The following is a 280,740-nucleotide window of genomic DNA, read 5'->3' on the forward strand; positions in this document are numbered from 1 at the left end:
GAGCAGGCCTGCAGCTTTGCTTTTGTACTTTTCTTCTGAAACAGAGAGAGAGAGAGAGCAAAAGAAAATAAGCGTGAAAGAATCAGATTTTATATTAGTCCCAGTGTCATCTGTCTATAAACCAAAAGGTGTTTCATGCCATGTTTACTCAAAAATGAATCATTTACTCATTTGATTCTTCCAAAACTGTACAAAACAAGATATTTAAATTGGATTTTTTAAAGTGCTTTATTGTCCATACAATTAAAGTCAGTAAGGTCCAAAATTATTTTGAACCATTGACTTTCATTGTATGACAAATGCTTTTGACAAAAGCATTCATGAAGAATGCTTTTGTCATACAATGAAAGTCAAATGGGGTTCAAAATAATTTTGGACCTTACTGACTTAAATTTCTTCGACTTTTAATAATCTTCTTTTGTTCTCCACAGAAGTCATACAGGTTTAAAATTATATTTTGGGAGAGTAAATGATGAACTTTCCCTTTAAAATGACTCACAACAATAGAGTGCCATAATGATCTCATTCCTTGCCTTTTACCTCAAATCACTTCAGCGCAGTTCTTCTGATCTCAAGATCCCAAAACTCCTAAAATTACAAACCTTCAAAAATGGAGCCATAAAGAAACGAGGCCTTAAAATGTAATGTCTAGGTTTGTGATTATTACCACTGCTCATGTTCCGAAAGGCTGTACTAATCCCAACAAAGTCAATTTTCATGATTTCAACTGCAGTTCAGCCTGGCATGTTAAAAGATTCTTTGTATAAACATGCCTGAAGTGTTTTAAAACTGTACATCCATGCCCCTACAAACACGCAAGCATGCGTGACCTTCTTGAAAAAAGACCAGATGACATGCATGTATCTTCAGGGTGCTTTTTCAGGACATGTGATAAACTGTCAAGAATGTCACACCCAACGAATAAATCTTTTATGTGAGGCAAAAAGAAAAAGGACATGCTTTGATTTGCAAAACTAGTCACAGGCAGCTGTGTTTACGATGCTCGCATCCTTCATAAGGTTATAGAATCAAACATAACCAATAAAAGAACATCTATAAACATTGCCTATTAACCAGAGAATGCTTTGGCTTCAGTGTTATTGTGCATTTAATAGCGAGGATAATGGATGACATACAATAGTAATCCCTGTTTTAAAATGTATCATGTTGTCCATTATGTAGTACTTTTTGGGATGAAACAGAATCAGAGTTGTACTCAGTTCACAGGAAGTGACAGTGTCTCCAAACAATCACAACACAAACTGTGATGTAAACCACATATGGATTCGTAATTTAACCTTGGCACAGTCCATATTTTGGCGACCATTTGGCAGCAAACCATGTGTATTTAAGTGTAATTTAATAAACTTCTGGTCATAATTACCTTAAACAAAGGGCCCAAAATCACTCTTAGGACTGAGGGTTTGTGTATGGCCCAAAACATGAACATTTCCTTCACAAATGAAACAGCAGGAGACAGTGCTATTAGCTAACAAGCTAATGCTGCCAAAACGGTCCATTTCAATAAATGCACATGAATATGCAAGCCCTTGAACTATGTCTGACTAGATTTTTACATCTAAAGGGTTTGCCAAACCTCTGAGTACAGTTTAAAGTGAATTGGAGAACAGATGTTCAGATCTGCTCCAGTGTTCATGTATATAAAATAGTACCTTTATTTGTTGTCTTGCCTGCTACTGCATAAATGGCTCAAAAGTAAGGATTTGAGAGTTAAATTCATACAGCTGGGTTTAAAATCTTCTATTTTGCATGTTTTTAATTTTATTAACAACATAAAGTGAGTGAAACATTTTGGCTTTTTTTTTGTCTTTTGCTTTAATGAAAGCAGAACTCAAGCTTCAGGACCTTTTTATATTATTCAACTCTTCCTTGTGTTTGCATGCTTTGTCTATTTTGGAGCATCATGGTCATCCTGGAAGGGTCAGCTATCCCCTACTGTGGAACCGGCTTTTTCCTGTTAAAGAAAAATGTGTTCTCCTGCCAACTGCTCACATAAAGACTGTCTTAAATTATGCTAAGCAAATTATGGCTTTTAGTAAATCACAATTCTGCAGATTTGGTCAAGATTAACAACCTTTCCAAAAGGCAAAACTGAGTGTATACATCATTGATAAGGCAATCCCACAAGGATTCAGAAGCTCAGATTTATCTAATTTATCATTTTGCCCATATACACTATATTGCCAAAAGTATTCATCTTCTAATGAACATGTTTGACTACTTTAGACAGTTTGGACAGGACCTTTTCTATTCCAATGACTTGTACATACACTATATGGACAAAAGTGTTGGGAACAGAAAAAGGCACTAACAAAACTGTGGCAACACAGATGGAAACATAATTCATGTATTTAAAAACTGTATTTCCATCTCTGTTGCAACAGTTTTGAAAGTGTCTAAAATGGCAGCACCCTTATGTACAAGTCATTGGTGTTTGGTGATGAGTTTTTGGCTCAAGGTCTGCATATAAAGTCACACCAGAGGAGTTCAGCTGGGATCAGGACTTGGCTTTCTGCAACCAGTCAAGTTCTTCCACACTGACTGAATCAATCATGTCTTTTTGAACCGTACCTTATACACAGAGACACTGTCATGTTAGAATAGAAAAGGGTCCTGTCCAAACTGTTGCTATAAAATTAGAAGCACACAATTCCCTAGAATATCATTATATGCTTAAACATTAAGATTTGTCAGATATTACTAAAGTAGTCAAACATGTTCATTAGAAGGAGGTGACCCAATACTTTTGGCAATATAGTGTATGTTTCTCAAGTCCTAAGCCTGGTTGAGGCAGTATTCACATGCTGCACATTTGTCTATGAAGAGCATTTCAGATGAGTAACAAAGTAAACAATAGGTTTTACTGTTGTTTTTAAGTGTATGTCATTGAATTCTGTTACCACAGATCTAACTTCTCTAGAAATACTTCACAGCCAACAAAGTATGAAGATTAAAACAACACAGATGGGATGATGTTAACATTTGTTCTGTTATGCTTGGACCATATTTTGCTGTCAACCTCCAAAACAATACGAAAGTGTTTGAGATATGGTGTGGAAACCACTGTTACTTTGGCCTGAGTGCCTTCAGTTGGCATAAATGCACCTGATGGAATCCCTCCTTCCTTTTTTTTTTATTTTGACTTGCAGCCACTTTTACGACACTGTAATTGGAGTTAATGGGAACTTTATGGTGGCACCGCTGGGTCCCGTTCATCCAAACTCGCAGACAGAGATTATTCTCAGCCCCACCTCAGTCCACAGTGAGTCACCATCTGACAGCTGTCCCAAACTGACTCAGGCCAGGTCATCAAACAAGTGTTTACCTTGCCCACAATGTTGTGCAACGCCCTTGAGATATTGCAGGATTTATTTACTTATAGAGAGTACTTATAAGTACTTACTTATAGAAATAGAGAGTTTAGTAGAGAGTTTGTGATGCTTGAAAACCCTGCATACCTGAAAAAGAACCAATTAAATGCACATGCATAATGCTTTCTTGATTTATCTAGTAGATACGAGGTTCAAAGAGTGCATTCTTTATAACTCTAAAGTGTCAAGATTAATGACTCAATACATGCATCTTGTCCCCTAAGGGACTATTGCAAAAGGATATAAAAAACCTGGACTTCCTGAACGGTTTCAGTGTGATTAAAGTTCTTTGGCTAATTAGACAGATGGGACACTGTACAGTATGTGTTTAGGAGCTCAGAGGTTTGGAGCGTGTTTTATGCAGCTCTTTTAACTGAAGCCATTGTGGTTACCGTATCTCTTGGATCGGATTGATTAATCTGGATGGGACTCAAGTTGGATCCTCGTTTCTGGCATAGTTGCTTTCTCATGGAAGATCAGCATCTAAATAGAAAGGAGTGATGGATGGGTTATATATGGTTTATGTATGTGGGTTTGTACGTGTTTAGCTGAGATTTAGCTCACTGTCCCAGAAGTGAGCTAAATCTGACAAACCTCGCTTTGGGGAAATCTGAAATTGGAAAATGTATTCATAAATAAAGGTTTTTCTTTTTTTTTATTAGTCCAGTTTCATGAGAATGTTTAATTTTTTACAATATACTGAAATTGGGATTATGGATTGTACAAAAACATACGACCCAAAAAAAGTATACCATTTTGTACGTTCTAAGATATAGGACATCTTATGCCATTTTGTACAAATTATTACAAGGTTTCATGAGAATATGTTGTTTTTTATAATTATTTTAAAAAAGCAGAATGTTATGGTGTATTTAGATAGCTAAGTAAACCAAGAATTAGACTAAAATGTTAAAATACTGTTCAATAATTTAGCATTTTTTTTCGCACACTGACAGTGATGGTTTGATGTCAGACTTATTTTTTTTCTACTGGTTTACATAAAATAATTTTTTTAATAAAACATGAACTTACTAATGGAAATGTTTCTTCAGAAGGAAATAGAACGTGATTGTCTTTGTTTTAAAAGCGTGTTGTAATGATGGAGCCCGGTCTCATGAAAATGCGTATAAATAGTACCCAAATAAAAACGAAAACTCGTGGTATTGATACGCAAGTGATATGATACTCACGTGTTTGGCGTGCATATAATACACAGTTTTCGCATGCATATGATTCAAAATTTGTTGGCGTGCATATGATACGCAGTTTTCGTGTACATATGATACGCATCTACCCCACAACCCTAACCCTACCCATCGCGTAGCATATGGACGCCAAAGTCCATTTTTGCATATCAATACCACAAGTTTTTGTTTTTATTTGGCGTACTATTTAGACACACTTTATCGGGTTGAATGATGACACCTTTACTCCACTGGAAAAGCTCTGCTTTCAAAACACCACATTACTGGCAAATACAATGTAAGTGTCTGGATAAGAGGGTTTTGCATACATATTTAGCTTTTGGCACTCTCCATTTTCTAATTTCCATGGTCATAATGGATCATCACTGTGCAGTTTTTTTCATGTAGTGACAGCTCTTATTGAAGTGGCTTTAGAGAGTCATTAGTCTGATGTTCTTGAGTTGATGTACAATATGGAATACTACCAGACCTGCTTGTTCGCCACCATCTGTTGTGCACCTCAGGAGAACCACTCCAGTTGGCTCATCTTTTCAGACTAGTTCTAAGAATAAACACATCTCCTCACTGTTTCATCGTTGTTTAGCGCTTCACTGACCTTCTGGTGTTGTCTGTCTTCACTTCTTCACTCCTGAGGACAGCCAGTTAAGGCGTTGCCAAGTGTAACATCCCCTAACTGTAATATGTCTAGTCAGGGTGTAAAATAATACAATGCCTGTTTATAAACTCTTTCTTTAGACATTGACGTATTCTGAGGATGACAACTCAGATCAACACTGTTGATGTTTCAGGCAGCCTGAATCTTGAGTGATGATTAATGTAAGTCTTATGAAGGAAAAATATGAGAAGAGGTTATTAAGGTTAAAACAGCAACATGTCTTCATGAATCATATTGAATGAATCAATCACCATGAATCTGAGGGGTCAGAAAACAAACACAATTTTATTCCGAACACCTTAAATGCATTACACAAACAATAACATCCTTTTAGACTCCAGTCTTACATATAAAGTTCTTTTATATCACATTTATTTGTCAGTAGGGCTTTGTTTGTTATTAGTTTGTTGATCAGTTGCCATAACTCTCTTTCATTTGTTGGAGAAGAACATCGCAGAACATCTGTACTGCAACAGAACATTCATTTCAGTTACCGCAGCGTTTTGGAAAATCTTATGAAGATGTGAATCACACTTGTGTTTCTTTGTATTTTTGTGTTTGCATGAAGGAAATAAACACCTGCATTATATCACTGTATGAGATTTAAACTTTTTCATTTTCATTTAAACTTATTTATCACACATTGGTGTAAACGCTGTGTTAGTGCATTATACCCAGGCAGTTTTATTTTTTATGGGTTTTTTTTATGTTTATGTAGGTCAAGTTTTCCATATTTTATATTTTTGGGGGGAAATTATAATACTGAAAATACTGTAAGTATTAGAGCATGAAGATTCATAGAAATGTGTAATTGCATTAGTACATTGTTAATGTGTTGTTTCTCATTATTATCAGTGTTGAAAAACAGTTGTTCTGCTTAATATTTCTCAGATTCATTTCCAGATTATTTGATGGAAAGAAAGTTTAAACAGCATTTATCTGGAATAGAAAACTTTTGTAACAATGTAAACGTCTATTACTATCTATCTATCTATCTATCTATCTATCTATCTATCTATCTATCTATCTATCTATCTATCTATCTATCTATCTATCTATCTATCTATCTATCTATCTATCTATCTATCTATCTATCTATCTATCTACCTACCTACCTACCTACCTACCTACAATTACAACTGAAACATGGTGGTATGGCCCCAGAGAAATTTGCCAAAAAAAAAATAAAAATACATGATATAAATCACAAAAAAGAAAGATGTCCAGGTCGTAAATTCTTATGGATGATGGATACATCTTCAAAGCGGGCCTCATTTCAGCTCAAACTTGTTGAGGCATCTCATGTCGGACAGTGACATGAAGCCCTAGGTGATGGCTAAGCTTGTTTGAGTCTCATGTGCTTCCTTAGTGACTCAAAGTTTCCATTTCCTAAAGAGTGTGAGAGCTGGTTAAAAATGGTCATAGCATTGAGAGAAAACATGATACTTGTTTAGGAAGGGGGCAAAGGCTAAAATGTTTTACAGTAGGAAATGTTTTTAAGGAATTTCAAACATAGAAAGTGGGCAGCACACCTGAATTTGCAATAGCAGATTGTCAAGGTAGTTATGTGCTCATTTGTTAATCTTTTCAAGTATTGTACTCTAAGAGATTAGTCTTAAAGCGGACAGTGTCTCTCTCTCATAACTCAAAAACTGCTAAGCAAAATAAAAAAAAATAGCTCCAGGTGATCACCTTTGTACATTTCTGAACGGTCTCCAGCACATAATGAAATAATCCATCAAATAATCACACACACAGCTGTTCTTTGGCATGCCTGCATCAGTCAAAGAAATAAAACACACCCTTCACTATAAAAAAAGCTTTGTCAGGAAACCTAAAATGTGGTCTGTATTGGGTTTATCTTTGTGTGATGTTTGTACTTTTGTTTTGAAGTCTTTTATGTCGGCCAGTGTCTTTTATTTTGATATGATTAATATTATAAAGGTCTCATTTCCTGTCTTTAGCTTCCTGTCTTCCTTGTTCATTGTTTCCAGTAATGTCTTGTCCTTGGGTGTGTCTCAGTCCACTCCTTAGTCAGTTTCTAAAGATATCAAAATATTCATACTTCTCTACTATATAGTAAGTAAAAATGTGACAAGATTAATATGTCTGAATTCACGGTTTCATTACTTTTGACAAGATTCTGAAGCACCCATATAAACAGTACTTTACTATCCCATAAGGCCACAGGAGTGGATTGGTAAATGGTGGGTAAATTGTCATTGACAGTGTCGACATGGTGGATGTAGTATATATCCAGATTATACACACATTCATACAAATATACTTTTATAATGGTCACAAAAAACCTATTCAAAGAAGTACTATCCAATAAAAGAGTGTGCTATTTCAAATGGAATCATGCTTCAAAATGGCTGCCATATGAGTGATCATTGTCTCAATGTTTAGTGGACTAAGGTCCTTTAGTATACAAATTCATCATGCTACACTGATTCATAGGAAACCAGTGAAGATATAATGTTATCAGGAGTCTCTGTGCAGCCTGATGAGATTAAAACCTGGATTTTAACAACCTTTACACAAAGAGGAAGCAAGATTCACCAGGCACCGTGTCAGCTTTCCACGCGCACTGTTGTGAGATGTATTATATCAGATCTATAAAGATTCCCTTGAACACACAACAGGCCTGTGAGCACCTTCTTCCATTCTGTAATTCCCTTTTTGAGCCATCTGTGCACATTGAGGTTGCCACTGCCAAACCTGTAATGGCTGAGATTTGACATTAAAATAATAAAAAAAAAATTGAAAACCACATGCATTTTCTTATGCAGCTGTTGGAGGGAGCACAGGTTTGCAGCTCAATTTACAGAGGAAAGCTCTTACATTAGAAAGACTTACAGTAAGACAGCAAGTTAATTGTCCAGCCACAATTTGTTCCAAATAGACCCCATTTATTCCATGGAAAATAAATAGGATCGTCTAATAATTCTAGGGCGGTTTTAAGAAAAGTGATTCAGGTAATTTACTCTACACCACAAATGGAAAAGGCCTATGAGCTTGAGCATCATTAGGGAGTGAAACGTGTGGTTTCATACAAACAGAAGACAGTTAGCTTTGTTTTTGCCATGTTTTTGAGACTCTTAATTTCGGCAATGCTGAACACATCTTTATAGCTGTCACATCTGTAAAGTCTAGTTCAGAAAACAAATTATATTCTATTGCTTCATGACTTGAACACGTGTGCATTCATTAAGCATCATAAGTGCCAGGGGTGGATGAAAAGGGAAAATCTTCGCATGTCGCAAGAGTTTGCTTGTTTGTACATTTCAAAAATATAAAAATAAAATATAAATGTAAAATCGCTAAATCCACCCCAGACTGTTCTAAAAATAAATATTTCATATAATATATATTTAATACAATGCAATTAAATGATTTAATTATATAATTATATATAATAAAAAAAAAAATTATACATGTGTATGTGCGTGTGTGGATATACGTGATATTATAATTATATATGAATAATTTATGTGTATATATATATATATATATATGTGTGTGTGTGTGTGTGTATGTATGTATTTTTCTATAGTTGTCTATCAGTAATGAAATTCTGCTTTAAAAGAAGAAAAATACAAAATAAAAACATTTTCAATAATGGTCCCAGACGTTTGAACCCCTCTCATATATTACTTGATGATCTCATTCTATTTAAATTCAGCTTGAAATGCTGAAAACCATTCAAATATATACCTGTTTTACAGTCTTGTCAAGAAACCTTATGCTCGTTATAAAAACTACAGGCAAAAGGAAAGGGGATCAGAAAACAGATTCCAGTCTAAATGCATGAAACCATGACTTAATCAGTGGGTGTCTGGCCAGGTTCTAAGCAGGAGATGTGGGCTCGTGGATGGATGGATGGATGGGGCTTGAGTCCAAGGCTGGGCTTTCACTAGATTCGCTCTAGATTCACTGAAGCCCACAATACTAATATACATCTGCGTGCTCACACCTGCCATGAAATAAAGTGCACTTTTAACTGTTAAACTGTGTAACATGACACATTTGACATGCCATGAGGATGAAGAAATTGAATCTATATTTCTATATAATTTAACTGTGTTCAGCTGCTGTGTGAATGCAGTGATTGTTTCACACCGAAGATTCATGTGTGTCATTATTTACCTCAGGTATGTAATTTTTTTTTCTTCAGGTCATGCTCCAGATGGTCCCCTGAAACCATTTTGAAAACATCCAACATTTTCATGTCAAATTTAAATGTTGTTTCAGCTGAAGTCAGCTCTAATCTGCATGTCGGACAGATGTCACCTTGCGGCAAATATTCATACTGCAACATGGAAGATAATATATTTGCAGACACTTAGGACCTTATAATGAGATCCGTGTTGTTAGGGTTTGTTTAATGAATATAGTATATTAAATCACGTGCGCAGTGCATCCTGTGAAATGACTGTAGTAGCACTTAATTATTTCCTTAATGGGAAATGAGGCAATGATACACTCTAGAGACTATAAAAACTTACACATACAGTAACCAGTACATGTCAGAGGTATAAATAATCTCATAATTCATCTCAACTTGTTTTTCAACACATAGAAATGCCAGTTTGTGTGTGTGCATCACTTTCAGCATGTGGCAAAAAAAGCAACACGTAATACTGGCCTATTGTTGCACAATGGTTTACACTCTCCCATTTTGAGTCAGATCTCTCGTTTGTATTACAATAAAGCTGTAAACATTTTGATCAAGAAAAAATTACATATTTATTTTTAGCTGTCTTTTATGACAAATGAATTCCTCTCGTCAGATGCAGAGCTGTGTGAGTGAAACCTCAGTTCAAACAGTACTGTGAAACTATGATTGCTGCAAAACTCATTTAAATTCTTCCTGCTGGCTGGCCGGTTTCTCAAACACAAGCCTGAAGGCTCTTCAGAGCACACATGTAAAGGTAGACTGTTGCTCTGAACATTTCTTGGTAAGCTCATTACAATTCCCCTTGGTGTTTTGTTCTGTTCAGCCATTGTTTGTTTGCATTACCTGAAACCAATTAGTGGATTTTCTTGATTGTAAAGGTCTGTGTTTTGTCAAAATGAGCTTTTACTGGAAATGTATCACAGCAACCATGATCAGTATTGACTGTTTGTGTTGAACTGATCCTTAAAAGGTCACACAAACTGAAATGGTAATGTGTGGATCTTCCAGTGTGATGAAAAAGTGTGATAATCATCAGCTCTTAATAACATTATCATACATTTTCATTGAGGTACACTACAAGCCACTACATCCTCAAGTCCAACAAGTAATTATCCTCAATCATTCTGGAGTCTGGTACATCTGTTTAAAGTGGCTGCGGTTTAGGTTAAATAGCAATGATTTACACAACTTTATTGCAGCACTTTAGGTTTTAGGGTTCAGCAGCCTCTGACCCACAGACAGTTATTCGCGGTCAGTAAAACAGCTGTTCTTATGTGCAAAAACCCAGATATGTTGGAATTATGGTTGTGTTCATGGTCTGTTAACATCTTGAGTCATTGCATTTAAAACCCCTTTAAATTTTTATAAAACCACATCACACAACAACAAGGTAATCTGCAAACATATCCAACAATAGTACAGTATGCACTCTTAAAAATAAAGGTGCTTTAAAAGGTTCTTCAAGCGATGCCATAGAAGAACCATTTTTGGTTCCACAAAGAACTATTCAGTCAAAGGTTCTTTAAAGAACCATCTCTTTCTTACCTTCTTATAATCTGAAGTACCTTCTTTCACCACAAAGAACCTTTTGTGAATCAGAAAGGTTCTTCAGATGTTAAAGGTTCTTTATGGAACTATTTAGACAAAAAGGTTCTTCTATGGCATTGTGAAGCACCTTTATTTTTAAGAGTGTGGATTGCTGGTAGAGACCAGTGATCCATACTGTTGGGAATTTTGGTAATTGTTTATATGTCTTATTTTATTATTTTAAATGCATTTTTTGACAGTTATGGCATGTAATTTCTTTAAAAAGTGAATAGACCGCAGCTGGATGCAATCAAAGTCTCATCTGCTCTGAAGGTTCATTCTAATCGTGCGTAAAGAGTCTCTCTGAATAAAACAAGCCTGACCCTCTGCTGTGACCTACATGAGCTCAGGTTGCTCCAAAGCATCAGAGAGAATGCTAACAAAGACACATCTCTCATCCTCTTCATCTCTTCTGTCAACATGAGTTTGTCATGTAATCACTCTTACATGAACACAGATTGCAGCTATAGCCTCAAACAGGAAACATTAGCCCAGGGCTGAGTTTTTCAAGTATGCCTCAAGTGCGAGCATAACTGCTTTCTTGTAACATTATACCATGGAGCTTACAATGAAGCAGTTTATTTATTATTTTAGGGCTAGAATCTGAGAATCGTTTCTTATTCAGAACTGGTTCCATCCTACTACACTTTTCAGTGATCTGCAGTGTTTATGACTGCAAGTCCAATGACTTTTCTGTGAATGACTTTTCAATGATTCTTTTTTGTGAATCATAAACATACAGTGTGACCAATTTTCTGTTTTCCAAACCACTAACTCTTATGAGCCAGTTCTCTTCATTAAATCTTAAACCACACATGTCCTGAAAAGTGAAACCAAAACATTTTTATTACCCCCTGGTGGCTGTCTGCACTAGTATAGGTCATAAACCACCCTATTCAGGTAAATGGATGGGACACGAGCCAAACTAAAATAAATAATTAAATCTAATTCCACTTCAAATACATTTCCCCCAAAGCTGGTTTCTCTAATTTTATGTAGTTCTTATTACAATGATGTACTGTATGTTCAAGTGTTCATTTTTTCAATAGGTTTGGTTTTACTTACTTTATGCTATAAAAATGGGGTCTGATATAATGATTGACAGCTGTGATTGACAGTTTCTCTGAGAGAAGTAGATAGACAGATGCCTTTGGGATCCTCAGGAGGAGATTAATGCTCTACTTTAACTTTTAGTTTTCCATATCGGATTTGTTTCCCAGCGACAAAATGACTTGTTCTACAGTAAATTGTAGCCTACTAACTGTCCTAAGGGATCATTGAAGTTTGTTCAGTTAAATTTGTGCTTTATAAGCTAATTAGTAAATGTTATTGCCCAGCTAGCTAAGACAACAAGCTTAGTGTTAGCCTTGCAGGAAAAAAACAAGTGACTGTTAGCTAGCAGTTAATATTTCTTTTTTTATGAATTGTATGAGTCTGCAAGAGTATGGACAGCTCCACTTCACAATCACTACTGTGCACACACTGGCTCCAAATGACATTATCAACGTAAGATGACAGCAGCCATCTTTGAGAGATTTTTGCTTCACTTCATCTTTTTTTTTAATGTCTATGCCTTAAACAGATAGCATGATCAGTGTAGTCCATTTCCCAAACAAATGACTCATGAAGCGTTTCTTTTTAGGGAATCATAAACATACAGTGCGACCAATGTAGTCAAATTCTCAAATGAAAACGTTTTATGAGCCGGTTCTTTTAAGTGAATCACGAACATAAAGCATGACCAATTTAGTCGGATTCCAGAACAAATGACTCTTATAAGCTGGTTCTTTTACAGTGAATCATAAACATACGGTGCGATCCGTGTAGTCCGATTCCAAAACAAATGAGTTTTGAGTAATTCTTTTTAGAGATTCAAACACATACAGCATACAGTGAAACATTAGTGTAGTTACTGACTAGTTGTTCATATAACAACTTCTAGATAATTTTGCCAGAAAAAGTTTTCAAATTTTTATATGTTAAAGTAAAAAATCTTGTGTAATATAACTTGTGTTTGTTTGTTTGCTGGTTTTTATTGTATTTGTTATACTTGTATTTTTATTTTTATTTTTTTGTCATGAAAATAGTCTAAGATGCTGACATAAATAAAAATATACTGCTACTACTAACAATAGTTAAAAATTCACATTAAGCAGTTTGTCAGTAGTATTTTATAAATATTAATGTATTAAATATGTTTCTACATTTTTTGTATTAGTGCTGTTGTTTAATATATAATTAAAGCCAGTTATTGATTAAAAGGAAACACACCTTTTGCTTTTTTTTAAAAAGAAAATGTATTTATTATTGAAATGATCAAATCATTTGAGTAAATTCTTTACCTATTCCCCAGTCATTTGTTTTTGCATGCAAATCTGAGTATAATAATCTAGATAGCATCATTCATTTTTTATTTTTCGCTTACAGCACCTTTTACAACACACATATCTGATTATTGCAACCGTAGAAAACATAAACGCAACAACAACAGTGAAAAGAACCAACAAGACATCTACAGAATGGTACGAGTACCATGGCAACTTATAGAACTCTGAGCGCAGGTGAGTCGCTCCTTTATTTCTCATCACATACTCGATCCAGAAAACGGCCGAGTCCAAAGGCCTCATTGGCTGGTCCCTGTGCAGACTAGAGAGTCTCTGCATGTTCGTCCTGTAGGAGGCATTACTGAGCAATTCCCGTAGGGCTTGTCCAAAAGTACGACTGCTGAACTCTGACAACTTAAGCATCTTACCTACTCCTCTCTCCTGAATGCGTATTAAGTTGTCAAACTGGTCAAAGAACAAAGGGACACCCAGGATCGGGACCCCATGGTATATGGCTTCCTGCAATCCATTGGTTCCTCCGTGGGCTACAAACGCTTTGATCTTGGGATGTCCCAGTAGGTCGTTCTGTGGTATCCAGTCCATGATAAGAGTGTTGTTGCCCACAGTGGATGGCCGATCTCCAAGATGTCTCCAGATGACTTTCTGAGGTAAACTAGCAAAAGCGGATGCAATATCGTTAGCCATGTCGGCAGGGATACGTTTAACAAGTGTTCCCAATGACATAATAATAAAGCCGTGGTCTCCTGAGCTCTGCACAAACACTTCCAGATCTGCAGGAAGAGGCTTGGAGGGTTTGCATTGAAATCCACCCATGTAAACAACATTTGGCATGGTTGGTCTTGGGAACTCGAAGACAAAATCAGTTCTCATGAGCCAAATATCAGCAGCTTGAATGAGGCTAACAATGTCCGTTTTGTAATCCAAATACTTATCTATTAGCGCATGATAATGTGGACCAACCACAAATCTGTCCTGGAAGAAAGTAAAGCTCTGAAATAAAACATTTTTAACCCTTTGAGTGAAACTCATTTTATCTGTATGGCCAGAGCCTAGTAAAGGTACATAAGACAATGGAGATGGTGCTATAGCAAAATGTCCTTCACCACTTGTGATCCATCGTACATTGAGAACAAGAGGGAGTTTTAGATAATGCGCTAAAATCACGCCACCTGCGAACGCAGGATCGGTGAGCACCAGGTCGTACCCCTCATCCTGAAGTCTTGTCACAAGCATCTTATCTTCCAAAATGGCCGATACCATTTTACATATAATATAGTGTGCTTTTGACAACATGGAGAACAAATCAACCTGGAGCTTCAAGAATGACAGCCCAGAAGCGTTGCCTCTTTCTATCTCGATCACTTTCCATAAATACTCTTCAAAAAAGTTATCAGATTCACTTCTTTCATCTGCGATTGTGATGGAAGCGTAGAAAGGGGACTTTTCTGTGATGTACCAGCTGGATTTGGGCCGTATCACGGTGATGCTGTGACCCCTGGAGTGCAGCTCTTCTATCAGGACTTTCATATTGACCCAGTGGCTTCCATCGACAGGATACAGTAAAACTTTACCTCCGTCGCAGCTCAGAGTGAAAACAGAAAATGCCAAAAATAATCCAACAATGAAATGTGACAGGCTGGAAAGTGGCTTCATTGTATCTGAGCAAAAAATAAAATAAATATTAATATTTTTAGTTATACCTCCTTTGCACTTACAAATTTTTTTTTAAAGACTGAAATCATACTTCCATTAATTTTCCATACCACTTTATCCTACGTTGACATCATTAATGTACTAAACTAACACAACTAAATTGTTACTGACTGAATCTTACCTTAATAGTTCATGTATGCGTGAAAGACCAACATTTGCTCATTCCAGCGCTCTATTCATCTGATGTTCATAGTCCACTTAAATAAATAATTAACAGGCAGACACTGCATATATGGTTTAAGGGGCACTCAGACATATGTTTTTTTCTGTAACCCTTTTAGACTGTTGCAGGTCATTTTGATCCTGCTGACCCAGTTTAGACATAAATATATACTACTGTTCAAAACTTTGGGGTCAGCAAATTTTGTTTGTTTGAAAGAAAGAAATTATTCATAAAGGATTGATTAAATTAATCAAATGCGACAGTAAAGACATTTATACTGCTACAGAATATTCCTATTTAAACTTTCTAGTCTTCAAAACATCCTCAAATCTATTTCTGAAGACATTCATGTGACACTAAAGACTGGAGTAATGGCTGCTAATAATTCAGCTTTGCCATCAAATTAATAAATAAAAAAAAATTAAAATTGTATTACTTTCATTAAAATTATATCAAAATTTAAATATTACTATTTACTCAAATAAATGCAGCCTTTGTGAACAAGAGACATTTTACAAATCTTTTAAACGGTAATGTAATTTTCTAAATATATTTTTATACATTCTTATATTTTTCCTTTCATTTTATATAATATATATTGGTCAGGTTTATGTTTAAAACTGTCAAATAAATTAATAAAAAGAATGTTACTGAAAAGCAGTTATGCAATTTTGCTACCTTTTTCTTTCTTTTTATATTTTTAAGATGTTTAGATATATTTTGCTGGAATATCAGGCAGCACTATGATCCAATTAAATCCAGATTTCTTTTTTTTTTATTCATTAATAGTTTGTGTCAAATATGATTTACAATTTTTGGCCCACTTGATACATACATTTACTCATTTGGCAGAAGCTTTTATCCAAAGCGACTTACAATACATGTGTCAGACACATAGTTCAGTTTGCCAATGGTTGTTTTCTTGATTGTGATTTGTCTTCAGGTCACCCAGCACTTAAGCTCTGGGTTGTATGGGCTCTGGCTGTCAGTGTGTGTCAGCATATATAACTCACCTAATGTCACTGCATGCAGGCATCCAGACACACAAATGCACTACATGCACAATACATGCTTACTTAAGAGAAATTTCTACAAGTGCAGACAGGACTGATACTCTGATGGATGGAAATATCTGGCCCGCAGGAGGGGGGGGGGTCACACAATGGTAAAAAATAACTATAGCTTGTCAGAGAAGTGGCCAAGGAGTTGCACTTGCTCGGGCACGTGTTGCTCATGTAGCTATATAAGTTCAAGTCAAGCTCATTTTATTTAGGATCACCCTTTCTATACACTCACTATCACCAAAAAACGCCAAAAGAAAGCATTATATCATGTCAGGCTGGGGCAGTGTTGATGCACACCTTATGCGGAAGTAAATACACTTTTCCATGCATTACTTTTCTAATAATTCAGCAGCCTGTCTTCAATTGCTCCGCTTATACTACGGTTACCACATCTCAAGGCATTGCTCAGAAGTTTTATTTTAAGACATTTGTCAGGTTTTTGTCCTTTCGTGTTCGGGACTCATTTCTTACGCATCTCATCTCATCTCATCCCTCCTTTGCTCATTCCTCGTTTTAGAGCTAGAGACGAGACTTGGGTCATTGATAATACAGTTACTGATGCAGTCTGAAGTTAAGAGAGAAAGAGAAAGAGCGTGGTTTACCTGCGTCTGTGCGTCTACAGCGTTCGGCAGCACCGCCTCTAATAGCGAAACGGTAAGTTTGAACACGTTAAGAACAGCAAAGTTACCACCTCTCTACTGAGAAAAGCCTGTCAGTAGCTAAACCATTTTAATGATAAAGTCGCTGGGCAGCGCTGACAGCACGTTTTGTGTGTGTGTGCGTGCGTTTGTATGAGAGAGATGTTTTCTATAGATAATAAAACTTTCGTTGGAAAAACGTGAAAATAGTAATTTGTTATATTTATTGGCTTGGTCAGTGTTTTGTGAGTTTTGGTTCTTTTGCTGTTGAAGGCTGCAAGGATCTTTGAAATAACTCAAATCATTTGGCGAAGTGATATGGAACTGTAATGCGGTCAAGACCTGTCGGGAACTACTTTAGCTTTGAGTTTCCTGACAAATTTAAGAAGAAATCCTTTTATGGCATATTTCATTGTGACAATATACCTCTTTTGTTCAACAAACTGTATGTTTTTTTCCTGAACAAATGGTGCAAATGCTCTTTTCTGAATTTGGCTAATTTTGAAATGTATCAAATATGATTATATGATGCATTAGGCTTTTGAGGAAAGTGTATTTGCCCATCTGTCAATCATCATTATAATGCATTGCGTTATATGTTTTTGGTCATTAAACATTTAAATATCATCTCATGACATAATATTTCTGGAAAATATAGAATGACAACTGATATTTATATACATTTTAAAGTAATCTGCTGCTGTTATAAACATCTCAGTTTACATTACAATCAGAATTTCATCTTACTTTTTAACCAAATAAATATAAGCATCAGCACCAAAATGACATATTTTTGTTCAATTTGTGCCTCTAAATAAAATTAAGATTTTTTTTCCCATGTGTGAGCTGTGTATTTTTCTATATCATACTATATGGTCCATTAAAAGCTTGATGTTTCAAATATGATATTGTACATTTTTCAAACTGTTATTTCAGGATTTACAGGGTTAAGCTTTAGTGAAGTATGGATCTATTCATTCTGGTGTACACTATTTTATGAAGGTCATGAACTCTATTTTGTGAAGGATAAGTAAACACAAAGCCCATAAATCTCAAGAAAATAAAAAAATCCCTCACAAAGGAATGACAAAATGCATCTAGGAGTAGGTCGAGACTATGAGGACTACTTTATAGCAGCCTCTTCTCATACCAACCTGGAAATTGTGTTTGCACCCGTTCCCCGAGCTGTCAACACAATTAGACATTTAGGAGATTATTTTATAAACCGAATCAAGGTAGTGCAACGAGATAGCACGCTTACTCAGGTATACCATGGCAACATGGAGGTTCATATTGAGCAATAATTTGTCCCTGATTGGTCGTATCCACTCACACTGAGAGCATTTTGGTTTCAAAACCCCTTTTTTTTCTCCCAATCAGATTTAATATAATCTTTAAAACGTTTGGAGCAAAACACAATGCCAGCAGTGTAATGCCAAACTTCATGGTTTAAATTACACGGTCTTACACAATATCTCTGTGTTTGCCGGTCACTTAGGCATGCAAAATAAACCATAGTATAATTGGACACTTTCTCTGGATCTCACTATTTCCTTCTTCCTACATTAAGACAATGACAGTGAGCAGTCCAAGCAGCCAGAGGCAGGGTTACATAATCTGTTTTAGCTCATGATTTCACTCTTGGATTAAAGCCGCTTGTTTTAGAGTACCATGGCATGTCCAGCAAACATTAACACTATGTTTATGCACATTAATGAAGGGAGGATCTTTATAATCCAATCATAATAATATGCTCATCAGTCACTAACACTGAGCTTTTTGGAAAAAGATTGAATGTTTGTGAAATTTTAACAAATCATATAAACTGTTTACCATTATATTCTGAAATGTTTTGCAGACTTTTCCCTGAATCATTTTATGAAAGATAAGTTGCATTTGGACAATTTGACCATATTTCAAATGAATGAGTTGTCTTTAACTAAATGACGCCCTCTGTTGGAGTTACAGTTTTATGAACATGTGCTAGTACACTTTTCAAAAGTTTGGGGTCAGTAAGATTTGTTTTGAAAGTATTAATACTTTTATTCAGTAGAAATGCATTGTAATTGATTACATTTAAAGTAAATATATTTTTTTTAATGTTAAGGATGTCTAGTTTTCAATTCATCAAGGAATCCTTAATATAAAGTATCAACAGTCTCCACAAACATATATAAGCAGCACAACTGTTTTTATAATTAATAATAATAATAATAATAGTATTAATAAAAAGGGGTAATAATGTTGAAAATTCAGTTTTGGTATCACAATAAATTACATTTCAAAATGTATTAAAATAAAAAAAACAGTTATATTAAAATGTAGTATTTCAATATTACAATTTGACTGTATTTTGATCAAATAACTGCAGCATAACAGACTTTTAAAAGCATAAAAACGTCTTACTGACCCCAAGCTTTTGAATGTTAGTGTACATTCCTTTGCTTTATTTCTGAAGTGAATTTTAATAAACAAAGGACTTAAGTGGAACATTTTTTAATACAAGAGCCAAAGGTCAGGGAAGGCCTCTAAGCAAATGTAATGCTTTGTCATGAACGTATTCTCATCAGGGGGAAGTCGTGGCCTAATGGTTAGAGAGTCGGCCTCGTAATCCAAAGGTTGCGGGTTCGAGTCTCAGGCCGGCAGGGATTGTAGGTGGGGGGAGTGAATGTCCAGCGCTCTCTCCACCCTCAATACCACGACTGAGGTGTCCTTGAGCAAGGCACCGGACCCCCAACTGCTCCCCGGGCGCCGCAGCATAAATGGCTGCCCACTGCTCCGGGTGTGTGTTCACGGTGTGTGTGTGTTCACTGCTGTGTGTGTGCACGTTGGATGGGTTAAATGCAGAGCACGAATTCCGAGTATGGGTCACCATACTTGGCTGAATGTCACTTCACTTCACACTTTATATTCAAGGCGTCTTAATCTTTATTTCCTTTTTAATTTGAAAGGATCTTCATCTCAAAACACTTTGAAAATCAGCTGTTTCCTATTACAGACCTACAGCAAGTTTTAAGTGAATGCAGAATGCATGAAAGAGGGACTGAATCATCAGTTTTATCCAAACTGTCAAGGGCGGTGGGTGAACATCAGGCAGCCTCCAGCATTTGGAATAATAATGAGCAGAATTTAAGCCCAAAGGACTTGATAAACCATATGTCGTGTAGTCAAACCATATTTTCATGTTTTACAATCCAGGAACACAGAATTTATAATCGCCATGATGTTTGGAGTACACAAAAAATATGACTTTTAAATTTTTTTTCATTGCAAGTAAAATAGAATAATTTAGGCTAATGTTCTTCTTTAATTCATCTTCTGGTATAATAAAAGAGTTGAAAAGATGTTTACATATGGAATTAGTAAATCATATGGACATATGGATTTAGTAAAAAATTGCTTTAATCTACATTTAATCTACATAACAGCCTCTCATTCGGCGGAAACAAGATGAAAATTCTGTTTAAAAGATGAATTTATTGCAGAACGCTTGTTTAAGCTACATTAGAAATGGTGTCTGCATTTTCCATGACAATATGCTTCAATTTGTTTGGTTTTAAATGCATTTATGCAACTAAATGTTAACTATTTCCTGTGAACTTTGAGAATGACTTTTATATTATTATAAAATCAACCCTTATAAAGAAATAATGTGGTTTTCGCTCTTGCCTGCGTTCTTCTAGCGGTCTCTAGTGGCCGTTCGTCGCAACAGCAGTCTCTCAATCCCATCGTGCACCGCGAGCGCCGCGCCGACTCCGAGTCCGAGCTGTCTGTCTGCTGCCAGGGGCGGACATGTTGGGGCGGCCTGCTGGAGGACAGCAACACACATATTTCTGATTTTACCGGAGAAACTGACTGCAAAGCAGAGACGGGACACCATGGATGCCGTCAACGCTTTTAATCACGAGGTGTGTGTGTGTTCAATAAGATGAAACGGCTGTAAAATGGCGGTTTGTTGAGCACAAGCGTTCAATGTGTTGCAACGGCCCAAGCCAGATGAAGGCCTCAGTGTTTAAAATGCGCAGTTGCATGTTGCCAGGTTGGATCTAGCTGTTCATACGAAACCGTCCTTTCATAAATGTTAGTGTAAATGCTTAGATCTGTGTATTACGGTACTTTAAACGCCATAATAACAGGCCTAATTGTGATAATAAACAGCGTGGTCTGCAGTTGGTCACTTTGCCTGTTGGTTTCGGCATTTGTTTTTCTAACATGTATGAATACACTTCTGTGCTATAGTTATAAGATGACTTACAGACTAGTGATCGTGTTGTTTACAGTCTGCTGTGTGTGTAGCTCCTCCAGCGTAAAGGTTCGTTCAGGGAACATCCTTAACCTGTCACAGTTCATTCTTCCAGAAACTTTATATTGCTCGCTAATAGTCGAGAGAAACAATTGTGTCCGCTAATTGTCCAAAATTGCGACAGAATCATTGTAAAAGTAAGTTACCGTATTCCATAAAAAGCACAATTTTCTTAATGCCCATTAAGTTTTTGCACCCAAAACGTTGCAAACGAGCATTTTGTATTTTTTTTCTGGCCCTTTAAAATGATGTTTTTGTTACTGTGCCTTTAAGAACCATTGTGTTCATCTAACCTCCGCCTACTGTCGTTCAGTGTTTATCCAGCTTGCTGGATGCGAGTTTGTGTAAATATGGGCGTTAAGTGTTAAAGTTAAAAACTGTTAATTTTTTTCCAAACTTATATGTGAAGTGTGTAATTTCTGCACCACAAACCTCACTAAAACTGAGTTGCAAAAATAATGATTGTTTCAAGCATGTCTTCGCACACGCTCGCTCGTGTGTTATTGGTCAGCCAAATTGATAGTCCCTCCCCCAAATTCACACCATTGGTTTAACGAGTGTCAGTATGTCGAGTCAGGATGCTTAAAGGCACAATATGCAAGAGTTGCACAGTATGATATATTTCATGCAGTTGTTTATTTGTTATCCCAAAAGCTGTACTGTTTCTAAAGGGTGTTTTTTTTTTTTTTAAACTCGCGCTAGATTTAATAATGTCAGTCATAATGTTCTTTCACAATGTAAATGTTCTTTGCTCGCATTATCTGTATAATCTATTTGCTGTTTTAATAACTGTGGAAGGTACAGGTGATGATAATTTATTCATTACCTCATCCGTGAGCATCCTCCTTCATAGTGTAATCAAGCTTCGAATTTATTATTGTTTTAAAATGTGACCTCTAGTTTCGAAAACTTACACATTGTGCCTTTAAGTGTAGTGTCACAGTGCCTGCCCACTTTTTTTCAGCAGCCTTGGTTCCAGAAATATTTTTTCCATTCATTTGACTTATAAGGTATCAGACTCCGATTATTAATGAAAAAAAACTAAAAACTTTTCAAATTCATACACTACATGGTTTAGTGCATAAGTACATTGTGGGCGAATTCCTAAGCATCCCTGTGCCCTACTCCATTTGAAGGGAAACCCATTATTTTTTTTATAAACAAAGCTTTGTACCTCACTTGTGTTATACTCACATTAAAATGTTTCATGTGAGCAGCAGTGTTTTCCGTAGCACCTCCAGTGGAAGCAGTCCTTTGACTGTGTGGCGCAGCCCCACGAGCCGCAGTTACATGTGGGATCATTTTATTTTAAATGTCAATTGCAAACATTATGATTACTTTTTAATATACAACAACGAGAACAATGAAACCATTTAAAGTATAATGATCTGTACTACGGCACGCTCTCTGTTTTATCAATTGATCATAATCACATCTAGTCTATTCATTTTACAGTCCTGCTACTAAACTTTTATTTAGACTAAAACCCCTTTAATTTGGGTGAGAGACTGCGATTTGAGTGGCTTTTGCACATCATGTAATGCCGGTGAATATATGCCACTGCAAAAGATGCATTTCACAGTATCAAGGTTAACAATTAATCAATTAATTGATCGTTAATTTATTTTAAACGACGATCAATCGTGGAAATGATAAAAAATTGACATCCCTAATCTGGACAAACTTACAGATGTTCTCTCACTTAACTCTCAAAATAAAGTGCTCTTTGACTAGAAAAGAGGTGGAAATAACTGAAAAGGAGTTGCTGTATATAACAGTACAGATGTCATTTCCCACTATGTTTCTTAAATTGTCATTTTTTCACTAACCTTATTAAATGTGTCCTCTTTCACATCAAATTCTTCCATTTGTTTTTAATTACTTCAGTTAGAATAATAAGAAACTGTAGGGCTGTTACCATTCAAATGACATCAGTATCAACAAACTCCATCTTTGCACTGCAGGAAACGCAGGAAGCTGCAACTGAAGTGTGATTAGATGTATTAACACAGACTGTTTGATGAAACTGAGGTGCCACACTAGACTAGAAATCGTTTTGCATGCTGCAACAGTCGTGATATGACGTCACGCTGTGCAGCATCTTTTCAAAAACTTATATTCAACACAAAACAAATTATAATACGTCTAAAATATTCAAATATACAATGTACTCCACTTTCCTGCAGCGCTGCAGTTTTAAATTTATGTTCTTTTAATTCAGATAGGAGGGCACACGGTATCGCATGATACGAATTCGCAGGCTGGAGTTTACCAAGCTTGAACTTTCCTATGCAGCGAAATATCTTTGCACAGGCTTGCGTTTCTGGCCTGACACATTCGCATGCGTAGGAATGGAAGTCAATGGAATAAAAAGTCTAGTGTGACCGCGGCTTTACACTGCAACATTTTGAATGCATAAAGAATTTTATAAAATGTAATAATTTTTAAACATACAAAAAAAAAAAGTTGGGAAAAATGCAATGATAGTTTTAAATATGAAACCAAACTAGTAGGGGGTGTCAAAATGACTGTTTGAATGAGTGAGTCATTAGTCCTTTAGTCAACAGATTCATTCAAAAGGCTGATTCATTCAGAAACGAGGCAAGTGGCTACTGTCTTTATCAATGTGTTACAGAATCGTTGATTTACTTGATTTGTTCAAAAACGTGGATTCATTCAGTAACGAAACGCCGCCGTGTTGCTTGGAGACACAAAACAATTCTGCTGTGGCTTCGATTGGAACTATTTTCATCAGCGAAATTGAGCAAAAACAGTCAACACTGTCTAAAATGTAGGCGAAGTCACTTAATTTTAGCTTCTTGTTCATTGAACTACTATTGTATAAAACCACATTGCAGTCGTGCTGAAACATTTTGGTCATGCAATGTGCGCAAGCCTCATCTGGCACGACATAAGTCTCCGTAAGTGTGACGTCAAAACAACCTCACTTGCATTATGTGCCTTAACATTACTTTGTGGCTCCATTGCAGTTGTTCTCCTTGATGGACACCAAGCCTCCCATCTCAAGGGCCAAGATGATCTCCATCACCAAATCTGCCATAAAAGCCATTAAAGTAAGTTGATCTTAAGGTTGAAGTGCAGTAATCACACCCATCACAACTGATACCGGTTAAAATATGATGCATTGTTTGTGCTTTAGCACAGTGACACATTTGAAAACCATCCATTTAATCCTTTTTACTTTTTTTTTGTGTCTTCCAGTTATACAAACATGTTGTCCAAATCGTAGAAAAGTTCATAAAGAAGGTAGGTGCCCACCTGGTCTGAATTTAAGATGGATGATTGATGTTTTGTTCATTTACTGGATGCTATTTTGTACGCAGTGCAAACCCGAGTACAAAGTACCAGGGCTATACGTGGTGGATTCCATCGTGAGACAGTCACGGCATCAGTTTGGAGCAGATAAAGATGTGTTTGGACCTAGGTTCACCAAAAACATCACAGGAACGTTTGAGAATCTTTGCTTGTGTCCCATAGAAGATAGGGTGAGAACATCCAGCCATACACCTGTTTATTTTTTAACAGCTTATTATTCAGTACTCTTGTAGGATTTAAATGATTCTCACTTCATAACATTTCTCTTCCTCCTTCAGAGTAAGATAGTGAGAGTGCTGAACCTGTGGCAGAAGAATGGAGTGTTTAAGATTGACGTAATCCAGCCTCTATTGGACATGGCTGCTGGATCCAGCAGCTCATCAGGCTTGGACAATGGCCCTGATGGGGGTAAGACATTAATGTGTAACATAGTGGATATCCTATTTTAATGCACTTCTTATCTTTTACGAGATTTGTTTTGATACAAACTTGTCTTTCTGGTCACAAGTATAAGCAGCAAGACAGTAGCAAATGTTTGGGGTAAGTAAGATTTGTTTTGAAAGAAATTAATATTTTTATTCAGCTAGTATGAAACTATAAATTGATCAAAAGTAACAGTATTGAAAGATTCATATTTCAAGTAAATGCTGTTATTTTGAACATTTTTATTCATCAAAAATATATATCAAGGTTTTGACAAAAGCAAAACAAGCAGCAGAACTGTTTTGTTGAATGTTTCTTGAGCACCAAATAAGCAATAGATTACAATCAACAGTTTTTAAATGTAATAATATTTCATAAACGGTTTTGCTGTATGTTTGATTAAATAAATGCAGCCTTTGTGACCATAAGAGACTTCTTTCAAAAACATAAAAAAAACTTACAGACTCCAAACATTTGAACTGTAGTGTAGATGTTTTAATAGTGTCTCTAGTTTAAGCTTCCGTATCAAAATGGTATTAGAGTTGCTAAGATTATTTTTGTCTGTGAATCAGTTCAAACCGGTAATTGTATTGTATTGATTCAGGATTCTGATTCTGTGATTTGCAAGCATCGTCAATCAGAATACCTTGTGATGCATTTGTCTTGTTTTAAAAGGTTTTACCTTTTTGCGTTTATATTTAGAGTTTCCTACTGGCATATAATAAGTTGATTATCAATGCGTTTCTGCAGCATCTCCACAGTCTCCAGTTAGGGAACAGGAGACTCATCCTGTGGTGACGACAAACTCGATCGCAGCAGCTGTGCCTCAGCTTCAGAACTCAGATGCCTTTGCGGCTGTTGCTCAATTTATTCAGTCTTCTCAAGGACAGCAGGTTAGTCGACTGAATGCACTGGGTTTCCTGCATATCAGTTGTTTGGGAAGGACAAAGCATTGAACACCTTGAGGTGTTTTTAACATAAAAAAAAATCATGAAATCGTTTTAGCCCATTCGGGATATTCACGTTCACTGTTTTCTAAAGCTTCAGCAGATGCTTCAGAACTTTCAGCCGCCAGAGAAACCTCAGTCTCCAGCTGTGGACAATAACAAGAGTCACCTCCACCTACAGGCCCAGGCTATGACTGCATCCTCCACCCTCACACATCAGCACATCCATCACGCTACACAGCCTGTGGAGAAGAAAGCCACGTTCGACAAGGTGAATTAAAAAAAAAAATCAGTTGTTTTTTCAAGTTACATTTTTTAACTTTTTTTTTTTCAAACATTGACAATGTCAGATACATCAGGGACAGGTGACCCCAAAACCAGCCCAATATACCAACAAACTAATTTATTTTGAAAATGTGTAGGTTTGCACATCCCTAGTTGGCCTAAAGTCGCTGACATTCTCTTTCCTCTTCATTCTTCAGACCCTTCTGGACCGCTTTGACTATGACGATGAGCCAGACGCAGGTGAGGAGTCAAAGAAGGATGAAACGTCATCTGTCCAACCTACTATGTAAGTAGCATCTCCTTCACCATGTTTTGAACGCTGAAATACAGTACATCACCTGCTGAGCTTGAGTTTTCAGTTTATTTCTTCTGTCTCCACAGAGGATTTCCTGAGCAGACCGTCCCAGGATTTCCTCCAGCCAATCAGATGCAGCACTTTCAACAACATATGATGGCCGCATCACAGCGGCAACAGGTAGATTACTACAACCTTCTTATGTGGAGACGTTTTGGACTAAAATCTGATTTTAATGACAATTTCCTCTAATTCAATGAATCGACAGTCACGTTTTGGTTTTTGTTGTTGTATGCTCAGGTTGTTCTACCTTCAAATGGACAGGTCCAAGGCTTTGGTCTTATGACCTCTCAGCCCTATCCAGACATGATGCCTCAGATGGGGCAGCCACATGCAGCATTTCCCCCTCAGAATGACACCTTCAGTCAACACATGGCTGGACATCAGCATCCGGTAAAATCAATTCGGAAATAAACAATTAACTGATTCTTAGCTGTTAAGCTGATGTAGAAATTAATACTAATCTCTGATAACTTGTGGCACAGGAAATGATGCATTCAGATCCATCGGCTAGGCCTTATTCCGATGGCAAGAGGTCACGGTCACGTTCAGGGTCGAGGTGTGTATAACAAATCATTGTGAACAACAACACTAGTCCTCGTGACAAGGTTAAATGTTGTTGTTTTTGTTTCAGGTCTCCTAAAAGAAGAAGGTCTCGGTCCAATTCCCGTACCAGAAGAATGCGGCATCGGCGGTCGCGCTCTCGTTCTCGAGAACAACGGCGTCAGTCGCCTTGCTCGCGGTCTCAGGAAAGAAGAGACCGAGAAAAGGAAAGAGAACGAAGACAAAAAGGCCTTCCTCCTATAAAGAATAACACTCTCAGTGGTAAGCATGACCACTTTCACTACTGTAGCAACTAATCAAATGGATTGTTTTATTATGGACACAGTAATAAACGTTCTTCCTGATGCCAGTGTGGAATTGTGTATCTCTCTCTTTCAGTGTGCAGTACTACTCTGTGGGTGGGACAGCTGGATAAAAGGACACAGCAGCAGGATGTGGCCTGTCTACTAGAGGAGTTTGGGCAGATAGATTCAATTAATGTATGTTCTTGTAAATTAGGCGAACATAAGATGATGTTGGATTTTTGTGCTGAAGTCTCATTTTGTTTTGATAGATGATTCCTCCTCGTGGTTGTGCCTACATTGTCATGATTCATCGTCAGGATGCCTATCGAGCCCTGCAGAAACTAAGCAGAGGTCCATACAAAGTCAACCAGAAAGCCATTAAGGTATCAGATGATTATTTTAGCTCAGACTAATAAAACTAAAACCACATAAAAGGAACTTTTTTACTTGAAAACTTTAAATTTAAACATTTTTTGAAAGTAGTCATATGGTAATCAAGACAGTAAAACAGTATTGTGAAATAATATCACAATTAAAATCCCTGTTTTCTATTTAAAATATTTTAAAATTTATTAATGTGACGTCAAAGCTGAATTTTCATATGATACTTTAGAAATCATTCTAATATGTTGATTTGCTGCTTAATTTTTATAAACAGTCGTGCTGCTTATTATTCTTTGTTTTTCAGGGATCTTTGATAAATAGAAAATTCAAAACAATGTAAATAGACCTTATAAATACCTTATCTTTACCGTCATAGAGTATTATAAAAATCTTAATGACTTAAATCTTTTGAACAGTATTATTGGTATTTTTTTCACAATTATTATATAACTGTATTTTCCAGATTGCCTGGGCTCTGAATAAGGGCATTAAAGCTGAATTCAAGCAGTATTGGGATGTGGAGTTGGGTGTAACCTATATACCATGGTCCAAAGTAAAGATGGAGGATCTCGATGTGTGTAGAGAAGGAGGGATGCTGGATCCTGATACTCTTGCACCAGGTAACCATTGCAACCAGTTGTTAATAATTTGTCCAGGCATTGAGGTCACATAGTAATGTATTGTTTGCATGTCCATGCACAGAATGGAGAAGCTCTCAGATTGAGCTGGAGAAAGCTGAAGAGTCTCAGAACGGCAGGACTGAGGTGGGAAAAGTGGAGAGCCCGGCTGTTGTACGTATGCAGGTAACTCATAATACCCTGGTTCCTCTTCCTAAGGTTTTTAGATTTGGACCTATTTATTCATTTTTCCTACTTTTGTTCTTCTTCAGGTTCCTCCTGTCCAGCCAATGGGAGCAGTTAGTGTCCCACCTCCAGGATTCCCAGGACCCATGAACATCCCACCCCCCTCATTCCCACCTGGGGTTCCCCCACCCCCTGGTCCCTTCATACGACCAGGCTTTAACCCCATGCAGATGCCACCAGGTACTGCAATACTAGTGACATAATGTTATTAAGTGAGTTATCGGGATGTATGTTTTGTTTTAAGAAAAGTATTGTACCAGTTACTAACACATTCTTTGTTTCAGGATTTCTCCCCCCGGGTGCCATGCCACCTCTGGGCGCCACTGGGCCTCCTCCACCTGCAGCAGGGATTGGCATGCCTCCAGGTGGGCGGGCGGGCTTTATTGTATAAACCCTCCCTAATTTTGTTTTATAGGCTTGACCGGTAAGCCAGTGTTTAGTTTCTTCAGATTTCCCATCTGACCTGATTTTTTTCTGCTGTAGTTGGCAGCTCAGTTGAAGACCTGTCGAACGATCCGGCAGGTATGGGCCCAAGAATGAACAGTGATGGAATAGAGGGATTTAACTCAGGTGGGTATTTGTGTCTGTGTGTCATAAATCACAAAATATTTTGAAATATTATTTTAATATAGTCATGCTGTTTTTTTTTATTTTTTATTAATATGTCTTTGTGAAGTCAACTCATTGTTATTTCATTAACTCTGCAGGAAATCAGGTGCCTCCTGGAGGTCCACCAGGCATGGGCATGCAGTCCCCACCAGGTCTTCTAGGTTCAAGGCCGGGTATGATGCCTCTCCAGCGGCCCCCGGGGATGCCGCTCCCACACATGCAGCGCTTCCCCATTCCACCTCCTCGACCTGGTATGCCACCCATCCCACCACAGATGATGCCACCCAGGGGTCCACCTCAGATGATGCACCGCGAGCCACCACCTGGGGGCTTTGGCATGCCGCCCCCTCCTCATGGCATCAGGGGCCCCTTTCCCCCTCCCAGACCTCCCTTCATGAGGCCGAGCGGACCCAGACCAGATGGGCCGAATGATCACGAGGCGAGGCCGTTCAGAGGTGAGCGCCCCGGTTTAGGGAGGGGCAGAGATCGAGAACAGGACTGGTACGGAGGGCGGCGCCCTTTTGGAGAGGGTCGTGGCGGTGATAGGCCGGACGGTCGTGAGCGATTTGGAGGTTGGCATGAGGAGCCAGAAAAACAAGGCGGATGGGACAGAGAGAGAGAACGCAGGGACTGGAGGAGAAGTCCAGATGGAGAGAGGGATCGGGATAGAGATAGAGGACGGGACGGTGAAGAACGGACGAGGCGCTCTGCAGGAAGCAGAGAGAGGAGCACACGCTGGGATAGAGATGATAGACTTGATCGACTGGGTCTCACCAGCGAGGAACCCAATGAGAGACTTGCAGCAAATACCAACGAGCCCAGTGCAAACGCTACTAAACAACTTCCTGAAGCCAAGCCTGATGTTCCAGCACCTTCCACCGCAGCCACAGCAGACTCTAAAGCCTCAGAACCTATAGCAGAGAACAAATCTGTTGAACAATCACATACGGCAGAGTCATAGATGCCTTTTTATATGTCAAGACCATATGAGCTTCTCACATGTCAGTGCTAATCTTGAATACTGCTGGCTAGAAATCAAAGTCCAACTGTTGTGGGATGCTTTATGCATATAATGCTTGGTTCTTCATCCCAAACCAAGTTTTTCAGACTTTATAAAGCACCTTTTGGCAAACGTGGAGCGTTGCCTTGTGAATTTATTGTCCCACCTCAATGAAGCTTGAATGTTGTATTAAAACTGAAGATAAGGAAAAGAAACAATTAATAATTCTGCTGTAAATATGCTAACATTACTCGAATGTTTGTAGATTTTGACTAGCCGTTTTTGGTTTTTACTTTACAATAATATCCCCGTTGAGTTTCAGTAATGGAAACATTAACTAAAATAAGATATTAAGACCCTTTTGCTGTAATGTTTTTAACTTAATGTTTACAACATACAAAAAAAAATGATGTTTTTATAATTTTTAAGTTTTTGGAGATAGGAACTCCAAATATAGGAATATTTCAGCGATAGGAATTTGGTTTTAATAAAATATTTTCATACCAAATGAATGAACTGACTAATATGCAAGTTGTTTCAGTCTTTTTAACATTTACCCTAGTGTTTTATAAGTATTTGTCCCAACTAGTAGTAAGGTTATCAAGTTTAAAGTTAATCATGAATAAACATGTTACTGTTTACTGGGTCTTATGGCATATGCAACCATATTGTGGTATTTATCTTGTGTCTCCACTTCCAAACCGTTCGTCATGGTTTGAAAAGGACATTTATATCTATATGAATATATGTGGAATTAGAGGACAGCATGTGACTGTATGTCAAGGTCAAAATGACAACCATGTGCTTTAATTTATCAATTGCAATATCTTTTCTATATGAGCATAACACATTAGAAATTTTAAGAGGTTGGTATATAAGTATAATAATTTAAAGTACACAAACATTCACTGTAAACATTTGATGTACTTGCTTTTACTGTAGACGGTTTTCTCCTTTCTTTGAAGCATTTTTAAACCTAAAAATACATACTGTAACAAGTACAATGAGAAACAAATAAAAGCAATAAAATAGAAATATTTAAAAAGTACATCGTCACTAAAAATATAAAGATCATTTCGAAACAGATATTTTTAAAGCTTTTTATTCTTAGACAATTTAAGCGACTTAAGACATTTAATTTCCTTAAAAAAAGTCGAGAATTTAAGGACATTTACGTCATTTCCACATGATAGCGTGACACGCCAGACTTTGACCCAATCACCGTCGACGAGTCTCTTCTGCCTCCTGATTGGTCAGCACTGCTCACGCGCCTCCTCTCTCTTATCAAACTCTATCCGTTTCTTTCACTCTCAGTCACAACTTTACAGTTTGCGTAATTCGAAGGCAGCATGGTGAAGAAGGCCGTTTGTGTACTTAAAGGCACTGGGGAAGTGACCGGCACCGTTCATTTCGAGCAAGAGGTAAAAAACCCCCCAAACAAACAGGTGTTATTTTTTGCTGCGTATGTTCTGACGTTCCTGTAGCGGGAGAGCAGCGAGCTAGCATGTTATATATGTGCTCCATCATTTAGCAGTCCATGCTTATGCAGTTGCATGGGATTAGCTGTGCTAATATCATGCACGCACTGATGACCAAATCTGATATTAAACTACAGTGGCCTGTTTACATGATTTCACTTGTTGACTGACTGCTGTATAATGTAATGTTACATTGCATAAACGCGTGCGAACGGTTAAAAGCAGCTCAGCAATGACCTTTGATACGATGGCAGGTCTGTGTTTGGTGTGAGCCCCCGTGCACACCCATGCTAATTGTTTGCACGCATGCGTTTACACCCGAGATTGGGATTTTGCAGCGTTTTGAAACGTTTGGTGGCAGACTGTGGAGCCTTGAAATTCTCTTGAAATTATAACTAGAATGGACAAGTTTGCTGAGTCATGCTCCTCTATCTCTGTTTGTTTGCTGACAAAATTTTGCCAAATAGGACAGAGATCAAGGCACACATTATGCTGGCAGAGACTCAAACTGTACTGGTTTAAAAGCATTTCATCGCTCTTCAAACACCATTTGTGGTGTTTTTTTATAGTCTTAAATCAGATCATATTCACATACTTTGGCGGTTTTCAAAAATGTTCTGAAAGTCTTAATTTGCACTTTCACTAATTAAATTTTGAGCAGCCTTATCATATTCATGGCATTAAATGTTACATGCATTGAGAAAAAAAAATCTTCCTGGATATTTTTGTCTCGTTTTCTAGTTCAAATATCTAAACATCCTTTAATCAATATTTCCTTGAGATGCAAAATGAAGATATGAAGTGAGAAATTTAATCATGAGGTAATACGGAGCCTGGCTTTTTTTTTCTCCTACAGGTGACGTGAATAAAAAGAATAATTATTACTATTGTTGTTATACATTTAGGTTACTTATGCATTTAGAAGAAGCTTTTAGGGTCATTCTACAGAAACTTCCACTTTTGGTATGGCAAGATGTCTTAAAATGTATTTCTTTTTCTAACATTTAAACTTAGACCACATTATTAGATTACCTTTTTGACTTTATGAATATATATAAATGACAGCTTAATTAAAAAAATATAGATTTAGCTTTTTTGTGCAATTATTTCAGGACATGTACTTTTGTCACTGGTGTTACCTTCTTTAGCAATATTAAAAGTTATGAAATTATTTCTCAAATATTTTTTTTGGAGTCAGAGTTACGGAAAAATAATGAAAATGCACAAAATAAGGAGATTGTTTCATTTATTTAATGTGACAGAAAAACAGCACAGTAACACCAGTGACATACATAAGACCTGATGTACTGATCTGCACTGCTCTTATCCATAAGGAAGGTAACACCATTGACAATTTTCACGAAAAATGCATTTTACAAAATGTCTGCTGCAAGATATCAAACCACACGTTGTCAATCATGGTATACTCACTAAATTAAGTAGTTTAATCCATTTATATTATTATTTTTTTTACAATTCCCTAACATAAATAAGTTATACCAGTGATGTCAACTAAAAGCTTCATATGAAAGCATGAGATAAATGAGAACATTTTTGATAACTGAAAAGAAACCGTGGACATAACATAGATGGTTAGAATGGGACGGAGGAAGTCAAGTGATGTCATCAGTGTTTTTTGTTTTTTTTTGTTTTTTCCTTTCCAAAATAACAGATTTTTGTTCAAATGTAACACCAGCGACACAACTCCAGGGGACCACTGTTTTCATTATATATTTTATATTCAGCATTTTGTTTTATGCCTTTTATATCATATATTTGATAGTTATGAATACATAATTAAATGGTATAAAAACCTGTTTTTGACCTCATAATAAAGCATTTTCCTGTTGTACATGGCTGTGGGGACGAGCAGTTTTGTGGTGCTTGGAATTCTTTATAATTAATTAAAAAAACAAATATTGCCACATTGTTGGTTCAAGAAGGTGTAATTGTTCAAATAACATAGTTTCATTTTAAAATATAAAGAAATCGTAACCCTGAAGTGTTTTTCAAGTGTAATTTTTCTGTAAAGGCTAGGGACAGAAAAATGGACATTTCCATAGAATGACCCTTTATCCAAAACTTACAAAAGAGTCACAATGCCAGGTTTATTATACAATAATAATCAAGTGCTAAGATTATCACACATTAAACAAGATTTTGACAAATATCTATCTTATTAAATCATCGTATTCCACCTCGTACCCGTTATATTTGATTGAGAATCACTTAAGACAATTTGCTGTAGGCTTATTCCACATAATATGCATAAAACAATAATAGGCTACAATATGATTCGTTAACACGTGAGCTTGCTGTTCTTCTAAAATGAATCCGTGAGTACAGTTTACAAACCCATGGGAATGGATTATGAATTTGTGGGTACGGATTCAAAAAACGAAGGTACGGTTTACAAAATCTGAGCGCACTGATTGGAAATTTGTGGGTATGGTTTTTTTAATCCGTGGGCACGATTTGTTAAACCGAGGGAATGGTTTAAGAATTAGTGAGTACGGTTTATAAACTGAGGGGATGGAGTGCTTTTTTATTTTTCTCCCACAGGTGACGTGCCGGGCGCCGTACTAAAACACTGAAGAACATCACATGTTACATTGTGCTTAGTAGATGGAGTAAATATGTATTTCTATGTTCTAGCAGTTATAAGCAAAGCTGTCCAAGCCTTAAGCTATTTTTTTTTTTTTTCAAAAAGTTGGAAGTTGTTCAAATTTTGAATTGTTGCTAATGCAGCTCATTGTGTGCATCCCAGACATATACATTTAGAGAACATATTGTGCTTTCTTCAATTTTTTACTGACTTATGCTTGATCTTCAAGTTTTTAATTTACCTTTATAAAACCTGCAGAAAAACCCTTTCAAGTACATTTAACACTTTCAAGTATTTCTTATTCCCTGGTAATCAAACCCATGTGTTTGGTGTTGTTTTCACCATGTATCATGCCAAGCAGTAAATGCTTCTGTTTTTTGAAGTGGTATGAAACTATCATTGACCAAATGAGGGATCTGTTTGTTTTAGAATGACGGGTCTCCAGTGAAGCTCTCAGGTGAAATCACTGGCCTTACTCCAGGAAAGCATGGTTTCCATGTCCATGCTTTTGGAGACAACACAAATGGTAAGCACCATTACTCCTGTCACTGACCTTAAAGTACAGGTTAATCCCATTACGACTGAAGACTTTTTCCTTAAACCAGTAAATATATCTTTATTTTGGACACAGACATTACCATTTTGTTTCCTCCTCACAGGCTGCATTAGTGCAGGTCCGCACTTCAACCCTCACGATAAAACTCACGGTGGACCAACTGATAGTGTCAGGTGAGTTTATCAGTGTGCTGTTTCCTATCTTTATATTTGGTGAAAAGCTCATTTTCATGATCTATTCATGTTAGGTCACAGTACAAACTCTGCCTGCCCACAAAGTTGTCAGATTTGCATAAATCTCTACAAGTCAAATGGGTGTATATCTGAAGAGCAGTACTTCCTAAATAGTGTCCCATTACTTTTGCATTCAATACGATATTGCATTGTTCAGAGAGCACAGAGGACTATATTAATTTTAATACATTTTTCATATATTAATTTACTGAAGTATACGTGTTAATCACCGGAGCTATAAATGTGATGATTTTGTAGCCACAGTAAATGACAACTTAATAACGCTGACAGGTTTATAGCAAAACAGTCCCAAACCTGTCATTATTGACTATACTGAACTCTGAGATCAAATAAAAATGAGTACATTTCAAGCTTTTAATTGATTTGCCGATTTTAATTGATTCTCATTTTTGTGACACTATTGATTCTTAGATCCCAAGAATCGATTAGTCTAGCTTGTTTTTGGAACATTTAACGGAACATTGTGGCACACATCACATCCAAAATACCGCAATAAGCTTTGTTACTTTTGATATCAAACAAAGTCTCTGTCAAATTCTGTCCATTTTATTACAGTATTCAAACAATCTCCTCCGGTTTAATGCCAGTTTCAGCACAAAATAAACTTGAATAAGCATCCGAAGGTATGTTAAAAGAAAAAGTACGACTTCCCGAAATCCGTATCGTGTAATTGCTCACTCAATGTTTTAACCACGTGAAGATGTCAGTATAAAAGCTTGTAAACAGTCACGTAATGTCATATTTACCTTAGAAATAAACATTGGTGGCCATAAACTCTTTGGGTAATTTACGGTTGAATAAATCCGTTAAGGTTTTATGACAGACACTATTTAAATGTTTATTTCAAAAAACAAATTGGAGTAGAAATATAATTGTAATTAAGCATTTGTATACAAATCTGTTCATTTTAACCTTCAATAGTGTAGTAATGTAGTCCCAGCTGACTCGGCATCAGTTGAGAAATTAGTTTTTTCCTTGAGAATTTAGCATGTACTTTACCTGATATATATCCTAATCAAATAGAATCATAAGCTTATAAATAACAAATGAATCATGAAATTGGTCAAAGATCAGCGCTAATATTTATTGCTTTGATTTATATTTTTTTGATTATACGATATTCATAACAAAAATCATTTTTATAGTCACTGAATGTATCAAAAACAGTAAGAATGTAGTCTGAAAATTCAAGTCGAAAGTCATATATTTTTTTTTTTTTTTTTTTTTTTTAGAGCCCTGTTAACTATATAGTTTTTATAAAGAGTATATTCTAGTGTTAAACACTCAAATATGTCCAGTTTTTCCTAAATCATTCAGGCCTGAAGGATGGTTTACCCTTATTGATTGTTTTTCAGCTTTAAAAGAATACATAAAAAAAAAATTCTAGTTTAGATTAGTTACCCCAGTCGTTCTACAATGATTAATTTCTCCCAAATACAACTATTAAAGTCATCTTTAGACAATATGTCTGTATTTTCTCAATGCATGTCGCAGAAACCTGAATACTGCCATGCAAGTGATTTTCTAGTATCATGGAGACGTAATTGAGGGATTACCTTTTTCAGTGTAATTTAAAGCAGCCAATTTAGAAAATGTTTTATTACTGTAATGTACTGTGTCCCACAGACACGTCGGAGACCTTGGTAACGTGATAGCTGGTGAAAATGGTGTTGCAAAAATTGGCATCGTGGATGCAATGGTGACCCTGTCAGGGGAACACTCCGTCATTGGGAGGACCATGGTGGTAAGAAAACAACTCTGGATTTATAATCAGCAGCATATCTAATAGCAACAACCAGCTGACCTCATTGTGTATATTCTGCTCTAGATCCATGAGAAAGAGGATGACTTGGGTAAAGGAGGCAATGACGAAAGTGTTAAAACTGGCAACGCTGGAGGTCGTCTGGCCTGTGGTGTTATAGGCATCACTCAGTGAAGTCCAGCTCTAATCAAAGACTTAGCTTTGAAATAATGTTGACCAATGTGGATCCCCCTTCCGTAAGCACTTAGCCCACTGACGATTATGATCTCTATTTTTGCAAGTTAAGGTTTAAGGAATTATACTTTAGCTATGTAAAGCTGTTTTTCCGCACACGACCATGTGGGCACTATCTACCTTCTTACAGCTACAAAGTGATGTTTGTTTCCTCTGATCTCTGCTTTATTCAATAAAGACTGAGCAGACTGGATATGTGTGTGTCTTTATGAACTACACTTTTGGGCTGTGATGGGGAAAAATGAAGTTGTGCAGGTATAGTATTAAACCTGAGTCTGTTCAGTGTTGCTATTTTAATCTAAAACTAATAAAAATCATTGAAGGTAACCGAAAACTAACTAAAAATGTATTTTTTAAAAACTAATAAAAATGCCAGAAGCACACAAAATGGTTAAAACTCAAAACATAAAAATATATTTTTGAAAATATAAAAAAATATATGTAATGGCATGTAAAGTAATACTAAAACAATAGCCCTGCTTTTTCTGGGATCAAATGTAATATTTTTGTCTCAAAGCCTGAAAGAATTTGCCATGGTATTTTTTTTTTTTTACTACAATAAAACTTTCCTCTGTCATCAAAATATTTGAAAGCTGTTTACGCTGTTGGAAGAAGATTCCTCTTTGTTGTTTTCCTGTAGTAGCTATGGTATTTTGGAAACCGTGGTTGCCATAGTAAATGTTCATAAAGGAAGTTTAACTGGTTTGGCAGGTCTGGAGTCAAGAGAAGTCGTTGCTGAGAATACAACACTAGATGGCAGACTTTTCTTGCATTATCATGTGCCAGACCTAACAGTACCTTTTCAAATAAACAGTGCATACTTAATGATATCGCTTATTGGAAGTATTATTTTCAAATAAAGTTTGCTTTGTAAGAATTGAGTTTTTAGAGGACACTTTTTAGTTAGGCAGTCTCTGACCAGCTGTAAACTAGCTCGGCCAGGCTGGTAGACCAACCAACCTTAGGCTTTTAAGATATTTTTCAAATCACTAATATATCAGTATAATCCCTCAGAGTTGGGAGTCATTGTTCTATGAATATGATTTTAAATGGGTGGTCTCGCCCTTGACATCTGACTCTATATTTGAAACTGCTATTAAACAGCTGCGCCTGGTGCAGGCCAGCTTTCACAGATGGCCAGCGGACTGCTGCTGAAATTACATGCTCCAAAACCTCTTTCTCTTTTAATGGGGCAGCCTCCCATGTGAAGAAACTTGGCATTTCCAGTTTCCTCTCCAGAGAAAATGACATTCCCCAGAGAACCAAGACCTGCAAAGACCCACAGATGAGTTTCACAGTTCAAATACCAACCAAATTTGCACCCAAAATACAAGTTTTTTTGATGTTAAAATGTAGAAACTTTGTCTTTTCTGTCTTTGCTTATGTAACAGTTTGTACTTTTCTTACCATACGCTTGTTTAATGGTACATGTTTTATGCCGATGCATTCAATCCAGAATAAAAATAGGACAATCATGTTATAAATGATTTCTGATGTAATTTATTGTTAGCAATACATGTCTCTGCCCTCTTTCATTACAGGTGCAGCAACACAAAGGCCTTAAAATGCATTGAGGAAGTACAATCACAGTCCTCACATGGACATATTTCCAGAAGCAGGCAGAATCACTGGAGCGTGATGAGTCAAAACGCTGGTATAAATAGCATCAGCAAGCCAAATCATGAATAATGAAGGAGCCGCCTGTCCCACCGGAGCACAAGTCATAGGCCTCACATAATGTCAACACACACTAACAAGGTCTTGTGTCTTACACAAAGCATCCCCACTCTAATAAATGCTTCAAAACCTTTCATCATCTGGGTGGGCTGGATGGCCAGACTGAACAGTGGCACCTACAAAGACTTACTTTGTATGTGAGATTGTACACATGAATAGGCTACTGTGACTTTGACCATCTTGTGTGCTTGGCACAGATGGCAAACATGCATGAAAACCACATATATTTCCCTCGTTTGACTTGCTCATGCACATGCTTGAGAATAATTATTGTTTTGGTTGTATAAAAGCTTAGCTTGAGGCATGGTAGTAGAAATACTAAACCTAAAAAGTTCCCTCTTAAAATCTTAAAGCGTACTTGCTTCAACAAGAATTCACAAGCAAACATAAATCACTGTCTTTTTCAAACAGACAAATAGAATTTTCTGCATCATTAATTTTCTCTGGTCTTTGTGTCACGTGATCCTTCAGAAATCAGTCTGATATGCTGATTTAATGCTCAAGAAAAATCAATTTTATTATCAATGTTGAATAGAATGTATAGGAACCAAGTTTAAAGAGCAGAATTTATTTGATACAGATAGAATTTATAATATTATCCACCTTATTTTTCAAGGCGGATATAGGCCGTTTTCTGTGAATGTGCGAGACTTCCGGTTCATTAGCCGCTGTAGGGAACTAACCAGTAGAATAACGGTAAACGCGATTTGCACTCCAAACCAGTTTGTTTATAATTAAGATTATACATTAAAATAATTTGGCAAAACACACCAGTTTGCAATATCAAGCAGCAAAACGAGACGGAAGCTAGGCACATAACATTTACAAATGGCCGCGCCTGCTCTAACGGGAAAAATAAGGTGACTAAATGTCTTTACTGTCACTTTTGGTTAATCATCCTTAATACATCAAAGTATTACATTTCTTTAAAAAATCGTATTGAGCCCAATTTAATTCAACAATTGAGGAAACATTTTGATCTGGGCGGATCTGTGATTTAAAGTTATCTGCTGGTGTTTGTGTCTTTAAATCATTATGTCCACCTGAGCGGTTGTTTCCTAGCAACAAGGCCAGATGTCCTGGATCACTGCGGGAGGCGAGTGCGAATCTAAGCTTATGTTTTGGTTCGATGTTAATGTTACATAAGGGCTCTTTACGCGTCAAATAATTTAAGGTGATTTTATTGACTTTTAAGCCCTTGTTTCTGGATTTAGCTTTACAGTTCCCCCATTTATCTTGTCCCATCTCTTTTAAACTTCCTCTCAGTTTGTAAGAGTTGAAGTGCTTTTGTTTGGTTAAACCTGACTCTGTTAATCCTAGGTTCTGTCTAGTAGTCTATTATTGAATTATTAAATATTAATTTAATCTCTTATGGAACGTATTATGTTCAAAACCTTCTAGGAGCCTTCTCAGAACAGTTGTTTTCTGAGAAACTTACGAGATGGAAGTTCCTCCAATATTGTCAAAATTAACACAGGAACCCTGTCATAAGGGAATTTATTTGAGGTACTTGATTTACATAGTAAAGTTTCTTCAGCATACAATAGGGTATTTGACCGCTTCAAAAGTTGGCAGAAGTTCTCCAGAGGGTTCCTCCACTTCAACCTGAGGGACCCCAAATGTATCTTCTCATTTTTACAGTATACTGTAATGGCTATGTTCAGTCTGGGAATATTTTTAAACCAATGCTAGAGGTTAGATGCCATACATGGCCCTCATACTACAAGCCAGGGGTCACTGAATGCTCACTTATGTCTCCAGAATCCTCCTGACCAGACCTTTGCCCCACAGGTATGTGTGTTATTCAGCCAGAACCTCGAAATAATCTGCGCCTGTGATGTTTGAGGATGGAGGATCGCTGTGTGGTCCACTTTCACTGGAGTTGAGTCACTTTTTACTGCCTGAGAAAGTTTCCTCTCTGCTCAGCTATCAGGTTCTGGCAGAAGAAAAGTGAAGGACACATAAAACAGAGTTTACCTCTGGACTTTTATTGCACCCACTGGAGTTCAACGACTCTTCTCGATAGTGAGTTAACTCAGATCACATTCATTCCATCCCACATATGATCATGTTTTCTTTGACTTTAAGTGTTTCTGAGCATCTGGGCCTGAGATTCTATTTGAATGAACATGTGGTAACCCATATTTAAGTGTGTGTTTGACCTCTTTGCTCCATAGGTCAAGTGGAATCACTAACATCTGCTCTTAATTTTATGACCTTGTTAGATCAGTGTGCTTGAAGGAAAATATTAAATAAAACTATATATACTAGGACAAATTAAATGGAATTAATATTTAAAAAACTTCTCAGAACAGAAGTGTCTGGGGCCACTTTGAAAATCTGATTTAAAGCTGGAATGTTTTGAATTTTGAAAAGATTAAAACATGAATATTGTGATATCTGGTAAAAAAAAAAAAGTGCAAAGCTTAAAAATAATCACTATTAGACCCATATTTAAATACATAAAAAATGTACTACAAAATTAAAGAAATATTATTATATTATATTATTGAAGTAAAATGTAGTGAATTAAAAAAATGCAAATTACAATTATTTTGACCTTTGTGCATCATATTTTGAGGTATAAATATCACTTCAAAGTGTTGAAATGTAGCGTTTTGTGTGTTTTGTTTCTGTGATAAAGTTTGTCAGTGTGTATATACAGCTTTTAACTAGTTTTACTACTTCAAAACGTTATTATGTTTAATTTGGCATGCCATCAAAGGAATATGTTTATTTGTAGCTACTTATTATCTTATCGAAGTTTTGGTCTGGGCCAGTTCTCACAGTGGTAACTATAAAGCTTGACCTTTGACCCTGTAGTGATATGACATGCAGACAGGAACTGATCTCTGTTGTAAACTCACCTTAACCAATCAATCAATCAATACTATAGCCAAGCCGATCAATGTATGGCTAGATTTCCATGTTAAAGATCCCTCCAAGGTTTTAAACTGAACTGAGAATCAGACTTCAGAATAAATATAATCCACTTTTTTTTCCTCTCTGATGAGGAAACGCTGTCCAGCTTGCTCAGTCATAAACCACAGCCACAAGAGGAGTGCGACTGAAAGATTGCCAGTTTGTGGGACATTCCCACCGTAGTGTAAACAGGAAGTGGAATAAAAAAGACTGCTCAGGGTTATTACTCAAGATAATTAGAAGTTCAGAATGTACTTGGCCAAGCTCACATCAATGTTGCTACACAAATCACTTTCACATTTTCTTATTATTATCCTGGAGTTGAGGATTAGTTCCTTTAAACAGCCGTTATTTAAATGTATAATTCAAATGCAAACACACATGCAAATAACCGTTACAGGTGTGGCTGCAGGGGGATCAGACTGAGGAAGACAGCAGCGTTTACACCTGGATGTGTGTCGTGGTGAGTTAAGCTCCTTCCTTTTTTTATTCTCTGTGTAGTTTTCAACAACATCAGTGAAAGTAGACAAAGATATAGGAAAAACATTTATTTGACCCAATTCTTTTTTTTTTTTTTTTTTTCAATTGATATTCATTGCAGAAGTTTGTAACACGATAAATGGGTTTTGTTTTGCTCCTTTGTTGATGTGTGTGTGTGGGGGGGGGTGTCTTTGAAACATTTTCACATGAAACAACAAACTTGTTTATATTCTACATATAATATGTAATCTTTGGTAAAATAAAAGGCATATAATTAAATTAATTCTGAAAAAAATAATGAAATATATTAAATATTAATGAAAATAAAATAAAAATAAATGTATTTAAAAATAAAAACATGTATATGTGTGTAACAATATATATAAATAAATATAAATATTTTATATTTATAGTTTAATACTATATAGGCCAATATTACAATGTGAATCAATTAAATGCAGTACAACACATTCAGATGTTAAATAAAATGTTTATGCTGATATATGATATTAAAATATTTAATAAAATCAGCATAACTTTTTTATGGAATTTATTTTGTGTTGTATTGCATTTGTTTATGTTTATTAAATTCCATATATTTTATTATTAAAATTGTTTATTTTATTATTATTATTGTTGTTAGTATTATAGTGCATATTATCTGGACAAATTTATTTATTTATTTAATATTATTATTTTAATTTATATTATTTCAGGGGTAATTATCTTAAGTGTCATAAAAATGATGTTACAAAAAACTAAATCAAAATAGAGATTATTATTATTATTTTGTCTTTTCACATTTTGACCTGTGCATGTTCTCAAAAACCTTTGTGAAATACCCAAATGTTTTCTTAGTCAATATCATTTAACCTGTGTAAGCAATCACTAACTTGTCATCCTCTTACTAGGTGCAGTTGCTTTAGGGTTGCGTGTTTTTTATTATCAGGTTGGTGTTGTGGAGCATCATACCAGAGGCAGTTTTCATTCCTGACCTCTGCTTCTAGGTTAAGGTTATTTCAGAGTTGGTAAAAGCAGTCCTTTCTCTTTCTCTGAGCTTGTTAGACAGGGGATGCAATTAGAGTCATTAATTGGAATGGGGGGCGTACTGAGAACGAAATGAACACCTGGAGGCAAACGGGAGAGTTGGTGGGATTTTCGAGAGTATAGGGGTGATTGGACAAAGCCGTGTGTGTGATGTCTGCATCTCTGATAACTCACAGTATCTTAATGAATCATTCAAACGCAGCTCTGTTTAACTGCATAATACTGCTGCTAGTCTTCTTTATTGGATTTGTCCTCATTTGCCCTTGCAAACTGTCTGTGGATTTTTTTTTTGCATGAGATGTGTGATGATCTGACTGATTTTGAATTATTCTGCAGTATACTCGGGTCAGATCTCAAGGGGCAGAGGTTATTCTTCAAGATTTGTGCCAACTGTATCATTAGTTATTCGAAGATATTCATGTCTCTTGAAGTGCCGACCTTTCAGCAATGTCTGCTGTTTAAGTAGGAGGAGTTACTTATTTTATAGCTCTCTGTGTGTGGTGGGCAGGATATCTTTGTTGAGAACAAATGATCCCACAAGTGTAGTAAAACCTGAAATAATTAGAGCTGTGGCATAGATGATTGTTGAGTCTGGCCTAGGTCATATCCCTGATCAAATGAAATGAAATATAATAAATACAAAGTGATATGAAAAAAAAGCAAAATGAAATAAGAAAATATATAAAATTAAATAAAATAAAATATAAAACAACATAAAATAACAAAAATATATAAAATAGCAACAAAAAAAAGACATTGAATGAAATAAGAATAAAATATGTAATCAAAATAATAATCAAAATAAAAAAATAACACCGTAAAGAGGCTTGAAATTTCTTTATCAATTTCTGAAAACTTTAAGTTCAGTGTAATTTGGTTTGGCAAAGGCTAACAGTTACATGTTTTTATTAGTTTAGTAGTAATAATTATTATACTAATGATTACAATAATTATTTACTGATTATGAAATGTTTTTATGAAATTTTGAAATTACTTATAAAATGAAATAAGTAAATACAAAATATGTTGAAATAATATCAAATAAAATAGTACAATCAAATAACATAAAATTAAATAATAAAAAAATCGAATTAAATAGGAAATAGAAAATTAAATGCTAATTAAAACATCACACACAAAAATGTAAAATACAGAAAATTTTATTCAAAATTTTCTGAATAAAATACAGAAATATTCTGGTATAGACCTTAAAGGAATATAAAAAATAAACATGTTGGTAAACTCAGATCTCAGAATAATGCTATAGTTGGTCTATAAAAACTGTCATTTTGGCTTTATTTATTGAAGTCTGGGCCCAGATCAGCACCTTTAGGTATCTTTAGGACAAACAAACTGGGAAGAGTTCATGCATTTGCTTACTCAGCTACTGTGTGTGTGAGTGTGTGTGTGTGTGTGTGTAGCACGTTGTGGGTGGTAAAAGTGCAGGCTGTCCTTTAAGGGAGGGATTATTATTTTTTTCTTTCCTTTGGGACAGGACATCAGTCTGGGAGGAATTTTTACCTTCTGATGTTTTAATCCCCCACTTTCTCTCCATCTCTCCCTCCTCATGCCCCTTTTCTGCTGTCCTCATCAAAATGATGCTTAAGCATCTCTTCAACTCGTAGTTTTGATGGGATTTAAGTCGCTTTGTATTATGTGGGTTTGTGTGCCTGTGAGAGTGTTTATCTGTGTTTGTTATTACAGACAACGTTCAAAACTCAGCTCTCACATACAGTATTTAATCACATTTAATGTGTAAAAGTGTTGTATAATAAATAAATACAAATTTCTTGATGTTTTTTGAAAATATTGGTAACAATTATTAAAATGATTTGTATTAATATTATTATCAGTGTTATTAACAATAATATATTTTTTAAATGTTGTAATGGTCAAGTTTGAGCTGTTTATTGGCAATTCATTCCACAAACATTCTGCATTTTAATTCTGCTTCCTGAAATTCAAATTAGCATACTGTTTGTTTCTGCAATTCAAAATTTGGAATTTAGTTTGAAGTTCAAGACCTTTATAAATCAATACTGATTGCTGCACAACCCTGTAAAGCGTATGTGCTTGAGTGAGAATATAACACACATTTCATATCCTATTATACAGAGACAAGTAGAAATGAGGAATTAGAGACAGATCACATCCTTTCTGCCTGACCTGGTAATAAGAGATTCACAGTATGGAATGGAAAAAGGGAAAGAGTGAGGACAGCAGAGAAAAGGAAGTGAGAGAGACGCCAGGGGCGGACTACTTTAGCACTGCCGCATCGCTTTTGATTTGCATGCTCTATATCTCTGAGCGCTTGTATTTGTGTTTTGTGTTGTACAGGCATGAAACTAGAGCAGAGCTATTGTGCTGTGTTCCAGTAACAATGATGAAAGATGATGAGAAAGATGCTTGGGTAAATGTACAGTCTTTGCAGGCTAGACTCTCGGATAGATTCTACTTAAGTTACAAGTGCTCTGTTTCACCACCAGCCTGATTTCAAAAACAGATCAGATAAATCTGCAAGTAACTGTAGATAGGAGTTGTGGGTCCAAAAGTTTATTCTGTATGCTTGTTTTAGTGCTAGCTATAATTCTGTGGACAGAATTGCTCAAAAATATCTACAGAAGTTAGTTAAATCGCAGAAACATTTGTCAAAAGAAATGTTTTTATAATTTCTCTAGATATTAAGAATTGAGCAAATATTAGTTTTTATTCGTATAGTAGCAATAATTATTATACTAATAATGATATAATTATTTAATTATTCTAAAATATTTATTTTATTACTTTGGTATTTAATTATTATAAGATTTTTGTTTAAATTAAGAATAGTAGAAATTTATATTGTGAAGATGCTTAAAGTCTGTCATTCACTTAAAATATTAAAAGTAGTTTTAATAAGTTGTGTGTGTGTGTGAATTCTCCATATTCTCCAAAATGGTGCTACGCTGACACAGAGGAGACAAATTGTTGAATAAAGTCTTTTTTTGTTTGTGTGTGTGTGTACAAAAGGTATTCTCGTAGCTTCATAGCGTTACGGTTGAGCCACTGATGGCAGATGAACTATTCTGACAATGTTTTTTATACTTTTCTGTACCTCAACAGTGTTAATTGTTTGGCAGTCAATGGGACAGTCACAAGCCTCCCGGTTTTCATCCAAAATATCTTAAATTGGGTTCCGAAGACGAACGAAGCTTTTACAGGTTTGGAACGACATGGGGGTAAGTGATTAATGAAAACATTTTCATTTTGGGGTGGAGTAAACATTTAAAGGGGACCTATTATGCCCCTTTTTACAAGATGTAAAATAAGTTTCTGATGTCCCCGGAGCATATATGTGAAGTTTTACCTCAAAATAGCCCACAGATAAATTTTTTTATAGCTTCTTAAAATGGCCACTTTTAAGGTACGAGCCAAAACGCACTGATTTTGAGTATGTTGCTTTAAATGCGAGTAAACTGTTGCTCGGAGAAGAGGGCGGAGCTTCAAGAGCTCCAGCTCTGCATTAGCAGTGCTAGCCTTTGCAAATAAACATTGCACGATTAGTACAACCCTGTTATTTTTATGGAAAACATACTCTGTTTCAAAGTCAGTCATCTGATTATACTGTGCATAATAAATTTGTGTTTATGAATTACTCAGACGGGGAGCACCGTGAGATAAAAATAACAACATAGCTGGTCTCATGCTATCACAAACTTTATAAGTCCCACTTGATTATGAGCTCGACAACTTCAAGCGATCGACTAGCATTGCTTTAATATGCAACTTTTAACTACCACATTCCTATTCACGATCATTCTGGATTCGTCCAGATTCGTCCACATTTATCCTATTAAGATCATTCACACTTGAAGGCAGCATCAGTGAAAACAGGCAGAGACAATGATAGCTTTAGCAATTAGCCTTACAGAGTGCCAGGAAGCTCTTTCAGAAGGGCAATTTGGAAAACAAATGCGTGATACTTACTTTGGAGCTGACGTTCGCACACAAAGCGTTGGTATTTATTCCTAAACATAGGGGACGTTACCGAGTTTTCTTTTTTTTGGATATTTCCTTCGAAAATGAAATTTAATCACAGTGTCCTCTGCTTAGATGAGGGGAGATTATGGCGACTCCTATGTCCATTAGTGCATCCCAAAACACAACACTTGTATCTGAAGCAGTGTTGGCTGTCAATGCTATTTTGAAGATTTTCACATTTACAGTGCTGATTCAGCCTCCATGAATCACAGACTGGATTTACAAGTTTATGTATTCGTTCAATTTAGCTTTATTCACTTCTTGGTCTGACTTATCAACTTTTATGTTGGTCTTCATTTATGAATATAGTGTGACTGGGTTATAAGAGCACAGTTTATTTTGTACATTACTGTTCAAAAGATGGGGTCAACGATTTTTAAATGTTTTTGAAAAAAGTCTCTTATGCTCACCAAGGCTGCATTTATTTGATTGAAAATAGTATAAAAACAGTAATGTTGTGAAATATTATTATAATTCAAAATAGCGGCTTACTATTTTAATGTTTAACCTAATTTTAAAATGTAATGTATTCCTGTAATACATAGCTGAATTTCCAGCATCATTACTCAAGTTCAGTGTCACATGATCCTTCAGAAACCATTCCAATATGCTGATTTGGTGCTCTTTTTTGGTGTTTTGTAACATAATAAATGCCTTTATTTTCACTTTTGACTACTATTGTAACTACTGACTATTGATTGTGCATAACTATTATTTAATAGTAACTCATAAAATGAGAAGTAGTGAATATTTAGGCTAGTGTTCCTATACACGACTCTAGTAACATGTAACGTGTCGATTTGAAGGAATTTTCATTATTGATTTTTTTATCGTTTTTTGAATAACATTGCATAGTTTTTTGTTTAGGGTTGAAGGAAATATCCATAAAGTTAACAGAAAAGTACTGTTAATTTTCTTCCAGGACATTTATTTCTACAGTGTACAGAACCCTCTATTACAGAATATTCCATATAAAATTCCATGATCCATCTGTCAGGCAGTAAACTGTCAGCGTGCAAATTACAAGACTCTTACATCAAGCAGACAGTGAGCGTACACACAACATTTCCCACAGATTAACAGACGTCACACTGAAGACCTCAATCAAAGTCAACCGGGCCCTCAAATTCATTTTGATTAGATTTGCATATTTCAATTTTAGAACAGAAATTGCTCTGTGATGTTGTTTGGTCAAGTCCCACAAGCCCATCTTGGCGTGTGTGTTTTCGAAATGAATATTTTCTCAACCCCTAGTTGGCTAGACCTCTCTTTTTCTGCATCACTTGAACGTTTGACTCGATTTGGTGCCTGGACTTGTGTCCCAGGGGCTTTGATGTAAATCGGAGAGAATCTCAGCACTTGGACACTCCGTCTGGGCATCCAGCCTAATGAGTGTAGCCCGGGTCACCTCCGCACCTCTCTCTCCTTTTTTGCTCTTTCTCGCCGCCTGCCCTCACTGCCCTTCTTCTCCATTATCCACCTCTCTGTCGGTCCTCTCCCTGAATTTCATTTTTCATCCTCAGTCTTTCTGTTTTTTCTTCTTCCACATCTAAACACACGTTCCATCCGTCCCTTTGTTGGTTGTTGCACTCATCCCATTCATAATACATCTCCCAGAGAAGGAAGACCCTTGAAACCAGTGGTTTTCTGCCCTCAATAGACTTGGCCCACATTTTCAGCTTACTGTCAGATGTAATAATGTAGCAGTGCTCTTGCATTAGCATGTCTGGTTAGAAGATGCCCATCAGCTTTGCTGAGCTTAACTGGAGCTTGTGTAATTCGTGAGAAATCACTCTGCCTATAAAGTTGCATCTAATATGCGGTAATGTGAGGGAATGTACAGTTTGCTCATGAATATTATTCTTGCATTCTCAGCTACAGCCCTTAAATATGCACAATCATATTAGAAATGTATATATTAATGTAATAATTTTCTTTCTTTGTGTAGTTGCCATCTTGTCTTTGCTGTTGCCAGATTTAGACAGAATTAATCCTAAATTTCCACCTTGAATTTATGGTTTTTTTTTAAAATAGAAATCAGTTCTTTTATTCAGCTGGAATGCAATACATTGAGCAAAAGTGACAGTGAAAATGCTGTTTTTCAAAATTGATCATAAGAAATGTTTTCTTGAGCAGCAAATCAGCATATTAGAATGATTTCTGAAGGATCATGTGACACTGAAGACTGGAGTAATGATGCTGAAAATTCAGCTTTGCATCACAGGAATAAATTACATTTCAAAATATATTCAATAGAAAACTGTTATTTGCCATTGCAATAATATTTCACAATATTACTTTTTTACATAAAAAGCTGTTATTGTGTAATGAATAATAATTTTAAGTTAAATAATTACATGATTTCCTGTGATTAAATGTTCCTGTTTGGAATTTAAACCTAACAAGATGTCACTGTAAACACATCACAGAGGGTTTGTTTGTACAACAATCATTATACACAAGATAACTAGTCTTTATTCTTCTCTCTGTGTGTTCTTAATGTTCAGAGGGACTTTGTTTGCACAGATCATTGTTATCAGTTGATAAGTCACATCCTGGGACGTCACACTCTGTCTTTTATCAGAGAATGAAATATTAATTTGCGTTTGTATATTTTTTTCTCATCCTTACTGTCTAACAAGGAACTAAAAATGTATTTCAGTTTTCTTTTTCACTGGCCACTGAAAATAAAATGCTTAAAGGCCTATATTATGTAATATAACGGCGTCATACCCATAAATAAAGATTGGGAAATGCCAAATGGCACATCTTACTGTCATGTTTCATGTTCTCCGTGATGATAAACTCTTTTAATAAGTTGTTTCTGTTTTTAGAATTCATGCTGTGATTCAGACTCCCTGTAGCCGCTCTGTGGCTGTAGTCACAGGTGTTCTTGAGATGATTTATTCATTTGTTTATCCAGGTGGTCTCTGTAGCTTCAGGCTGACCATGCCAACCTTGCTGCAGGCAGAGCAATGGAGTTTATCGCACAAATGACGGCATGATCTACCCTTGTGTGTGGTCTGTGTAATTGTAAAGAGAATACTGACAGGTTTGGAGGGTACTCGGGCAGTTTAGTTGAGACACTTAGTCCCAAACACCTGCAGCTTTGTGTGCTGTTTCAGCATGTATTTGTGTATGGACTATGAGGGAGTTGTCTCATGGTAAGGTGCTTGATAAAATATATATATATGTCCTATATTTAAGTGACACCTCACTTTCACGCTGCAGAGTCAAAGATAAGAGAGCTGATAATGTCAGCAGGTGTGTGGCTTACGGGAAAGAATGTGAAAGAGGAACTAGATATAGAATAAGATCTAGATATGGACACGCAAATCTCACACACTAATGTTTTACAAAAGTCTGAGAAAACATCTGGTGACGAAATTTAAATTCTGGAAGTACTTTTATACTAAATATAACTTTTATATTAAAAATATAAAAGAAACATCATGTTGTATAATTTAAGTTAAAATTAAACATTAATATTATAAAAAATATATAAAACAAAAAATGAATATGAAAATAAATGATATACTAATAAAAATAATAAGAGAAACTTTATAAAATAAAATAAAACATTATGATGCATAATGTTATGTTTCTTATTAATTTTTCTTATTTTTATTATCTTTTTAATATTCAATTAAAATACACACATACATGCATTATATATACACACACAGTTAGGTCCATATATATTTGAACACTGACACAATTTAAAAGTCTGGAACTCATGGACATCACCTGACTTCAGGTGTTGTTTGTTTGTGGGCCTTTCTGCATTTAGTTTTGTCTTCAGCAAGTGAAATGCATGTTCAATCGGGTTGAAATCAGGAGATTGAATTTTATTTTATTTTTACCCTCAAAAAGTCCTAGGTTGCTTTTGCTGTATGTGTTGGGTCATCGTCCATTTGTACTATGAAGCGCCGCTCAATCAACTTTGCTCCATTTGACTGAATCTGGACAGACAGTATATCCCTATACACTTCAGGATTCATCCAGCTGCTTCTGTCTTCTGTCACGTCATCACTACACACCAGTAACCCAGTGCCACTGGAAGCCATGCACACTCATGCCATCACACTGCTCCACCATGTTTCACAGATGATGTTGTATGCTTCAGTTCATGAGATGCTCCAAGACTTCTCCATACTTTTTTTCTTCCAGTCATTCTGGTACAGGTTGATCTTAGTTTCAGCCATCCAAAGAATGCTTTTCCAGAAGTGGTCTGGCTTTTTTAGATGTTTTTTGGCAAAGTGGTGAACCCTCTGTCTTTGCTCTTGAGAAGTCTTCTCTTGATTGTAGACTTTGACAGTGACACACCTACCTCTTGGACCGGATTCTCTGATCATCCACTACTGTTATCCTCCATGGACGGCCAGGCTTTTTCATGTTGCTGAACTCACTAGTGCTTTCTTTTTTTATCAGAATGTACCAAATTGTTGATTAGGCCACTCCTAATGTTCCTGCTATCTCTCTGATTTGAATTCTGATTTCTCTCTTTGGATTCGTTTTGTTTTTGAAGCCTAACAATTGTATGTTTCACTGAAGAATTCCTTTGACCACATGATGTGGATTCACAGCAACAGCTTCCAAATGCAAATGGCACACTTAGAATCAACTCCAGAGCATTTATCTGCTTAATTGATGTAGAAATAACGGAAGAATTGCCCACGCCTGTCTATAAAACTGCTTTTGAGTCAATTGTCCAATTACTTATGGTGTCTTGAAAAAGAGTGGAGGTACGTATAAGAGCTGCAATTCCTTAACCTTTCCTCCAATTTTGATGAGAATACCCTCAAATTAAAGCTCAGAGTATGCTTGTTAAGCTATATAATTGTAATGTAAATATATGTTTTGGTCAGTAGCTAAAATAATAAAAATTGTGCCTGTGTCCAAATATATATGGACCTAACTGTGTGTATATATGTTATACTGTATAAGAAACATTAAAGATAAATAATACATTTACAGCTGTACACAATTTACAGACCAAATGAATAATCCATGCCAATCAGAAGCCTTAAGTCAGTGAAAAAGAAAAAGGGACAGAGAGGTGGGGTGGTGTTCTATCATTCCCCTTTTCCTTTCACCATTTTTCTCTTTTACTCTCTCAATCTCCCCCTGTCATCTTAAACTGATTCTTAATGTAGTTTTTCTATCCCCTTCAGCCGCCCCGCACCTTTTATCAGAGTTTGAGTAAATGAAGATCAGAGAATGGCAGTCTTACCTGCTCTATTGTGTATGACGTTTTCTTATAGTAGCTTCTTTTCTTTCCGTTTGTGAATTCTGATTAAAACCAGCTTCAGCTTACTCGTCTGTGAAAACACAATGAGATTTGTTATCAGCTGCAAGTCTCATGTAGGAAATATATAGAGCAGAAGCAGTAGACTTTAGTCAAGAGTACACACATATTTAATGTGTTATGAAAAAAAAGCAAGACTTTTGGATCTATAGACTTCATTGGGGCTCTTCAGAAATCATTCTAATATGCTGATTTGGTCTCAAAAAACATATATAGCATCTTATTTCATAAAGTATATCATGTTGTTTCTTGATCAGGAATAACTTTGTGCTGAAGTTGTGATAGCAGTTAGGTATGTGTATTTGAGCTTGTGAGTGTTTGTGAGAGGGTCGGGGAATAATAGACCTGTGATCTGACTGACAATGTGTGAGACACTGGAGAACAGCATACAGGTGGAGCATCTCACATCTTGACTCATTATTCTGTGTGCTTGTCTAAACTCGCCCATGCCTTCTGTAATCGTATCGCTGTAGTGTGGCAGTCAACAGTGACTGATATTCAGCCAATGGATTAGCGGAATTCACTTGTGCTTAGGGAAGAACTTGTGCTTGTGGGTAAATCATCACCAAACTTTAATTCTATTCACTTCTTGTGTGTCAGATACAAACCATTGTAATTCCTTAGAGCCTGTTTGTTGTGTGAATGTCATCAACAGCCTGAGGAGTGAAGGTGTGTCAGCTTTGTTCTGAGAGGAAGTTTAGGTGATGAAAAGCAGTACGGGACATCATCTAATTCTCCACGCCCTTCTCCTTGCAGAGACATGTTCGGCTCTCACGGTCGGTGAAGTACTGAAGCAGTTATAAAATGGATTTCAGGAGAATCCACACTATCAGGTGTCTTGCAATGATGCATGTTCCTTTAAAATCTCTAAATTATTATATACTAGTCAGTGGCGTGCGGTGGTGTTTTAAAATGAGGAGGCAGTTTTATTTATATTTATATATATATATATATATATATATATATATATATATATATATATATATATATATATATATATAGTGTGTGTCTGTTACACTTAATGTTGTCACATTTTCCTTGGTAAATAAATATTACATAAAAAAAGAGAACAAATATAATTATATTTTGTATTTTATTAATATTATTTTGTATTTTATTTAATAATTTTAATACTAATCATTTCATAGTGTTTTATGCATTTTTATATTTATTCCAAAATAATAACTAAAGGCAGTAACAATTTGAACAATATTCTGTGAACAATAAGTTTTCATTAGTTAACATTAGTTAACTACTTTAGTTAGCATGAACTAAGAATAAACAATAGCCTACTTCTACAGCATTTATTAATCTTAGTTAATGAATTTCAACATTTACTAATGCATTATTAAAATCAAAAGTTGTGTTTGTTAACATTAGTTCATGCACCGTGAACTAACAATGAACTGTCTTTGAATTAACTAATGTAAACAAAGATTAATAGGCTAAATACTGTAATAAATGTTCATTGTTTGTTCATGTTATATTAAATGACACCTTATTGTAAAATGTTACCAATATTTTTTATTTGTGAACTGATGTTCAGCTGTTCTTTTTAATAGTCAAATTATATTCGGGTCATAGTCATAAAAGCAATGTAAATACTGCCACAGACACAAAGATATTTCTTTCATTTCATCACACTGAATGCTTACTCAAAACTGACGCAGTCATCACGTTTTCAGACCATTTCAAGTTTTATTTTGACGTGACACAAAGCAGTGGTATCTAAGCAGGAGAGTTGTTTACTTAGTTTATAATTAGTCAATAACGCCATTTTCTTCATTCAGGCCGAGAGCTCGCACGAAAACAAGACGCGGGATTTATTGCAGCAACCAATCACATCCAATCATAACCGATCACGTGACTTTCCCCCATTCATTTCAATGAGCCTCCAGAAAAGTCATCACCGCACGCTTTAGGGTCTCTGCTTTAAGTCTGTGGACCGAAGGGAGGCAAGCCTCCGCTGTAACTTTACCTGTTTGACAGCGTTACTTTATAAAAACGAGTGACTTTTATACTTTTAATGCCATATTTAGTCATATTTGTGATTTATGTTTGTAATATCAATTATTTTCTCATCCAATTTTTTGAGGAGACACTGCCTCCTCGGAGGAAACGCCCCTGATACTAGTAAATCTTTTCCTTGCATTTTCAAAAGATGGGGACTGGAGAGTTAAATCTTTAAAAAGAATTCAAAAGCACCACAAAAGTACAATTAAAGTCTTTTGAAGCCATAAGCTTTACGTTTCGGTATATAGAGTGTGTGTGTGTGTGTGTGTGTGTATATGTGTTTGTGTATGTGTAAATCTATATAGTAAACTAGTTTGTAACTTTAATATTCTTTTTCAATAGAATTCCTAACTTCAAACTCTCTGTACTGTGACACAACAGCATGAAGGGGTTGGTTCTGTGGCAAACTGTAGAGGAAACACTTAAGGAATGTACATGCATGCATACACCTTTGGTTTCTATTCAGTAGGTTTGTAAGCACTAGTTACTCATTGACCAGTGTTTACAGTGGGGTCTCTGAAATAATAATACCAGTTCTTTGCAGTGGTGGCTCCTAGCAGCTTGCCGTGGGTTAAATCCCTGATCTCCACAACTAGGATCAGTGCGGAGTTTCTCACGCCCCCCTCTCCCATTGATATACTAGCCAGAGGCGGATATGACCTGTAACATTGCAAAACATCTCTGTTTTCAGCCATAAATCCACAGAAAAAAAGGAAGTTTCTCTCTATAGGCCTGATCTGTAATGTGTGTTATGGACTTTGGACAGGCTAGACACCTTTAATTTTACACAAATTAAAATTAGGTTTTGAGGGAGAAGTTCAATTTGTTCAGTAGCTTGTATTGTTGTATATCTTAGTATTGATTATTCAGTGCAACAATGAAAATACTTGTCTTTGTAAAAATCTAACCATTAAAAATAAAACACACGAGCTGGACATTAGATGTGACATGGGAATACTTTGACATTTTTTCACATACAGCTTTCCCAAGCATCAGTACATGCACATAAAAAGACCCTTTTGTATTACATTTTAAACCTTAACCTTTTATTTTATACTATGCTGTAATGAAACAAAATTTGAAAAATGTTTGACTTTATTTTATTTTATTTTATTTTATATTTCACATAATGTCACAACATAATGTGCACATTTTATTTTATTTGCCTCTTCTTAATACCACAACACAATGTTTACTTATATTTTGCTTTTTAATTTTATTTTGCATAATTTTACTCTCATAATACCTAACACATGCATATTTTTACATTTTATTTTACATACATAATACCACAACTTTTTTAACAGTAATTGTATTTTAAAGTTTTTTTTTATATATACTTTATAGTAAAATAATTAAAATGTATGACATGTATTATGTGTGTATGTGCTTGTGTGGGTCTTGTGTACACAAGTATGTTATCTTAGGAGCTCACAGGCAAGCAATTTAAAAGGAAACGGGGTGTCTCAAAGCTTAGGGGCAAAGACCCGGGCTGTGTGCTGGCAGATACTGTTGATCTAGAGTAGGTGAAATGAGAGCGAGAAGGAGAGGGGTAAGAGCGAGGGGGGAGGTGAGAAGGAGAGGGGGAGGAGAAGCAAATGGAGGAACGGGGAGGGTTGTGCAAATGGATGAGAAAGAGAGCGAGAGAGAGCGCACACACACCCATTTCTGCGCTCTCAGCGGACAGACTCATCCTCACATGGTTGGAGTGAGTGTGTTGTGGAGTTGTGATAGACAAGAGACACGGACGTGCAGGATTACAGCCAGTACTTGGCGGAGACATTACCTGTATGTACTGAGCTAGAAGACATTCAAACTCCTGATGTTTGGATACTTTGAGGAACAAAAACGAACCTGGGATATACCTCTGAGGTATGCCACACTATCAACTGTATTTCCATGCTGTTTTACTGTCTCCAAATGTCTTTGCAATTGGACATTTATGTCTGTCTGTTGGACTTTCTCTGGGTCCCCTGGGACTGTGCTCGAGTGGACGGCTGACAGTGATAAATGCCACACTGCTTGGTTAATAAGGTTTACTCGCCATAGAGGCTTTAAAAGTCTGTGTTGTGTGCCTTTGTTGGACAATCAATATGCCGAGTGTATTTAAGTGTGAATGTGGAGTTTGTTTTGAGAGATCTTAAAAACAACTGGTTCTGTGGTCATAAAAACTCCTCATCCAGATAGAAATGTTTGGAAGCAAAGGAGGAGGATCCGTCAGTGTATATTCTCTCTCACATGCTGCCTTTGTGTGTTCGTGTGAATTTTCTCACTGAACGGAGTAAATCGTCCAAGTTTGCTCTCTTATTTTTGCTGCTCCGTCACAAATTATCTTCAGTATTAGCATTTTTATAAGTAGAAAACTTGAGTGACAACATGCTTTACCAGAATGTATTGTATTTTCAGATCTGTCAACAGATCTGTGTGTAAGAGTCTGTCTGAAATTGCAGCCTGGTTAAGTTCTGCTGTGTTACCTCATGAATTATGTGCCTCATTTAAAAGTTTTAGTGTAAACCACCAGAGCAGCTCCAGGATAGTTCAGTGTGTGTTTTTGTGTAGGCGTGTGTGTGGTCTACAGTTCTGTTTAATGTGATTCATTGTGATGAGATGACTGAAAAAGCAACTGAGCTGAGTTTTCTTTCTACAAAAGAAAACAGACAGCATTTAAGTGAAATATAAATACGATAAAAGATGGCATACTGTATAAAGACACCTAAAATGTGTTCAAGCAAGGTAAAGAGACAATCAAACCTGAAAGAAAGACCTAGATACAGTGGACCACTAATATTTATACTGGTCTGTCTGGGATCAGGGGGTCACTGTTGCAGGTCTCAGCTGTTCACAGTCAGACAAAGATGGCACACGGGGTGCCAGATTCCTCGGTCGCCTGAGGTCTCCCAGCGGTCTAGTGGCTTTATGAATGAATTACCGTAGAGTGCGCTGTGGAGGAACTCATACGGGCCAAACAAAGACTCCGGCATACTTCAGTCTAGGAGCAAACACCGCAAACAATAAACCACACTCTTCCTACACCGTGTCACTAATGTCCCCCTCAGAAACAGATTGGACAGAGACTACCTGTCTCCTTTAAGAGCTCATATCTGGAATTTATCATGTGCGCCTGTCTTGCTCCCGTCATACGCTGTTTAATCTATGGATTAGACTCAATAAACACACTCCTTCCTTCAAAAAGGGCTATCACACAGACAAATTGATTTCCGAGCCCAGTAGTTTGGTTTAATAAGTAGCAGACAGGATTGTTCCTCAAATACTGGGCATAAGAAATGCAAAAAGCACATTAACATGTAAAATACAGGAGATTCTTTGGGAATTGCAGACCTTGCGATAATTGCTGGTTATTCAAGTGAAATGGGACGTGTGTTCAAGCATGAGTGTGTGTCAGTATCCATGTACATGTATTTTAAACACTTTATTGGTCTAATACTGTATTTGTATAGAGGTGTGTTTGTGTATGTATATGAAGGCTTAGGAAGGCAATCATGTTGTTTTGCTTCGCTCTTTAAGTGTGTTAAGTGGAACTAAGTAACAGAATGGCTTCACTGTGACCCTCAGGCCATTTCTTCCTCCTTCTGCCCCACTGAAGCACAGGGCATCAGGGTGAAATGTGGGGGGTAGAGAAGCTATATATGTGTAAGCTGTAGGAAATACAGCTTAAATGGGTCACAGCACTGCCACAGCATGTTTAAAGTACACATTAATGAAGCTAATGAAAGAGATGAGGAGATAAAGAGAGAAAGGCGAGGTTTGGTGTTCATTAAGAGTGTCAGAACTAAAAAAAAGGAGGGAGAGAGAGCACTACCATTTAAATTAAGTGTGAGTAAGATTTTTTTTTTACTTGAAAGAAATTAATACTTTTATTTAGTAAGGACATTAATCAAAAGTCAAAAACAACAAACAGCAAACTTTGAGCAAGATAGAAAGACATTAAGGCCACATTTCTGTTGCACCTGCATTCGATCTCTTTCAAAGAGGTTAGAAAAAATTGATTTGAGTTTTTCTAAGGTATTTATATCCAAACTTGTTAGATACTCTAAAGTAGTTTCATACAGTTTTTTTGTTCATGCTGCGATCAAACACACACAGCCATTGTTCTCACTGACAGTTCATGAATACACATAACCTAGAAACCAAATGACAGAAAGGATCAAACAAGAAATGCATAACATTATGGATTATCTGTGACGTTGTGTCCTCTGTAAACCCACCAGGAATAGTCTGTATTGTATGAGATATTATAATCCTCATGTTAGATGTGTATGTGCGAGACCTGACAGATATTCCCCGTTGTCTCCTGCTAATGTCTGTTTCTTAATGCAGCGTGTCCTCCTCTTTCAATATTAGCACTTGACTGGTTGTTTAAGCGTAGACCCACAGGAGGCGATGAGGAGGGGGTAATGGGAGAAAAAAATGAATTAGAAACATACATTTGTTCCTTTGTTTCACAAATTGTGTGTGTGTGTGTGTGTGTGTGTGTGTGGGCAGTGTAGGTTTCTAAAAATGTCCTAGAAGAACACATTTCCTCTAAGGTCACAATATCTCACCTTTTACCTTTAACTTCTGTTAAAGGCAGGAGAGCAATGGGACATTATTGAGTGAAGTGGGGTTTTTTTTTCCTTAAGTACTGTAATTTGTTTATAGGAACATGCCTAAAGTAAGGGTGTGTGTGTAAATGGTCTTGCTGACGTTTGTATATGTCATGCTTTTTCATAATGATACAAGAGGCATCTCTTCTGGTCTAAATCTTGTAGAACCAGAAAAATGACATTTCTAACCCCAAGGCAGGAAGGCTCACACACAAATGCACTGTTTCAGAAGTCCCGTTCCATAAGGAAATGATTCCTCCCTCCAAAGAAAAAAGAAAAACAAAGTGGCGATGCAAGTTTGGATATAGGAACTGGAAGTACGTGCATGTGTGCGTTTAAACTCTAGTAATGTGAGCTTTGTGTGAGAGAGTGGGTGCAGGAAGTTGTGAATGGACTGTTAACACCTAGATCAAGCATCTTTAAGTCAAACAATTATTTATTGAGGAAAATTCACAACTGTTTAACCATTTTAAATTTACTTTTCACAATAAAAGCCTTGATCTGACACATTTCAGATCACTTTAATCTTCGAAGATCTTCAGACCGCAAGCCTGTTGAGACTGGCCACTCAGCTGCAGGCAAACCCCAGATTACTTACTCATTCACTTAACGACTTTAGTGAGACTATGAACAAGAATAATGTTAAAAAGAGAGCGATAGGGAGAATAAAAAGAGAGGGGGTTGTTGGGAATTAACCACGTGAACCATTTGCTCAGCTAAATTTGTGTCAAAGAATAGAGACACTCGGTTCTTAAAAGGACAGTTCAACCAAAAGTGAAAATTCTGTTATCATTTCCTCATCGTCATGTGTTTCCAAACCTGTATGAATTCTTTCTTCTGGAGAGCACAAAAGAAGATCTCACCAAAAGCTTTCAGAAGACCACTTTTACGATACTTTTGTAGTTTAGTTTTCCCTAATCAGTTTGCATCTTGACAGCTCTGGACTCCATTAACTTTCGTTGTATTAAATAGTGTTCCATGTAAATGACGACACAATTTTTAGATGAACTATCCCTTTAATGCTGCTAAATCAAACTTACTCTGTGACTAACATCTTTTCAGTCAAAGCACAAAAGAGACTCCCCTTCAGCACGGTTATTAGGGAGAAAAGATTGGCTCTCTCAATATCCTCCACTGACCTGGAAGAGATCTGATCTCGGTCTAAAAGGAGCGACTGCTGTTGCATGCTGCTCTATTTTACTTTCCAAATTAGCTTTCTTTTAAGCAGAGACCTGAGTGTCTTCATTCTTGCCTTGTGACATGCGGGTGCAGGTTTGGTTGAGCCTCTTCCGCTTGTTTGGCACAGAGGAGAGGTTGTGTGGATTGGATAAAAGCACCCTCTTGCTTTCAGCAAAAGCTTTTTCTGTGATTCCAGCTCCATGCAGAACAAATGCACAGGCTGTGAAGCTTCACTGTGGCTTTTACATACAGCAGGGTCAGAGGATTACAATAATATAAAGTCACACACTTGCTGCCTGGGGCATCGTGGTCCCGTTCGAGAAAGATTATACTCTTCGTAGTGAGACACGTTTTCTCTTTGTTAGCTTGATGGTGTAAGTCCTCCAGGCAATGTGACGTTAAAAATATCACAGATGCAATCTCTGAAGCCTGGCTTTAATATTTATTTTCAACTGCACTAGAACTATAACTAATTCTGTATATTCTGCTGTAGATTTTATTTTTTTCCACCCATGATGTTCACTTATAAAGTTAGTCAAGGTTGTTGTTGAACCAAAAATTAGGTAACAATTATTGCTTTAGCACATTTAAAAACAACAAATATTTGCTAAAATGCTATTCAAAGTAGAAAGGTAGTAGGTTGTGACTCATTATCGTCTGCGGCATACCTCAAGGCTCTGTTTTGGGGCCTTTTTTGTTTTCTTTATATATGCTTCTTTGAGAGGATCTGTTGTTTAAGCCCAGGACACACCAAGCCAACGGTCGGCCATCAGCCAACATCAGGCCGTCAGTGAGCGTCTGTCGGGCTCGTGTGTTTGGCGAGTTCCACACATCGGCTTTCGTCAGACTCACTTCGGCAGAAGTTTGCCCAACATGTTGAATCGGCTTCGGGGCCGTCAGTGCGAGTGAGAACTCTGATTGGATGTTCAGTTTAGCGAACGAGTCAGTGTCCGAGAATTAAAGCGAAAGTGATTAAAACTAATGTTACGTGATCTTTCCAAAGCATCTGATATGCGAATATTTTCATAACAACATGAGCAGCTTAAAATGAAGAAAGTTAACAACATAACTGATATTTAAAATGGTAAGCAAGCACTGCTTTGTTTACGTTATACACCGGTATATATATCTTGTATATCCCTATTTCGGTTTCTTATTTTAAATGATTAATGCATACTATTGATAGCTGATGATATAGACAGTTGATTCCTTTCACGCAGGTGCGGAACAGACGTTTTAGTTTGCAGTCGGCTGTAGTCTGTGTGGTGTGTTCAAGCATGGCTTTTTGGTCCAAAACTGCCAATGGGAGAAGACAATATCGTCGGCTTTTTTCACCTCTAGTTCTTTGAAGTCAGCTTGGTGTGTCCCGGCCTTTTATAAACATAACATTGTATACTATTGTTATGCAAACAATACTTGGTTCTATCCATCGCAACATCTCTATTAAAACATTAAAGGTCCCATGACAAGCTGTTTTTTGGATGCTTTTATATAGGCCTAAGTGGTCCCTAGTACTGTATCTGAAGTCTCGTTCCCGAAATTCAGCCTTGGTGCAGAATTTCAGCCACTACGAGCCAGTCCCAAAATGAGCTTGCCTTAGGACGAGCCATTTCTGTGTCTGTAGCTTTAAATGCTAATGGTGAGGAGAGAGGCGGGGCAAGGTGGAGGGTGGGTGTGTGTCCTGCAGCTTGCGGCCACGGTACCATGCGCTAATGTTGACAGTGGACGTATTGCAATGGCTCGTAGACACGCAGTCGTTCAAGCTTTTCAGTTTGACCCAGAATCTGATCCGGATGGAGAAGCACCAGATGAAGAAGTTGCAATTCAGCGGCTACAGCAGGACGTCTACGAATGGTTAGTTTAAAATATTGTGTCTGGATACGGTCAGTGTTTCCCACACATAGACTTTACCTGGGCGGACCGCAACAATATCCACCGCCCGCTGCCATCAGCTCCCGCGTCTCACACACACGAGCGCGACTTTAGCACAATGTTTAGTAACTTTCAGACTGGCTTTTTTCCCATAACGGGTACATAATAACAAACCTAGCGACTTAAAAAAAAAAAAAAACTTATCATTCAGTTGGAAGATGTCTCCAGCACGGCCACGCGAGCGGAGGTCTGACTCTCCCGGCGCAGTGTCGCCTCTCTCGGCGTCTGTTCTGAGCAGCGAGCGGCAGAGAAGCAACGCTTTCAGTTTGCCTTTAAGCAGCAGACTCATCAATAAATCATTTAAAAACAGCGTTTCCAAGCACTTGTCGCTTACTGACTGTTTGGACTTTTAAATATGAACATAATTTGTCTGTTAATATGTGCAGTTTATTACTCAGACGCAAAACAGTGCTTCGCTCGTTTGCAAGCCATGATGTCTCTCAAGAAAAAAAAACATTGCGCTCGCGGCTCGCCTCGCACGGTCGTAGCTCATTTTCTCATGGGCGGGCAAAGCAGAGAAAGGGGAGCTAACCTTTCCCCGTATGACGACATAAGATTCCAGATCGGGCCATCTGAGCTTTCATTTTCTCAAAGGCGAAGCAGGATACCCAGGGCTCGGTTTACACCTATCGCCATTTCTAGCCACTGGGGGACCATAGTCAGGCTAGGTGAACTCATATTAATGTTAAAAAACCTCATAAAGTGACATTTTCATGCCATGGGACCTTTAAAATTCGGGTGGCTGTTTTAGTTAATGCCACCTCTACTCTATACGGCATGGTTGTTCATATGTAAATGTGGGCAATCATATGTTAATGTTCTCCTAGTTACAAATTTTTGTAAATAGTTTGTGTGGACTGGGAAGGGAAGTTTTTGTTTTTAAATATTATGCAGTTGTACTTATTTAAATGAAATGCTTAGATACGATTCTATTAATACAAACTTCTGTTTCATGAATTGCAGTATTTTGGCAGAATGAGCAGCCTTCTCATTAGCAGTCTGGTAAAGTGTGTTCACTGCTGACGCACTTTGATCAGACACCTTCTGTGGGACATGACAGCCTGCTGAGGGGGAGAAAGTGAGATCTGTGGTGTATATGGTTGGGTATGTGAGTGGTTTTTGGCTGTGTGCTGGCAGGATGTGTGTGAGATGGAGGTGGTTTTTAAAGGACAGGTTGGTCAGCAGTAAGTCTAGCTCTGAATTGAGCCTAAATAGTGTCTGGCACTGATGTGGTAATGGGGTATTGATCTGTAGTGGTTTGGCCGATGGTGTGCGTGTGCTTCAGAAATAGCTCTATTGTGTCTCTGTGGTTAAAGGCTGAGTCTCACTAGCGGACACACACACACACACACACACACGATGAAGAGATAAGATTCATTGCCTTCCAACCGTATAGAAATCATACAGCACTGAGATCTAGCTTTACTTCACCCATAACCACAAACCAGTATACATTCATAGAGGGCATGGACAGTTCCTGTAAAGTTAGTTCCACTTCTTGTAAAAGAGAATGGAATAATGTAGTAAACCGTATTTTCTATATATTGCAATCAAACAATAAGAATATACAATATAACATAGAATAACTTTTTATTTATTTTATTTATTGTTTGTTTTCATTTCATTTACATTTAGTAATTTAGCAGACGCTTTTATCCAAAGTGACTTACAAATGAGGACGAATTACATTTCATTTTAGAATTTCATTTTTATATCTTTAATTGTATTGCAAAATTAAATCTAACCTTATGCAATTAACTAATATTTTGTGCTTTTGTTTTGTTTTTGATCAGATCTCTCTTGGTTTTATCCAGCAGTACTGGTTAGCCTCTGACTTTTAATTTGACTTTAAAATGAGAGAGAGATACATAAATGAGAAAAAAAAGAAATGAATCAATGAATAGTCGGAAAGCTATTCTTCTAAAGAGCTTTCATTCTGTCTTTGCTTTTGTAGTTTGTCTGTCTCTCTTCTGTTTGTGTGTGACATTCCTGTCCTTTCAGGGCCCAAATCAAAAGCTCAAGTCTTTCAACTCCCTGCCCTTTTTTCCCTCTCACTTCATTTCTTGAAGGAGCACTTTGTTTGTGAGCTTCTGCTTGTTGACGCAGGTGCAAAAAAATGAAGCTTGAGAATAAGAGAGTGGAAGAATGAGAGAATGATGGAACCTCGGCACTCAAGATTACCCCTCCTTCCCAAATGAAGTCTCTTTAAGATCCTAAAGATGGCTTGAGGCCTTATGAACACACTCATTTCCTCTCTCCAGTCCTGTCAGGGCTTGTAGGTTTTTCTCATCAGCTGTGGAAGTTTCTGCCCGTTGGTCTCAGGTGTGCTGAGGAAGGGCTGTAGAGCACCGCTGTGGCTTTCAGTGCCTCCTCCACCCCTCTTTTCCTTTCCACTGGGGCTTCCTGCCAGACGAGAAGAGCTGTTGGCTTCGAGCCAAAGTCTTATCCTACCTCTCATTCACTGTCAGCAGAAGGAATCCCAAAGCTATAAGTGCGTGTGCTCGTTCTGGATGTGTGAACTGCCAGCATTAGTGGCCATTCTCTCACACAACACTTGACACAAGATACCCATGTGTGCGCTGAGAATTTGTTTAGCCCGAGCTTGCCATGGTGCTATAGACTGCACAAACTGATCTTTACAACTCTTTCCACTCTGAGATATGACTTTGGTGTCTTGGCTTTGCAGTCATCCAGTGTCTAATTATGTTGCACTGTGGTGCTCATACAGTAAACGCAGGTTTGAATCTGACTGTAGTACACTCTCTGTAATAAAAAAACATCAATAGGTTTATTCAGACATTTATTCCCTGATGCATTTTTACACACGTTATGCATATGTGGTAGAAATCTGATTAAAATATATAGAATTTTTATATATTGTAGTGAATTATTTAATTTTATTTATTTTTGTTGAACCAGTTTTGTTGTTTTTTGTTTTTTGTTTATCATTACATTACAAACTTTATTTAATTCACCTTTTTAACTTTTATTTTAAATATATGAATTAAATTTTATAAAATAGTTTATTTTTTAACCTTATTTTATATAATGTTGCAATGAGAATTGCGAGTGTACTGCAATGCCAGGACAGCGAGAATTTGTGAAATTTTTGCTGCAATGAAACTTTTTTGTTTTGTTGTTTTTGTTTTATTTTGTTCCTCATTAGGTTGCAAACTTTAATATTTATTTGACCTATTGATTTCATCATTTTATTGTATTTATTTAATTTTATAAAATATTTTATAATATTTGTAACCTTATTTTTTTTATGTTGCAATGAGAAATGTGAGAATTTGAGAAATGTCTCAATGATTGGATCTAAAGTATTTTTTTATATATGTGTATATATATATATGACTGTAAATTTTTTATTTATTTATTTTGTTAAAATGAACCTTTTTTTTTTTTTTTTTTTTTTGCTTTGTTAGAGTTCTCATTAAATGTTGCAAACTTTATTATTTATTTGACCATTTTGATTTTATAAATTTATGTGAGAATTTGAGAAATGTGTATCAGTCGCAACAATCGGATCTAAAGTATTTTTTTCATTAATCAGTACATGACGCAACATCACACATAAGTGTCTGCAGCTGTAATGTATGCTCCGATATTATGGGAAATTCACTATTGTAGGAAATACTGATAGTCTGGCACAGCATGTATATGGTTGTATAAAATGCCTTGGACATTTATGATGTCTCATATGCCTCATGATTATTTTATTATATATATTAGAGTTGAAGAACAAATTGGGGCTTTTCCCAGGATGACCTCAACATGCGTTTTAAAAGCTGTCTCTTTGTATTTTGATATTTTATCTTTGAATGAGACAAGAGAACACAGCAGCATCCAGACATGCTCATCCGCATTCATCCTTTTGTCTCTTGCCCTCTCAATTTCTCCCTCTCTCTCTCTTTCCCCAGACTGGCACTCTTTGTTCAAGTGTGTCATTGGAAGTGTGTAAACCGTGAGCCCTTCAGCCAAACATTTCTCCCCTCTGATCAGTGAGGGGACCCATCTGCAGTCCTCCTCCTCCTCCTCTTCTCTTCCTGCATGTCATCACTCCGTTTTCCCCAGACAGAGGACACAAATTAGCCCCATTTACACTCCATTTCCCCCAACTTCACTGCCTCTAACCTGATAATGGCTGGTGCATCTAGATGAATTAGGATGATGGCGATGAATTGTGTGTGGGTGTGGAACATCAGGATATAGACATGAGTATGGTCATAATGATGAATCTCACACACACCTGAAAAAATAAAGCAAAATGCCATGAGAGGCCATGTGCTACAGTGATTTCACTGTGGGTAAGCGGTGATGTGAAGTGGAGGTAAAATCACTGTAACGCATAGTCTCAAGTGATTTAGTGCTTTGTAGAAAATGTCAGCACCTGCAAAAGGATTAAAAAACACAGATGTTCTGTTAGTACTGTTTACTGTTGTCAAGCAACATAGCAACTCACATTAATATAGAATGTGTATGAAAATGCCTTTGAACGTGGCTCATTCAAACAGAATTTAGGAAATAACAGTCACTATATTCCCATCATATAGCATATAATAGAGGAGATTATAATAGAATAGAAAAAAATAAAATAAAATAAATAGATTTTTGATAAGTAGAAGTGTTGCATATGACTTTAATAATGGCGCTTTTCCACTGCGTGGTACGACTCGGCTCGGTTCAGGACGGCACAACACGGCTCAGTTCAGCTCGGTTTGCGTTTCAGCTGCAGTTTAGTACCGCTTTAGAGTGGGCGGGATTATTCACGTGTCGTTATAGTTGCACCGCCTCTACTGCCGTGACTCCTGAAAAACGTTTTAATTTTGCGTCGCTCCATCAAGCTCTCGCTGGATCATCTCCTCGGCTATCAAGGAGAGGAACGTCTGTACTTCCTCAACAGACAATGAAACAGCCATTTTTTGGTTGTTAAAAAAGGTGCGCTCATTCTATCCTTCGCTGGCTGTGCTGATTTAAATCTAGCGGGTCTGTGGCGTCTCGTGCCGCAAGTTCAATGACGCAGGCAGTGACGATTCTCTCCGGCCAATCAGTGATCAGCAGAGTTTACACGTCACGTTTTGGTAATGGTACGGCTCGCTTGGAACCTCGGCCGAGGTGGTACTAAAAAAAGTACCAGGTACTGTACCCAGTGGAAAACCCCCCAAAAGTGTGCCGTACTGAACTGTACCGTGCCGTACTATGCAGTGGAAAAGCGCCATAAGACACTAGGCTATCAACACAAGTACAGACCAGAATTATGGACATATTGCTTTAAGAATAGAATAGAATAGAATAGAAAAGAAAAACAAAAGAATACATTTAAAATAATATCGCAACACCTTTGTTTGAAAGTCATGCTTAAAATGATCAAATTAAACAAAACTAAATAAAATAAAAATTAATTGCAATACATAAAAAAATCCTATTGGATTTCAAACCACATTCAAGTGGATCAGGTGTGAATTATGGATTTATTTCTATTTTAAATTCTATTTTATATCTTAACACCTTTGTTTGAAAGTGACATTTATTTATATAGTGCTTTACACAAAATTGTTGCAAAGCAGCTTCACATTAATAAACAGGAAAATAACAGTGTTAATGTTGTAAAATTAATCAGTTATGAATCTAAATCAGTTTCAGCTGTAAAGCATCTCAGTGACAGCAGTGTCATTTTGCAGTGTCTTTTTTTTTTTTTTTACTAAAGCACTGTCAGGACAAGTACACAGGAGAATAGAATAAAACAAAAATAAATGCCCAAAATAAAAATGTTTAAAATAAAATAATGTATGAATATCTCAGCAAAAGCATAGATCAGAGAGATGAATGTGACTTCAGACATTGAGAGAAAGTGTTTTTGGGTCTCCTGAGGGTCTATATGTGCTCCCCGCAGTCAGTCTCGGTTAGATTATTTTACCGACGTAATTATGGAACAGCAGACCCCCCCCCCCCCCCCCCCCAGAGAGGTTTAAATGGGTTGAATGAGAGCAGCGGACGAGATCTGTTAAGCTCTGTGTTGGAGATGAGAAAGCCTTTGAGGAGCATGCTGTATGGCCGCTGCACTTAGAGAGGGCTTTATTTGAGACATGGTAGGCTCTCGATAGGGCTAGTCCTGATCCAACTTCATCCGCAGGTCAGAGGCCTTCTGAAAGAGAAAGATCTGAAAGGTCCCCCCTAAGGATTTTGAAAGAAACTCAGCCACAGATATACTATTATTTGATGTCAATCTGAGGTTTACATTTGTAGATTACAGTATGCATGTGAACAAACCCCTGAACATTTTTTCCATGCAGATGTCAAACTGTGTGAAATTTGACACATTCATTTTTTAATGTATTGAAATTCATCTTTTTTTTTTCTAACTACCTTTTTTGTCAACTTGATGTCAAGCTGATCAGCATGGGATGTCACTCTGGTATATTATCAGTCTTTCCTCAGTCTTTCTTTCTTTCATCATCACTTTATCATTAACACGTCTGAAAGGCAGAGATAACATGGTGTTCCAGGTCATGGTGCGTTATTGAACAAAAGAGAGGAAAGCGGTCTGGTGGTCCCAGAGGAAGCCACCATCTTCCTCCACTCTGACCGGTGGCAGACAGATTATCTATGAAGTCACATTATAGATTAAAAGCTATGAACCAATTTACTTTTTTATATAATTTTTAGCATTAGATCAAAACTCATCACTGTATGATGTTAAGTGTGGAAAAAAAGTTACATTTTTATTTTTGGCTATATTTGTTTTCGTGCTCTTATAAAAGAAGCAATTGATTAATCACATAAATAATGATAATGCCATATTAGAAACCAAGACGGACTGTCTGAGGTAGATGGGGGGGGAGGTCTGACGCACCGGTCTGCGTTTGAAGCATCAGTCTCTCATTACAGGTTCATTGAGCTCTGCGGAGCACAGACACGGTCAAGAGCCTAGGGACATGATGGGGACTCCTGTCACTTCATTTGGATTAATGGACAGTTCGTATCTCCTGTCCTTTGAAGGTCTTCAGAGCTAGTCCTATGGAAATGGTTACCGATGCTGTCATGCTGAAGGGTATATGATAGGACTTCCTTTTGTCTGTCATTTGAAGAAACATTTAACTTTTTTTTTTTGTTTGTTTTTTGTAGTTTGACATGAATGATTGAGCTATTGTAGGTTTTGGACTTTATAAGGATGTTGAATATGAGATGAAAAAATGTTTCACTTTGGGGGACTTTGTGACACTATTATGGATAGGACAGAGGTGACAGGAAAGAATGAGGAGCAGAGGGGGATGAGATCAGGAAATGACCTCTGCTGGACTCGGGTCAGCTGTATGGAAGTGCCACAATCTCAACAACAATGCATTCAAAATTGTATTATTTTTATTGTGTAATGTACATATTCACTACTCTTCGATTTGTTAAAATGTATTATTTTTGTAATATAATATAATAATATACTAAATATTATATTATATATTTAAAAATGGTAATATCATTTTTCATTAAACCAAGAAAAATTTTAATAAAAATAAATATATTATATTATGGAAACTTTTAAATAAACTTTTACTATTATTTTAAAATATAATTAATATAATATAATATGAATTATATTATATATTTAAAAATGGTAATATATGGTCATTTTTCATTAAATACAGAAAAAATGTAGACAAATATTAAATTATGCCCTAACCTTAACTTTTAAATAAACATATTATTAAACAAATTATAATACAAGTAAAAATAGTATACAAGTAAAAATAGTAAATAACAAATTATAAAACGTTATATTATATAAAAATATAATGTAATATAATATTTATTCTATTCTATTATTGTTTCACTGTAATATAATTTTAAAATAAAAGTTTTTCTAAACTTTATGAAGATATTTATTCAACATTATTTTCCTGTTGAAGAAATGGACCCTTGTTAAGTTTAGTTTATTGATTTATAGCACATTTAATAATGACAGGGTCGACCAAAGTGCTGTGCAAAAATGAAATAAATGCATATAACAAGTAACCATATAAAACATATCACAAATTTATGACAAAGATAATATCACACATAATATGTGGATCCTGCACTGATCTTTGTTGGTGCTTGTTTTTCTCCCTCTTTCCTGAGAAAAGGTGATGTTAATCTTCCCATCCTGGTGTGCATAAGGTTTCCATGCAAGTATCAAAACTATGTGAACTATACTTCAGTACCTGTGGTGATAAGCTTCTTATGAAGTCTCCTCTTTAAACTCTTCTTAACCCCTCTCACTGTCAGGCTCTCTCTTGTTCTCTGTCACTCCTTTTTCTTTTCCATTATTCCTGGGTGTTTCATCATGGCTTTCAAAACCCTCTCATCTCAAGCTAAGTTGGTCATTCCCTGTCAGGAATCCATGGAAAAATGCGAGAAATATGGAGAGTCGCCCGTGGGCAGGGTGGGTTTCTGGGTGCTCAGGGTTTCGGGTATTGTTTAAAGAGACATCCGCCAATTTGCAGTGAATGTGGATGGACTATTAGAGGGATCTTAAATTGGTTTCCCTGGCACAAAGAGAAAGGTCAACACTGTTACAGCGGGAATAGATTTATGGAGCTCCTGTGAAAACTCGAAGCACTGTTTGGAAATTGACCTGCTGGGTTTTCATCTCAAGTTCAGTTCAGCATGTTTTTGTAAAATAGTTTTTAGGTGTGTTGACTAGGCAGAATTACACTTGTTATGAACAGAAAACAAAGCAGAGGAGCGGAGCGGAGGGGAAGAGAGAGAATGTTTTTCTCTTGTTCGAACAAAGGTGGTTAAAGGATAAAAGAGAGAATTAAAGTGCACCTATAGATCACACCACATAAAGGATAAAGAAAAAAGATGTCAGGGCAAAGATAGAGGACTTAAGGGAAAGAGACACTATTATCTGATACCCGAGAAGTGTGTGTGCGTGTTGGGTGTTGTTGGGTGTTGTTGGGTGTTGGAGGGAAGTGTGTCTGGGTGGGGACTGTGTTAAAAGTAAAATATTTGGTGGCCGTTGTGGCAGGAACAAACAAGTTATTTCCTCTCCTCTTGCTAGTCAGTCAGAAGAGACATGGTGATTGTAAATATAAACAAAACAAAGCGATACATTTTTGTGCTAGTGACATTATATGCTATTTTGGTATTTATTTTACTCACGATTCCATGACAACATTTACACGGAAACTGTGGCCACAATGTTCAGCAGATATATTATTATTCAGATTATTCTGCAGACAAATAACTTGTCATTATGAGAAAATCATCACATGCTGTTAGTTAGGAGTGAATATGTATATGTAAGATAGTGTCTGTAAAATTTAAAAATGTTCTCAAGAGAAGTTTCTTCTGCTCTACAAGACTGAAATGATTTGATCATAAACACATAAATGTCATTTTTTTTTTTTTATGTGATTACTCCAGTCTTCAGTGTAACATGATCCTTCAGAAATCATTCTAATATGCTGATTTAATGATCAAGAAACATTTCTTATTATCAAAAAACTGTTGTGCTGCTTAATATTTTTGTGGAAACAATTATATAAATATTTTCAAAACTCTTTGATGAATATAAACTTCAAAAACAACATAATTTTTTGAAAAATAAATCTCTTGTAATGTTATAAATATCTTTACTCTGACTTTTATTCAGTTTAATGCGTCCTTGCTGAATAAATGCATTAAAAAATAAAAAAGATTCGAAAGAACTGATTCACAGAAATTAATCAAACTTTCACAAAAAAATTGTAATATTTGCTACTTTGGTTGCTACTGAGATGGTATTTAGAAAACGAATGGCCAAACAACGTAGCATATTATAATAGCAATTATAATTGTTACAGTATTCACAAAATCTGTTAATTTTATATCATCGAAACAAAATGAAATAGAACACATGCTACTATACGGCCCTAACTATGGGGTAATCAGTCAGCAGAGACAGACAAAGACAGTGTGGGCAGTGATTATTCTTATGTCTTTGTCTGCGCTCTCTCAATTATACTAACAAGAGTAGATTGTGCACATGCAAAATTACAGATTCCATCTGAGGGAACAATGGAGCATTTCTAATCCAGTCTCTCCTGTGCTCACTCGCTCTCTTTCTGTCTGTCTGGGTGTGCAGTTAAAAGCCCCGTAGTCTTCCTCAGCTCAGTGCAGCAGTGCTGGGCTTTGGGGAGATTTTAAACCTTGCTCTTTGCCCCAGGCCTTAAAGACAAGCAGCAGAAACAAAAAGACTAAGTATTGGACTAATGGGAGCAGGTTTAGGGAACGAGAATAATGCATTTGTGTTTGCTTCCCCCTCACTTACAGCAGTCATCACTCATTGCTTTTCTTTGTCTAGTGAGCATCCTTTTCCGCTATCTTCTCTTCCATGATAAATGACTAATATGAGCCTCCCAGTGCTTTTTATATTTATATTATGATATCTGACTGAATTAAGTTTGCTGACTTATCAGAGTTCATTTGACGGTGCAGTTTTGCCATTGTTGTTCTCAAGCAGGCCTGTCTGCGCCTTAATAATTTATAATGTGATAAATGGAGACATTTCAGATGATTATACTTCAGTAATGATATATTTTGTGACTCATCGCTCCACTTTTGAATTTTGTTTCAAAGAGCGTTATTTGCTTCACACCATCTGTTCACTCAGTTTTGAGAGCTAGAGGAAGCTTAGTGTTTTATTAGCTGCCATATTCCTCATGAAGGTTGAGAGTGTTTTGTGTCACCTGTAGGACTGTATTAGTGTGAAGTAACTAAAGAAAGCTAAAGACTGCCTAAAGAAAGTAAAGCTGTGATGATAAGCTTTTTTAACAGTGGACTCGTGCTGGTGATCTATTCGTTCAGTAGAGTCAGTCTGTTTCATTATTCCATTACAATGCACACCCTCCTCACGGCCAAACATTAGCTTTACGCTCATCTGCAGAGAGGATGGGGGGAGAAAACATTCATCAAAGAGGGGGACGGGAAAGAATGAAAGAAGATGACAGAAAGAAATGTGACATATGAAAGGAGGAAAGACAAAATATGATGTTAAAGGCAAAGTAGGGAACAGGTTGGAAGGAAGGAAAGAAAGAAAGAGAAGTAGATATACAAACAAATACAAAGTGGAATAAATGGAAAATAACCTTAACTTAAAAAGAAAGAAAAATGAAAACGATAGATAGATAGATAGATAGATAGATAGATAGATAGATAGATAGATAGATAGATAGATAGATAGATCTGTTTATAGTGTTTTTTTTTTGTAGTAGTATTGGAAGCTGAGATGTGATCAGAGAGTGTGAGCTCTGTGTGTGTGTGTGTGTGTGTGCGCTCTTTAATAACGCAGCTGAGGCTAGCACATCCTTCACGGTGAGGGAAGTGAAGTGGAGGAGGTGTCCTCCTAAGTGCCTGTGATTAAAGTTTCACAGTGAGACACTGTAAAGCCCAGCAGGCCATTCCACCACCATACACCCTTCCTCCATCCTCTCCACCTGCCTCCACCCTGCAGGAGACGTCCGGCCCCAAGACAACAAAACATCTAGCACATTCACAAACAACAACAATACATATGAGCATCTTATCTGAAGTTTTTGAGTTTTATTATATGTAGTATTCATCACATTGTGTTTGTGCTAGCATAGGGTCTATTGTAGTCACACTGAGATTTATCACACATTATTACCGCTGAATCCCAGCATCACGTAGGTGAGGAGTAGGAGGGAGGGAGAGAGAGTGGGCAGCAGGTCACTCGGTTCATTCGCTGACTCACGTTTGCCACTCTGCTCATCGGAATCACGGTTTCTCATCGATTTTCACTAACCTTTTGGTTATGACTGCACTGACATTTTAACTGTAGATCCTCGCTGAGATATTCCATCTGGAGTATGCTTTCGAAGCTGAAGATTTGCTATTTAATGGAATCAGATCAGATGGTAATAGATCTGTGTTTGATTAGCGCACATATGCTTATATACCATCACAGCCCACATTAAGAGGGGAAACAGACAGTGGAAAAGAAGTTGGCGGCCATCATGAGCAGCTTATTCCATTGAAATACAGCTTTGATTTTCCAGAATGACTGAAATCTACAAAAAATGCTTGAAGGGTTGTATTTACAAGTTGAATGCATATGAACACCACTGCACATTTTCTTTGAGCCCGAGTTTCCAAAAAGCTAAAACTAGCTGAGTTGGATGTACAAATATATGCGATACAATAAATGCGATTAATCATTTTGCAGCCCTAATAAAAACATCAAAAAAGCAAAAAGACACCTGATTTACACTTTCTATTATCATTACATCATTCTGTTAAATTAGTTTAAAAAAAACTGTACTTGCTGTACATCGCCATCTTGTTCTGACTAAAGTGATTTAAACACTCCTGACCTCATAATCATAGCTTCTCAACTCATAAATACAAACTTTCCATGAGGATTTGATTGCAATATATGCTTACATTTCATAAAATGTGACCAAAACAGGTGTCGAATTGGTCTTCTTTAGCTCAAATGTGGTTAAAAGACTCTGTATACTGTCATGCTACGAAAAAGGGAACATTGAACAGTTTGAGTAAAAAAGCAGATATTGTGCAAGAAAGGATTTTTTATGTATATATTTTAAATAAGGCTGACAGGGTAGCAGATTTACGTAATACATGCAACTCTAAGAATAGCACGAAATGGGAACTCAAAGCTATTGCAAAACCAATAAACTTTCCTTCACTACTGAAGATACTTTTTTCCACAGCAAAGTTTCACATCACACTTGAATCGCTAATATAAAAGCTTAAATATCATGTGGAGGACAAAACTAATGGATGGAGGAGCAGGGAGGCCAGAGCTGCGAAAACAAGTGAACTACAGCGAAAAATGGGGTCAACTCTAGTTTATGTAACTCTACAGCAAGTTTGAGTAGACTGCAGTGCACACACACAACAGCCAGCTGTCGTCCTGAGGATAGAGCTCGTCAGATGGGTCTCTCACTTTATTGGCCTTAAGGTCTTGTTGACCCTTACTGCTGAAGCTGGATGTGATCCAGAAACGTACACGCTGACCCCAACAAACACATGCACACATGCTTCTGTTACACACACGGTTTGAATCACAAGCCCTCTGGCAGCGAGTAAAAACTAGGTTTGTGTGGTTTTTATGCATGTAAACGTGTCGGCACAATGCTAGAGTGTTGCCAATGTGGTTTGAGGTGGTCCAAGTCAAAAGAGCCCACCTCAAGTCTTTAGATATGGCTTGAATATGTCCTTCTTTACAAGTTTAAATTGATCCAATGTGCTGTAACAACTGGAAATTCTTTCTCTTCTTTTTCATTATTCTCTTCCTTTATTTCTATCTCCTGGTTAGTGGAACAGTGACCGTGTCATTCTGAGGCTAATCCGTAAAATGTGCTTCGAGTGTGTAGTCTGAACCATCTTCTCATCATATTTATACCTGCTGCAGTATAGAGATGAGGCTTTCTCGCTGCTCTTTTCTCTGGATTAGAAGAAATTAGGTCAGATTGGCATTGAGGAATATATAACTGGGTTCAGCTTTAAGACTTCTGCTGGGTAGTCATAATTACTGTATTGTTGGCTTTTTAAGGAACTAAGACGAATCTCAGAAAATTCTTCCTCTTGTTCAGCAGGGAGGGTGTGAGAAGTATTGTTGTATTAGTGTTGTGCATGTTTTTGTTACCGCACCTTGGAACAGGTGAGCTGTCATGTTCTCATCCGTGTCTTGTAATCCACCCTTTGCATACTTAGAAACCCAAAACCTTATTTATGAACAGCTTTCTAAACTATCCTTGTGTCTAGACTTAATCTTTCACTGTTCCTTTGTTTGAAATGTGTGTTATGTTTCTTTTTCAGGGAAAACTGCCTTAGAGCTGATCAGGACCATGAGGTCAATAAATAGAAACATGGCTGTCTGGAAATGCATCTGATCCATTGGTTCTGCCTCAGGTACTACTGCCAATCTTATATACATGATGTCATGTTCTAACACAATCGAATCATGGTTTTGAGGCAGCTCAAAACCCAGTGAGCTACCTTGCTGCCAATTGCAGCAATTGAGTTCATTAGCATGTTGCTAAGTTAACGATATGATATTCTAAATTGCCTAAGGAATGCAAAGCACTTATAAATATTGGGCAAAATGATGCAATTTAATGACTATTTTCAGTAACATAATTTGGATAAAACATAAGTGAATCAAGTATTTAAGGTTGTTTATAATCAGTTTTTCTCTCACATAGCCTAGCCTCTGGAAATCATTTTTTTCCAAACTCATCACAATGGAAATTAGAACAAGAACGTTCTGGGATTGGCTGTTATTGCTTGTGCAAACTAGGTGTCATGAGCAATTACGAGGCAGGATGATTAACTTACCTTCTGGGACAGCCTTCATGTCTGGAGTGTGCCTACGATGCCTTAAAATGCTGCTATAAAAGTTTTGGAACAGAGCAAATGTCTCATGACTTTTTTTTCCATGCCAATGTGATTTCATAAAAATAATTCTATAAACTGTACACAATGGATTTCTATAATGATTTCCTGTTTCTTTCTTAGGACTAATTTGTCAGAATTTTGCCCTAATTGAACCGTTCCAAAAATTTCAAGTGGTTATAGCTGAGATACACAAATGGTTAACTCTCTAATGGAGGACATTGTAAAAATCCTTTGATGTTCCCATCACGGGGGGTTGAGAGGTTTCACATCTCACTCCTTTGCTCACTCTCTCGCTTTGTGTGCGTCAGAGATATTTCTGGCGTTAGGCTCTGGTCACATGCTATTCAGCTCTCACTTTTAGAGATGGTGAGACTGAATTTCTCTTCTGTAGGTAGATCATCTTTTATTCTGTTGCTTTCTCTTTCTGCACTGTAAAAACATTTATCCCTTTACATGGACTTAGCAGGTATGCTGCTTTGGAGCTGCAATGAGTCTTTTATGATCTCTAAAAAGCTTCTCTGGAAGAATGCGGTGTTTGTTGGTCTGTCAGGTTTGAGAGCCCCAAAAACTTGCAAATCTATCTTTTAAATGTCATACAGGCATGTACAGACAGCTTGCTGGTGATTGGTAGATCTTCAGCTGTATAGGCAGTGACATGTCCTATATCAAACCCATGTTGTGTCTTCCACAGACGTTAAACAATGGGAAACATAGAGAGCCAAAATGGAGACCACGCCTACTACGGTGAGGGGCAAGGCCACCTCTCACGAAAGCACATGACCCGATCACTTCGCATGTCTAACAAGCAGTCTCGACGATCACGTCATGCCTCATCCAGCAAGGCTGAACACCGCAACTCTGAGACCAGCACAAAATCCAGCAGCACCCCTTCCATCCCACAATCCCTGAGTGAAAATGGCCTGGAACCCTTCAATGAGAAGAATGCTTTGGAGGGCTATGGAGGCACCATTTGGGTGGACCGGACAGCCATGAACTTGCGGCCGATGTCCTTCCACAACAACATGGAGGATCCCACCACCACGCCAGGCTCTGAAGACGGAGTGGAGATGGACACAGTGGTGGCAGATAATTGTGATGAAGGACTTTTCACAGGTGAGGACACGTACTTGCAGAGGACCAGAGATGGTCCTCGAGAAGGTGGAAGCTTTAAGAAGAAGCGATCCAAATCTGCTGACATGTGGAGAGAGGATTCCATGGAGTTTTCCTTGTCGGATCTAAGCCAAGAGCATCTGACAAGCACAGAGGAGATTATAGGGACAAATGAGGATGAAGACAAAGGCTTTACCAACTGTGGAGGACGCCGTCGCACCTCCAGCCCGCGGACACTCGAGACTCACTCAGGAGAGAGAGCCAACTCTTTAGATGAACTTTGCACACAGAGGCTACCTCCTCTTCGTGGCTCCCACCATCTCTATAATGGTCACAAACCCGAGAGGACGGTGGGGGGTGTAATGAACAGTGAGATCTTGTCTCCTGCGGAGGAGGAAGGGAACGGCTATGGAGCATACACTCTTCCTTGTCGCCGTTCTCATTGCCTGTCGGAAGGACTGTACAATCACCAGACTACCATCTGCTCACGTATGCAGGGACGGCGGGCACAAACAACACATGTGAGTTATGCCTCTGACTAATGGTTTTTCCAAATCATCTGAAAATAAAGACAGGCAATGATTTATCTGCAGTATCTCCAGATTATTATGAATCATGTTTTTGACCACTTTGCCCACTTCCGAGTTTCTCAACTTCACTACCATCATCCATTTATTGTAGAACCTAGTTGGTAGTTTAAAGTACCCAAGATATGGATAAAGGGCAATTACATTATGGGATTCTCTTAGGAAACACTTTTAATTTCAGATCTCCTCCACTTTTAGCTCTAAAAAATGTGAAAGATAAACCCCTCTAGGGTCTTTAAAACCAAATTCAGATAGCTTTTAACTTTCGTGCTTGTGCATATTTGATGTGATCTGAACTGTCTGTGGTTGTCAAAGAGCTTCCGACTTTGAAAGGTCTCAGGGGACACTTCAAACATTCCCTGAGTCATGTTCATGCCTTTGACAGCTACTTTGGACACTTGCTTTGAGCTCTATGTGTTTTTGAAACATGATATTTCCCATTATCTACCTGCGAGGAACTTCAGTGTTTCTGTGTTGGCAAAGGGAAGCAGCACTTTCTGGTCTTCCTCTTTCTGTTCCACTTTCATGCACAGGTAAACAAGTTGAGAACAAGTACAAATTAGTCTCTTTCTTTGTATCTGTCAAAAGGGGAAAGAAAGAAGAGCCATTTAGCAGCTCAATGGAAGTTAGTTTCCATTACAATTTTTATGAAATGTCAAACTATTGTTTGGGGTGAGATTCAGAGTAGGAATTCTTGATTGGAGGATGTAGCTGTAACTGTAGAGGGAGTGACATGTTTTGTCTCCAGTAACCTATTCTTTTTGCTTGAAGGATATCACGGCCGGTGAAGGCAGCGAGTATGGAGACAGCGGTATTGACGGTGGTGCAGTTGAAGTCAAGCATTCCTCACGCCGTTGCAAGGCCATGTCTGCATCCTTCTCTGTCTACTCTACTGCTAGCGGAAGCATCTTCGCTGGAAGCGACAGCGGCAGTAGCAGCGGAGGTGGAGGAGACCGTGAACGGCAACCGGGTGGAGATCAAGGTGTATACGAGAACTTCCGTCAGGAGCTGGACTTGAACTCCCGGCAGATGTGGGATTGCCTCGAAGAGGCCGGTTCAGCAGCTAGCGATGAGAGGAGCAGTGGGACGCTAAGCTCCATTTACCCCTCAGACATTCTACTTAGCACGGTGCAGGGCACTGTGCGGAAGACCGGCCTGCTGGCTGTGAAGAACTTCCTGGTGCACAAAAAGAATAAGAGGGTGGAGCCAGCAGCAAAAAGGAAATGGAAACAGTACTGGGTGTCACTCAAAGGTGAGACTGAAGCCATGTTTGGAATAGCTCTTACTTTTACTATTTCTGCTCTATCCTTAAAGTCTTGCCTGTTAATCAGAAAAAAGGTGGATGTAATGAGTATAATGTGCATCGTTTACCTGGATGGCCACTTACATTTGATCAAATGAGCAGTAAACAGCAAAGAACACTTCACTGGGTATTCCGTCCCACAATGCGATGCATTTTACATTTTGCAACTCCTTAACCCCGCACCAGTTACAAAATATCATGCACCTGCTATTTCATATCAGGGTAATCACGCCAAACCCTAATACTTTCATTTTCAAATTCTGAGCTTTTGATTCAGGCGGTTTGATGTTTGTAACCTTGCCATGACTATTCAGCCACAATCTAATTTCATGCTCTGGGCCATTACAGGTCATCATTTATCAAAACTTTGTCATCACACTTTCATATATTTATTGGTGTAGATTAATCAAATCCTGAACCTTTTTTTACATTTACAGTTCCATATTTTTTTATCTTCCTTCTCACTTTATCCTCTCAGGATGCACTCTGTTTTTTTACGAAACGGACGGACGTTCAGGAATCGACCACAACAGCATCCACAAACATGCAGTCTGGGTGGAGAATAGTATTGTTCAGGCTGTCCCAGAACATCCCAAGAAAGACTTTGTGTTTTGTCTGAGCAATGCACTGGGAGATGCCTTCCTCTTCCAGGTAAGACAGTCTTAAATCTCGAAAGATTAATATTAAAGTGATTCCAGATACTCCTATTAACTTGAATTCTTCAGGGTAGCATTTGATGCCATTGGTGATGTTTTTGTCCATACATTTATGACAGTTGATAGAATTATCTCACACCGATGCTCATGGTCCACTGTGTCATTCAAAACTGCTGAACAGTGTTTCTGAATTTCTGTGTGTCTCAGTGACATTTTATTCTGTGACAGATGACAACATCCTGCTTACCAGGTGACATTCTTAAAGGTTAAGACGTCAGTAAAATCTACGTGATTGTCATTTGGTGCTGAAAGAATCTCTGTGTTGCTATGTCCATTAAATAATATTATATTAATAGTTATGTTTAACCTTACATGGAATGCCAATTTTTAGATACTGTGCCTTAAGGTTTTGCCCATTGTGGACAAAATGCCATTGGGCATTCTATAGTGATAAGAAATAATATTCTGATTCACTTCTTTTTAGACATCAGGTCAAACAGAGCTAGAAAACTGGATAACCGCCATCCACTCAGCCTGCGCCACAGCCGTCGCCCGTCAGCACCACCGCGAGGACACCGTACGATTGCTGCGCTCTGAGATCAAGAAGCTTGAACAAAAGATCGACATGGATGAGAAAATGAAGAAGATGGGCGAAATGCAGCTCTCTGCCGTCACTGATGGGAAGAAGAGGAAGACTATCCTAGAGCAGGTATGGACATGCCGCGTATGCATTTCTGATTTTTTGATGATTTTAAATTGTGCTCATTATTGGAGAGTCAGTGGCGTCTAGAATTATGTTTAGGTACTGGTGAGACTTGTTTGTTCCTGGTTGGATCATGAATCATGCCATTGCTTAAGCCAATTAATGAAAAATAAATAAATAAAGCAAGCTTTGCCTTAGGACTTTTAACTTATTAAACTTCATCTATAAACACACCCTGATGAAATTATCATTCAATAATTGTTTGTTTACTAGGACATGTCAATTATAGTTGATTGACTTTTGATGTTTCTGACATGTCTGATGCTACTGTATATTTTTGCTGTGTCTGTTTAATCTCTAACTGACATGTGATTTGATATTACATAAACGTTGAGTGTAAATATGTGTCTGTTCACTTATTGTGTATGTGATGTACTCGTCTGTTCGTGCGGAGGTGGGCTTACTCCTCCATGGTCTCTGAATAGACTCAGGTCATGCTGGCTTGGAGGAGGCCTGCTGACTAATGTTTTATCCCAGCGTCCTCCTCCAGTAAACAAAACCGTATTAGAAACACTGCCCACACTCTAATAGTCAACAGCTTAAGGGCCCTCATCAGTCTGCAAACACAGAAAACAGTAGGTGCAGACCATATTAAAATACTGACAAAGCAGAAGAATTGAAATCTTTCTTTCCTTTTGTTCAGATATTCCTCTGGGAGCAGAATTTGGAGCAGTTTCATATGGACTTGTTCCGGTATCGGTGTTACCTCTCCAGCCTGCAGGGTGGCGAGCTTCCAAATCCAAAACGCCTACTCGCCGTTGCTTCCCGCCCCACCAAACTGTCCATGGGTCGTCTTGGCATTTTTTCAGTATCATCCTTCCATGCCCTGGTATGAAATACAGACATGCATACAAACCTCCACGCTCTCAAACCCTCAACATCATTGCATTATTCCTTATTTCTCTTTGTTTCGCACACTTACTCCTTTCATTCACACTCTCAAGCATGTTTAGTTAATATACACTTCATTTTAATCCACTCCACAAGAACCAGGTGAGCTCTGAGCTGCTTGCCAGCCTGTTCTTGGCCTGAGTCCTAACAGAAACTGCATAACGAAACATGCTGTAACCATTGTGTTTTTGTCATTCCTGTGGTTCAGCAGAAAACGTACAGAATGGCATAATATGCAGTCTGTCACCTCAGAAGAGTCACAGTGAGGCGTGGAAATACAACTCCCATCTAATTGCGTAACTCGTTGAGTTCCAAAAACCAAGCCAAGATTGACAGGAAATCAATGACGTTTTAAGTAATGAAAAAGGGAGCATTTTTCGTCAATGGCACTCAAGGCAGTAGATCAATAACTGTCTTTGTGAAACTTCCTTTTAGCTATTTTGCCACTTAGATATTTAGCCACCTTAAATGTCTTCATAAATGTTCTTTTCTCATTTCTTCTGTCTTCTAAAATATAAAACAAGCCACAGAGTTTTGTATTGTACCACAGATGTCCCCTAAACTGCTAAGGTTTTATGTCTATGGAAACTCCTTCATGTGGTCTGATTACTGAGGAAATCCTTTGAGTTCTGCGGCACTAACGTTTATTATCCCAGAAATGTGAGTGTGGTTTCATGTTGGGGTGTGTGAACAGAATATCTTCACACCATAGCAGTTGATGTGTACTGCTTCTGAAATGAGTCGTGGTGTCAGAATTTTTCCCATCACTGATCTTTATTTGAAACATAAAGGCATAGGGATGTTTTTTTCCCCCTCTCTTTCCTGGTCTTTACTCACAGTGTGGTTTCCTGGTCTTTACTGGTCTTTATGTTTATGGTCTTTATGTTCCGGTTTGAGTGAACGCTGGCGTGTCTGACTGCCGCTGCTCCCGGGTTAATTTGAACATTTTTACGACTTATTTGGATCTACTTACACGTTCGAAGCCTGCTTTTCCTCTCCTCAACATATTCATATACCTATTTTATGTGAGTTCTGGCGTTTGCGGTGGATGGACTAGTGAGGTTCGTTAGGCTTGACGCACGACGGCTCGGGATCTGCCGCTTTTGGCTGAATGCTGTGCCACTGGACGCGGCGAGGTTCGACTCGTGACGGCCTTGGATACTGTTCTCGGCTGGCTGGTGTGCCACTTGGTGCGGTGAGGTTCGACACGCGACGGCTCGGGATCTATTGCTCTCGGTTGGCTGGTGTGCCGCTGGACGTGGTGAGGTTCGACTCGTGACGGCCTTGGATACTGCTCTCGGCTGGCTGGTGTGCCGCTGCGGGGTGCGGTGAGGTTCGACGCACGACGGCTCGGGATCTATTGCTCTCGGTTGGCTGGTGTGCCGCTGGACGCGGCGAGGTTCGACTCGTGAAGGCCTTGGATACTGCTCTCGGCTGGCTGGTGTGCCGCTGGGTGCGGTGAGGCTCAAATCGTGCCTAGTCAGTGACTGAGGTATTTTGCAAGGATGAAGTCTTTCTTACTCACTGCTCTGATATGGTGCACATGTGCTACTGCTTTTAGTTCTCCCAATCTTGTTGTTTCGGATGTTGATTATTATACCTGGGTCTTCATCATCAAAGACGGAATACCGGTCTGTAAATCCACTAAATCTCTGTTCAGTTAAGTTATCTTCGTCAGATGCTGTAAATGCTGTGCCACGGACGGTGAAGATGTCCTTGTTAAATGCGAGGTCTTTATCAAACAAGTAATTTATTTTAAATTAATTTTTCATTACAAAGTCGCTTGATTTTTTTATTTGTGACTGAGGCATGGCTGCAACAGAATGATTTTTTATCTCTTGGTGAACTTGCTCCTCCGGACTGTGAATTTTTTAGCACTCCAAGGCATACTGGTCATGGTGGTGGTGTTGCTACTCTTTTTAAAAGTTATTTTAAAAACCAAAAATTGCACACTGATGTGTACTCCAGCTTTGAGGTACAGTTAATGAGAATTGATATAGGGGGCCCTGTGTTATGTGCACTGGTTTACAGGCCTCCAAAATACAACAAAGATTTTATTCAACAATTCTCAGTTTCTTGCTGATATCGTGTCTCATTGTGATAGATTGTTGATTCTAGGAGATTTTAATATTCACCTCTGTTGTCCATCCAAACCCTTGGTGAAAGAGTTTTTACTCCTTATTGATTCCTTGAATCTGTCACAATTTGTGTCTAGCCCTACTCACAATTTGGGTCACACATTAGATTTAGTGTTGTCGTATGGCTTCCCAATAACAAAATTGAGAGTGATTGATGCTGCCTTTTCAGACCATTTGCCAATTCTGTTTGAATTTGTCTGTTTCTCCACCACCCCTACTTGCTCTCAGTCTGTAAGCTACTCTCGTTTTATTCAGCCACTCACTGCCAGTTTATTTTCAGAGCACTATCTAGCAAACTTTGCAGATGCCGCCTCTTTCGACAAATTAAACACGGAAGAGATGTTGCAGGTTTTTACTAATTCCTGTTCCATTTCTATTGATTCTGTTGCTCCCCTTAAGCCAAGGAAAGCGAAGAGAAACAACATTTCTCAGCCTTGGTTAAATGCAAACACCCGTGCTGTCAGACAGGAGTGTCGTAAGGCAGAGCGAAAATGGAAAAGGGACAAACTCCAAGTTTCATATCAGTGTTTAAGGGCGTGTTTAGCTAGTTATCAAAAATCAGTCAAAGAGGCTAAGTTTGAATTCTTTTCTAAACTTATTACTGAAAATGTGAATCGACCGAGGATGCTGTTTTAAGACTTTTGATCTGCTACTAAATCCCGTACCTGCCCCGTCTCTTGATCCATCTCGGGAGACCTGTGAGAACTTTTTAAAAGATTTTGACAACAAAGTACTGGATATCAGAGCTTCTATTAAGCCATCGATATTTGATTCTCGATTGAGCTGTTCACCTACAAAGTTGTTAACCTGCTTTCACCCCATTTCCTCTGTACAGCTAGCTGGTATTGTTTCTACGGTTAAATTGTCCACCTGTGAGTCTGATGTCATTCCAGCTCATCTATTTAAGGAAGTGTTTGCAACCTTGAGTCTGGCTGTAACAGCTATCATTTAATAACTCTTTGGAAAGTGGAGTTGTACCTGCTAGTTTTAAACATGCTATAGTCCATCCTCTGCTAAAGAAACCTCATCTTGACCAATCTATTTTCAGTAATTTTAAGCCTATTTCCAAATTGCCTTTTATCTCAAAATTGTTAGAGAGAGCTGTCTACAGTCAGTTGGATTCCTACATTAGTATGTCCAATGTCCTGGACACTTTCCAGTCGGGTTTTAGATCACTACACAGCACTGAAACTGCATTGTTGAAAGTCAGTAATGACCTTCTGCAAATTCTTGACACTGGTTCTCATGCGGTACTTGTTTTGTTGGATCTTAGTGCAGCATTCGACACAATTGATCATAGTATTCTGCTACAGCGGCTGGAAACGTGGGTGGGTATTGAGGGTACCGCTCTGCAGTGGTTGGCCTCTTATCTTAAAAATAGAACCTTCTCAGTAAATATTGGGAATTTTTCTTCCTCATCGGCTCCTTTGTTATGTGGCGTGACCCAAGGTTCTATCTTAGGCCCTCTTCTCTTTTCACTATACATGCTTCCTTTGGGAGCCATTTTTAAGAAATATAAGATCTCTTACCACTGTTATGCTGACGATACACAGTTTTATCTTCCAGCAAAAATTGACGGCATTGGCTCTTTGGATGTGCTTGATGACTGTTTTGAGGAGATAAAAGGTTGGATGGCTGATAACTTTCTACAATTAAACGAAAGCAAAAGTGAAATTTTGATTTTAGGTCAGTCTAGATATTCATCTGATTTTAATTTAGGGTCCCTTTCTGCTATTGTTCAACCCTATGTAAGAAATCTTGGGGTTACATTTGATTTGTTTCTTAAATTCGATAAACAAATTAGTACAGTGGTAAAGGGGAGCTTTTTCCATCTTAGATCCATTGCTAAGTTGAAACAATTGTTGCCTCATAAAGACTTGGAGACTGTAATACATGCTTTCATAACATCTCGCTTGGACTACTGTAATTCTGTAAATACTGTACTGTAATTCCCTTTATTGGGGACTGCCTCAATCGGCGATTTCTCGCTTACAAACTGTCCAGAATGCTGCAGCGAGGCTTCTTACTGGAACAAGAAAGGATCACATTTCTCCAATCTTAGCATCTTTACATTGGCTTCCTGTAAAGTTCAGAATCGATTTTAAAATAGCTGTTTATGTGTACAAGGCGCTAGCTGGCCTTGCACCAAAATATATCAGTGACCTTCTGATTGCTTATTCTCCTCAAAGAGCTCTTAGGTCCAGTAATCAGTTTCTTTTAACGGTCCCACGTTGTCGCTGTAAAACCCAGGGTGGCCGGGCTTTTTCAGCTGCAGCCCCGAAACTTTGGAATAGTCTGCCTGTAAATGTGAGACTCGCTCCTTCACTAGCTAGTTTTAAGTCTGCTCTTAAATCTTATTTGTTCTCCCTGGCTTTTGAATAATGCCTGCTTAAGGCTCTGTTTTTTTTTTTGCTGTATTGTATTTGTTGTACAGCACTTTGGTACAACTCTGTTGCTTTTAAACGTGCTATAGAAATAAACTTTGACTTGACTTGACAGTGTCACTGAGGCCATTTGTAATCAATGAAGGCTTAAACCTCTAGGCAGAATAAAGGCCTGTTCACATCAAGAACAATAACTATAATTATATTAGTGTCCACAGCAGTGCGAGCTGCAGTTATGAAAAATAATAATTTTGAGAGTGATTCCAATTATGTTGTTCTTCTGTGTTGTTGTCATTGTAGTTGTGGATTTATTCTCATAGAATTAGAACAATTATTAAAACTTTATAGCTATCCTTTGTGTGAATGGCCCTTAGGAGTTATTTATTTAAATTGTGTTTGTCACTTAAATGTTTAATGCTAATGTTTACAGTACAATCATGGGATTGGTGAAATATTTAAAGAGACTGTTCATCCAAAAATGAATTGTCATTGTCATTATTGTCAATTACTCACTCTCATGATGCTCCAAAGCCAGACACATCCGAAAGGAGATGTTTTGAACAATGTTCATTCTACACTTTTCCCATTTTCATTTTTGGGTGAACTAGCCCTTTAACGATTTCCTCCATAGTGACAAATACTAAATGGTTTAAAATTATCATCACATGTGCTTGAAACTCTCTTAGATGTTTATTGACTTTCTGTATGCTGGTTTGTGTTGGACAGGTGGCAGCGAGGACGGATGGGGGAATTCGGAGACATACCCAGGCCCTGTCTCGTTCCTCTAGTAAACGAAAGAGCCGGTTCTCCTCTCTGTGGGGTCTGGACACTACCTCAAAAAAGAAAACCAAAGGCAGACCCAGCATCAACCAGGTTCACATCTGCTAGATATTACATACATGTGTTCAATAAAACAAATCACTGTTTATTTTTCATACAATTGGCAATAGTTATTTTTTATGTACTGTAAGTTCTGGGTGGGTTCCAACTGAAGGTTTTGTCTTAACCTCAGGTGTTCGTAGATGGTGAAGAGTCGGTTAAGAGGAATCTCGAGCACATGTTCGAGGACACTGGAAAGGAGATGCTGGTGAGGAGGACACTAACACTTCCCAGCATGTTTTGCATAATTAAAACTGTCAAAGAGAATGGTTTCACAGGCAGATCGCATAAGAACCGAGATGTTAGGGCTGTATGCAGCTCCCAAAGGGATCTGGAAAGAGCTAGAGAGAGTTAAGACACCCAAGCTGGGCTGTAGGGCCTTGGGGAGAAGCGGTGGGAGGCCTGGGCTCCTCATGTCCATTAACAGCCAGGAGAGGAGGCAGATGGTGGGTGTTTTGGGAGGGGAGCTTATGCGCGTGTGAGTGACAGAATGTTGGCGTGTTTAATGTATTGTCTGCATGTGTTTGCCAGTATGTGAGTGTGTTTAAGTCCCTCTGACCCATTTCCCACTCTCCTTCACCATGTGTGGGCTTGCTGTCTCTCCATGATGGGGGACCACCATCGCAGCTACTCCACAGGCAGATTGTTGAGGGGAAGGGGAGGGTGCTAGGCTGTCACCCGATAGTGTGGGATAAGCTATCTGAGCCAGGCAGCATGCCGTCACTGACAGCAGGCCAGACCCGCTGACAGACCCAAGAGCCCTCAAAAGACCCACAATGAACACCCCAGCCGGTACACGTCAGCTTATCGATCACCCGCCAGACATTTAACAGCGCCGTTGTCAGACAGAGGCGCTGAGTATTGTGTGGGGCTTGCACATTGCTGTGCTTGGATGCCAAGTTAATTAGTCTCAGATTAGATATCATCATACTGTCTGCTGCATCGATCCAGACAGCTCTTGCTTAAGTGTGATAAGGCCGATTTGCACAAATATAACTGGAAAATTGACACCTTTATAAATCTGCATTCAATGGTTTGTCTGATATCTTCTTGTGGTATTCACTTTTCTCACACATTTTAGGTTTAGGCAACATGAAATTGACCCAATTTACTTTCTTGATGCACATTCCTGGTATGATTGTGCATGCTTCATTAGTAGAGAGTCTTCTTTGATTTTCCTGGCTATTTGGCTTTTTGTTAGAAATTTCTGATGGATGAAATCAAGTTCCTTTCTGTATTTTTAAGATTGCACAATATATCAGCAGTCATGTCATTATCTCATATCAGATTAAAATAGGCCATAAAATTGTAACTATTAGTATAAAAATTTAAAATACCATTCCAGATGGTTGAAATCAACTTCAAATTAAACATCCTACATTTTTAGGGTTACATAATATATCAGCAGTCATTTTAGTGTCGGTCCAATAGGTAAAAAAGGCCATAAAATAGAATAATATATAATGCTTACTAATTGTTTAAGAACACTTGTTTGAATAATTGATGTGTATCCTGAAGAACGCTGTGAAGCCGAAACGTGTAGATCTACACTTTTAACTGTTCTACATAATTTAGCCCAGTTAATTAAAGGCTTTTTATTTTTACTACACGAGTGCCTTGGAGTATTTCATCTTCATAGTAAAATATAATGTCAGTTGAAATCATCCATCCTACATTTTTAGGTATGTGCGATATATCACCAGTCATATCGGTATCAGTCTGATACGTAAAATGTTATATATTAAATGTTATATAATATACAGTATATATAAAAATATCTAATATGGGGTTTTTATACTTATTTAAAACTAAAGATTTACATATCAGTACATCACAAATTTTTTTTTGCTCTGAAATGCATCACATTATGTACAGTAAGTTAAATGCATTGCGATGCATGTCATGCTGACCTTTCCTAGGTTACATTCCTTAGCACATTCCTAAATCGTTTCTTTATTACAGAAGGATCCAAAGGGTTTGGAGAACAGTCTCGCCCAACACAAGACGGACAGTGAAGTTTGGGTACCTGACTATCTCACACCATCCTGGGTCTCTTTACCTGACGATCGGCCTGTGTTGGCTATCGTACAGCCGGGGGAGACGGCCATGGAGGCCCTGGAGGCACTGTGCAGGGTAAATGTCATGTATAGAAAACTATTCAAATCAAATACATTTCATTGTGACTGTTTAAATCCAGTCAAACTGAAGTTCAGGTAACTAGATTCAGTGTCCTGTTTATTCCTCATATTGTCCATTTAATGTCACATCAAACCACATTGTTGTGACAAGATTATCATATGGCCACACCCACTTGAACTTTCCCTCCAAAGATTTTCATCATAGAAATATATATCAATACAGAAAAAGTAGTTCACACATTATTTGTTTTTGAACCCTGATATAGTGGTCATCTGAAACCTATTGACTGATGGTTGATTGTCGCCTTGCATGTGTCATCTTTTGTTCTGAGGCGGTGCATTAGCCACAGATACGTCAGCTGTGCCATGTGTTTCTTTAGCAAACAAGATCCCAGTTTCACTATGCCATCATCTTGCAGCCCAATAGCAACAATGAACAGGAAATTTAACACCTAAAACACACTTCGATATCATAAAAGCAGAGTAATCTTATGATTTGTCCACGGCTAACATCTTGTGTAACTAATTTCCTGAAAACACGAAACTCGCCCTCCCATCCTTTAAGGTTGGAGTAATTGAGAAAGTGCTAGAACTTACTAGTTCCCACGGCAAACTGCTAAAGTGTCAGTGGATTATTTCTTGCAGTTATCTTCCTGTTATCATTCTGCTGTAGTAGCTCTCGGCCTCTTTCCTTGTCCGTTCTCAGCTGCTATCACTGCAGAGTGTTCTAGAATGCTCTTATCCACAGTTCTCGTAAATTTTTCCTCAAGCATTTGTGTAGAGAACACACACATCACATCCCATTCACACTTGAATGCCAGTGGAGCAATCACACTGCAGTTACTCTGTCCGGTGTTTAAATTTATGAGTCATCTGCATGCATCTTTTTAGATCTGTAACAGCATAGAATGAAACATAAAGAATTATAAATAAAACATCCTGCAATAAATTGTCCTGCAAAGTGGCCGCACTAAATCCGAGAAATGGTTTTCTGTCAAGTCCTGAAATAAAATATGAACCAGTTCACACTGGCAAACATAAAGTGAGCGTCCTTTGTCATGAACACATTTTCTTAGCATTTTAAGACAGTCGTACGTAACTTCAACAGATTAAATGCTGAGGTTTATTGCTGAGTGTAAAGAGTTTCTCTATTTATTTAGACATCCTTATTTGTTAATCCTCTTTTATACAGCTCTCTGGAATACGTAATTCTGGTTGGTCAGCTGCAGCATTCTGTTGTTTGTATAATAAGGACTAAATTGTACTGTATACAGTATATGACAATTTCTTACATAAGTGCACTAGCTTCATGTTTTGTATCATGGTCTATTTCTTCTCACAGAACATAATTTCACTTCAAATCAATATTTTATTATGTTTTTATTTATTACTTAAGTAACCCTCTTGTAAGTTGGATAATGTACAGTCAGCCATTCAAAAATACATAGAGTATATATTTGTGTAGTGCTAAATATAATATAATTTGTATTTTTCTGCGTATAATATATTTCATATATCTTTTAGCAGAGAAAGCATCCTTAAACAATGCATAATTTTATTAATATTATATCTTATTTGTTAATGTTTATTTTATTTCAAGTAACTCAAATATTTTTAAGGTTTTAGTTAACTATAATAATCCTGAGCAATTATATACTTTTTCCTTTTTTTTATATACAGGCTTACAGACTGGAACTTTCCAAGCACTATATACGGCTGAAGTTCCTCGTCGACAATCAAGTGCAATTGTATGTCCCCAAGCCTGAGGAGGACCTCTGTGACCTGGTAAGTCCAACAAAAAAGGCCTGTCAGTGGTCACACGTGTCCTGGACAGCTAAGAGCGTTTAGCGGTCACAGATGCAGCGTGGGGTGAATTTATTAAATTGTGACGGACTCTGCAATACGCCACAGATAGTATAAAAGTTTTGAGTTCTGACTGCGATGTAGCTTAAAGCGAGTCTAAACTCTCAGACCATGTTGAGGAGAGGCTTCTGCATATGTTATGAATTATGTAGAAGATGCATGTACTGCATAATGCACTCTGAATAGTTCTTCTATCTCCTTAGCTGTGTGTGTGTGTGTGTGTGTGTGTGTATTTGTGGAGTCTGGGGAAAACCACCTCTGCAACGACTGTGCAACCTCAAAAGCTAATTTACTTTGCTGGGTTTTTTTCATGGTCGTTCTTCTAAGATGACAGAGAGTCTTTGTGTTTTCTATGTCTCCTCTCATCTTTTCTCTTTCACTCTGTAGAGACTTGACTTTCTCTAACTTTTACTCTCCCTGAAATGATCAAAGCCCCAGTTTTGTCTCTGGCTCTCTTGAGAATGAGTTGATTTTTATTTAGCATGTTTATCAACGCCATAAATTTCAGCAGACTAAGACTTTTTCCATGATTTATGTGAGCTCTTTCTGAAGTCATACTGTAAATGAACTGTACATCCATAGAGTGCAATCAATAAGAGCCCCTCTCTCTCTTCCTTTGTTCAGCTCTACAAAGAAATTGAAATTTGTGCCAAGACAACCAAAGTCATCCAGTTTGACAGAGATGAGTCCTGTGCCATAGGCTATGGTAACAATGCTGTTCAGTTTATTTATTCTAGATTTATTCTTCTTCTTCGTTCCTTTTCAGTTATTTATGTCTCTTTTTCACTTCTCCAGGATTTTCAGTGGCAGTAGTAGAGGAGGATGGAGGCCAGCAGCTTCATATCACTGATGTGAAAACAGGAGGTCTGGCATTTGCCAAAGGTGTGTGATGGAACTCAGCACATAGCAGTTCTTCATTACAGTTCAGTTATATACAGTGTTGGGGAAGATACTTTGAAACTGTAGCTTGTCGTAATTTAAAGCCAAACAATTTCTAGTCAAGCTACTTTAGAAAAAATCTTATATATACACTCGCGCGCACACACACACACACACTATATATTGTATATATACAAAATTAGTACAATACTACTATTATTAGCTCAACACAACGGAAACAAGCCGCAATACAATGAAAATAGCACTACACAACAGAAATAAGCCTCAACACAACAGAAATAAGCCTCAACACAACAGAAATAAGCCTCAACACAATGGAAACAAGCCACAACACAGCGGAAACAAGTTGCAACAACGGAAGCAAGTCGCAACACAGCAGAAACGAGTCACAACACAACGAATGTATTGAAACATTTTGCATTCTACCCACGATAAAATTGTGGTAGATGTTAAATTTTGTGAAGGATGGCCACTGCAGGAAGCCTTTTTGCTGTGATCAATCTGCAAAATGGTGACTGTAAAATATGTATTTTATGTATGGAAATGACATATTTAGAATTTTGATACGGGAAATGGTCATTGCACTACTTTGGGGGCTACTTTAACCCCTATACCCCTCCCCCCACCCCCAAAACGTCATGTAAATGAACGCCCCATGTCGTCATGTAAATGAAAGGCCAAAACGTATAAAAACGCTTCCATTTTTTAGTTGAAAACAACATTGCGTAAATGCCTCACAAAAAAGTTCCTAAATTACTTTACTGCCTCTATTTGGCAGCTCTTCCAGGTCCAAATCACAACTTTATGCCTCACCTGTAGTAGTCTATAAAACCACTGAGAAATTAGCAGGGGAATATGCAGTAGTCTGAACTGCGAGGACTGACCCAAATCTCCACCGGACTGGAGGAAAATCATTTAAAAAGCCCTCATATGAGCACAGGATTACTAAGAGGAGCAAATTAAAACCATTACGCGCTGCCAGTGATATCTGTGCCAAGCGAGTGCGTTCATTAAGAGCAGACTTCAGAACGGTTTCAGATACTCTCTGTTCCAGTAAGTCCAGTTATTGAGTGTCAGATTATTTTAATTAGCGACACTCACTAAGATAAGCATCGCTATTATTATTGCTCATAATAAGGGTCAGGGATTTGTGCTAAACCCCAAAGTATTAAACTGAAGGTAATGTACACAATCTGCATGGATTTCCCTGCTGTAAAAACCCATTTAAATCAGACTAACACAGGTTTTAGATGGTTTAAGATGGTCTTCCAGCCTCACCAAACTGCCCAGGCTGGTTCAAGACATTTTTAGCTGGGTTTTGTTTCAATTTCGTCAGTAATTCTACCCAGAAGGCCTTGCAAAAGTGGAAGTGTACAGGAAAAGGCTCGTCTGGATGAATAGCAAGGCAGATGGAAACAAACCCAAGTGGACAGTTCGATAAGCAATTTTTTTTGGGGGGTGGAGAAGAATATGCCCCAACAAAGCATTGGCTCATTAAGACCATGTGCTGTCCAAACTGAATGAAGCGAGTGTGTGTGAAATACACACGGACAGAATTTGCTGGCGGTAATACTCAAATTCAGGACAGTTTGGACACACAGCACTGGGGGCGCTTGTTGATGACATCACCCCAACATTAATCATCACTCTATTGCCAGGGGCAGAGCCGAGCCATCCAATAAAAGAGCTTTATTACAGCTGACATTTCGCTTCATGTAAAACTGGGTCACACTTCAGGCAGTGTGTGCATGCATGCATGTGTGTAAACCTATACAGCATTCATAAAAGCTCAGGAACAGAGGGAAAAAATCAGTTCCTGCAGGAACACGGGCATCAATAATCCATTAAACTGGCAGTCCCACCTAATGAGCGTTAACTGAGCTATTGGAGGCTAATTGAGCAGCTGATGTGTTGGTAATTGATAATTTAGAGAGAGGGAGTCAGGTGGTTGGGGGAGGAGCAGATGAGCTTCTTTCTTTGTTCTCATCCTGTATGTACAAAAAATCTACTTCAAAACATTTGAATAGTAAGGAAATAATCATTTCTTAATGTGATTAAGTAATTAACTTTATGCTTTAATTTAACCTCTGACAGCATAAAATGTTGTACTTCAGCAAGAAAACAAGATCTTTAAATGTTTTAAGAGAAACTTATGAACTTTTATCTGTTGACTGTGTGTTTGAGTGATGTAATTACATTTTGGGGTTACAAACTTGATTTGAGCTTTTGTTTATCATTGTGTTCAGGTCTGCGAGCAGGTGATGAGATTCTGAAACTGAACAGTAAGCCGGCGAGTGCGTTGGAGCTGGCTGACATGCAGGCTGCGTTTTCTTTGCCCTCTCTCACCCTGACTGTCAGCACGCTGCCTGCTACCGATCCGCACCAGCTGTGCCAGATGCCTCCCCGCCGATCGGACGGGGCACAGGACCTCTGCACTGACATCTTCTCCCAAAGTCAGGGTAAACTTTATCACTGCAGTTTTTTTTTTCTCAAGTATATGTCTATTTTATTGTCATTATCAGTTTTATTTGGCACTGCTAGTAGAAGATAGCTTGCTCCACCTTTTAAATAATTTTTTCAAAGTTTGAGATTCAGAAATCATAAAAATCAGTACTAGAATTTGACTACACATCAACATACAGTAATACTGGGGATAAACTAGTTCAAATTTTGGGGTCAGAAAGATGCTTAATGTTTTTGAAATCTCTTATTCTCATCAAGGCCGCCATTGATTTAAAAATGCAGTAAAAACATAATTTTGAAATATTATTAGAATTTAAGATGGCTGTTTTCTGTTTTAAATTGGATCTTAAAATGAAATTTATTCATGTGATGGCAAAGCCATTACTCCAGCCTTCAGTGCAGTATTGTTTTTTCTAATGTAGTTTAGTTAATATTTTGAATACAATTTTAATATATTCTGTGTTCATTTTAATTTTAGTTAATGTTTTATTAAATTGCTTGTAGTTTTGTCATTTTATTTTGTTAATGTCTTTTATAACTATGAAGCTTTATAATACGTTTTATTTCATGTAGCTTTAGTTATTATATTTTTATTTTAAGTAATGAAAATTTATGGTTTTACTTTTAGTTAATGATTATAACCTTACTCCAATGTAACATGATCCTTCAGAAATCATTCTAATATGCTTATTTAGTGCTCAAAACATCTTGTCAGTCTTGAAAACAGTTGTGCTGCTTGATTTATTGTGGAAATCACTTGTCATTTGTAATATTGTAAGTGTCTTTACTGTCAGTTTTGATCAATTTAATGCTCCCTTGCTGAATAAATTAATAAAAATGTTATACACATTTTTTTTTATTATAAATATTTTGGTGTCAGTGAACTATCAGCTATCAGTACTTGCCCTATGACAGCGCATGTCTTGTACAGTCCTGTAGCTCATCCCGTCCCTGTCTGTCTCCATTGCTCCCTCTAGAGGACATCCTGGATGAAGGTCTTGGCCTGGTGCTGCACAGCCCTGATGACACAGGCGACGACAGGGTAAACCTAATGGCTGAGAGCCCTGCTGACAGCCTGGAGGATGAAATGGACTCAGCACACAAGGTTAGAGACCACCTGCTATGAAGATTCATCAAAAAATCTCTGCTTGAACAGTCTGTCTGGCTGAATTGTAGTAGAATGAGCTTCTGGTTTTGATTCAAAGAGCTTGACATCCTAGTTTATTTTGTAGCTGGCTTTTTAGTGGTGTTTTTACATTTTGTGGCCTGGGCTTTTGTTTCGGGTGAGTAAATAGACTCTTTATTTTCTGATATGATGGGTGTCATGTGGGGTCAGAGGCTGACTGAAATCAGATGGCTGGTTAATAGCTTTGTGTCATGTGATCTAAGTGACCTTTGATTTTTAAAGCTGTGTTCAGAGACGGCAGCAGATGGGAAGACAGGTTGTCTTGCCTTGCGGTTCTTCACACGTACACACACTCATACTATCACACACAGTGGAAGTGATGACATAGTCTGCTTAATGAAGGTCAAAATCAGTGATGGAGACCACTTGCACAAGGAAGGATGAAACCTGTCAACACGCACTGTACCAATGTACTTAAGGATCCAAATGTCTGAGACCACTAGTGAATGTGCTCCTAACCACCTTATTTTACAACACAGAAGTGAGCTTTTTTCTGTGCATGCTTGAGAATTGATTCATTGCGGTTACTGATAAATTACTAGGACAATCACAAAGTGCAGTAAACTATAAAACTATTATAATTACAATAAAAAATTAAGTTTTATATGATCCCAAATACCAGTTCATCAATATCAAGCATAACTGCTTTTGTGCAGTTGAAATCCCTTGCACATTCAAGTTACAAATGGCTGCACCCACTTTTACATTAAAAATAAGATTTTTGTAGTTTTTTTGGTAACTCTTTAGTTTAATATTTAATCAGCAGAACAAATCGAGTGAATACAACTGAAATATTTGCTTTAATGTCAGCAGCGCTCGAGCTGCATGAACTCCACAAGTTTTGAAAACTACCCAAAGAGCATCTTGTACTTCAGTAGAAAAGTATCTGACCATTTGTACAAAGTCATTTGATCAATTTCACAAATTGATAAGTGATCTTGGAATAATTCATAATCTTGATTTCCTATTTTTGCACTATTTTAAAGGGGTCATATTACGTTGCTAAAAATATTATTTGTTGTAATGCAATGTTTGTGGTTTAAGGTTCAAAAAACACATTTTCCACATACTGTACATTATTGTTGCTCCTCTATGCCCTGCCTCTCTGAAACGGCTTTTTTTTTTTTTTTTTTTTTTTTTTTTTTTTTTATGCAAAGCTCATCGTTCTGAGAAGCGAGGCGTGCTCTGATTGGCCAGCTATCCGGTGCGTTGTGATTGGCCAAATATCTCAAGTGTGAGACGGTAATGTTACGTCCCTTACTGTATTGTGATGCCGTGTCCCGGTGCGACGACATTCAAACAATATAAAACCCATTATAAACGAGGCGTTTGTTGCATCCAGTGGGGACATGATTACTGCTTGTAATGACTCATACGGTCTTTTTACACGTTGTTGCATCGCGCCAGGTAAACATTACCATGTCTGCATTTGTGATCGGAGAAACAAGAAGCACTACTCTACACTGCTCAAAATTCGCGTTTGAATAGTCACTGGAAAATTCTTTAAATAAGAAAACGTACTTGCAGGCTGTTAGTCAGAAGCACCAGGCTGTCCTTGCAAAGTAGGAATTGCCCCACTTTATAGAAACTGCCTTTGAGCAAGCCAGCATTGTAGGCTACTCTTCCAGGTTTAGGAAACACTGCACACACTCTAATATTTGGGTTGAACTGTTCTGGAACAGTGTTGTAAATACAGCTTAACCACTGATTTCTAGTTGTGTCCTCTTTTGGAAACCCAAATATAGTACTTCCGCTTTCACAACGAAACGCACAGTGTCTCCAGGACATGGCGCCAGCGGCAGCAACAATACTACAGCAAGAATAATAGTTACACCACCGTTCATTGCATATACATTTGGGCGGTGTTTTGCAAATCTTCCCACACCGTGACGTGGGCGTGTTTGAGCCGTTTTAGGAGGGTGTGGTTGAGTCTTAACTTTTATAAAGAATATCTCTTTGGTTTTGAGACTTTAGTCTTTGCAACTTCAAGGATCTTATCTATGCACAAACAGCTTGTAACACTCCAAAAAGAAAGGAAAACTTGATCGCATCATATGACCCCTTTAACTTTTTTTTTTTTTTTTTTTACTATTTCCAGGTTTAAATTGTATTTTCAATGTTTGGTTTTCAATGCGGTCTCAAACTTTTGGACTCGCACTAAAAACGCACACTATGCAACTTCCACTCCACACTGCAGTGTTTTTTTTTTTTCCTCCGTGTAAGTGTTATAAAGTCATTCTCAGGATTGATTTGTCTCATTCATGACTTCTTTTCCCTTCGATAGCCTGTTTGTGCGCTCTGTAGAACGGTTTACTGACCTGATGGCCTCCCTTTTTTTTTGTCCACTTTTGTTTGTCTTTGTATGTTTTCTCTCTCTCTCTTTCTCTCCGCCCCCTCACCCCTTGTCTGTCACACCGACACTGCCAGCCGGCCACAGTCTCTTTGGCCTGTTCTCCAGCACACCATCTGTTGCAGAAACACATTTAGCCCTAATAATTCACCCACAAAACACCACATTCTGTCAGAGCGTGCGTGTTTGTCTTGTCCCGTTCCCCTCTGTCAGTTGGTAGGACGTAATTATTGTGCTGGTAAGTGACATTGACATGTGAAGTCTCATAACCCACGAAATACATAAGCTCTTTTTGGACACTGCCAAACCATTTTGACACAGAGAAACACACTTTCTCTCTATTCGGTATGCGAGTCCTTTAAAGCACCTAAAAGCTTTCTCTTGTACTGTACAGTCTATTGTTCTGTGTATTTGTATGCGTTTTTGACACAATGACAGGCAGAGAGGAGCTGATTCAGCTGGGCATAATTTATGAGATTCATTTTCTCTCATTCTCTCTTCCCATATTAATCACACGGCTGGTTATCATTATTATCTCACGTCACTTGTGTTTTCTTTTCTTTCTTCGAGATGAGGGAAAAAGACAGAGGGGGACATCATCTTTAATTAGCTCTGCATTCTAATTGCTTGATTATGCACATCGATTTGAATCGCTTAACGCTGATAAATTATGGAGAAACCTGCCGGAGGAAACGGACAACCTAGAAGACAAAGGACAGGAGGACTTCATTATTTTTCCAAGCTTGATAATGACTGCATGTATCTCACAGAGGGTGGTGCAACATCCTGCTAAACCCAAAAACTTCTTCCCCTGCCAGTCTCCAGACTTATTTACAATGCGAGTTCAACCATCCGAGCAGTTCTTCCCTCGAGTTATCACTCTGGAGAGAAATACGAATGCATGATCATGCATTTGGGCTGTTAACTGTCTAAATATTGACTTTTCATATCAGCCTGGTTTAACTGTGTGTGTGTGTGTGTGTGTGTGTAGAGCAAGGAGAGGAGAGGGAGGTTTGTACTACAGAATTCTTTTAATCGTGATTGGTTTGAGGATATACATGATGTGGAGCTTTATGCTTGTTATAGCATGCATCCCGAGAAATTTATGGATTTGCATGTTTTTCCAGTCGTAAATGCTCAGAGGTACCGCAAGGCCGATAAGCTTGTCTAAGGTGAGTTTTGAAATAGAAACTGGATAACCGAAGGAGTTTCTTGACTTTTTTTTTTTTTTTTTTTGTACAAACCAATGATGTTCTGCCATTTAAGCAGGTCTGTACTCTCATATTTGAGCCCATTCGCTTTAGTAGCATGCATGTTAAGCATGTAAAATATTTACTTCTGAGTTTCAAGGTTAAAATGTAAATGCAAAGATGTTTAGATAAACATGGATGGAATTCAAGACCATTTTGAAAGTGAAAGCTTCTTTAAGAAATTGAGCCCTGTTTAATTCATGCAGTTGTGAAGGCAGTTTGAGAGCCTGATAAGGGCATTTCATTGCTTTCCAGGGAAGGAAACATTCTTCTTCCTATCTTCTGTGAGTCTATGCATTGAGTTAGCAAGCCATTAAAAGCTCCTGTCAAGTGTGTGACTGGGTCTGACAACGTTTTGTGTTTTTGCTTAAAGATCGATTTTAGCTACTCTAATAGGCTCGGGGCCAAAAACCTTGGGTTAAGGAATGTAGTTGAGCAATTGTGTTTTATATTTATATATATATCAATTTTTTTTTTTTTTTCACTGTTTTGAAGCTTTTTGAGCCATTTTCATAAATGTAAGCCATTTCATTGTGACATGGAACATAGAAACTTCAGCGTTTGCGTGAGCAGTGTTGACTAAAGTGATTAAAAATAGTTTTTAATTTATCCAAAATAAAGCAGAAGTTAAATATCAAATGTAAAACTAAGATTTAAACCAAAATTAAAATAAGTAAACTATGTTGCCTTTTAGAAACTAATTGAATCAATCAAATTACTAAGAGAAAAGGGGAGTAATTTACAACATTGCAAGCTAGGCTCAAACCTATGAGTACCTCAGCATATCATAAACTTGTGCACTAACGGCTGCACTGCAGCCCTGACAAGACCTTCTTTGTCTTACTATGTTTATCATTTTCCACACTTTCATCCTAACAAAGACAAACATTCTGCCACACCTGTCGTCTTTGTTCTCGGCATGTTGACGTCTTCACCTGAGAGCTGTGCTTTTCCCAGCTGTGGGATAATGTGATGCTTGTGGCTGTCCCAGTATCCCCCTCTGTCCTCCTCATCCTGTTGCCGACAAGATGATTATTATTTTCTCTCTCTCTCTCTCTCTCGTTCTCTCCCCCTCTCTCTCTCTCTCTCTCTCTCTCTCTCGTTCTCTCCCTCTCTCTCTGTGTTTACGGTACCACCACAGCTGTCAGAGTCCCATTCCATCTATCCAGCTAGAAACCAGCTCAGACAAGCAGAAACGTAGGGAGAAATTCTAGGAAAGGAGGGAGGAGGCTGTATGGACAGGGAAGCTATCGTGGAATGTAGAGTTTGTAGTGAAGACACTCGGCGTATTTGTTTCTGGTCAGAGTAGCTGAGTTCTCGCTCTCACGGGTAGTGACACATTTTGTGCCTAAAGATAAGCTGGATGGTTTTTGTGGTTTTTGTTACGGGTCGCATTGGTGTGACATCTGTGACCTTTGAGGAGTGGAATGTCTGTGCTGTGGAGGCACAGGAGCTCCAAACGCTCCTCAGAGTCCATCTATGACATGCTGCAGTTGGTGAGTTGAGTGTTTTCTTTTGTGTGTGTGTGAGACATACTTAATCAGCATTACATGACAGTTCATGAGCTCTGTTTTATAACACTCTGTGCCTGTCAGATTTTGTGGCTTAGTATGTTATGTGTGGATGTATAGTATTGCGCAGAATGTTTTAAGTATTTAAACTGATGTTCTGGGTTAAATACAACTTAAGTATAATGACCACAATTACCCCTTAAAACTATTTTGTCTCTGTTGTTAAAAAAATAGCAGTAACACAAAGTATTTTAATGGCATAACTGTAGCACGTATATTGCATGTGTTAGGATAGGACTGGTGTGAAGTCCTTTACCAACCTTATCTGTGCAAACCTAACATGATTCAAAAGGCTAGATATAAGTAACTACAAGTTACTTGTAGCTACTTTCGCTTGGTTTTTGATGTAACTTTTGTGATGCAAATACATAAAGTAACACTGTTTACACAGAGCAGATTTCACCCGTTGGAATTATGCCAGTAGTGTGTAAACAAAAGTAAGGAAAGTAGTCCCCCTCCCCCACCATCTCCCATATAGCATGTATTGTTACTGGAAAAAAATCATTCTCAGCAGAATTATAAATCCACGTTTCTCTAATTAAACTTGCTTGAACACTTGTGTCAGAGAATTCTATTGTAGGTGCGTTAAAGGGTTAGTTCACCCAATAACAAAAATTCTGCCACTAATTACTCATGTCGTTACAAACCCATAAGACCTTCATTCATCTTTGGAACACAGATATTTTTAGTGAAATCCAAGAGCTTTCTGAGCCTGCATAGACCGCAATGCAACTACCAAGTTTAAGGCCCAGAAAGGTAGTAATGACATCATTAAAATGGTCTGTGACATCAGTGGTTTATTTGTAATTTTATGAAACTACGAGATTATTTTTATGCGCAAAGAAAACAAATGATGACTTTTCGTGGTACTCTCGTGAACACGTGTCGAAGACTGACACGGAAGAGAAGAAATTGTTGAATAAAGTCATTAAATTTGCTTTCTTTGCACAAAAAGTCTCATAGCTTCGTAACATTACAGTTGAATCACTGATGTCACATGTACTTTTAACAATGTTTACTACCTTTCTGGGCCTTAAACGTAGTAGTTGGGTTGCTGTCTATGCAGGGTCAGAAAGCTCTCAGATTTCATCAAAAATCGAATTTATGTTCTGATGATGAACAAAATTCAGTCATTTCAATAATCCATGCAAATGGGAATTTCACATTAGTGGGAAAAGTTCCCTGAGCATGTTTCGCAGTGGGTTCGAGTTGGTCACATGAATTCACCATGTTGACCAACATAAAAGCGTCTGCTAAATGACTAAAAGTAAGTAGCTTTATCCAAAGCGATTTACAAAGGATAAATGAAAGCAATCAAAATCCACAAAATGATATGCAAGTGCAATAAAGTCTCAGTTAGCTTAAAGCAGTACACGTAGCAAGGTTTCTTTTTCATTTATATAATAAAAAAAAATCAATAGAACAGAAAAAGAATAGTGCAAGATGGTGTCAGAGGCCTTTTTTGCTTTTGTTAATTGTATAATAAAAAAATACAGATTGAATACAAAAAGGTTAGATAAACTATATATATATATATATATATATATATATATATATAAAAATAAGAATAGAGTGCTAGAGGTAGAGGGTCAAATAAAGATGGAAGAGATGTGTTTTTAGCCGGTTCTTGAAGATGACTGAGGACTCAACTGTTCGGATTGAGTTGGGCAGGTCATTCCACCAGGAGGGAACGTTTAATTTAAAAGTCAGTGAAAAGTGATTTTTGTGCCTCTTTGGGATGGCTCAAAGCGACGTTCACTTGCAGAATGCAAGTTTCTAGAGGGCACAAGTCTGAAGTAATGAATTTAGGTAAAGGGGTGCATAGCCAGTGACTTGGTTTCAAAGCGACTTCTGTGAGCGGTGCTACACTATGCTACCCATGAAATCTTACAATTTTGCTAATGTGACTTTACATTGGTAGAACATATCCTGAAATTCATCCACCTAGAAAATTAGTCCCTCCTCAAGAGTTTTTTTTTTTTTTTTCTCTACTTGTTCAGTGAATTGTTGTGGGCACAATCCAGTAATTTCATTGCGAATCCGTAATCATTAGTGCAAAAAAGTGCATGCAGATTTTGCATCAGTTTCAAGTTGCTCACACAAATTCAACACGCGAACAAAAAGCTGCTTGGTTAAAACCTGCTGGAACACTTTCCCCATAGACTTCCACTGCAAGTGCATTACTATACGTGTGGTTTTTTTTGTTTGTTTCCAGAACGAGGAAGAAGTCCACATTTTTGTCCAAAGCATACCACAGATGTTGTTGATGAAGCTTAAGTTATTTAACCCAGAAAAATGATAGAGCTCATTACTTATCTCCCTACATCGCACCACCTCTCTCCAGGCTGTCCAGGCTGGTTAAGGCATGCTGCGGTGTGCAGGCTTTTTGTCAGTCCGTCACTGTGTTTATCAGAGAGGAATTCATGCTGCTGGAAGCCCCATCTGTCCTCTGTTCCTCCTGTCTGTGTGAATCTGTTCCACTTCTTCCTGAACACTATCCTGAGTCTGAGTTCTTGCTGTAGTGCTGTGACACATGAGATGTGACACTGAGGCTGAAGGTCTTTGGATTGGAATCTGTGGTTTTGGACAAGTTTGCGTCGTTTAGGTGGAGAATTGCTTTCTTTCAGGTATTTGGAAGCTAGATGATGCATGCGTGTTGTGAAATGTTTGTCAGTGATGTCAAAAAAATGCTTTATATTCAGTAAGTAGTACAAGGGGATGCGGTTTTTAGATCAAATTTTTGTGTTTATAGAAATATGAAGGTGTTTCCAATGGTGAGAAGCCAAAGTAATCTTGGCTAAGGGCAGGGTGTACTCTTTGAAAACTTGTTGACAAGTTCCTAGATGGAAAATCCACGCAGTGCCAGATTTCCCAAGGAGACGAACTGATCGGTACTAAATTACAACAGTCCTTTCAAAGATCTGACATAGACCATCTTAGCTATTTATTGCATAGACACTTGTAATTACACTTCAGCCAAGGCATGATGTGCCTTGTCTTTGGAGTTCAGTCAGAACATCGCTGAATGCGTGTGTGTTTGGAACTGGAAATGCATCTTCCTGAATCTTGAATTCTCTGAATACTTGTGTGGGTGTGTGCCTGTTGCTGGTGAACATTTTAGAGGCATGTTGTTGTTGTTGTTGGGGGGTTTTTTTTTTTTTTTTTTTTCTGTTCTGTTTTTAAAAGTCATGTAGAATATTTCCGCATTCGATTGCTCCTGGTGTTGAAATTGATATTTTGTTTGTCTCCACAGAGTACAGAGCAGGTGACCGCTTTCTGCCGCAACCTTCATGATATGAATTCCACCGAGGGCCCCGTTTCCTGTTCCTCGTCTTCCTCCACATCTTCCTTCTCTTCACCATGCGTGCCCAGCCCCATCTCACCCCTGCCAGTTCTCTTCACCCCACGCCAGCTCTCCGATGCTGATAAACTGCGTAAGGTCATCAGTGAGCTGGTGGACACTGAGAGGACCTATGTTAAGGTCAGTATTTGCTGTGCTTTCAAAGCAATGTTTTAACATGTTAGATTTGACCGTGATAAACCTGCTGGATGAAAATCACTCCTGGTTTACAACGTCTAATATAAAAGGTGCGGTGAAGCCAAACATGAACAAGTCTTTGACTCTCTCTGTTTACAGGACCTGAACATTTTGATAGAGCGCTACCTGAACCCCCTCCAGAAGGAGAGCTTCCTCTCACAGGATGAGGTGAGAGACAATTATTTATTTTTTTTATTCGTTTGTCTTTATATTGAAAATTTATTATATATTTTAAAATATAGAATTAATAATATAATTAACTTCTGAAAATAGTATTGATAAGATTTGCAAATCTCTTATTCCCCCTACACTCATAGTTGGATGTGCTTTTTGGAAACTTGGCAGAGATGGTGGAATTCCAAGTAGAGTTTCTGAAAACTCTGGAAGATGGTACCAGATTAGTTCCAGATTTAGACAAACTGGAGAGAGTGGATCAATTTAAGGTGCAGTTATATTAGTCTTTTTTTTTTTTTTTTTTTTTTTTGGTAATTGCATGATTTTGGATCGTCTGAGTAGATGCTAAATATGATTGGCACCATAAGAAGGTCACTATTGTCTCCTAATTTTACGTTTTCTAATTCATTGTCGTTTAACTTCCAGAAAGTTCTGTTTTCTCTTGGTGGATCCTTCCTGTACTATGCGGATCGTTTTAAGATCTACAGTGCTTTTTGTGCCAGCCACACAAAGGTCCCAAAAGTCCTTACCAAAGGTAATGCCACTGCACTTTCAGAGACTGGTTTACTAGCATTTGCACAATTTGCAGTGTTTTAAAGTGCAGGGGAGAGCCCTTGGTTCCTTGAGTACCATTCCTTGTCATTTAATTGCCATGTTCAATAACTATGCTTTATGTTGGGTAGTTTTATTGTTGTTCTGAAGCCCTACCAACTGCCAATGGCCAGTTTTCATAGTTTATTCAAAGCTAGAGGGGGGGGGTTTACTCTCTCACAAGCAAACTATGTACCCCAAAGCATTTAACTGAGGAATGATGACCTTTTTAGGGGTCTACTGTGGAAAAATTGCCATTTCCCAAGGCACCAAATCTCTTTCGCTGATGTATGTGAATGAAGATGTTTCCTGTGGGAAGGCTGAAATTTTTATGGATAAATGTGTTGGAGTATAAACTTTTTCTGAAATGTCAGGCTAACATCCTGGCAGTTGAGAGTTGTTTTACTCAAATGTAATTGTTTTTATATCAAGTAAAGACCCCTGTTAAAGTCTAGTTTACGGATGCAGCTGATTTGAAATTCCTGTGCCTTCCCATAACTTCTCCACACTTTTGGTGCAGCTAAAACAGACCCGGAGTTCAAGGCATTCCTGGCTGAGAGGAACCCCAGGCAACAGCACTCTTCCACGCTGGAGTCCTACCTGATCAAACCCATTCAGAGAGTCTTAAAATACCCACTACTCCTGAGGGAGCTTCACTCCCTTACCGACCCTGACAGCGAGGAACATTACCATCTGGATGGTAAATATGGAGATTTAGATACTAATTGAGCATAATCTTAGGCCATGGGTGGATTTATTTGTAGTGCAATATGATGCAGATCCTCTTCTGAGCTAGATAAGCAGGTTTTGAAGACTTAAAGACCACGTCAGTGAAAACAGGATTTTGCTTGTCAATGTATACAAAAGTAGTTTTTTACCCGTAAAATGATTAGTCAATCAGTGGGGCTGCACAATTAATCAAAACTGAAATCGCTATATGGCTTAGTGCACTTTATCAAATCACAATTTAATTAAATATTTGTGCTTCGTGTTTCAGAGTGAAGCACGTAACTGTGTTGATTTACACCCGAGCAGCTCATTACCCAGTGTTTTCAGTGTCCGAGTAGATGCAAAATGAACCGAGATGGTTGGAGTTTGGATGACTTATGCATTTGGGAATACCATCAAACATCTTTCCTAAACTTGTAATGAGAAGGGTTGTCAGAAGCTTTAAGGGCACTTGCAGTTTCCCTACAAATTAAATGGCTTGGTGGTTAAATGTTTGAAAATGCAGTAATTGTACAGATGTACTTTTGAAAATATTTTTTTAATACCAGGGAAATATTACAATAGTAATTTCTTATTGTTTAATATTTCTATAATTTATTATTATTTTGTTTTTTGTGTAGTTATTTTGCCCAAAACAAGCACAGCAAACTTGGGAGCTGTGTTTTTCACATTTTCAATTGCAATTGCAATGCCCCCCCCCCAGAAAAATCACAATCTTTAGCTAACAAACACAAAAATCGTAACTCTTAAATCTTTAGGTGCCATTAAGTCTCTTTTTTTTTTTTTTTTTTTTTTTTTTTTTTTGTAGTTGCGATGAAAGCCATGAACAAAGTGGCCAGTCACATAAATGAAATGCAGAAGATTCACGAGGAGTATGGAGCCGTGTTTGACCAACTCATCAGCGATCAGAGCTCTGACAAGAAAGAGGTACAGTTCCACTGGTCTCTCTTAGGTCTTTGTAACTCTGAAATTCGCATTTGTTGATACTACTTGCAACAAATATTGTAATGCCACCACCACATGTCAAGATGTGTGCACTGATGTCATCTAACATCTAAAAAAGTGAATAGAATGTGTTTTACAACATTGTGTACTCTTATCCCAGGTTGCTGATCTGTCAATGGGCGACCTCTTGTTGCATGACACAGTGGTCTGGATCAACCCACCCTCTTCTCTCATGAAGGGAAAGAGGGACCCAGAGCTGGCTGCGTTCGGTGAGTGTTTGTAAAATGTTTCTTCCCGAAATAGAATCCTGTTCTCTTATTCATTAGTCTGTTCCCTACAGTAATGGTTCCCTGCATCAGTAAAGGCCAGCTGTATCTTTGGGCACAATGGCATTAGAGGAGCCACCTTGTCCTTGGCTCTTAAGGCATTAAAGTTGCATTTATACACAAGGCTTTTTTTCCCCTCAGCTAAGACATTTTTGAAGAAGAAACACTTCAGATGGTTTAAAAAATGGGTCAGTTTGCCATTGAAGTTGGCAGTATTTCACCAGGTCACGTTTTACTCCAACTCTTCTGAAAAGAGCCCCAAGCATCTCTATTGTGAATGTTTAGTTTTCTGTCTTAATTTCTTTTCTTTTTTTTTTCTCAGTTTTCAGAACGGCAGTTGTTTTTGTGTATAAGGACTGCTCCAAGCACAAGAAAAAAATCGTAAGTGCTTTTATCCCTTTCTTCATTATTCATTAATAGAGATCTGACATTGCCTTTAAGTGCTTGCAGACTAGCGCTTTTAAGAGGTGTAGTTTTTGGGTTTTATTGAAGGGCACATTGTCAAGTGTGAAGCAAGGATGCCCTTCTCTTGTACTGGATTCATTTCTGTTGTCTCTTTGGCTTATTTCACATGGCCAACAAAACTGTGACCATTGACTCTGAGACCTTTCACTTGTTTGTAATATTATAAAACTATAATGTGATGTCGAGTACATCACTTCCTGTTTTCTGTGTTCAGGTGGTTGATGCCATTAAAGATGAATTAAGTGTGTTCTTAATTCTCACAAACTTATTTCTGCTGTAATTTTGTCTCTAGGGTGGTTCTCACAGAGCATCAATCCTTGATGAGAGAGACCCTTTTCGTTTTAGACACATGATCTCTATAGATGCTCTCCAAGTTCGCAACCTCCCAAGTAAGTATTGGTCTACTAGTCTCATTCTTTTCTTACAGACCTCTTGAGATTAGTGTGATTATATTAACTTCATGCTTTAGATTCACTTTGATAATGCGAGTAATGCATTTTACATCCCATGTGCCCTGATGACACTTGATGAGCATAGTTAAGCTTTGGCTCAACTGGCTCAGGCCAGAATGTTGATATTCCCTATTGATGTTTGGGCGTCAAAAGGGTCATCCTACATGAACTTGTAGTCTGCATTTTGGTTCATTGTCCCATGGTCTGTGTCTTCCATGAGGTTCATTAACCCTGTGCTGATCCTGGGAGGTTTTGTACTTTACAGGGTTTCCCACAGTCCTTTTACCAGCACACTGTTAACCTGGCGTTTCTTTCATTTCAGATTCAGAGGGGTCTGCAATGTGTGAGATCGTTCACATGAGGTCAGAATCAGAAGGGAGACCCGAGAGGACCTTCCACATCTGCTGCAGGTAAGATGAGGTCCAGAACATCAAGTTTTTTTTAGAAATAGTTTAGCAGTATGCTTAAAGATGCAATTAATGTTGAAACATGTTAAAACAACCCTAACAATACTGAAAAACATGTTTTAAACATGTTAGCAATGTTAGCCTCACACTAAATGTTAGCAACCTGTTCAGTCATGCTATTGCTGGCTTTTTTTTTTTTTTTTTTTTTTTGGTCAAACCAACTTCTAAGTTTGTCAGTTTGTCCTGATAAACTTCTCTAGTTGATATAATGCAGTTGCATTCATATATTTAAGTTTGGCCTAAGGGTACAAATACTTTTTGGGGACACTGTAAAACAGTATTGCTTGTGTTTTTTTTTTTTGTTTTTTTTTTTTTTTAAGCTCTCCAGAGAGTAAAAAAGACTTCCTGAAGACTGTTCATTCTATCCTGAGGGACAAACAGCGCCGTCAGTTAATGAAGACTGAGAGTTTGCCTCCAAATCAGCAGTATATTCCCTTTGGAGGAAAGCGGCTTTGTGCGCTAAAGGGTTCACGACCCACAATCAACAGAGCAGGTATGTTTGGGACAATTAACGCAACTCTCCCCTTCTCTCCGCTCCTCTCCCTATATTCCTGATAACTCTCCCACTGTGTCGCTTTCCATCTTACTCTCGTTAACATGATTAACGCCGCAGTTTTGTTTCAGGCTTTAGGGTGAGCTGATAATTAAGTAACAAATTTAAATCCTAGTATCCACCAGCATGATATTACTGCTTTTTTTTTGTAGAAAACTGTTTGCTGATTTAAAGTATAGTTGGCATTCATGCTTTCTTCTCTAGTTTCAGCTCCATCTCGAACCCTCGGCCGCCGGAAGCTGATCCGTAATCGTTTCACCATAGACACAAGTGTGGTTTTCGACGATGGCTCATCCCAGGAGCTCTCACCTGTCTCCCCAACAGAGCCCCCGCTGTCTTCGCTCCAGAAACCCCAGCAGCCCATCCGAGACACAGACCGCTGGGTGGAGGATCAGTTCGACCTGCAGCACTATGAAAACCAGGACGACATGAAGGAGACGGACATCCTCAGCGACGACGATGAGTACTGCCAATCCGTCCGGGGCCTTTCCTCTGAGCCGAGTCTGGAGGAGTCTTTAGAGGCCCTTTCAGTAGGAGTCGTCGAAGACAAAGGTCTCAATGGACTTTCGGACGACAAACTTCCAAAATCCCACGCCCCCCTGAAGCTGACCCTCCTGAGAAAGCAGTGCGCAGTGGAGGGTGTCGCATCTGAGAGGGACTGTGAGGTTATTTGGGTTCGCAGGGACGATTTTAAAAACGGCTGCAACAGCGACATCTTCTGAGCGGAGAGGGAATGTGCGAGCTGTGACGTTTTGTTTTATAGACTTGTGCAAGAGTAAGGCAGAAACCTACTGAGTTCAAGCCTTCACGGACACGATGCACTGACAATCCTACTGAAAGCCAGAACTGAAGAACATGCACCATAGAAAAACTTCTTGATGTTTCAAGCCACTCCACCCAAATATTAATGCAGACTTCCTGCCATTCAAGTCCAGACATCACAAGATGCCAACTCTATAGCCAATGTATTTATAGAGGCTTTGTACTGATAGACAGGCAGCTACATGTTCTTTCAGTTGATCTTTTTGTTTGAAACACAAGATTGTGGTCAATCTGTTCAGCTGTGGGTCATGTCCTCATTTTTATTCAGGGATTTGTGACTTGATGCTTCGTATAACCTCGCTAGTTTTTCGTAATGGCTATACGCAGGTGATTTTGTCGAGCGAGGCAACGTTCCCTGAAAATGTCATGGCCGTTGAGCTAGCTTTATAATGCCATTCCTGTTACAAACCCAACAGTTCCTCGCTTGCTGTCTTTGTTTCCTTTTGTTCATAGGTCACCAGCAACCCAGTATTAACAATCACTGTTCACCGAACAAACGCACACACAGAGAAATAATGTTCTACTTGAATATAGTAGAAAGAACTGCAATAATGTAATTTCGTTTATTTGTTAGAAAATCAAACTTCCCCATAATCCTCACTCAGTGGGCTTTGGTGTGCTTGCGAAAAGACTTTTAGGTGCATAAATAAGGTATTTTAATTCAAAGCACCCCTACAAAAGTGAAAAATGTAGCAGATTTGTCTGGTTCATACTGAATTTGTCTCGGTGAGAATGATTTTTTTTGAAGAGTTTGGGTCTTTTTATGGTATTTTGTGCAATGGTAAAGATTAAGTTAATTATGTTACACCCTGCACGTGTATTTTAAAAATAAGAGAGATGCCCTTCCACGTGAAAAACAATCACTGCACCTTCAGCCATGGATCCTTTTTAATGGAACTGACTGTATTTAAGACAAAAGTGTCAAAACTCCTTTCTTTTACCCTCTGCCTTTTTGAGAACTTATATGTTCATACTGTGGAAATAATTAACCTAAAATAAATTTTCCTAATTTATATTTGCAATTTTATCCAAATAACTTTGTACGTGGTCTGTTCTTTGTCAATGCGGCACCAGTTTGCTGTTTTAAATAAAGTTTGGTGTGATTTTTAAACGGTGACGTCTTAAAAATAAATTCAGCAGCGTCCCAATGTGCATACTATCCATCCTAAAATTTTTCAGTACTATTAAGATGGGGTGGATAGTATGCACATTGGGATGCAGGGTATGACTCAAAGGGAAAAAAGGTGTTGTACTGAAATCTTACTGTGAAAATTTGACTCTGATTCTGATCATCAGATGTTCTTTTGCATAAAATTCAGTTTTTTCACATTTTCTTAGGCTAGTTTCTAAAATGCATAAATTCCAGGGATCCAATGGGTATTCATTCTTATCTACATATACTAATACTGTCAGACGACGAGAGCCTGAGGGAAGAACAATGTTATCAAAATGACAAACTAGGGACAGTTGTCCCACATCAATTCTTTTTAAATTTATGCTTAAATGTATGCTTAATAAAAACTTTCTAACACTCCCAGAGCCCTTATCAGTCCTGCTCTGACTCTATGCAGTGTCTTGGAGAAATGCTATCCACCGTCAAGTAAGTACAGTGAGTTTTAATGACATTTTAATAAGCTAATCTATTCAATGCACTGGAATTGCATTGTTTTGACTGGGTAGTTGGATTTCCTGATCCTTGAACTGCTTTATGGATTGCAAAATGATTTGTTGTGGTCGATCTGCTTTATGGATTGTGATTTTTTTTTTTTTTCACCTCTTAATACATTTTTATTCTTTCCGCACACTTCTACCTGCTGACTAGTCAATTTGAATGAATAATAAATCATAAACATGTCAATAAATGCACTCGGGCGAAGATGTGACCATGCATTATTTGAAATGTTCCAGGATTGAAACTGCAGTTCTTCTTTACTTCTCTCCTACCAGCCACAGCTGGTCAGTATTAGCTTTGACCCTTGCAGACACCATCAACAGAGGTTTGAAAAAGAAAAAAGAAGAAATCATGGATGAGTTGCTGAATCTAACCAATGAAACATTCATCAGACTGAGGAGAGGAAGAATCCTATGTGCTGATATAGTAGCTATGATTTGTTTTTTTCGGCTTTCTCTGTGTAGCCGTGATCACAGGGTTACCGAGGTGGAAACTCACTGTACACTCTGAATCATGGACAGAATATGAAGGACTTTGGACTAAATGTTCTTTTATCCGTGATGCCAGTTCATTAATATGCAAAGCCTATTTAGATCCAGCCCTGTGGTCCGCTTGTTACTTTGTAACTCTCTCTTTGGTTCTGGCTGCGGCTGCATGGATCAGTTCACACATGAGCATTCAGTGCACCCGTCCCGAAAGTGCCAGGCGCTGCCTGAGTGGAGCATCCTGTTTGCACCTGCTCGCTTCACTCACTACTCTCATCCCTGTGTCCTGGATGGCACTCAGCATCCTCCATACCGATCGTGGTCTGAGCTCCATTCGGTTCCACATGGGGGAGGCTCTGTTTGTAGGCTGGCTGGCCTTGTGTTTCCTTTGCACAGCCGGGTTGTTGCAGTGCTATTCTGGACCCCTCGTCAGGGCAAGAGAAGAAACAAGCATCGCTGAGTCCTCCAGCCATAGTGACATCAGTTTAGACACACTGTTCAGCTCAGCCAGCCTAGACTTTCATGCAAATGCATGCATTAGTGAAGTGTAAAAATGGTTAAAAGCAGTCTTTTTTTAATTAACGTATAAATAAGGGAAATACAAACTGAAGGGCTATTTCAATATGTGCTACAACTGATGATTTTGCATCATATTAAGGTGTTTAATTTAGTCAAATAAATAGCTTTTTTTTTTTTTTTTTTTTTCCTGCTTCCTTTGCTCTTATAAGATTTGTCCAACAGGTGGCGTTGTGTGCAAGCTTTTTGATTCACTGGCGTTCGTAGGTCGGATTCAATTTACCGAATCAGTTCTTTCCTATAAACAAGACCAAATTCAACCGAGTCATCACTTAAAAAAGTTACAAGAATTATGTTTGATTTTTAATAAATGCTGCTTTTCACTTATTGTAATAATAATAATAATAATAAATACTAAAAGGCTAAGAGTTACATATTAACAATATGTATTACATCTTTTTTTGCTAAGCAAAGTTATCATTTGCATCCAAGTGATCTACAACGCTTAGCGAATCATTTCGACTGAATCAATCAAAAGAATCGGTTCAAAAGAACATTTCGTGCGAACTGTATCATCACTATTTCTGTGGACTGAAGTTCCGTGCACGCATATATTTTGAACATGAACTAATTATGAGCAATTACCTAACTACCTAACGTCAATACATCAGATCAGTTTGCCTAAAACGGATTGTGATATGTCACTAAATATGTAGCTAATTTGAAAAAGAAAAATAGAAATAGAACACTAAACAAAATTTAAGACCCTGCAAACTTATCTTCAGTCTGTGTGAACGTCTTGAAGAAAGCCAAACGCTTAGCAGATTTTGCTTTAATCCTGCGTCTGGATCATGAGTCGGTCAGTGGCGCGCGCTATTTACTATCCTCGCAGTGCGCGTGCGGAGTGCTATAAGTATTTTAAGCGATATCAGCACAAAATCCTACCTGAAATATCTTGAAGAGTGCGTTACATCGTGGATTTTCGGGGAAAGGATGATAACGTGTTGTTTTTGAGGCAATAACCGGCTTTTTCGAGGAGCTGTTTCCATCGCGCGCGATGGGAGGTGAATGGAAATTGATGAGCGCGAGCTATGGTTCCTTAAATCCAGTTTTATGACATGAAGTTTATTATTTTTTACCACTTTTGATTACAGAGCCATGGAGAAGCGCAGAAGACTGTTATTTTTCCTTTTTTACTTGATGTCAAAGTTTTACCTTAGTGGCCAGCAGGTCATACGAATTGGTAAGTGATTGTTTATCATGAATCGTTCATTGTCACCTGCAGTTATTGTTAATTCATAAACTTTCAGTGTTTGTTCGGCATCGATTGTCTTCGCTGTCACGTCACTGCTCTTTAAGCGACTTGAAGTGTTATTGCTTGTTTAAAAATACACCATCTATCTGATGTTTTTATGATCTCTAAATGCATTCCGTTTATTTGTCGTATCTGCATATCCATGTAGAATATGGTCTAAATGTTCACTTAAATTATCAGCATTGTCTTTGATATGGCTACTAATAATCTGTTTTGTTACAGAAGTCTAACTAAGGGTTAAAACTTTCTCAAAATGGGATAAAATCATTAACAAAGAATATCAGTCACTTGTGCTGTTTGTAATGGTTTGACCTTTCTTTACATAAGAAGTGTAGTTGGCAGGTCATCTTGAAAGTAAACAAACCATAAATGCATTCCTCATTTAATATTAAACCATCATCATCATCATCACCAAAATGAGATTTGATCACAGGCTCTCCTCTGTGTGTTATTGAGATAAAGCGTCCTGTAGTCACATAGAGGACAGTAGGGTCTTATGATTGCTGCTCTCTGACTTTGCCATCACAGTAAATCCCCAAAGCAGTTTTAACAACCTACATTAATCCTCTTTCCTACCCAAGACTGATTTGATGTTTCTCTCCAAATGATGGGACTTTAGTTGAAACAGAAAGCTTGGCGTACTGCTTGTGTGGGATGGATTGTGAAATGATAGTATACATAATAGTTTATATGGGTATGCATCACCCATCCAGAAATAAACTAGACATTGAAATTATGTACATTTAAATTTACTGTATAGATCTATTCTGTGGGTAATTTTTCCTTGGACTTGTGTATTGAGCACAATGAAAGAGTAGCCTACTTTAGCCCCAGATGTAACCTTCTGACTGCCCTATTGATTCCACAGGTATTTATCAGTTCTCTCCCTGAGGGGACTTGTTTCGCCCACACCATGTTTGGACCCTCTTTATCGGAGACATTTGTCAAAGTTTATCAGATATTGCTGGTTTACAGATGTTCTGTCATCTTGAACACACAGTGATCTGCCTTTAAGATGGATGTGCATTGGAGCAACGAATCGTTTTATTAGATAAACTCACACCCTTACACATAGGCATGGATTTGGACATTGTGTATTGGGCTGGAGATACAGGAGACTGTCCCTATGTGCTCTTAAAAATATAGGTATAGCCCAAAAATATAGCCCAACTGCCATCTGTTGTCTGAATGTTAAGATTGGCATCTAAAGTGTAAGTTGCTGGAGACATGGAGTGATGGTGGGCTTAGTTTGCATAATAGTGATCCGTGTAATGGATACACTGACATTTCTCTGCTTTTCACAAATGTTCACGTCAACATTGCTTGACAGGGTACAGATAGTGCTTCATTTTCACAGATTATGGGTAAAATGTGAACTAAAAATAGATGTTGAATGATACAGAACAAAACCAGATTTGCAAGGTTTGCTTTTTAAAATGATTCATTTTAATTTTCAATGACTCTAAATTAATTGTTTAGACCATTTTGAGGGATGTAAACAACAATGTAAAACAATGGTCCAGATGCATTTCTGGTTTTACACTTTCAATTTCCATAACCTCTGAGAATTCAAAAAGGTCCACATTTTGATAAAAACATATTATGACAGCCGTGTTAACGTTAGTTACAACTGAAGCCCCTCCTGTTACAGTTTTAAAATAGTTTGAGCAGGTGTTTCCCAAGGCACCAACCACTTTGAGATTATAAGACCAACTGAAAACTACTTGCTTTGCGTGTGTTTGATTTCTGCTGTGGCTGGATGTAAACGATTAGTTCGATTTGCCATTTGCAGTTGAAGGAGGAGTTGAAAACTGAAACATCAAGTCGGATACTTTCTGGTTCCCGTAGTGATCTTTGTGTCATGTTTGCATACTTAATCACAGATTAAGTGGATTAGTGGAATATTACATTTGTAAAAATATGACAACTTTATCTAATAACTTTATGATAATCCCATATGACAATATCTCCATATCAGAGATGTGAGTTGTTTTAATTGGTCCGTCATGTGGCAGCCACCATTGTGAGATCTCACGACCAGCTGAATACTATTTGCTTTATTTAGGTAACCCGTACTTTACACTTTTGGTAAATTAATACATTTTCCATCATTTAAAAATTTGGTAACACTTTAGTATAAGGACCAATTCTCACTATTAACTAGTTGCTTATCAGCATGCCTATTGTTAATATATTGGCTGTTTATTAGTACTTATAAAGCACATATTATGCATGACCAAATTCTACATCCCTAATCCTACCCAATACCTAAATTTAACAACTACCTTAGTGACTATAAATAAGCAGCAAATTAGGAAATTATAGAAGCAAAAATCATAGTTAATGGTTTGTTAATAGCAAGAATTGGACCCACAATTTTATCTAAGAAATGAATATTGCATTTTTAAAAATATAGAACTTTATTTAAAAATAAATCCTTATATTACACTCCAAACAAAAATGGTGCTAAATAACACTAAAAGTTCATTCATTGGCTTGTAATCATAGGAAAACCACCTTTATAGGTGCTACACAGCACTTTTGTCAAATGGTGCCATGTAGAACCATAAGAGGAGCCCACTCTTATATGTTTGCTATGAATGGGAATTTACTACAATAGCAAAAGCTGTTTTGAATCACTTTTATGCTTTTCTGTGGTCAGAAAGTCCAGAGAGTTAAAGAACTGTTGCGAGAACCCTGGACCACAAAACCAGTCATAAGGGTCAATTTTTATTCATCATCTTCAAGATTTAAAGATCATAAAAGCTGAATAAATAATATTTCCATTGATGTATGGTTTGTTAGGATAAGACCATATTTGGCCGAGATACAACTATTTGGAAATCTGGAATCTGAGGGTGCAAAAAAATCTAAATATTGAGAAAATTGCCTTTAAATTTGTACAAATTAAGTTCTTAGCAATGCATATTACTAATCAAAAATTAAGTTTTTATATATTTACGGTAGGAAATTGACAAAATATCTTCATGGAACATGATCTTTACTTAATATCCTAATGATTTTTGGCATAAACGAAAAATCTATAATTTTGACCCATACAATGTATTGTTGGCTATTGCTACTAATATACCCATGTGACTTATGACTGATTTTGTGGTCCAGGGTCACATATAAGCTAGGGGCTTAAAAGGATAGTTCACCCAAAACTGAAAATTCTGTCATTAATTTCTCACCCTCATATTGTTACAAACCCATAAAACCTTCATTCATCTTCGGAACACAAATTAAGATATTTTTGTTGAAATCCAAGAGCTTTCTGATCCTCCATAGACAGCAACACAACTGATATGTTCAAGGTCCAGAAAAGTAAGGACATCGTTAAAATAGTCCATGTGACATCAGTGGTTCAGCCGTTGTTTTATAAGCTATGAGAATACTTTTTGTCAAATTTGTATCATTTGTAAAATTTTGTATAATTCGTCTTAATCTAAAATCCTAATTTGTGTTCTGAAGAAGAACAAAGGTTTTATGAGTTTGGAACGACGTGATTAATTATTAATGACAGAATTTTCATTTTTTGGGGAACTAACCCTGGTTCTTTGTATGGCAGTGGTGCTATATTAACCGCACTTTTTTTTGAGGACACATGACAAGCTTTATCTACAGTATCTAACCCCTATATTATCAGATACTTTCAAATACTAAATAAATTTTGGCTTTATCATGGCTTTAATTAATTATCACATTTCTACAATGGCACAGTAACTGTAAACTGTGTTTGCATGATGCCAGTGAGTCCAAGACAATGCTAAGTGGTTCAATACAAGTCATCTAAAAGTTTCAGCATGAAGGAAAAAACTAAATTTGTTCACTCGTCTACCCTGAAAATGAAATCATAAATGTGTCCTATATAGGATGTCTGCCGATGCCATTTATCATCCCACTGGTTACTAGCACAGAGTTTGTGACCGTATGGCAGTAATTTTATTATTGTCGGGCTTTGGTCCAACTGTGTCGGGCAGCACCATTACCGCATGTGTTCTTGTTTAAGATCTCTATAAATCTTGTAATTATCCAACTCTGCACAAATGGCTGTTTTTAAAATCTTAGAGAATATTTTGTGAATATAGAGCTGCATCAGCTCATTCCTGAGAGTGGTTTAAAATAATCTCTGGGCTCTGGAAGTATCACAGTGTTGACTGAGGGAATGTGCAGTGCTGGTGGAAGTATTTCACAGGCTATGAGGGGAAATTAATCCTTTTAGATGTGGATCCATGTGGCCTCAGATGTATGTTCAGCACTGTGAAATGGCACTGCTCTTTGACCATCAGCAGAATTTCCCTAAAAGTCTGTACGGCTATGGTGAATTAGGAACCTGGTTTCTAAAGTCACATCCTTTTTTTAACACTTTACAAAGTATTTGTCAAATAATTAATGACTAATGTAGGTTGTAAACATTTGCATCAGAACTCACTTTTATTGAGCCTCTTATAGATTGAGCTTGAAATAACAATAAACAAATTTGAGCATTTAGAATGAGCCCCATGAGAAAATCAAAGGGTTCGATCACAGTGGCGGAGAGAATGGAGAATAGCTAATGTCTCTGGCTCTTTCTCTGCGAGAGCATTGGTATGTAAGCTGACTCCTTATCCCTTTGGTTTTCTTATGTTTGTCAGAAGGGATGTGTTTGAACAAGATTTCATGAATTTGAATGAGAAAGAAGGTTTTTTCTTTGATGATGCATTTGGCCTGTGTGTTTGCAGAAATCATTGTGATGTCTTTATGAGGAGTGTGTGGAATACATCATAGACAGTGACAGAAATGTTGAAAAGAAGAACAGAGAGAAAGAAAAAGACTGTGTCCGAGAAGACCTGAGTATTCAGCAGTCACTTGTGTGCAGGTTTGTGTGTGTTTGAATGTGTGCAGGTTTGTGTGTGTTTGAATGTGTGCAGGTTTGTGTGTGTTTGAATGTGTGCAGGTTTGTGTGTGTTTGAATGTGTGCAGGTTTGTGTGTGTTTGAATGTGTGAAGGTTTGTGTGTGTTTGAATGTGTGCATTTGTTGTCGTGGGCATTTGTGCATTAGAAAGGTTCTAGAGTCTAGACTAATGACTTTAATTAATCAAGAACTGCGTACATTGCGTTTATTCATTTGTCAGATGGTTTTATCCAAAGCGACTTACAAGTGAGGAACATTTTGATCATTTCATCATAAGAGCCACAATATTTGTAGCAAAGTATTGAACTTTGAAAGTAATTTGACAGAAAAAATATCTTCTTTTGTGTTCAGCACAAGAATAAAAATTAGTACATTCGTCAAAATAATTTTTATGTTTAACAGAAGAAAGAAACTGAAAGAAACTTCAGGTTTAACACAACTTGAGCGTGGTGGATGATAACAATTTCCATTTATGGTTGAACGATCCCTTTAAATGTTAATAAAATAAAATACAAAGAGAAAAATAACTCCCTACTCCTGACTGAAGAACTTTAATACAGTTGTTAAAGTTCAGCAGTAATAAAAATAACTTGAAATTTTCAACAACTTTTCACATCATATCTTTTTGCACCAAATAGCAGTATCGATATCGGTATCGATAAAATGTAAACGATACCCATCCCTAATTCCGGACAACTTTGCCTCTAGAACCACTTCTGTCAATCAAATGGGTTGTTAAATAATTGAACTAATCATAGGTTTTTCGCTTAGTCTGGAAAAAAACACTTCAGTACAATTCTCTGGACTCTCTAGGTCAATAATTATCAAAAACATGTTGAAATTTTTCCTTTGGTAAATCCGCAAGAGATCCGATTTTTTCGTATCCGATCAGAGCTATTTCCAAATGTGGTTTTAAATCAGATACATATCCGATATCTGGACATCCGACCTACGCCTAAACACACATATCCGATTCTCCACAGAACTCCCAATGCGAGGGTGACACGTTTGCTCATAAAGTTATTTAATAATGTTTTAATGCGGCGTGCTGTATGCGCTCGCATTTTATTGAAATAGACACTTTATATAGCTAAGAAATTGCACATTCAGGAGCTGATTTTCAACCCCTGCCCCGTGTATTTTGAAAATACAACAGCTAAATGTTACATTATATTTCTCAGCAATGAGGTGATAACTTAGTAGTTTTTGTAATTAAACCAACGCTTGTTCGCAATACTTCACGATCACTTGGTCCCTCGCACGTGAGTGCATGCGTTCGTTCGTTCGTTTTCTCTCTCTCTCTCTCTCTCTCTCTCTCTCTCTCTCTCTCGTTAATTCATTTCAATAAATATCATCTTTATTTCACTAAAGAATTCTACCTCAGCTGTAGATAAAATAGTCCAACAAATTAAAATTACCGTTATTTTCCGGTCTTTATCCGTTCAGTCAAATTTTGTGCTGCAAAACATCCATGACAGCCGTTGTCCATGCTGGAAAATAATAATGGCCATTCGACGTGAATTATATAAAGAATTTGAATAGCACGGCCATTTAAAACCCGATGGTCTACCATGTGCATAAGCGATCACTGCAGACAATCCCTTTGGGTGGGAATTAATGTCAACACAGATATCGAATACCAATCGTGTCTAAAGTGAATGTAAACAGACGGACCAAAAAAAATTGGATCGGATCTGTCCATTAAGACTTGCAGTGTAAACGCAGCCTAAAGGAAAAACTTTACAAAACCTGGTGAGCACATGTGACAGGTGATTCTAAACAAGCATGCAAAGTTTTAAGGAGATCTGACTAAAGGTGGTGCTATAACAGTCATAAACATTAAAAAAAACATATTTCTATGGTAAATTACGTGGATTTGTCAAAAATGCTTTTTTAATCATTGACTTAAGGTGGTTACAGGCTTGCTAAATAATATGTATATATAATATGTATTTTTCCTTATGTGCTTAAATGCCTTAAGATGAGCTTGAACTCCGGTAATTTCTGCTTGCATCTATATTTCTTCTTAAAGTTACAAAAGTGATTTAGTCAAAAACAGTGAGAGAGTGACAGACAGCAGGAATATTAGACTGCTTTCACTTTAAGAGCTGTCCGTATCCAATATAGAGTACATATATTGTACTCTACAGGGGTGGTGATGGCGCAGTGGATGAGACACATGCCTTTGGTGTGAGAGACCCGGGTTCGAATCCACTGTGAGACACCAATGTGTCCCTGAGCAAGACACTTAACCCCCTAGTTGCTCCAGAGGCGTGCGACCTCTGACATATATAGCAATTGTAAGTCGCTTTGGATAAAAGCGTCAGCTAAATGAATAAATGTACATGAGTTTTCTTTCTCAGCTGTTTGCATTAACTTAAGACCTATTGTATTTATGAGGATACTTGACAGGATTTTGTGTGTATTTATTTGTTCAAGGCCTATAAAGTGGCAAAAATAACTCTGTTCAGTACCCCCGCACTCCATGGGCACCGTCTTCCCTTGGGCTATTAAATTTTTTCTTTTTCAATAATCTGTTTGGATGTACATCACAATATGGAAGACAAGATCTGGTGCTACTTCCGTTTTATTGTGAATATGTCAATATTCAATATCAATGATCAATAGAAAACATGATTTATTTTATGTGGAGTGGGTCACTCCCTTATAAGCGCTGCCAGGTTAAGATCACGAACCGTGTCATGCAATTAACAAGTTGCTAATTATACTTCATATAGTGTTGACAGCCAGCGCTCTAAACAAACAACAAAACAAAACAAGCAAACCAAGTGGAAAAATTTAATATATCTAAATAGGCAGTCCCTGCTGGAATGACGAAACAAACCATGACACACAAAATGCCTCTGTGTTCATCCACGATCCAGTCATGACAGCAAGACAGCTAGCGGTCACAGTGCAGTGCAGCATGAAATAGAGATAAACAGACAAAAAGGATCACAACAAGATAAACAAACAGTTTCATTTAGCAGTTAGTAAACAAACTCCATGTATCCAGGCCATCAGGTGTCCAGTACAACTGTGATGAAGAAGATCTAGAGAAATCTGAACCAAAATGTATTTAACATGAACTCACCATGATTAATTATCAGATTCAAATATGAATAATTACTTTGCGTGAGCAAAAGGGAAACTCATCATTGTCAGTCCTCTGTCTTGTGTGTCATGTGTTCCCGCCTCATGTTTCCTTATTTGGTTTGTTTCCAGTCCTTTTTTAGTGTGATTATTAGTTAATTCTGTTCAGCTGTGTTTTAGTCATTAGCCTGTGTATTTAAGTTCCTGCCTGTTCAGTTTTGTGTCGCCTGGTCTACTCGTTACTCCCCGGTGTTCCTTGCCTTGCCTTGCCTTGCGTCATTAAAGACTATTATTTGAGTTTACCTCCTCGTCTGCGTGTTCCTGTATCCTCCTCGTGTGTGCACCGTGACAATCATCAACATTAAATATTGATTTTAATCATATAACAATACATTGTAATAATCAGCCACGTTCTGCCCTCTGCATTTGTGAAATATTTTCTTTTATAAACTGTTGAAATTTGTTGTTATATTTCCAAAAAAAAGTGGATGGTGGATAAAAAACCTTTCCACATCAATCCTGTGCGTTCAGTGTATTCTTACTGTAATGTTTCATTCTAGGACTGATCGTTGAGTGGAGCATTCTGTCTGGATAAGAGCAGTGTGGCTGATGACAATGATGTATTGTTAGAACTGACAGATATGTAACATTGAATAGAATCAATCGAACATCTCCCGGAATGATCCGGGGGAAAATGAAAAACAGTACCTGACTGAAACCACGGAGAAATGTTTGAGATCCTTCATGGAATTACAAGATCAAATGCACTTTAGAAGACTCAAAAAAGTCACTGAATATCCGTATTGTGTGCCAAAAGATTTGGGCAATGTCCAAATACACAATTTCCTTACTATATAGTTGACAAGAAACAGCATGTGAAAAAAATAGTATGTCTGAATTTACAGTATTCAGGGAAAAGTGCCCTTATTAGGGCTGCAACAACGAATCGATTAAATCGATAAAAATCGATTACTAAAAGAGTTGGCAACGAATTTCATAATCGATTCGTTGTGTCGCGCGACGCGGAGTCGTTTGATTATAAAAAAAAAAAAAAAAAAAACTTTAGTTGAGCGCGGAGCGGAGTGAACACACTCGGGTTGTATCCGAAATCGCCCCCTATACCCTCAAATGGTGTTCGAAACCTTAGTGGATGTTCTCGAGTGCACTCATTCAATCCCACAATGCACCGCAAAAACGAGTGTACAACCGATGTACACTCAACGGCTAGAGAATCCCCAGAATGCACTGTGAGAGTCGCGCGCCGAATGAATTCCCGCGTCTCGCCAGAAGATGGCGCCCGCAGCTGAATCATATCCATTCATTAATTTTAGAAGCGCTCGTCCACGGCGTAATACAGCGGAATACAACAAAGGTACAAAATTAATTGTAAATTGACTATTAGGGTTTATACATAATTTCCCTGACAGAGTTCAAGATAAATCCTTCAATCTTAATTTTGGAGATGCCGTTTCGAATGATTATTTAACAGGAAGCAAACTATGCAAAAGCGGCAGTTCTTCCGGTGCATTCAGTGTCCGAATTCACTCACTCGTTTTCATTCACTCCTTCAAGTGAACTATACGAGTGGACTAATGTAGGGAATAGTGAATGAGGGTATAGGGGGCGATTTCGGATACAGCGTCGGTCTCTCTCGCGCTCGGATGCTAGCAGAGTTCGGCGCCTCATAGACAGGGCGGAGCTAAAATAAAAAACGAGCGGAGGTAGAGGAAAGATACATGGGAGGCAGAGAAATCCGTGCGACCCAAGTCATCCAAGGTGTGGGAGCATTTCACACTAAATAAACAGAAAAAGTGTGTTAACTGCAATGCAAAGTGTCTGAACAAAGTAAGTGTGTGTGTGTGTGTGTCAGTGTGTGCGTCTGCGAGTGTGTGCATCTGCGAGTGTGTGCGTCTGCAGTGTAGTGTAGAGAACAAGTTCTGACATTCAAACAAATCCTGTTAAATTTTCTGATTTGTATTGTTCTTTACTTTTTATAAATTATTTATTGTTCTGCAGGTGCGTGTCTACGTGGTTAGGTGCCCCCTCAGATGTCTTGCGATAGGCTTGTTTTTAATAAATTTCTAACTGCATCTGGCGTATCTTGGCATGTGTAGTCAGCTACCTAGGGCCGCTTACTTCTCTTCTTTATTAATTTTAGGCATTTTAGCGTGATCTAAATGACAGATGTCGAGAGCGCATAATGTTACGCGATCACGTAATGCGCGAGCACGCATCTCTCCACTCGCAAGCGGATTTCCTTCACTCGCACAAAACTGGACGTGTGCTTTTAAATCTACATTGTTCTTTTATGAATTGGCTCGGGTCTTACTCAGATATTGTGTGTATGCTCAAACGTTATCCTCGCATCACTGAAGACCAGAAAAGCTTTTTTTTTTCTAATTCAAGTGAAGAGTAGGCTTTTCTCACTAAATGGAAGCAAACTGAATATAGTTAGCCTTCTCTAGTTATTAATTTTATTAATACTTATTTTAGTTAAGTGCTTAAATTGTAAATATGCATTTATTAAATTATTTTATGTAGTGCATTTGTATTTTGTTGTTTTTGTATATAGTTATAGAAGCATATCAACCAGGTTCCAGAAATAATCACCAAAGCTGCATGCTTCTGAAATAAGTGGGGGTGCTCTCTTAATGCACATTTTCACATATTTTGTCCCTTCTATTACTATCAATATACTGATACTTCGAGAGCGAATCCTGCATAAATATGCAGATGTCATTCCCAAAACTTTGCAACGTGTGTGGGCAAAAAACAAAGTTCTACATTTTAAATGGATTGCCTAGAAAGCTTGCAAAGAGTGCTCATAACCAATAAAGCTGTCACTCTTTGTTCATCGCGATCTCACAAAGTTCTGTGCGTACCAATGAATCTCTCACTGTGCAATTAATAGCCTATATAATATAGGCCTATTAACATCATGTATCCAACCCCTCCCCCCGGCCACCCTCTTTTGAGGCAGTGCCCCAGACTGGCCCCCCCCATTTAAAATGCTCTAGACACGCCCCTGTTGTTCTGGCAGCTCAGGTGGCACTTTATTTAAAAAAAAAAAAGTCTATATATTTGGCAGATGTAAAGCATACATGTGTATGTTTTTTGTGTTGGTCCATTTTTATTTTATTTTATTATTATTATAACAGCTCTGGGATGTTCAAGGAGCAACGTGTTTGTGCACTTTCTAAATATTTTAGTTCTGTTTTTGAATAAAGGGTTGGAAATGAATGCCTTATTTTTGGTTTTTTATCCGATTCATCGATTAATCGAAAATATAATCGACAGATTAATCGATTATTAAAATAATCGTTAGTTGCAGCCCTAGCCCGTATGGTTTACTATTTCTTGAAATCTTCATGAGATTCATGTGATTCTGAAGTGTGTATCCCATTCAGCCACGGGAGAGGAGTTGTGAATAGCAGCACAACTAATGTTGTAGGTCACAGGACTATAACAACACGATGAATAATATAGTATGCCAGGATTACATTTATATGACACGCATTCAAACTATATGGAACTTTTTAAATGGTGACAAAGTATGTACTTACTCGGAAAGAATGTGTTTTAGACGTGGTGTCACTTTCAGTGCCGTTTTTTTTTTTTTTTTCATATCTTAGGGTTTAATCGTATTGAGTTCATTGAAGCTCATTGAACTCCAGTAATTGAGGAAAAAATTAAGGCACTTAAAGACCAAGAGCATTTCGGGTCTGCATTCAGATATCATCTCCAAAAGGCCTTTGAGATGTTAATTTTGGAAAAATTTGACTTTTGACTATAAAGAAATGTTAAAGAAAGTCTTTTAACTATTATTGCGCACATTCTTTATTAGGGTATTTATTATAGCTATTTGCTAAAACTCCAGTATTTTATGAATGAAAAGACCTGCTGTTTCCTTCATTATCCAGTTCCTAGGGAAAATGAGAATGCATAAAATGTGCAAGAATGAGAAAGCGACACAAAGGTCTTGTGAGCTAAAAAAAGACTATGCATCGAGTAGCACAGTCTTGGACTGGTGAAAATTGCCCATAATTCAGCTAATTTACATCAATTTAAATGTGAAAGCTGCCTAACCTCTGTAGGATGGTTATTTATGTGTGAATAATTTTAATGAAAGAAAAAATCTGAAGCAAATATTTCCACGCAAGCATTTGTTGACAGTCAAATTAGGCCTTTAAAAGTTACTTGCATGTTTAGAATTTATACTGTGATATCTGTGGTCTGCACTATGTTGCCTGTTGCAGGGGTTGTCTAACAGGGGTCTGTAGAAAAATTTAGATCCATAAAACAAAAGAATAATATAAATTGTAATAAATTGTAAATTGTTCAAATAAGATTAGACTAAAAACAAATTGATTAAGGTAAATAAAATATAAAAAGGATTCAAATGATTAAAATAAATACACAAATAACTAATACATTTAACAGCATGGGTACTACAATTAGTAGAAAAAAGTAATAATATACTATAAGTAATAAAAGTCATAATGAAGAAAATGGAAACTAAATGTTTCCAAATATTCTTTTACACATAGCCTATTTAAAATATCATTTTGCACAGTATAAATTGGGTCTTTATATGGTACATGAAAATATATACCTGCCTTTTTCATTTTAGAATGCAGGTCGCTGCATATTTGGAAGTGTATGGCATCTATAAAACTGAAATCCTGGCCTATAGCAGCAGCTACTACTTGTAGCCAAACACTGGAGTTTGTGTTGCCTGCTAAAACATGCTTAGCACTTGCTTGGACCAGTGCTGGGAGTCTTTGAACTGTCTGCTGATCAAAGCCAGAGAGGAGGCACTGCATTCTGCGTGTGTTACCTGTCACCCACACAGGTTCTGGGAGGAGACAGGACATGCTCCACATTAAACTTACATGAACTGCATAAATGAATTGTCCACTGGGGAAATTTTCAGCTGTTGTGGAGGATGAACTGTATACTGTCTGCTAGACTAGATTGAACTGGGGTAGTGATAAAATATTGACAAAACAGCTAATAATCGATAATGAATATAATCTATAACAAGTTTCACAGTCGAGTATTCATGTCTGTAAGCTGTGCATGGAGGAGTTCCATCAGTAACGCTACTTTAAAGTAGTGGAAAAACGTCTGTAATCACAGAGAGAGCTGCTGCGGGGAAAGTGTACAGTCCAGGGTGCCAAAAGCAGGTGAGAATTTTATTAAACACTTCAAACACAAGAAGTTCCTTATTAACTGTACAACTATTTGACAGTAACGCATTATGTGGTCAGAGGATCTGCAGAAGGGTTTTTGTTGTTGTTGTATATTTGACACTCTCTGTGAAATCCAGGCAAGCATCAACATTTGATTTCAAACATTAATTTCACTATGATTTCAATCTTTGACATGGCCTTAAAGTTATCAAGGTTATGTTACATTTTCACAGAATGTTCTTTACCTTTTGAAGGAATATTTTATGTAGAAAACGAAAAATGACTAGCTGGGTTTTTACAGCCAGGGTCACATATGTTTTAGTATAAATGTTGTTTTAGTATTAATTGATATGCTATTCTAGTTTTTGTTATTATTTTAAATTAGTTTTTTTTTTTTAAGTTCTGCTTTCATGTTAATTTTAGTTAATGTTTTAGTAATTTAGTTTTTTGTTGTGTTCCTGTCATTTTTGTTTTTAAATGTCTATATGTTTTTATCTTTAAATATATCTATATACAGTAGTTTTTCTTCATTTTTTAAGTTTGAGATATTTTAGTACATCAAGTTAAACTAAACGAAAATGAGAAATGTTGCCTTGTTAAATACCTGAATTAAAATGTTATTTTTTATTTTATGTCAACTATAATAACCCTGTCATGCATTTACATTTTCTTTCAGTTTGTTACCGTTTGAGATGAACATGGTCCTTGATGTGAAATAAAGTATTAACAGAATATTTTTTAAATCATTAAAATATGCAAAGCTCTGCCTCAACATAAAAGCATGTAGATTCAAAGCCCATACATTTCTTGTTAACTTATTGTTTATCACAAGGGCGAATGACACAAACGTCATGATAGAAAATGGATTCATTAAAGCTGCGGTCTCCAAGGTGAATGGCAGAGGCTTTGGACATCCCTAGGGAACTATTTTCCAATGAATAGAAATAAAGCATTAAAGCATGCTCAAGTAACCATCACAGTGCCTACACACACATACAAAAGTGTATATGCCACTCTGTCGGCTTTTTCATTCCGCTCTAATGTCGGCTGATGTCTTAAAGACACTGTAAATCTATTCGGTTCCAATGGCTGCCTCTTAATGTGCCAATTAAAGGAAAAGTGAAGCTAGATGGATTTGGTGTGTCCAGGATAATAAAAGATCAATGAGGGATCAGACTTCTTAGTCATAGTGGAAAAAGAGTAAATAAACATATCAAAACCGTAGATCCAATACTTCCACAAAAATGAACCGAGACTTGTTTGCTGCCAGACTCATTATTATCAACTCTCCTTCATGTTAGTGCATCTGCCTCATCTAGAAAAGCTTCAGGCTTCATTCTCATCTCCAGCCTCCCAATCCGACCCAGTCTGACCATCTCCCTCTATATGAAAGCAATCAGATTTTCACAGACAAAATCTCCTCTCCTTTCTCCCTGTGTGGAGCGCTTGGTCCACACTCTCCCGAGGGAATATCTGAACATCAGACGGTGTTATCCACAGCAGGACTTTCTGGCTTGGCTTTAAGTCCTGCTCATTCCAATTCAACATTCAAAAAGCCAAAACAAGCCACTGAGACCGGGTTTCACAGAAGCTCGTATCTACACTCTGATGAGCTTCATCTCACACACATTAACATTTCCATTTAATTATTCTTATCTTCATTCACAGTCTTTTCGTTAAAGAGCCAATCTGTCACTTTCACTGTTGGAGGTTGGTTGTTTATTGGCGAGTTAATGGCCCATTATTTCCTGCTGAGACCTGTTTGTTGGCCGCCTATGAATAGAGTCTGATCTTAGGTGGATGTCCTCCTGACGGATCTAGACGTTTTGCATTGTATTCGTATGATGTGTAATTCTAGTATCTGCAGCGTTACAAGTAATATGACATAACAATGTGTGTGGTACCAGATGCTCATGCATAATTCTGGAGATATACTCCACTGAATGTCTTGGCCACTTACTCCAGACATTTACGTCATATTGACTTTGCACTCGACTGACTTGGTTCTTGATTGGCATATTCTGGTGTTTTGGCAATGATCATTTGCTGATTCCGGTGTGAACAGTTTGTTTTGATGTTCATGACTGTCTGATTTGCATGTGATCATTGAGAAGAGATGATGTTGATTAACCTTGTGCAGTTTTGAGAATAAGCTTCACTGTCAGCAAGGGAAGTGATTTAAAAATGGCATGTTAAAGGTCAAACACGGTGTTGGCCAATTAGTCTGAATTTCTTAAGCGGTTAAATCTGCATGATTTGCCATTTCAGATTTTCTAAATGCTATGGGATTGCTAAATAACCTGCAGAAACCTGTAAGGGACTGACATCACATATTGGTATTGACATTTAGATTCATCATATCATACTAAGTTAAACAGACATTTTAATCTGCTGTATGTTTTTCTTATGAATTATTAAGATTCATAAAATGGTTGGTTTAATTTCTTACATGCTCGTTAGCAATAGACAAGCCACTCTCTTTTATGTTCTTAATAATAAATGGCAACATTAACAAAAACAGAACTGTTTGACAGACGATATCATTCATGAACAGTGATCAGCAAAGAATAACCTTGAGAAAAGTAATTTATTCTTCACACGTGTCTTAGGATCTTTGCACCATATATGTCTGGGTTCTGTCACTTCGGTCTAGTTTATTCATGGTTTTGTGACGGAGCCCTGACACTCCCTTCTTGTCTAGTTTTCTGGTGAGCGCGCGGCTTCGAGTGTGCTCGAGCTGCGCGCTCTCTTGTCTGCGTGCTCTGTTTCATGTTGGGGCGTGGTGTTCGGATCCCGGCACTCGTGAAGTGAAGTGACATTCAGCCAAGTATGGTGACCCATACTCGGAATTCGTGCTCTGCATTTAACCCATCCAACGTGCACACACACAGCAGTGAACACACACACACCGTGAACATACACCCGGAGCAGTGGGCAGCCATTTTATGCTGCAGCGCCCGGGGAGCAGTTGGGGGTTCGGTGCCTTGCTCAAGGGCACCTCAGTCGTGGTATTGAGGGTGGAGAGAGCGCTGGACATTCACTCCCCCCACCTACAATTCCTGCCGGCCGGAGACTCGAACCCGCAACCTTTGGATTACAAGGCCGACTCTCTAACCATTAGGCCACGACTTCCCCACTCCTGTCTTGTTCAGACTCTGTTCTGGTTTCATGTCGGGGTTCGGACACTCACGCTCCAGGTTTGTTCTTGCTGTGGGAGCGTGCGATTTCGAGTTCGCTCGGGCCGTGCGCTCCTCTGTCCTCTGTGTGTGTGTGTTTTGTTTGGCATGTGGTTCAGGTTTCAGCCGCGTGCTTTTTCTTGTTTTGTTTTGCTCTGTGTTGCACACAGCTTGTGTGTTTTTTCACTGGCTGCGTGCTTTCATTTTTGTTTTTGTGTGAGCACATGGCTTATCTTATTTAGTTCTATATGCCATGTGCTCTCATGCAAATTGTCTTGACCCCACCCACCTTGTTTCCTGATTATTGGTTAATTTGTCCCACCTGTGTTTTCTCGTTACCCTCCTCATTTGCTCCCTTTATAATCTCCTTGTGTTTGCAGTCCTGTGCCAGTTTGTCGTCGTCTTTACCCGGTGTGAAGTCGTGCCCTGCCCTGCCCTGCCCTGCCCTGCCCTGTCCTGTCCTGCCTTGCCAGTCTGTTTTCCCCTACGGGGTAGTTTTGGTTGGTGTTGTTTATTTTTATTATTAATAAAAGCCCATTCTCTGCAGTACCTCGAGTCCTCGCCTCGTCCCTTCTCCCCACAACCCTGACAGAACGACCAGAAAACAAGACAAGAAGGGAGTGTCAGGGCTCCGTCACAAAACCATGAATAAACTAGACCGAAGTGACAGAACCCTGACAATATAAAAATAGTCAAGATTTGTTTTAGATGATTGTAAACAGAGAGGACAACAATGTCATATGTCAAATAGATGTGGGCATTTACCTGTTTTAGACAACTTGTTCCTTTCTTGTTGGGATGTGTATGAATGGAGCATTTCTGGAAAAGTTATTTATTTAGTGGTTATTACAGATGGTTTTAAATATATTTTACAAGAGCTAGATTTTGGTTTTTCAGTATGCTTTTGCATTAACTTGGATGTTATTTGTATTTAGCATCAGCTATGTTTGTAATTGCTTTTAAATTAGTGTGGAACTGAAATATATCAATTTCCAGGACACCAATTTTAATTTTATTTGTACGTTTACTTTGTTTTTTTTATGCGTCTTTAACAAAAGCTGGATTCTGCTTTTTAAAAAATACATTAACTTGGAATTGATTTGTATTTAGCATTAGCTTGGCACTATTGTGTAACTTCTTTTGAATTAGTGTGGAGCTGGAATTTATCCATTACCTGGACAATAATTTTGTTTCATTTGTACATTTAGCTAGCCACTGTTTTTAAATGTGTTTTAAATAATATCAAAAGCTGTATTTTTCTTTTTCAGTTTGCCTTAGAATTAGCTTGGCACTAGTGCTTTGAATTGAATTTTAATGAGATTTATGCATTACTAGGACTTTGATTTTAACTTTATTAATTCATTAGCTTCATACTGGTTTTCAAATGTGTTTTACTTTAAGCACATGTCTAGACATCTACTGTACTTGCTGACTTGAAAGAACGGTTTTACTTGTTGCTTAACACAGTTTAATTCTTTATTTTGATTGAAGGGGGCATCTTTGAGACGCGGGAGAATGAACCAGTCAGCATAGATGAACTCGCCTTTAAATTTGCAGTTACAAGTATCAACCGAAACAGAACCTTGATGCCAAACACCACATTGACCTACGATATCCAGAGAGTAAACCTCTTTGACAGCTTTGAAGCCTCCAGAAGGGGTATGGCTCTTTATTTATATTTTGTATTTATTTTACAATTTTATTCTATAAAAACTGCCTAAATTGTGACGAAGGTGAATATACCTAATGTATTCATTATAACCTTTTCTTGGTTTGAAGTTATTTATTAAACATAAATATTTTATATTATTATTTAAATATCAGTTCAGTGTTATGTCATAGTTATTTGAAATTATTAAATGCAGTTGGAAAGGTCAATTCCTTTGATGTTGGACAATCCAAAATAAACATTTTAAGGGGGCAGATGTAAAATTAGCTACTTTATTTTTTTTTTACTTAGCAATTTTATGTTCAAAACTATTTTATTCAACATATCTATTAGGTATCACAACAAAAACATTATTTGTACCTCTGATGAACTTATACACCAACAATTTCCATGGAAAATACCATTACAATCTAATGTAATGTAAACTTAGCAGAACTAACAAGGCTAGACTATTGTTTTTATTATGTGCATGCTTTGTTCTATGCTTTTCTTTTCCCTTTTTTTCATACCACCACATAGTTTTTCGTGTCACATGTTTTTCTTCCCCGCCTTTTCTCTCTATTTTTCTTCTCTCAGTATGTGACCAGCTGGCCCTGGGGGTCGCTGCGGTCTTCGGCCCCTCTCACAGCTCCTCGGTCAGTGCCGTCCAATCCATTTGCAATGCCCTAGAGGTGCCGCACATCCAGACGCACTGGAAACACCCGTCTGTGGAAAATAAGGACAATTTTTACATTAACCTCTACCCTGAGTACACCTCCATAAGCAGGGCTATCCTGGACATTGTCATTTTCTACAAATGGAAGTCTGTTACTGTGGTTTACGAGGACAGCACAGGTGAGTGACTGTTATGGTTTAGAAAAGGGTGGCAGTTTTTAAAAAGGGATTTTTGAAGGGCAGCTCAATGAGCTTTTTTGAGGTTTTGTTGAGAGGCTTTTTGAAGTGGGATCTTCACACCTTTGAGCTTTAAAATGGGACACTGCAGGCCACAACATTTATACCGAAATCCTCTTTTCTGTTGGAAAGAGTAACTGATGTCCACATATATTTACATTCTATTATATTTGAAGCAAGTGGGAATTCAAACTGAATTCAACAGTAACTCCAGCATTGCTTGTGGCATCATATGTTTTGGATGCTGGTTCTCAAACATAAGCTTGTTGGACATGCTGGCATAGACAAATATTAAACCAGCATAAACTGGTTTGGATATGCGTGGTGGTCTAAGCTAGTGTTTTCAGCAGGGATCCCCTCATGCATTTTATATATTTTTGTTGTCAACTTGCATTTTCTGTTCTGGCAATGTTTGATATAGGACAGTTCTGTAACTGGTTTGCTAGCAGCAAATTTATAGATGAGACATTGCACACAGTCAACCCGTGAATGTGTAAATGTTGGTTTTGCTTTAATTAGCAGGGCGCTGTCACTCACAGCATTTACATTCAATTTCTTTGCATTAAATCCCTGCTTTAAAATGCACAGTGGTGAAACCTTTCAGATGCAGCATTGGCAAGTTTAATGTGATTTCAGGTGGCAAGTATTCATTTGTTTCTCTAGGTCAGTTTGGTTTAACTCACATTTAACCTTATCAGTTTATTTCCTTTTGACATCTTCATTTCAATACCATATTTCATTTTCTATATATTCTGACTATGTGACCTTTTCTAAACCAAAATGGTTTTGAAAACAGTGAAATATTGACTGAATATTGAATATCGTCTCACGTTGTTATTACAGCTGTTTATTTCACAGGCCTGGCTCATATTAAAGAAATGTAGTGAGTGTGATAGTTATTCAGATTATTAATTATAATTTTTTCTCTCAACGAGATGTCCATTTCTCACACTCTATCAGAAGAATCAAACAATAGCTGTATATATAAATCACCTGCATTTGAATAAATTGTGTCTGGTCAGTATTGTGCATAATTCATTAGTGTGCATTATTCTAAAGAAAAAAAATAGTTGTTATCAAATCACTCAAATTGTAATAACTTTCTCTGCTTCTGAGATTACTTCTTTTTTATGTAATCAGGAGAATGCAGAGGGGGATAAAATAATATTATCCAATAAAATATCATCGTATATGATCCACAAATTCAAGTCAGTCATTGCATTATGTGTTATATGTTGTTTTATGATTGAAAATTTGGCCTGTCACATCCTGATCCAACTCCCCCTTTCCTGTCAATTAAAAAAAGCAGCAAAAAGACAACACAATTTATCAAAATAATCATATTATATGCAAATTCGGCGTTATGCTGTAGTTCACTAACACACTTCAAGAGATTCCCTGATGGCAGCAAACTCATTTGGAGAGCAAATCAAATGCAGACAAACAAATCTAGTGTTTAATAACACATAAAAACAAAGAACCGTAAGGCAAAACAAATGGAAAATTGCCCTGCGAATACTTCTGTTTCTACAGCTTAAAATGAGCATGGTGACACTGTAGCCAATGTCTTTGCAGAAATTGCAGATAAAATTTGTGTCAGATTGACCAGTTTCAAAATGATTAGTGTGTCTGATTCATAGCCAGTGACTTGGATCGAAATCATTAGGGGAGCTCAGGGAACAGATGCCAGCGCAAATTTACCCTAGTATTTACACATCACACCATCTCTGCCGTAGTGTGATTTGTCATGAATTCCTGTAAGCCATCTGTTTGAAAACACAAGTTACACACTACTTTTGGTGTGTTTATGTCTAGAAATCTCATACTTTGATAGCCTGATTTATGATCTTATCATTGCATGGAAGTAGTACATCATTATATGACCAAGACTAAATCAAGGCAAATAACTGTAGCCTGTGACTAAAAGTGGTTTCATACCTTTTTTTTTCTGAGCATCAAAGCAGTTTTATTGCTCAAATCTGTGTTTTGGTTGTATTATTGGGCATTATTATGACCGACATATTTCTTTATGCGTGTCATTTACAATGAACTTGTGTAGTAGCTCAGCCTTTATAAGAAATTCATGTCCCTATTAGTCTGCCGCTACTTTTATTGAATTTCCCTTTGATCTTGCATGGGACATTTTCTTCAAAATATAAAATTCTGTAATCCAATTTTGATCCCTTTGAGTTTTGGTAGCGATTAATATTTAAGGCTAGTTTTAGAATGTACCAAACAGCAAGGGTGTTAATACAAAGCCATGATGATTTAATGACAAATTATTAAATTGATAAATTAAATCAGGTAGCTTAGATGGTCTAATCAGATCCTGCACCAGGAAACCATTTACCTTTATGTGCACATTCAATATAATCATACTGTATGACCTTGACGTGTGGTTTATAACAAAATACGATTTTGAGAATATAAAGTGAATAATATAGAATAATAAAAACAAGGAAACAGGAGCAATGAAGAAGCTTTTGATTTCACCCTTGTGACTCCCAGGGGCCCCTACATGTACTGGAGCCCAATAAAAAGTAACCGATGGTTCCATATCAGAGTCTCATGATATAAGCTCATGCAGGAACCCCGAATCTGAGCTTGTTTAATGTCCTAAAGTAATTGATGAGTTCATAAGGAGGTAATTTGAGTCCGAATCGATGTTCATTCAAAAGGTTATCATGTTTTAATGCATCTGTGTGATCTGCAAGATAGTCTGTAGCAGTGTTGTTATTGTTAAATAAAGAAATAAAGCTGAAATAAAATTAAATATAAATAATAGATGAAGAACTTGAACTTGAAGCAGTGGGAGCTGGGCAGATAAATTTTAGAAATGTTCTTTTGGCACAAAAACTGAAATAAAATAAGTTAAGCGGTACACTATAAAAGTGTTTTTTTCAGGTGTAAATAAAACAAATTATTGGTGTACATTTTACCAGACAATTCCATTTCTACTTCAAAATTTCACATCTGACTTAATATGTTACTTACATTTTCTGAGTGAAATTTTTTTTTCTATATTTTTTCAGTGTAAAATTACTAAAACTAAAACTAAAGTTACAGCTAATTAAACATATTTAAAAATGAATAAAAAATACAGAAAGCGCATAACTATTACAAAAAAATGCTCATTTTTAATATATTTAATAAAACAATAAAAATAAATGAAAACTGTAAATATAAAAATAAATGCTATTTCAAAATATTAATAAATATATAAATAATACAAAAATAACACTCATCTTAGAACTCTCAAATTGTTGCTATAAATCAAATCAAAGTTTAAACAGTCAAAAACTAGTACAAAAGAGAGTGGGTGCATATAATATGGAACAGCTGCAGTTTCTGTACTGTGCAGATGTCGTTAAATGTGGCTTATAGTTGAGATTGTGTGTTTTTGGAGGTCATTGCATCATGCTGCCTTGTGGATGTTTGTACCCCAGAGACCTGTGGACTTTTGATCTGGCCTAGGCAAAACCATTAGGCTTGCAGCATGTTACATTTTAAAAGGATATTTCTGGATTTTTCTAGCCTTTACTATTATTCTCAAATCTGTTGAAACAATAAGAAAGCTTTAGAGCAGTATGCAATTATACTTTAGTGAAAGTATCATATTATCTAACTGACTCGCGGTCATTTTCATCCCTTTCCCAGGTCTATTCAGCATTTAGATAACATTTTGACCTGCTACAATTTATTGCAACACTTTTTGCCACTATAGACTGTTTTGATTAAAGAGAAGCCGAAAAAAAAGCATCTGATTGTTATGTATCAACGGAATAGATGAGTCCCAATTTACCGTCCCCGTAAACATCTGCTATCACACTGGGGAAATCAAAAGTGTAATTACTGCAGCTCGTGATGAGTTTGTGTTTCTCTTCCATTGCCCCACACCTTCGATCATTCTTTTGTGTTCTCTTGTTTCAAGGATTGATGCGTATGCAGGAACTGATCAAAGCTCCGTCCAAAAACAACCTGAAGATTCGTATTCGCCAACTGGCGTCGGGAGGAGGCGACAGTCGCCCCCTGCTGAAGGAGATGAAGAAAGAAAAAGAGTTTTACATTATTTTCGACTGCTCCTACCAAGTAGCCGCCGAGCTTCTCAAACAGGTGCGGCACTATTTCTGTAGATTCTCACTCTGAACTTTCATTGAACTCACAAAGTACGTCATACAGATGGAAATGGATTGAAAATGAGAGTGAAGTGCTCTTGCATGCTGTGGCGCAGCAGGATTTCAGAGCTCTACTTTAAAGCAGAAAGATGTAATACAGTTTGTGCCATGCTGCCTTCATTCCTTAATACTGCTGAAACTCTCTTATTTCACACTCAGCCAATCGTTACTTTCTTTTTTTTTCGAATCCTTCCCAGAAAATGTTTTGTTATATTTCTCCCCCACAGCTGATGTCGATGGGTATGATGACGGAGTACTACCATTTCTTCTTCACTACATTGGTGAGTCTGACAAGCGGACAGCTTACTATTAATAAGAGCGCTTTTCATAACATTAGATGGGTGAGTGATTTTCTGCTGTTTTTTATAATTGTTGCTTGTCAGACTGTATGATTCGACCCTATATAAATAAACTTGCCTTGCCTTGCCTTGCCTTGCCTATTGACATTCTGAGACATGAAACCCCTGGGCGACATCAACTGTCTTTCATGTCAGACTGTATAATCCTAATGTATGTTTGACAGTGTTCACAGGGCTTTAAATATCATAGGCCACGTCATATTCTGACATTCTCACTGACACATGAAATTGTACCACATAATCCAAAGCTTTTGTTGGAAAAGATTTAAACCAAAAAAAAAGCTATTAAGATTGTCTTGTGGCTGAACAAAAGAGGGAATTGTGCAAATTTTCAGAACTGATTTCAAATGAATTTGAAATTCGGTAGCAAACAGAATGCAGTTTGAATTTAAATTCAGTAAAGTAGAATGAAATTAACTAAGATTCAGAGCAAATTTGCTCATTTTAATTGTCTAATTTTTAACTATAGAAAAAGAAAGGTTCGTCAAGACAAACTTTGAATCATGCCATGACAACCTTATCAGAAAATTACAAGAGGTGAAAAAAGTTAAGAGGTTAATAACAGGCAAGCAGATACACTACTGTTCAAAATTAATACTTTTATTCATCAAGGACCCATTAAATTGACCCGAAGTGACTTTTTTACATTGTTATAATATAATTGTATTTAAAATATATGTTCTATTCATAAAAAATACTGAAAAAATCACAAAATATTTCACAAAAATATTAAGCAGCACAATTATTTACAACATTGATAATACAAGAAATTATTCATGAGCGCCAAATCAGCATATTCAAATTTTTTTTGAAGGATCGTGTAACAGTGAAGACTGTAGTAATGACTGCTAAAATTGAACTTTACCATCACAGGGATAAATTGCATTTTAGCATATATTAAGATTAACATATATTAAAATCAAAAACATGAAAATCTTTGCCGACCTCAAACTTTACTACAGTAGATTTATTAGAAATGTCACCTTCCTTTATAGAATTTTGTACCATGTGTACAGTATACAGATTTATAGAAGATGGACGCTTTATTTCCTAAAATGCATTACCTGATTAATTTAGTCATTCAGTAAATTCTACTTCCTGTAATTCAAAGTCCAGTACAACTTCCTCTGTATTGTGGCCAGTTTGATTAAAAATTCCAACATATGAATCGAAATGGAGCCAATTCTTGCATTTTTGTACAACCGTGATTTGTGTACTCCTAACAAGGGCTCCTTTTCAGCAATGGAAAAACATGGCATGAAGAGTCTATATCTTGTGCAAAGTTTGCATAGCTCTTAAGGCTAAATCTGGACAAACTCTCGTTGCCTTGCAGGATATGTTTGCTTTGGATCTTGAGCCGTACCGCTATAGTGGAGTCAACATGACAGCGTTCCGCCTCCTGAATCTAGATGATCCATACGTGGCGTCTGTGATCCAGAAGTGGTCCATGGAGCGCCAGCTGGCACCACCCAAACCTGAGAGTGGACTGATGAGCGGCATTATGACTGTGAGGATCAGTCTGCTCTCATATATTTCTGTTCACATCTAGTTCGTTTTTTTCAACTGAAGTGACACCCTTTAATTTTCAGGGTGGATTCTAAGAGTCACAAAATTAGAAAATAGAAAAGTGTGTTATAGACCGTATTTGATCCGCTTCTGTAAGATATTGCATGAACAGGACAATTTGGAGTCACATCAGTTACAGTTGTCGATTGCAGACATTACTGTGTGAACACACATTAAAATGAGCCAATCACACATTTACATATAGACCAGAACTAAAACAGGAGCCTAACTTCTCCCTTTAAGCCCTTCCTTCACCGTTAGAATAACTGGGATTAAGTCTCACCGATGTTGACTAATCTACCCGTCCTCCAGAAGGCAGTGTAGATACTGCTAGCACACTCAGCCTCGTTAGACATGCATGAAGGGCTTAAAGCAGGAAGCATCGGGAGATTTATTCAAATCTATTTTTACCATCCAGGTCACATTTTAGCACTGAATAACACCCAGAGAAACATAAGGTGAGTGCAGCAGGGGACGGGGGAGGGGCTCTCTTACTGTGATCAGATGGAAAGGATATTAAACTTAAATAACGTTACATAACATCCAGTATTGTGCAAATGGTGAAGGAAAAACACCTTCTGCCAGTATATTAATGCATAATGAAGTTTGATTATATTTAGATCATGTTTTGTATGTAAATTCTTCTCTCCTTCCACAGACCGAGGCTGCGCTCATGTATGACGCCGTGTTCATGGTTGCTGTTGCATCTCAGCGGGCCACACAGATGACAGTGAGCTCCCTGCAGTGCCACAGACACAAGCCCTGGAGGTACGGCCCGCGCTTCATGAACTTGTTTAAAGAGGTGAGAATATTGTACTTTATGTAGCAAAACACATTCCACTGATTTCAATTGTAAACTTACATTTGATTCAAAGTGAAACATTTTAGACACTTTACTTGTAAAATACATTATCTCCAGCTTGACAAGTTTAGTGTTTTCAGTGAATTACATTTAATTTAATTTGTGGGATACTCAAGCCAAAAATGAAAAAAGAACATTTAAATTATGACAGAATTGTTTTTTTGGTGGACTGTCCTAATTGTAAACTTGAAACGGTAACACTTTAGCTTAGGGACCAATTCTCACTATTAACTAGCATGCATATTGGCTGTTTATAAGTATTTATAAAGCACATATTAATAGGGGTCGACCGATTATCGGCCTGGCCGATTATTGGCACCGATATTAAGCATTTTTATGATAATCGGTATTGGCCATTTTCAAAACCGATGTGCCGATAAAATTATTTAATTTTGAAACGCGCTATTTGGCTCTGATGCAGCCTGTCGGAACTCACCACTCTGTGGCCTAGAGCAGTCTCCGCCCACCGCGCATCTGATTTGTTGAGAGTCAGGAGTCCGACCAATCAACGTGGAAGACTAAAGGGGCTCTCACACCGAAAGCGCTTGCTAACTGGTGCTGCTTCATCACGCATCAGTTCTCCCTCAAAGACCTTGCACAAGTTGCAATAAATTACAATCCACTACACTGAAGTTGTAAAAACCTCAATATTATCTATTTATGGTTTCCGAGATGGGGGAAACGCAGGGGGAATCGCGGAATCCAGTCATATAAATAGCATTTACTGTATAACGCGGAGTCACGGAATTAGTCAAAGTTTGGATGAATTAATCAAAAGTAGGTCAGTACACTTAAATCGACTCAATGTGTTCGGCGTCTCTCTGTATATGTGAATGGCACAGATGCGCGGTTTTGACAGTGCGCGACGCTCGCGGTGTTTTCCGCATCAGCCATGTCACTAAATGAGGACATAAATATATGAACATCATCCCCAGAACTGCTCTGAGAGTTACTTCATGAGCATTTGACTGTTTCGTTTGAGTAAAACGATCGTCATATCATAAATAGGCTACAGAAACTTAAGAGGTCCTCATGGCAACCTGTCAAAATAAAAGTTCGGTTTATTTACTAATGCTACTACAATTATTACAACTTTTGTTTAAAAGAACAATCACACAATACGCTATTTCTTACATGTTTTAATTTTAATAGTAAACACATTTGTTTGCCGAAAAATAGAGTTTAACTCTCATTTGATTAAAAGATCAATTAAATTAATGTTTTATGCCTTCATTTGCACTGCTCTGTAAATGAAAACTAATGGAAATTACTGTCTCATAGGCCAAGATTAAGATACTGTCACATAGGCCAAGATTATGATGACGGAAATTGGGACATTTCAATAGGCTATTGAACCAAGTGAGCCTATAACAGGCTATTAGTGTTATAGTTTCATTAAAATAGTTGCGGTCTTCTTCACAACTTCTACAATGGAGCTATGAAGACAATTAAATGATTTACACTTATTATATACATTGCGCTTTTTAAATTAATCAACTGATGTGCATTAGATGATGAATTGAATAGTCCCCTCTTGTAGATTATGATTTAGTCAACCGAAAATAATTAAATGAATAATTATGAGAGGTTATGCTATTACACATACATTTCTAACATGTAAATTATTGAAGCCAAATACTTACATTTCCCCAAGCGGTTTAGCTGTAGTATTTAGTATTCATAGGCTTAATCATGAAGCATGCAGTGGCCCCACTTTTAACTCTCTCTTTATATATTACCCTTATTGTAGATGGATGCATGGGGGAAGACAAGAGTAAGAAGTGCAACCAACACTAGGGAAGGCCGTTTTTGTCAGAGCCCTTGTTATTCTTAATTTTGACATTCATTTTCATTTTTACACCAGACATATATATCGGTTCAATATATCGGTTATCGGTCTACTTGGTCTGTAATAATCGTATCGGCATCGGCCCTGAAAAACACATATCGGTCGACCCCTACATATTAATGCCTTATTCTGCATGACCATATTTTGGATCCCTTAGTCCTACCTCATACATACATTTAACAACTACCTTACTATTAATAAACAGCTAATTAGGTGTTTATTGATGAAAAATGTCATAGCTAATGGTTAAGAGCGAGAATTGGACCTTAAAATAAAGTGTGACCCTTGAAACAGTTCACTACAAGCCATTTAAACTATAATTTAAACATAATTTTTTTTCCATGAAATGCTTGCAATTTTATTTTGACAAGGAAAATGTTTTCTTACTGCTAAAAATTATATTCTGCAGGTGAATGCGTATAATGATGTTGAAAAGTTTGGGGTCAGGAAGATGTTTCTTAAGCAGCAAATCAGCATATTAGAATGATTTCTGAAGGATCATGTGACACTAAAGACTGGAGTAATGATGCTGAAAATTTTTGTTACATCATATTTCTTGTACCAACCATAAAAACAAACCATACAGAGCAGTGAAAATAGTGTCTTGCAGGAGACAAATCACTTGAGCTCCAGTGTCTTCAATCCTGTTGGTAGACTGCATTACATAAAATTACAAAAATTACATAAATGCAAATTGCACAAACATTTCATCACATCAGTTGACACATCCACATTGTATCTGCAACAGTTGTAGTCACTCATGTCGAAAATTAGGTAGTTTGATAGATCTCCTGTATGATGTGAATCACGCTGTATGTGTGAATGATGCTTGACACATTGTGGAATATTTATCAGACAGCCTTTTTGAACTCTTTTAGACTTTACACAACTTTTTTCAGATTTTTGACCCGTAGGTTACATAAAAATGTATTTTAGATGAAAACACGTTTTTCAGGGCAGAGGTGCCTGAAAATGGATACTGGTACCTCCTGCGTTTTGATCTTTTTTAAGTCCCAGATCACTGCTGGATGCTCTCACCGCCTTTGAACCAAGAGGTCATAACAGTTCTCCTTCATGTCTGAGTGTGGGGTGTGTGTCCCTCCACTCGAGAACTCAAAAAAATTAATGCCTGTAATAAAACAAGATGGCTGTCGAGGGGAATGAATGTTTGTTCTGAATATATGGAGTCAATTTAATGCTGCATATATTTGCATGAGAATTTAAGCATTGCAAAAGAAAATAAAGTTTTGCAAACGAAAATGAAAGTATTGAGAAAAAATAAATGTGCTTTTTGCAAACAAAAATGAAGTATCGCGAGAAAAAAAGAAGTTTTGCAATCAAAAATAAAGAATTGCAAAATATAAATGAAACATAAAATAAAAAAATTATAAATACATCTCTGATAATCCCAGGTTGCTATGGTAACGTGGGTTTGTTTACCCATTAATATCTCGTGGTCACGAGAAATTTAAACCAATTTTTTTTTTTTTGCATCTTCCAGTGACAGTCATTTCTTAATTTATGCCAGGAGTTATGTAAATGAAAAACGAAGTCGAGATCAATATGAAGCTTGAGACCTTTTTAATGATGTATAGTTTATGAAGTTAATTCCATTCTTTTACATTAAAACTAGCAGTAACTCTGAACTAATGTAAACAAAGAACGCTGTGCGCTGGCGTCCTCCCACAGGTTAAGAGATTTTAAACAAGCACTGTTAATACACATTTAGTTAACCAAATGAAACAATACACATTTTAATGCTATAAAAGTGTGCACATTGAGAGAAATAAACAGCAGATGTTCATATTAACAACTTCTTTAACTTGAGCAAACGCCTCTGAATACTGCTGCTAATACACTTAATAAAATGAAAACATGCATGTTTTAAAGCTAATAAATAAAAGGAAACAATCCACCAGCATGCCTCTGTTCAATGACGGTGCCTGGATCACTTGTGATCTGTGTCTCTGGCCAATGACGTCACTTCCAGGGAGGCATGCCCAGGCCTGTTGTACACGCCCCCGTCCCTTGACTCCACCCCCATGTCAAAACAGTGCCACAAAGTGAGTCGCGCAGAAACGTGAAGCACAAAGAACTGAAACGCAAACTAAAAGCAGCTTTGCAAATAAATTAGTAGATATGGCCATGGAAAATATGTATTGCAAAATCATTGCTTTTGCTCTGTTTCATTTATATTTTGAAATTCTTTATTTTTGATTGAAAAACGTTTTTTTCTCGCAATACTTAAATGCGGCATTATACAATAAATGCGACATAAAATTGACTCCATATGAATAGGCTTTTCAGTAACATTTTTAGATATGCTTTCAGTTCCACTTGCATAGCGTCTCAGCAGTTGGAGTGTTACTGGCTTTAGAAATGGAGGAGGCTTTATGGTAATTATTTTTTTTTTTAAATAAAAATGAATAGTGCCACAGTACATTAGAGAGGGGGCGGCCCAGAATGGCTCAGCACTGCAGAGGGTGAATTTATTTCCCTGCTTGAGTCTGCCCTATGTGTTTGAACTAGGAACCCTCAGTCCTTGATACTCAGTTTGCACCTTAATCACAAAGCACCACAGGACTTAAAGCTGCTGTTAGCTGTTTTTTATTACCTATGCTACTACCTGACAGATATCACTGAAAAAGGTTTCATGAGGAATTACACTTGTCTCTATGACAGACCTAGACTCTGTAAACAACAGGGAAGGCCTTTCAAAAACGTTAGCACCAGGTCAACTACCAGTCATTTCGCACATTTGGATTTACTGATATCTGGTTTGCTGACATGTCTTTGAAGGGTTTTTTTGAGAGATGTGTGGTTTCAATGAAGGAAAGGCGATCTAATTCTGTGGTGCAAGTTAACAATGTGGCTAATATTGCATACAACAATGATAAAGCTGAAGCTTGGCATTTCTGTACCATTAGCATCACCAAATGAAATTGTAAACATAATAGTACTGTGTTCTTTTGGTGTGTTTTGCTTCTCTGTTTGATGGAGATTTCTCTGCGGGATCATGGGTAATTTTCATTACCTGCATTGCAGAATCATTGTAGTTTTTCACCAGGAATTCCACTATCCAACACAAGTTTTATTTAAAAAAAAAAAAAAAAAAACTTGGATTGATGGCTTCAATAGAAGCCATTGATTAACAGCCTTGTAACTCACAGTAGGTCTATCTTTAAAAGTTATCTTTCAAAATCAGTTCCCCTATGGAGAAAAAGAAAGGGATTTTTACTTTCAGAACCCAAATGTTACACTCTCTACTAGCGTCGCCAAATGAAATTGTAAACATAATAACTGTTTTCAAACAGGTTTCTTGGAAAATTCTGGTCATCTTCCATTAAACAAAAAATCCACAAAGTCATGCTATTGGTTGAGCCAATGTTGCTATTTTGGGCTGCTCAAATACACAGAGCTATGTTTTGAAAATGCCACAGAGCTACAGTGTTTACACTTTAAAGGAAATTAACCTTTAAATGGCTTTAAATCACATGTTAAACTGGGAAAGGAGAAAGTATTGAGCATCTGAAAAATGTCGCACTTCGTGTATAAGTGACTAATTAGGCTTGTTTTGAGTTGAGCAAGTGTGGAGTTAGTTTCCTATACATGCCAACACTAAGATGAACACTAATGAGTCCAGATGCTACATTTTAACGACCCATAAACTCTGTAATACAACCCCATTAAAGCCATAAAACACTGTGTTGTAAGAGGCCTCTCTACAGACACTAAGCTAGGAACACTCTTAATGTGCAACATGTTGTAGGGTACAAAAACACATGTGACACCTTCTGTGAACTGCATATGTGCTGCGGCCATTGAAATTCTTCACTTTAACTACAGCAGCAGCAATGCTGGAGCGTTTTAAATAGATTGCCAGGACAAATAAAATCCCTCTTCATTTCATTTACTCTTTTTCTTGCTTGTCCTGTCCATTTAAGTCATTTTCACTCACTTAAGTACTGTAATGTGAATTTCGGTGTGACTGATCAACTGTGACAGAAGGCTGAACAGCTTTAAATGTAGTATTTGTTTATGTTGACCCGTTGGGCAAGAGATGCTGATCAGTGCGGTTTTGCTTATGGGCTCTGCCTTTTATGAGGAAAAAGCTACAGAATGTATTACGTGAAATATAATTTCAAATTATGGAGCTCCTGTACTGTAGCAGAAAAAAAGAAAAATGTTTTTACACCCCATTTAAGGAGCATTGATTATATTCCACTGCATATGATTCTGACGAAACGATACAGCATAAAAGACCCGCAGCTCTAGTCACACGTGCAAGGGAGGTTTTCATGATATTTGTCCCTGCTTGCGGCCTAATTGTAGGGTTGAAGTGAAAAATAAGTATAATTGTTATTTTTGGCACTAAAAATGTTTGTGATCCACATATTAGGGTCACCACCCTCTGCTTCTCAAAACCAACAAGGGAAATACGTGTTGTCATTATCATATTATACACAGAAGATCATTTTTGCTTTTAGAAAGAAGTGAAATGTTGCAACAATCGTAGCTTAGCTGTAACATTGAAGTTACACTAGTTAAAGTAAGTTTATATGTTAAGAAAATATTCTTGCTTTTTAATGTTTTTACATTTGTAATCGTTACTTTATTCATTATTTTCTTTTGTTTTGTTTTGCTTTTGCAATGCTTATAATCCAAGACTGACTTCATGGCCAAAAGCTTTTCTTCTCTCACCCCACAAATCAAAGACATTAAAAATGACCAGTCATGTGACCATTGTTAATTCAGTGGGTATGACGGTAAGTCAGCACTAAAAGACCAGTATCCTACCCAGCAGGCTTGATCTTTAGAGATGCCAGATATCTCAGAAAAGTATGTTGTTTTTAAGAGCTGGCGGTGCAGCATAGTGGTTAAAGGTTTGTGTCTTTAACCCAAAGGTAGTCGGTTCTAATCCCACAGGAATTGCCCTATGCACTAGCGATGTTTTGGCCTTAAGCGAGGCACTTGGGTTGCTCCAGGGGTACTTTGGACAGTGTCAACTAAATGGCAAATTAGTAACAAGTGAATTCATGTTGTCATTTTTAAAACAAAGTCTGTTTTTATTAAAAAATAAAATATAATTTCTGGCATATGTGAACACATTATTATGCAGTGCACCACTTGTCTCCAGTGGCTGCATTACAGTTCCCTGAAATGGTGGAAATGGTTTACATCGAGGTCATCATCAAGTCTCCAAGAATCCTGTGGGATAGTAAAGCTGTATCCACCTAAGCATGAGCTGGTGATGTGTTGAAGGCCAGCCGTTGCCTGTTATTTTGAGATGTGCTCTGAGAAACACTGCAACCTTGAGAACAGAGGTGCTGTTTTTCTGATATCCCACCCACTTATCAAACCTAGAGAGGGCTTGAACAGGGCTATTACTCTTCCTTAGTTGCCTCAGCTGATTGAATTCTGGGATTGTTTGCTCTCATTTTTGGTAAAACAAAGCTGGGGGAAATTAAATGACAGTACGCTAGCTTGAATGTTTTTGCTTTTAGGTACTATACAGTCAGGCCTGACCAAACAGTGTAGGGAAGAGCACTTGTCATTTATTCAGAAAATGAAGCCTGGCAGCTCTGATGTATAAGCATCATAAACTGTGTGAAATCACTTTTTAATTCATTTTAAAAAATATAAAAAAAATGTACATATCACTTCATTTAGAAGTATGCCGTTAAACTACAAGTCTAAACTCACAGTCTGATCTTACATTCGTAATAACTGTAGTAGTTGCATGTGACTGAGTGTAACAGAAAATGAAAAATTGATAATTAGATTTTTTGTATATTATACATGCTACTTAAAACATCCTTATATATATATATATACTTATATATAAAACATCCTCAAACACTACACACATCTTAAGATTGTTAAGAATGGCTTTAAAGGGTTACACCACCCCAAAATGAAAATTTTGACATTAATCACTTACCCCCATGTCGTTCCAAACCCGTAAAAGCTTTGTTCGTCTTTGGAACACAATTTAAGATATTTTGGATGAAAAGCGGGAGGCTTGTGACTGTCCCATTGACTGCCAAACAATTAACACTGTTGAGGTACAGAAAAGTATAAAAAAAACATCTGCCATCAGTGGTTCAACCGTAATGTTATGAAGCTACGAGAATACTGTTTGTATGCAAAGAAAAAAAAACGACTTTATTCTGCGTCAGCGTAGCACCATTTTTGAGAATTTAATAGTATGCAAACTGCGTACGCTGTTATGTGTCAGCTGCACCACAAGGATACGCTGTTTTCATTCAAATCAAAGTGTAAGCAACCGTAGAAGAAATATCTGTGAGGTATGGCTGACACAGAACAGCGTACGCAGTTTTCGCCCAGCAGATATTCTCCAAAATGGCGCTACGCTGATGCAGAGCAGACAAATTGTTGAATAGTAGTTTTTTGGGGAGTTTTTTGCGTACAAGATGTATTCTCGTAGCTTCATAACATTACAGTTGAACCACTGATGGCAGATAGATGTATTTGACAATGTTTTTTATACTTTTCTGTACCTCAACAGTGTTAATTGTTTGGCAGTTAATGGGACAGTCACAAGCCTCCCGGTTTTCATCCAAAATATCTTAAATTGTGTTTAAGGTGTCTACCTCTGTCTCCAGGCCTTCTTCCGCTACACGGGTCTGGCCCGCCATCCCTCCCCCTGGTCCACCTCCTTTCCACCTCCCTCCTGGACTTTTTGTTTTCTGTTTATGACTGGGGAACGTCTGAAATCCGCTACTTAAAGGGGGAGTTCTGTCACGGTCTTCAGCTGGTGTGCCCAGGATGGCCACCAGAGGACACTGTATCGTTTTAGGCACATGACTTCTGTTGTGTTTGTGTTGTACCATGTGCTTTCTCCTGTCTATTGTCTGTCCCCTCCCATCTTGTCACCTCATTATTATTTCAGTTGCTCCACCTGTGTCTCCCTCCTCGTTTTTCTCCCTATTTATTCTCCAGGGCTGTATCCGAAATCGCCCCTATACCCTCATTCACTATTGCCTAGATTAGTCCACTCATACAGTTCACTTGAAGGAGTGAATGAAAACGAGTGAGTGAATTCGGACACTGAGTGCACCGGAAGGACTGCCGCTTTTGCATAGTTTGCTTGCTGTTAAATAATTATTTGAAACGGGCAGCTCTAATAGTAAGATTGAAGGATATATCTTGAACTCTGTCACGGAAATTATGTATAAACCCTAATAGTCAATTTACAACTAATTTTGTACCTTTGTTGTATTACGCCGTGGACGAGCGCTTCTAAAATTAATGAATGGATGATTCAGCTGCGGGCGCCATCTTCTGGTGAGATGCGGGAATTCACTCGGCGTGTGACTCTCACAGTGCATTCTGGGGATTCTCTAGCCGTTGAGTGTACATCGGTTGTACACTCGTTTTTGCGGTGCATTGTGGGATTGAATGAGTGCACTCGAAAACATTCACTAAAATTCATTCATTCATTAAAATGGCTGTCTAGTGCACTATTTGAGGGGATGGGGGTGATTTCGGATACAGCCCGGGTGTCTGCAGTCCTGTGCTGATCTGTTGTTCTACGTCGTGTGTGTGTTATGTCTGCCTGTACTGCAGTTCTCTGCCTGCCTGCCTGTTTTTCCCCCTTGGGGTGGTTTTTGTTCATTTTTGTTTCATTTTATTATTAAAAGAAAGACCATTCTGCCTGCATTTGAGTCTTCGTCTCTCCCCACCCACGACAAAATCAACTTGAGCTGAATATTGACACTATTGTTTTTTAGAGCTGCTTTATCTGAACTGAATCTGAACTGACTGTCTCCAACTGTCTCCATAGTTGAGTTTCCATAACTGATTCTCCTATATTTCTGTTTATCTCTGTGAAGCTGCTCTGACACAATCTGTAATGTATAAAGTGCTAGAAAATAAAGACTTTTTTATTTTTGATAAAATAAATGCAGCCTTTGTGAGCACAAGAGAGAAAACATTAAAAACAAAAACCTTATGGACCCCAAATGCATGATTTGATGTATTATAAATTAAATTGTGACCATAATATTAAGAATTACAAATGGAAAACATTGTTTACTTGAATAAAAGGAATAGTTCACACAAAAATTTAAATTTTGTCGTCATTCACTCACCCTCATGTCATTCCAAACCTGTATAAGTTTCTTTCTTATGTTGAACGCAAAAGAAGATATTTTGAAGAATTTTGAAAAATCAAACAGTCCCCATTGACTTCTATAGTTGGGAAAAAATACAACGGAAGTCAGTGGGGACCATAAACTGTTTGAATTCCAGCTTTCATCAAAATATCTTCTTTTATACTTAACATAAGACAGAAACTCATACAGATTTGGAATGACATGAGGGTGAGTAAATTTTAATCATTTTTTGGTTAAATATTACTGGTGTTACATTTAAATAGTGTTTTCCCTTATATTAGAGCAAGTGCTGCTTTTCTCCCACTGTATTTTATGTCATAAAAGAAAAAATGTGGTAAAACTTGAGTGAGATATAATACAATAATTCACAATTTTATGCATCATTGGGCAAACCTAAAGCACATGATCCAAGTGTTCATGTTTAGATTCTATTTATGTTCACAATAGTCCATTATACTAACATTTTACTGACCAGCAAAATGTTTAGTTGAAACTGTTGTGGGTTTTTTTGTGTTAACAGACACGTGCCCCGAGGCTGCATAATATTCCATTACCGCTATGACTGAAAGACACAGCAGTAAAACCGATATTGTGCATCATTCTCAATGTATACTGTTTTTGTGCCTCAGGCCCAATGGGATGGTTTGACAGGACGGATAGTCCTTAACAAGACTGATGGTCTGCGGAAAGAGTTCAACTTAGACCTCATCAGCCTCAAGGAGGATGGCACAGCGAAGGTGAGTCAGCTTAGCTGGACGCCGATGAGAGACGTTCAATGATATGATTTCTGTAGCAGCAGAAATGACTGGAAACTGTAAATTGAGTGTCTTTATGTCTTCAAAATAGATTAAATGAATTCCCTGTGAGTGGACGTTTAAATATGTTTTTCTCAAAGCAGACCTATTAATTATCCAGATCATTTGTATTGACCTTGTTGCTCCCATGCTGACTACACAACTCTTCAATTCTTCCTAAAAGCGAGCGGCTGATGCTGCATCACGACCTACTAAATTATGGACAAAGGTTTGTTCCAGTCTTGGTTTCATTCCCTGAGTTCGTGATTAAGACCTGTGGAGAGCTTGGATTTCCTCCCCTGTGTGAAATTCACTTCAGTAAACCCAGTGCCCTTTCATCGGCTTCCCTTTCCCTGCAGAAATCCCTTCACTTCCTTATGGAAAGAGATCGCTGCCAGTCACTTCTGCCAGAATGTCTCACTGAGATGCATAATGTGTGCCAGTTATAGTTATGACAGTTAAATCACCATACTCGATATCCAGCACTGTAAAATGGGCACTTTTTCTGCAATGTTTTGTGCCTCAGTAAGTAACACATCTCCATACAAGCCAGCTCAAGCGTGCAGAAAAACGTGCATTAATCCACAGGCAGACATTTATAGAGCAGCTCTAATCCACTTTTAAAATTCATTTGAATAAGTCACTAATTTCAGACTCAAATGAGCTGTGTGACAAGTGCCATACATAAACATACACTAGATTAGGCTTGTGTTAACAAAGGGTTTATTAAACAGAGAAAAGCAAGTTTGATTTAATTCCTTTACTGCTGACATGTTTTAAAGGGATCATATCATACTTTTATTTTATTTTAAGATTCTGTATAATGTATAATCAAATTGGCTTGTCAAAAACTGTCATAATTTAGCTTTTCAAACCACTTTCTATCCGTTGAGATGGATAGAACTGAAAAGGCTGCTTTTATTGAATGCTATTTATTAATTTACAAACAGTTTTTTACAAGTGTTGATTTTAATGGAAACATATTTCATTTATGGAATAAAACATTTAAAGGTAATTGCAACCTATTATGGTCATTTTTGCCTCAATAAACTCCTTTTAGTTAGTAAAGTAGTTATGCGGGATATGTGCTTTATAAGTACTAATAAAAAGGCAATATGTTAATAATAGGCATGCTAATAAGCAACTAGTTTATAGTGAGAATTAGTCTCTATACTGAAGTATTACCTTATATAGTTTTAATACATGTTTATATCTCACTTGTGGAAAATTGCGAGATACAATCTCACAGTTGTGAGAAAAATGTCAGAATTGTGAGAGAAAAAGTTGCAATTAAATTTTTAATAATTTATTTCATGATTAAGCTTCTATAGATTTCTGAAACTCTTTTCTCATAAAATAAAGAATCATTTGATTCCTCTAATGCAAATAAGACTGATGGTATATCAGATAATATTTTCTTTTGTGATATATTTTTTGAAGATATCAAGCTTCTCAAATAATATATCCTGATTTACATTTATTCATTTAGCTGACGCTTTTATCCAAAGCGACTTACAATTGCTATGTATGTCAGAGGTCGCACGCCTCTGGAGCAACTAGGGGTTAAGTGTCTTGCTCAGGGACACATTGGTGTCTCACAGTGGATTCGAACCCGGGTCTCTCACACCAAAGGCATGTGTCTTATCCACTGCGCCATCACCACCCACTGATGACATTGTTTCATTTTTATAGAAGCTATTGTGCCTCAAAAGTTTAAACTTTTCTTCATATCTTTAGACATTTTCCATCAGTCTTCTTATGCCCATATATTCTTATGTTCATATATTGAATTATTTAAAGCCCATTATTATGATGGCATCCTCCATAATTTGAATAACGGTGGAGATAACAGAAAAGCTTCATCGGTTGCAGAAATGTTGGAAAGAACTTTTCGTGCTTCATTAAACAGCCATTACTCCAGTCTTCACTTTAGTGTGGTCCTTCAGAAATCATTTGAATGGTATTATACATATTTGGCTAGCAAGTAGATTAGTAAAGTTTCACAGTTTTATTTCTAGAGAACTATTCAATTTCTTATAATCTTTTTTGACTTCCCTCTTTATATGTCATTGTGTATCCTATTTATGACAACATCAGTTCAACATGGCTTATGATCTTCTATTTTAGTGGGCAAATGTGTATCTCTTTAAAAACTGTCATATTTTGTTCAGGTAAAAAGTAAGAGTACATTTTTTTCCCTGTGTGATTTAATAATTAATGCATCAAAATCATTCAGAATTTGTAGACCATGCATTAAATAGGGTAGCTGAGTGCTTAACTGGGTTTTATTGTGCAGTAAAGTAGTGTTTTACAATCAAATGGATTAGACCTAGTTTTTTCCATTCCCTTTCCTTTCCTGACCTTCACTGATAAAGTCTGTCCATCTTTTATTGTCATCTCAGAAACAGAGACTCATGTTCTTCATGCCTTGTCATTCTTATACTGTATTGTTAGATTGGAGTGTGGAACTCTTACACTGGCCTCAAACTGACTGAGATGAAAGACAACAAAAACATCACAGACTCTATGGCTAACAGAACACTTATCGTCACCACAATCCTGGTAAATGTATAATGTACAATTTCACTCCCTCATTTATGTAAACCAACTTTTTCAGTAGTCCAGATTTGTCTTCACCCTGTGAATAGTTTCACTGGTGCACAAAATGTAGTTTTTAGCAACATAATTGTATATGCATGAGAAAAAATAGAATTATATATTAGTGCTGTCGAAACGATTAATCGTGATTATTCGCATTCAAAATAAAAGTTTTTGTTTACATAATATATGTGTGTGTGTACTGTGTATATATACAATATATATTTTGAAAATATTTACGTTTACATGTATATATTTATATTATATATAAATATATTTAATGTATAAACAACCTATTTTTCTTAAATGTATATGTGTGTGTGTGTGTGTGTGTGTGTGTGTATCTGTGTGTATTTATATATACATAACAAATATACACATTACACACACATACTGTATATTATGTAAACAAAAATTTTATTTTAGATGCGATTAATTGCGATTAATCAGTACTGTTATGTATAAAATTTTTAGTACATTTGAGTGGTTTGTACAAAAAAAACTACTTTTTACTTTTATTGTTTTTATTGGTTTTTTACTCTCATCTGGCCAGCTAACTTTGCCTTTGTGACATATTTAAATCAAATATAATACATTTTACCAACTGCATCATTGCATGTGAATTTACCTTGTGAACAGGAGAACCCTTACGTTATGTTTAAGAAGTCTGACAAGGTGCTATATGGGAATGATCGCTTTGAGGGCTACTGTCTAGACCTGTTAAAAGAGCTGTCCAACATCCTGGGGTTCACTTATGAAGTCAAGCTGGTTTCTGATGGGAAATATGGAGCTCAGAATGACAAAGGCGAATGGAACGGCATGGTGCGGGAACTAATCGATCATGTGAGTGATCTCCCATGATGCTTTACAAAGATGTTCAAGGTCTTTCGATCATACCATCCAAATGCAGTCTTTGTAGATGACCTTCTGCCTTTTCATTACATTTCAGTTTAGATAGGACTATTTAGAGACTACAACCAGACTGTTAAAGGTATAGTTCACCCATTCTGTTGTTAATTCGTTCATCTTACCAACACAAATTAAGATATTTTTGATGAAATCTGAGAGCTTTCTGATCCTCTATTGACAGCAACGCAACTACCATGTTCAAGGCCCAGAAAGGTAGTAAGGACATCGTTAAAATAACCCATGTGACATCAGTGGTACTATTGTGAATGCGCGTCGAAGACTGACATGAAGAGAAGGAATTGTTGAATAAAGTGATTATTTTAGTTTTCTTTGCGCACAAAAAGTATTCTTGTATCTTCATAAAATTACGGTTGAACCTCTGACGTCACATGGACTATTCGAATGATGCCCTTACTACCTTTCTGGGCCTTGAACATGGTAGTTGCGTTGCTGTCTATAGAGGATCAGAAAGCTCTCAGATTTCATCAAAAATATCTTCATTTGTGTTCTGAAGATGAACAAAGGTCTTACAGGTTTGGAACGACATGAGGGTGAGAGAATTTTTAATTTGGGGTGAACTATCCATTTAATACTCAGATTATCCAAGAAATGTCCGTTTCTAATGGATGTTTTTGTAACTTGGCTTTTCACAGGCAATTTAGAAAAGCAAAGAATTATGTTTTGTTTCATATTTCATTTAATTTGCTTGATTATGTTTATTTACCAAAAGTTTTAGTCTAAAGCTTTGGTAGGAAGACTACATTTGTGTATGCAATACATCAAGATCTTTTACTTTGTAAAACAGCATTTGTGCATTCATCTGGCTGTAAAAAGTCTGTTTTAAATTGATTATGAATATCCTTGTTCTTCTACATAGATTTAGTTTTCAAGTACATTTGTCAACCCCCAGTGTCTTTGCAGTATTTATCAGCATAGTAGGAATACAAATCTATAAAAGAGCCTTTTTGTACATCTTTTGTTTAACTGAGCTTCATAAAACAACAGGAAGCGTCAAACAGATCGTGGGATCCATCCCCACAGGCATCACTTGTTTGTATCTCAGTGATTGAATTCCAATATTATCTGGATCTATCTGCATTTTCTTCCCAGCAGTGAAAATGAGTTCCTTTCATCTTGTAAACCTCTTTTTGTCCCCTTAACCAGATAGCTGACCTGGCTGTGGCTCCACTGACCATCACTTATGTCAGAGAGAAAGTTATTGACTTCTCCAAACCCTTCATGACCCTCGGCATCAGCATACTGTACCGCAAACCAAACGGCACCAATCCAGGTGTCTTCTCCTTCCTCAACCCCCTCACCCCGGATATCTGGATGTATGTGCTGCTGGCCTGTCTTGGAGTGAGCTGTGTGCTCTTTGTGATAGCCAGGTATGGATGAACGTCTTGGTTTAATATCTGCTTCTTGGAAATATAGCAAAGCAAATGTGCAAATTGGGTTTCAGATCTAGGAACACTGACCCAATTGTTCAAAAAAATGTCTTCAGATGTTTTACAGTTTGACATCACATGTGAAGACACATTATCAGGCTCATTTGAAGAATATTGCTGTTATCTGCAGCTTAAGGGAACATTGTACATCTCTCTTTGAAGCTGTCAAGACATTTTGCGCCCTCTGATTTAAATTTTAAAGCTGTTTTGCAGAATGTGCCGATAGTTATCATGTTTCTTTGTGGGAGTGCATTTAAAGCAGTGTATCTCTCACATAATATATCACTGCGCTTATGAGACGCCAAAATCAAAATGCTGATTTGATGTTGAAACAGATCAATAAGTAATAAGCACGGCGCCCAGACTTTATTATATTGCTATCGGAATATAGATTAATAATGTAAAAATTTCAGTCATGGTTGTCCAGATGCACATTTTTCTCAATAAATACATAATGCGCTTTCTCAGTTAGCAATGTTTTGTATTTTGTATGAGAGAGTACAAGGTTGTATCTGTATTATTGAAGCCCAGTTCATAAGCATTGGGCAGATGTCCACATCTACCTACTGAGAATATCAAGCGTGCCACATTACCTCATCAGAGCCAGATGATTGGTTGCTTCAATTAAAATGCAAATGGAAAATGAAAATGCTGTCCAATCAGACTCTTTTAATGGACATCTGGTGGGGTCTCAGTGTTAGTGTGGGTTCATGTTCACTGAATGACCCATTTGTTCATAGATACAGTCTGCTGGGGGCTTTTAAACTGTGATCTTGAAATTTGGCAGCTTTGATAGTAGCAGTTTATAGAGTGAGCTTCTACACACCTTGAGGCATGACAAATGAGTCTTGTGACACGTTCTGATCAGGCATCGATTCACCATGAGGGTTTTATAAATGACCCAATTATTGAGTGGTAGAATGGAGAATGTGTCTTACAGATGTTCTTGTGTAACTGTAATCACTTCCAAAATGAAATTTCCGCCAGTTGTTTCTCTTTTTGGCTTCCAGCACTGTATAAAAAAAGGAAAAGTATTGATTCAAAAAATATGTGATGCAACAGTGCTCAAATCAGTCAAATGCAATGAATAAACATTACAACGATTTACAAAGCTTGTTTGTTATTATTTATTTAGCTTGTTTATTAATATAAAATATTTATATTTATTAATCTTTTAGAATTAGTCACAATACATTTACATAGTAAATTGGCATCCCTATATAAAAAAATGTGTGAATTGTTACAGTAATATAAAGAGTTAATTATATTATATTGGTTATCTAGATGCAGACAAGAGCAATGAATAAACATTACAAAAAGTTGTGCACTAAAAGTAATTGAGATTGATTTGCTAATTTATGAAATTATGTATGTATGTATGTATGCACATATATAGACATAATATATATTATATAATTTTAATAATAAGTTTTTATATTAAACTGACAGCCCTATTAAGGGCTTAAGTCCTATTAATATTTTGTTAATTTTTACAGGTAATTAAAATACTGCAAAAAGGAAAATTATCTGGTAATTTTCTGCCAGGACATTATCTATTAATTTTATGGACATTTCCATTAACCCTAAAACACAATGCAATTGAGTGCAAACTTCAAAATACAGGCAAAAAACTGAATTTTTTTTACAGTGAATAATTAAAAAGTTGTATAACTATTTCGGGTTTGTATGGCTATTTTTATTTTAATAATTAATTTCATCATTTTAATGAAAATTATTTTATAATTAGTCACACTGTCTTTACAGTGGCATTATAAATTGACAGTCCTTTTTTACGTGAATAAAAATAATTAATTAACATTTAAATTGGTTAATGTAAAAGCACAATACAGTTTAACTTAAGATTCCTTTTCCAGCTCTCTCTTTGTCTGGTAACCGGAGAGATTGAAACACTGGAAAGTTTTCCCATAAAACATGATGTTTATTAAGCATTGGTTGGAGCAGTTATTGATAGCCTGTAGCAAGAAGAAAATGTTTTGCTGTTCGGCGGAAGCCGTTTAGAAATTGCCAAACATGCAGCCTCTCAAGCGCAGTATTAATACTCAGTCTTCTGTGTTGTCTGCATTTTTTTCCCTGTGTAAAAATGTTTTCTTTTACCCTTGGCAGGTTTACACCATATGAATGGTATAATCCTCACTCCTGCAACCCGTCTTCTGAAGTGGTTGAGAACAACTTCACACTGTTGAATAGTTTATGGTTTGGTGTTGCGGCTCTAATGCGTCAAGGTATGTCACATAAAACACTTCAAGACTGCTGCATTGTTATAACTGACAAAAAACACTGAACCAAGTGGCATTTATTTAGATCAAGAAAAACGGCACAAGCACTGTGGCACTGTGTGAGGTGAGCTTGAGGGACTTTATACATTCACCAAAAAATAACCTTGAAACCAGCTGGTAGAAATGAATAGACACAAATTTTCAGAAAAGAAAGAGTTGTTAAGTGTTTGGTTTTTTTTTGGGGGGGGGGGGGTTGTTATGCAATGACATTGACATTGATTATAAAATTTATTTTTGTTCTGGCTTGCAAACTTTTAGTTGGGTTTCCTCTGGTGTAATGGATCTGATGCTAGTGAGGAGAGGTTTGTAGGTTCCTCTACAGAAGGTATGAAACAAAATGGATGACCTACCAAGTGTGCAGAAAAGTGTGAAACGCCAAGAGCAGCTTTAATGAGCACGGGAGAACTAGACAAATCATTATGCAGCATAGTCTGACCTCATGTTACAAAGAGTTTTCTTCTGAAATCTTACAGAAAATTGGTGGAGTGCAGAGCATTTCGTGTCACTGGTGGATGTCAGGGTATTTCATTATACTTAAAGCAGGTCAAAGCATGAAATATCCAAATTTGCATTTGTTTGTGAATAATTACACTTCACATCTTGAAAACATAGGGAGTTTCAATCTGTAAAAATCAAGTATAAAAATGAATTTATACTGTGAGAGAAAAATATTAAATATGACATGAAAGGAAAATCCACCCTATCTATTTTGTGATTTGATCATAGGTTCATTTTTTCTCTCTCTCTCGTGAAATATGCTGGATTCATAAAATAAATTAAAATTAAATAATTTATTGTTATTAAACTGCAGCATTTTTAAGATTATATCTGAAAACACATTTTACATTTTAGAAAGTAGCAAAAAAAGTAACATTATTAAACAAAATAATGTTAAACTTGTTTTCTATTAATAATATAAGATGAATATCTAAAAAAAATTCAGCATGAAAATAACTAGCACTGATGTAGAAGAAGGTGTTTACTTCTACAGTCTTAAAGGTACAGCGGCAAATAACAGGTTAATCCTTATTCAATTCAAAAGGTCAGAGAGAGTGAAAAATGGTCATGTAAAACTAGATTAGATTTGTTGGTACAGAAAACCTTGGCTAACATTATCATAAAAAGTGATAAAATAGATTTTTGACATGGACCCCTAAATAGGATCAACAAGCTTTTTGAAACCCACACACATTCATAGTGTTAATTGGGCTGATTAGTTAAGTATTCATCTTGTGTGCATATGTGTGTGTATGTGTGTGTGTGTGTATTACCTACCACAGCTAAACCTCCTACATGAGGTTACTGAAATAACCTTGTCAACTTTTTGAAGCATCTCATAAATTAATGCATGCGAGGTTGTACCAATTAGCCAACAGCAGAAAAGCAGTGAGAACATACGATAAATAGTTGCTGTTTGTTTTTGTCATAAAGCTGACAGAGCAATATTTAAGAGGATTATTCAAAGTTTAGCCTCTGCTTTTCTGTTTGGGGTTTTGTCAACTGTCCGGATGATTTTTCTCTTTTTTTTTGCCCTTAATATGCTGGATTCGATTGATGTTGTGATCTCGTCTTACACTGCAATAAAATCAGGACTATGATTGACAGTTGTGTTCTGCCCGTGCCATTTAAGAGTAAGACATAGGTCAGTTGTTAGCATTTAGCTATGCTAATTATCTGAGAGAAGCAACACAGACAGCATTTTCAAAGGAACAAACACACCTCATGGTGTCTGTCAGTGAGCTCTTGCTCCCCAGGTGGCTAATGTAAAAATGTTTAGTATCTTTCAAAGGGATGTATTAGCATAAGCATTACTGAAAAGTCAAGATCATGGATTAGACTTGCTAAAAAAAAATGGTTTTAGCTAGTCTTGTAGCCTGGTTATAGCTAGTTTTCAGACTGGTTTTAAAGTGGTTTTGACCACTTCTTTAGCTGGTCAAGCTAGGAGACCTGCTACTCCCAGCTTAAACTAGCTAAAACCAGCCTACTTTTTTCAGTAGGGTAGCTAGATTGAAGTTATGTCCAACCAGGTCAAGATGGTTATTAGCTATTTTAGCTAACCAGACAAGCCAACAAGCCCAAAACCCATATCAAAACAGACCATCCTGACCTTAAAACACAGTTTTTCCTTTTACATTTCAGCAGGATTCATATTTAGTGTTGACCTTTTAGTTACGTTAATGCTAACAGAGCACTTTGAAAAATATTAAACACTTTTACATTACCCTTTTTCTCCTCTTATCTTTTAAGAAATATGTAACATAATACATAATCATTATCTATTATTTTCTCATGACTGACTACTTTAAAGGAAAACAGCATGTGTGGCAGTTTTGTTGAGGTGTTTTTTTGGGGGTTTTTTTGCTGACTGCTTTGGTGGGTAATCACTGCTGTTGGATGTATCACTTATATCAAAGCTAATAATTTAGCTGGCAATCAAACTAAATTTGAAAATTGTGCTCCACATGACACTGAAAGCATACAAATGCACATACAGTACACACACTGTGAATTTGTGCTGTCGTTTCAACTTCCAACCACCTTACCTGGGTATCTGTGCATGAAAGACAATCACTGCAGCTTCAGTATCATATATCAGACTTAGACTTCTAACTTAGTCTTTCTAACTACAAAATTGCCGCATATTAATCAGTTAATAGGACAGTCTCCTCCCATATATCTTAATAAAACACCTAATCAGAATGGTGTTCAAAAAAGGATTCTTTATTTTTCTTGACATTTTGCAAAGATGAAGTACAGTTCCCATGACGGTTTCATTTTCTAGCGATCTATCAATGCCTTAAGTCAACCAGCCATAGTAAAAATCCCCAGTTAGAATAACACACATTAGATTTATCATTAATCTGAAGGTTAAAATCTAGTATGAGTATGATGAGATCAAAAGTATGAGCCCTTGATAAAAAAAATAAATAAATAAACCCGTTTAGTCTGTCACAGCGAGCTTCACGCTGCTGGTGTCCAGGCCGACTCTCAGCCTTTTGTGTGGGATTGTTTGGGGATGTGTGTGTATGTGTATGCATTTGTGTGTCAGGGTTGTTTTCTTAGAAGAGGCAGTGCTTCTAAAAATGAGAAGAGAAATTATTCTACAGTAAAAAACTAAGTAAAACAAAACAAATATTGTGAAATAGTTGATTAAACCCTGTAAACTGCTTTATAAGGTATGAGCAACATCAGCAGATAAAGGTTCAGCGGAAGGCAGCATGTCTATTCCTAAAGCGTTTCGTTTTCTGTTCTCATTCTGGAAAATAATAATGTAAAAATTAATGTCTGATATCCAATCTGACCATTCAAAACCTTATTTTAATGGAATTTCAAAGTTCATGTAAATGTTGATTGGATCAGGGGCTGAATTCATGACAAACGTAAGAAAAACAAGGAAAGTTCTTGACTTGAGTTTAGCACTCTGCATTGCTTTTTTAATGCAGTGTCAAGTTAAAATAGTATCTTATCATCGTATTATTATCTTTTAGCATATTACCATCTTAATTATCTTTTCTCAGGATGTAGCAGTCTGTTGCATTTATTTGCACTCTTTCTAGAGTTAAATGCACCTTGACTTTGAAGTAGATATTTACAAAGATTGTTATGATATAATGTTTTGTCTTAACATTATTAAGAAACAAAAGATTCTTGAGAAGTATCCATTTTTAAAAGGGATAGTTCACCCCAAAATTTTAATTCTGTCAGTAATTACTCACCCTAATGTCGTTCCAAGACCTTTGTTCATCTTCAGAACACAAAGCAAGATATTATGACGCGGAAGAGAAGAAATTGTTGAATAAAGTGGTTATTTTTGTTTTCTTTGCACACAAAAAGTATTCTCGTAGTTTCATAAAATTAAGGTTGAACCACTGATGTCACATGGACTATTTTAACGATGTGCTTACTACATTTCTGGGCCTTGAATGTGGTAGTTACTGTACATTGCTGTCTATGGAGGGTCAGAAAGCTCTCGGATTTCATGAAAAATATCTTAATTCATGTTCTGACAGGTTTGAAACTACATTAGGGTAACTGAATTTTATGTTTGGGTGAACTAACCCTTTAAAGTAAGATGATGTGAAGAAATAGTAGTTAAGAAGAATTTTATTCGTAATAAGATTAATCAGATTTCATGTTTTTTGCGCTTTACACTCCCAAAAACTTAGTTTTCAGTTAAATGCACCAAAACATCAGCCATCTGTCTGAACAAAAAAATGTATTTTAAGAGGATGTAAAAATCCATTCCTAGCAGAAGAACCACAGTACAGATGTCAAATGTGTTCATCCAATTTCAACTGTGTATCTGTTGCTATTTCATCGAAAACCTTACAACCTAACATTTTTGTTAAATGTCATTTGCTTGTAAAGCTATTTTTTTAAATGTCACTTGGTTTTGTATTTTGTTATCTATTGCAATGACATTCAAACATTATACAGCATGGCTTAAGAGTCCAAATACAGTACTTGGGGCCACTGTCTGTGTTTTGCTAAGCGCTTGTATGTTATTTCAGGATCTGAGCTAATGCCCAAGGCTTTGTCCACCAGAATCGTGGGAGGGATTTGGTGGTTCTTCACTTTAATCATCATATCTTCCTACACGGCCAACCTGGCAGCTTTCCTCACAGTGGAGAGAATGGATTCCCCAATCGATTCAGCTGACGATTTAGCCAAGCAGACTAGAATTGAATATGGAGCAGTGAGAGATGGCTCCACAATGACCTTCTTTAAGGTAACATCTTACATGCAGGATAGATGCACCCCAACACACTGTTCACATGAAAGCCATTGAAATACAGAAGGAACAGTCAGCCACAATCCAAACACTCAACAAATGATCAATTTTACAAGAGGCTGTCTGCACAGAAGGAGTTGGAGCTTTTAGGAGGAAGTTTATTGAATTTCTGTTAGGAAGCAAAATAGGAAGATCAATCTTGTGCATCTGTCTCATGATAAGATACAAATTAATAAAATGGATGCAGAGTCACACACAGATGAGTTCTGAGTTGTGTTAACCAAAAAACATCACATCCAATAAATGTCCCCTCATACTGAAAGGGGAATTCTAAGAATAAATTATGGTCAATAATTGTGCTGTTTATTTTGCACATGCTGTCTGTGATGTTTTAGCAGCAGACTCATTAAAGAAATTATATCAGGTAGCTATGCAAACACAGATCAAAATTTGTGCTAAACACAATCTGCTGATAATTGTTTGCAGTCTCACGATAACCGATAATACAAATATATAGTATTTTGTCCAAAAATGTGTATATATCGTGTACGTATTAGCACTACTGTTCAGAAGGCTGCATTTATGTGAACAAATACAGTGAAAACAATTCCATTTTAATACATTTTAAATAGTGCTGTCAAACGATTAATTGCGATTAATCACATTCAAAATAAAAGTTTTTATTTACATAATATATCTGTGTACTGTGTATATTTATTATGTATATATAAATTCACACACATATAGCATATATTTTGAAAATATTTACATGTATACATTTATATTCATATAATTTATATTATATATAAATATATTTAATATGTAAACGTAACATATTTGTGTTGATATATACCTGCTGGGTGAGTATTTATATATACATAATAAATATACACAGTACACACACATATAATTTGTAAACAAAAACTTTTATTTTGGATGCGATTAATTGCGATTAATCGTTTAACAGCACTAATTTTAAAATGTATTATAATCCTGTGATTTTAAAGCTGAATTTTCACATGATCCTTCAGAAATCATTTTATTATGCTGATTTGCTACTCAAAAAACATTTATTATTATCAATGTTGGACACCGTTATACTGCTTAATATTTTTGTGGAAACTGTGATACATTTTTTCAGGATTAAAAAAAAAATAAAGATATAAATCTTTTGTAGCATTAAATCTTTACTGTCACTTTGATAAATGTAATGCATCCTTTCTGAATAAAAGTATTAATAAAAGAAAAAGAATATTTTTATATAAATGTACTGTGTATAAATAAATAAAAATATACATCTATTTTTATATGTCCAAATTTGTTGTTTACCTCACATGCAAATAGAACTATTTGCATAATAAACTGTTATTAAATGATTTACAAATAATTTTATGTAAGTGATAGAAGACAGCAGATGTAATCTAAAAATAAAAACAGGGGAAATGAGTTGAGCTTGTACAGTTGAATATTATATATTAAATTAAATATAATATCCAGGATAAATATTGAATGCCGGTTTTTACACTTAAATATTATGTGCAATAATATAACCAATAAATGAATCTTTCAGTCACGTGAAATGCATTTATTCAAAGGTGACAAAGCTCTGATTCTTTTAATTTTCTAGGAAGCCATCACAGAGTCCTTGCTAATACCTCAAGCGTACACGTTCACAAATCTGCCTGAAATCCTCCTGAACTCTATTTACCTCCACCAATCCGGCCATCTAAAATTCCAGTAATTCCAATAATCCAGTGATCTATCTTATGAGCGTGAGCCACACATATGCACCATTCATCATTTAGAGAGAGAGAGAAAGACAAACAAGTGACACAGATAAAGCACAGAAGTGTGTACATAGGACGGGGTGAGCTTTATCCACCGAGATTGTAGGCTATGATTACACCCGCCTATATCTAGAAAAATACAGGCTTGTGGAGGACCGAGACAAATCGAATCAGCTGTGAGAGATTTAGTGCACAGCTGTCCCATTTCCCCATGCTGTCCGCTGACACACTCGGGCACAAAATTTTACAACTTGTCCCCTTTTGACTCAGCCTAATGAGAGATCAGGGAGAACTTATCAGACTTGAAAAGCCCATACCAGTAGCTGATGAAAGAACAAGATCCGAAGACAAGAACTTGAAAGAATGAAAAGAAATATCGATCCAGGCAGCGTGACTCATGTCTTTAATGTTGTGCTTTTTGAAGACAGAATCAACTCTTTGGAACTCTTTATTTGCTTGTAGAAATCAAAAATCTCAACGTACGAGAAGATGTGGGCATTCATGAGCAGCAGGAAAAACACAGCCCTGTTGAAGAACAACAAGGAAGGGATTACCAGAGTCCTGACCACCGACTATGCCCTCCTCATGGAGTCCACCAGCATAGAGTACATCACCCAGAGAAACTGCAACCTCACCCAGGTTGGAGGCCTGATCGACTCTAAGGGCTATGGAGTTGGCACACCAATAGGTAATGGTGCCCAACATATTGCCTGACAAGTTGTTGAGCCCCCTATACCCTTACTAGTCTTAGGCAAGCGACGTGACGTCTTTTTCAATATGTGCTTTTGGGAATTTTTTATGAAATAAGAACTGCAGATTTCCTATTGAGTTTGATTTGCCTTGCTTTTGTTTTGTCCTGCTCATTTGCTGCATTCTATCCACAGTCAGATGTGGGATATCTCAGAAATTTGTGTTTCTTGATGCTCCTTAATGAAATTCAGAAAATCATTTTTAAAGAGACAGTTCAGCCAAAAAATAACATTCTATCATTAATTACTCACCCTCATGTCATTCCAAACCTGTAAGACCTTCATTTATCATCAGAACACAAATGAAGATGTTTTGATGAAATCTGAGAGCTAAAATAGTCCATGTGACATCAGTGATTCAACCTTATTTTTATGAAGCTTTAAGTTTTCTCTTCCCTGTCAGTCTTTGATGCGTGTTTACGATAGTACCACGCATGCAATATTAAGTACTTTGGAACTTTTTATAACATTATGTAATTTGATTTTCATAACACAAGTAAATTGTGGGGAAATATTATGAATTAAATATGTTAAATTTTAAACTTCAGTTTTTGCATTTTCAATGCATTTTGAAATATGTAGATTGTATTATGTTAATTTTGCTATATTTATAAACTAAAATACGAAAAAAGAATGCCTGATGAAGATTGCGTGACTAAAACGTTGGATTAAAATATAATTAGCTATATCAGAGTCCAGAATTCATCTATTTTTGTTTGACTATTTGCTATCCTTAATTCCAATGTACTTGTATGCATCTATGTAATTTAAAAGTATTTATAAAATATATATTTAAAAATGTATATATTCCTTTATAAAATATAAATAATTTGGATATTTGATTGCATTTTATTTGCTTTAAAATAGAGATGCACCAATAATGATACATATTTGAATGTGATAATATAAAAAAAAAATACTATTTTGTTTATATAAATAAAAAAACACTAAAAACGCACCAAAAATCTGCTTAGGCATTAAAACATGATAATGTACAGAATGAAAACTGATTATTCATTTTGAGATTTGCTAAAGATTACATTTGTAATCAAAAAACGTTATTAAGTTCTTTGTGTTTTTGAATTAAATATCCAATATCAACCAATATCACAATTTATTTTATCATAATTTTAAAAATAGGGATATATTATGCATCACTTTATTGAAGGGATTATTGAAGTTCCACTTCTTCAAGATGCATTCTGTTGCACTTGTGTAGGACTCTTCTCTAAACAATTTTGTTTTTGCAAACCAGCTAAAGAACTATGGTTCATTGCAGGCTCACCCTACCGGGACAAGGTGACCATCGCCATCCTGCAGCTCCAGGAAGAGGGAAAGCTGCACATGATGAAGGAGAAATGGTGGCGAGGTAACGGATGCCCTGAGGAGGACAACAAAGAGGCCAATGCCCTGGGTGTGGAGAACATCGGAGGCATCTTCATCGTGCTGGCCGCTGGTCTAGTGTTGTCTGTGTTTGTGGCCATCGGAGAGTTCATCTACAAGTCACGCAAAAACAGTGATATTGAAGAGGTGAGTGGGAGGCTGGTGGAACGGCCCCGTGGGGTCTGAGTCTTACAGGAGCTAATTACCTCACCACTGTCACAGCTGAAATGAGCCATGTAAACACAAATGAGACAATTGTGGGATGTTTTTGCAGCAGCCCACTGGACAGGAACCTGTCGCAGCCTGGTTTAAAAAAAGCACACGCTGTTTATCATGCAGGTGTTCTACTTCTACATTTATGAAACTATTTTGGTTAGCTTACTTGTTTTGCGTGGCATACATAGCAAAAAAGTTTTTTAAATTTTATTTACTGTAGTACAATATCACGCTCTTGCAAATTTTATTATCTGGATGACAAAGTGCTGCTTTCAGCATAGTTTGGCAATTTAAGCAGTGTGATGTGAAGTGTCAAATTTAATGTGTTGATGCACAACAGTCATTAAATATGTCTGTAATACATTTACTGAATTTGACATTTTAATTGTTTTGTTTGATCTATAGATGAAATCCAGATGGGATGTTTAACAAAAGTAAAGTCATTTACGCTCTTTGAATAGCAGAATTTAGTTTTTAAAATTCAAAGTATGAAATATAATTTCTTTAATAAGAAGGCCACTTGTGGTAAGTTTATAATATAGGTAAAGATTGGGGAAAGATAATTTACTAATTATTGCAGGTGAAAATGCATTGACTTCAGTTTTATATATAATACATGAAAATATAAATATAAGAAATGTCTGTGTGAAATATAAATATTATATATATATATATATATATATATATATATATTTATTAACATTTACTTGAATTTTTTATAAAAGATATACATATATTTCCATGTAAAAACAAATATGTAAAAAAAATAATAAATAAAGGTTGAAATTGCATTGACTTGAATATATATGTATAATATGTATATTTATTATATATATGCACATTCTACTTAAAATACAAATAAGAATAACATAAAATTTATCACAAATTATTAACAGCCCTAGTTTAATCTTCTCAGTTGCCCGATGGTATTTATTTGAGTATCAACAGTTAGTATCTTACCAAAGACAAAGGTTTGGTACTGATTCAACACTAATGTACGTTAACTGATATATTGAGCATCATTTGTTTATTTATTTTTTGCATGTGAATGCTGCTTATATTTTATTATCACTTTGATCATTTGCATGTTACTGATCTTGTCCTGCTTTTTGTCTTTCTGTTCTATTTTTATCATTGATCTGCATGCACAAGGCCTTCTGTTTCTTTTACGGAGTCCAATCCCGGCAGCTGCAAAGAAGCGATTCCATCTCCTCCTCTGGCACATCCTTATCAACTGATTTAGAGAGCGGGCGGCTCCTCAGGGATGACATATGTTCTTCGTGTTAGCCACACACTCTCATATCTGTAAGGGCTGTGCGTTATTTAAAGAAATATAAACTCCTTTCCCTCGTTCGCCCATCCACTGGTTACTTCCAAACCATCTGCCCAAACCCTTGACCTCAATCCAGCGCCCATGCGGCTCTGAAATTTAGTACGGTTTTCAAGGAGATGAAGAACACTTTCATTTCTCTTTGCACACCCTGTCTGCAGACAGATAAGAAATGGAGTGCTCTCTGAAACTTTTATTTACTGGTAGAAGCTATTCAATTACAGCCATTCACGGCAAACCAAATTAAGTGCGGACCTTCTAGATTTGATGGCCTAAATTCTGCCTTTCATGTTCTCATTTCTTCCTCAAACGATCGGCCCACAGAGTGAAGGTAATGATAATTATAATGAGGGTTATGATAATGATCTATTCTGCTATAGCCCACTGATACTTGAGTAGAGAGGCAAAATTATGAAAATAATGATTATAATCTTAATCTAAATGATAACATCAATGTATGAATTTAGTGCTGTCAAATCGATTAATCACGATTAATTGCTAATTGCTTACATAATATGTGTGTGTACTGTTTATATATACACATAAATATACATACACAAACATACATATAATAAATATATGTAATATATGTTTATATTATGTATAATATAAATCATATATGTGTGCGTGTGTGTGTGTGTGTGTGTGTGTGTGTGTGAATATTTCTTAAATATATAGATCTATGTTTGTATATTTATATATACTGTATATACACACACACACACACAAGTATACACAGTACACACATATATTATGTAAGCAAACTTTTATTTGGGTGCGATTAATCGATTTGACAGCACTATATAAATTATATTTTTATCAGATATATTAATATTATTAAAAATGTTTTTAGGAGAAATGTTTTTACTGTCAATTTTGATAATGAAATAATAATTTTAATGAAAAGGCACATACAGAAACCAATGTCAGGAAAAGTTGTAGTAAATGTTTTTTTTCAATTAGTGAACTCCACTCATTCACTTCTTCTTTGTTCAAACACCTGACATTGAGCATACAGTCATGAAACACTGATATCATTCTCTGGAATGTAATTAACTTTAGCTGTATGTGGCAGAGAAAAGACATCAAGAGAAGAGTCTTCATAATGACTTGATTAAATATTGATGCCCTCAAAAAGAAAGAACAATTAAAAAGTCTAAGATTACTGCGTCTGAAATTAGCCCGCAGGATAACCATAATCAGCCGGGAGCAAATTCACCGCTCACAGCGGCTTTATCTGCCTCCCACATCCCCAGCAGCATAAAGACACGGCCTTCATGCCTTGAACATCTCATGGCAGACCAGACCAAAACCAGCAGAATCACTCTGAAACAAAGAAATCTGCGTTATCACAATAGAAAATGGGCTATACAGCAAGTCAAATCTATAGTGCATCCTTGCAATATAAACCAAATATTTCTTCTTAGGAGATTTAGGTTAGCAGTTGAAGTCAGTCGCATGAGAGTTTCAGAGCATTAAATTCACCATGTACTCCTGACCCTGTTCTCCACATCATTTCATGCTTTTTCTACACTAGCCTTTTAATTAAATGTGGCATAAAAATAGAGTCAAAAACAAACCGATGGAGTGCAGCTAAAAATCCAAGCAAGTATTTTCCTGCTTGTTTTTTTTTTTTTTATATCATATCACAAATGTTTTGCAGTGCAGTGACACTATAAGCATCACATTCATTTGAATAACCCAACTGGACGCTGTTAGACTGTGTGTACTGTTAGTGTGTCTGTGTGCATGTGTGTGTGTGTGTGTGTGTGTGTGTGTGTGTAGAGACTCACGCAAGCCCTCGTGTTCTTCTTTTGACAGTGTGTCTCTTTCAGTGCTGTGATGGAAGACCTGGGCATATCCCTCAGGTGCCACAAGGCATTGAGGAAGAGAGGCAGACACAGAGGAAGAGCCGGTCTGTCTGGAGTCTTATGTAACCCCAAACGCATCCAGAGGAAAGAGACAATGGCCTAGATCCACCTCCAACCGCCACAAGAGCAAGGAGCAGCTCTGCTTTTGACGTACCTGCCAGTGAAATCAATTTCTGAGGCCATTTGTTTTTTCAATCAATTGTTTATGTGCTTTTTATTCATAAATTTGCAGGTTTTTATATCAGTATTATGTGGGTTGTGTTGGTCTTGTGTTAAGTACACAGGTAATATCTGAACTGAAAATGAAAGGATTAATTTATTTTGAAATATTTATTAAAGTACAAGCACATTGCAATATACGGTAGCATTTTCTTGTGCTGTCCTTGATTTAATAAATAAAAGCGTACTTTTTTTACACACTCTTGGGCATTTATCTTGTTCTAGCCATTTTTTTATCAGTGGCACGGGTTCTGTTAATTGCAGCATTATATAACAACAGAAAATAATAGAGAAGATGCTTCTAATCCGTGACTGTTCCAAAGGGAATGTAAGGGATGGCTGTTTCTCCATTACTTTTTTCCCATTTTGACCCTAACAATTCAAGACGTTCTGCCTGCTGCACACAAAGCGCATACCTCGAGGGACTGACCGAACTATTCTCCCTCAAACTGAGGCACAATCAAATACAGTTCAAAGGTTAGCCTCTGCTTCAAGTGCTACCTGCTCCATGACCCAGACAAATTACTCTCTGAAGATTAAACGCCTTTTCGCCAAAAATACATCAGATGTGTCTTAATGCATATCAGAAAAGATTAGAAGTTTAGAGATGAGAGCGATCGTCTTGATTAGATTTTTGTGCTCCAGATGAATTTGCTCAAAGTGTCTAAAAAAACTATATATATATATATATATATGTATACATATATGGACAACTGGGCATACTGTTGTCTCTGTTATACATATATACTGCCGTGCAAAGGCAAAAGACCGTAACTTCGTTTTTTGTCGAAAATGAGTTATTGATATTTTTGGGACATTCAAGACATCCTTTATCATGTACATAAGTATCTTGAGTCAATTTCGTTGTTTTTCTGAGAAAATAATGGGTCTAAATAAATTGGTTGCAAAACGGTATCCACTCACGTTGAACTTTTAGTCTGCTTGTGACGGTCAAAAAAAAAAAAAGAATTAACACAGTCACATTACTATATGCAATAGCCTATATGAGATAGCTCATGATCACTAGATTTTATAAAGGTGTTACTATAACGATTTTGTAAATGGTGATCAGCAACAAAATATTGATAATGTGGACATTACTGTCTTTTGCCTTAGTGTGACTTCTCACTTTTTGCAGACAATGCAAAGACAGAGTACATTAACTTCAAAATAGGGGTACAAATCAAGTTTGAGCTCACAATTTTTTAATGTAGATCATTTTCATTACTAAAACATCTAATTGCCAAATTTCCAGTGTCCTACCTATAATCAATTTGGCTGGACAAGTAAAAAAAGTGTAAAGTCATTTTTCTAAGTTTCACACTAGCGAGTTACGGTCTTTTGCCTTTGTAGGGCAGTATAGGTCAGCTGTGTCTGGACCAGAAAGACAATGAATTTTCTGGCTCAATTTTGGCCTCTGGGAAATTTAGACATGAAAGATTTTTTGTGGTGTTTGTGAGTTTGTGCACAAGTGAGGGGAAGCTCGTGGGCTATTGGCAAATGTATAGAAATTATAGCGCTTCAGAGAGACTGAGGGCCATTCACACTTAAGAAGATAAGGACTGCTCAGGGCTGTTTGGGCAGTTGGTTTCAAAGCCCTCAGACTTCACTGAACACATGTGACAGCCATTGAGAACGACTTTCATAGAGTCCTTGCTTTAAAAGCAGGAGCTATTATCATGTACAAGTGGGGTTCAGATGCTTATTTTAGTTTTTTATTTCAGAATTTCTTAGCATTTGGTTTGTCACAATTTATTGATCTATCTGTCTGTCTATCTATCTGTCTGTCATCATTCTCTGTCTGTATGTCTGTCTGTCGTTCTATATCCATCTGTATCTGTCTGTCTGTCAGTCTGTCTATCTGTCATCATTCACTAACTATCTATCTGTCTGTCTGTCTATCTGTCATCATTCACTAACTATCTATCTGTCTGTCTGTCTATCTATCTATCTGTCATAATTCTCTGTCTGTCTGTCTGTCGTTCTATATCGGTCTACTGTATCTGTCTGTCTATCTGTCTATCTATCTGTCTGTCTGTCTGTCTGTCTATCATCTATCTATCTATCTATCTATCTCTATCTATCTATCTATCTGTCTGTCTATCATCTATCTGTCTGTCTATCTGTTTGTCTATCATCTATCTGTCTGTCTGTCTGTATCTTTCTGTCTATCATCTATCTATCTGTCTGTCTGTCTATCTGTCTGTCTATCATCTATCTGTCTGTCTGTCTATCTGTCTGTCTATCATCTATATATCTGTCTGTCTATCTGTCTGTCTATCATCTATCTATCTATCTATCTATCTATCTATCTATCTATCTGTCTGTCTGTCTGTCTGTCTGTCTGTCTGTCCAACTGTCTGTCTATCATCTATCTGTCTGTCTGTCTATCTGTCTGTCTATCATCTATCTATCTGTCTGTCTATCTGTCTGTCTATCATCTATCTATCTATCTATCTATCTGTCTGTCTGTCTGTCTATCTGTCTGTCTATCATCTATCTGTCTGTCTGTCTGTCTATCATCTATCTGTCTGTCTGTCTATCTGTCTGTCTATCATCTATCTATCTATCTATCTATCTATCTATCTATCTATCTATCTATCTATCTATCTATCTATCTGTCTGTCTATCTGTCTGTCTGTCTATCTGTCTGTCTATCATCTATCTATCTATCTGTCTGTCTGTCTGTCTGTCTATCTGTCTGTCTATCATCTGTCTGTCTGTCTGTCTGTCTATCTGTCTGTCTATCATCTATCTATCTGTCTGTCTGTCTATCTGTCTGTCTATCATCTATCTATCTATCTATCTATCTATCTATCTATCTATCTATCTATCTATCTATCTATCTATCTATCTATCTATATCTATCTATCCATCTATCTATCTATCTATCCATCTATCCATCTATCTATCTGTCTGTCTATCTGTCTGTCTATCATCTATCTGTCTGTCTGTCTGCCTGTCTGTCTATCTGTCTGTCTATCATCTATCTATCTGTCTGTCTGTCTGTCTGTCTATCTGTCTGTCTATCATCTATCTATCTATCTGATATGACCTAGATTTTCATTTGTCTCAGACTTCTATAACCCACTGTATGTTAATGTTATGTAAATGTTTTCCTCCTCCCAAAAATCAAATGGATATTTGTCTGCATAAAGTGAATCACCTTAACCTCATAAATAATTTGTTTGCTCGATTTAGATCAAGTATATGATATCAGTACAGCGTAACAACGCCTCAGTCATAGCTGAGGGTCAGATCGATGTCCCCTGATAACAAATGCGATCAGCTTTAGTAAACAAACATTGCAGATCTGATCCATCCATGTGCTACTAAGTGCCTCTGTGATGATTAATAGCAACATCACATGAGAACAGAGACTATCTGTCTGTCAGAGTATGGTGTCACTTTTACACTAATGACAGATCAGTCTGCTTTGTTTTTATGCTAATGGCTGCCATTTGGGACAACAATTTTTAAGCTATGTTTTCTGTGATGTAAAGCCTGCATTTGGAAGCGTATAGTCTGACAAACACCTTGATTCATTTTGAAAGCTTTCATTTAAAAGAGAGAAGGAAATTGCTCTTCTGTTTCACATTCACCTGTTACTTCACAGACAGGTCTGCTCTGACTCTGCTGAACAGCTTGGTAGGACCTATGGGACGGTGTATGTCAAACCAAACACACTGAACTGATGTTTTTTTTCAAGCGAGGTTGAGAGGAAGCAGTGGAGAGAGAGAGAGAGAGAGAGAGAGAAACAAAGAGAAAAAGACATTAGGTTGTTCCCCAGTGTCATGCATAAACTATGCAGGCTGAACTTCAATTCAAAGTCAGTGTGTTTTCAAGATTTCCAGATTTAATGATGCAAATTCACTAAATAAGACCTGACATTAATCGACTTTCAATGAGTAATTCACTCAAAAATATTTACCTTCATGTCATTTCAAACCTGTAATACTTTAATTCCACCATCTGCTGGATTAGAGGGTAAAATGCAGAATGGCATACAGAAAAGCAATGGCAGCTTTACGAATTTACTGTTCAGCTAATTAAATATCGAGTTGTTTTTAATCAAAGTCATGATGTACTGCCTTTTAATTGAATTCATCCAACCGGATATTCATTAAATTTGTCTTTCTCCACGACATTAGTGTGAAAGGGTAAATGGTTCAATTATTTTATTTTATATTTATACTTTTTATTTTATTAGTTAGTGTATATAGTTAATAAGCTGTGTGTGTGTGTGTGTGTGTGTGTGTGTGTGTGAAATATTCCTAGTTACTGCATGCTCTCTTAATTTTGATTTCATGTTGAATTTATCCAGACTAGAATAAATAACCAACAAACAAACTAGACCAGCGTGGAAATCCCCTACAACAATTCACTCAGGAAGTGCATTTAATTACCAAATTTAAAAGTATACACCTGCTGTCCATTACACCAGATGCATGCAGCATGCAGGGTTATTTTATCTCAGCATGAGATATCCATTCAGGCCTTTCTAGTGCACTGTCCGTGTTACCCAAAACTCAGCGCACACATACACTCTAAACCATTTGGCCGTGATAAAGCCACCCTGTCTATGGGTGGGACAATGATTCTGAATGAGGGCTGCAGGTGCACAGTTTCTGTAATGCTCTCAGGAGAACCCTCAAGCGCACATTAAGCCATAGGAGATGACATGCGCAAGTCCAAGTGCTCTATTAGAGCTAATGACTGTCCTCTTATGCCAAATAACATTCACCTTTGTCTGAGAGGCAAGCCTGTGCACTGATTAAACAGCGGTGTCATTAGTGAGGTCAGTTAGTTCAGAAACAAATAGACATCTTACTCTTGTTCTATTGGCTTGTAATTAGGTGAATCTTAATGTGACTAATTTGCTATTAAATGGATAGTTTACCCAAAAGTGAATGTTTTGTTCTTTTTGGTAATAATTTAGTGTAGGCCTACTTACACTCATGCTGTTCAAAACCTGCTCGAGAATAAAGAACCGAACAATTCCGGTTTCGATTCTGTAGTTACGGTGTTTTTACAGTGTTATTCACATAGGTTTTGTTGTTGTTCTTCTTCTTCTTTGATAAGTCGCAGAGGTTGTCAAGCACCAAGAAGATGGACAAAACAGCCCCATAATACAGTCCAAACAACTTTTTATTATTTCTTTAAAATCGTCCCATTTGCGCAGGAGCATATTCAATACAGGAAGCGTCCTGTCAGGTATCCAATGGGCATGAGTTACATAGAAACATGTTATGGTGTTTTGTTTTGTTTGTTTCTGTTTCTTTTTTAACAATTGACCAGCCTCTTTTCATTGTAGCCTACTTTCATTTTATTAAAAAAGAGCAGCTTGGATATTTTACTCAAGGAACGGGAAAGTGAGTAGTTTAATTGTGGTTGAATGTTTCTTGTGTCTATTTTTTCTGAGCTTTATTCATTACTGTGGCACTAAAATGTTTTTATATAAAGTTTTTAATTTAGCTTCTTTATGATATTCTTTTGCAGAAGCAGACCTCAAGACACCCAGTCTGTGTGAGGTCAAGAGAGGAAAGCGAGAAGGTTTGTAGTGGGTGCTGTTATCTAACTAAACTTTATATTCAGCACTGGAGAATTATTCACTTACTCTTGAACAAGGTCATTGAGAAGATCAGGATCAGGTTTATAACACCCATTTCTGTCAATGATGCAGCATGGCTGGGATTGTGGGGGTGAGTTTATTTGGAGCTGAGGTGATGTTCTGAAAAACATGGAAATTAAGCAAAAGTATCAGTGACTCATACCGAGTGAATATCATCGTATCTCTGCACTTGTGTAGTGAATAAGAGCTTTTATTCAAATCCACACAGATGGCATAATATTACTGTGCTGCCGAATGTGATGATGTTTACTGCCAGCTTAAGTTTTTTTTTTTTTTGATTAATTCTGGGATTCGGTTTAGACTGCCGTAATACTGTTTTCCCTGTCCCTAATCTGCTAACCTCATAACTCTTAATCAAAACCCCCAAGCCGTTCCTCTCTTTTTTGTCCTCAACATTGTAATCTTGAATGAATGAGGTCACAGATTAAGTGCATGTGACATGCGCAGTTTACCTTACCTGAAACAGTGAGGGACTTTGTGCTCCCTGTGGTGCGTTAAAATAAAACCATGGCACCTGGACGTAAAGGAAAGCCACATTCAGTTATCATCCACCAAATCAATTTGTCTAAGGATGCATCTGTGTTGTTCTCTGAAGACCTCTTTTTTCTCTGATGGTTTATCTTAAGCTTCATGACCACAACCTTGGCACAAAATGTCAGTTGTCTATTTGAAACAGACCCACAGCATGAAATTTGACAATTTACTCACCCTCATGCCGTTCCAAACAAGAACACAAAAGGAGATTTTTCATTTATTTTTTCCCATGCAATGACAGTATCCACTTTCATTTCATGGAAAAGAGCAGCTTGGGCGTTCTGTTAAATGCCTCCTTTATGTTCCACATCAGAAGTCATACGGGTTTGGAATATTTCATTATTTATGAAGATGAACTGTTGCTTTAAGAAAGACATCCAGTGGCAGAGTTTACCTATTTCACAAATAAATTTTATTCTATATTAGGGTATGTTTTTCTAACTACAATGTGAACATTAATACGATTTTATTGTAAAATGAATACCAGGATACTAGGCTACTGAGATACCAAAAAAAGAATCTGTTTTCTGATAGTCCTTTTTCATATGAAGATCAATTATAACCGATGGCGGTCTCTGTACAGAAACTGATGAGCGTGCCAGATTAACCCAAGGGAACAGAACACACAAACATGAACATACTGTTCTGTAGCTGACAGCCGAACAGAACATATCCATCAAAGTGATTGAAATGATGAAAAATGCCTCACAGCCTGTCATTATCCCAGTGCACATTCTTAGTTCTGAGACAACACAGATTGTGATATGAAATTATATCACAAATTTATCCTCGAGCTGTCTTTGTTTAGACTGGAGCTGTTTATACATTACAGACGCAGCTACAGGTGCTGTAATTATGATAGTTTATCAAGCACGAGGAGACTGAGCAAATGCAACATTTTGTCTGGGTGGGTGCTGCCATCTGTTGGCACAACTATATCCCAAATTAAATTTATAGGTATTATTATTATACTATATAAACGTAATATTTACTTGAAGTACACCTTAGATTTTAAGGTACTATTTCGATATTTTAAGGCACTATTTATATTTCAGTATAGTACTCATTAACATTTTTAATTAGCTAAATTTTAATATTTAGTATTCATTTTAATTTTAGCTAATCTTGTGCTTTCTGTGCTTCTGTTATTAGTTTATTTTTTATAGCTAAACTCAGACTTTTTCAGTTAGTTGCATATATATATATACACATACACACACACACACACACACACACAACAAACACAGCATTTATTTTATTAAAATAAAAGATATTTACAAAATTAACTAATTAAAAGGAAATCAAGTCTATTTCAAATGTACACATTTTTTAAGTCATTTATTAACAAGCTTTCTGAAGAGAGGATAATTCGGTCCCAAGCGAAACATTAGAGAGGAATAATCAAAGTGTTATCACATTAAATTTAAAAAGAAAAAAAGATCAGATATGTTCAAAAAGAACATATATAATGAAACCGTTTTTGCTTACAAATGGATTTCCCTGCTGCCACAACTGATGGAGGGAGAAAAAAAGTTTAGTTACATAAAATCAACATTAGTGAAACTACAATATGTGCAGTACTGAACACCTGAGAATTTGATTCCCAGACTCAATGGTCTCTTCTAATGTTTCGAGACATTTTGAGTGTCACAGTTTCAGCAAAAACAGATTACAGCATAGTTTAGTCCAATAGCCTTATGTCCCCTGAGAAGAAAAAAGGTTATTATTGAGCTGTGAGATGAGGTTTGTTGTGTTGTAAGTACAAAAATGATTCTGTGAATTGTGAATTGAGGTTGATTGATTCCATAAGAATATGAAGATGTTCAGGGACACATGTGTTAAGACTATAAATGATCGATTTAAAGGAATACTTCATTGAACACTGACCAACACAAACTTAATGCTAATGCTTAAAGACTTTGAGTAAAAAAAATAAAAATATAACGTACAACCTACGATCAGACGAGGACAGTAGTGATGTTACGTTTGTTAAATGCACCTTTAGTGAGTAATTAAAGTACTTCAGTGATTTTCTATGGTCCTTCCTTCAACCAACACATTTAATTTTGCCATTTGTCTGTTTCATGATCACTGAGTTTCATCATTGAACTACATTCCAATGGTGAGGTGTCAAGAAGACAGGTGTGTGACTGAGCTTCTGCGACCCCAAGAGGTAAAAGGTTCTGTGAGCCTGACTGTGCAACAGTATTTTCCATTGAACTAACTGGGGGTTTGGCCCCAGAGCAACAGGTGTGTGTGGAGAGGTCTGAAGCCTGGGGACTCTGAGAAAGGTCTGGAGAGGGGCACAGGAAGGCAGACAGCGGGCAGTCTGGAGAGGAATATTTGGCCAGCACCTGAAGCTGCTCGGGTCTGAGGGCGGCTTCTGTACAGACCCTCTCATACAGGCCTGAGTAACTCTGCCAGGCCTTCATCTTCATCTGATTCAGCTTTATCCTATCAGCTGTCAGCTTCTCTCGCTCGCTCCTCTGCACGGCACAAAGAAACCATATATATACACACTTTAAAAAATATTAGGCATACATTTAAGATTTGTTGATTATATTATTTTCTTTTTTGACTTAAATTGCATATAATATTTTACTGGATTACACAGTTTTAACAAACTGTTAAACTTAATGTGATGCATATATGTCAATCATACATAAATTATTTTTTTTTTCAAAATGCTTTTATTTGAAAGAGCATAAACCTGTTCACTGTGAAAAACGTTAGTTAAAAAGGTATGAGAATGGAAATATAGAAAAAAAATATCTGTAGAACGAGCGATTCAGTACAAATGTATAAGACTGGATTTATTGATGATGACGAATATATAAACCTGATTATAGTGTATTTAAAACACGTAAACTTTATTAGCACTATTACAGAAATCTTACCTGTTTTATTTATGTATGACTGTCAAATATCCATCACATTAAGTTTATTAGTCTGTTTATGTTCAAACTGAGTAATTCAAATGTATGGATGAATCTCACAAAAGCCTGTCCAGAGGCCCATTTCAGAAAGGAGGTTAAGAGAAAACGGAGTATGTTAACCCTGAAATCTGGGTTTTCCGTTTCAAAATGGGAGGTTTGTCAAACCCGAGAAAGCAGGATAAGTCAAGCCCGTTTCAGAAAGAGATGTAACTTATACTCAGAGTCAGTTACCGTGATACTCTGTGAACCTAACCTGGTCGGAAGCAGGTTTTCTTCAGTAAACCCAGAGTTTCTTTCCATCTCCTCCCCCTTTTTAAAGTGTAAGCGATGTTTTAATACCTCATTCATTCATGCCACAAAATTGCTTTTCTTACTGAGTATTTAGTATCTTATTTCAAGTACAAATATTAAAAGAATTCTTAAGATGCATTTTCTATAGATGAAAAATGATCTAGATATTTAGTCTTGTAAAAATATTAAATTGTTCTCCATATGGTAAGAAAAATAATCTTCACGGAAACAAGAATAGGCTATTTTTAATAGGTCTTACTCTTACCCCACTGCCAGATAATTAGCAAAATAAAAAATTCACTTAAATTAGTTTTTTTTCCCCTTCATGGAAACAAGACTAAATAGCTTATATTACTTATTTTATTATTATTTTTTTACACCGTATTCATGCGCATATTGATTTGAGCGGTACCATTTTAAATGGTAGTTTTCAAAGAGGAGTATCACAGGTCAGGACTGTAGGTTATGTAGAAGATTTTTATTAGTCAAAATATGAATTAATCAAGTATAATTAATGTGAATTTAACCACTTGTGTATTAAGTTATATTTCCAATATAAGCATATGCCTGTGTGTTAAGGGCTCGCATGGATGGAATGTTCTGACCCTTATGATGGAAAACATATGTGGAAATACAAAGGAGGCTTCTTTCCTTAAACACGTCTAGGAGCCCCTTCTCTCTAGGGAAAGAATATATGTATAAGGAATATTGCCTAAAAAGGAAAAATGCACATGTATGAAATGTTCTGAATACGCCTAGAAGAAAGACTATATAAAGAGAAACTCAGAGAACGTTTAGGAGAACTTTTCTGCAGAAGACTTCTCGGCTTTATTTTCTTGTTATAATAAAGTCTATTTTCTGGCATCAAAACCCCAAAAGGCTCTGAGAGTGATTCTTCAGGGAGAAGGGAAACCACCACAGTTAATGGTGTAGAAATCGGTTTAAATGAGGCTAATCTGATAAATGACGTTCACTTGATAACATCTTTCTGTGACGTCTGGAAGTAACCCAATAATCCGAATTTCCTTCAGGATTTCCAGTGTGGTTGGATGCATTGATGACAAGCATATCCCCACCATCGCACCTTCTGAAAATGAAACTAATTACTGTATGAAACAGAAGGATACCAGAGGGAGGGGTAGTACGAGCCGTAACCACCACAGCTGTTAAATAAACTAATTATTCACAATGTTTTGGTCATCTTTATTTCCTAATACAAAAGCAAAGTTATTCCTTTTACTTTTGGATTTTAGAAATTTTCCAATACTTGACCATCTCCTCTTCATCTGTCAGTGGTGCTGGTGCAGGTTCTCAGTCAGTAGTTCATTTTATTACTCTAATTAAGAAATGTAACTGGTTGGATTAGAGAATATTTAATTATGTGTGGAAAAAGCTGCAGCGCATTGAAATAGACATTGAATGATATTTAATGTCAAATGTTTGTAAAGTCATTTAGCCCACACCCATGAACCTTTCATGTTTAAAGCTTTACCTTGATACTTTTTTTTTGTGGCCATGGGATACCATTAAAATTAATATTAGTTCAATAATTTACACAATTTAGTTTTCACTTCTGATATTATAACAGTTATTAAGTTATTGACAGTTATTAAGAATTAAAGTTACGCATTGACGGAAGTATGTGTGCTGACGTCTTTTTGGCGGGAGCTGTTGCCATGGTGAATCGTAATTTCGGTGCTCCACTGATTCATGACTTTTCATAGTCGTGGTGCACACGCTAAACTCAGAGTCAACCTATTCAGAGTTCAGTAAACTAACACAATTCAGCCATTCTGAAACAGAAAAGTTTCCCATCTCAGGGTAAGTCAACTCAGAGTTCAAGTTTAAACTCAGAGTTGGTTGAACCTCCATATTGAAACGGGCCCCAGGTCATATTTCACCCAAAAATAACAAATCAAATTTTTCGATTCGAAAAGAAAAGGTGTTTGAAATGTCAGGACCATTAAGATATTATACAATTCTTTACCATAATAAAAATGTGGATAAATAAAAAAATTATATATTGTAAATATATATTTAAAAAAAAAGAAATTAAATCATTAATTTAAAAGACAAACTATTAAAAAATAAATAAATTAAAAATAATTTAATATACCTAATCAAAACTTTCATTGACATTACAAAATAACTCATAAAATTCTATTTAAAAAACAAAAAAAACAAAATGATCCCTAAAATAGTTTAGTGCATTTTCTTGAAGAAAAATGAAATGTGATCCAGTCACGTTTTTGTGAAATTCATTGAAATAGCAGCTGTAGATCAAAACTTTAATCCTGAATGAGGTATTTGAAGTGCTGGAAGAGTGCACAGCTATAAACGTTGAGCCTTTAGGGATCCCTCAGACTATAAGGATCTTTTGAATACTCACCAGTTTCTCGATTTCACACTCCAGGTTGTATATGCAGTCAAGTTTCCGCTTGCGGCAGCGCCGGGCTGCAATCCGGTTTTTGCTCCGTCTGCGGATGTCATGCACAACGTCGAGCTGCTCCCGTGTCAAGCACTGCTGCTTCAGCATCTGCTGGAAGTCATTCCTGCTCAGAGACACGATCTGACCCACAGAGAGCGGCAACGCCATCTGGAGGGAAACAATCAACGTGTCATGGAAGTCACGGAAGCAGATATGTTTATATTTGAAACACTATAATGTCAACTTTGCTCAACATTCAGTGAGAAAAAGATTTACAGGTTAATGCTTCTTTTAAGGTCTTCACTCAGGACTCCTGTGGACTTTTGACCTCTCAAGGAGTCTGACAAGTCATTATCAGGTGTGCAAAGTAATTATGATTCCAAACTGCTCAAAAGGCACTGAACAGTGCAAAGTACAACCAACATTAACAAATCTAAAAAAATGCTTACCAGAAGTGCCAGGTTTTTGCTTATTCCAACTGTATGAAATTGTAGATAAGATGTGGGTCTCAAATTGTCAGATTGACCAATATTTCTTTATTAATATGATTTAATAGCAGGTCTGCTGTTAAATTGCACCATTTGGTGGGTCTCTAAAGAAAATCACCCTTCAATGCTATTAACAGACAAAGTAACTAATTTAATGTATCACTGGATAATTACTCAACTTTTCTGCTCAACTCTTTCCTGAAATATTTACAAACTTCTTAAGAAAAAAATGTGTTGCTTAACAATTAGAAAACAACAATTTTAATAAATTCACAACCATTTAGATTCCAATACAACTTTGGATAATAATAATAATAATCATTTTATATTAATATAATTATATACATTAATATAATTAAATAAAATATGATGAAATAATACAATACTAATATATTATTAAGAATATTATTATTAAATTGCTGTTAATAATGATAATCGTAAAAAATATGAATAATAATCATAATATATTTGTATAAAATATTAATAATCAGTAAATTATAAACAAGTTAAAATATATTTGTGACCATTTAGATGACAAAACAACTTTAGTTATTAAGTTATTATAATTGTTGTTATTATTATTATGAATAATAATACTTATATAAAATAATTTGATATAATGAATTATAATATAACATGACACTTCTACTATATAATAATTAATATTATTAATGAAATGCTACTATAATAACAGTAAAATAATATTATATTTGTAAAAATTATTCATAATCTGTAAATTTAACAAATTCAAATAAATGTGCGACCAGTGTAATATTAGGTAAAACACTAAATAATTTTAGATATTATTATTATTAATAATATATTCATAATATTATTGTGTTGTTTGTATAAAATATTTATTATCTTGATCATATTAGTAATAATAAAGCAATTTTTATCTCTACTTAGGTTGAGTCTATAAAGTTAGTCTATGATTGACTGACTGACTGACTGACTGACCTTAAGGGACGTTCCTTTCCTCAACAAACTGCACAATTTCATGCATCATTCAAACACAGAAGCTTAGGGATAAGGGTTTGTTGCACACCAATGAAGCACCACTAATAAATACAATCAGCCCTCACCTCACACACTCGTTCACTGCTGTAAGACTCACTGTCCCCCTCTGTGTCAAAGCTATCAGAGTCCTCCCCTGATTGGTTGGAGGGCATGTATGGACTGCCCTGTGACGTGGGTCCCCCCTCTCCATCGTGCAGATGAGCGCCCACCGCACCAAAGTTCTGCAGGAACGGACACTCCACTGCTCTGGGATCTGGGTGGCAGCTTTTCAGACAGTTGAGATTCAAGGGTTTCGGCACCAAGCCCAGGCCAGAGCAAGACACCTGACAAGAATCCGGCCAGAACGTGAGCTGTTTGGCCACCTCCATTTCCTCCGTGCTCCTCTGTTCATTGCATCGGTCAGCTTTGAGCTCCACGTATGGCCTCACAACATCCTCCGGTCCTGAGCGAGGAGACGTTCCCCATTTTTCAGAGTCACAAATGGATTGTGCAGACTCTATACAGATTGGAAATGATGGCTGGCCTGTGCAAGGACCAGGATTCAGGGGACAACATTCAGGCAGAATAGAATCTTCATCGCCAATGAGAGGTGTCATATCACATGATAAGATCTCCTTGCCATCTTCATTGCTTAAAGGACAGTCTTCTGTCTTCTCAAGGTACATGGGTTTCGAGTCGCAAACATCCAGACAGGATCGCTCCTTCCCACAAGCTATTTGAAACTTCCTGTACTTTGGGCACAGAAGGGAGTAATCTGTGTCTTTCTGGCTGTGACAGCTTTTTCCAACGTCCTCAATGGCCACCGAAGGAAGACAAGATGGCTCTTTGACTTCAAGCTGAAGCTGCGAGGGCTGAAGTAATGATTTGTCTTCATCAATAACATCATCCCCATCAATCGAGCTCAATTCAGCCCCACGTGATTTCCAGCATTTGGTTTTGCAGCATTTCCTCTGGACTTTTGATGCACTTCTGCTGCTGTCAAAGAACTTGGGGAGAAGGAAGTCAAAACAGGCTTTGTCCAAGTTCTTGAAACCAAGAACAGAGGCACAGTTACGGATTTCCAGCACATTCTCTTTGGTAAAGATGAGTTTTGAAGTGTAGGCAAAGTCCAGCAAGGGTTCAAATCCCTCTGAGGTAACCTTCAAAATAAAATAAAAAAACAATGTGTTTTAAATCAAGTGCATAAAAATGCATCATCTTTCACACTGAATTAAAGGGATAGTTTCTCCAAAAATGAAAATTGAACATTTTTTAAGTTATTTTTCTTTGCGCACAAAAAGTATTCTCGTAGCTTTGTTAAATTACGGTTGAACCACTGATATCACATGCACTATTTTAACAATGTCCTTACTACCTTTCTGTGCTTTGAACATGGTAATACCCTTGCTGTCTATGGAGGGTCAGAAAGCTCTCGAATTTCATCAAAAATATCTTTGTTTTTTCAACTGCTTACACACATTTTCAAAACTTTGCCTCTTTTTTTTTTACTTTGTACACAAATCCAAGAATTCATCACACAAAATGCCTTGCAAAATGAAGCACTGCATTCAAAATATCACAAACACATCTCAAAAGCAAACATTTGCAAACACCTTTGCCATAATAATAATAATTCCTGTTAGATTTTTTGTGTTACATAGGGAATTGTTATGTTGCGTTTTGCCAAAAAGTGTTTTATGAAATTGAAAACTGAGTCAAAGACTGAAAATTAGCATGTTTTTACAGATTTGGTGTGTGGTTCTGGTGTTTGAGTGTCAGTTTTCAGAAATTGTGTCAAAAGTAAAGATTTTTGAGTGTAAGCAGTTGAAAAAAAACTAATTTGTGTTCCGAAGATGAACAAAGGTCTTAAGGGTTTGGAACAACATGAGGGTGAGTAATTAATGACAGAATTTTCATTTTTAGGGTGAACTATCCTTTTAAATATATCTGTCACAATATTGGGCCAAAGATATCCCATGAACTGCCTCCTTTAACTATGTTGTTACCTCATCAGGAAGGTTGATGATAATTCCTTCAGGTGTATGACTGGAAAAACGAGCGCTGAAATAATCACTGCAGGACGCCAGAACTGCCCGGTGGGCCCGATAACTCTGGGTCTCTGCCACAACAGTCACATCACACAGAAGATCTTTCTTCCTCTGCTCATTCAGACATTGCAGAACGTGGGAACTGTGCACAGACGACTGGAAGGTGAACTTAAACGACTTGGAGTTTTTCACCGACATGCTGCTGCGTTAATCTGTATGGTAAAAAGATAAAGAATATACGCTCAATTCAAAGAAACTGTCATGTGTACAAATCATAACTGAAAATGTTAGTTATGAAATTCATTTATTCGACATAAAGCAAGCATCACGGTTTCTAAACAGTCTGACCATTGAATTTCCAAGACTTTTCCTGTTTCTGGATAGAGATGTTTCAAAATCATATTACGGATGTTGCATGCAGCAATTTTAAAGAGCAATTTCTAAACAATGAAATATTTTAGAGCTCAGTTTAACTTGTAAAATATATATTCACTCTAAAGATTTCCATGTGAACACAATATTCAAATCCCCTATGGTTTTTACAAATTTCAACAATGCTCACCAACTTTCTCAGCAGTTGCATTTTGTCATTCATTTTTCTCATAAAGTTTTTGTTAGAGTTATATTATTATTTATTTTGTAGAACCATGGCAATGTAGTTTCCCACCCCGAATTCCACTGTTTAACATGATTTAAAAAATAAATAAATAAAGTTGAAAAAACGCAGTTAACAATATAGCACTGATTAACAAACTCTTTAAGGATCTGTAAGTAATTGTTAATTGAGAAAATGATTTTACTTCCAGAATCTGCCTGTTAGCAGGGAATAGGAAATGGAGACCCGGAATGGAACCAGAGGGGAGTGACAGGGGAAATTTATGCCACTCCACTCACGACTGTGTTCCAGTTTTGTGCTTTGGTTAGCCAGTTTTGCATTGTTTTGGAATTATTTACTCATTAACTGGCCAATTTGTGTCTCAATCGTAAATTGCGCAGTATTAAACTCTTTTTAAGTGAACTTGTACGAATACTATCACATTTGCAATTGCCTGGCTTGCTGTTTAACAGCGCCGTTGCTCGCATGATACTTCTTTAAAACTCTCGTTCTGCGGGAAGTAAGGGTAAAAACAAAAGCTCCTCGGGAAAAATGATTTTTGAAACACTCACTACGTACGTGTGCTTACGGGAGCTCCTTATCTCAACCGTAAACTGAGAATTTGACCTAGTCGAGTCAGGAGTGTGTGTGGCGCAAGAGTGTGTCTCACTGCTGACTCATTGGGTTTTGCTGATAAAGGATGAACAAGCATTTTCCCTGTCTGTCCCTTTCCATGAAACTCCTCCACTTTACGAGGAACTTAGGGAACGGTTGTCTCATACAGTTCAGTTGGAGCATTTTATGTTGTTAAACGGAAACATTTGGACTCATTTCCCTAATCCTGTGTCGAGTAAAAACAACAGACGCGCCTTGGATGTAATAAAACCTCAACATTACGCTTGTGTCACAAAACCTAGTGAGCCGCCTACCTAGACAGCATCCCAGGCGCTTTTTAAACGTTCGAATAGAACCTTCGGAACGCGGATACCACGCTCCAAATTCTGTCTAGGTGGAAAGCCCATTATGTTTTGAGACACAGCCTACGTCCGACTGCGAAAAAAAAGACATCTGTACAGAAGAATACAGTCGTGATCACTGGAAAAACTCTCAGCCGTATGGCGTGAAATAGAACTATATCTAAACTAAACCAGATAATACGTTTTTAACTATAAAGTTCACCGATCTTCATTCTCAATGCCTTTATGTCTCTCTTGACTGACAAAACCACAAGAGTTCATATATATATATATATATACTCACCTGTCATATCACTGGAGAGTGAGAGGAAAAGATGGGTTTGATACTACATACTAACTCGGCTTGTTTAAAGCGCTCACTTGTAACTATATGAAAATAAGGAGGCGCTTGTGTTTCACTCTGGTGTCATGTGACTTCTGCCAAAAAATGTTTTGTCCCGCCTTCTCAAATATAGCCCTCTTTTCATTGGCTCTCTGTCATGTCAATCATTTTTGTCACTACTTCCCTACTTTTCGCCGCCAGAGTCTGCGAGACCTCCGTGGTTTTCACCCACAGTCCACTGTACAGCCTGACAGACACATTTAACCTCTTCAGTCCCGATTTGGAAAATTTACAAACAAAAACGAAATGGAATATTCACTATATTAAATATTTGGACCAATGTAGCCAGACACAAGCACACTTTGTGTTTTCTTAACTTAAAAAATATAGTATAATGCTTAAAATCATTCATTTAATACCGTAATAGTCTTTTTTATTTAGTCTTTACATAAGCTGAGTTATATAATGCTAATAGAAAAAAACGATTTTATGGTACAATTGACATTATGGTTAGTAAACACCATAGTGTAAAATGCTACTCACCAAGTCTAAATGTCAGAATAACCATATGCCATTACATTTTTAACATTCACAATCAGTTCTGATAAAGAAAATGAAACCTTCACTAACTAAACAAAGCTGTAGACTAAATAAACCTAAATCTGGAGGAAGCAAACCTTTCATGCTGCTAAACTGGTTTGTGGACATACGCCTCTGGTATTTCAGCTGTGTGGGATGGGGTAGTCAGCCATTGATATTTTTGAAGGGTTTCACAATCCTAAAATGAGCAGATCACATTTCGAAACCCAAGTTCCCTATTGCTGAGTGACTAAACAATGGTGTAGTCATACATTTATCGTCACCTAACCTGAACTCAAATAGCTAAACAGAAATGTATTTCCTTAATTCCTTTTTTATGCAATTGGCAGACAGTAAACAGTACAAACTTTTACTGAGAGCAACTTTCACAACAGAGTGTTTCATTTGTACAGTATAGGTGAGTGAAGCACATTTATCAACAAACACACCCTTAAAACACACAAAGAAGAAAAATAGTATATATTCCGAATGCGATGTCAAACATATATGAGTGAGGCGACCGCTCAGCTCAAGTTTGGGCCACACGACCATCCGCTCTGAAATAGACCCATATTAGCTTACAATATATGAAATATAGACTCATTAAGCCTCTCAGTCTAAGCACACTGATTCAAGATCAGTTTTCCGCTTCAGTACATTACACAAGCACTGAAGGAACACTGAGATGTTTAATAAGCAGTAGTGAAGACCCAGAGCTAAAAGCTCTTTCGCACTGGTGTCAAAGGTCACGAGGAGCCCTGCCTCTTTTGACTGATCACTCGGAGTGTCTCTAGCTGCTGTGCGCGTTGGCTATGGACTGTTATCAGATTTTGGTTCTCTTCCGTAAGTATCCTGTATTCCTCCTCAAGTCGTGCAAACCCCATAGACACCTTTTCGTCCTCTAGCAGCTCTGCCATGAGCTCTCTCCTGAGCGTGACAAACACAAACAGAGAAACAACATGTTATAATCATTCATTACATCACATATTTTAATGACTGTATTTAATGTAATGATGATATGAAAGGTGTGTGCCAAAATAACATATGTGGGAGAGGTGACTACAGTTGGCGGTTCTGTACCCGAAACTATTTAATAGGAAGTGAAACTGTCTATGCCATAGCTTAGGGTACCTAGGTTGAGACAATGAATCTCAATTGGAAAAAACAAACAAACAATATTATAGACAGTAGATGTCTAGATTCAGAAACTTGTCTGTGGTTTGTAATGTTTCACTAGCTCACAAAGGCACTGAGCCAGTGGGTGATCTACATGGGGCCCAGAGCTGGGTAGTAACTGATTACATGTAATCTGGATTACGTAATCAGATTCCAAAAATTAAGTACTTGAAATCAGAGTAAATTACATTTTAAAATACTCGTAATCAGACTACAGTTACTTTTTTATGGATTAGATGATTACATATTATTCACACAATAGCAATAAATTATTCATAAATCATTGATTCCCCCTAATTTCTCTTTTTCATCTTTTAAATTTTCCTTTCTAAAATAGTCTACCAAATATATACTTATTATATATGTATATATAGTCCAGTTTTGTGGACATTCACACAAAGATCAGTCATTATTCAGGTGGCGACAGCATTTGACCACTGGATTTACAAAAATCATTTCAGGTTTATGAAGGGTTTCAACATTGCATCAGCTACTGATGAACACATTCAGTTTTATTTGAATTATTACTCTGTAGGTTTTTTTAACCATGTATTATTAATTATAACTAATTAAAATGCACATATTCACGTTATTTCTTAGATACAAGTAATGCAGGCATTCCAAAACCTTATTCACCAAATATATTTGCTTGAAGTACCCCTGAGATTTAAAAATAAATATTTCAATAATTAAGTATCACATTTGCATGTTCACGGTTTCTTTGATGTTGATTAATGATCACATGGCATGCAGGTAAATACAAATATTTCATCTTTTTTAGTAAGTGTTTTATTTAAAACAAAGACTATAGAAACACAAAGACTGTTCACTCCTATACTTATGAATGGGAGAAACTGCAACACGCAATATGGAGGAATAGTCCCACCTTCGAAATGAAAGAGTCAAATTTCCCAAAGAAACCTGACTAGACCTGCCAATCCACATGTACTCTAAACAGGTTATGATTCAGCATGCACATTGCCTGGTCTAGCCTGAAAAATATGCTTTTTAAACGCTATTTGAGTATAAGAAACAACATTCATGGGGCAATTAATATGAGATTTTTGTTGCTGATTTGACATAATGTGAGTTCAGCGAGCAGTGTTTGAGATTTCAGGATTCCCCGCTTCATTAAGATTGTCTTGTATGAGCTGACTGGAGGCGTTGCAAATATGGCCGCCAAGTGAAGAGACTTTCCTCGAAAGGGAGTTCAAATAAAATAAAAAAAAATAAAATAAAAAAAGGGAGTTTGTTTTAAAATGATTTATTTTAATAAAATTTTGTATGATTTAATTCATTGTCAGCTTTTCATTAAACTCACAACCCCCCTGCAGTTCCTTTACAAACCCTAGTTTGGGAAACTGTAATATAATGTTTAATGCACTTGAAATTACAATGAATGGAACAAGTTTTCTTACTCTTTGCATTTTTTACATCATTATGGTACAAGATAATGCTATTTAAATCAATGTGATAAACGAGTTAAATCAAAAGTAATCTAAAAGTAATCTCAAAGTAATCTGATTATATTACCTAAAATGTGTAATTTAACAGATTACATTACTGACTACAATCTGGAATCAGTAACGGATTACAATTTGTAAGTAATCTACCCAGCTCTGGGGCCTTTGGACCATAGTTAACTGTTTGAGCAGGGTTGTAATGTGGTGACAGCCACGTTTCTGTGTCTTGTGTTTAATTTGAAGGGTGAAAATGTGGAAAACAAAGGGTTAAACGTGTTTAACTGCACAAAGATGAATTAAAAACATATATACAGTATGTCACTAGGGAACATCAGAAATGCTGCTCTAGCTGAGTTTGGTGTTTTATCTAAATTCAGTGTATCTGAAAAAAAGAAATTCTTGTGTTTTCCTCTTTAGGAAAAAAAGAAAATCAGAGAGAGAGAGCACAAACACTGGAAATTTACAGTGGCATTTAGATGAAAGAAAGGTCTTGTGTTTTCCATCTCTAAATAAAACAGAACCAGACTAAATGAAGTTGTGCAGCTATAACATTAGTTATGTTTACATACATTTTCACAACTAGATTACAAGTTATTGTAGTATACTGTGTGGTTTGAAAATACAAATGTACTTTTTAAAACTCAACAAGGTGTTTCAAAAAAGAGTTGTTTGAAATCCTAAGAAGTGGAGTATACTTGTTATAGGCTTTACAGTGCACTTTAGTTTTCATTAAAGTGTGGTTTTGCAATGTAAATGTTAAAAAAATAAAAATAAAAGTCCTGCTTACCACCACAAAACAGTATGCCAGGCCTTGTCATGATTACACAGGCCTAATTTAACCAGTAGAGCAGCATGACAATGGCAACTTTGATCAATAGTCTGTGTCTTTATACAGAACATACTGTATCAGAGTATATTTATTGATTGTACAAACATAATGGGATACTAATTGGGTGATTAACAGAATTTGAAATCAATCTCAGTAATATCAGAATATGTGTTTGTGTTTTGAGTTATTTTTCCAGCTTACTTTCTGTCTTCCAGCCTGGCGATTTCATGTTTGACCTGGTTGAACTCATTGGCCATCTTGCAGTGGTTTCTGTACACTTCTATGGACTCCTTTAGAGACCGACATGGTAACACCGGCTAGTGAGGAGGATGACATTAATACATAAAATTTTTTATTGGTGAAACTGTAAGTGTTTTATTTTTTCCTAATACTTCAGCACAAACCACAATTGCTCTTTTTAATGAATTAGTTGACACATAGTCTGTCTAATATATATTGTAGCTGCAGTGACGGGAGATGAATTCAGGAACTTGTTTTTTTTTTATGATGTTATATTTGGATTGCCTGCTACATCCTGGAATATACACAGAATCGGCATTCGGCCTGACAAGAGGGTTTCAATCAATAGATTAAACACAATATGTGGAAACAGTTTGTGAGACACTTGAATTTTTTTATTCCTTTTGTGTCAGGAACTTCTTCTTTCGTAATGACTCACGCCAGAGTCCTATAGAATATCATCCACGCGACAAAACACTTCAACTTCTCCCAGTTTTTCCCCTAATGTGTGGGTGTGCATGTTAAGTCCAGCCTAGGATTTCTGATGTCGGACAATTTCAGCATTTCAGAGAGAGACACTTTTATGGGGAATCTTCCTTTAAATGCTAGCAGCACAAATTTAAATCAAAACTAAATAATTATATAAACAGCTTTATAGATTGCTAAAAGATAAAGATTACAGATTTTTTGAATCTACACAATAGTCAGCACATTTCACGATGAGAAGAGCTCTTACAGTTTGCTCCCTTTAGTTTTTTCGCTAAAAAAAAGTCTGAGAGAGTATTTGATATGAGTGACAAAGCCTTTTTTGTATCAGTAATGTACTAGTTATGAGGAAATTGTATCAGAAAAAGTTCTGATCTAGTCAGCATGAAACAGCATTCGCTATCCATTTTACTTGCGTAATGTAACGTATCTTTGAGTGAAACAACATATTTAAAGGGGGGAAAAAGTTGGCCAGGACATTTTGTGCATCAGGAATTGACTGGATTGTGAAAAGTTAACGGACGTCACCCGAAAAAGAAAAGCAAGTTATTACATTTTGATGAATGATTATGAGGAAGTATTTATTTTTCACAATGTTCACAACAGACCAGAAAAGATATATTAGATACTTAGTGTCATTTATGGGCTAAATGTTTTTATTTAATGTTTTTTATGTAATAAAGATCTTTATTTAATAGTAATCAAACAACAACAACAATAATAAAAAAATTATTAATAAAACTGATGGGCTTCTAGTGACAAAGATTAAATGTTCTTATTATTTTTATGTAATAAAGATTTTGTAATAAAGATTTGTATTTAATAATAATAATAATAGTAACAACAGCAATAATAATAATTAAAATTATGGGCTTCTTGTGAAAAAGGTTATTAATTAAAGATTTAATTCATAATGATCTGTTTTTATTTGATAAATGTATTTATATTTATATTATGTATTGATAATAATAATAATAATGCATGCATGGGCTTCTAATGGTAAAAATGTTAATGTAATTATTATAATTATTATTTTGTATTTAATAAATGTATTTTAATAATAATAATAATAATAAATTATGGACTTATAGTGACAAAAATTTAATGTTTTTATTTAATAAATGTATTTATATTATGTATCTATAATAATAATACATGTATGGCTTCTAATGGCAAAAATTAAATGTAGTTATTATTTTGTTATTTTTATTAATAATTGTATTTTTAATAATAATAATAATAATGTATTATTTAATATACATTTATTTTCCTTTCAAATTATCATTTGTCATTTTGATATTATTATTATTCAATTTTGATTTCCAGTTAAGTCTAATGATAACTTAAAAGTAAATAAAACTAATGCCATCTTGTGGTCTTACAGAAGCATTACTGAAACATTTCCTCGATGAGAAAGTTGGATGCTCTATACAGTGGTGTGAAAAAGTGTTGGCCCTCTTCCTGATTTTTTTTTTTTTTTTTGCATGTTTGTCACACTTTAATGTTTCAGATCATCAAACAAAGTTAAATATTAATCAAAGATAACACAAGTAAACACAACATGCAGTTTTTGAATGAAGTTTTTTATTATGAAGGGAAAACTAAATCCAAACCCACATGGCCCTGTGTGAAAAAGTGCTTGCCCCCTAAACCTAATAACTGGTTGGGCCACCCTTAGCAGCAACAACTGCAATCAAGCGTTTGCGATAACTTGCATTGAGTCTGTTACAGCGCTGTGGAGGAATTTTGGCCCACTCATCTTGGCAGAATTGTTGTAATTCAGCCACATTGGAGGATTTTCGAGCATGAACCACTTTTTAAGGTCATGCCACAGCATCTCAATACAACCCTTTTTCACACAGGGCCATGAGGGTTTGGATTGTGTTTGTAATGTTGATAATGTTGTCTGGGTTAATGTGAGACTATTCCTGTCTGGTTTTGCTTCTTTCCCCGTAAATCTTACATGCAGGATCATTTCACTTCACCCTTGTTTAAAAACCCTCTCACTCCTGCTGATTCTGCTGTTTAGCGATAACATTAGCAATTATATATTAGCACGGTGGATTTAGCCATTCTACATTTTTTATCTGCACACCCATCACACTATGACCCCAAACTGTGATTATCACACACACAACAATCTTTAGTTGTGAGATATCATGTATAATATCTACTACTATCAGAGGCTTATTACAGCTGTATTCTCCAGCAGACTCTGTAATTGTATTGTAAGCATGCAGTACTATGCCATCATGTTTTAAACAGATTATTAATAAACTTTACCTGCAGCCGTTGCTCAAGGTCAGGGAATGATGGAAGGGGATCCTCTGAATCTTTCAACTCTGAGAGGAAAAGAAAGCCAGAGGAACATGTCTGGTATGAGAATGCTAATGTTTAAGATCTTTACTCCAAGGCAGGGGTCACCAAGTTCAGTCCTGGAGGGCCGGTGTCCTGCAGAGTTTAGCTCCAACCCTAATCAAACACACCTGAAGCAGCTAATCAAGCTCTTACTAGGCACACTAAAAACTTCCAGGCAAGTTGGAGCTAAACACTGCAGGACACCGGCCCTCCAGGATCAAGTTTGATGACCCCTGTTCCAAGGCCTTTGTGGTGACATCTACATCCATCTAATCAGCTAAATCATACCACAGTGCACACGACATCACAGCATGTCCAGTTAGCTTTTTACACTGATCCAGGTCCAGTTTCCCTAGTCTAAACATACATGTGGTCATTCGCCTAGAAACTGCTTCCAGATCAGTGCCCAAAGCCAAACTCGAGCACCAGCTGTTCGGCCATGGACTCTAAATCCTGAACGGACAGATTGAAAGTAACTATCTCCCAGGTTCCTCGCAATGACTTGTCTTTAACGAGCGCTCTGACAGACAGCTTATCTGCTCTGATTTCCACCATGCCAGCTATGTCCAAGTGGGGCTCACTCACTCTGATGCATTCTCACGCTGAGAATCCTCTGATGCAACCAGCTAAAAACAGGCCTCTTTACAGTCGTGTATCAGCCAGACGGCCAATTAAAAGATAAATATACATTCAAATTTGCAAGGGTATTATCTGAAACATGATCTGCATGTGATTCCTGCAGCATGTGGCCAGGTGGGGAGGAGCATGACACTTTCATGTAATTTTGGCTAACTGACTGCATATATATTATTTTGAATTTAGTTTTTTTCCCACTTCATCAATCTTTCATTGTTTTATATAATATAATATAATATAATATAAGAAAAATATAGAAGTTTTTGTACATTTATTATTTAAAAGTGTTTAAAATATATATAGAACATCTAATTTCATACAATACAAATTGTATGTATAAGAATAAGAATAATAACAACATTTTAAATATTGAGATTATTTATTAGTTTGTTATTAATTCATTATTATTTATTTTAGCATTTAATTTAGTTTAGTTTACTTTTGGAGTGAAATAAACCTTTCCCTGTTTATTTCAGTTAAATTTATTTGTAAACTAAATGCACACAATGATTCATTTATATATATATATATATATATATATATATATGTGTGTGTGTGTGTGTGTGTGTGTGTGTGTGTGTGTGTGTGTCTGTGTGTGTGTGTGTGTGCACAAATTTGTATAATGACATGGGTATGACAGAGGTATTACAATATGAAGGTGGTTTATGAGGACACTGCCTATGTCCCCGTAATTCAAAAGGCTTAAAAAACATACTAATGGTGTTTTTTTTAAAATCTAAAAATGCACAAAGTCTCCTGTGAGGGCTAAGTTTAGGTGTAGGGTTGGTGTAGGGCAATAGCACACACAGTTTATTCAGTATAAAAACCATTACGCCTATGGAGAGTCCCCATAAACCACAAAAACCAACGTGTGTGTGTGTGTGTATTTTTGTTTTTGTGTGTATATAATTGTAGAATTTTATATTAGAATTACTTTATGGATAATAATAGTACTATTTATTCAATTCAATTCAAGTTTATTTGTATAGCGCTTTTCACTATGCAAATTGTTGCAAAGCAGCTTTACAGAAAATTAAAGTAATAGCTTACATTAGTAAGCATTAGTAATAGCTTATCAGTGGTGACCTCAAATGATCTCAAGCTGATGTCCACATGGCAGAAATGTACGGTAAAAATCAAGCAGTTAGTTAATGTCATGTAATCAAACATATGGTGAACACTATTAACAGCAATGATTATATGTTGCGATCAAACTTATAGCAAAACTTGGTAGTTTTGTATGTTGTCTGACGGTTAGCATCGTCTGAGGTCCTCTGAGGGGTTGGCATCATCTCTTTTCAGGTGTTCGGTAATCTCAGGTCTTTGTAAGGACTGGATCCAGACTGTATATATGTATTTTTGTGTGTAGGATTACATTTTTTTGTATATATAATTTTGGAATTTTAATTTTATATTAGAATTATTTTATGTATAATAATAGTGTGTGTGTAGTTTTTTTGTATATATAATTGTATAATAATAATTTTATAATATATATATATATATATATATATATATATATATAATATCATAGTTTTGGAGTTATGAAAGTGTATTTTAGTTTAGCTTTTGTTCTCCAAAGTTGTTATTTTTAATTAGTTTATTTCAGTTAAACTAAATTATTTTATCATTTTACAGTTTTCATAAATGAGTGGCTGTTAATTATACACACACACACACAAAGTAAAGAAGGGAGGGTTATGGAAAAGAAGGCTAAAATATAGCATGTTTATGTGTAGGACTCTATTTGTGTACCACTTTTGGGAAAGAAAAAAAGGATGCAGGGCGAAGAAGTGGCGAAGCGTGAAGTATTAAATGCTTTTAAATTTAGGCCAGTGTTCTAAAAGCAAATGAGTGAATCATGCAGCAGTGAGGTATTAAACAGAAACCTGATGCTGCACTGCCCAGGCAGCAGCTGCCATCAAAGCATTTGCCCGAATAGCTGTAAAACACTTTGACAGCGCTGTTGACTTTGTGGCTAGGTAGATATTTTGTTTTTAAGATGCCAGAGATCAACTAAAATAGAGGGGGCACCTGTTTCTTTGTAAAGGATAGCAAAAGTTGAATTGATCCCACATGAGAGGCTTTGGGTGGGTTTTGCTTGTTGCCATTTTGGTAGAAGTCACACATCGTATGGGCCGTGCAGAGCGGGGGACGCAACTCTATTTTAGTCTCTCAATCACAGTGTCTTTGTCACAAGCATGTAAACATCTAAAATAATCATCTGGATATTCTTAACAGAGGCATTACCTGAGGTTTCGTCGAGGCTGAAAGCGATTTGTACTTCAGGTTTATCTGCAGAGACTCGTCTAGTTGAGGTGATCATTTATTCCTAGAAAAAGAGCATTTGTGGATTAAACGGGTGGATGTGAACCTTATTTATGCTTCAGATGTATGAGATCAGCAACCTTTCAGGGATCATGAGAAGGTTTCATCATGTGTCCAAAGTTGCATCAGGGATTAAACAATTGAGATAAATCCTCTTCCAGCCAGCAAATGAGATCATACCTCTGTATTGGCATTACAGTGTTTCTTAGTGTTGAAATGACTTATGAAATCATATTTGTGTATGTATACAGTAATACTATATGTATATTAATTATACTTTATTATTTATTTTTTTTACAGAAGATTGAAAGCCCAATGATAATGTCATGAAAAGTATGAAAAGGCTACTATAACCTGTTAAAAAGGCTCATTGACTCCTGTAACTTTACTTTGTTAAAACTAAAAGAAGATTTTTAAGTTCGAGTTGTTACATATGACTATAGGAAACAATAAAACCCCTTACCTGACAGTAGAAACGTATTTACAGAAAACTCTCTTCAAAGAGCCTCAAGAGTCGCTCAGCAAAGGACACAGAGCTGAAGACACTCCATTGAGAATCCTGTAGATCTTCTTCACTGTGTTTATACTGTAAAAAGTCACAGTAAACTAGTCGTAATCCTCGTAGTGTACACTGAGAAGCCAAAAGCAGGTTCACAAGCACAGCCAAAGTAATAACGGCTCTGTCAGAGTGGACTGTGATTCTGTGTGTGCCAGCCAGACGCCAATTAAATGGCTCAGATGGCATGACTTTACACTACAACAATGTCCATCCCTCCAATCAGCTTTGAGTCACCCACACATTCACAAGAACAATGTAAAGGTTAGATTTTTTTGTAGTAGTTTTTTTTTTTACTTTCTTTAGAAGATGGTTCAGGGTTATGATTTGTAACTTTTTCAGAGCTGTGTACATCAAATTGATTGCAAAACATGGGTCACACAGAAAAGAAATGAAAATATATTTAAAAGATATATAAAAAATGAAATGAAAATATAAAGATATTTAAAATAAAGTAGATTAAATAAAACAGATAAATAGTATAATAAATCAATAGATTAAGTAGAATAAATTAAAAAATTAATTTGCCTCAAACTAATTATAACAATTAATTAGATTATTAATACATTTAAGGTGATATGAATACTTAACAACATATATGAGGTATATCAAATTTATTTTACATTTAAATGTATTTAAATAATTTTATTTAAAATTAGAAATGGTATGATTGTGTGTGTGTGTGTTTTGAGCCATTTGAGAAATTAGTTTCAGCCAAATTAACCTATAAATTTATTCTACTGTATTGATTTATTCTTCTATTATTTATTAGTCTACTTTATTTTAAATATCTTTATATTTTTTATTTAATTTTAAAGACAGAAATTTAAAATGAAATAAAAATATAAAGATATGTATAATGAAATATAACTAAATAATAAAAAATAGTTCTTTGATGATATTAAACTAAATTAGACTAATATTCATAAATTGATATTAGACTAAATTCATAAATTCACTTGGCCCAGAAAACAACTAATTATAACATTTATAACATATACTATGCTCACGCACTCACTCATAAATAAATAAAGAAATTAATTTTCTGTTATTGGGTGGGGACTCAATCGGCGCTCCACTCTCTCGTCTGTCTGGATCATTAATCCGTGTTTCTGAGCTCTGCAGCGGAGCCTGTTCTTTCTTAGCTGCATGCTTCCCGTCCGCTGCACTGCAGCCTCATCCAGCATCAGTGTAATATCTACCTTATTTGCTCAAAATGGCTCTTCACGTCCCCAAAGCACCTGGCTTTGCTCAGATGTTAAAGGATGGTGCGAAGGTAGGGCTGTTGAATCAGTGTTTTGCTCGTATTGTGTTGTTTTTAGAGCGCACACAATGACTCCTCATAGAGGTTTCTAGAACATGGGCCTCATAGCGCCCGACTCCCGGTAAAACCAGCACACGCTTCAGACTTCAACGGAAGAATAATATTTTGTACAAAGCCGTCATTACCGTGGTCTTAGTGAAATATCGTGGGTTTGACAGTAATTTTGCTTCGTTAGAAAGTAACGGATGAATGAAGTTAGCATGTTAGCTGAAGACATGTGCCACTGACAGACAGACACTGCTCACACCTCCATCACTCACCCAACTGACTCCTAACTAATAATAGGAAGGTAATTGATTTTGGTTAGCTGTAGAATCACAAAACTGTTTAAGTATACTGTTTTATTTAACGTTTATAAAAATTACATGAGTAATCCAACAATAAAGGATGCAGTTAGCCATAAAAGGGCAGTTCCCTATTCATTCGGTTTGTTGGTATGCTAATCAGATAATTTAATTATAGGATTTAACAAAATAACACAATTTGCTTTCAGAGTTTAAGTGTTTCTAATTTCCAGTTCATTTGCTGCTGTAACGGTTTAGCTTCTAAACATTGAGTATTTGAGATTTTTTTTTTTATGAGATATTCACGCTCTTGACAAAAACAGTTTTGATAAACATCACTCACTATATCAGCAAATATCATAACTACTACTCCTGCTTCTTTCTGTTCGATCAATACTAGTGTAGCATTGCTTTTTGTTTTCTTTGTGTGATAGTTATGGTGTGTGAATCTACAATTACTGCATGATAAATATGCAAAGTTTCTTAGAGAAATATTACTCTATACATTATAGAAATGTCATCTGATCCCTCGCTGCTTTATATTTCAATTTGAAATAACAACAAGCATGTTACTCAGTTTTCAATACTGAAACCACTATCCAGCCCCAAATGTTTTATGTTTTCAAAATATGAAATAACTTTTGACTCTTTGTTTTCCACAACCAGCACTATTCAGGTCTTGAGGAGGCTGTTTTCAGGAACATTCAGGCATGCAAAGAACTGGCACAGACCACAAGAACGGCATACGGACCCAATGGTGAGGCTTATTGTTTCACTATGATGTATTAGACCTTTTTAGTGATATCACTGGATGTCAAATGATCATTTAATTATTTTAGGTATGAACAAAATGGTCATCAACCACTTGGAGAAACTCTTTGTCACAAATGACGCTGCCACCATTCTCAGAGAGCTGGAGGTAAATAATAGTAATTGTGATAAAAACAAGAACTAATGCATATAATTGGAAGAATATATGTCTCTGTTATTTATTTATATTTGTATATGTCTCTCTTTTTTTTTTTCTTCCATCAAGGTTCAGCACCCGGCAGCCAGAATGATCGTAATGGCATCCCACATGCAAGAGCAGGAAGTAGGCGATGGCACAAACTTTGTACTGGTGTTTGCTGGTGCTCTGCTGGAGCTTGCAGAGGAGCTGTTGAAGATGGGCCTGTCTGTTTCAGAGGTCAGTAAACAACCACGCTAATGCAGTATGTCACTGTCAGGAAAGAGGTTTGCATTAAGTCGTATAAAATAAAAATGTCTGTTTTAGTCTCAACCCAAAATTTGGTTCCCATACTAAAAATATGTATTTGTTTAGAATGTTTTATGTATCTTTTCTGGGTCAAAACAGACCTGTGTTAAATGTGACCCTGGACCACAAAACCAGTCATAAGTAGCATGGGTATATTTGTAACAATAGCCATAAATGCATTGTATGGGTCAAAATTATCGATTTTTCTTTTATGCCAAAAATCATTAGGATATTATGTAAAGATCATGTTCCATGTAAATATTTAGTAACTTTCCTACCATAAATATATCTCAACTTCATTTTTGTTTAGTAATATGCATTGCTAAGAACTTCATTTGGACAACTTTAAAGGCAATTTTGTCAATTTAGATTATTATTTTTTTTGCACCCTCAGATTTTCAAATAGTTATATCTCGGCTAAATATTGTCCTATCCTAACAAGTGATGTATAAATCTCAATTTAAAAAAATTGACCCTTATGACTGATTTTGTGGTCCAGGGTCACAAATAGTATGATTAATCGCTGCAAATTCATGTTAAGTTATATAATTTATTTGCATTATTGATAGCATGTTTGCCTGAGCTGATGATTATGTTGAATCCCAGGTGATTGAGGGTTACGAGATGGCATGTAAGAAAACTCTGGAGATTCTGCCCGACTGCGTCTGTTCATCTGCGAAGAACCTGCACGATCTGGATGAGGCCACAGCCATTATCCGCTCAGCCGTCATGAGCAAACAGTACGGCAACGAGGACTTCCTGGCCAACCTCATTGCACAGGCCTGCGGTAAGACATGATTGCTTTGGTGTACTCTGGGAAAATTCAGTTTATTTTGTGAACATGTTTTTTCTTTTCATTTTAATCATTTTATTTAATTACTACTTATTTTACAGTCTCTATCTTCCCCGAGTCTGGCAATTTCAATGTCGATAATGTCAGAGTGTGCAAAATTTTGGTAAGTATAACTTGAATTTAGGCACTGCTTTAAATGAATGAGGTGTCTGTGGCTCAGATTCAGATTTTTTTTTTTTCTTTGTAGGGCTGTGGACTGAACTCTTCTATGATGCTTCATGGGATGGTATTTAAGAAAGAGGCCGAAGGAGACATCACATCAGTGAAAGACGCAAAGATAGCAGTGTTCTCCTGTCCGTTTGACTGCATGGTTACTGAAACAAAGGTAGAAAAATGCTTATTGAATTGGATTTGATGGACCTTTTGTATCTATGGGTTGACAGTATGTTATGTATGTTGTTCAAGAAATTTGCTTTAAATCATGTTCTCTTTTGCTTTTGGGCTTTCTTCCTTCAATATTTCTTTCTGATTCTTCACAGGGAACAGTACTTATAAAGAACACAGAGGAGCTCATGAATTTCAGTAAAGGAGAAGAGGACCTGATGGAGCTCCAGGTGAAGTCTATTGCTGATTCAGGGGCCAATGTGGTTGTGACTGGGGGCAAAGTTGCTGACATGGCCCTTCATTACGCCAACAAGTACAAGCTCATGGTGGTCAGGTGAGAAAGAGGAAGATCCCTTCTTTTTTGTGTTGCTTGATTCAGCATTTATTCAGTTTATGTGTTGGCTTGTTAAATGAGAATAAAAACAAAATTTATAAATGCTGTTTGTACTTCACCCAGGCTGAATTCAAAATGGGACCTCAGAAGACTATGCAAAACGGTGGGAGCCACAGCATTGCCCAGACTGGTGAGTTATTTTGAGTTATGTTTCATGAGTGCATTTTGTATGATGTGAGTTGGTGACAAGCCAGTTGACATCATTATGGTCACTCTGTTTCTGTCTCAATCTGGTTGATTTTTCACAACAGACTCCCCCGACCCCAGAAGAGATGGGACACTGTGACAGTGTGTACCTCTCTGAAGTTGGAGATACGCAAGTTGTGGTCTTCAAACATGGTAAGAAAAATCCAATGCTATTTTTACTTGCTATGCATAGTGTGTATGTATATGTATATGTGTGTATATATATATATATATATATATATATATATATATATATATATATTTTTTTTTTTTTTTTTATATATATTACACACACACTCACTCACTCACTGGCCACTTTATTAGATGCACCTTACTAGTACCGGGTTGGACCCCCTTTTGCCTTCAGAACTGCCTTAATTCTTCGTGGCATTGATTCAACAAGCTGTTGGAAACATTCCTTAGATTTTGGTCCATATTGACATGATAGCATCTCACAGTTGCTGCAGATTTGTCGGCTGCACATCCATGATGTGAATCTCCCGTTTCACCACATCCCAAAGGTGCTCTATTGGATTGAGATCTGGTGACTGTGGAGGCCATTTGAGTAAAGTGAACTCATTGTCATGTTCAAGAAACCAGTCTGAGATGATTTGAGCTTTGTGACATGGTGCATTATCCTGCTGGAAGTAACCATCAGAAGATGGCTACACTCTAGTCATAAAGGGATGGACAGGACATGGTCCGCAACAACACTCAGGTAGGCTGTGGCGTTTAAACGATGCTCAATTGGTACAAAGGGGCCCAAAGTGTGCCAAGAAAATATCCCCCACACCATTACACCACCACCACCAGCCTGAACCGTTGAGACAAGGCAGGATGAATCTATGCTTTCATGTTCTTTACGCCAAATTCTGACCCAACCATCTGAATGTCGCAGCAGAAATTGAGACTCATCAGACCAGGCAACATTTTTCCAATCTTCTACTGTCCAATTTTGGTGAGCCTGTGCGAATTGTAGCCTCCGTTTCCTGTTCTTAGCTGACGGGAGCGGCACCCGGTGTGGTCTTCTGCTGCTGTAGCCCATCTGCTTCAGGGTTCGACGTGTTGTGCATTCAGAGATGGTATTCTGCATACCTTGGTTGTAACGAGTGATTATTTGAGTTACTGTTGCCTTTCTATCATTTCTAACCATTCTCCTCTGACATCAAGGCATTTTCATCCACACAACTGCTACTCACTGGATATTTTCTCTTTTTCGGACCATTCTCTGTAAACCCTAGAGATGGTTGTGCGTGAAAATCCAAGTAGATCAGCAGTTTTTGAAATACTCAGACCAGCCCGCCTGGCACCAAGAACCATTCCATGTTCAAAGTCACTTAAATCCCCTTTCTTCCCCATTCTGATGCTCAGTTTGAACTTCAAGTCGTCTTCACATCTAGATGCCTAAATGCATTGAGTTGCTGCCATGTGATTGGCACACACTCCACTGTTCAAAATATTTGGGGTCAGTAAGATTTTTTTTTTGAATAATAAATGAACCGTTTTATTCACTAAGGATGCATATTAAACTAATCAAAATTGACTAATGAATCCAACATTGTTGCAAAATATATATATTTTAAATGAATGCTGGTCTTGTCATTTTTGTTCTTCAAAAGCCCTTAAAAAAAACTTATCACAGTTTCCACAAAAATATCAAGCAGCACAACTCTTTTAAACATTCATAATGAGACATTTTTCCAAGCATCAAATCAGCATGGCTGCTATAAATTCAGCTTTGCAATCGTAGGAATTAATTACATTTTAAAATATTAAAATGTAAAACAGTTATTTGTATTTGTAACCATAAAAAGGATTTTAATGACTGATAAATAAAATTGTACATAAATCTAAAGCAAACTAAAAGTAAACCAGCGATAAAATGCACCAAAAATTTAAATATTTAAATATATTTTATTATTATGGTTTTGGGCTGAAATGTGACTGAATCACTCACTCACTCACCAACATCCCTTGTTAGATAGACGTCTATGAACTTTTTCTTGATTATGTAGCTTTTTAGTAAACTGAGCTTTGTAAATGTTGTTTAGTCTGGCGGTGATGTATCCAGAGAGCTCATGTCATCTCACTCCTTTTAATTCTAGATAAAGAGGATGGCGCCATCTCTACTTTAGTAATTCGTGGGTCCACAAACAACCTGATGGATGACATTGAGCGTGCTATCGACGATGGAGTTAACACCTTCAAAGTCCTTGTCAAGGTGAGCTACTTTAAAACTCCACCCCAAAAAACGCTTCTAATATAAGACTTTTAAATCATGACAAAATTTGACCCTAACAGAAATATTTCCCCTCAGGACGCACGTCTTTGTCCGGGTGCCGGTGCCACTGAAATTGAGCTGGCGAAACACATCACCTCCTATGGAGAAGTAAGCAAATCAATCATCTCATTTTGCTGTTGGCAAAACCTGAAGAGTGTAAATAATTTGAACATGTCCTCTAAAGTCTTGCCCAGGCCTGGAACAGTACGCCATCAAGAAGTACGCAGAGGCGTTTGAAGCGCTGCCCCGTGCTCTGGCAGAAAACTCTGGCGTCAAGGGCAATGAGCTGATCTCCAAACTGTACGCCGCGCACCACGAGGGCAACAAGAACTCTGGCTTTGATATTGAGGTGAGGGAACAAGAAGCTGTTTCTAATTTGGAGACAAAACAGTCCTGATATAAATAGAAAGAGGGTCCCTAAATCATGCATTTTAAGGTGTAATTGATGGCTATATACTTGTTTTAAACCATTCAGGGAGAGGGGCCTGCAGTGAGGGACATGATGGAGGCTGGTATCCTCGATCCATACCTGGCCAAGCACTGGGGAATCAAATTGGCCACAAACGTAGCCATCACCATTCTCCGTGTGGATCAGGTTAGCTCTTCGCTTTACAATTATGTATCTTGCAGTTTCTTATTCCGTTCATGTTTATCAATTTAGGTGCTTTGTTTGCCTGTTACTTTCTGGATTATAATGTGATGTGTATATGTCAGATCATTATGGCAAAGCCAGCAGGGGGACCCAAAGCCCCCAAACAGCAAGGACACTGGGACAAAGACAGTTGGGATGAGGAGCCAGACAAATTTGATTCACATTATTGATAAGAAATCCTAAATAATTGCAAAGGTGCATAAAAACACACTACTGTTTGGAGTGCCTAACCACTGGAGTGTGAATCGGGTTGCATGAACACTGTGGAAATTCACCATGAATTTGTAGACAAAATGAGTCTAACCTGTTTTTACACCACATATAAAATAATTACGTTGTTTAAATTGAGCTGAGAAGCATTAGTTAAGTTTAAGTTGGGTATAGCTCACCCCAAAGTGAAAATTGTCATTTACTCACTATCAAGTTGTTCCAAACCTATACAAGTTTCTTCCTTCTGTTGAACACAAAAGAAGATATTTTAAAGAATGTAGGATGTGTTTTGAACCAAACAGCTGCTGGTAGCCATTGACTTCATAGTATAGAAAAAATTAAATCAAATACTGGCTACCAGCAACTGTTTGGTTACCAACATCGTTCAAAATTTCCCTTTTTGTTCAATAAAAGAAAGAAACTCAAACATGTTTGGGGCTGAGGATGAGTAAATGACACTATTTTCATATTTGGTTGAACAATCCCCTTTTAATGAGAGATAATGAGTGTGATGTCTCCTAACTGTCTGTTTTAAACCTAAGTTCAAGATCTGTTTTTCTTCATGAGCATCACTAACTTATGTCATTCTCTGTGACATTTAAATGTCATCTGGGGATTTTGGCACAATTTACTTGCATGCGGCATGCATTAAAAGCACTTTTCCTAACAGGATATTGCACTGCGCAGTAAGTAAGTGTCTGACAATGTCTGCTTCTCCTTCACAGATTATAATGGCCAAGGCGGCTGGTGGACCCAAAGCTCCACAAGGAAAGAAGGACTGGGATGAGGATGAATGATGTCACTAGCCTGTGTCTCCCTGTCACCGTCTTAGCTTTTCAAGTGTTGTGTATTTAATATCTAGCCCCCATTCTTTTTTTTAGGAGAAGCCATCCACGTTAACAATGAGTGGCTCTGAGCTGTTATTCTGGTCCCAATAAAGGCACTTGAGCTGTCAGTGTCCTTGTCTCTTTAAAAAAAATATATTCTGGGGACAACAAAATGCAGCGTAATTGTTATGCTTTGACATTCTTGAAAACATGTTAAAGCTTATTAAACTCAGTTACAACATTTAGGCAAGGTTGCTCAAAGAATGGCTTTTATGGCATGAAACTGCAATTTCCCTTACATAAAATCTGTATAATTACAGTAGTTTGCACAATTGCAGCTATTATTCATCTAGTTACATCAATATGACAGTGTATTGTAGTGATGGGAATTCTTGCAGCTTTTTGGTAAATATTATTGGATTATTCTTGTGCCGAGTTCATTCACCTCTTACTTCCCCAAAATCCAGTTTTTCGCAGTAAATTTAGTAATGTTACAAATTAAAGCGGATGTGTACTTTATACCCTCGCCCTCTGCTGTTGTTTTTGGAGCACTTCGTTTTAGCTCCAATATCTACAGATTTGAATGAAAATGTAAATTTTCCAACACTGTTCAATATCTACATTAATGAATTAGCGGTGCAGCTGGAACAGTCTACAGCCCCTGGACTCACTCTACAAGACAAAAAAAACAAACAAGCTTTTGCTGTACGCAGATGATCTAGTGCTGCTGTCATCCACCCCACAGGGACTACAGCAACACCTAGACCTGCTGGAGAACTACTGCCAGAACTGGGCCCTGGCAGTAAACCTCAAAAATACCAACATTATGGTCTTTCAGAAAAAGCCCAGATGTCAGGAACACAGATACCAGTTCAGTCTTGGCAGCACTGCCCTAGAATACACGGTGAAGTACACTTACCTCGGCCTGATCATCACTGCATCGGGGAGTTTCTGTATGGCAGTGAATGCTCTCAAAGATAAAGCTCGAAGAGCTCTATACGCAATCAAGAAGAAATGCCTAAATACTGAAACACCGCTTCCAATTTGGTGTAAAATCTTTGATGGTGTGATTCAGCCCATAGCGCTGTATGGAAGTGAGGTTTGGGGTCCACTCAGTGATCAGTGCTACACTAGATGGGACAGACATCCAACAGAAGCCCTACACACAGAATTCTGCAAAATGATTCTAAAATGGCAAAGGAGAACACCCAATAATGCATGTAGGGCAGAATTAGGCCGATTCCCATTGATTATTAATATGCATAAAAGATCGCTCAAATTCTGGATGCATCTAAAATCAAGTCCCACGGAATCGCTACATTTTAAATCACTACAAACCCAAGAACTGAACCCTGAAAAGAGTCCACTCAGTCAGCTGGTTCTGAGACTTACTAACCTGACCAACTCTACTTACACTAACCAGTCTCAGACCAGCACTGCTTCTCACCCAAACATCAAAATAAATCAAATTATCAATCTAAAAATATACATCTGGAACATTGGAATCAAGAAACCAAAACACAAAATTAAATTACAACTCTATTGAACTATAAAATTTAAATATGAATTAGAAGAATATCTCCAGAGTGTCAAAGACAAAGCAGAGACAGATCCTGACCAAGTATAGGCTCAGTGAGCACAGACTAGCCATCGAGACCGGCAGACACAGAAAGAGCTGGTTACCCAGAGAGCAAAGAGTGTGTGTTCACTGTGAGACAGGAGAGATCGAGACAGAGACACACTTCATACTTCACTGCCATAAATACACTTCCATAAGAAACCTCTACACTTCCAACAAACTCACCAACTTGAACTTTACAGCCATTAGTGAAACTGAACACTGAAAGATAGTATTAGAAGAGGGACAGACAGCAGCACTGACTGCGAGATACGCGTGTGTGCCACAGCCTGAGAGACAGCAGGTGAATGTGTGTATTGTGTCTGACCTGAACTGTGTGTTACCCTATTGTCCACCACAGTGATCCTTGGTACAGTGGGGCAAATAAGTATTTGACACACTGCCGATTTTTCAAGTTTTCCCACTTACAAAGAATGGAGAGATCTGTAATTTTCATCGTCGGTACACCTCAACTGTGAGAGACAGAATATATATTAAAGAAATCCCAAAAATCACATTGTATGATTTTTAAATAATTAACTTCCATTTTATTGCATGAAGTAGGTATTTGATCACCTACCAACCAGCAAGAATTCTGGCTCTCACAGACCTGTTAGTTTGTCTTTAAGAAGCCCTCCTATCCTCCACTCATTACCTGTATTAATTGCACCTGTTTGAACTCATTACCTGTATAAAAGACACCTGTTTACACACTCAATCAATCAGACTTCAACCTCTCCACTATGGGCAAGACCAAAGCGCTATCTAAGGACACTAGGGACAAAATTGTAGACCTGCACAAGGCTGGGATGGGCTACAGGACAATAGGCAAACAGCTTGGTGAGAAGGCAACAACTGTTGGCGCAATTATTAGAAAATGGAAGAAATTCAAGATGACTGTCAATCCCAACCGTGAAGCATGGGGGTATGGAGGCCTGTATGGAGGAGTGGGCCAAAATCCCTGCTGCAGTGTGTGCAAATCTGGTCAAGAACTACAGGAAACGTCTGACCTCTGTAACTGTAAACAAAGGTTTCTGTACCAAATATTAAGTACCATTTTTCTATTGTATCAAATACTTATTTCATGCAATAAAATGGAAATTAATTATTCAAATCATACAATGTGATTTTCTGGATTTGTTATATATATTCTGTCTCTCACAGTTGAGGTGTACCTACGATGAAAATTACAGATCTCTCCATTCTTTGTAAGTGGGAAAACTTAAACTCGGCAGCGTATCAAATACTTATTTGCCCCACTGTATACATGTAAGTTAAAGACTGTAGTATCAAACGTTCACACGTTCTAATTTGGTCATTTAGTACTTCTACGATGTTATAATATGCCATTCTATTAATGCGATTGTTCATTTAATTATTGTTGTTTTATAATTTTTAAAAATATTTTTGTATATGTATACTAAGCTTTGGCAATATTGTATAATTTACAGTCATGCCAATAAAGCAACCTTGAATTGAATTGAGAGACACGGAGAGAGGTTTATTTAGAATCAGAATCAGCTTTATTCGCCAAGTGTGCGCAAACACATGGGGAATTTGTTGTGGTTTTTAAGGAGCTCTTGGTACATACAGACATACATGCATAAATGCATACATATCTGATATGAGAACAGGAATCTGAATGACTCCACTGCAGTCACAGTGCTGTTCATGATGGTGAGTCAGTTTATTCTGAAGGGTGTCCGGGATGATGGTGTTGAAACCGGAGCTGAAGTCCACAAACAGGATCCTTGCATAAGTCCCTGGTTTGTCAAGATGTTGGAGGATGAAATGCAGTCCCATGTTGACTGCATCGGTAAGCAAACTGCAGGGGGTCCAGTAAGGGACCAGTAAAGACGTTAAAGCAACAGGTCTGTAGTCATTAAGTCCTGTGATTTTTGGTTTCTTGGGTACAGGGATGATGGCGGAGCGTTTGAAGCAGGAGGGGACTTCACACAGCTCCATTGATCTGTTGAAGATCAATGTGAAGATGGATGATAGCTGGACAACACAGGCTTTGAGGCAGGCTGGAGAGACACAGTCTGGGCCTTTGGCTTTCCTTATCTTCGGTTTCCTGAAAACTTTGCTTACATCTTCTTCACAGATCTTGATTACAGGCTGAGAAACAGTAGGGGAGAGGGTGTTGATGGCTGTGTTGTGAGACGGTCAGTGTAAGAGATGGGTTGTTTTTTGTGTTACGCTCAACGGATGAACATTTAGAGACTGAAATGCTAGGGACAAGGCTGCAACTGGTGCAAAACAACGTCACAATCTCCTGGGAAAGCACGAGAGAGAGGTTACATTGACCTTCAAGATAAGTTTGGAAACTGTTGTCGTTTGATCATCCAGGTGCAGAATTCTGGCACAACACACTTATTGCGAAACCTCAGAGATTTTGCTGAGTAATGGTTCATCTTTTGGTAACTAAAATGAGTGCACCCAATTAGGAGGAAGAGCGAGTCTGGCCAACTTGCCTTCTCTCTCACTTGGAGGGTTGTTCTTAACCTGCACCTAATTTTGAAGTATAAAACATGGGGTTTCTTTCAGAAACAGTGGAAGCTCAGCCGTGGAATAAGTACGCATCGCCCGGCATTTCTCGGACAGGTGTTGGTCTTCCACTGTGACTGAAACGGGCTCCCTCAGTCGTCTGAAGAGTGAAGATGATGGCACAGTTCTGAGGTTGTATATTGGTTATAATACTTTGCTTGGGGTTTAGGTTTAGTATATGCTCGAATTGGTGTATTATTCATTCACGAATATTATCTTTTATCCATTCACTCATGATCATTCTTGTATTGTGCACTGGTTTATGATTATCATTCTTGAATGTGTTTATGATTTGATTATCATAATTTTATGCATTTACTTATGATCAGTATCAGTATTAATGATAGCAGCTGTGTGTATCAACAATAAACAGTTGTAATTGCTTGATTAGTATGGTGTACGGACCTTTTTATTGACACCTTCTCTCGCCGAATTAGCACCTCACTGGTCTCACATTAGTTTTGAAAACCAAAATAGAAACCATACTAAAACATTATTGGCGTCACAAACAGGATATTTGAGACATTTAAAGTGATTTTGGTGCGAGGCAGAGAAGGTTTCAAGGGTGTTTTTAAGGTATGTTGATGCAATGTTTCGTAAGAAAGTAAAGGAGCCCGAGCCTGATGTGCTTCCAGAGTGGGAAGACCCTTTGTATGAGTCAGTTGCTAGAGAACTCAGAAAGGGCGGAGGGTTGCCTCAGTTTTGGTCTGCTGAGCTTAGAGATGCAGAGCCGCAACAAGTGGAAGTGTGCTTGAAAAAGGCTGTGGTCTCAGAAAAGGATCCATTAAAGGGCTTACAGAGTCTCTTGTGGATTGTGCTAACTGCTTACAGAAAGCAGCATGAGCGGGCAGATCAAAAAGTCAGAGAGATTGAAAAATTGATGAAAGAAATGTCAGAAGCCTTGCGCAAGGTCAAGCTGAAATTTTGCACCAGCGTCTTAATCAAATGACTGGTGTGGCAGAAAAAGCTGCTCTTCAGGTAGCCAAAGTTAATGCTAAAAAGAAGCAAAAACCAAATGTACGTAAGGTACGGGCATTTGTAGCTACCGCAAATGCCGACGGGTGGGATCCATCCGCTTGGGATGGGAATGTTTGGGATTCTGATGATTATAATACTGGACCGGACGAAGATGTCGGTCCAGATGAGGGATCAGAAATAGATCCTCCTTCTGTTCAGGTAAAACCAATTCAGAGAAGGAGATTAGTGCAGGGAGCATTGGGTAATAACAGGCAAGATATAATGGAAGATTATACTCATGAAATTTCAGACATCAGAGAGCGAATGAAACAAAAAGCTGGAGAGCCTCTTGATCGTTGGATAGTTCGTCTTTATCATCAGGGAGCGAGTCAGATCAGAGTGGATGCTGTTGATAGTATGCACTTTTTAGATCTGTGTAATGATCCAGTTGTTCGAGCCGGAATGAAAACTGAGGCAAAAGCTCTTGATGGAAATGAAAACCCTTATTGCTAATGCAGTGTATCGACGCTTTCCAGACGAGGGCAGTTGGGGCAATGGCACACTTTGAATGAGGCTGTTTCATTATCCATGAGGGTAGGACCCGTGATGGCTGTCCTTTTGGGGGCAGAGGATTGGACAATTGGGGGAACAGTTACCAAATTACGGGAGTTAGGTGATTTGGGGGAATGGGACAAAATTGAGAAACCACGATTCACTCCGAACAATGATAAAAGCAATCAGGAGGGGGTTTCCAGAAAGCAGCTATGGGCTCTGTCGCTACAGGTAGGGGTACAAAGAGAAGATATGTATGGGAAATCTACTAGTGAGTTAATCAAACTGGCTAGGAAAAAAGGAGTGGTGAAGGGCGATCCGCCGCAGCTGGTAAAACAGATAAGCATGGTGCAATGTTGTGAGCGTATGACATTCAATGAATCAACTTAAAAATGTAATCACACTGTGCACAGGTCAAAGAACAAAAAGAAAGCTGTATCTTCTTCTTCCTCTGAGTCATCTTCCTCAGAGGATGAGTCAGAGGAAGTACCAGAAGAAAAGGCAAAGGCCTCTGAAACCAAATCAGGTAAGAAGGGGAAAAAATAAATGTAAGAAGGGGAAAAAAAGAAGTGTAGTCTTTACCCGCGTAAAGAATTGGATGAAATGGCCCAACAATATCACTACTAGGAATCAGGTCGAGCCCCCGGAATTCGTGCAGCTTCTTGGTCGCACGAGGATATTAGACCCTATGTACCATTGGAAATTTATTGGAAAACTAAAAATGTTCAAAATGTCAGGGCACTTTTTAATGGTAATCCAGTAAAATTTAAGGGAGAATGATTAACTGTCATGGGGAAAGGGGAGATTTGATTGGGTGGAGGGACCGTTTGCGAGATGCTGTAAAGGTTTTAAACAATTGGCCTCTCACCAAAGGTCAGACTCCTCTCATGCGACTTAAAGTCCAACCTGTAATTGTGGAAGAGTGTCAGACTCAACCTGTCAAATTTTGGGTCACTGACCCAGAAGCAAGATTGCCCATACTGATCAATCAGGCTCAGCGGGCCTAGACTTATTTTCACTAACCGCTGTAACCTTAAACCCACAGAAAGTCACTATAGTGGAAACAGGAGTTGGAGTGCAGTGTCCTCCTGGACATTACGGACAAATATGTCCCAAATCAAGCTTGGCTTTGAAGGGGGTCATCATGTTTGCTGGAGTAATTGATTCTGACTATCAAGGGACTATAAAGGTAGTCCTCCAAAACACTTCAGAAGTGCCACTACCCTTAGAAAAGGGTAGTAAAATAGCCCAAATTCTAATTAAACCAGTACACATGGGAAATGTAGAAGAAATACCTAAACCCTCAGTGATAACAGAAAGGGGGGATTTGGGTCAACTGATAAATGTGGTGCTAAAGTTTGGGTCGAACAACACAACGGTCCCCCTGAACCAGCAGAAATAATAGCAATGGGGCAAGATAATACTGTTGCAGTGATGGAACCAGGAGAAGAACGATGGAGACATGTCCCTGCTAAGAAATGTTATTTAAGAGAATCGTAATAACGTTTGCGAAGTATGTGTGCGTTTTTCTTGTGTGCAGGAAACAATGGAGATGGTTGCTGACCAAATGGCTGTTTCTCAGAGATGGCTGAGGATGAGGCCTACTGGTGGCTAGAAGAGGAGAAAGGGACAGAGTTAATCCAAACCACCATCGGCTGGCCAGATCTTCTATTCTCACACAGACATGGATTCTGCTTGGCAACAACTGGTGCATCATTCCGTGCCAAGGGAAACCAGAGGGGGAGACTTCTGTTTGAGCACAACATCGCCTGGCAATATCAACCAAGGTTGGCTGAGCATCGAGTGTGGAAAGTCTTGAGATACCACTGTGTTCGACAAAGTGAGTGGTGGCTACAAGACAACGCCTATCAACATCAAACAGGGGTGTTGGTAAAATCTGCAACTGTTCTTGTGCAGCAAGAATTAAGAGTCATCTTGGGTCGAGGAAGAGCACGACGAGTGTGGTTCACATATAGGGCCACAACAGTTTCAGCTGTACAGATTAGTCTTGCAGGTTCTGTTCTGTGGGAGACAGTGTTCCATTATATGCTGGAGAAAAGAAAACACACTTGCATCACTATGAAATTCATCATTTTGTTAATTGAACTGACTATTCTAGGTTGGATCATTGGATGCTTCGCTCAAGTGCCCAGGGTCGAGGTACACTCGTACACAGGACTGGTGTTGCGATGGAAAGGTGACCCACATTCTAGGAGACAGGACAGTATCATCTGTGAAGCTAATGCTACATGCTACATGCTCGGTGGGCATTATAAGGCCAACCGGAGGTTGTGTAACATATAAGACTAATTTTTTTTTTCGTGGTCATTGTAATCATCCGATATTAGATTGTCCAACAAATCTATCAGTAAAAATACACACCAATGTATCATTGTGTATAGGGAACTATACTATACGCAAATGTGATGGTCAAAACATTACTGGGTTACAAAGTGTGGTCACTGACAATCCAAAACCATTGACACTGCTTAATTCTACTAGAATCTATAACAGGTCTACATATGGGACGGTAATACCATGGGTTCGTAAAACCACAGCACATAGATCGACATGTTGTACCGATACCACACACTTGCACACCTGTTGCTAATGCTGTTAAACACACGACTGTATTTTGGACCATTCTTTTCCCTCCTTTACCAAAATGTAGAAACAAACGAGCATGGTATGATACATTACTGGGAGGGACAGGTACCGGTTTAGGAGTGCTTAACACTATTGACAAACAAGTGATTGCTAACAAACTGTCGAATGTAGGGAGATATTCACATGATGCCTTACAAAAGATAGGGCAATGGATGCCGTATGGTATACATTCTCAGAAATATCAAGCTTATTGGGATGTAGTTTCTTATTGAAACATTCTATTAATGATTTCCGTTGGAATAATGTGTCAGAATGGTTGAATTGGACAGAATGTAATCTCAATATGCTTTCAGCAAAGATGCAACTTCGTAATGTACAACAAACTGTAATGTCCTCCAATTATAATGCTTGGAGGGAGTTATGGAGAATTGATAAGGGAAATTGGCTTAAATTAAGTGCCCACAGTATTGTTTGTAATGATACTGTGTGTTATGGGAAGTGGGAACAATTTAACGTAACTGAAATTCACACACTATGTAAATATCACGTATTACCTGTTATAGTCAAGGGATCTTATTGGACTATGCGTTTAAAGGGTGATTGGTTGAATCCTCATAGTAATCAAACTTATGATGTTTCTGATTGTGATAACACTGATCAAGGAATAATCTGTTCTCTGCGAACGGTATTCCAATCCATGTTTGACAGAGGGAGTTGGTGTCTGCCAGTGGGACCATTCTATACCAACTGATATCTTGTTTGAAGTTGGACCACATACTTTGTGTGTTACCACCATGAATCCACATCCTAAATTGCCTTACTTTCCATTTTCTGGATGCCTCCAGAATGTATACATTTGGACCTGTCAGAATAGGACGTATTTGTTAACTAATCAGACTAGTACATACGGTTTGACTCAAGTTCAATGGGAAATTTTGCATTCTAATTTAGGCATCTCTTTGGAGCAACAAGCAAAATTGCTAAAGGCATCAACTAAATTAGAGGACATGGTAAAGCAACATCTTCATAATATGACTAAGTTGGCGATTAACACTGTAATCACATCTGATCAAATTGATTATTTAGGCAAATTAATTGAGAGTACAGCTCATGATAGTTGGTGGTCCATTTTTGAAGGTTGGTCCCCACAAGCACGACATCTTCTCAACATTTTTATTCATCCCATAATAATTTTATTAATACTCTTTACTTTACTTACTATATTCAACATGTATATTTGTTGCTATGTCAGAAGGATGCACCTGAGATATGTTCGAAGTTTGGTTCTCCGTTGAGCGAGGGACCGAATGTAAGAGATGGGTTGTTTTTTTTGTTACGCTCAACGGATGAACATTTAGAGACTGAAATGCTAGGGACAAGGCTGCAACTGGTGCAAAACAACATCACAATCTCCCAGGAAAGCACGAGAGAGGTTACATTGGCCTTCAAGATAAGATTGGAAACCGTTGTCGTTTGATCATCCAGGTGCAGAATTCTGGCACAACACACTTCTTGCGAAACCTCAGAGATTTTGCTGAGTTTTTGCTCAAGTAGGAATTGGTGTATTATTCATTCACAAATATTATCTTTTATCCATTCACTCATGATCATTCTTGTATTGTGCACTGGTTTATGATTATCTTTCTTGAATGTTTATGATTTGATTATCATTTTATGCATTTACTTATGATCAGTATCAGTATTAATGATATCAGCTGTGTGTATCAACAATAAACAGTTGTAATTGCTTGATTAGTATGGTGTACGGACCTTTTTATTGACACCTTCTCTTGCCGAATTAGCACCTCACTGGTCTCACATTAGTTTTGAAAACCAAAACAGAAACCATAATAAAACAGTCAGAGTGGGCGTGGGGTTTCAGACCAGGCTTTTGCTTTTCAAACCTGCAGTAAAACTCGTTTAAGTCTTCAGCCATTTGTTGATTGGCCTCAGTACTGGGGGATGAGGTCTTGTAACTGGTGATGGCTTTCAGGCCTTTCCACACTGATGTAGAGTCATTACTTGAAAGCTGTTTTTTTTAGCCGTTTTATTTATTTATTGCTTTGGCAATACAACTGCATAGTTTTTGTCATGCCAATAAAGCACACTTGAGTTATATCATCTTGCCGGTTGACAGCGGGGAGCCGAGGAGAATGTATGGAGGAGGAGACTTGTAAGACACTGAGACATATCTTAGGAGGACACAGCTGCACACCAGCACCAGCGTCTGAGGACCAACACACACAGACGGTCAGAACACACATGTGATTGAGAGTGAACCACACAGAGCTCCAGACACACTCACCATGATTCCTGCCGTGCCCAGAAACCCTCCCAGCACCAGCGAAGCTTTCGTGTTGAAGACTTCCCTGATCATGATGGGACAGCTCTGCACACACACACACACACACACACACGGATGAGCACCTGCACTCCTCACACAACACACAGCCAGAAATCAGAGCAAGACAAACAGGAAGTGACTCACAGAATTGGAGATCAGCTTCAGGAAGCTGCCTTCTGGACAGGTGTCACGCACAAACACCTCAATCGTTTCACTGACCCCACAGCAGTCAAACTGAAACACAAACACACACACCTGTCAGACCACGTCTGTGTTTGTGTGTGTGTGTGTGTGTGTGTGTGTATGTGTGTGTGTGTGTGTGTGTCTCTCTTACAGCGTTGTGGAATAATTTGAGGGTGACGGCTTGACCTGGGCTCCTGGTGTTGACATACTGGACGTAGATGGTGTCATAGAAGTACACCAACTCATCTGACACCTACAACACACACACATTAAAACCAGCACTATTACACAGACACCTGTGAGTGTGTGTGTGAGAGAGAGTGTGTGAGTTATAGTGAGTGTGTGTGTGTGTACCGGTTTTTGTGGTTTACAGGGACACAAATTTGTATAATGACATGGGTATGACAGAGGTATTAAAATATGAAGGTGGTTTATGAGGACACTGCCTATGTCCCCGTAATTCAAAAGGCTTAAAAAAAACATACTAAATGGTATATTTTTTTTTCTAAAAATGCACAAAGTTTCTTGTAAGGGGTAGGGTTAGGTGTAGGGTTGGCAGGGACGTGCACAGGAATTTTGAGGGGCAGTTGCTCTGACCTGAAAAAAGCCCCCCCCCCCCCCCCCAAAAAAAAACTCACGGGCTTTATGAAGGACTGAGAATAACAGGGTCTTTATTAAAATATATATACACAAAGTAAAACACTGAAATACAGCACTCAATCACCTTAACTACTACTAATAATAACACAGAAAAACATGACTTGAGTCATGAAAATCCCTACATCAATATCCTATCAAGTCACTGATAGGTTTCTCCAAATTTACACACTATACTGAATACATAATATTTCCATTGATGTATGGTTTGTTAGGATAGGACAATATTTGGCCGAGATACAACTATTTGAAAATCTGGAATCTGAAGGTGCAAAAAAATCGAAATATTGAGAAAATCGCCTTTAAAGTTGTCCATTTCTATTGGCGATAGTGCTGCATCCATTCACAAAAATAAATGTTTTATATATTTAAGGTGGGAAATTTACAAAATATCTTCATGAAACATGATCTTTACTTAATATCCTAATGATTTTTGGCATAAAAGAAAAATCTATAATTTTGACCCATACAATGTTTTGTTGGCTATTGCCACAAATATACCCGTGCAACATAAGACTGGTTTTGTGATCCAGGGTCACAATTCGCCTACACAGTGTCATGTCATCTCATCATTATTACAGTGCAAAGTCTCTGTCTCACCAGGCTAAACGTGGCAAACGCAGCCTGGATTTATGAAGATTTTAATTCATTTCATAAAACTTGATGATGATGATGATCATTCGTTTGTTATACATCACAAACTCACCTTTTCCGACAACGTTGAGACGCCTCACCCGACAACCGCGACAATCTCGCGCCCGCTCATGCAGGCTCAGCTCAGGTGCCCGTCACGTGCAGCGCTGCAGCAGCCACGTAAACAGAGTTTGCCCTTCCCCTACTGACGTTCACTTTCGGTGCCCGAATAGAAGTGAATGAGGCTTTTCGATTTTTTTTTATTATTATTATTAATCTAGGCCTACGTGAAAATCTGCATCCATTGTACGATGTTGTTGTTTTTTTCCTCGGAAGGGCAACGTGAGTCGAAAAGGGCATATGGGCAGTGCACGTCCCATGGTTGGTGTAGGGCAATAGCACATACAGTTTGTTCAGTATAAAAACCATTACGCCTACGGAGAGTCCACGTAAACCACAAATACCAACGTGTGTGTGTGTGTGTGCATGTTTATGTGGTTTATGAGGACACAAATTTGTATAAAGACATGGGTATGACAGAGGTATTACAATATGAAGGTGGTTTATGAGGACACTATGTCCCCGTAATTCAAAAGGCTTAAAAAACATACTAAATGGTGTTTTTTTTTAAAATCTAAAAATGCACAAAGTCTCCTGTGAGGGCTACATTTAGGTGTAGGGTTGGTGTAGGGCAATAGCACACACAGTTTATGCAGTATAAAAACCATTACGCCTATGGTGGATAAACAGATTAACTCTGTAGTTAAATCTAGTTTTTTCCAGTTGAGACAACTTACCAAGGTAAAATCTTTTCTGTCTCCTAAAGATTTTCAAAGAATTTTACATATCTTTGTTTCAACTCGTTTGGATTACTGCAATGGCCTTTATATAGGCATTAGTCAGGCCTCTCTTTCTAGACTACAGATGGTCCAGAATGCCGCAGCTCGTCTACTGACTGGTACACGAAAGATGGAACATATCTCCCCTGTTCTGGCTTCCCTTCACTGGTTACCTGTCCGTTTTAGGATTAATTTTAAGATTCTGGTTTTTGTTTTTAAAGCTCTTAATGGGGTAGCACCTACATATCTGTCCGGTTTGATTACGCCATATGTTCCATTAAGAGCACTTAGGTCTGCTGACCATTTGCTTTTGGTTGTCCCGCTGGCAAGGCTGAAGAGCAGGGGTGACCGGGCTTTTGCAGTGGCGGCACCGAAGCTCTGGAACAGCTTGCCCCTCTACATTAGACAGGCTCAAACACTTGTTGTCTTTAAATCTAGCCTAAAAACGTATTTTTATAGTTTGGCATTTAACGCTATGTGAGAGCTGCTTCTTTTTATTATTTTATTGTCTCTTAGTGTTTTTTAGTGTCACTGGTTGTATCATTTTTCTTATTACTTCTTGCATGTACAGCACTTTGATAAACACTTGTTGTTTTTAAAAAAGTGCTTTATAAATCAACTTTGACTTGACTTTGACTTGACTATGGAGAGTCCCCATAAACCACAAAAACCAACATGTGTGTGTGTGTGTGTTTTTATACCCGGGTACTCCATATAAAAGCCATCACACCAGCTGTGATTTCAGTGATGATCAGAATGGACAGCAGGCCAGAAAACTGAAAATCAGAAAAACACAAATGTTCAATCAGTACATAAACTTAATAACTCTCAATTCTAATTCTCAGATGTGCATGAGGGACCGGGAAAGAAGAGAAGAGCCATGACTTCTCCAGACAGGTGTGTATGGATTTGACCAGTGAAACCTGACAAGGTTAGTGTTTTACTGCTTTGGGAACAAACGTGTCTAGGAATGAGAGTTTTGTCCTCCAGGTTCAGTGTGCTTCTTTACACAGGATCTTGCTCTGTGAGTGAGTGTGAGGTGTTTGCAGTGATGCTCACCACACCGAGAGCTGATTTGCTGTTGTTACAGGTGCTGCAGAAACCTATCACAGCCAACACCAGCATCAGGACCCCAGTGACCACCAGCACTATCACTCCTGAAGGACACACACACACAGAGAGTCACGGATAGATATCATGCGTTTCAACATGAAGCGATGGCATCAGTCCTCTACTGAGCTCGTGACTGCTGAAACAGATCTTGTGAAACAGGCGATTGCATCACCCATCACTCTTGAAAAACTTACAGATGAAGTGCGGAGGGACAAATATACACACTTTTCCAGACTCGCGCTGCCTGCTGGTTCAGCTCCATCAGAAATAAGTTCCTCAGTTATGAGAAGAATAAGACACTGGCTAACTTCAACGCTGTTTGCTCATCTGCAATATGTCTATAGGACTAGGATCTTTAACAGACGTCTTGCAGATGTACGTGTGCTATCTGGGTAAGATGTGTTTTTGATGTTTTTTTTTCTCTTTGTACAGCAGTCATTGTTCATTCTAAATGTATTTTTAATGAAATGTAGAACATATAAAAAGAGCTTGTGGCTCGTCTGGCAGTGATGTGAGAGAGAAACAGCAGCAGAACTCACCGATGTTGAACTCAGGGGTGTTCAGATCGATGTCGAAGAACCCTCGGGTCTCTGCACCGAACCGGAGCCACAGTCCCAGAGCCACCAGACCGAAGCCCCCCTTCTGAAACACATTCAGCACAGCCTTCATCAGAAACTCACACTGCAATAAACACTGCCTCTGTTCAGTTGCCAAGACATTCACAGATTCTATTAACTCACGAGCAAAACGTTTTTACTTCACAACTGACGCCTCTTTTCTTTCGTAGTGATGTAGAAAACGAACTACAAGCTCTGTACTAAACACACTGATCTCACTGCGCTGAGTCTGAGACCGAAGGGACCGTCTGCAAAGTGCCAAACGCAAAGAAATGTTGATACCATAGACTGTAAAAAAAAATGGACGTAGTGTCCGTGACGTCACTCGTAGGTTTCTGAAGAGCGTTTTTGAAGCGTAAAGTGGGCGGAGCCGACCGCCGCCATCTTGGCAACGCGTCCAAAATGGGCAATGAGGCGGGACGTGGGCGGAACTGAGGTGCCTGGTTGTCTGTATATAGTATGCTTTATTAATCATGTTCTCACTGAGTTTCGTCTTTTAAAAACAGTTTTAATCGGTTTTAATTCTTTAAGCCACAGAGTTTGTATTATAGCCTAACAGTTTTCTATTGGAGGAAAACGCTTAACCAGTAACGTTAATTACAGGCCTAACGTTACAGCCAATCACAGTCTGTCGGATTCTGGAGTGTAGCTAAGTTTGAAATAAAATTATAAAGAATAAATAAATTAATAAATAAAATTACATTACAATATCACTCACCGGAAAAAATGGAGCCTAGACTTGGACGGTCTGTTAGTACAATTAACCGCACAACAAGCCATTTTATTAGATAATTTTAAGAAATAATAACGAAAAAAGCCATAGACTGTATAAAACAAAAGCAGAAACACGGCAGAGATGCCAAGTTCAGCGGCTGAGGTAACGTGACGGCTAACAGACAGCAGATAGAGACAGCAACGTCAATCAACCTGTCACTCAAGTGGCCACGCCCTTAATTATGCAGAAGTTTAAGGCTTAATATAATTTAAATGGATGAGTTATAAAAAAAATTCACCCCCCTCACAGTTGTCACGAAGGGCAAAATTAGCTATATAGACCAAAATAATTTTTTGTACCAGGCTGTAAACATGTTTTTTTCTACTGTAAAGCTGGGCATTTTAACATGGAGAGTCAATGTGATTGACTCCCTTTTGGAGCCAGCCTCCAGCGGCTAGTCGATGAATTGCAGTTTTAATCACTTCCGTGTTGGTTTCACTAGAGGGAGCGGGAGGTTGCCGCTTGGTTGATACTCAATAACTTCACAAATTCAGTTCACACATCACTGCTCTCCTGCTGGTTAGACTACGACACTCATTTTTGAAAATAATTGCTTTTACACACTTTTCTGATTTTTGATTATGACTAATATTTAATAACTACACTGTACTTTCTCCAAATTCAATTCACACATCACTGCTTGGTGAAAGTACAGCGTGTTACTGTGAAGTTATTGAGTATTTGATTAGTAACTCGCACTTTACAGACGGTCCCTTCGGTCCCTCAGACTCAGCGCAGTGAGATCAGTGTGTTCAGTACAGAGCGGAGGAAAACTCGCTTGTAGTCAATTGTGTAGTAAAAATGTTTAGCTCGCGAGTTATTGATCCGGAAAAGTCGAATGTGAATATCTTGCTAACTTCTCCGAACTTTTCTGCACCTCGTGCAAATGCGAGGAAACTGAATCTAGCGCTTTATTTCTACATGCAAATGTGTTCATGAAATTATAGCACGCTTTCATCCAAGCAGAAGAGGAAATAGCAGTAAAAACCCAGACATACTCACAGCGAACAGAATGTTGAAGAGGATCAGAAAACATTTGCACATCTGCGCGCAGCAGTCCATCGCGAGCGAGTTATTTCACTGCAACACAACACCAGCGAATAATAATAGAAGCAACAGAAGCTCGAGCAGTACTGAAGAAATGAGACGCGCGCTGCTGTCTGCGCTCTTATGCGCTGCTCCTCTCGCGCTCTCATTGGTGCGCGGCCCAGGTGACTTAGGGAGGGGCGACCGCGTTTCTAAAACATTTCCGTCTGCTTTCCTGGAAAACAAGCAGATCCAAGAAATGAGTCAGAGAAAACACACACGAAATTACCTCGAAAACAAGTCAGTGCAGGAGTCGCTGCCCATTCCATCCATGCACATTACTTTACTTTACTTACTTACTTTTGTCATTTAGCAGACGCTTTTGTCCACAGCGACTTACAAATACGAAAAATACATTAAATACATTAAACTGTGATATATAGGCTACATTATAGAAAATGCTGACCCATGATGTGTGAGATGATCATATAAAATTGAATCAGAAAGTGCTTTAGTGTCACAAGCTTCCAGTTCACAGAGACAACAACACACAGACAATAAAAAATAAGATGAGAATAAAAAAATACACGTAAATATAAATAGACAAAAACATAAATCGAAAAGTAAAATAAATTGTATGTACAGTTGTGAGAATGAGATGTAGGGATGTGGTAGGATGGAAGTGGAAACAAACAAATTATAGGGTTATTGCACATATCGTTATTGCACAACGGCGGAACATTTAACTGTTCATGACGTATATGGGTGTAAATATCTCCAAGAACCTGACTTGGACTACACACATCCAAACACAGGTTAAGAAAGCCAGGCAAAGACTGTACCATCTGCGACAGCTGAGGAAATTCAGGGTCTCACCAGCAATCCTGAAAACTTTCTATTCAGGGACCATAGAAAGTGTATTGACTCAGTGCATCTCAGTGTGGTATGGAAACAACACTCTGTAGTGCTTTGCTGATTTGAGCTGTGTGCTTAGCTGAGCGCATCTCAGGGTCTGCTCTCCCCTCTCTGCAGGACATCTACCTCAAACACTGCAAAAATAGAGCTGTTAAAATCATCAAGGACTCAAATCACCCTGCTAACCGTCTATTCACTTTGCTTCCATCTGGTAAGCGCTTCCGTAGCCTGATGGCAAAAACTGAGAGACTTAGGAGGAGCTTCTTTCCCCAGGCCATCAGGCTCCTAAACTCTAACTCTGTGTCATAACATCACTTGACTCCATGTAAATATCACCATATCAATAATATTCATAATTTTTCTCTACCTCATATTGCTGCTATTTAAATACCCTGTACAACATTTTTGCACATTTTTCTTTATTACTATTTAAGTCAACAACATACTGACCTGCACATTTATATTTATATTTGTAAGGCTGCTGCCAATATGTCTGATCAACCCCTCGATGAAACAAAAGGCCCTCCTGAAAATGAACACTTGAACTATCTCCTGCATATGTAAAAGGAACTTCAGAGACGCAGCACACAGTGCAGCTCACACTTCACACATACTATCCTCCCGGGGAGCCTGTAAGTTGACTTCCCACACAAACGCTGTGTGTAGTTTTGTTGACAGGTAATAATTTCTACAAATTCCTCTATTTCTGAATTGTTGTTATGACATGTTCAACTGATGATTTTATTCTTATGAATTATATTTTGAATTATTTCTTCATTACCTGGTCAATAAATTGTAAACGTTTGATTGTATTCTGACCGACTCTGAGATTTGTTTTTCCCAAGTAGATTATCGGATTCGTATTTCCACAAGTTTGCGTCAGAGATTAGTGACGACTAATACCCGATATCTAAATTCAAGTGTGCTTTGATGAGGAGACGAGTAAGTTTCTGTCTAGAATCAGCCGATGCTGTTTGATCAGCCTAGATCTAAATGCGTCGATGACCTCTGTTCTAATTTAATGTTACTTTAGATAAGTTTACGTGGAACAAGCCACGAGCTTGGCCAAAACAAAGCCATTTTGAAGAAAGGTAAAGTTGATCGACTAACGTCTTTAAATGGTGGTCAAAAAGAAGACTACTAAAGTAAACGATTGAATTAAGTTCCTGAGGGGCATCCAAGGGGGCTATATATTACAAATCTTTGATTGGGCACGTGGGAATACGGCAAATCTCAGATATTTAGCCAAATACCTCTGTTTTGGGTCATCGGAACTGACGAAATTGTGCCGGAGACCTTGTGAGGAACTCGAGCGATATAGCTTCCTGATCTAAGCGGGTAAAGTATAATCAGAATTTAACAGAATAATCAAATATTCGTTAACTTTAATGATGCACAGATATCATTAAAATCTTTTTCATTAATGGAGTCAGATGTAACAACGAGTTACTACATGTGAGAAAATATATTGCATTTAATCTTGTTGTGTTGCGAAAAGGAAAGACAAGCAATACGCAGAGAAACCTTCCTCGTATTATTGGGAACCCCCATTGGACCAATAGACGAGCTTTACAATTTATATTTTTTATCTTTTATTTTATTTTTATTCTTTTATTTTTTCTACTTTTATTTTTCTTAATATTTGTATTCTATATAATTGCACTGTCCTTGGAGAGGACCTGACCTACATTTCACTGCTGGTTATACTCTGTATAATTGTGTATGTGATGAATAAAAAAATCTTGAATCTTGAATCTATAGATTGCCAGGAGGAAGAAACTGTTCTTGTGCCTGACATATATTACAAAATAAGGCCTAACCCATTCAAAAAGCTGTAAAAATAAAAGTTTTATATGTATGTGTGTGTGGGTGTGTGTGTGTGTACATAAAATATATGAATTATGCTGAGTTTAACAAAAGACAATATGGTATTATAGACAAATGTTACAGTTTATTATCCATTTGTTTTGTCATATGATTAACAATATTATTGAACACAAAGAAAAAAAATAAAATAGTGTAACCCAGTGAGGGTTATTAGTCAGTTCATTAACAGCTATTTACTGATTAAATAGTATTTATAAGTTTTATGATTCAGATAGTATCATAATAGTGTCTGTGTGTTCAGTTGATATATCTATGTACTGCCCCTTTAAGAGTTACGCACAACTATAAAGGTTGATTGGGATATACATGCTAAAACGTGGCTTTGCCCAGCAAAGACTTATTCCCGCCTCTGTGAGGAGAAGGGAATTTCTGATTGGAGAGGAGGAGAGAGGGAGTTTTTGAGCGATCACAAGAAGGGAGTTGGGAGATTTAGGCCCGGTTTCACAAACAGGGCTTAGACTAAACCAGGATTAGGCCATAGTTCAATTAGGACATCAAAGTAATTTTTATTAACATGCCTTAGAAAAAACATTACTGGTGTGCATCTCAAGACAAAACAAAGGCACTGATATGTTTTAAGATCAGTCACTGCAAGTTTATTTCAGTTGAAACAGCTCAGAATTACATTTTAGTCTAGGACTAGGCTTAAGCCTTGTCTGTGAAACCGGGGGTAAGACTATAAGATAGTGATTTTAACTACTGACTTAGTGAGTTAAATATATATTCTGTGTTTTGAAGACTTTTGTTTGTTATGCTTGTGTTTTATACTTGGTAAAGAGTTTAAAGTAAGGTTATTTTTTCGTCTGAGCCTGCTTCCCAGCGCAGCACGAAGCTTTGTTCATTATTAAGACTGAGAGTGAGAAACCAGACGGCTAACTGGCGTCTGGCTGCAAATAGTTATCTGAGTTTGGTTCATTTTGGGTACAAGACTGATTTCCTTGAGTGAGTTAAAGCTCTGGGGTCCGGACCAGGCCGCCCTCTTATCCCCGCTGACATAGTGGAGAGTACCGCGCCACCTTTCTGCCGACTGCCGGGGAGGCTACAGGACGATCATCTGTTTCCAAGTAGGAACATTGCGGAGTTCATCTGCATTCATCAGGAGTTCAGGTGATTTGTTGATTTATTTTGGCTCATTTGAGTGAAGAGGCCATTTGCTGTTTTCAAGGCCACAACGCTCCACAGCAACGTTACAGGCCTGCAACGGGGTGGGTTGTTTTGACTGTGTGAGTGTGTGTGTGTGTGTGGGCCCACGCTGTCATATTGACGATTGTTCTGCATTCGTGTGTTTTATTCTGTGGGTTTTGGTTTTATTTACCATCTAAGTGTGGTGTGGGGCTACTGATTTCCTCATCTCATACATACAGTGTTTACTGATATTTCTATTGGTGATTTAATCCTATATATGGTGTACTGTATTAATTTACGGGTATTAAGAGTTATTTCTCAAAAGTAATATACATTTCTGATTTTTGATAATCCATTCCAGTGTTTATATATACACTATTCCTTTATTTTATTTTTTATGTTTGTTTCCCCTGTTGTTTTAATAAATCTTATGGTTAATCTCTTTAAACTTACCTTTTGGGTGGATTGAGGTTTTTTTTTCCCTATTGAGTTTAATTTCCTTTCTGTATAAGAATAGTATTAAAAGAGTATAAATATATTTAATCTGGGTTACAGTAGCCAACTAGGGTAATAGGAGAGACATTAATATAAAGTCGAGAGACATTGTTAGAACCTGGGTGCTCCGCCCTATTAAAGGTTAAGGGTAGGGTAGGGTAGGGTAGGGTAGGGTAGGGGGGGGGGGGGGGGGGGGGGGGGGGGGGGGGGGGGGTGCTACAATAATAAAAAGTTTTTTTGACCGTTTCATAACTGACCATTTTTTTTCATAGAGCAGATAAAACAATTTTACAGCAGAATGAACAAAACAAAGCAGAAATATTATTTACATAGAACATTTATCCCCCTTAAAAGACCCATGACACACTAGCTGTACCTGCTTCAAGTAAATAAGTAAATAAATAAACACACACAAACCAAAGAAAATAAAACCAAAATCAAGAAAATAAAAAAAAAAATTGGCACAACAGGCATACATTTAACTAATTCCTAAAAATGACAAATTAATACTAAAATAAATCAAAACTCCATAAACATGGAAGTAATCCTGATATTGTCCAGACACTCCTAGAGCTGGAAACAAAACATGAAAGGCTCTTTGGCCAGGTGTCCATCATCATGTATTTCCACCTGATCAAGGTGAAGAAGGGCCTTCTCCTGGGCTGCATCTGAAACCGCCTACTTCTCTACTATATAGTAGGGGAAATGCAGTACGCGAGCGAATAAGTATGTCCGAAACCTCAGTATTCATAGAAGAGTAGTCGAGAAGTTCCCGGATGTCCTACTACTTCTGCCCAGATTCTTGAGTGTTCATCCGATGGATACTTTTCTATCCCAGAAGCCCCGCGCGAGAGGATACGTCATCATCGAACGTGACGGAGATCAGCGACGCGGGTGTTTACAAATGTCGTGTTATCGATCAAAAACACGGTTACACGTGTTAAAATCGCATTTCTTGAGCTACTGTATAGTAAACTGTTGATTTACTGAAGGTGTAGATGCTAGACAGTAACGTTACAGTATATTTGTATAGCTCCAGTAAAGTGCATTTACATAAACCTTATACATCTTAAAGACCATTATGTCTATTTAATAAGAGACAGGAAAATATTCTAAAAGAATATTCAAAGGCTCTCAGTGAGCTGAAAACCTTTCAGTTACTGAAATGAATAAAAATGATTTTAAATCTTAAGGTTTCGTTTATTTTAATGATTGTAATTTCAAACGAAGCTCTTACAACGCTTTTCTGATTCTTGATTTCTGTGCATTTGATGCAGAGCTTTTGTGGCGGAGCAGGTGACAGCGGGATTTGTGGGAAAAAAAACGATAACAAAAATATAAAGTCTGACTGCAGCAATGAGGGAGGTGATGGACAGGTGAAGGTGGACACGGTGGTCTTCATCAGATTCTGATGATCAGAATAAAGCTGCAGAACTGGCTCAACTGTTTTGAGATGCAGTAGGATGTGGGGTCATCGCCTGTAAATACATGATTGTTAGAACAATATGTTTGAATAAAGCTTTTTCATGTGTTGCTGACTTGTTTATTTATTGTCATGGTTACGTTTATTTACATTTTACTCATTTGTTCATGTTTCCTGTTGTCAGTAAATAAAATATAATTGTTTCATTATATGCATTAATTCATTACTTGACTGAAAATTGAGATGTATTCACCTTGGCAGCATTTGTCTAGTGTACAGTCATGCATTGCTATGGCACATGAAAAAGCTAATTACATGTTGCTTGTTTTACTAAAACATATAATTAATTATTAATCAGCATTTATCATTATTATTGTTCATAAGTGTTGGGCAACCAATGCATTCTGAAGGAATCTTAATTTCTAAGTAGTAATACTTACATTTTTCGAGTAAAATCAACAATCCTCTCCAAAGGTAAGATCTTTGAGCAGCTGATGGACAGCTCCTTTGTGCAGAAATGACAAACGTGGAGGAAAACATACTAGGTAGAGTTGTGGATTTATTGATGCTTTGAGATGTTTGTGCGCCTGTCGCTCTTATTTTATTTTTATTATTATTTATTATTACTGCAGAACATACAAGCTCAGGGAAAGATGGTAGTAGCTTTAACAATGAACAATCAGAATGACACAAAGAAAAAGAAAACAACTAATTGGTTTGCGTACATCATAGTATGAGATTATATACACAGGGACAAAAAGATTAAATATCTTTGAATAATCATAAAATTAATATAATCATAATGCATTAAAATTGCATTTGTTTTTGTTATTTATAAGCCTCAGGGATGAAACCAGAGGGACATTCAACAAGAAAAAGAGGAAAACAAAGGAGATTTAAGCCAGTTTTGCATGTGGATGAACGATTTTGGTTTTTCGTAATAAAAAATAATTTCTTTAAGGATTAAACTGTGGGTAATATTAGTAGAGTTAAAAATATAAAAACTTAAATCAACCCAAAATGTGTTGGTTATACTACAATCATAAGGGTAGCTGTTTCTTCAACAAGACCAAAAATGAGCAAATTTCATCAACAAATTAAAAACTAAAACTAAAGCTGTCGCTCATATCTTTTGTTTTTGCGCTTGTTATAACGTCATAGATCACATGATAACGTAAACATGGCGGATCTCATTCAAACTCAACGGGATTTGGCTGTAGAGTACGTAACGTTACTCTTTTAGTGCTCGTTAAGTAAGTACTTCTTGAAAATAAGTACCTACACATTGGGTAGACGGTTTCGGACGCAGCCCTGGTCTTCTTCTTCTTCAACTTTTAATTTCAGAGACCACGGCTCTTTCACAAACTTCTGAAGACACCCAACAGCGGTCTTTTACTATTTGTGGCTCCTTCATGAAAGAAGTGTACAAAAATAAAAATGAATGAAATCTTTATTTCAAATAATTAAAATTGATCTCACAAGTGAAGAGATGTTTGCACCAGATTTAGCTGCTAGCTCATTTCCATCTGCTGTTCTTGGGCTGCACTTTTATGCGCTGCTCCTCTCGCGCTCTCATTGGTGCGAGGCCCGAGTGAGGGGTGAACGCGTCCGGTTTTACTGGAAAACACGCAGATCCTCAGCTTTACTGCTGCTGCCAAGAAATGAGTCAAAGAAATTACCTCGAAAACAAGTTACTGCAGGAGTCTCTGCCCATTCCATCCATGCAAATTAAACTGTGATATATGGCTTTTAATTCGATCAGATACAATTGCTGAGATCATATCACCACATGCTTTATTACAAAGGAAAAGCTTTCGAAGCGGAAGAAAAATAGGGAAATGAATCTCTGCCATGATCGGGATTAAAGTTGCTTGTGGAAAAACTACAACAACAAAAAAAGCGAGAAACGCGTTCAAATGCGAATTAAAAACAGACTCAGATTATGTTTGTGTAAACATCTGTTTGTGTTTTTGTGGGTAAATTAGAATAAAGCAGAGTTTTCGAGAAAGCAAGGTTAACCCCTTCAATCCCAAATTTTTCCCAGACATGAAAATATCCAAATGATGTGTCAGTAACCCTTTGAAATAATCTACAATTATTTTTATTTTTTTTGGAAAAGTGTGTGGAAAATTGTGTTTTATGATCGGACCGGTGGGATAATGTGTGTACTAAATTAACATATTTCTGCAGCCATCAGAATTGTTATATATCTCAGCCCAGCTATTTTAAACACTTCGATCACATTCTAGGGTTATTATTATGCATACAAATCCCTTATATAACACTGATATAAAAGACAAAAAAATACAACCATCAGCGGTTTTCAAAATTGTTACTTTTTTGTAAAATATATCATCAAATTGTTATATTAGTGCTACCAGTATTAAAATATCAATATTAGTTTGATGCTTATTATATAATAAGTCATATATTTTTGCGTATAGAAATACATTATAGAAAATGCTGACCCATGATGTGTGAGATGATCATATAAAATTGAATCAGAAAGTGCTTTAGTGTCACAAGCTTCCAGTTCACAGAGACAACAACACACAGACAATAAATAATAAGATGAGAATAAAAAAATACACGCAAATATAAATAGACAAAAACATAAACCGAAAAGTAAAATAAATTGTATGTAGAGTTGTGAGAATGAGATGTAGGGATGTGGTAGGATGGAGGTGGAAACAAACAAAATATAGGGTTATTGCACATATCGTTATTGCACAACGGCGGAACATTTAACTGTTCATGACGTATATTGCCAGGAGGAAGTAACTGTTGTTGTGTCTGACATATATTGCAAAATAAGCTTGACAATTTGTCAAAACATTTCTACAATGTGTATAGTATTGTTATAAAAACACATACTGTATAACAGTTTTTAGTATCCATACATAGACACACTGGATACAATGTAAATTCACCATAAGAATCAGTTATTATTTCAAAGAGAAAAATGCAATCTTTCCACGAACAGTCAATCAGAACTGATTACACAATCAAACCTTTAGAATTCTTCTGAAGTTAAAACAAGTTTGGCCCAAAAACTGGTTTAAAATGGGCAGTGTAAAACCAAACACTTTTAATAAAACACCTACCAAATTAGCCAATGGTAGAAAAAAAAAAAATCGTCTTTTCACCTTCATGGAATAGTTTACCCAAAAATGAAACTTCTCTCATAATTGTCATAAAATGTCTCTGAACCAAATTTAATTAAAGTTAAATACTTATAGCTTAAGGATGAGTAAACCACGTAAGAATTTTAATTTTTGGGTAAACTATTTAACTAACCCTAGATAAAACACAACTTAACCAAGATCAAACAAATCTGGTTTAGTAAACAGTTGTACAGTTAACTTTGTATAAAAGGCTTTATACAGTCCAACATCTTCAAAGAAATGTACCATCAGCAGAACATTGTAGCTGGGTCAAAGGAAACAAATTTACTCCTGCAGCTTTGAAGAGAGGTTCTGCACCCTTCGGCTCATCTGCTTACTCTCTATGTCCATGATTATTTTTTGAAAGGCCTCAAAGGTATATTTGAGTCCTTCGGGATATTTTAGGTTCAGTGCATAAATGAGTCCAAACATCATGGCACAGGCACATGCAACAGAGGGTCCTGTGCATGACTAATAGCATCCCTTTCACAGATCACAAAAAATGCCATGGTGGTCTTTTCAAATTCTCTCTCCGCTTCCTCCCTCTGGTCAGCTTAAAAACATACAAGAACAGAGAGTAATTGAGGGACTGTGGAAGAAAACAAAAAACACACCCCTTCATCTCAAAATTTATTACAAAATTTAGTTAACTGTCCTACTATGGAGGTCAATGTAGAGCCCAAACGTCTGTTGCTAACTTTCATTAAAATATCTTCATTTGTGTTCAGCGTAAAAATAAAATGTGTACGGTTTATTACAAGAGTAGATTAAGTGATAACAATTTTCATTTTTGGGTGAAGATGTACTTTTACACTCTCTTTGGCTTTGAAAATGCTTTTAAACACTTGTACAATCAAACGCTCCCATGTGTTGACCATTGTAGACAATCACAGACATATTTGTTGAGTACAGTACCACAATGGCCAATCAGTGGTATTTATCAATCTACTCAACAGTGTTCAAAATGCATTTTTGGGTGAACCAACCCCTTTTAAAGGAGTAGTTCACATTCAAAATTCTGTCATCATTTACACGCAATCTTGTCATTTCAAACCTGTATGAATTACTGTCCTCTGCAAAATTTTGAACAATGTTGGTAACAGAGCAGCACAGCCCCCATTCACTATTATTGTATGGACACAAAACCAATGCAAGTGAATGAGGGGCTCTTAACAATATTCTTCAAAATATATTCTTTTGTGTTCTGTGGAAAAAAGTCACACAGGCTGATGTGTAAATGATAACACAATTACTTGAACTAATTTAAAGCGATATGTCACTACCAAATCAAAATTTCCCCACGTTTTACTCACCCTCAAGGCTTGAGAAGACCTTTGTTAAGACCACAGAGCCGTGTCGAGCAGTTATTTGATCGATGGATGCAGTATTTGAAGCTTCAAAAAGTCAACAATTCACTCCCATTCTACTGCTTGGAAGTAAGATGATACGTAGGATTATAACTTTGCCTGTATTGTTCTTCAAGAATATAACCATATTCAGTTAGAATGCCTTGAGGGCGAGTAAAATATGGGGAAATGTTGATTTGGTAGTGAAATATAACTTTAAGGCAATCATGGTTGGAGAAAATTTCAGTAGTTTGCATTTTCTACATTACCTGGTATGCTTTGATCAGACAGCTTGCATCTTCAAGGTACATGATCAGGCACTTCAGCAGGCCCTCTCTTCTGATGCATATGTCCAGACTCTACAAGATGTTCAAGATGTATTGTTTTTATTAGACCAAAACACTACTAAATTGAGTGCCACAAGCAATTTTGTTTGCATGCAACCAATACCTGATCCATAACTTTAATAGTGTCCTTAGTTTTTCCACGGAGGACTCCACCTTTGCTCCTAATAACCTGGAGAAGCTGAGAGCTCTGTCTGTCCAAAGAGGCCATAAATCTTGATTGTAAAGGTAAGGTCGTGATGCGCAGAAATTCGGCATTAATCTGTAAGAAAGAGAAACAGAAAATAGACTTCTGAAAAAAATACTGTAAAAAGACAGAGAAATAACAAACTGTCTCACATAAAAGTAAACAGACGACTGCTTTACCGGGTATGCTGGTCGACACGATACCTTAAAATAAGTGTTTAGGCACGTCGATTGTTTGGACATTTTCCAAAGTGTCAACGCTGTGATCCAAACCGTGAAACTCAATTGTTATTAAAACAGAAAGAAGAATAGAAGGTATGTAAAAAGAGAAGAGACAGATTGAGTGTTTGACTTCTCTCTGTTGAGCGAGTGAAACAGAAGGAGAGAAAAGGTGGGGGTTGGCTGCGTGTGTGTGTGAGTATATGAGCTCATTGTGGGTGAAAGGTTACATGAACTGATTGTGTGTGTGTGTGTGCTCGAGCAGCAGAGTGTAAGTGTGTGTGAAAGAAGGAGGGAGAGCTAAGGAGGGATGAAATAAAGAGAGGAGATATTTAAGTATTTTGTGCCTGTCTCATCCAAAGTAGTATGAAACGAACAGAGAAAAAGAAACATGGAAAAACCAAATGAATGGGACAGTGAAAGAGAAAAACCATTTCAGGAGGCTTTGATTAAAACAAAAGGGATCCACAACCATTTTTGGTTAGAATCAAGTTTTAGTTGATTTGGATGGACAGGTACAAAAGTTGACAGAATTCAAGAAAATAATTTTCTTAAAAAATTGAATAAAATTACAAATTTGAGAGAAAAATCTATTGAATGGCCAGGAATACCCTGGGAAGATGTGGTGTACAAACATATAACAAAACATAACAATTCGACAATTGACAACTAATTTATTTAGGCTCTGTGCTCCAGCATCTTCCCAATTGGAAAATAAATTAAATGTAATTGACATTCCAGTTGAAGCACCCTATCTTAAACGCAACTGCACAAGCCAATGGGCAGTGCTTGAAAAAGGAGCTTCAGTCCTTGGCAGTGTTGGGGGTAACGCATTACAAGTAACGCGAGTTACGTAATAATATTACTTTTTTCAAGTAACTAGTAAAGTAACGCATTACTTTTTAATTTACAAGAAAATATCTGAGTTACTTTTTCAAAAAAGTAACGCCAGTTACTTTTTCCCCATTTATTGACTGACAGTGCGCTGTATGAACATGCTGTTACTGTAGTCCTAGACTAAATGTGAATGTGCATTAATTCATCCCACTCGCAAAAAACAGATTTAGTATTTATCAAAATGAATTAAAACAGTGTTACGAATGGATTCGTGTTGCATGGGGAAAACGGTATATCATTTGCTCGTGTGTGTGCGTGCATAGGTTTCCCCTTTCCCCTCCCCCCCTTTAGTGTTCTCTTTCTCTCTCGCTTTCGCTCTCTTCCCCTTTCTCTCTTTCTCCGTAATTGATTACAGGTGGAGCTGATTGGGAGGACTGAGCTAGTTGGTGAAGGGAAGGATCGCTGCAGTATTTAAGCCATCCGGTGGAAAGCGTCGTTGGCTCCCCGCTCTCTTGGTGTCTTCGTTGCGAACATTGTGGTTCACTGTGTAATACGATCCTGGTGGGAGGATCGTCTACTTGGGCATTTGTTGTCAACCGTTGAGTTATGTAATAGTTTAGTTGTGATTTATGTTTGTTATGTTTGGCTGCTTACGTCCCAGCCTTGTTTCATTGGATCCTGGTAAGGAGGTGGGTGCCAGTTTGTTTTCTCCTGTTTATGTTAACTTGTGTTTTATTTTATATTTGATTTGTAGGTTAGTTTGTATATAGTAGTTTTGCTTATTGTAATTTACTTTGGCGATTTGCACCTCCCGAAGTTAATGATTCTGTTTCTGTTTATTTGTATTTAAATAAAACTATTTTACTTGCACTTCATATTTAAGTGTTTTGTGGTTGAGAAAGTGAGAGTGGGGACCCCAGGGATCTTTCTTGGATGGATCCCTGTTAATTGTTGCGGATCAAGTTGTTTTCTCTTTGAGTAGGGGTATAATTTGTAGTTCGTAACAACAGTGAAATGCAAACTCAGAATATGATGCAAACTGCAATAATTAAATGTTAAACAACACCAATGTATCTAATCCCATTTTATTAACCAATGTCTTTGCTGCTGACCTTTGACTATCCAGTTCAACCATACTAAGCAAAAATGACTTTAGATAAACTAACAATTGTGCTTCATTGTTTTTTTTTTTTTTTTTTATTGCTGAAGAGTGTTAAACCTTATCCTGAGTTTTACTTTACAGACGTGAATTTACTTTTCCTTCAAAAGATACAGGGCTTTTACATTTGTATTAATGTAATTTCTTGTATTAAAAACAATCAAGCCCTGCTCCTATTTAAAAAGTAACGCAAAATAACATAACGCATTACTTTCCATAAAAAGTAGCTAAGTAACGTAATTAGTTACTTTTTTTTTTTTTAGGGAGTAACGCAATATTGTAATGCTTTACTTTTAAAAGTAACATTCCCCAACAATGGTCCTTGGCAATGTTCATCTTAGAGTGTCAGCTGACACAAGAGAAGTAATTTGGACATCTAAAATCCCGTTTATATCACAAGAAACAGAAAACGTACAGCCACTTTATGACTGGCAGAACTCTTTTAGTTTTTTTTGACTTCACCAGAACGTTTACTGGTGACAATTGAACAAAAGCGTCAGCCTCAGTACACACAGCATGTGTGGGTGGAAATTCACAAGGATCAGGAAAGAGCAGAGTCATCACAGTTTGAAATGTTAAGAACAATGGTCAATTAATTTAGAAAAAGATAAAAAAAGGGGTAGAAAACTTCTACTAATGCGGGAAAAAAGGTTGATTTATTATATGGAACCCATAAACCCAATGTGGTGTACAAGAGACGAATTGAGCATCAGTATATTTAAGATAAAAGAGTTTTGCATAGAATTAATGCCATCTCTCACTTACTCAATTTGGGCAGGAGGACTGACAGCTACAGCTCACAAATTTCATGAGAAGAGACTGTGGAGTTGTGGAGAAAGCATCATTTGGATAAAAAAAACAATCTTCAGATAAAAGAACCAAAAGGCATTGGGTTACCCTTTAAATTATTAACCAGAAAACACTGTGATTATTTTGAAATATGAGACGAACCAACCAGATTCTATAAATAAGGTGATAAGTCCTCAGCCCAGTAAAAGTCCAGGTGTAATCAGGGGTCGGATACTTTTAGTGGTCCTCATCTGATGAGCTTGGTGAAGACTAGCTATTAAATTTAAAATCACTGGGATTAGAGAGGTAAATCACCTAATAAAAATAGATAATTAAAACAATTTACCAAGCAAATAGATAATTTAAATTTCACAATGTCCACTCCAGTAGAGGCATTGGCCTCTAAGAATCCGGTATGTAAAGAAACAATAAGGGAACTCTCAAAGAGATGGGCAGAGAGAACAAAGCAATTGGCTACTAAGTGGCCGATGGAAGGAACATTTAATGTGGCTATGTATAGAGAAATGGAGGTTTTGATTAAAAATCACAAGACCAATAATAAATCCAAAAAGCGAAATGACAAAAGGGAACGAGAATTAGGGGTGTTGACTTTATTCAAACAACATGGGATCAAATTAATCAATTTGGAGAGGGAAAGTAAAAAGAATTAATTAAAAGAAGACCACCTCCGTATGCTCCTTGCTGTGACCAGGTTGTTAACCAGATGCCTGTATTACAGGGAAAAATAGATATAAAGGGACCCATAGAATTTGAGGAGTATGTACATGACACGAATCCAGAAGAAGAAATAGATGAGCAGAGCTGCATAGAACCAATGCCATTAGACAATAGGGAGGAAAACATGCTTTATAAAACTTTATTTTTGAAATGACCGATCGTTTCACTAGATAAGACCCTTATTCATCGTCTGGTATCGTTTAAAGCCCTTTGAAGCTGCACTGAAACTGTCATTTGGACCTTGAACCGTTTGGGTCCCATTGAAGTTCATTATATGGAGAAATGTTTTCATCAAAAACCTTAATTTCTTTTCGACTGAAGAAAGAAAGACATGGACATCTTGGATGACATGGGGGTGAGTAAATTATCAGCAAAAGTTTTTTTAAAAGTGAACTAATCCTTTAAGTCTAAAAAGGCTAGTAGCAGTATTGAAAAATGAATGGATTGTTCCCACATTTAAGTTAAATCATGGGTTTCCTGGACAGAAAATTTATGAAACATGGACAGTGGCAACAAATTAATATGTCGTAGGAACTAATAGGAATTAACAAGTTGTAGGAATGAATATCTGTCCTGCTAACGTCCGCAGCCCTGTCAAAGCACAGTGCCCGATATGAAAATTATCTAGGGAAATTAATATTAAACATGACTTATGCCCTGTTTAATTTCAAACAGTACATTTATCTGTAAATGTACTTTTAAAGCTTTGATCAGATTAAAAGCATAGTTTGTACATTAGTGAATTATTTTCGTGTAAGATCCAGCCCCTTCACCGTCACTCGATAAATTGACTATCGCGACAGGCCTAGCGTGTCAGTAATAATTAAAATATCAAAGCATGAATCTAATATTACATGTGTACTAGGCAATGCATATATGGTGTAAATTATATTAATGCACTGTTGATTACATAATATACAGCAGGAATAAGTATTTTTTCATCTTTACTGTGATAATACTGTACATGGCGAAAAAATAAATATGATAATGTGATACCGTCACATGCCTAATACAAACAAACCTTACCTATATCCAGTTAGCTGGAGCCTCTTAGTCTGGACAGAAACAGGAAGCGCAGGTGTAATTCTGCAAATGACAAAAGACAACAGAATTAGAGAACTCACATGCTAATAAAAATACTAAAAATACTGCTCAAACTAGTTATATACAAACAAACTTTACCTATCCAGTGAACTGGAGCCTCTTAGTCTGGACGGAAACAGGAAGCTCAGGTGTAATTCTGCAAATGACAAAATAATTACAGAACTAATTGACTAAAAATACTGCTCAACAAACTTACAATAAACAAACGTTACCAAATCCACATAAAATTTAGCTAATGAATAAAAAGAGGGGGATTTCATGAGTTAACTCACTTCACTTAAGAAGAAAGGCTTTTGGAGAGAGGAGGCACCTACCTCTCACCATGTATGCAGAAATGGGAGAATAATGATTTAGATCCTCTGGCTGGACAAGACAATGCCTTTCTGGGTTGTTCTTGGAGAGTTCATAACATCTAAGATGTTCTATGTACCAGGCTGTGTAAGGCTCAATGATGAAATACGGCTTGTTCTCAACAATCAATACACTGATTATTTTACCGAAGTCAGGAAGTCCACTTGTGCTCCCAGCTGATAGAAACATCCCTCGGGTGTACTTTGTACCATGAATTGTAGCATTTGTAGAGATACAGTCATCACACTACTGAATTGACTCTTGATGGTAATTTTTACAGAGGAATCCAAACAGTCAAGTGTCATCACTGAAATTTTCTCTGCTTCAACTGCTGGCTTGAACAAAGTGAGTGTGTCCATGTAATAAGCCAACATAAGCTGATGCCTGCAGGCTAAAGTGTGTAGAATGTTTTTGAAGTTATTTACATCCCGTACAACCTTCTTGAAAAAACTATGCTTGGCTTCAAACCTTATGGTCCAGACGTCAAGCAGAGGTCCGAAACAGCAAATGAGATACGGGTAATGTTCTATAAAATGGTGCTTAGGTCTCAGTTTAAACTCTGGAAAAACCTCCTGCAGAAGTTGTCTGTGCTCGTGAATTTTGGCCTCAAGGTAGCAAAGTTTTTCCTCAGTAAATACAGATGATGCAAGAACTTCAACAATGTCCTTTAACTCTAAAATAACACCCCATACGCAGTATTTTATCTCCGATTAGTAAAGGCAACAGTCTCAAGAGAGTCCAATTCTCATGTCCATTCCCTCCAATTGTACCATTAACGGTAAAGGTCTTTGGCATTTTCTGTGGCCTATTTGTACTGTCAGAAAATCTGTAGCGAAAGTTCTGGATGGCAGTATTCAGTTGATCAAATGTAAAGTATTTCCTGCCAATCAGCGTCTTTAAACACAAACCAAGTCCCACAGGTACAATTCCTTCCAATAAATCATGCAAAAAATCAGGAGGAAAGCCAGCAACACAGTGGAAGTAGCTCAGTTCATTTAAGACACATTCCCTCTTTACTCCATCAACTTGCTGAAGTTTCCTGCTCTTTTAAAGTCTTGATTGCATCATTGTAGGACAGTTTGGTTCTAATCGGAAATGTACCCGATCTTAAACTGTCTGAATTTCATTGCACCCAGCAAGGCAGAATCTGCAAAATCTTTCCACATTAAATGACTCTTGAAAGCCAGCAAAAGAATGTGCTCCTAAATTGTCTGATTTATGCGGAAGTCTTTTTCATCGAAAAACCTGACGCACGTGTAAATTCTCCTCCCCCTTCTCATCTGTTGTAATCATTTTTAATTTATATTTTACCTTTGCAATTTAAATAAACCATACATGTCATATATTTCAACAGGGCATCTTGCTTTATTAATGTTTATTTTGAAAGTCTTAAAAAACAAACTTTAACAACATAAGGGCAGATCCATTTTGCGCAGCTGATGACGCTCTAAAGTGATGCTAAAGGGAGCGAGGATATATCATTTCACTTGATTCAATTCCTCCATCCTCGCGTCTTTTATGTGCATCCTTCCCTCGTATCCTGAAGGGGTGGAGCTAAGATGTGAGGAAAGGACGCAAGGAAAGGAAACGAGGATGGACAAATAAGAATTGAGAAGCACCCAGGGTTTACAAATGTGCGGAAGGAGGACCATATACACATATTCAAATGTCTTTGTGTCAGTTTATCGTTTAAAATGCCCATTTCGTGTGCGTATCCTGGGTGTTTTAATATTAAAAAGCCTAAAAGAAAATTTTGGATTTCACCTCAACCGTGACCTTTTCAACGTAATTGCGTTTACGTGACGTCACGAACGCGCATCACAGAACAGAGCAAGGCGAGCATTTGGGCTTATAAAACTTAAACTTTTTTATTTATTTTTGAAATGACCGATCGTTTCGCTAGATAACACCCTTATTCATCGTCTGGTATCGTTTAAAGCCCTTTGAAGCTGCACTGAAACTGTCATTTGGACCTTGAACCGTTTGGGTCCCAATGAAGTCCATTTTATGGAGAAATGTTTTCATCAAAAACCTTAATTTCTTTTCGACTGAAGAAAGAAAGACATGGACATCTTGGATGACATGGGGGTGAGTAAATTATCAGCAAAAGTTTTTTTAAAAGTGAACTAATCCTTTAAATTAATCAAGATGACGCTCCATAGTTCAATTCTGTAATACAAAAAAACAGGTTGCCCCTGTCTGCAAAAACAATTTTAACTGATAAAGAGGCAGGTTTTAGAGGAGAACCTCAGGCGAGAACACTGCATCATTAAAGAGAGAAAATGGTGCTGCTGCAGCAGGACGTTCCTCCTCTGACATCATCCTAAAATTATAGAAATTCCTAATCATAATATAGCTTAAACATTACACTGATATTACACTGATATTTAAATTTTTTGCAGTTCATGGACATTACATTATAAATGGCATGCATAGAAATATATAAAATACATAAAAATAACAATAAATTAAAAAAAGTTGATTGCAAGAAAATAAAATTTTAAAATGTATTGATATCATAAAAATATAAATTCGTTTCCATTTGCACGTATTTGTACTATTTAAAGCTCAAATGTTTGAAGCAGTTATGTTAACTGATATATCCGAGTTCAGTTGACTCATTCTTTTAAGTCTGATGGGTTCAGCACAGAGAAACATTGGTATTTGATTTATCTCAACAAGTTCAATCCAGATAAGTTAACTTAACTCAAAATGTTGTTATGATAACTAATTGGCGCAATAATTCTTTACAGTGTACACACGCAGGCAGATGCAATTTTATAATAGTAGCATAACTTGATACATAAATGGTTATATTCACATTGATTACATATGATTCATTTGTATTTTGATTAACAAAACGCTTCTACAGTAGGAAGAGGGATTTGTCACTTTGCACATGAACAAAACTCCAACTGAGGTGAAAGTCGACACTGAGGCAAAGTGTAATGTAATGTCGCAAACAACATTCAAGCGCATTGCCAGCAATGCTCAACCAGTGGAGCAAGAAAGCACACCTAACCTTGTGGCTTATGGTGGGGGTAGAATTGAAACAAAAGGCAGTTATACTGCTGTGTGGATTAAAAGGACAAAGTCACTCACTCCCATTTAAATAAAAGCGAGTGGAAGCACTGTGCAATGAAGCCCGATTAATATTGACACCACTAGGAACGGATGTGTTCCTCAATCTCTGAGTCTGAGAAACATTAAGCTCGGCAGTGCACCTTACAGAACACATTCAGGTCGTATTTGCAAGCCTAACCCAAGATATGAACAGTGAGTTCTACTATAGATTTAGTGGCACTTTGGTTCTGATTTTGAATGCATGCTGAATGTGTTTATGATGGCTATTTTTGTTGATGTGTTTTATTAATGTATACTGAGACCATCTTGAGATTACATTGTTATAATGGAAGTTATTAATACTCTCAGTTGTTGACTAATGTCATGCCACAAATCTGTTCATTGTTAAATATGTTTTCTTTCTTTCGGTAGGAGGTTTCAGCTAAAGGAAGGGGATGTAGATCATTGTGATAAATGATCTGTTCAGAAATATAATGTGATTTGTGTATTCTAATGTGTTGCTCTTTAAATGTGTTGGGCACTTTAAGAACATGCTCTCCCTCATTGGATATATATACGAGGAACACACGAGTGGCGTGATATGTCGTGCTCACAGCTGTTCATTTTTGGGATATAGCCTACAACAAAAACTAAACTATCTTTAATTTGGCCAGAATTTTTAATATCCAAGAGGGTTTAGAGAAAATATTAAATAAATGTAATGTTATTATAGATTATAAAGGGTTTTCTAATTAAATACCTCCGAAAGGTCATCTAACATTTCCAAAATAGAGTCCACCCAGTGAATTTTGACCATTTCCACAACTGATTGAGAAGTAGTTAATAGTCTCTTACTGGCCTCTATATAGAAGCTGTCCATAAAACAAACAAAGCAAGCCATGCAAATTAATATAAAATATTTTAAAAAACACATAATATATATACAAACTTCATATTTAATGGTATTTTATTATTTGTATTGCCTTTTATTTATTATTTTTTCAATAAAACATTTGCAATGGGTTTGTAAAAGCTGTATTTATGCATGTTTTATCTGGAGTTTTTGTTGCATGTACACACTTCTGACGAGCAGGTGTCACCAGTGTGTGGTGTCTCCAGCGCTTCCAAACACTGAATCATTCTGAGAAGCATCGGTTCAATTGATTCGAAGCTTCGAAAAGATTCGTTTCTCCCATCACTATCTCACCACATCCCTATTAAATACATATCTATTTATCATGACATTCTCTTCTTTATATCTCACATTTTAAACTCCATTTGTTTCTGCAACTTCATGTGTTGTAATGATTAGCAGTGCTCGTTTGATCACTCCTGACCTTTGACCTCTGATGAAACACACCGGACAGTGACAGGTTTATGGAATTTTCTTTAATGTGTCTCAGTAAAAAACAAACATGAAATATGGAGATTTTAATCGTACAGCAAGACAATTAAATATTCAGGACGAGATCGTAACAGACAGCGAGTTTAACTTTAATGCCATAAAACAAGCCCATATGTTGAGTTGTACCATGTTTATGAGTGGTTCGTGCTGATAAATGAAATGAAGCGTTACAAACTACAGCAGATCAGTTCTGATTTCTGTGAAACTCAGTCGACTTTAATTCGCCTCAGTTTAGATTGAAGAATTGAGCAGGAATATTGAAGTGATTCGGTTCAGTTCTAGATGAGTGACACACACAGGTGTGATTCCCTTGACCTTTGACCGAAGAGCGCGTTCATCCGTCCATCAGACAGACAAGTGGAGGCTCAGTAGATGTTTGGAGAAGAGTAGTAAGATGTCTTGAGGCTACTATAGAGCACAGAGCTGCAGACCAGCGCCAGTACCTGTCGACCAGAGAGAGAGAGAGAAAAAAAAAACACAACGTCAAAAATTCTAAATGTCAATAACGCTTTACGTCAAAAACGCTTAACGTCAAAAACACTTTATGCCAAAAACGTTTTACGTCAATAACGCTTTACATCAAAAACACGTCAATAACGTTTAACGTCAAAAACACGTCAAAAACGCTTAACGTCAAATACACCATGTCAAAAACGCTTAATGTCAAAAACAAAATGTCAATAACGCTTAACATCAAAAATGTTTAACGTCAAAAACGCTTAATGTCAAATACGCTTTACGTCAAATGCGCTTTGTCAAAAACGCTTAACGTCAAAAACGCTTAACATCAAATACAAAAACGCTTAACGTCAAAAACACAATATCAAAAACGCTTTACGTCAAAAACGCTTAACATCAAAAACACTTCACGTGAAAAACACTTAACGTCAAAAACACTTAATGTCAATAACGTTTAACGTCAATAACGTTTAACGTCAAAAACGCTTCATGTCAAAAGCGCTTAACGTCAAAAACGTTTGACGTCAAAAACACAACATCAAAAATGCTTAATGTCAAAAACACCACGTCAATAACGCTTAACGTCAAATACACTTCATGTCAAAAACACTTAACGTCAAAAACACAATGTCAATAACGCTTTACGTCAATAATGCTTTACATCAAAACACTTAACGTCAAATACACTTCATGTCAAAAATGCTTAACGTCAAAAACACAATGTCAATAACGCTTTACGTCAATAATGTTTAACGTCAATAACGCTTTACATCAAAAACGCTTAACGTCAAATACACTTCGTCAAAAATGCTTAACGTCAAAAACACAATGTCAATAACGCTTTACGTCAATAATGCTTAACGTCAATAACGCTTTACATCAAAAACGCTTAACATCAAAAACGCTTAATGTCAAAAACACAACGTCAAAAACGCTTAACATCAAAAACACTTAACGTCAAAAACGCTTAACGTCAAAAACACAATGTCAAAAACGCCTAATGTCAATAACGCTTAACTTCAAAAACGCTTAATGTCAAAACTGCTTAACGTCAAAAACACTTCACGTGAAAAACGCTTAACATCAAAAACGCTTAATGTCAAAAACACAACATTAATAACGCTTATTGTCAAAAGCACTTATCGTCAATATTGCTTAACATCAAAAACGTTTAACGTCAAAAACACTTCATGTCAAAAACACTTAACGTCAATATTGCTTAACATCAAAAATGTTTAACGTCAAAAACACTTTGCCAAAAACACTTAACGCCAAAAACACTTCGTCAAAAACAATGAACGTCAAAAACAATGAACGTCAATAACACTTAACGTCAATAAAGTTTAACGTCAAAAATGCTTAACATCAAATGCAAAAACGCTTAACGTCAAAAACACTTAATGTCAAAAACACAACGTCAATAACGTTTAACGTCAAAAACGCTTAATGTCGAAAGCGCTTAACGTCAAAAACGTTTGATGTCAAAAACACATCAAAAATGCTTAACGTCAAAAACACCACGTCAATAACGCTTAACGTCAAAAACACAATGTCAATAACGCTTTACGTCAATAATGCTTTACATCAAAAACACTTAACGTCAAATACACTTCATGTCAAAAACGCTTAACGTCAAAAACACAATGTCAATAACGCTTTACGTCAAATGTTTAACGTCAATAACGCTTTACATCAAAAACGCTTAACGTCAAATACACTTCGTCAAAAATGCTTAACGTCAAAAACACAATGTCAATAACGCTTTACGACAATAATGCTTAACGTCAATAACGCTTTACATCAAAAACGCTTAATGTCAAATGCGCTTCATGTCAAAAACGCTTAACGTCAAAAACACAATGTCAATAACGCTTTACGTCAATAATGATTAACATCAAAAACACTTAACGTCAAAAACGCTTAACGTCAAAAACACTGAACGTCAAAAACACTGAACGTCAAAAACACAACGTCAATATTGCTTAACGTCAAAAACACTTAACGTCAAAAACACTTCACGTGAAAAACACTTAATATTAAAATATGCTTAACGTCAAAAACGCTTAACGTGGCTTAATGCATTAAGACTGTGTTTTAAAAAGACCAAACTCAGTAAACACATTATTAATAAAGCATACTATGTACAGACAAGCAGATGAGTCCAGAATAAGAACACAATGCTTTTAATTACACGTTAAGCGTTTTCCTCCCATAGAAAACCGTTATAAGGAAAACGCTTAACGTAGCTTAATGCATTGAAACTGTGTTTTTGAAAACACCAAATTCAAATGGTTAGAGGTCTAATGGTTAGAGAGTTGGGCTTGTAGCCTGAAGGTCATGACTCGTGGGTTCGAGTCTCAGGTCCGGCAGGAATTATTGGGGGGGGTGAATAACCAGCACTCTCTCCACCCTCAATACCACGACTGAGGAGAGACCCTTGAGCAAGGCACTGAACCCCCAACTGCTCCCTGGTGTGTGTGTGTGCACTTGAATGGGTTAAATGCAGAGCACAAATTCTGAGTATGGGTCACCAAACCTGGCCACATGTTACTTCACTTTTCAGAATACGAGCGCTATTATACCAAATACTGTTTTAATCCATTCAGCCAAGTTAAGTGTTTTCCTCCCATTAGAAAAACACTTAACACGTAATTAAATGGATTGCGTTCTTATTCTGGGCTCATCTGCATGTCTGCAAATAGTATACTTTATTAAAACCCTCTGGTTGTGTTCGGACTCCGGTCACGCCTTTTGTGTTACCGGTCAAAAATGACCGGACTCCAAACAATTGCTTATAAATCTGTCATTATGCTATATTATCACCAAATATTGGATTCAATCTTTTTGTCAACTTGTTTTCTTTCATTTAGGACTGGTTTTGTGTTTCTATTTGCTTCTGTTTAATCGTAGGCCTCATTTATCCGAGAGTAGGTACCTCATTTTTTGAGTGAAAAAAGCATTTTTTATGAATAATTTTCACAATATTAAACAAAAAATTATAAAAATTTGCACTGTTTCTCACACTAGTGTACTTTAATGTTTAATCAGGAAGTTTGCTTTTAAATGCTTTTATTTTGTACAAAATTGCAAAAAGTCACACTCGTGGTGTTCCCGGTCAAAAATGACCGGACTCCGAACAACTGCTTATAAATCTGTCAATATGCTATATTATCACCAAATATTGGATTCAATCTTTTTGTCAACTTGTTTTCTTTCATTTAGGACTGGTTTTGTGTTTCTATTTGCATCCGATTAATCGTAGGCCTCATTTATCTGAAAGTAGGTACCTCATTTTTTGAGTGAAAAAAATATTTTTTTATGAATAATTTTCACAATATGAGAGAAAAAATTATGAAAATTTGCACTGTTTCTCACACTAGTGTACTTTAATGTTTAATCAAGAAGTTTGCTTTTAAATGCTTTTATTTTGTACAAAATTGCAAAAAGTCACACTCGTGGTGTTCCCGGTCAAAAATGACCGGACTCCGAACAACTGCTTATAAATCTGTCATTATGCTATATTATCACCAAATATTGGATTCAATCTTTTTGTCAACTTGTTTTCTTTCATTTAGGACTGGTTTTGTGTTTCTATTTGCATCCGATTAATCGTATGCCTCATTTATCTGAAAGTAGGTACCTAATTTTTTGAGTGAAAAAATAATTTTTTATGAATAATTTTCACAATATGAGAGAAAAAATTATGAAAATTTGCACTGTTTCTCACACTAGTGTACTTTAATGTTTAATCAAGAAGTTTGCTTTTAAATGCTTTTATTTTGTACAAAATTGCACAAAGTAACACTTGTCAAAAATGGCCGGCCATTGAAAGTGAATGGGGAAGAATGAAAGAAACAACTAGTGTTCAGGAGCATGTTGTGCTTGCAAACAAAGACCTTGGACCTTTGCATGTGTGGATGCATTTATACTCAAGCTATCACACACACACATGCGCACACACGCACGCGCACACACACACACACACACACCCATCCATCCATGCATACAAACTATTTTATTACACCTATTTCATCCTACCCTGAACTGCATGCAATATCCTTTTATGAATAAAAAAGGATCTCTCTCTCTCTCTCTCTCTCTCTCTCACACACACACACACACACACACACACATGCTCAGACTGCCTTGTCTTTAGCCTGCATTGACCTCAAAAATAATCTTTTCTTTCACCACATATTCTAGACTACGGAGCCCCTTAGAGCTCATGGTGGTGGAAAGATTTCGGGGTGGGTGAAAAAAATTCGGGGTGGGAGGAAAAAATATTTTTCAAATCTTTTGCGTTCTCTCGCAAAGATGTTTGCGTTCTCTCGCAAAGATGTTTGCGTTCTCTCGCAAAACTTTGCGTTCTCTCGCAAAGATGTTTGCGTTCTCTCGCAAAACTTTGTGTTCTCTCGCAAAACTTTGTGTTCTCTCGCAAAGATGTTTGCGTTCTCTCTCAAAGATGTTTGCGTTCTCTCGCAAAGATGTTTGCGTTCTCTCGCAAAGATGTTTGCGTTCTCTCGCAAAGATGTTTGCGTTCTCTCGCAAAGATGTTTGCGTTCTCTCGCAAAGATGTTTGCGTTCTCTCTCAAAGATGTTTGCGTTCTCTCGCAAAGATGTTTGCGTTCTCTCTCAAAGATGTTTGCGTTCTCTCGCAAAACTTTGTGTTCTCTCGCAAAGATGTTTGCGTTCTCTCGCAAAACTTTGTGTTCTCTCGCAAAGATGTTTGCGTTCTCTCGCAAAGATGTTTGCGTTCTCTCTCAAAGATGTTTGCGTTCTCTCTCAAAGATGTTTGCGTTCTCTCGCAAAGATGTTTGCGTTCTCTCGCAAAGATGTATGCGTTCTTTGTGTTCTCTCGCAAAGATGTTTGCGTTCTCTCGCAAAGATGTTTGCGTTCTCTCGCAAAGATGTATGCGTTCTTTGTGTTGTCTCGCAAAGATGTTTGCGTTCTCTCGCAAAACTTTGTGTTCTCTCGCAAAGATGTTTGCGTTCTCTCTCAAAGATGTTTGCGTTCTCTCTCAAAGATGTTTGCGTTCTCTCGCAAAACTTTGTGTTCTCTCGCAAAGATGTTTGCGTTCTCTCGCAAAGATGTTTGCGTTCTCTCGCAAAACTTTGTGTTCTCTCGCAAAGATGTTTGCGTTCTCTCGCAAAGATGTTTGCGTTCTCTCTCAAAACTTTGTGTTCTCTCGCAAAACTTTGTGTTCTCTCGCAAAGATGTTTGCGTTCTCTCGCAAAGATGTATGCGTTCTTTGTGTTCTCTCGCAAAGATGTTTGCGTTCTCTCGCAAAACTTTGTGTTCTCTCGCAAAGATGTTTGCGTTCTCTCGCAAAGATGTTTGCGTTCTCTCGCAAAACTTTGTGTTCTCTCGCAAATATGTACGCAAAGTTTTGCGAGGGAACGCAAACATCTTTGCGAGAGAACGCAAAGTTTTGCGAGGGAACGCAAAAGATTTGAAAAATATTTTTTCCTCCCACCCCGATTTTTTTTCACCCACCCCGAAATCTTTCCACCACCATGAGCTCTAAGCGGCTCCGTACTAGACAAAACATTATGACAATATGTTTAGAGGCTTTCGTGTTCTCTCAGAGTAAACAAAAGTTTACAATTAAATGCTAGAGCATACAAATGCCTCACAGTGCCTTGCTTGTCATTTACACGAGGAAGAGACAACTGAAGAAGAATTTTACAGTGACGATGCATTGCAAGATATATTGGAAGATAAAAATATCACTGGACAAGCTGAAAACCTTGCAACAACTGAAAAGAAGCAATCTTCTGATTTTGAGGACCCAGCTGAAGTTGATGTAACGTTCTGGTCGAGGGATGGAAAAAAAGTCAATGCAGGCCAAAGACAAGGCAGTTTGAGCATTTGCGTGCATTGTGTGTGTGTGTGTGTGTGTGTGTGTGAGAGAGAGAGAGAGTTATAATATGAGATTCATAAAAGCATATTGCATACAGTTCAGGGTAGGATGAAATAAGTGTAATACAATAGTTTGTATGCATAGGTGTGTGTGTGTGTGTGTGTGTGTGTGTGATAGCATGAGTATACATGCACGCACTGGTCCAAGGCATTTATGTTTGCAAGCACAACATGCTCCTGAACACTAGTTGTTTCTTTCATTCTTCCCCATTCACTTTCAATGGCCGGCCATTTTTGACAAGTGTTACTTTGTGCAATTTTGTACAAAATAAAAGCATTTAAAAGCAAACTTCTTGATTAAACATTAAAGTACACTAGTGTGAGAAACAGTGCATATTTTCATAATTTTTTCTCTCATATTATGAAAATTATTCATATAAAATGCTTTTTTCACTCAAAAAATTAGGTGCCTACTTTCGGATAAATAAGGCTTACGATTAATCAGAAGCAAATAGAAACACAAAACCAGTCCTAAATGAAAGAAAACAAGTTGACAAAAAGATTGAATCCAATATTTGGTGATAATATAGCATATTGACAGATTTATAAGCAGTTGTTTGGAGTCCGGTCATTTTTGACCGGGAACACCACGAGTGTGACTTTTTGCAATTTTGTACAACATAAAAGCATTTAAAAGCAAACTTCCTGATTAAACATTAAAGTACACTAGTGTGAGAAACAGTGCAAATTTTTATAATTTTTTGTTTAATATTGTGAAAATTATTCATAAAAAATAATTTTTTCACTCAAAAAATTAGGTGCCTACTCTCAGATAAATGAGGCTTACGATTAATCAGAAGCAAATAGAAACACAAAACCAGTCCTAAATGAAAGAAAACAAGTTGACAAAAAGATTGAATCCAATATTTGGTGATAATATAGCATATTGACAGATTTATAAGCAGTTGTTCGGAGTCCGGTCATTTTTGACCGGGAACACCACGAGTGTGACTTTTTGCAATTTTGTACAACATAAAAGCATTTAAAAGCAAACTTCCTGATTAAACATTAAAGTACACTAGTGTGAGAAACAGTGCAAATTTTTATAATTTTTTGTTTAATATTGTGAAAATTATTCATAAAAAATAATTTTTTCACTCAAAAAATTAGGTGCCTACTCTCAGATAAATGAGGCTTACGATTAATCAGAAGCAAATAGAAACACAAAACCAGTCCTAAATGAAAGAAAACAAGTTGACAAAAAGATTGAATCCAATATTTAGTGATAATATAGCATAATGACAGATTTATAAGCAGTTGTTCGGAGTCCGGTCATTTTTGACCGGGAACACAACGAGTGTGACTAGGTGAAATAAAACCCACAAAAAATTACGAAAATTCTAAAAAAATTTATGAGAAATACTTGTACCCTATGTGCGCAAAGTCAGTAAGTTTGAGTCCAATGCGATAATGTTAACTAGTATTTTCAGGAAAAAGAAAAAAAATTTCTTGTCAATTTGACCCGAACACAACCAGAGGGTTAATAATGTGTTTACTGAGTTTGGTCTTTTAAAAGCACTGTTTTAATTGCATTAAGCCACGTTTTTCACGTTAAGGGTTTAGAATGTTGCTGTGTGAACGACGGACTCACCATGATTCCTGCCGTCCCCAGAAACCCTCCCAGCACCAGCGGAGCTTTCGCGTTGAAGACTTCACCGATCAAACTGGGACAGCTCTACACACACACACACACACACACACAAACGGATGAGCGCCTGCACTCCTCTAACTTCAAACAGCCAGAAATCAGAGCAAGACAAACCGGAAGTGACTCACAGAATACATCAGTTTCTCCAGGAAGCTGCCGTCTGGACAGGTGTCACGCACAAGCGGCTCAATCATTCCACCGATGCCACAACAGTCGAACTGAAACACAAACACACACACCTGTCAGACCACGTGTGTGTGTGAGTGTGTGCGTGCGTGTGTGTGAGCGTATGTGTGTGTGAGAGTGCGTGTGTGTGTGTGCGTGAGAGTGTAAGTGTGAGTGTGTGAGCGTGTGTGTGAGAGAGAGTGTGTGTGTGTGTGTGTGAGCGTGTGTGAATGTGCGTGAGAGTGTAATTGTGAGTGTGTGTGTGAGCATGTGTGTGTGTGTGTGAGTGCGTGTGTGTGTGTGTGTGTGTGTGTGTGTGTGTGTGTGTGTGTGTGTGTGAGTGTGTGTGTGAGAAAGTGTGTGCATGTTTATGTGGTTTATGAGGACACAAATTTGTATAATGACATGGGTATGACAGAGGTATTACAATATGAAGGTGGTTTATGAGGACACTGCCTATGTCCCCGTAATTCAAAAGGCTTAAAAAACATACTAAATGTTTTTTTTTGAAAATCTAAAAATGCACCAAGTCTCCTGTGAGGGCTACATTTAGGTGTAGGGTTGGTGTAGGGCAATAGCACACACAGTTTATTCAGTATAAAAACCATTACGCCTATGGAGAGTCCCCATAAACCACAAAAACCAACGTGTGTGTGTGTGAGTGTGAGTGTGTGTGTCTCTTACAGCATTGTGGAATAATTTGAGGGTCACGGCTTGACCTGGGCTCCCGGTGTTGACATACTGGACGTAGATCGTGGTATAGAAGTTCACCAACTCTTCTGACACCTACAACACACACACACATTAAAACCAGCACTATTACACAGACACGTGTGTGTTTGTGTGTGTGTTTTACCCGGTCTCTCCACATGAAGGCCATCACACCAGCTGTGATTTCAATGATGATCAGAAAGGTCAGCAGGCCAGAAAACTAAATATCAGAAACACAGAAATGTTTATTCAGTACATACCCCTAGACTATCTCATTCAGAAATAACTCTATTCTAACTCTCAGATTTGGGAAGAAGAGAAGGGTCATGACTTCTCCAGACAGGTGTGTGTGGATTTGACCAGTGAAACCTGATGAGGTTTGTGTATTACTGCTTTGGGAACAAACGTTGTTTTGATTCTTCACACATGCTGTTGTGTCTGCAGTGATGCTCACCACACCGAGAGCTGTTTTACTGTTATTACAGGCACCGCAGTCACCAATCACAGCCACCACCAGCATCAGGACCCCGGTGACCACCAGCACGGTCACTCCTGCGGACACACACACACACCCTCAAACACCAGCTATATTTCACACCAGTCCCAGAGAAACAGCAGCAGAACTCACCAATGTTGAACTGAGCTGTGTTCAGATCGATGTCGAAGAACCCTCGGGTCTCTGCACCGAACCGGAGCCACATTCCCAGAGCCACCAGACCGAAGCCCAGCAGCTGAAACACATTCAGCACAGCCTTCATCAGAAACACCAGCAGCTAGGCACTCACACCGCAATAAACAGCTCTGCCTTCGCTGCGCTTCATGCCAAAGAGCTGAAAGTGAAACTAGCGCTTAATTTCCATTTGCAGTAAATATGAATCAAACTCACAGCGAACAGAATGTTGAAGAGGATCAGGAAACACTTGCACATCTGCGCGCAGCCGTCCATCGCAAGCGACTGATTTCACTGCAACAAAACACCACTTTTAACAAAAATAATGACCAAACTATGTCAACTTTATTATGTTTAAATCACTTAAAGAATAGAATTTGAGAAGCATAACACATATATCCCACATGAAAAAATACTACAGTAATTTATAGTAAATACTAGTGTTTTTGAACCGTACTTTACTATAGTATGGCTCAAAAACACTATAGTATTTACTATAAATTACTGTAGCATTTTTTGGGTAAATTAGCTTTTCATACTTAGATCTTTTGTCTTGTTTCCAGCCAAACTATCAAAAAATTCTTAAATCAAGAAGGATTTTCTAGACAAGTAAAACTTGTCTTGTTTTCAGAAAAAAAAAAAATCTAAATTAAGTGATTTTTTGCTTGAAACAAGTAAAATAATCTGCCGATGGGGTAAGAAAAATAATCTTGTTTTCTGTTTGACATAAGATTATTATTCTTATTATTCTACAATTATTTTGACTTGTCTAGAAAATCCTTCTTGATTTAAGAATTTTTTGATATTTTGGCTGGAAACAAGGCAAAAACATCTAAGTAAGAAAAGCATATTTTGCAGTGAGGGTATATTATACTACAATACAGTACAGTTTACTGTAGTAAAAACTAAAGTATACTACAGTATTTATTACAGTTTATCAGTTCACTATAGTTAATTCAGCAGTATGCTGTAGCATTCATTAACAAAGTGTTGAAAGTACTATAATATATACAGTATACTACAGTATTTCCTATAAATGACTACAGAGTTGATGTGATAAAGATAAATAAACTTGCCTTGTTCAGTAATGAGGAGATAAGAAGCGCTCGCGTGCTGCTGCTCTCTCTGCAGGTCCTCGCTGCTGTGCGCGTGCTCGCTCCTGAGGCGCGGCGCGGCGTGCGCGCTCATTGGTGCGCCGCTCGAGTGACGTCAGGTGTTTCAGTAGAGCAGAATCGAAACCATCGCCCACATAAACAGAAATTTATGGGCTCACTTCCTATTTTCTCTCATTTTTTGGTTGAAGTAGACTCACTGCTTAAATCCTTTAATTTAATTAGCAATAAGAAATGTGATAGATTCCTGAAAATATATGAACAATTGTTTTATAATGGCTCTGATATTCAAGAGTAACCAGCTTTCTGTCATATATTGTTTATTTTTTATTTATTTATTTATTTATTTTTTTAATCTTTTGTTAGTTTTGTTCCCTTATGTAGAGATATAAGGCATTTAAGTTGTAATTACTCTGTAACCTTTGTCTTTGTTTTACCTCTTCTATGTTCTCCTGAATGTATCTGTATATTTACACGGTTCTTCAATAAACAAAAAAAAAAAAAGAAACCATCGCCCACAGAATAAACTTGTTCATGCCTTTATCACAAACAGGGTGGACTATTGTAAAATCTGAGCCTATCACACCAGTCCTCAGGGCCTTACACTGGCTTCCAGTTATATTTATGATTGATTTTAAAGTACTTTTACTCGTTTATATATCACTCAATGGCCTAGGACCTAAATACATAGCAGATATTCTCACTGAATATGAACCTAACAGACCACTCAGATCATTAGGATCGAGTCAGTTAGAAACACCAAGGGTTCACACAAAACAAGGGGAGTCCGCTTTGAGCTATTACAGATGGAACCAGCTTCCAGAAGAGATCAGATGTGCTAAAACACATTTAAATCCAGACTCAAAACTCATCTGTTTAGCTGTGCATTTGTTGAATGAGCACTGTGCTACATCACAACTGACTGCACTGCATTTCATGTAATCATTTTCATTTTCTTAATCATTTTAAATCAATTTCTAAATCATTTTAAATGTTTTAAGTTCCCTATTTAATATGTTGTGATTATTATTTTTTTATGATTATTTTACTTCCTTTTATGTAAAGCACTTTGAATTACCATTGTGTATGAAATGTGCTATATAAACAGACTTGCCTTGCCTTGACTCAGTTTTTAATCCTTCAGTGATTTTTTTCATATGCAAAAAGTGTGTGTAAGTATATCTGTTTTGGGAAAGGTCGCATGTACTGAAGCTGAATTTAATTGCAGGCTCCCACGAGAAGCATAACATGATAATAGAAATAAACTCAGTCTAAATGATGACTGCTGACCAGAGGTGGGTTATAAAGAGTTAGACTTACTTCGTTACATTTACTTGAGTTAATTTTTTGGGCAACTAATACTTTTAGAGCAGTAGCGTAGCCAGAAACGGGACTCTGGGTGTGCATAAGAAAAACTTGGTGTGCCACATTTATTGCCAGATTAATGTGCAAGAAAATCAGACTCTGCGTAATGTTACAGAACAGACTGGGCTAGTATAACACTGCGGTCAGGCCAGCCTCCACCTTGAAAAACACGGTCATTCTAGCCGCACGTTATTTTAGTGGTGCGCGCATATACAGGGCTTTGCGGTAATAGCGTGTAAAAACTCAGATCAAAGGAACAGCGATCTCTGGCATTCATTCAGACAGTTTCTCTGTCAATGAATGAATGAACGAATGAATTAATAAATAAATAAATAAAAAATAATGAGTTTAAAACGGTCTGATATAAATAAATAGACCAATTAATATGAAAAAACAGTCTGATGAGAAATAACAAAATAAAAGCCTTTTACAACTTGCATTTAACCATTTTTATCTGTAAAAACATAGTTATAAAAATAAAAACCCCTGTCTCCACAAAAAACTCCCTGTTTCCACACACCACTTTTAATTCAGATTAATCATCCACTACCCCAGGGTGTCACTCAACCAGTTTCAAGACAATCTGATGTTGCATTACAAAATAAAAAATCTCATATATGACCAGTTTTGTCTTTGATTTTAGGTAGCTCTAAAAAGGAAACTCCCTGTTTCCACAGACCAGTTTATAGTTCACCACCCCAGGGTGAACTCCAACCGTTTTAACTGATGTGTCATTTCAAAATAAACGTAATATGCAAAGTAGCAAAATAAAACGAATATGCTGTTTTGTCTATTGGTTCAGGTTGCAACAGAAATTAAACTCCCTGTTTCCACTCAACATGTGCCAGTATTCACTAATGTAATATATAACGAGAATGAACATTCACAATATTGTTATCATGGGCACTTAAAAATATTGTGAAAATTATTTCTTACAAATTATTTATATATTTTTGGATTGAATTCATTTGATATTATGTTATCAAGTTTGATTGTGGCAGTTAGCTGTATTTGTTAGTTATATATATATTTTTTACCTAATCAAAATAACCCAACTGTAGTTTGTTTGAGATTAATTGGAATGCACAATGAAATTAGTTTAAAAAATATTATATATATATTTATATATGTGTGTGTGTGTGTGTTTCCTTTTAGATCTATCTGAATTTAAAGACAAAATTATATATGAGTATGATTTTTTTTTTTTTGGGGGGGGCTTTTATTTTGTAATGCAACATCAGATCGTCTTGAAACTGGTTGACGTCACAGCAATGAACCGGCTACTTGTCTCACAAATAAATCAATAGAAAGCTTGAAATGTCTATTAAACGAACCAATTAAAAAAAAAAAAAAAAAAAAAAAAATCTAATTAGGCTACATAGCTGGAAAAGGTGCATTTCTCTATTCAAGACACGTCAATGTGCAACTTCATCTTTTCAGCCGACACTGACTGAGAAGAAAGCACTAGTTTATTAACAAATAATTAAAATGTTTTCTTTCCCCCCAACACATTCATAATCATCACTTTTGCCAGTGCAAGCTTTATGGGCACAATTGATTATATTAATCAGTTTAATATAAACGTGTGACTAGTTGACTAGAAAAATCTTTAGTCGGGGACAGGCCTACTTGGCACAAGAAACCGATCCGTTTTTAAAATAAAATGCTGTGACATTTCGAAAAGTACACCTGCTAATCACGTCACGTTATATTGCAATGCACGAGTTATGCATGCGTAATGAGTTAAATGTTTTTAATTTATTTAATTTTTTATGTGTGGGGATGATATGGGGGTGCTGGAACACCTGCCAGACCCTCCCTAGCGCCGCATGTTTATTACGATTATAAAAAAAATAATTCTGCTTCTATTTTTAGGTGTGCCAGCTGCCTCTGTCTGGCACACCCACCCCTGTTTTAGAGTATATTTAAAAATGGGTACTTTACTCTTACTCAAGTACATTTTTAGTAAAAAAACGGTACTTTTACTTTTACGGACCAGTTTAGGACCAGCACATGTCCAGCTCAAACCAGCATCCTATGCTTCGAAACATACCATACCAGCATATGCTGGTTTTTTCAACAGTTTTGTTGCTTAATATTTTTTGGAACCTGTGACATTTTGTTCAGGATTCTTTTATGAATAGAAAGCTAAAAAAGAACAGCACTGATAATAAATCAGGCTGATAAAAATTCTGATTTGCATCACTGAAATACATTACATTAAAAACACATTTAAAGTATTTTGAATGGCAGTGTGTGTGTGTATGTACTGTATGTATGTGTGTAAAAGTTGAAAATCTTTTAACTTGCCTCTGCGTCTTTGTAGTGCTAACAGTTATTATTTACTGCACTTCATTCTTCTTGTTATTTCCCTACAGCGGCTAATGAACCGTAAGTCTCGCACATTCACAGAAAACAGCTTACTTCTGCATAAAAAAATAAGGTGGATACAGTCAGTAGCGATCACTGTAGATCCGCAGTCTGTAATCAAATAATCCCTTAGAGGACTGTAGTATCATTTGTTAGAACGATTATATGAAAAGCATGCACTGTAAAAAGTCGTTCAGTGCTATTGTCCATATGACTTAATTTTAAAAACTATATTTATTCCAATAAATAAATTTATTTTTGTTTCTTTGTTTTTTTTTTGAGTTATCAATAAGTAAAAAGTGTGAATATTTTCGTAACTTAATATTTTCTATAATAAAATTAATTTAATTGGACTTCACCATAAATTGATTTTACAAAACTCATTTTAAAAGTTTATACCAGACGTAAAAAGACACGACCCGCCCACCTGCAGCAACGGAAGAACAAGCAAATCTTTCAGTCTCGTCTGTTCCAGGAGTTTATTCGAGCAGGGTTTTCCACGGAGACGGATAATTTATACTTCACGTACCCCATGTAAGTAACTCTTTGTATTGTTAAACGTTTGATTTTACCCTAATTAACGTGTTTGTGTTGTGCAATCTGCAAAAGCATCGCTCTGTTTCCTACAAACTTTTGCGACCGCCAAATTCGAAAGTGCTCCATCTCAAACAGCTCGTTAACTTGAGCCACATACTGTATAAATCTACGTGTGTGTGCGCTGTATAAGTAATGTTGTCTTTGTGTGATAGTTTAATGTTTCAGAGGTGTTTGTAACTTCAAAAACATTGTCGTGGCTTCGACATTGGTAGTGGACACACAGACACACACGAAGCCACAGTTAACATTAACGTTAGCTGAGTGATTATCAATTAGTCCAAAGCTGTTCAATTATGGTAAAGCAAATATTCGGCATAGTTCATCTTTCACAAAAGTGTATGCTCAAAATGTACTCTATGCATAGGCCTAACTCATAACCCAAATTTCATATTTTTATTGCTCTGTAATTATTGGGTGCAGATGTCTAACCCCTGTCTCTTGATATATTTATATGAATTTTGTTGATGCATTTTAAAACCATTTGTTTAAGTGAGAAGATTTTGACTTATTTGTATTAACATCCCTCCTCCCAATATTGTAATTAGTTAACTGCCTGTAGGTGCTGTATGATATCATTACAAAAATTCAGTGGGGTTTTTACATGAGGTTTCAGATTAATTTCTAAAATAAATTCTGCAATTAACTAAAGTTAATCATTCTTGTTTTGTTCAGCAGGAGAAGACAGGAAGTGGTTGCCAAGTCTCCTGGTGTGGCAGAATTTAAGGAAAAATGGCCTGCCCTCTTCGAACCATTCCCGGTAAGTGACTTATCATTCAGTTTTTCCTGACACAACTCACTTCTGAGAACTTCTTGGAAATTGTGACTTTGACATGAGATAGTAGACTCAGTTCAGATGTTAAATAAAGTTCAGATGTTGCTAATCTTTAAACCCCCTAAAATAACAGTCAAACATTTGCTGTCCTACAGGTAAACTAGGAGTTCTGAAGATGTACTGCGGTTCCCCTGGAAGCAATGTTTATGTCACAGCTGGACAAGCACACCCCAAAGCTCCTCGAGCTCTTTAGTGCCAAGGGAGGAGCAACTGGCCAACACGTCAAAAACTTGATGATGGAACTGATACAGGTGGGGCAAAAGTGGTTACAAAGTTAAAAGATACAATATTAATCAATTGAGTAGGTTGTTTTTCAGTTATCTTGCTTGTATGGGTGTTTTTGTTTGTTTATTAGACTATTTAGAAAAAAAAACTGTCTCAAGTGTTATACCTATTAATATATTATAATGAATAAAAAAGGAAAACTAATACAGACCTAGGGTAATGATGGCATTACAGGGTTGGAGTGAATTTACCAACAAAAATAATTGATTCATTATTGTTTTATTAACTAGGAGCCAAGTGGCACTGCAGTGAAGAAGAGAGATGTCACTCTCTTTGAGTATATGGGAGAGAGTGGACAGGAGCTCATCTCTGATTACTGTGTAAGTATTGTCTCAAAGCAGGTTTGGGTCAGTCTGGTGAACAGGTTTAAATTGTGCTGACTGTTAATGTGAACTGACTGAACCAGCATTTGGCAGATAATGGTGGAGTATTTGTTTTTCATCAACAAAGGAGATTGTTTGTCTTAAATACTTTATTTTTTTTATCTCAAAGGGGGCTGCAGAGACCACTTTTCATGAGGACCTGAAAATGAAGAATATGAGCATCTATGTCTGCCGTGAGCCAGATGCAGTAGGAATCATCATTGAGGGAATACCAGTCCTTACCAATCTTGGAAATCTGGCCAAAGCATGCTGCTTGGGTTGACACATGCACTTAATCCTGAGTATCCATCCAAGGTTTCCAAAACATTTGAGGTGTTTCAAAGACTTTTCGTGGGACTTGACACACTGCGCCCAAGACCAAGCCCCAAGTTCATGACTCTGAAAAACAAGCTCCTTGCCTAGGCACTCAGACATGACTGTCACTCTGCACTTGTCTGTTCAACATCATTATACATTGGACATAACGTTGAATTTTTCAGGATGTTCTAATGGTTTGTCCTTGTCATATTTTATACTATGCTGCAGGTCATAATTTCTGGTGTGAAAAAAAGTTTATATTTTATACACACAAAATAGCCCTGCTGTGAAGCTGCACTTTAAAAACTGGTCAGTTAGTGGGATCAGTGAGATGTTTAACTAAAGAGGTTTCAAAATATTCACACACGCTGTGAAGGTATTATACTAAGCTGTACTTTTTAAGTTGAGGTCAGATGCTCATGCTTGTGATCTGTGATGTTAGTGTTAAAATGTTTCAATATTATGTACACACTGTACTGTAAAGGTGTTTTACTAACCAGCAGTTTATAAGCTGATACAGATGTTATTGATTATTTACACTGTCCAGCTCATTGCTACTGTTTGGATATGGCAATGCAATGATTTAATAAATGTTGGAAATTGACATAGTAGCAACTAATTATTTGAAGCCGTTTACACTTCCAAAACAAAGAAAGGGCAAATTGGTCAAAATTAATAAATCAGAAGACATTAACTAGTATTTTTTAATTTAAATGTTACATATTTTAATTAAGTCTAATGTGTATAATATGCTGATATTTTTTACATTGATTGTACTCAATTTATTGGCTTTTTCTGAAAATGCTACTTAATATCTTTGCATACATTGAAATGCATATTATTAAGTTGCCCTTACTCAAAATATCAGTTAGTTCACTAAACTTGCAAAAAGTAGTTGGAAAATGTTGCCTTAATTTTATTGAGTTAGATCCAAGTAACAGTTTTAACAGTGTGGATATTTTGTGCGTGTATGAAGCTTTGGGTCTGATTCGGGCTCAAACTGATAAGGCAATGTTGAGGCCTTTATTTACAACACAATACTATCCGTTAAGGAGTGTAAGTTTCCTGACAACCTGTACTAGAGGCGGTTTAGCCAATCACAGCACCCTGGGCCAGCTGACCAATCAGAGCCCATTGTGTATTTCTGAGGGTGGGGCTTCATAAAACCAGGAACTCAACTGACCCTTTTAGGAGAACGGAAACTGCGGTGTAGAATAAAGGTAAAATGTATGAAAAATAATGTGATTTTTTATTTTTTAAACGAAGCATGAACATGTTACAGTGCACCCCATAAACACAATCAAGCCTTTGAAAATAGCCAGTCCACCACTCCTTTAAATAAATCTCTGTACTCCGAACCTCTTTGTCCTTCTTTGAGTCGCGGGGAGCTGGAGCTGAACCCAGCATCTTGAGAAACAGCTGGAGAAACGCATGGATGGCCAGTCCATCACAAGGCTTTACCAAGTTGTTTTTATTAAATTTCCCTTCTTTCGATGTAACATGAGGTGAAAATGTTCAGTTTTATTTCAGCGTAATCACAGTTTAACTCTGTGTGGCTCAATTTACCCCTCACTGGGGGAAAGTTGAGCCAAGATACCACTTTTTTTTGGAAAGCCATGTTTTGAAAGCAGTTTATTTTACAAGGTGATTATTCTCAAGGATGCTGAAATGTATGCACATATTTAAGTTGGACCCGTTACTGTCATGTGCTCGCTTCAAACACACCGTAAGTAAAAACTATCTTATAAAACTAATCATGCTACAAACATACTAGAAGCATGCTAATCATGCTAGCAACATGCTTGTAACATACTAATCATGCTAACAACATGCTAGAAGCAAGCTAATCATGCTAAAAACATGCTAATCATGCTAGTAACATGTTATCAACATCTATCTAATCTATCTAAATGTTCAAACTTCAGGCTTTTACAACTGCTTTAAGCTTTCAGGCTTGACTTTCTCGAGCCAACCTAAAGTTTGTCTTGACAATTTTTTTATCTAGTTTAAATTTGATCTCTGAGAGCATCACTGTGCATCTGCTGGATCAGATGCTGCGACTGTTTCTGTGTGAATTGTTGGTTTGATTGAGTCATGGGTTTGTTGATTTAGTCCTGCTTTATCTTCCATTCATACACACATCATATATATTTAACAAGGTTTTTAAATTTTGAAAACTGCACTTTTTAGATGCTTATTCATGCAAATTATGATCTTCTCAGAGCATCACGTGTTGTAACGCCTGTAGATCACAGATGATTAACAGATCAACCCTGACCTCTGAGCAGCTGAAACACACTGCACCGTGACGGCTTTGTGGAAGTGTCTTTAATGTCTCACAGTAAAAAACAAACGTGCAACATGAAGATTTTCAGCGTACAGCAAGATGAGGTCATAACAGTTAGTTAGTGCGTAACAGAGTTGTGCACAATTCAGAATCGAAGAAATGACTACGATCCACAATATTAATGCAGTAAAATCAAAAGTCTAATCAGCCCGTATGTTGAGTTTGAACGTGTTTATGAGTGATTCATGCTGACAGATGAAATGAAACATTACAAGCAAATCAGTTTCTGTCAAATTCATTCAACTTTAATTAGAATTATGCATCCTGTTTGCAGCCTCAGTTTAGATTGAAGAAACAAGTTGGGATTTGAAGCCATTCAGTTCATTTCTACATGATGCACAACACACACACACACACACACACACACACACACACACAGACATGTTGGTTTTTGTGGTTTATGGGGACTCTCCATAGGCGTAATGGTTTTTATACTGAACAAACTGTGTGTGCTATTGCCCTACACCAACCCTACACCTAAACTTAGCCCTCACAGGAGACTTTGTGCATTTTTAGATTTTCAAAAAAACACCATTTAGTATGTTTTTTAAGCCTTTTGAATTACGGGGACATAGGCAGTGTCCTCATAAACCACCTTCATATTGTAATACCTCTATCATACCCATGTTATTATACAAATTTGTGTCCTCATAAACCACATAAACATGCACACACACACACACACACACACACACACACACACACACAGGTGTGATTCCCTTGACCTTTGACCGACAAAAACATTCATCAGTCCATCAGATGGACAAGTGGAGGCTGAGGCGGGCCTCAGTAGATGGAAAGAGATGAGTAGTAAGGCATCTTCAGACTTTTTATTTAAAGCTGCACACCAGCGCCACCAGCTGCCAGACAGAGAGAGAGAGACACTGTGTGGAGACTTTTATGCAAAAACTGGACCTGAACCTGATAACATAGGTCCAAAGTCAAGTCTAGTCAAGTCACCGTTATTTATATAGCGCTTTTAACAATGCAAATTGTGTCAAAGCAACTGCACAATATTAGAATAGGAAAATAGTGTGTCAATGTAAAATGACAAGATTAAACACTCAGTTTTCAGTTAAAGGCATTTCCAAAGGGCAATGAGCATGCCTCACAAAAAAACCTCCCAACCAAACTGTAAATAAAAACGGTAGAGAATTAGATTCAGGCCTGTACATACTTAATGGCAGGATCAGAGGGGACTCTTTAGGGAGGTTCACGTGTTGTTCAGGTCTTGGAGCTAGTGTAGTTGACTATGCCATCACTGACATGGACCCCTCCTCCTTCAGGGCATTCACTGTCATACAACAAACTCCACTTTCTGACCATAAACAAACTAACATTTATATTAAAACACATCACTAACTAACACAAAACATACGCAAAACCTGTAAAATGTATTAAATCCAGCCAGGATACAGATGGGCTTCAGACAGCACAGACAAATGTATTCAAGCCCTCAATTCTGAAGAAATAAAAAATCTAATCACTACATTTATTCACAAAAAATTGAAACAACTAAAGATGGTGTTAATTTGGCTACAAATGAAATCAGTGACATATATTTTAGTAAAAAATACATCAAAAGATGAAAAATGGTTTGACTCAGACTGCAAAACATTAAGAAAACAACTTAGAAAATGATCAAATATGAAACATAAAGAACCAAACAACGCTGACATAAGAACTGAACACTGTTCAAAATTTAAAACGATACAAAGACACAATTAGAGCAAAAAAGAAACACCATCTGACCAAAAGTTTACAAGAAATAGAACATTCAATAAATCATAATCAGTTCTGGCATATGTGGAATAATCTGAGCACAACAAAACCTCAAGACTTGCCAATACAAGATGGAAACATTTGGACAAAACATTTTGAAAATGTATAAAAAGAAATCCCTCCAAAACAACTCATTAACAATTCTGATCAGATCAAACAAAGTCTACAAACTTATGAAAACATAATTAAAAATGATCAAAACCCTCTCGACTTCCCAATTACACATGAAGAATTGATGAAAAAACTCTAAAGCCAAAAATGTAAGAAACCTTGTGGCCCTGACAACATTCTTGGTGAAATGCTGAAACACAGCACACCTGAGCTTCAGACAGCTGTGCTCAAATTATTCAACCTTGTACTTAGTTCAGGCTGTTTTCCTGACATCTGGAGCCAGGGACTTATTACCCCTATTCACAAGAGTGGAGACAAATTAAGAAATCCATACTATATTGAAATAATGATCATCACTTCAACCCTGTTATCATTTTCAACCCCGTTATGCAGAGTTCAACCCTGTTATTTGACAGTTTTTATTAATATTTTCGTGATAAGAAGACAAATTAGGTCAATGTTTGTTTTGCTGTGTGCAGAATTTACAGGACAGTCGTAAAAAATATGAAAGCCTAATTAAATCCTAATGTTAATGCATATTTTGTGATAAGATATGAAGACCAATGTTAGATGCAGTTTTCATGACCTGATTTGGTATTCAAATGGTGAGTATTTAAAAATAAAATTCTACATGCAATAAATGATATCAAACAAGGGACATCTCATTGAAAAGCTTCTACAAAAATTTACTTGAAAATCTTTTTAAATCATATTTAAACAGGGTCCAAGTGGTCTGTGACGGGGTTGAACTCCAAAACAACTTTCAGTAAGAAAAAACACTCGATATCGATTAGAATTTCATGCCTGAGGTGGGAAAATGTATTTTCTTAAAGGTTTGACTAATCCACTATCACATGAAATGATCAGAAATATAACTATTTAAGGTATATAAAAAAAAAAAGGTATGACCCAAAAGGCACCCAATTCAGAGAATCACCCGTGTATTAGCTAAATGTCATAGTTTGTTAAATTATGCAAGATGAATTTCAAAAGATTGCGCACACTTATTATAGCAATACATAGGAGATCATTTACAGTACATTTTATTTTATGACTTTGGATTGTATTTTAAAGCCAACAATCGAAAACACCCTCCAGCTACCAACTAAATATTTAGGTTTGAGTCAATGTGCGGATTTTTCTTTCATTAGCTCAGTTATTAATATTATTAAAATTGAACTAAATCGATTATATAAATAATCTATAAATGAATCTGGAAGTTGCTGTAGCAGTTATGGTTTGTAGTTGTTAATCCTCCCTCCCCTGGAGCGCGTGTCCATCGAGAGCGCTCTTGCAAGAAACAGTGAACGCGCGCTCCCGGTGCTAAACATGGCTGCTCTCAGTAAGTCCATACCGCATAGCTGCTATGAGATAGGACACACCTGGAGTTCCTCATGCACGACCTCCACCCTGCAAGTGACAGCCGGAGCTCTGGAGGTCTCCTTCAAGATATATGCTCCTCTGTATCTGGTGAGTGTATCAGCGCGGATCTGTCCGTTCATTCGCCGGGGCAAGGGCGCAGTTAGCCCGGCAGCTAACGTTACACCAGAGTCCTGCGGGGCGATGCGAGGCCCAGAACAGTCGCAAAGTTATTTAGAAATAAATACACAGACGTAGTTCTCAGCCCGTCATGTTTTACATTTAATAGCATTCAAAGTAGAATAATGTCGTTCGTCTGATGACACGGTCAGATAAGCGACAGAGAGCTGCTGGATGGATGTTAGAGATCAAACTGTCAGATGGTCCTCTGCGAAAATTTGTGCAATACTTTGCCTTTTTGTTTCGTTCTTTTGAATATTGATGCGTGTCGCACTTAATTTGATGAGAAACTGCCAAGTTTGTATTTGCACAGTCAGTCTCATTAAACTGTAACTGTTTATCATTAGTCTTCACCAAAGCTTGTTTGGTAGCAGATTTAGGTTATGATGTTTTATTTGACTAGAATTTCCACCAGTTCACATTAAAACGGCCAAATAGTTGGATTCGTGAACAAATCGGATCTTTTCAAAGATTAATTCACGAATGTTATTATGTTGATATATCGTATTGATATAGTTTATATTGAAACTGTTTATATTGGTTCTTTTAGATATAACCTGTTCATAAAGATCATGGCTTTTTACAGTCGAGTGAACCAAGAGTAGAAATTGAGGTAAACTGAACATTTGACTGACTGGTGGAAAGTGAGCCCTGAAGGTTAATTCCACTTAACCTCAGGTTGTTGGCTAAATGCCACATTAGTAAATATATTCATCAGAGAATGTTATCTTGTATTTACTTGACTGTGATGACTTGGTAATTGGCGGTCAGTCTTTATAGATCTGACAGAGGGATCATCATTACAGCAGCCCCTCACTGCAGAACAAAGATCCAGGGGGCTGGGTTGGATCCACATCTAGGGCGTGGAGATGGGCAGGTTTAGGGGTGGGGATGGGTGGATTTAGGGACCAGGGGGTGGAGACGGGTAGATTTAGGTATATGTAAGGTGGGAGGAGTTGGATCTGTATCCAACCTCGCCCCCTGGATCTTGTGTTCTGCAGTGAGGACCATCTCCTTCATTGTGTCAACTTTGGATGTGTCATTAGCTACCATTGCAAAACTGTAGTTAGTGGTGCAATACCTGAACTGTAGGGTTGCAGAGTTGGCATTCAATTCAGTTTCACAAAAACTATGGCTCAGTCAATCAATAGACAGTAGGTCAGTGGTATTTGGGTGATAAACCGCAGAGCGTAAACATGTTGCCTACAGAAACCAATGAGTTACAGCCAATGTCTTTGCTTAAAATAGAGCACTTAAAGAAAAAAAATATGCACTGAGAGCTAAGTCAGAAATGGATTTCCTTGAATAACAGAAAGTTTCTCTAACATGCACTTGAATTTTTCCCTGTGTTCTAGATTGCAGCAATTTTAAGAAGGAGGAAAAAGGATTATTACAAGAAAAGACTGCTTCCCGAGATCCTGCAATCTACATCTTTCCTGACCGCAAATGGAGGCCTCTACATTGCGTTTTTCTGCATTCTCCGGTAATCTTAACAAAATTCTGCAAACAAACAATTCTTGAAAACATTTGCCATCCCACGTGTGGTTGTTTGAACACGAGAAACCTTTGAATCCCTGTCCTTATCAACTGTTTAAAGTCTATGCAGATATCCGTCCAAATAAGATTGTAAAGACCTTGGACACATCAAATAAATTATGCACTGGGATTTATGACTGGCATTCAGCATGACCAGACCACTCACCTAATTTGTGAATGAATTATTTTAATCTCTTCTAAATGAGACAAATATTCAACCGTGATATTATCCTCAGCTGAAAGCACGTCCATTAGCTTATGATTATAAATGACTAGCTATCCTTTCCATTGTTTCCTCTGTTATTCAGGAAGCTGTTGGGACGTTTCTACTCCTGGTCAGCCGGCTTTGGGGCGGCACTGCCAGCCTCATACATCGCCATACTAATAGAGCGGAAAAGCAGGTTAGCCCTGACATTCCCTCACAGATTTCCTTTGCTCTTTGTTTTCCAAATTTACACTGAACTTGCATATGGAAATGTACTCTGATGGAAAATAGTAAAGGCCCATTCACACCAAGAACGATAACTAGATATTAACTATATTAGCATCCACACCAACAGAAGGTTGTCAATTAGCCCTTTCACACATACAGACTTGTCCTGGAAAATTACCAGTAAATTGCCATAAAGAGATCATGTGTGAACAGGACCTTTTCAAAAATACCTGTAAATTCATTCTGGCAATTTACCGGTATGAGAAGTTGTAACATTACCAGTAAATTGCCGGAATTCTGCTGTGTGTGAACGCAGAAAGAAAATTACCAGTATGAGCACGTATGAGTTCAGAACGCGCTGACGTAAGACGTCTACTCCGGGCCAATCATAACATTCTGACACAGATGACGCATTCACTCCACACTTTCCCATGTATCCGCCCATGTCTGTCGGACAGAGCTTTTCAACTGTTCACATTTACTTAAGAAAAAAACCTGGATACTCGCCAGGACGGCCATTTTTGTGTAATTCTGTGTGTATTTGGCCACTTAAGCTCAACAACAAACTATGTAAAATAACTCAAAATGATACATGCTTGGCGGCTTTGGATGTGACTGTGAGCGCGCAGCCTTGAAACAGCCTCTGGAGCGTGCGAGTACTGATTGTCTTAAAAAGACGTGCAAATTATAAATTTTTGTGACGATGCAACAATGACCCGATTAAGCAAGTTACAATTTTGTCAACTGTCCCGAAATGCGAGCGAAAGTCTTGGATCGGTGTGCAGCAGCTCGTTGCAGACGAGATGCGCTGATGTGAAGCCGCTTTGATAGAGTGAAAGAGAGAATCACTGAATCACTCACACTGTTTTCAAATGACTGATTTAATCTGCTAGTTTGTGTGGATTTATTTACTCGTATAACCTACTTGCTATCTTGAATAAATGTTTGCAAGAATTCCCCTCATTATAAACTTGAAAGCTGCGGGGATGAGTAAAACTATGTAATATACACACAATCCCCCACGAAATTCTGGACATGATTAATTATAACTAAAATTAGAAATAAAATGTCATTATTTTTTTAGTGTTTTTTTCCCCCAGGCCTGGAAATTGCTGTTTTCAAAATTTAATAAAAGCAACTGATGCACGCTGTTAATCACTTAAGCTGCCCACCAATGTGATTGGGAGAATGCTTCTTTACCTCTCCCTAATCCATCACCCCACTTTGTTCCGGGACCTCAAAATTTTCAAATTAAGCACTGGTTTGTAGTCATCTATTACGATGTCTCTTGGACAAAAGCAGCTGCATGAATGCAAAAGATTGAAACAAAAATGAACCCATCAACAAAAAGACTGACCGCATATACCCCTTCATGTTTACAAATACAAGCGCAGCCATTGGAGGTTAATGATGTCACACAATTTACCAGTATTTTGGAATGGATGTGTGAATGGTGCTTTTCCGGAAAAAAGACGGAATGTTGTTGCCTGTGTGAACAGCGCATTTTTTAATTTACCGGTAAAGTCATTCCGGTAATTTTACGGCAATTTACTGGTATTACTGTGTGAAAGGGGCTAATGTTCATATTGTTCATCAGCTGGAAAAAATGCTTTGAATGTGATTCCAATTATATTGTTCCCCTGTGTATTATTTTTATATCTGCTGTGGGGACTTCACTATTAAAACAGAATTAGAACAATTGTTATAACTTCATTGTTATAGTTTACATCCTTGCTGTGAGTAATGACAAGTAAAAATGATGACGCAAAACCTCAATTAGTTCTTATATAATTTGTCTTCTCATTTAGGAGAGGACTCCTAACGATTTACATGGCGAACCTGGTAAGACGTTCAGCATTGCTTCTTTTCAGTTCCGCTGCGTTATGTCTGGACAGTTCTTTTAAAGTTGCATGACCATTTCCTGACAGTAGTCAACATCACATCTGTTATCTGTCACTTGTGTTACTTTTTCTGGAAAGCTGTGATTCAAGCTGTCTGTTTCAAGGGAACCTCGTCTGATTTTGATCTTAAGTGCTCCGTGTCATTTCCAGGCAACAGAGACGATTTTCCGGATGGCTGTCACAAGGGGTCTTGTTAAGCCTATGAAACATGGAGAGGTACGTTACAGTTCATGTTACCGTTCAGAGGTTTGGAATTTTTTTTTTAAAGAAATTAAAGCTTTAATTAATTTCATTTTCAAATGAATGCTGTTCTTATGAACTTTCCATTCATCAAAAATATATCATGGTTTTAAAATATTAAGCAGCACAACTGTTTTCAGCATATATAATAATAATAATAATAATAAGAAATGTTTCTTGAGACCAAATCAGCATATTAGAATGATTTCCGAATGATCATGTGACACTGAAGACTGGAGTAATAATGCTGAAAATTCAGCTTTGCCATCACAGTATTTAAATTTAAGAATAACTGTTCTTTATTTTTATGTATTTTAAATTGTAATAATAATTTCACAATATTATTATTTTTTTTTTTACTGTATTTTTATATTAAATAAATGCAGACTTTTTGAGCATAAGAGACAAAAACAAACAAACAACAAAAAAACATACTGACACCAAGCAAGCATTAGTGTAAATGGACCTTATTCCATCATGCACTGAGATCATTTAGTGCTAATGATGCAACGCACTTTACATACTTGCAAAAGCTTTATTACTTTGAACTAACCTTGACCTGATCATAAAGTCTGATGTGATGTCTGTCTCATAATTTCCACTTTTTTTTTTCCAGGTTCTTCTCTTCTGCTTGACTGCATCTCTCTACATGTTTTTCTTCAGGTCAGTTGGTCAGGTTACTGCCTCTCAATCCTGGTCCTGGAGGAAATAGGAAAAATATCGAAACTCTTTGGTCATTTTTGAGCGAGATGCTAATGGTCTAATCCGATTCAATGATCTATGCTAAACTAAGCTAAAAGTGCTACCGCCAGACCCGGAGTTCGGCTGAATGGATTCAAAAACGGTAAAACTCAACTGTTTAACCCTAGGGGAGTTGTAAAATGAGCCTATTTCCAAAAAAAGTGGAGTGTTCCTTTAAAGTTGCGTTGCTGTCTACGGAGGGTCAGAGAGCTCTCAGATTTTATCAAAAGCATCTTAATTTGTGTTCTGAAGATGAATGATGGACATGAGGGTGAGTAATTAATGACAGAATTTTCATTTTTGGGTGAACTAACCCTGTAACACATCTTCTCATTAGAAGACTTGCTGAGGTCTTCCAGGAGCAGGATTGAGATGGACAGGCACTCTCCTCTGTACAAATAAAAACGTAGTTGTTCAATTACAAACATTGACCCTTATAACTTCCTATCTTCTTGTTTTATCTTCAGATGTAAAGACGGACTGAATGGCTTTGCATTCTCTGCATTAAAGTAAGTTTATTATCGATTTACATGACTTTACATAGTTCTTAAATTCCCAAGGATTTGCCATTAATACTAAGGCCCTAGGAAACACCCTGTTAAGAGCATAACCAACTCATGTTAAAGGAGATTATGTGTCTGGCTGCGGCAGATTTATAGTTGGCAAAGAAGAGATCCTGACACACTCTTGTCTGGCTGAGCATGCGTATGGACAGGGTTCGGAGAGAGACACGCAGCCGCCGGATGAGAGACCGGAGCACACACCTGCCTCCAGGGGGAGCTGCATCAGAGCATTTACACGCAAACTCCTAGACTCTATGTGAGTGAGAGAAATACACATAGGAAACATACATTTCCAACATGTAAGACTATGGTATTTTTGACAGAAAATGTAGTTCAATCCAATACCACCAGATGAAAACTTACAGTTAAAGTAAACTGTATTTTATTTATATATATATCAAGAATCAGTGTATGAATCTCAACAACGGTGACAAACAGCATAAACAGATCAACTCTAAACATTAGAAAACAAGCTACTAAAAGTCACATAAAAATAAAAAAAATATAATAATAATAGTAAGAATAAAGGAAATTACTAAGAAAATTCAGGTAATAATTTATTCACACCGCAATGCATCATGGGAGCCATGGATGAAATTGATTGGTGGCACCCAGAATGCACTGCAACATGCTTTTTTGATTGTCACCGTTGTTGGGATTCACAGGTTGATTCTTGATATTTGTGTGTCTAAATAATACTCTTTTCAAAGATTTTCGAACAAACTTTAAGAAATTCCTCGGCTTGTATTGAAAATGCTTGTAATCCTATGCTAATGAATCACAAGACTGTTATAATATATATATATATATATATATACACACGCATATATACTTTTTCTCTTTTCTTGTTTGTCTGTCTGTTATAATTCTGTTATAACAGCAAAGCAAAATCTAAATTTAAAAACAGAAGGGTCAAGAGCTCAACTAAAGCAAACACTGACCACTATAAACAATCACCACTCAATGAATCTCTTAATTATCTCATTAACTTTAACTCTGCTTCTGTGTTAATTTAACACTCTTATTTTAACACTTTCACACTCTTGAGTGTGGTCTCACATGTACTCCCAGGAGAGTTAATTTCACCCTGGATTTTTTGCTGTGTACCTAAAGTAAATAAAATGTAAATAAATTAAAAATAATTTGATCCTACAGCTCCAAACTTGGTCTTAGAGGGCCGGTGTCCTGGAGAGTTTCGCTCCAACCCTAATTAAACACACTTGAACCAGCTAATCAAGCTCTTACTAGACACACTAGAAACTTCCAGATAGGTGTGTTAAGCCAGTTGGAGCGAAAGTCTGCAGGGCATTGGCCCTTCAGTATCTACTTTGAAGACCCCTGTCCTACAGGGTTGTTACTTTGCACATGCTTTTTGATCATTACAAATAATAATGCAAAATTATTTTCTTAGAATAGAAGATATGCTGTCTCTCGCATCACATACATTATCAATAATTGAGTATGTGGTTTTGAAGAGGATCCTTTTTTTTTTCTCATTTGGACTCGGTCTTGACTTGGACTCAAAATTGTTCGACTTGGACTTGAGCCTCTTTGGACTCGGTCTAGACTAGTCCTGGTCTTGGACTTGACAAAGCTGGACTTGACTCCAGCTCTAATTATTACAGTTTTAGACATTTTCTTCTATTTTATTATATTTGGAATGTAATTTATATGATGGCAAATATGAATTTTCAGCATCAATGCTCCAGTCTTCAGTGTCACATGATCCTTCAGAAATCATTCTAATATGCTAACTTGGTGCTCACAAAACATTTCTTATTATCAGTGTAGAAACAGTGAGGCATTCTTTAGGATTCTTTGATGAATAGAGTGTTCAAAAGAACAGCATTTATTTTTTATTATAAAAGTATTAATGTGTATATATAACAATAGTGGGTAAAAATGATGTTTTACTTGCATTTGAAACTTGGGAGTTAATTTTCAGTCCTGCTTGTTCAACATTCAGCTTCATTTTCATGCATGAATGTTCCCCTGCCTCATATTTTGTGTTTGCATTCATTGTGTGTTGTCCCCTTTAGATGCAAACATGGACCCAGGCATAGATGTTGCAAACACTATCAAGACAACTGCATCTCCTACTGTGTTAAAGTAAGCGTCTGAGACCTCCTAACTTACCATCTTTCAAACCACTCATGTTTGTTCTGAGCATTTGTTTGAATGGGAGAGAGAGAATGTGAATTCATAAACGTGTTGCGTTTTTCTGGGTTAAAGGCTCTGTCGATATAGCAGTGCCCTTTGCTCACTAACTTGACAGCTGACATGAAGTTGCGAGATGTTTTCTGGAGAGCAGCTTCTGAGATGCTTTGTGTTTTTTGAAGGGTTTCATCCGAATGTTCAGCGTGGGTTACCTCATTCAGTGCTGTTTGAAGGTTCCATCAGCATTCAGACAGGCCTTTACAAAACCCTCTCGACTGCTCTGGCTGCTCTACAACAAAGAGAACTTCCAGCTAGGAGCTTTCTTGGGATCTTTTGTCAGTATATACAAGGTACTTCATCTCCACTAAAATCCAGTGCTGTTTTTTTTCTACAAGACAGCAAGTTTCTCTGCATCTTATAGGGGGGTTTGTTTTCTTCACCTTTCTCATTAACTTTTTTCAGTAGTGAATTTTCTCTCTCTCCCAACTCACTCCTATTTTATGAAAGGGCACAAGCTGTTTATTGAGATGGATGCGTAACCTGGACGACGAGCTCCATGCTCTCATAGCAGGTAAAGAGTGTTTTGAACCTTTTTCCCTTTGCATAGCCGTTAGAGGTTCTCATCACACCTTTTTCTCCATTTATCTTTTCAGGTTTTCTTGCTGGCACCTCGATGTTCTTTTACAAGAGCACCACCATCTCCATGTACCTCTTCTCCAAACTAGTAGAGGTAGCGATTCTCTGGATTTTTAGTTATTATTATTATTATTATTATTATTTTTTTTTTTTTTTAAATGAGTAGGGCTTGCTTCTCAATGATTTATCTGGTGTCCCAGAGAATTGTGAATAGACAGAATTTATAGGGTTACTCAAAAATTTTAATTCTTGAATCAATACTTATAATTTTAAAACCATGTTATTTTAATTTGAGCTGCTCTTCTTCATACAATAACACTAGACCTGTGAAGATCTGGCAAAAACCACCAGAATATATAACACACACACACACACACACACATACACACACACACACACACACACACATATATATATATATATATATATATATATATATATATAACAATATGTAAAAAAAAAAGAAAGAAAAAAAAAAAAGTGAGAGCTTTTTTTTTCTTCTTTTTTTTTATGGTAAATTACCATAAAGCAATATGCATATTAAAATAAAAGAATTATAAATATAAAAGAAGCTATATTTTGACCCTCTCAAAAGCTATATAATAGGTTCCTTTAAAACATAATAGTAATAATAGAAATGCTTTAAAGATTGTAAATTCCTTAAAAAAAAAAAGGAAAAATTAAAATAACACACAATTATATTTATATATATATATATATATATATATATATATATATATATATTATTTTGTGGTCAGTAAATTACCATAAAACCCTTATATATTAAATATGATCCATAAACATGCATGGGAAAAAGCTAATTATATTTTTATACTACTCATTTGAAGGTTCAATAAATATTCTAATTTCAAAATGAATTTCTATATGGGTTGCAGTATAAAATGTGTATACATAATATATGTGTATGTATAGTCTACTAATAATCTATTCACTATGTTTTTAGACATTGTATTTCAAAGGGATCGAGGCAGGCAATTTTCCGTACTTCCCTGAGGCCGACACAGTAATCTATGCCATCTCCACTGCCATCTGCTTTCAAGCGGTAAGTTTTAAATTTACCTAACTAAAAGCACCTTCTGCATAACCAAGGACACTTTTACACCAAGGGAAAATACAAAGCACATTAAAATGCAGAAGATGTTTGTGCCGGTGTGACTTATTGATGACTCGGTCATGAACTGAATGAGAATCACGCCAAGTGTGTTTTTAATTTAACGAAAGATAGCACTTTTAAGTGCACTTTAAAAGCCAAACAAAATCAGTTTGTCAGATTTTAAATTATAAGGAATAGTTTTGGTGGGTCAACATGATAGAAACATGCCCATAGTTAAATGTTTTTGTATGATACATCCTGGGTGTTTCTTATCAGGCGGTTATGGAAGTGCAAAATCTGAGACCATCGTACTGGAAGTTTCTACTGCGGTTGACGAAGGGCAGGTGTGTATTAGTGAAAATTATGATTAATAAGTCTCATTATGCATATGAATTCTTGAACGCATCAAGTTATGGATTTCTCTGTCCAGGTTTGCTCTGATGAATAGAAAAGTGCTCGACATTTTCGGGACAGAGGCTTCCAAACACTTTGGTGACTTCACACCTAAACTTGACCCCAGATACGTGCTGTGTCCCATCGACATGGACGTGCAGCTGGGCTGACAGGCCCATGGGTATCTGTGAGACGTCTTCCCAGAGACCAACCATGACACGAAGGCACGGAAAGCTCTTGCACACGATCTCTCTCTCTCTCTTACATTCTCTCGCCCTGGCGCTCTATGTCATTAAATGTGAAGTGAAAGTGTGAAGGCAGTTATGTTTACTTTGATGTGGATCTGAAACATTTTGCAATGTAATTACCGCAGGCAAGATGTGACCTCTTTGTATGCACAATATCAGCATCGATTTGTCTGAAGATGATTTGAAGTTCATTAGATAATGGTTGCTTATTGGATTTTCAAGGACAGAGTGACAGAGCAGGAATATGTTCATGCTAACTCAGCAATTCCTGGACTGCTTGGGATCTTTCTTTTTTTTTAAAATCTAGGTAGGAAAGTACCGAGGCAGTTGTTTACAGCACTGTTAGCCACCTCAGAAGGTGATGCTGGATTATTTTTGGTCGTTGTCATTTCAAATCCTACCAAAACTGATCAAATCAGTAATTAACTGTCTGCCATAGTCAGGATATGCGGGTTAAGCCATGTAAAAAGACCTTACTGACAGCACGGTTGTGTATGATCTCTTCTTTGTCTTTAGTGTACAAATAGGAATATATTGAGACCTTCTCATAAGTAAAGGTTTTATGGAAAGTTATTAGTACAGAACTTAACATTTATTACCCACCTTTTATTGCAGATTTAATAGTCACAGATATTGTTTCAGGAGAGAAAAGCAGATTAAAACTCATCCTAATGGACTTTCACCTTCACTTTCAGTAGCAGAGCTTTTTTTTTTTTTTTAATTAGCAATAACAACATAGAGTAAAATCTGACAATATAATCAAAGTATTGCTGTGTGTTTGAAATGTAATTTATGTAAAAATAAAGAGCCTTAAAAGTCTTTGATGTTTGTATAAATGCAAAAGCTTTATATTAAACAAATTCTGACGAAATAAACTTCTAAGAGTGTTTTATTTAATTACATCTTGTGCTAAGACAATCTAATTGTGACCTATTAAAAAACAAAAAAAAAAAAAAAAAAAAAAAAAAAATATATATATATATATATATATATATATATATATATATATATATAAAATAACGGAGTTTTATTGTACAAAATTTTGACATGCCCCTCCTAAATTTTGTTTTGGAGTGAATTGATAGTTTGACAGATATGATATTTTGATGAGTGCTACATTGCAAAAGTAGCTGATTCGTGTAAACATCCACTGGAGGGCGATGTTATACTGCGTTTAAATCGCAGGTCATCTAGTATTTCAATCCATCAATTCTCAAACATTAATAAGTGTTTATTTTTTATGTAAACAGAGCTTAAAATAGTAGTATCTTTATTTCTTGTAGTAGCCTACACATGAATTTGACTGTGTGCATGCTTAATACTGAATCTTTGTTTATATGCATCCAAAAAATAGACTTTAAAAAAAAAACAACAACATATTTTCATTGTGTAATGTATATGGGCTTCGAGGACTACATTCTGAAAGTTTCTACCGAGGAGAGGTTTTTGTCATTGTTGCTCTTAGTATTCAGTTCACACGATCCTGACGCCTGTCTGCGAAATAGTTACAAATGGCTTAGTCTTGTCCTCTCACTTTCTCATTGTCTTCGTCTACAGAGAAGCCTTTGTGTGAGATGTTTCTCAGACTTTACCTTTCTGTCCAGTCTCCGTCCCTCTGAGAGACCCAGTGTGATATAGACTCATATCTAATTCCCGAGAGAGGATCTGCTCATGCCTGCGTTCAAGGCAGTGAACAATGATTCATTCGAACTGGCAGAGAAGTGAAAACTCAGAGCCGCCCAAAAAAGATACTTGACCTCCAAAGTACATTTATTCGTTTGCCAGACTTTTATCCAAAAGTGAAACTCTCAGTGCATTCAAAGCGCGCATTTTATCAGTGTGTGTTCTGGACTCGAACCCGTGACCTTGAGATTGCTGACATGCGTATCAGTTGAGTAGAAATAAAATAGCATTCTTTGAGAAATTAATAGAATTTCCAACTCCGTTCTAATGATGGAAACTGAGTAGAATTAAATGGGAGATGCTTTTAAAATTGTCCTTGCTGCATCTCCAAGGAGAAATGTTCATGTGATAGCTGATAACTCTGGATGATTATTAACTCTTTATTATTCATCATTATGATCATTATTAGTTATTTGATAACCCCAGAAACTGCTGGTGTGGACAGACTTCATCTGAAGGACAGGTAGGATATCCAGATATCCGTTTGTTGTTGTTTTTCAAGTTAAAGGAATAAATAAAACGACATTTTTATTATTTTCAAATGACATTTGTAGGCCTATATTAAAACACGAGAGTGAATGTGCAGGATAAGAATTAGCGGAAAATGTTTCTTGTCTTGTCACAATCACCTGAATAACGCAAATGAAGCCTGTATTTTCAATTCAAAACGGCGAAATGTGAAAAAATATCCAGTAATTTGCATCACATGATATTACTTCTGGTCGTTTTACATTTCTTGCGGTCAGATAATAGCTAAAAGGATAAAAGTCCGATTTTTTTATTTTATTTGATTGGCCATCCCAGTCACTTTGACATTAATATGCACTTAGAGCTCTGAGACAGAGCAGCCTAAAAATTTAACTTTTAAAACGTTTTATCATCCTAACAACAAACAGAGCAGCATCAGTATCATTAATAATAAGCAACAATTTGCCCATTTCTAATTATTGGAAAGGAACCAACCCCCCCCCCCCCCCCCCCCCCCCCAGTGTCTAATTTCATCTAATAATTTCATCTAATTTCGTCTTTAATTGTGCCAGTATTTTTACAATGACCTTCAGCTTATATCACGTGGTAGATGTAGCAAACTTTCTCTTGATACACGTCCTTCATGCTGAGATTTCCCACAGGGCCTTTAAAAATAACCAGTTGATCTAGAAGTTTTGGTGAGCACTTTCCAGGTGCTGGCCAATCAATCATTTTCAGCTGTCTCCATGGCAACTGAATCTCATCAAACAGTGTGAAGTACCTCCGAGGATGAGAGTGTGAATGTGCAGCCAGAGTGTGTATTCATTGAAAATCATCTCCATACTGTACGTGCAGCAGCCGAGCATTACTCAAAATGTGCAGAAGCTGCGACGTTTCACCTTACAAGGTTACTAGGAGCACTGCAAACTCTCTTTGTCTCAGTTTCCGTGTTGTCTCTCTTCTTCACACTTGTCTGGGACCCGATCCAGATGAATCAAACCCAGGTGCAATGTCAAGCTGTCATGTTTGTTAGAAACCGGCAAGAGGTGTGTGTGTGTGGTTAGCCTCAGATGCACACCTAATCATGGCATGTCCTTTCTTGCCTCTGCCTCCAGGTTGTCAGGATCCATGGCAGAATGAGGCCACACAAACGCTCTGATCAAAGTGATGCGGTTATGTCTGCTTGCTGTTGTATTGATGTCGGTGAAGTCGTCTTGTGTTGTCGCTACACTTTGGATTGATTTGGCTTGAGAATATTTCACCAGCTATTACCGTCGCAATACACCGTATTGAGTGGCCTGGCTGACCTGCAGGGATTTTAATATATGGACCGCCGCACAAAATCTATAATAAAATCTAATCTACTTAAGCCTATTTTAACACATTTATTATATGAGACCCGGGATGTTAATGAGTCTTGCAGGTATCGAGTGAGGAATACTCCAGGCAGACTGTTGAGAAGATTAATACTACTCACCACATTTATTAACTCATAATCCCTTGCTCATCTGAAGTCTGTTTTGTAAAAAGTAATGGGACATTTTACATTGCAGTTTATTTGATTTTTAAATCACACACACCAAGGAAAGCCAATGTTATTATAAAGTGGTCCCTAGAAATATTTGGACATTAAAATGTATATATATTTATATATAATTTAAAATAATCAAACCAAATGGCATTTACTTTTTAAAAAAAGCTGGCACAATTGCAAATTTTTATCTCACAATTCAGACTTTTCTTCTCAGAATTGCGAGTTTATATCTTACAGTTCTGAGAAAAAAGTTAGAATTGTGAGAAAAACGTCTTTCACCTGTGAGATACAAACTCATTGCTAGCTATAAATTCAGGATTGCATAAATGAAATCGCAATTAGCCTACATTTTTCGTTTTACAATCCAGTTGCAGAAACAAGCTTCTATACATTACACAGCTACTTTTAAACCTGACTCCGGTTGCTTTTAATGATACAACCCTTTTGATTTGATTTTTTGTTGTTTAAATATATTTA

At 37.1% G+C, this 280,740-nt stretch overlaps 13 protein-coding genes across 28 annotated transcripts; 7 read left to right on the top strand and 6 right to left on the bottom strand.

Moving 5' to 3' along the window:
- Positions 1-13,305: 13,305 nt before the first annotated feature.
- LOC306866017 (UDP-glucuronosyltransferase 2C1-like) lies at positions 13,306-16,943 on the bottom strand. Of its 2 annotated transcripts, none has more exons than XM_079410958.1 (2): positions 16,907-16,943; positions 13,306-15,022 (listed from the first exon to the last, which is right to left on the bottom strand). In XM_079410958.1, exon 2 carries the CDS (start codon positions 15,015-15,017, stop codon positions 13,419-13,421), a length of 1,599 nt encoding a protein of 532 aa, XP_079267084.1. In that variant the 5' UTR covers positions 15,018-15,022; positions 16,907-16,943; the 3' UTR covers positions 13,306-13,418. The 2 variants fall into 2 exon arrangements, with proteins under 2 accessions (XP_079267084.1, XP_079267085.1); XM_079410959.1 differs by lacking the exon at positions 16,907-16,943 and adding an exon at positions 15,199-15,238 and having other exon boundaries at positions 13,374-15,022.
- Positions 16,944-20,702: 3,759 nt separating this feature from the next.
- On the top strand, positions 20,703-30,960 carry LOC306866018 (SR-related and CTD-associated factor 4-like). The gene is made up of 20 exons (XM_079410960.1): positions 20,703-20,850; positions 24,236-24,319; positions 24,468-24,512; positions 24,590-24,751; positions 24,860-24,989; positions 25,755-25,897; positions 26,046-26,222; positions 26,434-26,522; positions 26,618-26,711; positions 26,832-26,984; positions 27,077-27,150; positions 27,226-27,416; positions 27,534-27,634; positions 27,709-27,822; positions 28,287-28,443; positions 28,526-28,626; positions 28,713-28,866; positions 28,971-29,051; positions 29,170-29,256; positions 29,394-30,960. Exons 1-20 carry the CDS (start codon positions 20,821-20,823, stop codon positions 30,254-30,256), a joined length of 3,030 nt encoding a protein of 1,009 aa, XP_079267086.1. The 5' UTR covers positions 20,703-20,820; the 3' UTR covers positions 30,257-30,960.
- A 564-nt stretch (positions 30,961-31,524) lies between these two features.
- On the top strand, positions 31,525-38,665 carry sod1 (superoxide dismutase 1, soluble). Its single transcript, XM_079410201.1, has 5 exons — positions 31,525-31,716; positions 34,808-34,904; positions 35,038-35,107; positions 36,815-36,932; positions 37,017-38,665. The coding sequence occupies exons 1-5, from the start codon at positions 31,645-31,647 to the stop codon at positions 37,122-37,124; spliced, it is 465 nt and encodes a 154-aa protein (XP_079266327.1). The 5' UTR covers positions 31,525-31,644; the 3' UTR covers positions 37,125-38,665.
- A 17,700-nt stretch (positions 38,666-56,365) lies between these two features.
- Positions 56,366-111,862, top strand: tiam1a (TIAM Rac1 associated GEF 1a). 4 transcript variants are annotated; one of them, XM_079410203.1, is made up of 27 exons: positions 56,366-56,583; positions 76,254-76,346; positions 77,524-78,463; positions 79,301-79,781; positions 80,311-80,483; positions 80,973-81,197; positions 81,895-82,080; positions 87,391-87,537; positions 87,677-87,751; positions 89,506-89,676; positions 91,362-91,466; positions 92,169-92,250; positions 92,340-92,426; positions 94,691-94,897; positions 95,885-96,012; positions 104,518-104,745; positions 104,902-104,970; positions 105,120-105,245; positions 105,403-105,511; positions 106,088-106,267; positions 107,105-107,223; positions 107,402-107,510; positions 107,890-107,948; positions 108,325-108,421; positions 108,807-108,894; positions 109,272-109,444; positions 109,709-111,862. In XM_079410203.1, exons 3-27 carry the CDS (start codon positions 77,534-77,536, stop codon positions 110,224-110,226), a joined length of 4,872 nt encoding a protein of 1,623 aa, XP_079266329.1. In that variant the 5' UTR covers positions 56,366-56,583; positions 76,254-76,346; positions 77,524-77,533; the 3' UTR covers positions 110,227-111,862. The 4 variants fall into 4 exon arrangements, with proteins under 4 accessions (XP_079266329.1, XP_079266328.1, XP_079266330.1 ...); XM_079410202.1 differs by having other exon boundaries at positions 56,391-56,583; positions 94,691-94,903; XM_079410204.1 differs by lacking the exons at positions 56,366-56,583; positions 76,254-76,346; positions 77,524-78,463; ... (10 more) ...; positions 94,691-94,897; positions 95,885-96,012 and adding an exon at positions 100,848-101,189.
- A 1,714-nt stretch (positions 111,863-113,576) lies between these two features.
- On the top strand, positions 113,577-170,713 carry grik1a (glutamate receptor, ionotropic, kainate 1a; the record flags this gene model as incomplete). Of its 4 annotated transcripts, XM_079410377.1 has the most annotated exons (19): positions 113,862-114,063; positions 114,154-114,242; positions 132,164-132,331; positions 132,918-133,175; positions 137,164-137,345; positions 137,635-137,688; positions 139,100-139,273; positions 139,991-140,134; positions 150,811-150,918; positions 151,160-151,204; positions 153,430-153,537; positions 154,213-154,416; positions 155,647-155,870; positions 158,055-158,173; positions 162,739-162,956; positions 165,209-165,434; positions 166,775-167,025; positions 168,247-168,399; positions 170,260-170,711. In XM_079410377.1, the coding sequence occupies exons 2-18, from the start codon at positions 114,158-114,160 to the stop codon at positions 168,379-168,381; spliced, it is 2,703 nt and encodes a 900-aa protein (XP_079266503.1). In that variant the 5' UTR covers positions 113,862-114,063; positions 114,154-114,157. The 4 variants fall into 4 exon arrangements, with proteins under 4 accessions (XP_079266504.1, XP_079266503.1, XP_079266506.1 ...); XM_079410378.1 differs by lacking the exon at positions 151,160-151,204 and having other exon boundaries at positions 113,577-114,063; positions 170,260-170,713; XM_079410379.1 differs by lacking the exons at positions 113,862-114,063; positions 168,247-168,399 and having other exon boundaries at positions 114,149-114,242; positions 170,246-170,398.
- A 6,360-nt stretch (positions 170,714-177,073) lies between these two features.
- Positions 177,074-188,480, bottom strand: LOC306865649 (transcription regulator protein BACH1-like). 2 transcript variants are annotated; one of them, XM_079410381.1, is made up of 5 exons: positions 187,726-188,011; positions 185,829-186,082; positions 183,909-184,982; positions 182,297-182,503; positions 177,074-179,166 (listed from the first exon to the last, which is right to left on the bottom strand). In XM_079410381.1, the coding sequence occupies exons 2-5, from the start codon at positions 186,066-186,068 to the stop codon at positions 178,741-178,743; spliced, it is 1,947 nt and encodes a 648-aa protein (XP_079266507.1). In that variant the 5' UTR covers positions 186,069-186,082; positions 187,726-188,011; the 3' UTR covers positions 177,074-178,740. The 2 variants fall into 2 exon arrangements, with proteins under 2 accessions (XP_079266507.1, XP_079266508.1); XM_079410382.1 differs by lacking the exon at positions 187,726-188,011 and adding an exon at positions 188,308-188,480 and having other exon boundaries at positions 177,915-179,166.
- Positions 188,308-198,568, bottom strand: map3k7cl (map3k7 C-terminal like). The gene is made up of 5 exons (XM_079410383.1): positions 198,323-198,568; positions 197,782-197,863; positions 194,821-194,879; positions 192,013-192,128; positions 188,308-189,270 (listed from the first exon to the last, which is right to left on the bottom strand). The coding sequence occupies exons 2-5, from the start codon at positions 197,855-197,857 to the stop codon at positions 189,090-189,092; spliced, it is 432 nt and encodes a 143-aa protein (XP_079266509.1). The 5' UTR covers positions 197,858-197,863; positions 198,323-198,568; the 3' UTR covers positions 188,308-189,089.
- Positions 198,569-199,492: 924 nt separating this feature from the next.
- LOC306866127 (T-complex protein 1 subunit theta-like) lies at positions 199,493-207,133 on the top strand. Of its 2 annotated transcripts, XM_079411154.1 has the most exons (16): positions 199,530-199,691; positions 200,690-200,780; positions 200,863-200,942; positions 201,060-201,209; positions 201,885-202,065; positions 202,173-202,234; positions 202,319-202,456; positions 202,611-202,789; positions 202,913-202,979; positions 203,101-203,188; positions 205,141-205,256; positions 205,353-205,424; positions 205,501-205,665; positions 205,792-205,911; positions 206,031-206,163; positions 206,904-207,133. In XM_079411154.1, exons 1-15 carry the CDS (start codon positions 199,632-199,634, stop codon positions 206,136-206,138), a joined length of 1,677 nt encoding a protein of 558 aa, XP_079267280.1. In that variant the 5' UTR covers positions 199,530-199,631; the 3' UTR covers positions 206,139-206,163; positions 206,904-207,133. The 2 variants fall into 2 exon arrangements, with proteins under 2 accessions (XP_079267281.1, XP_079267280.1); XM_079411155.1 differs by lacking the exon at positions 206,031-206,163 and having other exon boundaries at positions 199,493-199,691.
- Positions 207,134-217,229: 10,096 nt separating this feature from the next.
- Positions 217,230-223,818, bottom strand: LOC306865651 (CD9 antigen-like). Its single transcript, XM_079410384.1, has 8 exons — positions 223,450-223,818; positions 221,595-221,697; positions 221,002-221,099; positions 220,644-220,718; positions 217,965-218,066; positions 217,775-217,864; positions 217,592-217,675; positions 217,230-217,513 (listed from the first exon to the last, which is right to left on the bottom strand). The coding sequence occupies exons 1-8, from the start codon at positions 223,507-223,509 to the stop codon at positions 217,400-217,402; spliced, it is 726 nt and encodes a 241-aa protein (XP_079266510.1). The 5' UTR covers positions 223,510-223,818; the 3' UTR covers positions 217,230-217,399.
- Positions 223,819-232,128: 8,310 nt separating this feature from the next.
- Positions 232,129-234,761, bottom strand: LOC306865689 (uncharacterized protein). Of its 6 annotated transcripts, XR_013783890.1 has the most exons (5): positions 234,539-234,761; positions 234,279-234,434; positions 234,098-234,187; positions 233,796-233,908; positions 232,129-233,035 (listed from the first exon to the last, which is right to left on the bottom strand). XR_013783890.1 is itself a non-coding variant. In XM_079410437.1 (4 exons), exons 1-4 carry the CDS (start codon positions 234,599-234,601, stop codon positions 232,976-232,978), a joined length of 345 nt encoding a protein of 114 aa, XP_079266563.1. In that variant the 5' UTR covers positions 234,602-234,751; the 3' UTR covers positions 232,129-232,975. The 6 variants fall into 6 exon arrangements, 5 of the variants coding, with proteins under 5 accessions (XP_079266563.1, XP_079266560.1, XP_079266561.1 ...); XM_079410437.1 differs by lacking the exon at positions 233,796-233,908 and having other exon boundaries at positions 234,563-234,751; XM_079410434.1 differs by lacking the exon at positions 233,796-233,908 and having other exon boundaries at positions 234,512-234,744.
- A 9,226-nt stretch (positions 234,762-243,987) lies between these two features.
- On the bottom strand, positions 243,988-254,758 carry LOC306865509 (CD9 antigen-like). The gene is made up of 9 exons (XM_079410145.1): positions 254,673-254,758; positions 253,813-253,890; positions 253,555-253,657; positions 253,381-253,478; positions 253,072-253,146; positions 252,900-253,001; positions 252,179-252,268; positions 251,994-252,077; positions 243,988-244,466 (listed from the first exon to the last, which is right to left on the bottom strand). Exons 2-9 carry the CDS (start codon positions 253,870-253,872, stop codon positions 244,389-244,391), a joined length of 690 nt encoding a protein of 229 aa, XP_079266271.1. The 5' UTR covers positions 253,873-253,890; positions 254,673-254,758; the 3' UTR covers positions 243,988-244,388.
- A 3,755-nt stretch (positions 254,759-258,513) lies between these two features.
- On the top strand, positions 258,514-261,450 carry LOC306865749 (uncharacterized protein). Of its 2 annotated transcripts, none has more exons than XM_079410518.1 (5): positions 258,514-258,977; positions 259,716-259,797; positions 259,968-260,123; positions 260,388-260,477; positions 260,650-261,440. In XM_079410518.1, exons 3-5 carry the CDS (start codon positions 260,013-260,015, stop codon positions 260,800-260,802), a joined length of 354 nt encoding a protein of 117 aa, XP_079266644.1. In that variant the 5' UTR covers positions 258,514-258,977; positions 259,716-259,797; positions 259,968-260,012; the 3' UTR covers positions 260,803-261,440. The 2 variants fall into 2 exon arrangements, with proteins under 2 accessions (XP_079266644.1, XP_079266643.1); XM_079410517.1 differs by having other exon boundaries at positions 258,865-258,977; positions 259,713-259,797; positions 260,650-261,450.
- A 4,905-nt stretch (positions 261,451-266,355) lies between these two features.
- LOC306865677 (transmembrane protein 135-like) lies at positions 266,356-277,446 on the top strand. The gene is made up of 15 exons (XM_079410421.1): positions 266,356-266,547; positions 267,972-268,099; positions 268,461-268,553; positions 270,394-270,427; positions 270,637-270,702; positions 271,343-271,389; positions 271,935-271,976; positions 272,119-272,286; positions 274,070-274,139; positions 274,370-274,537; positions 274,695-274,758; positions 274,841-274,917; positions 275,788-275,886; positions 276,214-276,281; positions 276,368-277,446. Exons 1-15 carry the CDS (start codon positions 266,407-266,409, stop codon positions 276,498-276,500), a joined length of 1,398 nt encoding a protein of 465 aa, XP_079266547.1. The 5' UTR covers positions 266,356-266,406; the 3' UTR covers positions 276,501-277,446.
- The last annotated feature ends 3,294 nt before the right edge of the window (positions 277,447-280,740 follow it).

This window comes from Barbus barbus (genome assembly GCF_936440315.1).
Source record: "Barbus barbus genome assembly, chromosome: 47".
NCBI lineage: Eukaryota > Metazoa > Chordata > Actinopteri > Cypriniformes > Cyprinidae > Barbus > Barbus barbus.

Bases quoted from the DNA above. Each gene is read 5' to 3' on its own strand.
- LOC306865749 (XM_079410518.1), top strand. From the start codon at position 260,013: ATGTTTATGTCACAGCTGGACAAGCACACCCCAAAGCTCCTCGAGCTC. The intron at 260,124-260,387 runs GTGGGGCAAAAG...TTTATTAACTAG, and splicing joins TGATGATGGAACTGATACAG to GAGCCAAGTGGCACTGCAGT. The intron at 260,478-260,649 runs GTAAGTATTGTC...TTTATCTCAAAG, and splicing joins AGCTCATCTCTGATTACTGT to GGGGCTGCAGAGACCACTTT.
- LOC306866127 (XM_079411154.1), top strand. From the start codon at position 199,632: ATGGCTCTTCACGTCCCCAAAGCACCTGGCTTTGCTCAGATGTTAAAG. The intron at 199,692-200,689 runs GTAGGGCTGTTG...TTCCACAACCAG, and splicing joins TGTTAAAGGATGGTGCGAAG to CACTATTCAGGTCTTGAGGA. The intron at 205,425-205,500 runs GTAAGCAAATCA...TGTCCTCTAAAG, and splicing joins ACATCACCTCCTATGGAGAA to TCTTGCCCAGGCCTGGAACA.
- LOC306865677 (XM_079410421.1), top strand. From the start codon at position 266,407: ATGGCTGCTCTCAGTAAGTCCATACCGCATAGCTGCTATGAGATAGGA. The intron at 272,287-274,069 runs GTGAGTGAGAGA...TGTCCCCTTTAG, and splicing joins CGCAAACTCCTAGACTCTAT to ATGCAAACATGGACCCAGGC. The intron at 274,140-274,369 runs GTAAGCGTCTGA...TGTTTTTTGAAG, and splicing joins GCATCTCCTACTGTGTTAAA to GGTTTCATCCGAATGTTCAG.
- LOC306865689 (XM_079410433.1), bottom strand. From the start codon at position 234,601: ATGTCCAAACAATCGACGTGCCTAAACACTTATTTTAAGGTATCGTGT. The intron at 234,188-234,278 runs GTATTGGTTGCA...AACATCTTGTAG, and splicing joins CTATTAAAGTTATGGATCAG to AGTCTGGACATATGCATCAG. The intron at 233,072-234,097 runs GTAATGTAGAAA...TTTCTTCCACAG, and splicing joins GTCTGATCAAAGCATACCAG to TCCCTCAATTACTCTCTGTT.
- sod1 (XM_079410201.1), top strand. From the start codon at position 31,645: ATGGTGAAGAAGGCCGTTTGTGTACTTAAAGGCACTGGGGAAGTGACC. The intron at 31,717-34,807 runs GTAAAAAACCCC...TGTTTGTTTTAG, and splicing joins CCGTTCATTTCGAGCAAGAG to AATGACGGGTCTCCAGTGAA. The intron at 34,905-35,037 runs GTAAGCACCATT...TCCTCCTCACAG, and splicing joins TTTTGGAGACAACACAAATG to GCTGCATTAGTGCAGGTCCG.
- LOC306865509 (XM_079410145.1), bottom strand. From the start codon at position 253,872: ATGGACGGCTGCGCGCAGATGTGCAAGTGTTTCCTGATCCTCTTCAAC. The intron at 253,002-253,071 runs GTAAAACACACA...TGTGTGTTGTAG, and splicing joins CCTTCATGTGGAGAGACCGG to GTGTCAGAAGAGTTGGTGAA. The intron at 252,269-252,899 runs GTAAGAGACACA...TTTGTGTTTCAG, and splicing joins TCAAATTATTCCACAATGCT to TTCGACTGTTGTGGCATCGG.
- LOC306866017 (XM_079410958.1), bottom strand. From the start codon at position 15,017: ATGAAGCCACTTTCCAGCCTGTCACATTTCATTGTTGGATTATTTTTG.
- LOC306865649 (XM_079410381.1), bottom strand. From the start codon at position 186,068: ATGTCGGTGAAAAACTCCAAGTCGTTTAAGTTCACCTTCCAGTCGTCT. The intron at 182,504-183,908 runs GTGAGGGCTGAT...GTTTCCCTCCAG, and splicing joins GCAGTGAACGAGTGTGTGAG to ATGGCGTTGCCGCTCTCTGT. The intron at 179,167-182,296 runs GTGAGTATTCAA...TGTGCCGTGCAG, and splicing joins AGTGTGAAATCGAGAAACTG to AGGAGCGAGCGAGAGAAGCT.
- map3k7cl (XM_079410383.1), bottom strand. From the start codon at position 197,857: ATGATCACCTCAACTAGACGAGTCTCTGCAGATAAACCTGAAGTACAA. The intron at 192,129-194,820 runs GTAAAGTTTATT...CCTCCTCACTAG, and splicing joins ACCTTGAGCAACGGCTGCAG to CCGGTGTTACCATGTCGGTC. The intron at 189,271-192,012 runs GTAAGCTGGAAA...TGTCACGCTCAG, and splicing joins GCCAGGCTGGAAGACAGAAA to GAGAGAGCTCATGGCAGAGC.
- LOC306865651 (XM_079410384.1), bottom strand. From the start codon at position 223,509: ATGGACTGCTGCGCGCAGATGTGCAAATGTTTTCTGATCCTCTTCAAC. The intron at 221,100-221,594 runs GTGAGTTCTGCT...TGTGTCCTTCAG, and splicing joins CACCCCTGAGTTCAACATCG to GAGTGATAGTGCTGGTGGTC. The intron at 217,514-217,591 runs GTGAGTGTGTCT...GTTGGTCCTCAG, and splicing joins TGGGCACGGCAGGAATCATG to ACGCTGGTGCTGGTGTGCAG.
- tiam1a (XM_079410202.1), top strand. From the start codon at position 77,534: ATGGGAAACATAGAGAGCCAAAATGGAGACCACGCCTACTACGGTGAG. The intron at 79,782-80,310 runs GTGAGACTGAAG...TTATCCTCTCAG, and splicing joins GTACTGGGTGTCACTCAAAG to GATGCACTCTGTTTTTTTAC. The intron at 107,949-108,324 runs GTAAGTGCTTTT...TTTTGTCTCTAG, and splicing joins CCAAGCACAAGAAAAAAATC to GGTGGTTCTCACAGAGCATC.
- LOC306866018 (XM_079410960.1), top strand. From the start codon at position 20,821: ATGGATGCCGTCAACGCTTTTAATCACGAG. The intron at 26,223-26,433 runs GTGAATTAAAAA...TTCATTCTTCAG, and splicing joins AGAAAGCCACGTTCGACAAG to ACCCTTCTGGACCGCTTTGA. The intron at 29,052-29,169 runs GTGGGCGGGCGG...TTTCTGCTGTAG, and splicing joins AGGGATTGGCATGCCTCCAG to TTGGCAGCTCAGTTGAAGAC.